The sequence below is a fragment of the Mytilus trossulus genome, chromosome 2 (assembly GCF_036588685.1).
Source record: "Mytilus trossulus isolate FHL-02 chromosome 2, PNRI_Mtr1.1.1.hap1, whole genome shotgun sequence".
Lineage (NCBI taxonomy): Eukaryota > Metazoa > Mollusca > Bivalvia > Mytilida > Mytilidae > Mytilus > Mytilus trossulus.
In genome coordinates, this window is record NC_086374.1 from 27333089 (window position 1) to 27539362 (window position 206274).

At 31.1% G+C, this 206274-nt stretch overlaps 5 protein-coding genes across 14 annotated transcripts; 3 read left to right on the forward strand and 2 right to left on the reverse strand.

The window, feature by feature from the left end:
• Window positions 1-6783: 6783 nt before the first annotated feature.
• Window positions 6784-13785, reverse strand: LOC134706885 (mitochondrial protein C2orf69 homolog). Its single transcript, XM_063566229.1, has 2 exons — window positions 13505-13785; window positions 6784-7614 (listed from the first exon to the last, which is right to left on the reverse strand). Exons 1-2 carry the CDS (start codon window positions 13676-13678, stop codon window positions 6877-6879), a joined length of 912 nt encoding a protein of 303 aa, XP_063422299.1. The 5' UTR covers window positions 13679-13785; the 3' UTR covers window positions 6784-6876.
• Window positions 13786-13820: 35 nt separating this feature from the next.
• Window positions 13821-23781, forward strand: LOC134706886 (cobalamin trafficking protein CblD-like). The gene is made up of 8 exons (XM_063566230.1): window positions 13821-13945; window positions 17901-17947; window positions 18537-18669; window positions 19542-19762; window positions 20620-20704; window positions 22107-22243; window positions 22896-22982; window positions 23457-23781. The coding sequence occupies exons 2-8, from the start codon at window positions 17936-17938 to the stop codon at window positions 23652-23654; spliced, it is 873 nt and encodes a 290-aa protein (XP_063422300.1). The 5' UTR covers window positions 13821-13945; window positions 17901-17935; the 3' UTR covers window positions 23655-23781.
• Window positions 23782-31953: 8172 nt separating this feature from the next.
• LOC134706887 (RNA-binding motif, single-stranded-interacting protein 1-like) lies at window positions 31954-176454 on the forward strand. Of its 10 annotated transcripts, none has more exons than XM_063566232.1 (15): window positions 31954-31986; window positions 38369-38479; window positions 59806-59982; window positions 107693-107713; window positions 122352-122411; window positions 147273-147433; window positions 153884-153942; window positions 154422-154513; window positions 160036-160255; window positions 161940-162046; window positions 162344-162402; window positions 162982-163132; window positions 170305-170394; window positions 170859-170926; window positions 171366-176454. In XM_063566232.1, the coding sequence occupies exons 1-15, from the start codon at window positions 31969-31971 to the stop codon at window positions 171376-171378; spliced, it is 1407 nt and encodes a 468-aa protein (XP_063422302.1). In that variant the 5' UTR covers window positions 31954-31968; the 3' UTR covers window positions 171379-176454. The 10 variants fall into 10 exon arrangements, with proteins under 10 accessions (XP_063422302.1, XP_063422301.1, XP_063422304.1 ...); XM_063566231.1 differs by lacking the exon at window positions 153884-153942 and adding an exon at window positions 153994-154052; XM_063566234.1 differs by lacking the exon at window positions 122352-122411.
• Window positions 176455-179831: 3377 nt separating this feature from the next.
• LOC134706890 (oxidoreductase NAD-binding domain-containing protein 1-like) lies at window positions 179832-187944 on the reverse strand. Its single transcript, XM_063566243.1, has 7 exons — window positions 187812-187944; window positions 186486-186555; window positions 185410-185516; window positions 184418-184559; window positions 182635-182886; window positions 180686-180773; window positions 179832-180079 (listed from the first exon to the last, which is right to left on the reverse strand). The coding sequence occupies exons 1-7, from the start codon at window positions 187892-187894 to the stop codon at window positions 179898-179900; spliced, it is 924 nt and encodes a 307-aa protein (XP_063422313.1). The 5' UTR covers window positions 187895-187944; the 3' UTR covers window positions 179832-179897.
• A 21-nt stretch (window positions 187945-187965) lies between these two features.
• LOC134706889 (corepressor interacting with RBPJ 1-like) lies at window positions 187966-204198 on the forward strand. The gene is made up of 11 exons (XM_063566242.1): window positions 187966-188127; window positions 194239-194333; window positions 195173-195254; window positions 195963-196027; window positions 196767-196918; window positions 197638-197744; window positions 198641-198726; window positions 199681-199769; window positions 200165-200272; window positions 201365-202234; window positions 203447-204198. Exons 1-11 carry the CDS (start codon window positions 188056-188058, stop codon window positions 204016-204018), a joined length of 2298 nt encoding a protein of 765 aa, XP_063422312.1. The 5' UTR covers window positions 187966-188055; the 3' UTR covers window positions 204019-204198.
• Window positions 204199-206274: the final 2076 nt, after the last annotated feature.

Below are 206274 nucleotides of genomic sequence, written 5' to 3' on the forward strand. Positions count from 1 at the left end.
ACCAAAGCATTTAGAGCAAATCTAACATGAGGTAAAATTGTTTATCAGATCAGTTGACCCCGTAAGGAGTAATTGCCAATTTTTAACAATTTTTAACAATTTTTTGTAATCTTTTACAAAAATCTTCTCCTCTGAAGCTATTAAGACTCATTTACCAAACATGTCCACAATCATCCTTAGGGTTTTAAGTTTTAAAATTGTGTCTGATGACCCCGCTCGCAAATCAAAATGGCCAACATTGCTAAAAATAGAACATAGGGGTAAAATGCAGTTTTGAGCTCAAATCGCTGAAAATTAAGCATTTACAGCAAATCTGCCAGGAAATTATTCATTAGCGAAGATCTATCGGCCCTGAAATTTTCAGACCATTCAGGCAACCCGTTGTTAGTTGCTGCCCGGCCTGAAATGTTAATTTTAAGCTTTTGGTTATTATTAATGAATGGCTATTATTTATTTTGAATTTATTGAACCATAAAACTAATTTTTGACTCTTCACATTGAATAATCCGCGAAGCGGATTATGTAAAATGTGAAGAGTCAAAAATTAGTTTTATGGTTCAATAAAATCAAAATAAATTATTGCCATTCATTATAAATAATTTTTTTTCAAAAATAAGGCTCAAAGAACTTTTTATATTATTTATCTTGATAATAACAACGTACACACATGTTGGCGCATGAATACACAACGTCAGAGTGGGCGTGTCGCCATCAAAATTGACAACATTGAAAATAAAACCAAAAATTTTAACCAATCAGAAGACAGAAAATACACAAAATTTATTTATTCTTGAATATTATTATAGATAGAGATAAACTGTCATCAGCAATGATTGCCAATCATGTACAGCAAAGTTAGATTAACAGATAAGTCTGCATGACCAAAATAGTCAATTGACTCCTTTTAAAAGGAGTTATATATTGCCCTCTACAGTCAATTTTTAACATTTTTTTTGTAATCACTACATTTGTAATTTAAAACATTTTTCTCTAACACTACTTGGCCAAGTTCATTATAGATAGATATAAACAAAAACAAGTGATTGGTTCGGATTAGGTTTTAAAACATTTAGCCTCCGGTAATTAGACTTATTTCATTTTGAATCTTAAACGTATTTATTTGCTTGCGCTTTTGTAAGTAGTTCGGTCTATTCGACTAATGAAAGATTGAACAATTCGCATGTTAAACACCTTGATATAATTTTTTCAAACATTTTGTATTTTATTTTGTAGATTTATTTTACTGTTCATCGATCTTCATTGAGGAAGTCAACCGTTTCAGACTCTATCGAAATTCAATGTCATATTATTATACTTAGTTAAACCGGTTTGTATGCCATCTCAATCCTTAAATATATATTTGTTTGTTGAGAAAATCAGAAATGTTTTATATTCTTATGGACGAAGTAAAGTAGAATATAACTTCTGACAGGTAGATTTCTATTAAATCCATTCAGTTAACAACAATATTAATGCGAAATTTGAAAGGACTAATTTTAGAAATGTTATTAAGAAAAATAAAAAAGAAAATATGCATGTACTTTTCCCTTTCAGCCGGAAATCCGGTTGAAATAGAACAAAAGAATCGAAGCGCTTTGTTAGAGAAGGCGATAAATGCTTACTGTAATGTTTGCTATAGTGACAAAAACTTTAATTTTAATAGGAACAAATAAAATGAAAATTTTCTTCTAAATTACGAAGAGTTTTATTCTGAAAACATCATCTTTTTCAAAGCGCTTAGACAATTCCAGTGTACCGTTACGATTCAAATATGATGTAGTGGTATAGAAAACCCAACCTTCTTCGTCCTTACCTGAAAGAAAATTGTAACATCATAACAAAGGGCCAAGTGAGCTTTACTTATCACTTAGCGTCCGTCGTCGTTAACTTTTACATTATCTCCTCTGAAACTACTGGGCCAAATTTAATCAAACTTGACCACAATCATCATTGGGATATCTAGTTTTAAAAAATGTGTTCGGTAACCTGGCTAACCAACCAAGATGGCCACCATGGCTAAAATAGGACATAGGAGTAACATGTAGATGTTGGCTTATATTAACTCTGAAACCAAAGCATTTATGGCATATCTGACATGGGATAAAATTGTTTATCAAGTCAAAATCTAACTGCTCTGCCCTTTAGAGTAATTTTTACCAATTTTTCGCAATTTTTTGTAACCTTTTACAAAAATCTTCTCCTCTGAATCTACTGGGCTAAATATAACCAAAATCATTATTAGGGTATCTTGTTTAAAAATGTGTGCGGTAACCCAGCCAACTAACAAAGATGGCCACCATGGCAAAAAATAGAACATAGGGGTAAAATGAGATTTTGGCTTACAACTCTGAAACCAAAGCATTTCAAGAAAATCTGAAAAGTGATTTAATTGTTTATCAAGTCAATCATTATCCTGAAATTATAAGATGAATTGGACAACTGGTTGTTGGGTTGCTGCCCCCAATTGGTAATTTTAATAAATTTTCCAGTAATTTTTGGTTATTATCTTGAATACTATTATAGATAGAGATAAACTGTAAACAGCAATAATGTTCAACAAAGTAAGATCTACAAATATGTTAATACGAACAAAATGGTCAATTGACCCCTTAAGGAGTTATTGCCCTTTATAGTAAATTGACCCCTTAAGGAGTTATTGCCCTTTATAGTCAATTTTAACAATTTTCATTCATTTGGTAATTTTTTGTAAATTTTTACAAAATATTGTCCTCTAACTAAAGGGCCAAGTTTAATCTAGATAGAAAAAATTGTAAGAAGCAAAAATGTTAAGTAAAGGAAGATCTACAAACACATCACCATCACCCCAAAACACAATTTTGTCATGAATCCATCTGTGTACTTTGTTTAATATGCACATAGAGGAAGGTAAGCGACACAGGCTCTTAAGAGCCTCTAGTTTAAATCTTCATGTTATACTTAAAATGACACATATTTTTGAACAATGAAGAAACTTCTATATATATATACTATTAAAGCTGATACTACAAAATAGTAGTCTAAGACTGAAGGGTGAGACCGATTTCATTGAGCCACATCTCCTCTAAGTGAAACCATACAAAATTGGAAACATGTGTTCTACCGATTACGCAAGACTTCTTAAGAACTTATATATATATATCGAATGCATATTTCAGACAACTGATTATTATTCAATTGAATATTGATGGAAATGAAGGAACCATTTGAAATTCGAGGGGGGGGGGGGGGGGGGTGAAAATGAATTTGTCAGTCCCTTGCCAGAGGCGGATTTAGGGGGGGCGGCTTTTTGGGAAAAAATTTGGTTGCTGATATAAGGAATCACTGAAGCGTGACTGGAGCGGGCCCCCTCTTAGGTCAGTCAGTGGGTCCCCACTTATGACAATTTCTGGATCAGCCACTGCTTGCTTTAATGAAAATGAAAAATCTTGCTTCAATAGTGCAGAAAATGAATAATCTGTCCTGTCCTGGGGGGGGGGGGGCTAGGATGAAAAATTTTGTCCTGCATTTTTTTTTAGCTGTAATCTCTGTCCTGCCTTTTTATTTTTCACTCTGTTCAGTCCTGCCTTTTTTTTTAAAGTTTATCCTGACCTTTTTTTACCTAAATTGTCGTCCTGACTTTTTTGCAAGTGTCTCATCCTGCTTTTTTTTTTTACTCAAAACTCCTGTATGAAAGGCCAATCATGTCAAAAACCCGATAAAGTAACACGTTAACATTTAACGCGATAAAATCACATTTAACGCGATAAATACCGTTTTAACGCGTTAAAACAAGATTTTAACGCGTAAAGAAATCAATATATTTAACGCGTTAAACTTTGCAATTATCAAGTTTGGGATTTAACCCGTAGGTGAAAAAAGACGTTTATCGAGATAAAATATCCGTCGCGCTGGCCACATGTGTCATAATCAATCACATTTACGCGTTAAATTCAACATAATTACGTTGCTAAGATACATTACTTTAACACGTTTAAACATCATTTAACGCGTTAAAACATCAATTAAAGCGATAAAACATTGTTGAACGCGATAACACATCGTTTAACGCGTTAAAACATTATTTAACGCGTTAAAATATTATTTAACGCGATAAAACATCATTTTACGCGATAAAACATCGTTTAACGCGATAAATAAAGGCAACAGTAGTATACCGCTGTTCAAAACTCATAAATCCATGGACAAAAAACATCCTTTAACGCGTTATACATTATTAAACGCGTTAAAACATCATTTAACGCGTTAAAATATTCTTTAACGCGTTAAAAAATCATTAAACGCGTTGAAACATTGTTAAACGCGAAAAAACATCGTTTAACGCGTAAAAACAGCGTTGGATGTAGTTTTGAAATAATATTGCTAACGAATACTATGAACTGTTCGCATCTTTTGGAATGCTATTTATTCCATGTCCTTCATTATAAGCAAAAATTCGTTTTTACAAAATTTTCAATTTAAGATTGTTCATAGGATTTTACCATGTATTTCCTTTTTATATAAATGTAAATTAAAAGAAACTGAACTATGCACATTTTGTTCAGAAGTAAGAGAAAATATTTTTCACATTTTTTGGGAATGTAATGTAACACAAAACTTCTGGTTATCCATTGTAGATTGGATAAGAAATTATGAAATCTTCTTGCCTTTTAGTGCAAAAGAAGTCATTTTAGGTGTGTCAGAGGATTCTGTCAACAGTAAAACAGTTAACAATATCTTGTTGTTACTTAAATACAAGAATATATACAAATGTAAATGTAAGAGTTTATTTCCCACAAAATATGGTGGGACAGAATATTTAAAGTATCGGATTAAAATAGAAAAATACTCTTTATGTTTCTTAACCCCTACACAAAAAAATAAAAATGGATAAGAAGTGGCAATTGTTAGAAGCAGCATTCAATTAACACAATCAATTGCAATATTTATATCTTATGATTTAATCGATCTTACAAGTATTGATTAACTTTTTATACTTTGTGTCTAATACTGTAGTATGTAATTTCACATGTTTCATCTTAAAAAATAAAATAATTACCAAAACAAAGGGTCTTAAAAAAGACCAGTATATATGACCATTGAAACAGGAAAACAAACGATCTGATCTAAAAAAAAATGATAAACACTAATGAAGCACATAAAAATGACAACCACGGTACCAGATACCTGACTTAGGACAGGTGCAAACAAATGCAACGTGTTTAAACGTTTAAATAGGCACCAACTTGAAACAATAGTGTAATATCACAACGTAGGAAGACACACTTTAAAATGTCAACTGAAATGGCTTTACTCAATCAAATGACATATTAAAAAAAAAACTAATGAAGATAACCTGAACGAATAAATTTGTTCTATTACTCAATGTAAATACTAAATAAAACAATGGGTTTAGAGTCGAACAATATCAGAAAGACACTCATGAACTTGAACAAAATTCAGGACTGATAACGGACAGAAAACGGACGGAGAGAGAGACAGTCTTTTTCAGCTTTACAGGAAGGGCATTAATAATAGCGCCCAATTTAGGGGGGGGGGGGGGGGGGGGGGGGGGGGTTAAATAATCTGTTCTCCGAAAAAAAAAGCCTCGGTTATCTGACAGCCAGTCGTGTAACAATATCCGATTGTAATGTTTAACTGAGGTATGGTTGATAAATATAGTAAAGATATGTCATGTGTTTCACCATTTGCAGAAAAAGAACTTCACTTTTAAAGACTTATGCTAGTATACGTCAAACTACCATAGTTTATGATAAACCCTAATGTCAGATACATACATCAAAAGATGCAAAAAAGACCAAGTAAAGTATCTGAAAAACCTGACATATAAAAAGAATTTATTCAAGACGAAGCGTAAAGACAGGTTGATAAATGTTAATTCTTGATGGCCTATTAATAAACACGATCAGTTCATATATATACATATGAAAAGTAAGCTTAGATTAAATTAAACGTTGCTTTTAACACGTTACACTAGCTTTTTAAAACACTGTAAAATTGCAAGTAATGAGTTAAAGATTCATTTAACGCGTTGGAGTTGTATTTAACGCGTTGGAGTTGTATTTAACGCGTTAAACCTTCATTTAACGCGTTATTTCTTATTTAAACGCGATAAGTAGTTAATGACGATGATATTAAAAATGTGCTGAAAATCATTAAACTTTATCGCGTTAATTGACAAAGTTATGACACATGTGGCCATTTCATTTAATAAGTTTCAAGTAAAATCTGACGTCTTAAATCGTTGTTATGGCGAAAGATGAAAGTATTTTCGGTAATTTTAAATATTTAAATAACGCGTTAAAAAATATTTTAACGCGTTAAAACTGTATTTATCGTGTTGAATGTGATTTTGTCGCGTTAAATTTTAACGCGTTACTTTATCGGGTTTTTGACATGAACGGCCTTTCATACTCCTGTCCCGACTATTTTTTTCCAAATTTCATTTGTATTGAATTTACTACAACATTGTGTAAAATACAAACAGTTCTTTTCTCACAATTTTTATAGAAAATGTAATTTATTTAAACTTGTTGAAATGAACATTAACAAGTACTCGTCAATGCTATCTGTGTTTTTGTTAGATGTAATCTATTTATATCCATCTGTACTGTTACACTACTGTCCCAAGTTAGGGGAGGTTTGCGCTTTCAAACAAGTTTAACCCTGCCACAATCTGCATGTGCCTGTCCAAAGTCAGGTGCCAGTAACTCAGTGGTTGTTGTTTTTGCTGTAATTCACCTCTTTATTTTGCGTTCATTAATTTTACATAAATGAGGCCATTAGTTATCTTGTTTGAATTGTTTTACCTTGTCATTTCAGACCCTTTTTGTGTCTTAATATAATGAAATATGGGTAATAGATACATGAACTACACAACTAAAATTCTGTTAAAATTGAAAAATGAAGGTCAAGTGATCCTGGTTCATCAAAGTGATGTCTTGTTTCTGTTACATTTGCCTTGAATGCCTTTAATTTCTGAATAAATTTCCTTTGTTCTTTTCCAATCCAAGGTCTATTTATATCCTTAATTTGATATGGTGTTATATGAACAAACAACTCTATCGTGGTTGATGCGATTTTCTGTAAAACAAATTCACTTGTGATCCATGTGTCTTGACGTCCATTGTGTCCAGCGTCAAGCCAGTATACAGATTTTATTTTGGATACAAAGTCTGATGTTTCTGGTGATAAAGGTTTTGTGGCAACCTCAAACAATACCTGATTCAATGGAACACAACCTTTACTAAAACCAACAAAAGACACAGGTAACTCTGCCGAACATCCAATGACTTGTCTTGTATCACACTTCTCACTACTTTTATCTAAATCACAGGCTTGTCTGTTTTGATACAGTTCTAAGGCTTTGGAGTAAAGTTTTGACAAATGAGTTAAACCATTTGAATTTGTATATGTAAATAACATTGGAATGCCGTCTTGATCAAATTCAACAAAGTTTGAGTAGATACTAAAAGTATTCAACAACATTTCCTTTGGTTTTATAACTATTATTAAACTATCTTCAAATCTCTTTGCAAGAATTCTCGCTGTTGACTCTAGATTCCAATGAAGATATAAGTTATTTGTTCTGTGTTGACTCATTATCTCTGGGTAATTCTGAAATTATAAGAAAAGCAAGTGATCTTATTTAGTTGTATGGTCTGTAAAATCTCAAAGAATCTTAAAATATGGTTCATTCACAAAATCACAAAATACTTTATCAAAGCAATTGTACCAAATGCTTATTTTTATAAATTTAAACAAAAGATATATTTCAAGTTGAGTTTTAGTCTTAATTTTAGGAATTAAGGCTAAAAAAATCAAAGTGCTTGAAAGCACTGAAGGGTAATAAAAATTGCTGGGAATAAAAATTGAACTGCATTGTATACAAAGGAAGATAACTCTGATTTCTAAATATTACTATAAATAACACCATGAAACTCTTAGAATGGTCTGCTAGTACTAGATTCATGTTGTATAATTTTCTTGACAAGTATTGTTAAACAAATACACATTTGAATAACATGAATATCTGAGTATAAAATTGAGAATGGAAATGGCAAATATGTCAATACCAAAGACCAGATAACAGCCGAAGGCCACCAATGGGTCTTCAATGGTGAGTATGTAAACATGGATTAATTTCTTAATATGTTCATTGATGAAATCTGTAGAATGTTGTGATAAATGAACTGTTTTTTTTCTCTTCACAAAAGTAGTGATAAAGTCTAGAAAATGGATAACTACCTAACTAACCAGACATTATATATAACAAATGTATAAGGGTTTTGATTGCTGTGGTACTTTATCACAAAAACCAAAACATAGAGAAGTCATTATCATGATTATACCGATAAATTTAAATTTAATTTTACAAACAGTACCAATTACACTCATTTAATATTGACTTGATATATTTCATCTGAATATTATTCTAATTATAGGCATACTTCAGTACTACACTAGTCATCAAGCATCGATACATTTCACAAATTAAATTTATCTGTATTTAATATGTCATCAAATCCTCCAAAGTTAATCTACATTACCGGTATTCATAATTTTAGCATGGGGATGGATCAGCCTGGGGCTGGAACAAACGTGGTACATATTGACTTGCTATAGATTATCTTGTAGAATTCTAGTCAAATAGGCACCTAGTCAATTTGGCACCTGGTTAAATCAGCACCAATGTTAGATATATATTCAATATATGTTTTTTTCAGTTTTTTAGGCAAAAAGATTAAAATCAAGAATGAGTTCAAATATTGACCTATTTTCCAGCATTTTTGGGGAGTTTCTGTGTGGATTTTTTAATGTTTGCAACTTAATGTGTATTCAAGGAGCTTCACAGTATTGGATATTTTTGTGCATGCTTCTCGCTCATAATTCTTTTAAGAATGGCATTAATATCTATTTATGTTTTTTATGATAATATTGTATTTGTGTATATTAATGCTGGTGGTGGTGAGAGGTTTATAAACTATCTATCTATCTTCAATCAGTTGAGCATTTTGCAGTTTAATGCTAATTATTTTACATACAAGTTTAATTTAAGACTAGAACACACCCACGAAATCGCGGGCATTCAGAGCGTAGTTTAAAGTATGTAAAGTGTTGTTGGAAGAATTTTGTAAAATTTTAATGACTGGAGAATTTCAGCAAATAAGTCATAGGTTATTGGGGACAGGAAAATGCTTTTTTTTTGTCCGTCCTCCTTTATTTCCAATATCCCATTTTTTGGTTTTCTATCAATTTCAATATGAACATACATTTAGTATGTAATGAACATTCAAGTAAGGAGCCTGTAATTCAGTGGTTGTTGTTTGTTTATGTGATACATATTTGTTTTTCGTTAATTTTTTTGTACATAAATAAGGCCGCTAGTTTTTTGGTTTCAATTGTTTTTACATTGTCAGTTCAGGGCCTTTTAAAGCTGAGTATGCGGTATGGGCTTTTCTCGTTGTTGAAGGTTGTACGGTAACCTATAATTGTTTATATCTGTGTCTTATTGGTCTCTTTTGGAGAGTTGTCTTAACATGGCAATCATACCACATCTTTTTTTTTGTAATCAATGAATATTGTAAAAGATTTAATGACTGGAGAATTTCAGAAAAGGTATCAAAAGTTCACATGCATATTTTTAGCGCTTATCATTCATTACTATATAACACAGGCACTTGTTTCTATCCATTGGAAGAACCACTGGAAGAACCACTATCAACGTTGATAGTGGTTCTTCCAATGCATAGAAACAAGTGCCTGTGCTATATAAATATGGTGTCTTTACTTTCAATTTTAAGTTTACTAATCGATCCATACTGTGGTCATTGAAATATAATTATACAGACCCTCTCTATTTAATAAACTCTGTGACTGCCGTGGATAGTAAATTTGAAAATGATAGCAGATCGAATTCTTTATGTTTTGTATATGTATGTTCAAAGTATACAGGAAAACGCAAACCGGACATCTAATCTGACTTAAAATTTCGTCCAATGACGGGACAATATCCGGATGCCTTTTTTCACGTTTTTCTCCAAAAATAATTCAATCTTAATAATCATATGAATGGATGACAAATGGCACTATGCACTGTACCTGTAGGACACAGAGGCGTGTTGCGCAATTAATTGTGGAAAGAAGAGAAGCGACACCAAAAATGAGGTCTTCTCGTTTAATAGTATAGATGTGAGTGACCCGATCATAGTTTTTCCTTTTGTTGTTCTAATTTTTTCATCGTAATTAAAGATCACTAAACAACAGATTGATTTTTATTATTTTTTTGTAGAAAAGACAGCAATAACTACCATACATGTGATGGATTGTGAAACTCAGATCAGGAGATTTGGAAATTTTGGTCAGGAGATTAGGACTCAGATCAGGAGGTTTTTTATCGACAAAAATTTTGTCGTAAATCAAATCAGGAACATACTGTTCCCAGATCAAATGAAACGGTATGATGTAGAAATGGTGTTTTTCTTCAAATTTCCACCAAATTGTAATATGTTTATAGTACCCTTATTGCCTTTCTATTTAAATGAATCTGTTTTTTGTTTGGTTTTGTTTTGTTTTGTTTTTGATAATTGAGTATTCACTGCTTGCAAATAAATCATTATATTTATTTATCTGATCTGTATAGATTTGTATTCATGTCTTCATCTCCTTATCATTGGTAACTATATAGACAAATAAAAAAGAAATATGCTATACATGTATGATGTATATTTGCAACATGATAAATTAATTAATAAGAAAAATAACAAACACTAACAGTATTGCAAGGTTTTAAAGCTTTATGAAAGTCATATTTCTACAAAACTTAAAAAAACAAACAAAAAAAAAACACTCACAAGTGTGAAATGTTTTGCTATGTTTTGTTAACTATATTAATTAAATCTTATATACTGACTAAAACGATTCCCAGCCTCAAAGTTTACTAGATGATAAACCTAACTGGGACTGAATTTTTTTTTTTATCTATATTGAAAAACTATCCGAGCTTGCCAGGATTGGAACCTGAAATTTTCTATTTTTTTTATTTTTTTTATCTTGTACTAAATGTACTTGTTATATAATTTTGGTGAGAGACCAGAAGGGATATACAATGTAGTTATGATACTGTTGTCAGGTCATTAAAGATTGCATATTTTGGCTTTAATATTGAATCACTTATAGGGTCTTTGCATCAGAACTTAAACACATTTATTTTTAAAAAAAACAGTTGTTGGCATGACACACTGTGACAGGTTATGTTCTTCTCATAAACTTAATGATAGTATGATACTAAACCCCTAACAGGAGGAATTGTGCTTGATATTCATAAGATGAAGATATAATCTTTCAATCAGTTTAATTGAGTTCTGGAGCTGGCATGTCAGTTAACTGCTAGCAGTCTGTTGTTATTGACATGTATTATTGTCATTTTATTTATTTTATTTTGTTACATCTTTTGACATCAGACTCGGACTTCTCTTGAACTGAATTTTAATATGCGTATTGTTATGCCTTTACTTTTCTACATTGGCTAGAGGTGTAAGGGGAGGGTTGATATCTTATAAACATGTTTAACCCCGCCGCAATTTTGGCTTGTCCCAAGTCAGGAGCCTCTGGCCTTTGTTAGTCTTGTTAAGTTGTATGATTTTTAATTTTAGTTTCTTGTGTAAAATTCAGATGTAAGTATGACATCCATTATCACTGTTTTGGTATACATATTTTTTAGGGGGCAGCTGAAGGACACATACGGGTGGGGGAATTCTTGCTACATTGAAGACCCCTTGGTGGCCTTCGGCTGTTGTCTGCTCTATGGTCAGGTTGTTGTCGCTTTGACATATTCACCATTTCCTTTCTCAATTTTATTAGTGGGTCTTTCTTTTCTCTTCATTGTAATCATTTTGTAATCATTTGTACCAAATTTGACTTTTGATTATTCTGTCTGTAATGGGTGTCTTTAATGACAATAAAATATATTTGATTTGATTTGTACATGTGGCTGTAGATTGTGTAATTGATTGTTTAAGAAAAGTTTCAATTTTTTTATATTATAAAAGAACACTGAACTGTGACTGTCCAATGACTTAAGCTTTGGTCACACCTTACCGGATAGCTGGAACGGACGCCTAACTGATAACTTTTTTTCAATCCGTTCATATCTGTTCTTATCCGTTAGGGAGCTACCATTTGATTTTTATGGGGGGGCTAGGATGAAATTTGAAAAAAATAGGCAGGACAGGAGTTTTGAGTAAAAAAAAAAGACAGGATCAGCATCTTGGCAAAAAAAAAAAGGCAGGATGACAATTTGGGTAAAAAAAGTCAGGATAAACTAGTAAAAAAAAAAGGCAGGACCGAATAGAGTAAAAAATAAAAAGGCAGGACAGAGATTACAACTAAAAAAAAAGCAGGACAAAATTTTTCATCCTAGCCCCCATAAAAATCAAATGGTAGCTCCCTTAGGTGTCCGTCCATTTCTGTTAGGCGCCGTCCATATCCTTTGCATGTCTGTTAAGCGTAGGTTTTATCCATCGATGTCCTTTCTGTCTGTTAGATAATTTTGAGCATGTTCAAAACTTTGAAGGGACGTCCAACAAATAAAATATCCATTTGACGTCTGTTAGGCGTCCGTTTTGTACGGTACTCATCCGTTTTGTTTCTGTTACGTGTCCGTTATATATCTGTTGGAGGTCTGGCAGATAAATGCACTAACAGAATTCTAACGGACGTCTAACGGATAAAACAGATGTTGAACGAATGTGAAACTACTTCTACCAGACGTATATAACGGATAAAATGGATGATGAACGGATCTGAAACGGATAAATGCCAATTGAAAATTTATCGTCAGACATGCCACTTAAATTTCTTATTATTCATAATCGATCTTAGAATAAGGGCACATCTTCACAATCAAGCAGCTGTTATTCAGGTTAGACACTGCCCTTCAGCTGCATTTTGAAGAACAGACCAAAACCAGTTACACAGAACATTTTTAATATTAATGCAATGTACATGTATTATTATTGTCGCCTTAATTTTTTCGTATACATATATATCTTGTTTATCCGTTTTATCTGGTACACTTTTGTTAGGTGTCGGTTTTATGCGGTACTCGTTCGTTGGTTGTACGTTCAGCATCTGTTCTCTATGGTATGTCTCCGTTTCTCGTTCGTTGCATATCCCTTGCATGTCAGTTATGCATTTGTTAAGTGTCTGTTTTAAGTTGGTCAGTACTAGACCGAATAATCTGTCTCTAGTGTGGGTACATTTGTCATTCCATATTTTCTTTTCATCATTTGGCTATTTCATATTTTATTTTTTTTGTGTCCACTAGAGACAGATTATTCGGTCTAGGTCAGTACATCAACAGACTCCCAACAGATAACAATTTTGTCGACGGACAACTTTTATTTTCATCCTTACGTCGTCCGTTCGTCTTATCCGGTAAGGTGTGACATAGGTTTAAGGAAAAAACTTCTAGACGTTGCACTATATTCAATATTCTAATAATGACCTGCACATCTCCACCAAAGAAAATCACTGTCTTACTCAGGCTTTTCGTGGGATTGATTGCGGAAGGAAAACAAAGTATCAAGTCATTCTGTTTATCCTGGTCTCCAGTTACATTTTCAAAACGTTGTACTGTATACAATGACTGTAACTCTGATGTTGTACTACTGCTTGTCATTCTAAAATAATATGGATCCGAAAAGAATAAAGTGTTTTGATGCGGTTAATGTCAAAAGTTTATTTGTTATCAAATGTAAAAAATGGTTTCTGCAAGCACAGACGAAACTAAGATTTTCATAATCAATTTTATGTTTCGGACTTTTTCGTTTTCATGACTCGAAAAGTCTAAGACTACACGAAGAAGTTCAAGGTTATAACGTTGAAAACAGAAACTTTAGTTTACAGTGGTGAAGAAGAGAAACCTAAATATTGCATGTTTATCAACGTAAGTATGATCTATTAGCCCATTGTAGGACTTTCTGATTGGATTGTTTTTACAGACCGTTCATGTAGGTCTTACATTTATAGTTAACTCTAATTATTTGGACTAAATTAACTCGTAGTTGTACTCGTGTACGTGCAACTATAATTTTCTGACAAGGATATAAGGATTATATATGTTTATTATTTAATTAAAATTATCATAAGCTGACACAGGTGCTCCAGTATGCCAATATCAGAGGAATTTACGTTGAGAAGGAGATACATCACACAGTTGTATACTATCAACAAAAAATGAGCATCTACAAACAATACAATACGACTAAAAGCTGGGTCTGTTCACACCTGGCCCAACATGTTCAGCACTTTTATACCGCACACTTTAGCCCCCTTTTTACGGTTCATACCACATCTTCTTATTTTTATATATAATATTATACTAATGATTTATGAATATTAAATACCTGATTCTGGTTCTGGAAATTATATTCTCTTCATTATTTAGATCAAGCAATACTGAAGCTACTTGGACTTGCTCCTTGTCTGCTTGTCTTTGTTCGACTCTTTGAAACCGGGTGTATCCCTGGTCACCACTTGCTTTGTGCTTTTGATACCCCATGTCAACTGATGGCACATAGTCTGGGTTGTGCTCGTCATTACTCCTCACACCTGAAATGTACATATGAACCACAATTTGGTATCAATGGGACCATTTCCGATAACGATAGAAAAGTGATAAAATATTGTATTTTGGTGAGAGAAGTTGTTGCTCCACCATCAAATGCTATTATTTCTAATAAAATAAAGGTGCTCTCTATTCTCCCTAGAGAGAATTTGAAATAAACAAATGTTTCAGATTATCCGGCCGCTTTTCTGTGGCGTTTCTTTGCGTTATTTTCTCTTCCGAAGTGCGTAACTCTGGTCAATTTAAAGATAATCCTTGCCTGCAAAATCGTAACACTAACTTTTGCTTTCAAATAATCATGATAGTAACAAACATTGACCAATAAGAATAGTCAGAAGAAAATGCTGAGAACTTTAAGTATTTCTGTAGCAGGTGTAAGAACACTAGCATTACTTTGGTTTTCGATTTTCGTAAGGCAAATTTTAGATGATGTAATCTGCTTTGTTGTAATAGAATTCTTTATAACAATATGCAAATATGAACTCTCGCGAGATGTTCAAACAGGTAAATCAGAGATGATTTACATTCTAGTTTTGTTCTTCGTAATAATTAAGTTAGAAAATGACGTTAACGTTATGCCTTACATAGGCCGGTTATATAAAATACTAGGTCTAAACATTGTTTTTGTTTCCAACGGGATGTTAGCAAACATAATCTGTAGACTTGTTTTGTCTTGTTTAAAAAAGGAAAATACAATTTTTAAAGAGATTGCGGCGGTGGTCTATTATTTTTCCTATGTGCATAATGTTACATACGAACTTGTGTGAAAATAAATGCCCAATGACTTGACAAAATCGATTTCAGATTTGACAGACTTTATAACACACTTCGTTTCCGGATAACGATGTAAAGGGTCCTTGGAAAATTCAATCGACATTACGTCTCTTATCATTGTGCCAATGCTTGTTGGATTGATTTGCTTCAGCAGTAAATATTACTGGATATTTTAGGTGAATAAAGATAATTTAATAAAAAATACATGTTAATATACCGTTACACTTGGAATGTACAAAGTTGGTATCTTTGTCACAATTTTTAATTATTTTTTTTATTCATGTTCTGCCAACACTCTTCAGAAACGCAATAAACTTGTCAAAGGAGAAGTAAACTTTTACCATGCATGAATTGAAAGGAAGTACTTTATTGATTTTAGCCCACTAAAGTAGGTTAAAATGGGGAAACCATGTAGATGGTGTACAGGGTCACAAATATCACATGGTGCCTATTTTAAAGATTTTAATTCCAAGTTAAAAGTTTTTTTCTTTACTGGATTTAAAGAATTTCACATTGCCAATTATTTGGAATAAATTGTATGTAACTGGAATTTCAAAACCAAATATAAATACATTTTTTTGGCTTAAAACATCAAGATAAAACGATTATATGGTATCCTGTATCAATAAAGAAAATATTGAAATTTCTGAAAAAATCAAAACAAGCACATATTTAGGAGTTTTATAATACTGTTACATTTAAGATGGATTTTAAGAAAAAGTATACTGTTCAGATTATTTTAAGCAGATTTTGCAATAAAATAAAACTAAAAAAATGCTTTCGGTTTCTTGTGGTTTCCTGTCGCGTTAAAAAAACCTTTAATTTAACATTGAAAATAGATTTTAAATATTAACATGAAGCAAGTAACACTAGTAATGGTATTCATTTATGTCTTTTGAAATATATTGTGCAAAATAAAGAAAATTAAAGATTGGTTTCCTGTTTGGTTTCCTGTCACGTAAACGATGAATCAAAATGTATTAATTTTTTCTCGAAAAACTCAATTGTTCCATTAATACTATTCTAACACCAAAACAACCAACAAAATAAAAGTTAAAGTTTTAGAACTTATAAATAAGGATACAAAAAGAAACCAAAGGCCGAAAACCAAATTATGGTCCATATAATATTTCAATTTACACCAAGGTTGTTTTGCTATTTAAAAAAAACAAAACATTTCAAAGTTGTACAAATAGTTGACTGAAGAACATGATTTCACTAAATGACCAACACAGTCATAAATAATTTCCTCATATTGTATCATACATATCATTTGATTGAAAAATAAACGATTATTGGAAGAAACAATATAAAAAAATCTAGAACAATATCTATAATCATGAAAATATATTTAAAAAAAATCCTTTACCTGTCTGATTATCTTACACTAAGTTACAGAAGTTTGATCCAATGACTACCCCTCTTTTTCTATTTTCTGTGTTTAAAAGCATAAATTCTGGTTGACATGTTTTGATATGTAGAAAAATACTTTCGAATAACAAGAAATATTAGGAAAAATATGACTTTGTAATTAAAATATTGACTTACCACAAATGAAATGTTGAAATCAAACACGGTCATTTTCCTTTGGTTCCCTCTGATTTCGTCTGATTGCTGAAATTCAAAGCTTTTTGTGCGACTCTGGCTTCTTTGGGATCCTGTAAAAGCTTGAAGGATTGTACTTGTCAAATCTGTATCGATAAACATAGATTGACCAGCGATTTTCAATCATCCATTTTATGTGCTCACCAGTAAGTCACATGATCAATCAGTGACATCACAGGGAACTTCCCTATTGGTTTTGTGTTTAATAATTTTGTAATTGTGTATAGCTATAAATGTTTTTTTTTCATTGTTTCAGTTTAAAGTGAGAATCTGATGTTTTTTTTATGTTTAATAAATCTCAATCATGTTTTGGTTAGTCACTGTGTATTGCTATTTTTTTTCATTGTCTCTAAATTAAGTGAGATTCTAACAAGGTTTTTTTTTGTGTTTAAGATTTTTACTCCTGTTTTGATAAGTGTATTGCTTTACATTTTATTATTGTTTCAAAATAAAGTGATGAAAAATGCTAGAAAAATAAGAAAGCAGGTCAAAATATCTGTAAGCTTGTGAATCTATACTCCTGTGGTAGAGATTAAAGGATTTTTGTCTATTGTACAGTCCTGAGACTCCTCAAAATGAGAGGGTTCACTGTTGGCAGGTATGCCATTTGTATCTGTCGATAAAGGCACACTTACATTAGTTGGTAGTAATGAATTTCCTAATCCTCCACTTATAAAACAAGTAATTTTGCATCAAGGAAAAAGAAGCTTTCACCTATAATCCATTCTTTCTGTTTTGAAATTAAATCTGACATTTAAACATATTGTGAAATAGGGGGCAAACTTTAGTATTTGTCTGTGTTTTATTGACTCATACTTTAAACTTATTGGAAGCCCTTTATCTGATTATTATATTTTATGCATTAAATTATGTGTTTTTTTTTTTAATTTTACAGTAATTGTTGGAAAGAAGATTTGTTATCAGGAAAAGATGGCTGCACGGGTAAAATAGAAATTTATTAAACTTTTGAACATGTACATGTGTGTGTATAAGATTTAGATAGAAAATAAAATACAGATAAATTGTGTATCATTTTACAACTTACAATTGCTTATGGTTGTCAAATATATAATTGTATAATGAACTGCATGTTCTTGCAAAAATATTAAAATTAAATGAAAGTTGTCACTTTTTAAAATATACCACAGCATAGCAAAACAGGATCAAGGAATCAATACTTTATTGCAGAACCATGTTAACTATGCTAAAGCAATAAAAACATATCTACAATATGAAAAATGGTAAACAGTTAACTGCAATAAATTTATGGAAAAATAAATGTTTTGTTTGCATTGTAATCTGGATATTACCAAGGTATGTCTTCTGGTATGAAGGTTTGAATACTTTTGATTATTTGAACTATCATTGAGAAGTATGGTTTTGTTAGAAAGGGACAGAATAGTAAAAATTTTGAAAAAAAAGATAAATATTTATAAATTGATAGTCAGAGAATTCATAATGGTTTTGAATTTACCATTGATATTAAATATGACTGTCCATAGAAGTTTATAAAGAAATTTTAATATTTCAGCTCATTACAAAGTCTGGTCGTGTGACAGCCTACTTACCTAACTTGAATGCTGCTGTAAATCATTTCCGTGCATTTTCTACACACTACCTGAAAGATCAGCATATAACTTTATGCTCAGATGAGAGCAGTAATGGTAATTCTTTATAAATATTTTTACTTTAATTCATGGCAGCCTAATAGAAGCTTACTTTCTGATTCTGCTTACAGTATATACTGGGCCCACTACTAAATTCTCCTGCATCTTTTAAACAAAAGATTTGTTATAGTAGTTCGAGATCTTCTTATTTTAAAAGTAGAAAGAAATAGATTTAATTAAAGGCATTAAATAGTTTTTTATTAAGGAAAATTTACATACAGGCTTTTTTTCAACAAGACAATTTAAATATACAAATAAAAATAATGGTTATTTTTATCCTTTGGACAGACATATCTTGCTTTTTGTTTCAAAAGAAAAACTAGCTGATTTTTGAAAAATAGATTTAAATATTGTCTTTACTTATTAAACTGTTTATAGATTTGAGCAATAATTGTTTAAAAATTATTATTTTTTATTACATTTTCATGATTTTAGAAAAAAAATGGCTGTTTTAACTGTATGTTTATCTATTTGAAAAATCATTTGGGATTTTTTTTATAGTAAACATTGGTACAAATATTCCTCAACTCTTCACTCTTGTACATAATCAAGCCAAAAAAAAAGAGTTCATGTAATGGTATCAAACTATCTTTTCCTTGGGTCACAGTTTGATGTTTCTAAAAATATTTTTTTCCATTAGCTACATCATTTCCTCCATTGTAACTGTATAGTATGCCCTAAAGAGTTTGGAGATCTCCTTATTAAGAAATTATGAAAGAAATAGAATTTTATTAATTTAAATCTTGCACATTGAGTTTAATGTGAGGGAATTCAAAAGGTTAACCATTATCAGGATTCTCCTATTTGTTTACATATTATATGTGTACTGCTGCAAATAATTCTAACGCTGCTATATATATATTTTGCAGGTAATATAAAATATGACATATCACCTGAACTTGGTCCATTTGGACCCTTAGATAAAAGATTCCCACTTCCAGGGCATGTTGGATTGAAAAACAATTCAGTTAAGACAACGATGGTGACACAACCTGTTTTATATAGAGAACCTGTAAATATTGATGAATTCTTAACCAAAAATAACCTAGAGAAAAGACAGCAAGAAGTTTTTCAACAAGCACAAGAAGTAGTAAGATCTTTATAATAATAGGAGTTATTGCCCTTGATTTTAAAGAAATTGATTCGAGTTTTTATTTAACTCTGATGAAAATCACCTGTAATTGAAGTGTTAAATATTTATTGCAGTAAAAAATTTCTTTCTTTTCAAATTACATGGACAGTGATATCTGTCGATTTTTTTTTTAAGACTTAAAATTTTATAACCTCATATTGTTTAATTGTACAATGAAATGAGACTTACTATAAGTCGAAATTTGATTGTAATTATTTTGAAATAAACATACGAGGGATAAATTCCATGACTTGACCTCATACGACCAAATACGCTAGTGACCTCTACGATCTGCGTGTGCATCTCATGGCACTCTCAGCATATAGGATCATACATAGGTTCAATCAAACTGTAAGAGCAAAATAGATCTGAATTAATAAATATTACATATGGTTTGACTTTTCTTGTTTCTCATTGGTTTATTTGGTCACATGTTTTCCAATATATATTTTTTATTTTTCACTATTTTTGCCATATTGAATAATTGACTCGACTTTCCTATATTTAGAAATGATATTGATGCCATGTTACTAAAAATAGAAACATAGGGTCAATATCATTTAAAAAAATAATAACATGGAGTCAATATAGTTTTCAATCTTGAGCTATGATCAACATAATTATATTATATACATGTACATTTATGTCATATAAAAAAAATTATATTGAACTTTAGACTACGTCCTTGGTCAATATACATGTTATCTAAACAGGTCCATATATAATGTATTGACCTCGTCAAAAGACCATAATTGATAAATATGTTGTGCTTACTCATATCATATTTAGATATTGTTTGTTTGGTTTTTTTTCAGATTGAAGATCAGTTTTTAGGGGAACCATCTCCTGGTGATAATCTAGAATGCATTGCACAGCAATGTCCAGACCGTCTCAAAAGAGGTAATGCTTCATTTCATTGTTAAAACAATTGGTAAAGCCATTGTGGTAAAATAGCGGATTCTCTTAAAAAAATTTGTGACTCTGTTATGCAGAAAAATGGGGTTTTTTTCTTCAGTTTTTGGTCATAGGACGGTTAAAAGAGGAGCTGCTTGTAGACAGAATTTATAAACAGTTTATATAAATGGAAAACTATTAATAAATCTTCTGAATAGAGTGAATTGATTCATGGTTTATTGAATACATAAACATGATAAACGACACATTTTTGTGATACAGAATTTACTAAAAATTTTCCAAAATCTGCTCTTCGGGTCTAGGCAGAAACGAAATTCTTTATTACTTTGTCAATATTTACACTGAAATCCCTATGAATATGCAGTAATGCGAGCAATGATAACCTGTCGTTGTTCATTGTTTATTGTACATTTGTTTTCAACAGACGTAGTACACTGATAGATCTTCACGGTAGCACTCCCGTACGTGTTCAACCTCGAGCTACCTCCCAATTGAATTCATCAAAATTACATGGTCAGTTTCGTACGTCTCCAGACAATGTTGAGATTTGTTCCTTTGTTATTTGTCCTACAACACGAGGTAGCAGATACGACACAAAGAAGCAATTTTCTGATAAAACCAGACGCGACTCCACTCTCCAGCTTATCATATGGTCTATAAATGCATAATAAAATGAGACTTTCCAATACTGTTTTGGCCTGTATGCAGGGTGATTGGCTCTGGTAGTCTGTCGAACACATTGCCTCTGGTTATTTTCAAGGATATCGAAGAATTCTAATAAATCTAATGCTGATTGCCGATTGGTACATCTCATTCCACAAAATCAACCATACTATGTAAAATGTGCTCTGAAACTACATGTCTTAAACTGAGTATAACAAATTCAAACCTTGTAAAAGATACGAGTTACTGTCCGATTTTGTCATGATCTCCAACAAAACTTCTATTTTGAAACCAAATGCCGTTATTTAATGACATTTCATCAATTAAAAAAGTGACAGCATATGTGTTCCTTTAAACATTTATAAATTTTTATTTTGCAATTTTTTTTGCATGCTGAATCAATATGCACGCAACTGGGTGTTAGCATATAGGGAGCTGTGCGCCTGTATGACAATTTGTAATATGGATAGATCATATGATGTGTGACAATTTGTAATATAGATAGATTATTTGATGTGTGACAATTTGTAATATAGATAGATCATATGATGTGTGACAATTTGTGATATAGATAGATCATATCATATGATGTGTGACAATTTGTAATATAGATAGATCATATCATATGATGTGCGACAATTTGGAATATAGATAGATCATTTGATGTGTAACAATTTAAAATATTCATAGATCAATTAATGTGTGACAATTTGTTATATTGCAGATGTTCAGGAACTTTTTCCAGAAAGAGATTTAAAAAAATCAAATTTGACTGTGATTGTTATTAGTCAGAAAACCACAAATGATATGTCAGGATGGAGTGAAGAAGTAGAGGAAGAGAGAGAAAACTTGTTGGCAGAGGTACATGTTTATAATGGGATTGGCAATTGCTTGATATAGAATAAACAAGAGTCATTAGCAACATTCAGTTTGTAGCCTTCTTATCTGTGTTAGCTACAAAGATCTGGAAATTTTCTCACACAATTTTGGTGAATAGGATCTTTTCCAGACCCTTGCTTAGCTATAACTGTAGTCTTTATCATGTTAAGGAATATAAAGGGAAGATTCTATAATTTCTATGCAACTCTCTATGTAACATTTTTTCTTTGTCTCTTTTGTAACTACTGGCTTTATAGTATATCAGTTAAAACAATATGAGGTGAGGACACATTTGTATGTTCTTTATCGTTTGATGCCCATCATGGGCCATGTCTGTCACCCCATTACACTTGTTGTGTCCTGATGATAATTAATAACTGCTTGGCAAAATGTTATGAAACTTTAACACAATGTCATAGACCATGACATAGGTGTAAAATTTGATTTTGACATTTGTCAAGAGAAATGCTCCTTTATTATGTTAGAAATTAGTAATTGGATTGTTTCTTGATAAAAAATTAAGGTCTTGCTTGTCAAAATCTATACTAAAATGTTATTTTGTTATAGAATACAGCTAAAATTAGATTTGAATCATTCTGGAAAGATTTATTTATGTGTTGTATTTTATTTCTAGTTCAATGAAGCAGCAACAGATATTTGTAATGTTTTAATGGAGGCTGGATACTGGGCAGATTTTATTGATCCTTCTTGCGGAAAACCTGTATGTAAACTATTATAACAAAATCTGTGTTAAGTTTTATATTTTTCACAAAAATTGTCTTTCATGCTTAGATTATACCAGAAAAGTTGCATTACTATAAACATATTTTGGTGAGCAATTTATTTTCTCATGACTTTCGCGAGTAGAAAAATAACACAGAAATAAATTGTCGCGAATATGTAAAATTTGGATCTGTCCTTCTTCAAGTAGATTAGAAAATCGAGAAATTAAAAAGTGGACTAGAAAAGGTAAAACACAAAATAAAGTATCCACGAAAATAAGTTGGTTTAAAGTAATAGATGTTGGAAAAGTTAGTAGAACATCTTGTTTTTGGTAAAAGTATTATTTGTACAGAGAGAATAAATCATATTACTTTGATCTGCAAATAATTTCAATATAATTCTTCTAAAATAAAAATAAAAGAGCTTTAACAAATTCCTTGATTGCTGTAAATATTTTGTTGATTATTTTCAGTACCTTGGTCCACATACCAATGCCACCATGTTTGAAACAGATGAACGTTACAGAACATTTGGATTTGAAATAGATGATCTAGGCTGTTGTAAAGTTCTCAGACATCGTTTGTGGGGAACACATTCTTATGTTGGCTGTCTGTTCACTGACGCTCCTTTAGATCACCCTTTTATAAGTGCTATTAAAGCAAAGAAGTAGTGAGAGTGATATTGAATTTAGACTAATTTGTTATCTATTTCCAATGCTATTATTTATGTATGTTGGTGAGAGATTAAATGCTGTTAAACTGATGAAAGAATGGAAATAAACGTGTTTTAAATGCTTAGACTTGATTATAATAAATGTACAGCCAGCTAGTATGAAATATTTTTGTACCGGTAATACACTTTTATGTCACAAGAACAAACACACAAAGTATTTGACAGATACTTTCTTATTAGATGCATACGTTTGTGCTAAACAAATTTTCCAAGCAAGTAAACCATCTAGATGATCAAACTTTTAACATTGCAGTTATTAAGTCACAAGGCAGTTGTCAGTAAAATCAAATGTAAACACAAATGTAGAACAAATGCCATAATCTGTAAAAAAGCAGATTCTGAGTTAATTATGTATGCAACTAGTTCTCTTAGCAATGAAATGGATTAAGTCCAAGGATTTCATTTAAGGAAATTTGATTTGTTTTTATTGTCAACATGGTCAAAAAAGTTTGATTAATTGTAAAACTTTTGCACTTTGTGATAGATGAATTTGTAAGTTCTAACTCCAAAATATTGTTTTTGTATATGAATACTTATTACAGCATGGTTTGTTATGTTTTTCTTAATGCACAATTTTTATGCTCCACCTACGATAGTAGAGGGGCATTATGTGTTCTGGTTTGTGGCACTGTTCGTCTGTTCGTTAGTCCGTTTGTCTGTGCGTCCTTTCAGGTTAAAGTTTCAGGTAGTTTTGATGAAGCTGAAGTCCAATCAACTTGAAACTTAGTACACTTGTTGTTTATGATATGATCTTTCTAATTTTAAAGACTAATTAGACCCCAATTTCACAGTCCACTAAACATAGGAAATAAAAGTGGGAGTTTCAGGTTAAAGATTTGGTCAAGGTAGTTTTTGATGAAATTAAAGTCCAATCAACTTGAAATTTAGTACATATGTTCCCTATAGTATAATCTTTGTAATTTTAATGCCAAATTAGCTTTTTACCCAATTTCACAGTCCATGGAACATGGAAAAGGATAGTGCGAGTGGGGCATCTGTGTACTTTGGACACATTCTTGTTTATCAGATTATTTTTTTATATGAACTTTTATTAAAGAGTAAACTACTTTTGACTAAAAATCGACACAATAAACTTACATGCTCTAGTGCCACATGGTATGAAATAAAGAATATACATATATATTTCCCTGAAGGACATGGTTCAATTTTGGCTTGAATTTCAAGCTAATTAATAAAATGTAAGAAAGGCCCCAATTTGATTCTTAATTGGAAATATGAAAAATATTTCAATAGTTTTATTGCTTATTGTTTTGCAAATTTTTTAATCTTAATATTAAAGGCTTGAAAGGCATTTTTTTTGGTGTGCTTTTTTCGACTACAAAGCTTTAAAAACAATTCAAAATGTTCTGTAAATGAAAGGTGCCAAGGTTTGATTTGAATCACAAAACACAATATTTCCTGAATCAGGGGTTGCAGCTTAGGTAAATTATACTTTAAACTGGATTAGATTATCAAAAGGGTATATGTATATGTCAGCAAGACAGTCCCTCAACAACACTTAACAACACTAAATGTCTTTAGGTTAACATATAGTCTTCAAAAAAGAGAAGTATTGTCTTGCCTTGGACATCAATAAATGTCAGTCAACAGTCAAAGAATTTTATGAAACTTGAACAGAAGGTCTTTCCATTTTTCTGATAGATAGCCAATTTCAATATAATTTTTGGCAGCGTAACTCTGTCTGCATGCGAAATTAAACAAGAGTGCACACGCTGAAATGTCCTGCCTGCTTTACTAATCATTGATATGTTGACAGTCCTAAATATAATGCGTTATAACAACTCTCACATAAACCTTACATTAACCAAGAAAACTAAACATTGACCAATGAACCATGAAAATGAGGTCAAGGTCAGATGAACCATGTCAGGCAGACATGTACAGCTTAAGAAAATAAGACAAAAACACAACAACTTAACACTGAGTAATGAACCCTGAAAATGAGGTCAAGGTCAAATAAAACCTGTGCCACTGACATCTAGATCATAAATATTTTCATACACCAAATATAGTTGACCTATTGCATATAGTTTTAGACAAAAAGACCAAAACTTAATAACTTTGACTACTGAACCATGAAAATGAGGTCAAGGTCATATGAAACCTGCCAGCTAGACATGTACACCTTCCAATCATTCAATACACCAAATAGTAGACCTATTGCATACAATATAACAAAAACAGACCAAAACACAAAAACTCAACTATAACCACTGAACCATGAAAATGAGGTCAAGGTCAGATGACATCTGCCAGTTGGACATTTACACCTTATAGTCCTTTCATACACCTAATATATGAATATACTATCCCTATTGCTTATAGTATCGGAGATATGGACTTGACCACCAAAACTAAACCTTGTTCACTGATCCATGAAATGAGGTCGAGGTCAAGTGAAAACTGTTTGACAGGCATGGGGACGTTGCAAGATACGCACATAACAAATATAGTTATCCTATTACTTATAATAAGAGAGAACTGTTTTGCAAGTAGTCATTGAACCATGAAAATGGGGTAAAGGACATTGGACATATGACTGTGACTTCGTTACATGAGGCATATATATACAAAGTATGAAGCATCAAGGTCTTCCACCTACTAAAATATAAAGCTTTTATGAATTCAGTTAACGCCTGATCACTATCCCTATGTCGAGCTTTTTGTGACAAACATCGCAGACTCGGAAAAAAAATTAAGTTGATTTTGGACAATCCTGTGATTTTTGTCGCAGAAAGCTTGCAATAGTGATAGTGATCTAGTGGTAGTGTTAGCTAACTTCTTAAAAGGTTTATATTTTAGGAGATGGAAGACCTGGGTGCTTCATACTTCATATATATACATATCTTTCTATTAAGTTTCAGTGATCTATGATGAAAACTCTAGAACTCCAGTTGATTATAACAAGAGTGAACACGCTAAAATGTCTCTTTACATTCCGTTGATATTATGTGGATAGTACTAAGTAGAAAGCTTTACTACAAATATTACATAAACATAACATGATCCAAGAAAATGAGGTCAAGGTCATATAAACGAACCGTTAATATGAGAAATACATTGTACACCTTACAATCATTCAATACCCTAAATATAGTTGACCTATTGCTTATAGTTCTATGAAACAGACTTAACCAAGAAAACTAAACATTGACATATGAACCATGAAAATGAGGTCAAAGTTATATAAACCATGCCAGGCAGACATGTACGATGTACACCTTACAATCCTTCCATACAACAAATAATTATATAGTTGATCAATTGCATATTTTTATGAACAAACATGGCCACCATGGCTAAAATAGAACAGTAGGAGTCAATTGCAGTTTTAGGCTCATATCTCAAAATTTAAAGCTTAAGAGGAAATCTGACAGGGGGTAAATATGTTCAAAAGGTCAAGATCTACCAGTCCTGTAATTTTCAGATGAACACCCCATTGTTGGGTTGCTTCCACTGAATTCGTAATTTTAGGGAAATTTTGCAGTTTTTTTGTTACTAATTTGAAGTTATCACCTTGATATTGTTGGGATAGATATAAACTGTAAAGAGCAAACATGTTCAGCAACGCAAGATCTACAAAAAAGGTACATGACCAAAATTGTCAATTGACCCCTTAAAGAGTTATTGCCATTTAAAGACAATTTTGAATAATTTGTCCATCATGTTCGTTAACTATTCTCTGAAACTACTGGTTCCAACTACATGCCCCCATTCAAATGCATTGATCTTCCCTTTAAAAGCCATAACAGTTAGAGCTAAAGCACGGGGGGGGGGGGTAACTTCGATATTGTTTTGGTAGGGGTGTGCCATTTTTGCCTCAAAAAAACGTACCCATTTTAATATAACATTCACTGAAATTCAGTACCTATAGTTATATAAATATTTAGGAAAGAATGACCTATACTTATATACAATATTTAGAAAATGACCCATGCTTATATAAGCACTAACTCATCATCACTCATTATTCATAATTATACCAGCTACCCATATTTTTTTATACATAAATTGACATTCTTAATAGCATATTTATATATGGTATGTAGATCATTCCCCAAATCAATATACCGTTATCAAACGTAAATGCATTTTAATATAGGATGTCGTTAAAAAGGAGGGTCATTTTTATATAAAATCTCGCAAAATTATGACCCATATTTTTGGTACATCCCCGTATACCCAATAATAGGAAGTTGACCCCACGTGAGCTAAAGTCATGAATAAGTCAAAATCTATCTGTTAATCCTTGTGAAATTTTCAGACAAATTGGACCATGTATCCATCATCCATTGTAGGGTTACTGTCTGAAGTCTCTGAAATCGTTTAGTGTTTTTTTTTATAAATTTTGCTGTTTTTGGATGTTATCTTTTATATTCTAATAAAAAGAGCAAAAGTAAGATTAATTAAAGCAAAGAATTAGGCAGCAACCATTTGATTTTCTGGAGGGGGCTATGGTTTTTTTTGGAAAAAAGGTTTGTTTCCAGTTTTTGGAGGAAAAAAAAAATGTTTTTGATTCCGAGAAAAAAAAATATTGTTTGTTTCACCCTCAGATGCCAATATATGTAATGCTAAAATTGAAAGAAAAAAATTGTTTTTGACTTGTCGCGAAAAAAAATATTTTGTCCAGAAACCCCCCCCCCCCTGAAAATCAAATGGTTGCTACCTTACAGATAAGAGACTTAGCCTCTTGTTTTAATAATAAATTCTCAATTTTTTAAGAGGAAAATTTATACAAAATTATTCAGTCCCTTATTATATTGCATATTTTGTTGTATTTTATCTAGATGTCTTTTACTTTTCAATTATGATGTATAAATTTTAAAGTTATAGTGAAAATATTTTATTTAATCATTTTAATGTGAGATTATCACAATAATTATAATCGTATGCAAGTAAAATGTTCTTAGACAATCGATGGCATAAGTATGATATAATGATCCTAAATGTTTAGCCAGATTTCAGCTAAAAAAAGAGCGGGAAATCCTTTCGGAACATAAACAAATACTCTCTATGTTTATCTTCAGTGTTACAGAAGAAATTTCAACCGAGAAAAAATGCTGTTTTATTATGTTACAAGTAAGTTTGTGGATTTGAATGGAGAGCAGCAGCAGGAGAATTTAAGTTGGAGATGTTTTTCTTGTATATGAATCGAGTGACATTATCGCAAAAAGGAGTCCCATCAATTGGTAAAAAAAGGGGGGTTGATTGGATAAAAACTTAGATTGGAAATGTCAAGCAATATGCTAGTTAACAACCTTGTACTATTTTCCATCTTGCTGCCACCACGCCAACAACATTACATGTGTCTGCTATCTTACAGAAACATACAATTAAACTTTAGATTACTTAACCAAGTGAACATGTTTTGGAAACTTTGAATTAGAAAAATGTCCCCTTAATACTGAAATTCAGCTGAAAAAGTTTGTTAGTGTTATGACCTGAGATTTCATTCTTCAATGCAGGTCATGACTTGCATTTTCATTGTCACAGGTTGACAGGTATGATACAACAGTACTTAATTTTTTTCTGAAATTTGAAAGTTAAGGTTCATATGACCCCTTCTGTACTGTAGCCATGTGAATTACGAAATACCAAAACAGCAAAGATAGTGAATAAAACAGATGGTCCATTTTGAACATTTAAGAAAAATTGAATTTGGTGAAAATAAAATCAAGAATTTTGTAGAAAATCAAAACACCTTGTGCTGAGTCACTTAAGTCAAGCACACCCATAAGGTGTACTTGAATTGGTCCATATTTTTATTTATTTTAACCAATATCTAAATTTATAAACTTGTTTTTAGAAAATCATTGCTAGACAAAAAGTCAAAGAACAGGACAAAACACTACATAGAAAACTAAAGAACCCCATATGACATTTGTCCCAGAAGGGTATAAGCATATCCTGCTACACATGTGGTACCTGTATTTAAGGTAAATTCATGGTATACCGCCATCTTGGATTGTACTATCGCAGTACATAATTAGTCTAGTTATTTGCCCAAATATACTGGACTGATAGGGAATTTTTTTTATATTTACTTATAGCAAGAAAATAAGTTCGGTGACGCCATCTTTTCTCTTTCTTTTCTTAAAACATATTATAAAACCTATCTTCTCACAATTTATTTCAAAATTCTATCTCATGGATTTTTTTTATACTCAAAATGTTTTTTTTTTTCATGATCATTCTAAGCAAATTTAGGCAATTTTCAACGACTCATAGCTTGAAAAATAGTTTGGTGACCCATCCTTTTTATTATATTTTTGAAAAGAGCATAGTAAAATCTTCATTTTGGCAAAGTATATTAAAAACATACCGATGATCTACCGTAAGGTATTTAATGTCATCATATTTATTCATAGGAAAATTAAAGAATCTACTTTGAAGAAGCATACTATGGAAGAAAAGTACCATTCATTCTAAGTGTATCATTAAGCTGAAAAATAAACTTGGGTTATCTCTCTTTGAATGAAGACTTATACATGCAGTATCATATTTTGGAGAAGGTCTTAGGCTTAGTTAAAAAAGCCAACTAATGAAATTGTTTAGTGTCAAGAGACTGACAATGGTAAGAAACTATAGATTATATAGAGAAAATACTTCTTAGTACATTTTACTTAGCTGCATCTGATGTTCAACAATCTACTGTTTTGACCCTTCATGTATATTAATGACCTGCCAGACGACTTGACTTACAGTTACCTCAGTCTGTTTGTAGATGACAGTATGATAAACAGGCCACCAGATCAAACAAGTAGATCTAGATGCATCAACTTATTGGTTTGGTTGACAGCTGTTAATCCAGATGTATGTACAGTGCTTACTGTCAAAAAAAAAGAAAAGCTATTCAGTATTTCTACATGATACATACACTATAACTATAATCTGGTACCTTTGCTAGCTGTTAATCCAGATATATGTACAGTGCTTACTGTAAAAAAAAGAGAAAAGCTATTCAGTATTTCTACATGATACATACACCTTAATCTGTTACCTTTGCTAACTATTTTGGAACAGTACAGTCATACCTTAAATGTGTGAAATCACTGAGTGTTCTTAAATGGTACCTGAAAAATAAAAACCAGAAACCTTTGGGACCTCTGAGACAGGTCCGCAATCTAAGCCTCACACCATATAAGTGTATAAATATATATAAGATAACACCAAGGTTATATTAAAAATAAAATAAGTTGTAATTATAGAGTTAAGATGATCCAAAAAAGTTCCTGAAACTGATGTGGTCTTTTTTTAGATAGCAGGAGGTTAATTTACAGTTTGGAATGAATTTGCAAGCTTATATTAGACATATAAAGATACATGTATTAAAGCCAAGCAGTTAGTATTTGTCTCCAGAAGAGAACTGGGCATAGCATAGGTGAGTATTGCGCATCAAAAGATATATTTAAGCCAAACTGTTAATACTAGACTCCAGATAAGCAAAACAGTGAGCTTAGCTGTTAATGTTTGACCCAAGAATAACATACATAAAGACTGTATAAAAAAGAATGTTTGTCTACAGAAAGTTACATGAAATAACAAATCTTAAATCTACTATGGACCATCAGAATATGAATAATTACTTTTTAAGGGAGCTGGCTTCTCAGTTTCAAAGTAATTAACTTTTCAAAACACTAGCATATATTGATAGGGGATTAATAAAGGAATCCAAAAATAAAAAAAAATTAGATAGGTCACCATGCTTGTTTTTCGAGATATTAGCCATTGAAATTTTGGCGGGAAAACGTCCTCTCTTGACTTTTCATAGCTTTATCATTGACAAGTTTAAGTCCTCAAAAACTATTCAAAAGTAATTAAAATGTTATAAGACTTTAACAGACAGCTTATCATTATACATGTAAAATAATTATAAAAAGAAAAATGGGGGTCACCGGGCAAATTTTGTTAAGGCATTCAAGTTGACAAAACCAGAGGATTCCAAAAATCGGTCCAAAATTCCAAAACATGACAAGCGAGCTTCCTTAACTCCATCAGTCAGTTTTTATGGTTTTATTATAATGACGGATAATGAACCAGGTAGTGAGTGCCATGATTGTAAACAGACTGAAGAACAGAGAGGAAGAACAAAGTGGATGAACAAAGATAAAAAACAAAAATGATGATCAAAGATGATGAACAAGGGGATGAACAAAGCTGGTTGATGCCTGTCAGATAATAATGAGCACCAGAAGATATCAAGAAAAGATGAGTGATGCAGCTACTATTGAATGGCAGAAGTTAGACAGGTATGATTTTATTTGCCAAAATATGTTCTTATGCACCAAAAAAACTTATATATTATTGGCAAAGAGACAACTGTCCACCAAAGAAAAAGTGACAAGGATATGAGCAACTAAAGGTCACCATACTGCCTTCAACCATGAGAAAACTCAATACTATATAAGTCAGCTTAAAAAAGGTTTCAGAAACAATTTTTTCAAGAGTAAAATAACAACCTGATTTATGCTAAACACAATAAACAAATAATGATGACAGGCCACAACCAACAACAATCACAGCTTCTGGCTTAGACATGCAATATTTTTTCTCTTGAGTTACAGGTAATTATATTTTATGGCCAATTTTAGCTTGCCTGGACTAAAAAGTCTTTGGGAGCTTTTGCCATCTCTTAGCATCATTTGAACATTTTACCGTTATCATTGTTTGTTTTCTCTTTTTGAAAATATTCTCTTTCAGAAACTATTGAATGAATTGAACCAAACTTTATGTGAATGTAACTGTTTATTTGTGTGTCTAGTTTATGAATATTGTATCTGATATTTAGATGTTTTGTCCAACATATTCACTGTTGTCAGATATAGAACATCGGGGTAAGCTTACAGTTTTTGACTTACAACAAGTCATGATTTATCTATCCTGAATATTTTAGAAAGGTTGGGACAACTGATTTTGGAGTTATTGTCCCTGATATGCCTATACAGAAAAAAAGATGTGATATGATTACCAATGAGACAACTTTCCACCAGATGACAAATGACTTGATATAAGCAATTATAGCATCTGTACTACAGATTCTGTAGTGTATTATGGCCTTCAACTATAAGAAAACCTTATATTGTTTAGGCAGATCTAAAAGATCTAAAATGAATAAGGCCTCATTTATAACAAAAATATTTATGAAAACAAATATGACAGACATGAATCAAACACAACCACTGAATTACAGGAGTCATTTCTCAAACAAACTAATTAATAAAATTCATTGAAAGTATACTGAATTGTTCACGACTTATGATCAATCTTAATCATAAGTTTTTTGGTGAAACTGACTTCTGGCTCCTGACTTAGGACTTCACTAGAGGTACAAGACTTGGTTTTGTAAACATCAGTTAATTATTAAAATGTTTTTTTTTTTCATTTTTAGCTCACCTGGCCCGAAGGGCCAAGTGAGCTTTTCTCATCACTTGGCGTCCGGCGTCCGTCGTCGTCCGTCGTCGTCCTGCGTTAACTTTTACAAAAATCTTCTCCTCTGAAACTACTAGGCCAAATTTAACCAAACTTGGCAACAATCATCATTGGGGTATCTAGTTAAAAAATTGTGTCCGGTGACCCCGCCAACTAACCAAGATGGCCGCCATGGCTATAAATAGAACATAGGGGTAAAATGCAGTTTTTGGCTTATAACTCAAAAACCAAAGCATTTAGGGCAAATCTGACATGGGGGTAATATTGTTAATCAGGTTAAGATCTATCTGCTCTGAAATTTTCAGATAAATCTGACATTCCGTTGTTAGGTTGCTGCCCCTGAATTGGTAATTTTAAGGAAATTTTGTTGTTTTTGGTTATTATCTTGAATATTATTTTAGATAGAGATAAACTGTAAAAAGCAATAATGTTCAGCAAAGTAAGATCTACAAATAAGTCAACATGACCAAAATGATCAGTTGACCACTTTAGGAGTTATTGCCCTTTATAGTCAATTTTTAACCATTTTTCGTAAATCTTAGTAATCTTTTAGAAAAATCTTCTCCTCTGAAACTGCTGGGCCAAATTATTTGAAACTTGGCCACAATCATCATTGGGGTATCTAGTTTAAAAATTGTGTCCGGTGACCCCGCCAACTAACCAAGATGACCGCCATGGCTATAAATAGAACATAGGGGTAAAATGCAGTTTTTGGCTTATAACTCAAAAACCAAAGCATTTAGAGCAAATCTGACATTTGATAAAATTGTTAATCAGGTGAAGATCTATCTGCCCTGAAATTTTCAGATGAATTGGACAACCTGTTTTTGGGTTGCGGCCCCTGAATTGTTAATTTTAAGGAAATTTTGCTGTTTTTGGTTATTATATTGAATATTATTATAGATATAGGTAAACTATAAACAGCAATAATGTTCAGCAAGGTCAGAGTTACAAATAAGTCAACATGACCAAAATGGTCAGTTGACCTCTTTAGGAGTTATTGCCCTTTAAAGTCAATTTTTAACCATTTTTCGTAAATTTTATATATCTTTTACTAAAATCTTCTTCTCTGAAACTGCTGTGCCAAATTGATCCAAACTTGGCCACAATCATCTTTGGGGTTTCTTGTTTAAAAAATGTGTCCGGTGACCTGGCCATCAAACCAAGATGGCCGCCACGGCTAAAAATAGAACATAGGGGTAAAATGCAGTTTTTGGCTTATAACTCAAAAACCAAATAATTTAGAGAAAATCTGACATGAAGTAAAATTGTTAATCAGGTCAAAATCTATCTGCCCTGAAATTTTCAAGATGAATAGACCACTTTCGAGTTCATCCGTCACCGGACATTTGATAAAATTGTTAATCAGGTGAAGATCTATCTGCCCTGAAATTTTCAGATGAATTGGACAACCTGTTTTTGGGTTGCGGCCCCTGAATTGTTAATTTTAAGGAAATTTTGCTGTTTTTGGTTATTATATTGAATATTATTATAGATATAGGTAAACTGTAAACAGCAATAATGTTCAGCAAGGTCAGAGTTACAAATAAGTCAACATGACCAAAATGGTCAGTTGACCTCTTTAGGAGTTATTGCCCTTTAAAGTCAATTTTTAACCATTTTTCGTAAATTTTATATATCTTTTACTAAAATCTTCTTCTCTGAAACTGCTGTGCCAAATTGATCCAAACTTGGCCACAATCATCTTTGGGGTTTCTTGTTTAAAAAATGTGTCCGGTGACCTGGCCATCAAACCAAGATGGCCGCCACGGCTAAAAATAGAACATAGGGGTAAAATGCAGTTTTTGGCTTATAACTCAAAAACCAAATAATTTAGAGAAAATCTGACATGAAGTAAAATTGTTAATCAGGTCAAAATCTATCTGCCCTGAAATTTTCAAGATGAATAGACCACTTTCGAGTTCATCCCTCACCGGAAAAAACTCGTCAATTATACGCGCCTTTATCACCGTCATTTGTGCGTTTAGGGGCGTCGTCACTTCCTTCCAATGTTGAGCGAGTGGTTGGAAAACTATAATTCTATATTGTACGAATTATTCGGCAAATTGAATTCTCAAAATTGACAATCAACACTGCTGTCATTAGGGAATTGTCAGTAAGTACCTACAGAGCAACCATTATTTCTAGTTTATCCTGCACAAAGACGATCACCAAGACGCTTGATGAACGTAAATAGTGCAGGGATACAGGCGAGCCACTCTATCTGGTAAATGACGTCATAAAGGCGTGCATAATTGACGAGTTTTTGCCGGTGACGGATGAACTCGAAAGTGGTCTATTGGACAACCTGTTTTTGGGTTGTGGCCCCTGAATTGGTAATTTTAAGGACATTTTGCTGTTTTTGGTTATTATATTGAATATTATTATAGATATAGGTAAACTATAAACAGCAATAATTTTCAGCAAAGTAAGATCTACAAATAAGTCAACATGAACGAAATGGTCAATTGACCCCTGTAGGAGTTATTGAACTTTGTAGTCAATTTTCAATCTGCTTCCTTTGTTTAATATTCACATAGACCAAGGTGAGCGACACAGGCTCTTTAGAGCCTCTAGTTAATATCATCATCATTAAGCAGTATTTATATTTTTGTACCAGACATGCCTATTTTGCTAAATTCCACAGTTTTTGCTATTACCAAAAAACAGCAATCTATAGCTCACTATTTTATATGGCAAAAATTATTAGCAAAACAAGATTTACAAATAAATCTGCATGACTGAAATCATAGAAAGACTCCTAAAAGGATGCATTTCCCTTAAATGAGAGGACTTCAATAATTTTTTTGTCTAGGCTATCGGATACTGGTCCTGTGGTTTTGTTGAACTGATATATTTTGTGTTTATGTCGTAAACTGGAATAATCAAGGGTATAATGTTGTAAATTCCTGATAATAGTAATTAAGTATTTTAGCAACTTTAATAAATGTCATGAAAAGTTTATCAAAGCCCCATTATCGTCAATATATATATTCATGAAACCAATTGCAAGGACACATACATAATTATTCTATTATAATCAACTGAATTAATGGCAGTTGTCAGCATCGGTCCAAGGACACATTTATCATCCTTTCATTTTCGTTGTCTACAAATATAGTTCTTTTGTGGAGTGTTAAAGTAAAATTTAACTTGCACATTTTTTCATACCCTCTCTTTTTTATTAAGTGCATAAAATAACAAGTATGAAATGTCATGTGACAAAAACTTTTTGTCAAAAAACATTTCGGATGATGAGTTTTTATACGCCCGTTGTCTTTTAGACAGGACTTATTATGGTATACCGTTGTCTGTCTGTCGTTTTTTTTAAATTTCAGATCTTAAGTTTTGGATTTATGGGGCTTTATTCATAAAAAAGTCCGTCCCTCTGTCCCTGCGTCGTCCACACTTCGGACAATAACTCAAAAACACTTTCACCAATTTCCATGAAACTTAAGTGAATTGTTTATATCTATTGGCGTAAGCTCCCTTTCAATTTTTATAAATTTCAGATTTTAAGTTTTGGATTTATGGGGCTTTATTCATAAAAAAGGGGGGATTTTTAACACTTCGGACAATAACTCAAAAAGGCTTTCACCAATGTCCATGAAACTTTGGTGAATTGTTTATATCTATTGATGTAAGCTCCCTTTCAATTTTTATAAATTTCAGATTTTACATTTCCGTGTTAAGAATTTTTATCCTTAGAAATGGGTGGATTTTCCAATTTTTGGACAATAACTTAAGCCTGTCTTTTAGGGCAACAAGCTTATCATGCGCTAAAGCGCAGCCCTTTATCAGGGGATATAGTGAGTTGGTAAAGTTAAAAAAGAAAAGAAAAATGTAGGTATAAACATGTCTAACTGAACTATCAGTATATAACACTGTCTCAAAAAAGAATTGTCAATATTTTAAGTTAAATAGAGCTGGTGAAAGTTGCTTTGTTCTATGATTTTGATATAATTTGTCTGAAAAGTAGTACACTACAGTGTAAAAATCTTTTTAGCTATTGCAGAATTTTTTAATTGTCTTAAAGAGATGCACTACGAAATAACTCTGCTCTTGTGCCAGTTGCCCCTATTTAAAAATGGGTTCACTAGGTGAATGTTATATGTCATTACTCTGTGTTTATTATTTTTCAGATAATTTTTCCATCAAGTAATGAACTTCAGATTTGCTGTCAAGCAAAATATTGAAGTGTTTGCACTTTTACTTTTGTTAAGTGAAGCAAGTTGTATCAAGGTAGAGAAAATAAAATGTTGGATAATTAAATGAAGCACAGCTGTACACGATAGAAGTCTTGATAATTCTGTAGTATATAAAGTGTTCTTCATTAATTTTATAATAACATTGAATTATGGGGAAAGTGCAGATTATATTAGATATAAGTGTATGTTGCACTGATATATCAAAATTTACCTAATTTCATTATAGAAAAGATATTAAAGATTATTAAAGTGTTGCTGTAATAGTTTCAGCCCCTGCTCTGATTTTATGGACGACATTCAATGTTATCATAATTTGAGTTTTGAGGCTAATCCTTTATAATTACAAACTGCAACAAATCTGTGTAATATCTTTTAACTATAATAAAATTATGGTGAACAATGATTACAAAAATGAACTTACCTTAACATTTTATAATCAAACTTCAATTAAGTACTATGGTAACATTCTTTCATTATTCTTATGTTAGTTGGTGATATAAATTTAAGCAGAGAAAATACAAGAGCTTATAAACATAATTATACTTTAGATAAAACTTTTGCTTCCCAATGAAATTGAAAAAAAATGTATAATGTGTGTGCAAATGATTTTCTCTTTCTGAAATATCTGAATCACTTCTGCTCTTAATCAAATGAAATACTTTTGCTAGTTACCATAGTTTATTTATCAAATTATCTTGACTTACATGATTTCTTTTTCATAGCTGGAGATTTGGTGCATCTTTATTTGATTCATTATGTCCTAGATGAGTTTTTTCTGCAGATGTACATGACTATTCTTTGGATATATATGTTTTATATATTATGTTTTTTTCTCTCATAAGTTTGAAAATGTATTAAATGGTAATTATTGTTGAAATTTCTTACCATTCCTTCTGCAAAACTGATCTTAAATTATTGTGTATTTGTTGATTTTTGGATTTTATATATCGATAATTGTAAAAAAGTATTTGATATTTTGGATTATTTAACAAAGCTTGCAGTACATTCCAACAGAATGAACTATAATGTGTCATACTCCTATCCAAGACAAGACCAGTCGGTGTCCTATCAAATATGTGCTGATGATATACAAGATATTTGTTGGGTAAGTAGGAATTATGTTGATCTATTTGATATTTTACGATTTACAGTAGTGTCATATGGGATTTCATGAGGGGGTTTATTTTTAGTACAGCTGGCCCAAAGGTCCAAGTGAGCTTTTTCATTACTTAATGTCCATCAACCAACAAGCTGGACAAGATTTAGAATAAAAACGGGTCAAATTCCAGTTTTCTTCAATATTTGAAACTGCAACCAATAGAAGAAATCAGACATAAGGCAAAAATGTTCAGAATGATGTGATCTCCTTCAAAACTGCCAGACAACTTATAGAAGTTATTGCCCTTGGAAAATTTGTTTTCATTTTTGTGTTTTATCGTGATCAAGAAACTTTAAAATGCAAAAACAATATCTACAAATAAGTCAAACAAAGCTGAAATTGTGATAAGACTCCTGATTGGAGATATTGTACTAAATGATTTTTTTTACCCTTTTTGTATTTTGATTAATATCTGACAAAAGTCTTTTCCTCTGAAACTATTGGCCCAAACAAAATCAAACTTGGCCACAATCCTTATTTAGGTATCAAGTTAAAACTAGTATCTAATGTTCCTGTCTGCAAAAAAATATGGTTGACATAGTTAACATTAGAACAAATGGGTAAAAAGCCAGTTTTGTCTTTCATCTTAAAAACTGCTATGATTAGAAAAATTACGAAATAGACAGAACTGTTCATATTAATGAGATCTACCTTCGTAAGTTTACATTTAAACAGTCAGACTAATACGTGAATGAGTGAATGTCCTTTAATGTAAAATTTGACCATTTTTGTCTCATCTTGACGGAGTCAAAAAGCAAGACCTAGGTATCATATGCTGTTGCAGTTGCTGCAGTGCCCTCAAAAATGTATTATTTTCTCACGATATTGTTTCTAAAACTGTTCGTAAAAACCGTTCTCACACGTTAACATTTTGGATATTGTTTCTAAAACTGTTCGTAAAAACCGTTCTCACGGTTGTAGAACAAATCGCAATCAAAGAAAATTTCGGGCCAATCATACCAATATTTCGGACTTAATTTCTATTTCAAAAAACAACGGCAGACATTATCTGTTAACAAAACTCTGTTCGTTACCGGTTAATAAGTAAAATAAAATTTTGGAGGATTGCAACACAATTTCATATAGCAGTCCTAAGTATGAAATTGTTCAAATTATTATGGCATATTGTTATTCTAAATTATTTCCCAAAATTGATCGCCCTGAAGATCATAAAAAACATTTTATTAAAATTAAGTATGTCAATAAAGGCTTTGATTTTGTAAATATTGCCGGTATATTTAACGACCATTCTGTTAAAGAACAAATTCCTGGATATTTTGACAATACTGAGCTACCTCTTATTTGTTATATTTACAAGAAATCTACCCGGAAATTTGTGTTTAATTATAGTCAATTGTGTAAAGATGTTAATATCAGTGAAAATACACCTACTTCATGTAATTGCAGTAATTCCGAATATATTTATGGACCCATTTCCCATGTTATAACAGGAGATCTTAACATCGTTCAAGACCGAGAGTTAAAATCATTTCTCAGTAAAGGACCTAAATATCGTCCCCCGTCAATTATTAATTGGAATGAGTGTCGTAATATCATCCACGACTCACTCCATACTTACTGTATGAAATGGATAAAACGGGAAAAAGCTGACAAAAAATCTTTGGACTCTTTTTTTAATTCAGTAATGAAGATAGTTGATATACGTATTCAACATTTTAAAGAACATTTTACTATTAACAATAACCACAATAAACCTATTTCTCGTATCAAACATAAACTAAAAGAACTAGCCAAGGAATTTGTTTTTGTCCCGGCCGATAAAGCTGCTAATAATATTATTATTGTTTGACGTAAATTTTACATCGAGGTTCTGAAAAAGGAAATCACCAATTCACCAACATTCCAACTGACTCCATTTTCAGAAAACGAAATCTGTAACAAACATAAACTTTTAGCCACCGCTTTACAAGCAGAGCCAAATACAATGAAAGTTCCAATTATGTATTGGCTTCCGAAGCTACACAAAACCCCTTACAAATATAGATTTATTTCGTCTTCAAGCCATTGTTCAACTACTAAATTGTCTATTATTCTTACCAGCACACTTGGTACAATTAAAAACCTTATAATAAATTGTTCAAATAAGGCCTTCGAAAATAGTGGAATAAATTACTTTTGGAGTGTCAAGAACTCGTTGGAAGTACTTGATAAATTGCATGCTTATATTGGTGATTTTGAATCTGTTCAAAGTTTTGATTTTTCTACCCTGTATACCACATTGCCTCACATTCTCATTAAGAAAAAATTCACACACCTAATTAAATGGGCATTCAAAAAATCAGAATGTGAATATATATGTTCAAACTCTTTTAGGTCATTTTTTAGTAGCAATAAACAAAAAAACTATGTTAATTGGACATGCTTTGATACTATATATGCCCTTGAATTTTTACTAGATAACATTTTTGTTCGCTTTGGGGATTCCGTATATCGTCAGATTATCGGAATTCCAATGGGGACTAACTGTGCACCACTTATTGCGGACCTCTTTTTGTATTGTTACGAGTTACAATTTATGACAAAAATAAGCAAAGACCCATCAAAACAACATCTGATAAACAAATTTAATAATACTTTTAGATATTTGGATGATATTTTGGCTCTCAATCATGACGACTTCAGTATGTATATTAATGAAATTTATCCTGGTGAACTCACTTTAAATAAAGCTAATACTAACAATGACCACTGCCCTTTCCTCGATCTTGATATCTATATCACTAACGGAAAGCTGAATACTAAAATTTATGATAAAAGGGATGATTTTTCATTTCCTATCGTTAATTATCCGTTTTTAGATGGTGACGTTCCCTTGTCACCATCTTACGGTGTTTATATATCTCAACTTGTACGATTCGCTCGTGTATGTAACAATGTTTTAGATTTTAACGAGAGAAATTTATGTATTACTGAAAAATTATTACACCAGGGTTTTCGATATCACAAACTAGTCAAAACATTTACTAAATTTTATCATCGGTATAAAGACATCATTCGTAAATATAGCTCAACATGCAGACTTTTTATACGTTCAGGTATTTCACATCCAATTTTTTATGGAAATATTCTTTATAAAGCACAAAGGTGTCAGTATTCACCTCATAAACTTACAAAACCTTTGAATAGACTTATTAAGAAGGGATATAATTACGATACTGTTGTCAAGTCATTAAAGATTGCATATTTTGGCGTTAATATTGAGTCACTGATAAGGTCTTTGCGTCGGAACTAAACACATTTATTCTAAAAACAGTTGTTGGCATGACACGGGTTATGTTCTTCTCATATATGTTATGATGGTATGATACTAAACCCCTTACGGGAAGGATTGTGCCTGATGTTCATATGATGAAATCATAATCTTTCAGTCAGTTTAATTGAAGTCTGGAGCTGGCATGTCAGTTAACTGCTAGTAGTCTGTTGTTATTTATGTATTATTGTCATTTTGTTTATTTTCTTTGGTTACATCTTCTGACATCAGACTCGGACTTCTCTTGAACTGAATTTTAATGTGCGTATTGTTATGCTTTTACTTTTCTACACTGGTTAGAGGTATAGATCTCACAAACATGTTTAACCCCGCCGCATTTTTGCGCCTGTCCCAAGTCAGGAGCCTCTGGCCTTTGTTAGTCTTGTATTATTTAAATTTTAGTTTCTTGTGTACAATTTGGAAATTAGTATGGCGTTCATTATCACTGAACTAGTATATATTTGTTTAGGGGCCAGCTGAAGGACGCCTCCGGGTGCGGGAATTTCTCGCTACATTGAAGACCTGTTGGTGACCTTCTGCTGTTGTGTTTTTTTTTATTTTGGTCGGGTTGTTGTCTCTTTGACACATTCCCCATTTCCATTCTCAATTTTATTAGTTTGTCATAAGGCAATTTTTTGATGGAATCACTGGTTTTAGTCTAGTTTTATTTGGAAAATGCAGTGGCATTAGCTGTGGCACATCTCATTTCCATATAGAGATTGTTTGGCCCTGTACTATATTAACTGAATATTTTGATTAACTTACATATTAAAGGGGACATTAACTGTCAAATTCATGATTACCAATTTGACTCAAATTATCACATTTGATTTCTAACATACTAGAATGTAATGTTTAAATAATATATCCAAAATATAAAAAAGTATTAAGAATAAACTATTCACAATGCATAGACTTGATAATATGCATCAGCATTTTGAGTGTATTTGAGTCTAGACACCATTTAATTTACCATTGAGGTGACCTTAGAAGGATGTCAACAGTCATATAACCCAATATAAACATAACTATAGACATAAATAGGTACTGTGCAATTGGATTTTTCTTGGTCTGTTTGTTATCATATAGATTAAAATAATATGTTTATCATCGTTTTTGCTTTTATAAGTATAAGTTTTTTGTAAATCAAATCAGTCAACTTTATTTTACATTTAATGTAAACTTCTTTTTCTTTACTGAATACACCGAGTTTATAAGTTATCCATCTCTAGCTAAGAGGTTAAATTGAAGGTCACATGAATACTGATTTAGTAAGGTCAAATTATTCACTTGCAAGTGATTATCTTAGCCTATTTTGACATTAATGAATCAAACTGACTGTTAAAAGTAAATTATTGTTCCAGTATTTTACCTTCATTTATAAATTAGCAAAACAAATAATATGATATTTTTAGCTCAATATGGCTGAAATTGTCAGTTAACCTTGTATAGAGCTATTTCTCTTTGTATGATGATTTTTACTGAAAAGTTGCCTTGGCTGAAGATGCAGGTGAGCTACAAAGGTTCTTTAGAGCCTCTAGTTACCTAACATTTGGAAAATTAAGATAGATACACTAAAATTCCAGACCCTTTATATAGGTCTTGTTACCTAACATCTTGAAAACTATAATAGATGCATAAAACTGAACAGCAAAATGATTAGACAACAACGATCTGCTTATACAGTCAAAAGGAATGAAATTCTCTACTTTTTGCAAGATTTGTTGGCCTTGATTCACAATTACTTTATCTGTTTGTTTTTTGACTTTTGAGCCATGGTGGTGTTGGTTTACTTGTGAGTTTGAATGTCCCTTTGGTACTCTTAGCCTCTTTTTTAACCCATTTTTCATTGCTGTTTATAATCTTCAAAACTATGATCGATATTCAGAAACCTGGTCCACCTAAAGTGTTCAGGAAGACAGATTTTAGCAAACCTGTATTTGCAATACATAATCTTGTTGCATTGTATAATTTTCAGACGAAAATGCCAGATGAGTGACACAGGCCCATGGGAGCACCTAGTTAATTTATGGTAAATTTATTATTTACAAACAGTTTCTTTGCAGACCCTTCCTAATTACTAAGTTGTATGCACTGTTACTGTTTGGTTGTATACTTACTCTCTCAATATTGTAGACACCTGTGTCTAATTACCTATATACAGGTGGCTGTAGTGATAGATAGTATCAGACTGTTAGGGTCAATGATTTCCTGCAGAGTATTACAAATCTTTTCTCTGCTAGACAGTTTTTTCTGGGGCTCTGGATGGCTTACAAACTTTTGTGTGCAATACAGAGGTCTGTGATTGTCTTTCTCTCACCCTTCCTATTTACAGTTACCGTATACGGCCGTGTATAGTCCGCACCCCCTTTACATCCCCTTAAAATTGGGGGAAAAAAATTTGTAAAAAAAAGAGAAAATTTTTTTTTTGTTAAAGTCTAGTTCACTGTGAAAATCCATTGAAAGAAACCTATTCTCCATGTATTTTATTAAAAAAATAATTATGTTTTATTTATTACTTAAAACAATGAAATGGTAAAACTTTTCATCAGGTAATTAATATTTAATAATTTTATATAAGTAGTTATTAACAAAAGATTCATTTTAAAATCAACATTTGTCTAAGTATGTCCAACCTTATATATTATATAACAGAAATAATTTGAATATTATGGAACAAAAGAAAAAGAGATCAAACATTTATCTAAATTAATTAGCAGTAATCAAAATTTTGAAACTATTTAAACTTTTATTGATCATGTTGTTTGATTGCCTGGGATTATAATATTTATAGCGAATCCTATCATAGTTTTCCACAGATTCACCTGCAAGTTACCTGTCCATTTAAACTTTTGTAAGTTCTATTGTCCCATCTAACAAATACAACAGGTATTGTTCTCTGTATAGTTTATTCAATGGGACCTTTAAATTTCTTGCAAGAGAAATCTATTACTCATTGATTAATTTACCTGAACAAAAAATTGAACTGTCAAGGATGGAAATACATGTACAAATAAGTAATTATAAAACTTCATGTGATGTTGTATTTATTCAATCAATAACACATTTTCAATTTGTTTGATATAAACACTGATTTAAAAATTAAAAGTTGATTTCTGATCAAATTTCAACATTTTACCTATTAAAATTTGCTATTTTTTAGTCTGTTCACAATTGAAAACTTGAAATGATAATGTTTAAATAATTAAAGAAAATTTCAGGAAACTGAAGAACAACGAAAAGCATGCAGATTCTTTGAAACATAAATGCATGCAGTAGTTAAAAAAAAATGTCCAAGTGAATAAACTACACAGAGAACAATACCTGTTATATTGATTCAATGTGACAGGTAAACTTGCAAAAGTTTAAATACCTTGGTCAAGAGCAGACGACTCTGTGGAAAACTTTCATTTGGTTCGCTATAACACCTGTCAAAACTTGACATCATTATTTAATTGCTACACACCCATATTAAATCCTTAATTACCTCTCTTGATTACCTATGCAGGATGTCACACCTTTACTTTGAATAATCAATTTTGAAAATAAAAGTTAAAAAAAAATAAAAGATAAGAACTAAATGAAGTAAATACAATAAACTTATGTCTCCAATATACATTGTGAATGCAGAAAAAACAAAATAAATATTTTTTTTTTTTTTTTTTTATAAATTTTGAAAAACGTCTATAGTTGTGTATAGTCCGCAACCCTTGTACAAACTACATATTAAAGGAAAAAAGTGTGGACTATACATGCCCAAATACGGTAAATATTTTAAGTTATGGACTGCCTAGCATACATGGATATGACAAACATCCTTTATATGCTGACTATATGCTGTATGGGCTTTGCTCATTGTTGAAGGCTGTACGGTGACCTATAATTGTTAATGTTGTGTCATTTTGGTCTTTTGTGGATAGTTGTCTCATTGGCAATCATACCACATCTTCTTTTTTATATTTGTTGAGATTTTCTCTCCTTTCGGACTTTGAAAACTCTAGGAAAACTTACCTCCGTGTGTTTTTAATTTCCCAGATCAGACTTGGTCAGGTTCTGTAATTATTTTCCTGAAACTGTAGACAGTGTTAATATTATCACTGAAGTATCTGTGATTGTCTGGTCTTCCACTTAAACATGTAGAATTTTTAATATTTCGTTTCCATTTAACCATTAAAGGTCTTTTACAATATTGCTTTACCTTGTAAAAACACTTAAGAGGAACTACATAAATCAATATTCACTAAAATCTGAAATACCAGTAACTGAAAATGAGAAAGTTTAATTTTCATAAAGATTTTTAAAGTACTAAATTACAAATTCATCTTTTTCTATTTTCACATTGTTCTCTAGCAGCCAAACAAGAAATAAGGAGATGTTGTTGTAAGACAATGTAGGATGAGTTATAGTATGACCTTCAACAATAAGCAAACTCCATACTGCATAATAAGCTTTAATATAGATCAGCTTGAAAAAATGTGAAATGATTCAAAAGATCTGATTTAAGCTAAAATCATGAATGATAATGAAAATACCAATGCCCAAATCTTTTGAAACCTTGCACAATGTAACAGTCCTATACATGGCAAGCTTGTTTTAATGGTTAAAACATTTAATGTTCATGAGTCAAGAGTTTTGTCCCTTAGTTACATTTTAAGTTATTTTTTTTATATTTCCAAAATTATAACCAAAATAGTTTTGACTAAATCACTTGGAACGTGAAGATAATGTTAAGATCTGTAAAATACAGATCTTGTCAACTTTGATGTTTTTGACACAAATCTTATTTATAGGAGTTATGTCCCCTAGTTACCTTTGGAATTGGTATTCATCTGATTCTGATGATAAATCCAAGTAATCAAATTCCCTATTCAAAAAATGACTTGGGCCTAAAATTACAGATAAAATTTGGATTTAGTGTTTCTAATTTTAACTGTTCAAGAGTTATGCCCCTTAGTTACCATTAGGTGATAGTTATACCATTGTTTGACAAAATCTTTATAATTTTAATACAATGTAATGAAACATTATACAGAGGTCACGTTTAATTTGATTTTTTGGTTCTGGCATTTGCTGTTTGTAGACTTTTTCTGCAATCAGGGTTATCTTTGATCATTAGATCATCTAATATTCTTGTTATAATTAGATTTTGAATACTTTGAAACAATTGATTTGATAAAGGTCATTTACCTTGTCTGATGTCTGGTTATAATGATATGGTGATCAGTTGATCTTGTTAATTCACTTTTCTCATGCAGTGAATGGCAATTATGTGATCATGTGGCAGTTAGTGCAGCTATTAATAGTAAAAGAATACATGGAAGACAGCTAACCAATAACACAAAAAATCCTCATCTATGCATATATATACGCAATTCTATATTGAAAACAACATTCAAACCTATGATTGTGTTGGATAAAAGCTGCAATTTTGATACATGTGGATGTAAAACAAGTTTCTTTGCAGAGGGGTCTAAATACACAAACAGCATTTTCCGAAAGACCAAAAAAGTTTAAAAGTATATTTTACAATTTATGATTTGTGAATAAAATATAATTTCGCTATTTTAAAGATTGAGGGGCCTCAGTGACCGAGTAGTTTAAGTAGATACTACTGTAATCACTAGCCAGTCAACACTTGAGTTTGTGAGTTGAACCCCGCTGGTGCTGGTGCTGGTGCTGGTGCACTGGACTCCAATCTTGATTGACTAGGATTGTCAGTTTTCCCATCAATGGTTGGTGGTTTTCTTCAGGCACACCAGCCTCCTCCACCAAAAAAACTGACTGCCACAAAATAGCCTCAATTTGGTGCATAAAAGTGGCATTAAAACACCAAAAATCAATCAAATTAGTTTTAAAGATTGATCTAAACAATTTAAAGTTATGTGTTTATGTGCAGAAAACCTTCATCTAAAGTATGCAATAAGAAATAAAGAAGATGTAGGATAAGAGCTATTATTTGGACCCTCACATATGTTGAAGATTTATTAAAATTATTCAAGCCTTTTTAAATTTTGTTAAATGTTTTGTCGAAACTATAAAAATGTTTTGTTGAAATTATAAATATTCTCCTAATAGTTTTAACCATATATCTCTATGATATTTGGTATGCAGTTGTATTAGCATTATCAATTCTCAGGTTAATGGAAATTATTTGCCCACACCCTTCACTCATTTTATGTCTATGATATTTGGTATGTAGCTGTATTAGCATTAGAAAATCTCAGGTTAATGATGATTATATGCCCAAACCCTTCAGTCATTGATCATTGTATGTCTATGATATTTGGTATGTAGCTGTAATAGCATTAGGGAATCTCAGGTTAATGGAGATTATATGCCCACACCCTTCAGTCATTGATCATTGAATTTGAATGTACGGGTAATTTCAAAGGCTTAAGTATTGACATTTTAATTCCAACATTTGCATTTTACAAACAACATAATTTACACACAAAACATATCTCTGTGTCAACCATTTGAAACAGATGTTTTTATTGTGGCTCAGACTGTTGGGAGTGTAAATCTCTAATATACATCTCTTATAAGCCCAGACGAAAGTAATCAACCAGAAAAATTTCTGCTGCATATAAAACTTTGCACATTAGTTTTTTGTGGTTTTAAGTCATATTAGTTTCTTTGTTTTTCCATTGCTGATCAGGAAGTTTTGAATTGGTACATATCTCCAATCCTCTAATCCTACTACAAATAGCCTGAACTTGCACTGAAACTTATACTAGAGCCTTGTGCAACTATGGAACAGTGACATTTTAGTCATACCGGTAATTAAAACAAGTGTTTCATATCAATTCTTTGTTTACACACAACATATTTCTTTTATCTCAATGAACTTTTATATAGAAATACAGTAAATTAAGATTTATCCAAAGTTATAATTTTAAATTTTTTAAAGGCCCTATCTATAATTGTTGAGATTTGGTTGGGGAATTTAAAAAAGAAATTGTCTATAATCAAGTCCTAGTATCATCAAAATGTTAGTTTGTTTACACACTGATTTTGTTGTGAACTTGATGAAATATATTTCAAACTACAGTATTCGTTTCAAGATTTCAGGGTTCACTATTAATGCTATCCAAAAATCCACCTAGTCATATTACGCCTGTCTACTAAAGTTAGCTTTGTAATGCCCAATTGGAGAAGGGATTACCCATATCGATGATGATCAGGTAAATTCAATTTTGTCAATGATCAAAGATAGACAATTTGGGCAATTATTTGATTTTCAGATCTATCTTTTCAGATAAACACGATTTGTTAATGGCCCACTTGATTAAGCAGACCCCTTTTGAATTTGGGTCAGTAGGTTAAGAGTCAAGTTCATAGTACAACTGTACCTGAAATTTTAGGACACTTTTTGTGTTGTGAATCTGATCATTACTCGTACATGGATCTTAGATAAATAATGATTATAATGGGTCTTTTGTTAAAGAGGACCACTTTTGATTTGAAGATCACTAGGTTGAAATGTCAGAGTTTTTTTTTAGAGCAGTTTTAAAGATTAGAAGTTATTGTAATGTTTTTGTTTTTTGACAAAAACATCATACATTTTGCAGCATCCATTGTACTTGACTGGAACATCTACCTTGTAATATTACCTTATGATATTCATTCATTAAAAGCATAAGAGACAAGTCATTTGTAAGTTTTTACTCAAGTTTTTATAAGCAGAAATGAATGTATTCTTTCTCGTCTTTGAGGGGAAAAAAATTAACCTGTCATAAATAGAATTAAAGCCACATCCATTCCACCCTCATGGAAAGTTATGATATACTTTAAGGCATGATATAAGTTATAATATTATAAACGTATCATACAGTAGATTATTGAATAAAGATAGCACTGTACAGATATAATTTATATGAAAAATGTAAACCTTACATAATATTATCAATACACTGATTATTAATATGATAAAACAGAAAATATTTGTGAGAGCTTGCACCAGCATCAATGTCTTTGAAAGGCTTAACAGGGAAGTTTGAACATATGAGGCTCAATGAGAGGGGGACATTTGGTACCATTGGGAGTCCAGCAAGGGTAATTCATTTTGTTGAATGATTTTTTCATAACTTGCATATTTTCTACCTGAACTTCTACTTTCTGTTTTATAATCTCTAAAGTTACAAACTTTAGTGTGTATAAGGTTATTGGTTATAGATTGTGACTGTAAACATTGCATTCAGATGCCTATCTGAAAGTCAGAGCAAGAAATTGTTTCCTAGGAACAAGAATTTTTATATGTCAAGAAAAGGATGATCATTCATATTCATGTATTATAGAATTCGATGTGGTTAAACAAAATTGAATATATGTGTGGTACTTTTAAGGGCCTTTGATTGAAAAAAATATGTGGAATAACCTATGATGAATTCTGGCCTAAACGGTGATTTGCATGAACAAATGATACCTAACTTTAACTAAACTTTTTTAGAGGTAACCTGTTTAAAAAATTGCATCTGGTGATTGGATCAATTTAAAAACATGACTGCTGATTCTAAAAAAACAACATATATGTCAAATGAGGCTTTTTTTACTTAGATCTCAAAAACTTAAGTAGATAAAGCATATTTGATTTTAACAAGTCAAGGTCCATCTACTGGGGGATTTTCTGAAAAATCTGACAATCCATTATGGATTAATTGCCCCTGAAATGTCATTTTTTTTTTTTATAAATTTCATAGTTTTAGGATTGCTCCTCAAAATATTTAGTAGTTAGAGCAAATATGACATAGCAAAGAGCAGGTCTATATCCAGTTGTTGTCTTTTTAGCTCACCTGGCCAAAGGGCCAAGTGAGCTTTTCTCATCACTTGGGGTCGGTTGTCCGTCGTCCTTCCTCTGTTGTCCGTCGTCCATCGTCGTTAACTTTTACAAAAATCTTCTCCTCTGAAACTACCAGGCCAAACTAAACCAAACTTGGCCACAATCATCATTGGGGTATCTAGTTTAAAAAATGTGTGGCGTGACCTGGCCAACCAACCAAGATGGCCGCCATGGCTAAAAATAGAACATAGGGGTAAAATGCAGTTTTTGGCTTATAACTCAAAAAACCAAAGCATTTAGGGCAAATCTGGCATGGGGGTTAAATTGTTTATCAGGTCAAGATCTATCTGCCCTGAAATTTTCAGATGAATCTGACAACCCGTTGTTGGGTTGCTGCCCCTGAATTGGTAATTTAAGGGAAATTTTGCTGTTTTTGGTTATTATCTTGAATATTATTATAGATAGAGATAAACTGTAAACCGCAATAATGTTCAGCAAAGTAAGACCTACAAATAAGTCAGCATAACCAAAATGGTCAGATGACCCCTTTAGGAGTTACTAACCTTTATAGTCAATTTTTAACCATTTTTCGTAAATCTTATAAATCTTTTACAAAAATCTTCTCCTCTGAAACTACTGGGCCAAATTCAACCAAACTCGTCCACAATCATCGTTGCAGTAACTTGATTAAAAAATTGGGGCGTTACCCGTCCATCCAACCAAGATGGCTGCCATGGCTAAAAATAGAACATTGGGGTAAAATGCAGTTTTTGGCTTATAACTCAAAAAACCAAAGCATTTAGGGCAAATCTGGCATGGGGGTTAAATTGTTTATCAGGTCAAGATCTATCTGCCCTGAAATTTTCAGATGAATCTGACAACCCGTTGTTGGGTTGCTGCCCCTGAATTGGTAATTTTAGGGAAATTTTGCTGTTTTTGGTTTTTATCTTGAATATTATTTTAGATAAATATAAACTGTAAACAGCAATAATGTTCAGCTAAGTAAGATCTACTAATAAGTCAGCATAACCAAAATGGTCAGATGACTCCTTTAGGAGTTATTACCCTTTATAGTCAATTTTTAACCATTTTTCGTAAATCTTAATCTTTTACAAAAATCTTCTCCTCCTGGCTTATAACTCAAAAACCAAAGCATTTAGGGCAAATCTGACAAGAAGTAAAAGTGTTTATCAGGTCAAGATCTATCTGCCATGAAATTATCAGATGGATCGGATAACCCGCTGTTAGGTTGCTGCCCATGAATTGGTCAATTTAAGGAAATTTTGCCATTTTTAACTGGATTGTTGTGACAAAAATGTCGGTTATTGATTTGGAGATGCTCGGCGGACAGGGGGCGGGCGACAATTAAATGTTGTCCGTGCATTAACTCATGAACCGTTCAACCAAAGTTTTTATAATTTTAATATGTTGTTACTGACAACTAAATGAAGGTCAAGTTTTATAATGGCGATTTTGACTTTTACCGTTCAGGAGTTATGGTTCTTTAAAGATTGAAAAATGATGTTTCCAGTCGTGTCCGTGCATTTTCTCATGAACTGTTCTACCAAAGCTTCCTAAATTTTAATATGTTTTTACTGATGACTAAATGGAGGTCAAGGTCAATAATGACGATTTTGACTTTTACCGTTCAGGAGTTATGGTTCTTGGAAGATTGAAAAATGGTGTTTCCAGTCTTGTCCATGCATTTTCTCATGAACCATTCAACCAAAGCTTTTCAAATTTTAATATGTTGTTACTGATGACAAAATAGAGGTCAAGTTCAATAATGACGATTTTGACTTTTACCGTTCAGGAGTTATGGTTCTTGAAAGATCGTAAAATGGTGTTTCCATTCACGTTGTTGCATTTACTCACGAACCATTCAATCTAAGCTTTTCAAATTTTAATAAGTTGATACTGATGACAAAATAGAGGTCAAATTTGATATTGACGATTTTCACTTTCACCAATCATCAGTAATGGTTCTTGTGATATTGCTAGGACACAAATAAATGCTCCGGTTTGCTGTCGTTGTGACAGCCTCTTGTTAGTTATTATCTTGAATATTATTATAGATTGAGATAAACTGTAAACAGCAACAATGTACAACAAAGTAGAACCTAAAAATAAGTCAACATGACCAAAATGGTCAATTGACCCCCTAAGGAGTTATTGTCCTTTATAGTCAATTTTCAACAATTTTCATAAAATTTGTAAATTTTAACTAACATTTTCCACTGAAACTACTAGGCCAAGTTCAATATAGATAGAAATAATTGTAAGCAGCAAGAATGTTCAGTAAAGTAAGATGTACCAATACATAACCATCACCAAAACACAATTTTGTCATGAATTCAAATGTGTCCTTTGTATAATATTCACATAGACCAAGGTGAGCGACACAGGCTCTTTAGAGCCACTAGTTTTTTCTTGTTTATTTAATATATAGAATCCATTTTGGAAGTAATTTCCCCTGAAAACTAATATTTTTTTGGCTAATTTTACAGATTTTGTTTATTTACTTGAAAATTGTAGCAGTTGGAGAGAAATTTCAAATAGTACAACTGACCAGCTCACTAAAAAGGTCTCCAAATAAGTTAACTTGGTTTAAATCATCAAATGACTCTTTATAGGAGTTATTGCCTTTAAATCATAATTTTTACCATTTATTAGCTTACCTGGCCTGACAGACCAAGTGAGTTTTCTCATCGCTTGTTGTCCCTCTTCCGTCGTTGTCCTCGTTAACTTTTTTACAGAAATCTACTGCTTTGAAATTACAGGGCCAATTATCCATCCTTGGCCACAATCATCATTGGGGTATCTAATGCTCCTTTCAAAGTAATTTTTGTATTGTTTGATTGTTCATCTTTCTGAGTTTGTAAAGTGCTTACATATCTGCAGTACAATTCCCACTTACTGTGACTGTGGCAAGTGAATTTCTGTTCTCTGAAAGTGAAAATATGTTGTGAACCTCAAAGTGAAAACTCTTTAATTGGCTAGCGAAAATCACTTGCAGTTTTTTTCTCAAACATATATTAAATATCAAATTAGTGATGAGTTTGGAAACACTGTGTCTTTCTCGGTCAAGTTCTTTTTTCTGCATTCATATAAAGATGGTAATACTTGATTTGAAGGGGTGTGTTTAAGTACATGGAGGGTTATCATCTGTCTATCTAATGCCCTAAAAGTGACAACTACAGTTTGATATGCATGCTAATCTTTATATTTTATGAAGATAACAAAGATATGAACATAAGTTACCAAATAATAGTTAATATAAGATTAATGATGCAGATTTTCGAGGACATTGCACTTGGAAAGTACTTAAAATCAGTTGAACATTGTCATTCTAAATGTGAATTACTATCAGAGAAATCAGTCAAATAGGGAAAAATGGTAGAATTCAAAATTCAATTTAGTCTTTTTTATTTAGTATTTGCCTTTGCATGTATAACAAGTTAGTTTGCTTAAGTTTTGGGTAAGAAAACTGTTGGCGTATAATCGAAGAGAAGATTAATGGAGATACATATTATTTACGATATCTACCAAGGTATTATATACACTGATAAGTATTTATGACACTGTACCTTTTAACTTTAAAGTTGATAAAAAATAAGTATTTTGTGACTTATGTTTATTTTGCACTGGTATCTCGTTCAAGCTAACTGTAAGTACAGGAATTTATAGATTTTCTTCTTTTTCAGAAAATTAAGTACACTTTTTATCTGAAGTTTTCCTTCCAGATTTTCATGCTTATTGGAGTTTTCTTTAAGTTAAAACATCAATGCAATAAAGCATAGTTTTATAGAGAAACACCTATTCAAAGTCTCATTGAATTGTACATAAGTTTGACCCGAGACAAAAAAAAACCCCAGAAAATCAGTTATTTTTCTAATGGACATGTTTTGTCAGTGAAATCTTTTCTATAGCTCACTTGGAATGTTTAATAAAGGTTGATATTTTACAAGTAGCCTAGCTATTTCCGTAACAATATGACATTGGAAGTAAAGAATCATAAATAAGTTTTCCCTCTTAAGACTTTACCTGAATTAAGCTTCTTTACATACATTATAATTAAAGGTAGTTTCTTCATGGCTAACATGATGAAAGTGGCCTCAGTGGCCATGTGGTCTTTTAAAAGTAGTCTAACTACTCAATACTGTACCAATAGCCCATCAACACTGAGGTTGTTAGTTTGAATCCTACACATGACAGGTGCACTCAACTCCAATCTTAATTGACTATGTTTATCAGTTTTCCTACCAAAGGTCCATAGTTCTCTCTGGCACTCCAACTTCCTCCACCAATAAAAAACTGACAGCCAACAAAATAACGCAATAGTGCTGAAAGTTTCGTTAAACACCATTCTATCATCAATATGAGATAAATATATCAGACTTAATTTTCCAAGCGCTCCATTGGAACATTCTATTGTGTATTGAGTGTTCCTGCTATTTCCTGTGTATTCCTACAGTAGGAATTCTTGTCAAGAGCACCAGATCATCATCTAATTTAAGGAAACAATTCTCTTTAACATTTAGTAAAATGTTAGGTTCCACTGTTTAGTCAGGGATGCACTTTTTATAGAATATAGCTTGGATTGTATTTGACAAATGCATCATACATGTACATGTTTAATATTGTATCAGTTAGACTAGAAACCATAGGAGCATAAATAAAAGAGGGACAAAAGATACCAGAGGGACATTTAAACTCGTAGATTGAAAACAAACTGACAACTGTATGGCAAAAAAGAAAAAGACAAACAGACCAATAATAGTACACTAGAGACAACATAGAAAACTAAAGAATAAGCAACAGGAACCCAAACTAGGGGTGATCTCAGGTGCCTAGGAAGGATAAGCAGATCCTGCTCCTCATGTGGCACCCGTCATGTTGCTCATGTTATTACCAACCCAGTAAATAGTCTAATTTGGTAGGTCATATTCATAGAAAGGGAATGAGATTGTAGTTTATGTAACAACATAAGGAACATATCCAATATCTTCTGTGAAATGGATTAAGTGGTTACAACCTCATTTTATGGATCAGTGATCAAGGTTAAAGTTATGTTATTAGGTTTCGTTTCTCAGATACTATAAGCAGTAGGTCAACTATATTGGTGTATAGAATGATTGTAAGGGGTACATGTCAGTCTTGCAGGTTTTATCTGACCTTGACATCATTTTCATGGTTCAAATGTCAATGTTACCTATTTGTTGTGGTCTTGTAATCAACTTCTATAAGCAATGGATCAACTATATTTGGTGTTAGGAATAAATATAAGGTGTATATGTTAGTCTGACAGGATCTATCTTACCTTGGCTTCATTTTCATGGATCTTTAAAAATGTTTTTGAGATACTTGTAGTCAAACTTTTATCTTTAAGACCAATATGCAGTTTTAATTTTTGTGATATGGAGAAAAATCCTCTTTCATTCATTTAAAAAAAAATTGAGTTTAAATTATTGTGATTATAATCCTGTCACATTATTTTGTAATAATAAAAACATTACAAAATTTCTGAATTTTCAGTTTATAAGAAAATGCAAAGATTTCTCATTCCACGAAAATTGATACACACAAATATAAATTAATCCACAGTACTATATACAATTTTATTCCTGCAACAGTTTCAATCTACATACACAGCTCATAGCATGCACCCTGGAACAGCTGCTTATTATGATTTTCTAACTATTTATATAAAGACTCGTAAAAAGGGGGAGTTTTTATTAAGCTTTAAAAATGTTTAAGTAATGCAATGATATTTGAAAGTTACAAATGCGTTCAGGTAGTTCAAAGGATGCTTGTAATTGAAAAAAAGGAATATTAAATGATGCATTGTCAGACAATTTGCACATATTGATTATATGACTTCTTATAGAATTGAAGATCAATGAGATTTATGAAAGAAAATTGTTAAGTTGATATTTAAAGGTAGTATATACTGTCCACCTGTGACAGACAGTTATCTGTTATGGGGCCTGGGATGTGATGATGAATATTCTCTTCATTCTAAATATCAGGCACATCTTGATATATTCATTAGGCCATGCACATCATATTTTATTTAATCAGTCGTTGGATCATTTAAATTCTTAAGTTGTGATAGGATTGTTTGATACTAGTAAGTAAAAGTAAATCTGTAAAAGGCTCACCCTGGGAACAGTATATCTAAGAGATATGTACACGGCTAACCCTACTTTACAGCTATGTGAATTATTGTAAAAAGACAATATCGGTGAAGAGAAAGATTTTGGATGTTTTTTCCATATTCATATTGTGCACCTACTGGTTCATCAGATTCAACAAAGTTTTTTTTATGAATGGGAATAAGAGAAATATTTTTATTACACTGTTTATGCAAAAGGTTCAATTCATTTACACTGCATCTGATGTCTAACTTTACTTGGTTCAAATAGATAATTATGGTTTCAAACTCTTCTGTTTATTTCTTGGTGATATTATTTATGTCTGCACATTTATTTCATACAGACTGGTTTATAATGTAGACTATCTATGATAGCATTTATGATAAGATTACCAGTTAAAAAATAGCCTTAAAGTACAACTTCTATCAAATAATGCTATTACGAATATAAATAAATTAATAAATAAAGAATACATTGATTGATTCTTCAAGGAATACAAATAAATAAATAAATAGGTAAAGAATACTGTGATTGATACTTGCAGGAAAGTATTTATTTTAAGCACATTACATAATTTATAAGATCTATAGGTTGTAATTAAACTCTATAGCTTTGACTTGAGGGATGAACTGAAAATGAATATTTCATTATAAAATGGATAAGCATAAGAATGGGTAAAAATTCAGGTGTTTGCTAAAACTATGTTAGCAGTGACTTGAAATGGCTTTCTCATCATCCAAGTTTTAATTTAACTTTTAATTTTTGGGTCTTCATACTTTCATACACATTGCAGACTTATTTTTATGATGGGGAAAACAGACAAAACTCTTTTTTTTTAATCCAGGGTTATACAACTAGTTAGAGGAGACTAATAACAGAGGCAGATCTAGCCATTTTAAAAAGGGGGGTTCCTAACCCAGGACAAAGGGGGGTTCCAATTACATGTCCCTATTCAAATGCATTGATCGTCCAAAAAAAGGGTGGGTTCCAACCACCGGACCCCCCCCCCCCCCTTCTGGATCCGCGCCTGAATAATGTATAACATTCTTCAAGACCACTATGCAACAAGTGATTCTTCTAACCCAAAATATTTTGACATCTATTTTCTAAAAAGTTCAGATATACATTTTAGTTTATTTGACATAAACTATTCCAGTCAAAATTAAAAAAATCAGAGAATTTTTAAAAGGTCAACAAATGTCTACACTATAAGCCAAGCTTTAAGGGGGCTTTGCAGCTACAATTTAGATAACCAAAAAAAATCTCTTTTGATTCACACATATTTTAAAGTGGAATGTTCAGATAATATTTCACAAAAAGCAGTCAGTGTGATTCAATTTTGTCAAATAGTTATCAAAGGTACCAGGCTTATGATTTAGTACGCCAGACGAGCGTTTTGTCTACATAAGACTCATCAGTGACGCTCATATCAAAATATTTATAAAGCCAAACAAGTACAAAGTTGAAGAGCATTGAGGATTGTAAATTCCCAAAAGTTGTGCCAAATACGGCTAAGATAATCTATGGATAAGAAAATCCTTAGTTTTTCGCAAAATTCAATGTTTTGTAAACAGGAAATTTATAAAAATGACCACATTATTGATATTCATGTCAACACCGAAATGTTGACTACTGGGCTGGTGATACCCTCTGGGACGAAACGTCCACCAGCAGTGGCATCGACCCAGTGGTGTAAATAGTTCAAAATCAGTTAATAAACAATGATATAACTATATCCTCATCAAGTCTATTTAGATATTTGGAAAGAATTGTTTCAAATTTCTTTGATAGTGTATAATAATATTGATAAAATGCAATATCTCATAGTCTTTATTTCGGTTTCACCCATACCTTGCTTGGATCATCTATATCAATTGAAAGGTGTGGTCTGGTCCTTTAAAATTTATATGCATTTAAACTTATTGATCCTCATAATATATTGGTTTGGCCTTACAATGCATTGATGAGTTGTATAATGAAAAGATAGTGATTTCTCACTCCTTAAAGGTAGGTGACATTTTATTGTTAGATTAAAGATACATTTAAAACACAGATACAGGTACAATAGATATTTTAAAGTTTCATTTGAAAAAACAAATACAATTTTAATAATTAGAAATAAAGTTTTTTTTGCATTGTCATTGTACCCATCTCTAGATTCAGTTGATAGTCAAATACACACATGCTTATATACCACACAAGGTTAATATTTAAGGACTAATTTTAACATCCATTTAATGAAAATTAGATGATGTGGTATAATTGCTAATGAGACAACTCTCCACAAGCGAGGTAATGAAATAGAAATTAACAACTATAGGTCACGGAATGGCATTCAACAATGAGCAAAACCAATACCACAACATTATCTTTACAAGACCACAAAGTGAGGTTTACTTATCACCCATTGTTAGTTGTCTGTCAATCTAGCACTGCATATTGTCTGTTTTCCTATCAAAAGTCTGGTTTTCTCTGGGCACTCAGGCTTCCTTCACCAATAGAAACTGGCCACCAGGAAATAGCCCATAACTGGTGCCAATAGAAACTGGCCACCAGGAAATAGACCATAACTGGTGCCATATTCAATTCAAATATAGTACTGTAAACGTTTTTAAAAATGTCATGATCATGCCACATCTATTTTTAAAAGTGTTCTATTGTTTTGCTAGATTGTTATCTCATTGCTGTTGTCCCACATTTCTTATATTTATTTTTGACATATTTTCAAAAGAGATGTAACAAACAAGAAATGATGGCCACATATCTGACATTTCAAAGTCGTATACTAAACCAGGTTTTAGTTTATAGAACCTCACTCATTTGACAGTGATTAAACGGCATTTCACATTTCACTTGCACCATTTTTTTCTTTCATTTGCACTGATTGTTTTAAAGGTAATATAACAGGTGTAAACTTTTTTTTATCATTTTGAACCTTTTCTGCTGCTTTTCACATTCTGTAATTTAATTCTATTGTCTATAATCTATTAAGTTCTCACATCTGGTGATTCATATTGGGCAGAATAATACAGATTTTTTTCTTCTTAACTGATTTATCTTATTTCAGTCTAGATCAAATTACAATCCAAAAAGGAGTGTTATGTCACCTGCAGCAACACCTTCCAATCTAGCAGGTAACCAGTCCCAGCAAGGATCATGGCAGTCATCACATAACTACTATCAAGGAGGGCTACGGTTTCCACAGCCAAATCCTGCAGCATATGGCAGCTATGCTCAAGTTCAGGTATATTTTTTGTTTGTGTACATCAGTTACAAGCGTTTAAAGATAACTGAATTTTATTTGCAGCTTTGCCGATGTCCATCGGTGGTATTACTGACACAAATTTAGCTTACCTGGCGCTGCATAGGGTAAATTAAACCCAATAATAACATTTTAATGCTTTCGCATGTACAAATTCTGCCATATTGATATGAAATTTAGTGCCAAATAACTGTTTCGATGTTTCTAAAGAAGTTATGACCCTTGCAAATATGTATTATATGTAAATGTGTATTGTAAAATTTCTTAATATAAAAATTGCCAATGAGCTTTCATTTCTTGCAGAATTTTAATGAAATTGCCTGTAGCAAGTCAGGAATATGACAGTTGCTGTCAATTAGTTTGATGCATTTTAACTTTTGATTTTGCCGCCATTTGATTTGGGACTTTCATTTTTGAAATTTCCTTGTAGTCCAGTATTTTTATAATTTTCATTTTTATATCAATTGTTTACATCAACCATGTCTTGAAAGAGTTTGTAAAACATCACTGATCAATTGTTTGATTGTAGTAGAACATTCATTTTGAAAGGTCTTTGGAAAATTGAGAATCTTAGAATATTTATAATTGAACAGAACAAAGCTAGTCATAAAAGACACACATGAGGGCTGATATGTGTTTTCATCTGGCAATTTTCTAGCTGTATATTGAGAGAGAGAATTTTATCAAAATTTTGAAACATAATTTGGTGCAAAAAAAATATAATATAAAGGTACCATTGCAGAGGCATACAAAGGTTGCTGACTAAAATTGTTTCCCTGATAAGATATTGATTTAGTTACAATAGAGATTCGATAGCCATTGTTGTAGAGATGACATGCCTTGATGATAACAACTGAAAGTAATTATTTTAATTCACATTGTGTCATTACAGTTGTTAATTGAATGTTACAGTTTGAATGATAGATGATCTTTCTATCTAGTTATTATAGTTTAGTTTATTTTGATACTTTAAATTGCTTGCTACTGTTGATTGATTGGTTTTCAAGGCTGATTTTTGAAAGTTCCTTAAAAACTAAAAAGACTGATAATATTTGTGATTAGCAAATAAATAAATGACCAAATATTAACAAATATAAGAAATCAGATTTGAGAAACTAATATTTGAGAAAAACAATTTAATGGATGCATAATTTTTAAAAACTCTATATTATGGGTTTTTTGTCAAGTTTGTTTGTCACAAATTGAAAGGTTTGTCAGTGAATGGTCTGTTTGACTTGGAGTACATGTAGGTATTGATGAAATTAAAGAGTTTGAACTGCACTTTAAAATGTGTAAAAAGTATCCAATAATATAAAAACTAAAAGGTTATTTTAAATTTGGAGAATAACAGTATTGTACAGATATGTGTCCCACTGCCTACCCAACCTTTAGATTTTACCATTGTTGAGATGTAGAAGGAGCTAGTCTTTGTACTCTTCCCTAAATGCCATAATAAGATTCATCAATAAAATTAATATTTGTCAGTGAATTATGATAACATGTGCACTGCTTCTAAAAGTTGAAAGTGCCAAGCAGGTATTTTTCTTCTGTTCTGAAAATGAGGCTTACTTGTTTAAGAGTTGGTTCAAATTTTGAAACCCCAATGAATTATCCTAGATATAAACTGCAATTATTGAAATCAATACTTTTAATAAACGTCCACTTGGGTAGTTGTCATGTTCACTTAGAAGAATACGGTAGATGATTTATTTTAACAAAATATAAGTCTTGATATTGAGAATAATTTGATTTCTGTTTTATTTTAAGCATCAATGAATGTCTAGCTTTTTGATGTGTATTTGATTTTGATTTAGAGTTAATTCCCTTCTTACAATAAAACAGTCTTCTGCACAGATCATATAAATATCATTTAAATTAACTTGAATATGTTATAAAAAAATATGAATTGTATTCCAGAACAAAATTTCTCATCGAAGAGAGGTTCTGAACGACTGCATCAGGTTGTTTTTTGTCTTAGTTAGTTTTATGAAACTCATATCTGCTAACTGTCACTATTTACAGGGGATTTCCCCAATGAAAGTTCCCAAATGGAAATTTTGAAAGACCAATTTTGTTCACAGTTTAAAACAAAACAATAAAATATTAGCCAAAACCATCAATCAAAAGGTTTTTATACGACCGCAAATTTTGAAAAAATTTTCGTCGTATATTGCTATCACGTCGTCGTCGTCGTCGTCGTCGTCGTCGTCCGAATACTTTTAGTTTTCGCACTCTAACTTTAGTAAAAGTGAATATAAATCTATAAAATTTTATCACAAGGTTTATGACCACAAAAGGAAGGTTGGTATTGATTTTGGGAGTTTTGCTCCCAACATTTTAGGAATTAGGGTCCAAAAAGGGCCCAAATAAGCATTTTCTTGGTTTTCGCACTATAACTTTAGCTTAAGTTAATAGAAATCTATGAAATTTTGACACAAGGTTTATGACCACAAAAGAAGGGTTGGGATTGATTTTGGGAGTTTTGGTTTCAATAGTGTAGGAATTAGGGGCCAAAAAAGGGCCCAAATAAGCATTATTCTTGGTTTTCGCACAATAACTTTAGTTTAAGTAAATAGAAAATAATGAAATTTAAACACAATGTTTATGACCACAAAAGGAAGGTTGGTATTGATTTTGGGAGTTTAGGTCCCAACAGTTTAGGAATTAGGGGCCAATAAGGGACCCAAATAAGCATTTTTCTTGGTTTTCGCACCATAACTTTAGTATAAGGAAATAGAAATCTATGAAATTTAAACACAAGGTTTATGACCATAAAAGGAAGGTTGGTAATGATTTTGGGAGTTTTGGTCCCAACAGTTTAGGAATAAGGGGCCCAAAGGGTCAAAAATTAAACTTTGTTTGATTCCATCAAAATTGAATAATTGGGGTTCTTTGATATGCGGAATCTAACTGTGTATGTAGATTTTTAACTTTTGGTCCCGTTTTCAAATTGGTCTACATTAAGGTCCAAAGGGTCCAAAATTAAACTTCGTTTGATTTTGACAAAAAATTAATTGGTTGGGTTCTTTGATATGCTGAATCTAAAAATGTACTTAGATTCTTGATTATCGGCCCAGTTTTCAAGTTGGTCCGAATCGGGGTCCAAAATTAAACTTTGTTTGATTTCATCAAAAATTGAATAAATGGGGTTCTTTGATATGCCAAATCTAACTGTGTATGTAGATTCCTCATTTTTGGTCTTGTTTTTAAATTGGTCACATTAAAGTCCAAAGGGTCCAAAATTAAACTTAGTTTGATTTTAACAAAAATTGAAATCTTAGGGTTCTTTGATATGCTGAATCCAAACATGTACTTAGATTTTTGATTCTGGGCCCAGTTTTCAAGTTGGTCCAAATCAGGATCTAAAATTATTATATTAAGTTTTGTGCAATAGCAAGTCTTTTCAACTGCACAGTACTGCGCAATGGCAAGAAATATCTTATTGCAAAATATTGTGAAATAGCAATTTTGTTTTTAATTAGAGTTATCTTTCTTTGTCCAGAATAGTAAGCAGGAAATATCTAATTGTAAGAATTTTTTTTATTTGGAGTTATCTTTCTTTGTCCAGAATCAACTTAAATCTTTGTTATATATATACAATATACAATGTATATTCACTTTTTACTACCAACTGATAAATTAAAATAATCTTTACCATTCAGTGATAACAAGCAGTTTTTTTACATCTTAATATTTTATGATGTATTTAAATGAGTAGTAATTGTTGCAAACTCCATTAGAAATTTTAATTGAGATTAGTTTTGGAATAAGGGAAAGGGGGATGTGATTAAAAAAATTGGGTTCAATTTTCTCATTTGAAATTTCATAAATAAAAAGAAAATTTCTTCAAACATTTTTTTTAAGAGGAATAATATTCAACAGCATAGTGAATTGCTCTAAGAGAAAACAAAAATTTTAATTTCATTAGAACACATTCATTCTGTGTCAGAAACCTATGCTGTGTCAACTATTTAATCACAATCAAATTTAGAGCTGAATCCAGCTTGAATGTTGTGTCCATACTTGCCCCAACCGTTCAGGGTTCAACCTCTGCGGTCGTATAAAGCTACGCCCTGCGGAGCATCTGGTTAAATGTATGAAGAAGCAAATTAACAACATTAAAATAAATTTGAAGTTCACTTTAAAGGTTTTGTAGTACTAGGAGAACCATCTTGCACATTAAACCCTCATGGCCATTTTAAAATGTTGACAGATATGTAAACTTCCAAAACACTTTTCCCAGGGACTAGTTTACTGCAATGTAATATGTTAGTATAATGGTCCCATCATTTTCAGAAGCTGTTAAAAGGTTAACAATCTTTACTTAAAATGATTTTGAATTTTTACAAGGGTGATAAAACAGTCTGCATAAAAAAAAATATATATTAGGGTTTATGAGGTTCTTTTTTGAAATTTTTTACAGACAAGGGTCATACGGTATGTGGTAAATGTTGATGACTGGATTAAAAAATAACAGATATGATGTACTAATTTCCCTTTTTAGCTTATCTGATTCAAAGGGGTTTTATGGTGTAAACTATAATAGACAGATAAAAATTTGAAAAGCAAAAATGATCAGCAAGACAAGATTTACATATAACCCAATTTGTCAGTAAGCAGAAACTCCCTACTTATTTTTGATGATTTTGCATTGTTGGTCAGGTTGAATAAAGTACAAAACAGGCTAAAAGGATGGTTTCTTTGGGCAGCAAGATGGGAAGAAGTTGGCAAATTTGTTGAAGTTGAGCACAGGTTTTTATGGAATTATTTTAGGATTTTTTTCTGATTTTTTCATCTTAGGAACTTGGTAATTTTTCAACAATTTCTGAAAGTTTTGTGAAGTCAACTCGACCCAGATCCCACAAACTTCACAGGAAAATTCTACATATATTAAAGTTGTTCACCTGCTATAATGGCATTGTTTGAGTATTTATTTCTGATTGGAACTTGGTCAGTTTTCAAATATTTAAATGTCCCATATAGAGCATTCTCCATTTTTAACCCCTTTGTCTGCCTGCAGTTGTGATGGCGTCCACCATTCTTTGATGGCCTGGATGACCCTTCAAACTTTTTATACGACCGCAAATTTTGAAAAAAATTTCGTCGGATATTGCTATCACGTTGGCGTAGTATATTGCTATCACGTTGGCGTCGTCGTCGTCGTCGTCCGAATACTTTTAGTTTTCGCACTCTAACTTGAGTAAAAGTGAATAGAAATCTATGAAATTTTAACACAAGGTTTATGACCATAAAAGGAAGGTTGGTATTGATTTTGGGAGTTTTGCTCCCAACATTTTAGGAATTAGGGGCCAAAAAGGGCCCAAATAAGCATTTTCTTGGTTTTCGCACTATAACTTTAGTTTAAGTTAATGGAAATCTATGAAATTTTGACACAAGGTTTATGACCACAAAAGAAAGGTTGGGATTGATTTTGGTAGTTTTGGTTTCAATAGTGTAGGAATTAGGGGCCAAAAAAGGGCCCAAATAAGCATTATTCTTGGTTTTCGCACAATAACTTTAGTTTAAGTAAATAGAAAATAATGAAATTTAAACACAATGTTTATGACCACAAAAGGAAGGTTGGTATTGATTTTGGGAGTTTAGGTCCCAACAGTTTAGGAATTAGGGGCCCAAAGGGTCAAAAATTAAACTTTGTTTGATTTCATCAAAATTGAATAATTGGGGTTCTTTGATATGCGGAATCTAACTGTGTATGTAGATTTTTAACTTTTGGTCCCGTTTTCAAATTGGTCTACATTAAGGTCCAAAGGGTCCAAAATTAAACTTAGTTTGATTTTGACAAAAAATGAATCGGTTGGGTTCTTTGATACGTTGAATCTAAAAATGTACTTAGATTCTTGATTATTGGCCCAGTTTTCAAGTTGGTCCAAATCTGAGTCCAAAATTAAACTTTATTTGATTTCATCAAAAATTGAATAAATGGGGTTCTTTGATATGCCAAATCTAACTGTGTATGTAGATTCTTCATTTTTGGTCCCGTTTTCAAATTGGCCTACATTAAGGTCCAAAGGGTCCAAAATAAAACTAAGTTTGATTTTAACAAAAATTAAATTCTTGGGCCTCTTTGATATGCTGAATCTAACCATGTACTTAGATTTTTGATTATGGGCCCAGTTTTCAAGTTGGTCCAAATCAGGATCTAAAATTATTATATTAAGTATTGTGCAATAGCAAGTCTTTTCAATTGCACAGTATTGTGCAATGGCAAGAAATATATAATTTCATAATATTGTGAAATAGCAATTTTTTTTTTAATTAGAGTTATCTTTCTTTGTCCAGAATAGTAAGCAAGAAATATCTTATTGCAAGATTTTTTTTTAATTGGAGTTATCTTTCTTTGTCCAGAATCAACTTAAATCTTTGTTATATACAATATACAATGTATATTCACTTTTTACTACCAACTGATAAATTTAAATAATCTTTACCATTCAGTGATAACAAGCAGTTTTTTTACATCTTAATATTTGATGATGTATTTAAATGAGTAGTTATTGTTGCAAACTCCATTAGAATATTTTAATTGAGATTAGTTTTGGAATAAGGGAAAGGGGGATGTGATTAAAAAATTGGGTTCAATTTTTCTCATTTGAAATTTCATAAATACAGTCTTCAATATAAGCCCAAGAATTTGCATCAAAATGATGTTGAATAAAAAGTGAACTTATCTCCTGCACACAATATTTTCAAATTAAACTGTCACATCAATTATATTATGTTAGTTAACAGATGCCACATGGCTTCTTTCTCAATATATAGGTGACAATTGCAAGAAGAGATTAAAATAAATACAAAATACCAATCAAGAAATCGGTAGGTTTTTTTTCCTTGTATATGTGATTTAGATTTTTTTACAAATTTTTTTTTTCCAATAAATTGCAAGATTAAATTATTAAAAAAAAACATATTTAAAAATAATTGGGTTTTCAAATTAATCTAAAATGTCAGGATTAACAACATCAAGAATATTTCCAAAAAAAATTAATTAAACACCAAAAATTAAGAAAAAAGGGGGAGGGTCAACCCCACATGGGCCTGTGCATTTTCCTAAAGCTTTTAAAGTTTAACAAATTTGTGTTTTAAACATCTGTTTGTTGTAATAATATCAGTCGCCTTATCAGAATGAAATGACAGATTTATAGTCCTACTTAACCATTTTATAATTGAGAGAAGATATGAAATTTTCACTTTCTTGTGCATGGATGTTGGACTGAAATAAAAATAAAATTTCTTCAAACATTTTTTTGAGAGGATTAATATTCAACAGCATAGTGAATTGCTCTAAGAGAAAACAAAAAATTTAAGTTCATTAGAACACATTCATTCTGTGTCAGAAACCTATGCTGTGTCAACTATTAAATCACAATCCAAATTTAGAGCTGAATCCAGCTTGAATGTTGTGTCCATACTTGCCCCAACCGTTCAGGGTTCAACCTCTGCGGTCATATAAAGCTACGCCCTGCGGAGCATCTGGTTCAGAACTGCCTCAGCTGAACTTTTTAGACAGCAAAGACTTCAATCATACAATTTGATATGGTCCATAAACTCAGATGTGTGTTTATGCAAATATTGCAACTTTAATAACTTTAATGGCCGTTTTAGAGTTAGAGTTCAAAATCAAAAATGTGAAAAGCAACCAAACTCAGGTGGGGGGGGGGGGACTTTTTTTGGCCCCTACTGGTATGAGCTGTATGTATTAACTACATGTATTATCATAATAACATACATATGTGGTTCAGGAACACAGGGAGGAATACTTATTATGACCAAAAGAAATCTGGTCTGTAAATCTAGGTCACTGTTTTGTCAGAAATCTATAAAAATGGACATTTAGGAAGACTTGGTTTGCCAATGATAATTACCCAGCAAAACACTCAAGTCACATAAATACAAACAAACAAAAATTGATGAGCAAAAATAAGAAGATTAAAGCCATGAATTATATAGTTGAACTTGCAAATATAAATCTAGATAAAAGACGCCTATCTAAATCTTTAGATCTCCAGTTAGTGCTCCTCACTAAGTTATGCGTGCCTACTTTTAAGTTTTTTCAGTCTTTTTTTGCTTCCAATAATTTTGGTGGCGTCACTTTTTACTGTTCTAGAGTGAGTTGTGCCCCTTTACTAATGGAAAAATGCTAATTTTTTTATCCTCAAACAAATGTTAGGCCATAGTTATTATATTTTTAGTTTTACGAAATTTTTTGACAAAACCAATGGGTAGGAGGATGAAAAAAAAAAAACAAAAAAAAAACTGCTGCTGCTGATTTTTTTTTAATACCAACCGTCAATATCAATTATTTTTTTTTATTTCACCAGGAGATTTTCTACTAGTGTAACAACTATTTTTTTGTTCTTGACAAGGTTTGAATTGAAAATCAATGTGCAACAACTTACTAAATCACCAAGAGCATAAATTTAGATTCTTTCATGCAGTTATGAACTAAATTTTTTTTTGCATGAAAAACACTGGGTCGTAGGAGAAAAAAAATTAAAAATCAACATTTTTAATTTTATTTTTTTTCCTATTAGGCAAAAATTAGGGTAGGAGGGTTCGTAAAACTAGAAATAAAAAAACTACGGCCTTATCAAGGTTATATGCAATGCTTATTACCACAAAACACAGACCAAGTTTGAATTTTGGTGGCCTCACTTTTTCTGTGCTATAGTTATGCCCTTTACAAATGTCAAAATGCCGAATTTTTGTCCAGTGCATAACGCCTTGTTGGGAACATGGAAATACTGTGTGTCTGTATCTCCATCTGTCAGTCTCTCTGTCCGTCTTGTTAGCACTCTCATAGGTACGATTATTGCCAGATTTTTATAAAACTTGTGCAATAGGTTAATGTCAGCTATATCTTGGACAGTTTTTAATAAGGTGTACCATTGAATTTTTTTTAAAGAGTTATGCCCCTTGGAAATATTAAACTTATTAAAAATTACTTCGTTAGTAAGTACAATTTCAGGGGCCATCGATCCAACCATTTAAAAAAAAAGGGGGAGGGTGGCAGGTCTCAATTGTATGTCCTCATTCAAATGCATTGTTTGTCCAACCCTCTCCCTGGATCTGTTACTGAAACTTTATACCAATGCTTATTAACACTAAACTCAGACCAAGTACAAATTTGGGTAGTGTCACTTTTACCGTTCTTGAGTTATGTCCCTTAATAACATTATATGCAAGTTGGGGTACTTATGGACAGTTTGAAAAAAGTATAAGATAGAGTAAATTTATTTGATTGAGTTCCTATTCAAAGACTTCATTTGTGTGTTGTTATTCATTCCTTTTGAAACATCACATAATGTTTAATCATTTTCTGTTGCAAGGTTATTGGCATTTAAAAAAATTTGATAAAAGTGTCATAAAAATGTAAATGGCTGTTAAAGGTAATGAATAGCTATCTCTTTTATCTAGTTTAGGTGTATATATATTTATGTAGATGCTTCTTTCCATTTACAAATGTTTTATGAGCCAGAAAATTAAGTTCTATATTTTATGGCGTTCAGGTGATATCGAAAGTTATTTAGAAAACCACAGGTGAAAACTGGTTTGGATCCATCAAGCCATTGAAACTTTAAGTTATTTGTGTAACATAAATCCCAGTATTGAATCCCTGTTGTTTTCATATTATAAAAACAGGAGTGAAAAATATCTGAAATATGATCCCGTGGGTGTTCTAAGTAATTCATTTTTTCCCTGTCATCAGTAATTATGAAAAAATAGATTTCTTCACCATTTACTTATAATTTATTTTATGTATATTATAAACATGGCTGCTTGGATTTTAAACTTAATGCATTCAAATTTAGAAACATAAAATTTATGGGTAGAAATTCAATATCACTGAATTTGATATATAGACTTAATGTCTGTGTTTTTTTGAATTTGAAATTTGAATATTTATAGGTCAGTGAAAGGAAAATACTTGAACGATTTCTTCTTCTAGTCTGATAATCATTTCTTGATTAAGTTACTGAGATTATCGTTCATCCAAAAACTTTTGAAAATCAAGTAGTTTCATTTAACTAGCACCATTTGAAAATAGAGTTGCATTTTGCATGTTCAGTTTTACAAGTAGATTAAATGAACTGGTATTACTTTAGAGATTAAAAAAAAAGAAATGTAGAGAGTATCTACACATGCCAGTGTAACATCAACTTAACACCACTACAAACTACCAGAAGCATCTATTAGTCAACATACATCTTCAACAGTAGACAAGAGTCTCAACAATATCTCAAGCTTTAACAAACTGGTACTCAATGTGTAGAAAAGTTATTTAAACTTATCAGAGACTTTCAAAGATCCACATGTATTACCCAAAGAAAAAAACAATTGTGATAAAACAGAAAGATTTCTAATTTGTGAAAGGCATATGAACTTTCAAAAGGTTAATCTAGTTTTATTACTACAAATGTACTCCCTTTTGATGTCAATCAGTTGATTAACAAAAAGTACATGAAAGGATTAATCTATTCCTAATCCAATGTCTAATGAAGGCCATTTAAAAATGCACATGCAGCTGACATTTGGTTTAACAGGAGGAGTTTAATTATTGCATTTTCAGTTTCCTCTTATTCATAAAATATCACAATAAGGATCATGACAGTTTTGTGGTAAACAAAATAATTATTATAACAGATTTTTTTCTGTTTTATTACCTATAAAATTGGGATATTTGAGACTATCATTTAAAGAATCATTATTGTAGCTCATGAATATGAATATGGACATACAATTTTGGAAAAAAAAATTAATTGCCCATAGGAACAGATATCCATATTGAGAGATAAAAAAAAATATTTAATGGCTTCAGAGAATAATGGTGTTCAGACACCTCATTCAATATACAGAACTTGATATCTTGACTCAGTGCTGGGTCTTGGTTTAGTCCTTTTGTTCCACAATTTGACAAAGTACACAGTCCTTTTCTTTCTTTCTTTCTCGTTGTTACCCTATCCATATTTGATATATACAGGACTTTGAGAGTACCAGTGAGATAAGGATGGGTGTCAATGATATTTAGTATGCTTATATATTAGCATTTTATTATGTCTTCTCCATTGAGATTATTATGAACCTCCCAATCAGTCATGATCCATTGAATGTGAAACTGTTACATAGTTTACACCTTAAAAAGTTTTTAATTACCCCAGTATTTTTATTTAAAAGAATTTTTGACAATATATCTGAAATGGTGAGGAATAGAGTTGCCATTTGAACATCAGCCTCTGTTAAATTCTATTAAAATTACACTCGGACAAGATATTACTCTCTGTCAACAGTATTTTACATAGTAAAGTGTTTTAAAAAACTTTACACATTTGTTTGTATGAAGTGCCTCTACACAAACTGAAAATTGTGCAGAGAAAAAAACATTGTCACTATTAAGCATGTTTTATGTATACATTACATAGAAGTTACCAAAGTATTATTGGTAAATATTAATGTGTCCAATATTGGATTATAAAATTCAATTCATAAAAACTGTTAACCAATCAGATTGGCAGAATCATCTAATGTAATTGTCTTGTCTTGAGCAAAATTAAGGGCGCAAGACAGATGTGCTGTTTCAGTGTTTGCTATATATGTCAACAAAGGTTAAAAAAATAAATTTTTACTTATATGAGCAACATGACTGGTGCCACATGTGGAGCAAGATCTGCTAACCTTTCCAGAGAACCTGGTTTTTGATAAGGTTCCTGTTGCTCATTCTTGTTTTCTCTGTTTTGTTTTGTAGACCTGCCGTAGGGTTGCCTTTGATTGCTTACATTCAATTCATTTGAACTTTGCAAATACTTCATTAAGACTATCATCTAAGATTTTTCAATTGGTTGTGTGAATGTTCAAAATTAACTTTGAATGCCATTTTAAGACCGAAGGTTTTAAAACACATTAAATTTTAAATGTTTGAAAGTGCTAAGCCTAGTTAGCTTAAACAATCTTATGATACAGTGCACAGTCATGTAATCTGTGATTGGATTATGTGGAATTTTGAAGTTATTACAGTAACTCTGTATTAGTTTCTTCTGTGTTTCTTTTTATGAGCATGCACAAGCAAAAATCCAATTAAACACACATGTCAGGATGTCCCAACCTAACACAACATTAAAGTTACAACTGATAAATGATCAGCCTGCACAATAAATGCACAACCTGCACCTCATCAAAGTAGCTTCTTGTGTGCACCAGTAAGGAAGACATAATTAGCTTATGAACTTACTGCTTTAATGACCGGAAATCATTTAGTTTTTATTAAAACATTTTTTTATCTAAGTAAGTCATCTCTGTCTGTCGACCTATGTAGAATCGATATTGTTTTATCAGGACACCCCTATCTCTCACATAAAGATATACCTGTTGGAATTTACATTTTGATAAATACTGGGGATATGTAAACTTTTTATTTGTTAAAATTATTTTAAAAAATGTCGACAGCTGTTTCATCTTTACCCCAAATTCTACTTGCTTCGAATAATAATAGGTACCTTGCACAAAAGACCATAACCACACCTTTGACAGCTCAGGTAAGTTCATTGAGATTGTTATTGTTAGAATTGGGTATTTTATGGCTTAAATGGAGTATGAATTGAGTTTAATTATTGTATGTGTATGTATACCCCCAGATATTTACATCGTGTCATCAGGATTCAAGTATCCAAGTTTGGATTCAGTAATTAAATCTCCGTGTCAAATGAAATGCTACCATTAAAAAGAAAAACACAATAGATCTTATTTTCATTTATAGAATTTTAATTATGACAGGTATTGTACCTAGATTTATTGATGCATGTCTTCCCATATTACCTATGAAATAGTTTATTGAGTGGATTTTTTTTAACATTAAAATAAAATGCAGATAAAAACAAATGACTTACCACCACAGGTGAAAAATCATTTAGGAATAGATATTAAATCATATTTGGAAATTGACATTGGAATAAAAACTTCTATGAATCTTTTGGATACCTACATTCTTCTGATTACTACTTTAAGTAGACAACATCTCTTTGGTTGTGTCTTTGATACATTCCCCATTTCCATTCTAAATTTTATCAGTATCATTTTTGAATGGTATATATTGTAAATTTTTTTATTAAAGTACTATTTGATTTGCATATGTTGTTTTGCTGAGTGCCAAGGGCCACTGACAGGGACACCAACCCTGTGGTAGTTAAATATCATAAGATACCAATTTCTTATCCTACAACATTGTTATACTGCTCTGTGAGTGCCACCAGCCACTGTCAGGGACACCAACCATGTGGTAGTTAAAAGATACCAATTTCTAACTCTACACCATTGTTATGCTGCTCTTCTGTGTGCCACCAGCCACTGACAGGGACATCAATCCTGTGGTAGTAAAATACCAAAAGATACCAATTTCTAACCTGACAACATTGCTATGTTGCTCCACTGAGTGTCACCAGCCATTGTCAGAGACATCAACCCTGTGGTAGTTAAGCACCATAAAATACCAATTTCTAACCCCACAACATTGTTATGCTGCTCTGCTGAGTGCCACCAGCCACTGTCAGAGACATCAACCCTGTGGTAGTTAAGCACCATAAAATACCAATTTCTAACCCCACAACATTGTTATGCTGCTCTGCTGAGTGCCACCAGCCACTGTCAGGGACATCAACCCTGTGGTAGTTAAGCACCATAAGATACCAATCTCTAACCCCACAACATTGTTATGCTGCTCTGCTGAGTGCCAATGTCCACCAGCACCAATGCTGTGGTAGTTACATACCATGCTATAACAATTTCTAACCCACAACATTTTAATGCTGCTCTGCTGAGTGCCAATGTCCACCAGCACCAATGCTGTGGTAGTTACATACATGCTATAACAATTTCTAACCCACAACATTTTAATGCTGCTCTGCTGAGTGCCAATGTCCATCAGCACCAATGCTGTGGTAGTTACATACATGCTATAACAATTTCTAACCCACAACATTGTTATGCTGCTCTGCTGAGTGCCAATGTCCGCCAGCACCAATGCTGTGGTAGTTACATACCATGCTATAACAATTTCTAACCCCACAACATTTTAATGCTGCTCTGCTGAGTGCCAATGTCCACCAGCACCAATGCTGTGGTAGTTACATACATGCTATAACAATTTCTAACCCACAACATTTTAATGTTGCTCTGCTGAGTGCCAATGTCCACCAGCACAAATGCTGTGGTAGTTACATACCATGCTATAACAATTTCTAACCCCACAACAATTTAATGCTGCTCTACTGAGTGCCAATGTCCACCAGCACCAATGATATGATAGTTACATTCATGCTATAACAATTTCTAACCCCACAACATTGTTATATTGCTCTGCTGAGTGCCAATGTCCACCAGCACCAATGCTGTGGTAGTTACATACCATGCTATAACAATTTCTAACCCCACAACATTTTAATGCTGCTCTGCTGAGTGCCAATGTCCACCAGCACCAATGATATGGTAGTTACATTCATGCTATAACAATTTTTAACCCCACAACATTGTTATGCTGCTCTGCTGAGTGCCAATGTCCGCCAGCACCAATGCTGTGGTAGTTACATACCATGCTATAACAATTTCTAACCCACAACATTTTAATGCTGCTCTGCTGAGTGCCAATGTCCACCAGCACCAATGCTGTGGTAGTTACATACATGCTATAACAATTTCTAACCCACAACATTTTAATGCTGCTCTGCTGAGTGCCAATGTCCATCAGCACCAATGCTGTGGTAGTTACATACATGCTATAACAATTTCTAACCCACAACATTGTTATGCTGCTCTGCTGAGTGCCAATGTCCGCCAGCACCAATGCTGTGGTAGTTACATACCATGCTATAACAATTTCTAACCCCACAACATTTTAATGCTGCTCTGCTGAGTGCCAATGTCCACCAGCACCAATGCTGTGGTAGTTACATACATGCTATAACAATTTCTAACCCACAACATTTTAATGTTGCTCTGCTGAGTGCCAATGTCCACCAGCACAAATGCTGTGGTAGTTACATACCATGCTATAACAATTTCTAACCCCACAACAATTTAATGCTGCTCTACTGAGTGCCAATGTCCACCAGCACCAATGATATGATAGTTACATTCATGCTATAACAATTTCTAACCCCACAACATTGTTATATTGCTCTGCTGAGTGCCAATGTCCACCAGCACCAATGCTGTGGTAGTTACATACCATGCTATAACAATTTCTAACCCCACAACATTTTAATGCTGCTCTGCTGAGTGCCAATGTCCACCAGCACCAATGATATGGTAGTTACATTCATGCTATAACAATTTTTAACCCCACAACATTGTTATGCTGCTCTGCTGAGTGCCAATGTCCGCCAGCACCAATGCTGTGGTAGTTACATACCATGCTATAACAATTTCTAACCCCACAACATTTTAATGCTGCTCTACTGAGTGCCAATGTCCACCAGCACCAATGCTGTAGTAGTTACATACCATGCTATAACAATTTCTAACCTCACAACATTGTTATGCTGGTAACGCTGTGTGCCCAGTTCCACTGGAAGGAATAACAACCCTGTGGTAGTTTAATACCATAAAATACCAATGTTCTAACCCCAAAACATTGTTATGCTGATACCACTAAAGGGTCCAGGTCCACTGTAAGAGATAACAACTATTTGTTAGTGAAAGAACATATCATACCAACAGTACATGTATTTGTTTATAGAAAATGCTGAAAATTTGAATCTTTAAAATATGAAACATTTTGGATCAAAACCCTTTATGGGTAATGAAAGTAATGAAAGCTAATGTCTATTTAATGGAGTTCAAAGCCACTTTCTTTGCAATTGAACAATTTCATGGCAGTGAGTTTTATTGGGAGAGGAAATCATAGAACGTGACGGGGTTTCCACAAATATCTCACATCAAATTAAGTAGCCTGGTACAGATACTTTGATAATTGCCTAGTAAGGGTTTTGAACACCTTCTTAAACATATTTAACAAGAATGGTCTTACAACTACTTACAAATATGAAAGACCACAAAGCATGAGGAATTGTTAGTGTACTTGATAACGTATTACATAATGGTTTTATTCACTTTTTTTCACCACTTGATTGAATGTAAAAGGCTTTGCTTATGTATAATTGTCATATACTGGTGAGGTACCTCTAATGAATTACAGCTGTATTTCCTAACGCAAACTGAGTGAAAAGTTGTATCACAGATTTATAGGTAATAGTGGCACTGTTCTAGACTATAATAATGAAATTTGTATCGTATAACTATTAACAAGGAATTAACAAGGAATTGTACTTACAATTCCTTGCTATTAACCATATGCAAGGCTGTTTTATCAAGTCTTTTTAGCTCACCTGACACAAGCATTGTCTCCTTTGAACCTAAGGAGTCAAGTCTTTTTAGCTCACCTGACACAAACATTGTCTTTTTAGCTCACCTGACACAAACATTGTCTTTTTAGCTCACCTGACACAAACATTGTCTTGTTAGCTCACCTGACACAAACATAGTCTCCTTTGAACCTAAGGAGTCATATTTTAGCAAACTAGACCACAATCATCATGTGGGTATGTGGTTTTAAAAAATATTTATTGAATTTTATTTTAGTCTAGGATGTCGAAATTTTAAAAATCACAGTCTTCAACTTCGTACTTTATTTGGCCTTTTTAACTTTTTGGGATTCGAGTGTCACTGATGAGTCTTTTGTAGACGAAACACGAGTCTGGCGTATATACAAAATTTAGTCCTGGTATCTATGATGGGTTCAAAATTACATAAATCAGTCAAAAAGCCACCTGAACATGCACCCAAAAGAAAGGCCTTTCTGTACTACTACAAGGAAGACTAGCCAGGATAGTTTAAGTGTAGTTTCTGTCTCTGACTTGGCATAAATTATTTCATTAAAGAAATAGAATTGAAATGTAATTTAAGATCAAAGATAATATTTCTGTCTTTATAAAGCTTGAAATTGTATACATTACGGATCAGTAGGTACCTTAGGGAGTTGATCTTTAATTAACCTGTTTTAAACAAATTGTAACAAGGCCTACTTATATCACTGTCCCTATCTGTGTAGTAAATAGGCTATAGATAATTAACTTGTTTTGTAAATGTGAAAAGGGTTTAATTACTAAAACTTGCTTAAACTGTTGTTTTTTGTCTGATGACTGTATTGCTAAAGATACCTGTCAATGACTTCCTAATACTCCTAATTTATTATCAAGGTCTTGGTGTAAATATAGAGCTGATCGAGTTCATGCTTTGATGACTGTTGAAATATAGCATTGATGTAATTATGTAATTATGCTAAAGTTGCATACTTAATTAAAAAGGAGTTCCCATTAAATTGGACTATAGATAGTAAAGCATTATACAATGTATGACCACAGCATGATGACAAGTAAATAAATGATGTAGTTTAAAGCATGTGTTGGCACAATATTGGTCTTTAAACTAAATGCTTACTATTGTGATGGACAAAATAAATTGCATTATATAATATAGTACTAAACAATAAACAACAATATTGTTAAAATGTTCAAACATGATTTTGATATATTCTCAGCTTTTATCTGAGTGATTTGTTAGATGCCAAACTGCTATATCAATGCTAGCCTTTGTTTTGTGGCACGGAACATTAATTGTCAACTGAAGAAACTTTGTCAGCAGGCAAACAGCAAAAACTCACAAAGACTACAATGATACCTCCTATTTATTGCAGTTGTATATAAATTAGATATGAGAATATGCAATCAAAATAATCAAAAGATCTGTTACTATAATATCTACAGGTTCTGTTATTCTTTGATGGAATGATATAGGTGTACTACTGAGGGTAAATGAACATTGATAAAATATATCAGCACAGAAGCAGCAGCTGTCAGATTTATGAATGGAAGATGATCTAAACAGATATTTTTGTCATGGGAAATGTATTTATAAACTTATCTACTGATTATCTGAGGGTTATAATGAAATATTTCAGCACAATTGAAACAAAATTATGCTGTAATTGATTGTAAACTTAAATATTTTTTGAGTGAAGATAAGGACTTGTACACTACACTTAATCTCTTTGCTATGCTTTATTCACAGAGTATTGTGATTTTAAATATTTGAATTGTATCAAGTTTTCATAGTCAGTTTCTCGAATATTGCAAATGGTTGAGACTTGAAGTTTCTCCGACAATGAAAGCTTCACTAAGAGTGATTGCTGGTCTGAACTTTTAACAATGAATAAAAGGGTGCAAGGAAAAAGAGACATAATGGAAAGACATGACCTTGACCTCATTTGAAAGTAAGAGTGAGGCTCATCCAGTGTTTGTCCTGTTTCATAGTGTTCAGGTGCAAATCAGGGATTTTAAAAGGGGCCTCTTTCAAGTCATCGTTAGGAATGACATTTTTTTAAAGGTTCATGCATTGATCATATAAGAAACGAACACAGCTTCCTATATCTATAAAGGGTGGGGACCCCTGCCCCTCCCCTAATTCAAATCTGACATTTCTTACATGTGTTTATATGTATATTGTTTTTAATCCTGCAATATAATAATGCTGCTTAAATGTTGAATTTTTTAAATTTGCAGACTTTCTTTAAATACACTGACTGGGAAGATGACACCAAATTTTACTGAGAAGTAAAATGATAATTTCAAATTAACAAGTCAAGAACAAAAGTAGGATTTCAGGAGACTATATTTATGTGTTATATGTAAATCACTTTTTGTACACCTGTATTTGTATAGTAGAATAGTCGATCGCTGGATAAAAAAAACACTTGAGTTACTTTCATGTTGAGTTTTGAAATTTTTATCTTAGAGATTTTAAGTTTGAGAATGAATTTGCTTTCAAGATTACAGTTAGATTTTTTAGGTTTTAAAACATCTAGAATAATCTAAACTTACTTTGGCATTTTGAGAGTAGAAAATCATTTAGTTGGCAATTCTCTCTTACTTAACATGATCCCTTGAAATCAGTTAGAAATGCACTGTATCTTAGAAACTTAGAAAACAGTGGATCATTTGATTCTGCATGCGTTGCTTGTCTGGTTATAAAGTTGTGGGACTTGTGTCCAATGTTACAAATAGGTCAACATGACACTTGAGTTAATTTGAATTTGAGGTTTAAAGTGTATATCTCAAGTATTATATTATAGTTTGTAGATATAAATGGAAACTCATACATTTGCACTTAAGACAGTAGACACACAATCGATTGTTTTTTTCTTTCCTCCTTTTGGTCCCAAAACAGAATTAAGGTATTAATGTACCCCAGAATTTTCCTTCTACTTGATTTTCTGTATTTTAAAGCACCATCCCATCCACCAGAAACCAGTACTTTTTATATGCAATTAAAGGTATGTTGTTTTTTTGTGTGCATAATACATGCTAAGGTTTTGAATTGACATCAGTGAGGGTAAATTTATTTAAACTTGAGACAAAAGAGCTGTGAATGATTGAAATTGATGAATTTAGCATAGAAAGCAATAGGAATTATTAGTATGCCTCGATCTGCCTCATAAAATGTGATAAAATTTGATTTGAAGTCATACTGCAAGGCTCATGGCTTACGTTGTTTCACTTGTAAGATTTTTGTGAAAAGAGTCATTGATCAAAATGAAAAAAAGATAAGCAACAAGAGGATTATTCTTGATTCTCACTGAGTCTCCATTAAAACCAAACTTTTTTGTTACTTTTTGAACATTTATCTCAAAGATAGAGTAAATGCACTTTTAATACATATGTTCTAAAAATTTTGAATGATATGCTTTTATGAGTTACCATAACCCACCCTTATTTTAACACCTTGTTTTTGTCAATGCCCTTTTTGACTTCATAACGACTTGATTATACCAAGACAGCTGTGAATTCCTCATAACATTCCATTGGAAGGTAAAAAATTGTCAATTGACCCTTTAAGGAGTTATTGCCCTTTAAAGACTTTTTTCACAATTTGTTCATCATGTTGACTTACTTTAAAAAATCTTCTCCTTTGAAACTGCTGTATCAATTTCAGCTAAACTTAGGCTAAATGAGTTTCAGAGTATCTAGTATAAATTTTATTTCCTTGTATGTAAAGAAACATAGCTCCTATTGCTAAAATAGAACATAGGAGAAAATGATTTTTTTTTGCTTTTGAAGAAAATAGGACGATCCAAAGAACATTTAAATAAATTGAAAAGCCAAAATAATCATTGATTAGAGATTTAACCAAAAGAATTAAGGTGAGCGATTCAGGCTCTTGAGAGCCTCTTGTTATTTTGGCACTCTGACAAAAAGTTTTTCCCAACCATAATTAATTGAAACTCATACACAATGCTATAAACCAAAACTTGCAGTTTGAATTTGGACTGAAAGTCACTTTCCATTCTTGATTTTTTTTTTATTTTATACATTGCTTTTACCACAACAACATGCAGATAAGAGTTCAAATTAAGGCGGTAAGTCATTTACTGTTCTGGAGTTATTCCCCTTTTAATCTTTGAAAATTGCATGCATTCTAGTTGTGGAACCGTAGAGCTACAGTTCTGCAGCATGGGGAATTCATATACTCAGACACATTTTTCTTTAATCTATATTTAAATATAATATTCCAATAACTTTTTTACTTTTTTTTGTGACCCTCAGGAAAAGTATTAATGAAAGCTTTTATGAAAGCTGATAGTTTTGATACAGACATTGCAGCACAATTGTGTTATAACGATTGTGATGTATTTCAATGAGTAAACTGAATGGAGATTTTGTTTTAAAGTTAGGGAGATAGAATGCCAACAACAATAAAACAAAACTAAAATAACTTTATAACAATAAAACTATTCCTGTTCATATGTTAAACTTATTTTATTTCTTACACACAATATAGTTGATCCATCATGAGCCCCATTTTAATTAGTAATTGAGACTATTATAATCTGCAGAGAGAGAAATAATTTGACATGGAATCTTATAAATCTGTCATTCATTTGGCTGTTGGCTAGTGGTCATCTCAGGACCATGATCAGATTAAAAGGTTAACTAAGGACAAAACTGATAGATCCAGTTTCCAAATGAATGGTAATAAAGTTCAGTGTTATATGAAATATTAATAGTCATTTGCCATTCAGTTTTAGTAATAATCATTGTTTATTAATTTCAACCTTTGAACTTTTTAGATTGTTTATGAGGTAATACATAGAAAAATGTTAATGAGAATTACTTGGTACTACCATTGCACATTGCAGTTGTGTCAGGTTCAGAGTGTTTTAATAACCTAGAGTGATAGAAAGGATACTTGATTGTCCCCCATCAGTGAATGTATAATAACTAAGGGTCTGCAAGGTCAAAGTCACATGCATACATCATCTTTACATGCATAACATAATCCATATCAGAAAGCCCTGAAGGATAAAGAGTAAAAAAAATATATGCTATCATGTCGTTGTCCGAAGACACATTTAGATTCCGGACCATCATTTTAGTTTTAGTGAATGGATCTTTATAAATTTTTACCTGAAGATGTAGATTCAATACAACTAAAGGAAGGTTGGGATTAATTTTGGGGGTTATGGTCCCAATGGTTTTGGAATTAGGGGCCAAAAAGGGGCCCAAAATAAGCATTTTTTGTAGTTTTCAAACAAATAACTTGTGTTTTAGTGTATGAATCACACAAGTTTCCAGTTTGTATTGATTTTGGGGGTTATTGTCCCAATAGTTAAGGAATTAGGGGCCAAAAAGGAGCCCAAAAATAAGCATTTTTGTAGTTTTAAAGCAATTGCTTGTATTTAAGAGTATGAATCTCTCTGAAATGATACCACAAATTTCCAAACAATGAAGGGATAACAAGTATTGACTTGGGGGGGGGGGGGGGGGTTGGGGGGGGTTATGACTCAAAATGTTTTGGAATTAGGGGAAAAAAAGGGTAAAAATCTGGTTTTTCTGGTCAATGGACAACCCATTTAGATAATTTAAAAGCAGTGTAAGGGAGGAAATTCAAGAACATTTAACACACAATGTAGGGTATGTTCAGATTTACCTCTCTTACACGTCTCTTACACGTCTTGTAAAGTATGTAAAAAAAATGTCAGGTTTTTTGACTAATTGCAAAAAAAGGGGGTGGTAGTAGTTTTCATTTTTTTCCCAAATTTCAAATTCAAATTTTGGAAAGTTTGAAGGATAAATCTTTAATTGCACTGTATTGTGCAATAGATTTGTAAGATATTGACATTTGCTTTATGTCAGAAGTCCATAGTATGTCAAAAATTTGATCACAATTGAAATTCAGAGCTGTATCAAGCTTGAATGTAACTTGTCCATACTTGCCCCAACTATTCAGGGTTCGACCTCTGCGGTTGTATTGAGCTGCGCCCTGCATAGCACCTGGTTCAGTATTTTCTTGAGATTGATAGAAATGTAGAAAAAGGACATTTTCACCCTTTTGATATAAACAAGGCTGCTTTTCAATAATTCCGAAAATCTTTTCTGATTAAAAAGCTGTGTTTTAAGTTGTAAAAAATTACATTATGATTTTTTTAAATATTGTTGAGGATGGTGACACAAAATAGAAATTGTCACAACTTTTTTTCTGCAGGTGGAACAAGAACTAGGTTATTGGTCCTTTGGTTCAGCAGAAGGTGTTTGCACTGAGTAATTTTTATTGAAGAAGTAACCTTCTCTGAACCATTTAATTTAGTAGTAATCGGTTAACAGCAGGAATACACACAAAATCATCTTTAATATAATAAACCAGATAATTTTCTCAAGAATTATTCCATTTCCTGTTTATAACATTTATGAGGAATGGAAAATTGATAAATAATTTGAGCATGTGCTGTAGCTTATCTTCCATTATCATTATGGTACCAGAGCAGTGTTGTTTTGTAGGAAGAGGAGCAAGATAAATTATGTCTGTGATCATATCAGTAACTGGATATTAATAAATCTATAATAACCAAGGTTAATTAAACAATTGATTGGTAGGTATATTGGTGAGGAGATAATGGATTATTTGGAATGGTTACAATTGAGTGTTTTTCCAGGTGAACTAATCCACTGATGCAGATCCTGAGTCTCACTGTTACTAGTCATGATAAGTTGCATGCATGTTGCATGTTAAAATGGCAGGCAGCTTCTAATAATGTAAAAAAAAAAGATGATTTTAGAGCACATCGTTGTCAAATTCAGTTTCTTGATCAATTTTGAAGCTAACTTAATTTACATTTGTGAGTATAGTGATTTATATGGAGCCCGTGAAATGTGTGAGACCTAACATGTTATCACCATAGAATACATTCAGTGTCAAATTGTTCAATTTATGAACTTTGATTGTGACACTCAGGTGTATAAAAAATTAAACATGTTACAAATTTTCCTAATTTAAAATTAAATTGGACGTTCATGTTTAACAAAAGAATTTGTTAAATAGCACATAGATGATAAGTTTTTACAATGATGCTAAATATTTTAAGGCGTACATAAATTTTAAGTCCATAAATCTGTTGGACCTGTACTTCCACTAACATGTGTACCAATATTATATTTTTTTAATGATTTGAAGGCTTTTTGACTTGTTGGTCATTGATATTATTCAGATAAGAAAACATATAATGTAAAGAATATAATCATTTAATATCTTTTCTGAAGATTATTTTTCTGCAACATTAGGCAGCTAAGTGTAAAGCATATTGTAGTTTGAAGAAATTATTCCGTTTTTATTGTGATAAAAAAGTATTGTGTTTAGTATTTGAAAACTGCTGAAGGTCACTTAAGTTCACAGTCACATTCAATGTTTACACAGAGTGCTAATAACTTGAATGTTGGGAAAGTTTGAAAAAAATCTTTGACAATTACAACAAAATAGATAGGAAGTAAGATAACTTATTCCCTCACAATAATTTCTCAAACTCTCAGTTGACATTTGATATGTTATACTTGTTACCACATTATCGTAACTATTAGTTTTTTTTTTTTTTGCCTTTCAATTCAGCATATATTTGTAAATATGAAATAAGTATTGACACAAGTTTTCAAACTTTTTGAAAGAGACACTTTATATCATAAGTAGCAATTAAATTTGAAATCATTAAAAGGTGTAGCTCACCTAAACCATAAGTTAATAAGCCAATCTCTTCTCTTGTCATCTGTTTCTGTCTTTGTTGTCAACAAAACAAACAAGACAAGCAGTGAGAGAATAAGTCAGTTGATTCTTTATAAGAGTTATTGCCCTTCAATGATGATTTATGTTTAACCTGTTTTGTGAATATAAAGTGAAACTGTTAACAGTAAAAGTGATCAGCCAGACTTAATATAAAAATAGGTCAACAAAAAGCTAAAATTGTAAGTCAAATTAAAGTTATTGGATGAGTATTTTTATTATTTTTTGTATTTTGCTTTTGTGGGCAGATCTATTTAGAAGATTGGGAGAAACTGAAAATGTTTTGAATAATCAGCTACACAATATCAACTAACTTGTCTGAGAGCGTGGTCATTGTTGAAAATGCACATGTTAGACCCTCACGTGAAGTCTTGATCATTAAACAACCCCTAGTAGTTGGGTCTTTAGTTACAATTTGTTGCCATCTTGTTTCAAAGGAAAAGGAGAAAAAGACATAAAACTCTGGAAAATACAGAATTGAGGAAGCTTTTGGCTCACCATGAACTTAAATTGCTTAAGATGTAAATAATGTTGGAACTGTCTGTTGGTAATGAGCTATAACTGGGAAGACCGACATCTAAATTTGACTACAGTTGACACAAAATGTTTCTTGCTATTGATCTAGATACAAATTAACTTGGAAGTGCAAAGATTTACTATGGTCTGAAAGTGAAAATTGACTTTTAGTAAGAAATATTAATTATCTTCATTGAGTTTTCTTATTTCATTTGTTTTTTCATGTTGCATCTAAATTTTCGTGACACTTCAGGAAGTTAAGTCAACATGTATAAAATATTATCCTATAGATTGTGCTGAGTATCCATTTCTGATTCACTATAGGAAAGTCTAGCACAGGCAAATGTCAAAGCAGTCATTTTCGAAGATTAAACAGGCATTGTAATGGAATAGGGTAAATTATAGAAGTTTTCAGAAAGTTATATAGTACTGTAAATACATAAACGTTTGAATGCATTTATTATTGCAATGTTGAACTTTGGGCACAAATGCGAAAAAAATTACTTCAATTTCAGAAAATGATGCATACAAAAAGTTATTAAAATTTGAAATGTGAATTTTTATTTCGCGAAACCTAAAGGTAAAAAAACCCAAACCATTTGAATTTTCAGAACTTACAGTTACTGTATTGTTTTAATACTAGTTTTAAACAATAAACATTCAGGAGCCTGTAATTCAGTGGTTGTCGTTTGTCTATGTGTTACATATTTGTTTTTCGTTCATTTTTTTAAAATAAATAAGGCCGTTAGTTTTCTCCTTTGAATTGTTTTACATTGTCTTATCGTACGGTTACCTATAGTTGTTAATGTTTGTGTCATTTTTGGTCTTTTGTGGATAGTTGTCTCATTGGCACTAATACCACATCTTATATTGTGTGAAGAATTGATGTCTCATTTTTTGCACATAAGGACCTCTCCCCATCCTAGTACACATGTTTGAATGAGTTTTAAATTTGTCATTTCAGGGCATTGTATAGCCTTGCATACTAAGTGGTATGTTATTTGCTCATTGTTGAAGACTGTACAGTGACCTATGATTTTTATTTTCTGTGTCATTTGGTCTCTTGTGCAGAGTTGTCTCATTGGCAATCATACCACATTTTATATAATCACTTATAGAAATTTTCCTTTGATCTAACTGACTGATTATTTCCTTTCTAAGCACAGTAAATAGTGATTTGAAAAATCATAGCAAGAAACTAAGGGAGCACCAGCCCTTTGTTTAGGAAATTAACAACATCGTCATAGGTAAAATAGCGTAAAAAAGATTAAGTAAGACTTTGGTCATCTCAAATCGATTGCTTTTCTAACTTTTGCCCTATTGGCTCAAGCGAGAAAATCAATCTCATGACATGATCAATGATAATCTTTAAATATGTCCCTTCAGTAGTTATACATGGACATGCTATGTGATATTATTACAAAAGGATGTACTCATAGAAATACATGTGTATATATTCCTCACATGATTTACATGTAAGATGAGTAGGTGTAAACAAAATCTTTAACTTCATCTTGTTGTTTTTTTAAATGATGAAGTGAAGAAAGACTTCAAATTTGAATTAAAGAAAAAAGAATAATTAAATTTCTAAAATGGAAACATTCACTAAGATAAACAGAAGCCTGTCATAAAAAAAGAAATCAGCAAGTTTAAATAAACATTTCTATGCATGCTCATGCTATTTTAGTTTACTTATTCAATTTATCTATTAAGTGATTATTTCAATTCAATAAAGTATTAAAACTAATAGATAAATGGAATCTATAAACTCAATCTAATAAGAAAATTTAGTTCTCCAGGCTTGCTTGTCATTTTGGTGTTGGTTGTAAGATCTTCCATGTGCAATACATAAACAACTGAATGAAAATGAGGAGCTGGTGTGTAGAACTTAGATTTTAATTAGATTGAAGCAAACTAAATAGATTGAGCATGCATAAAATGTTTGCAGTGGCTAACTCAATTGTTAACCAATTTTACTTTCTATTGAATGATTTTAAATTCTAATTTTTAAGTTTGTACCTCAACTGATATGAGAGATATATATAGAACTGACCTACTTTTCATGCTTTTTAAACTTTGTTGATTTTCAAAGGAAAATATCAGTTATTAATTTGGTAATGTTCGGCTGGTGTGTTGGCGGCTGTCGAGCAGTGTCTGTGCAATAACTTAAAAAAGGTTTTATTAACGAAACTCTTTTCAAATCTGATATATTTTTTTCCCCTGTGGCTGAATGAAGATCATTTGATCATTTATGATTTTTATGAATTTAAATTGTATTGTTTTTGAGTTTGTACACCTTTAAGATCCAAAAGTGATACTAAGATTGATTTAATGGCATGTCCATTCTGAACTGTACAAAAATAATTCTGGTTAGGATCAAGATTGGCAAATATCATTCAGATGAAGGTTTACTGGCTATCTAACACTGTCTATAAAAAATTGAACAGTAAAAATGACTTTTCACACAATGAAAATTAAATGTTCAAATGTTCAACAATTGTATAGAAATGTGTCTTTGAATTGTGTGTGAACCACAACGATATAACTTCACCATAGAACTAAAAGTTAGGAGGAGCATTGATCAATATTTACAATAAATTGATCTCGTGCATAACAAGGTTTTATCTTAAAAAAGATATTTGTTCAAAATCATTGACTATTGTTCATTGTATCTGATTGTCAATCTGACTCTAAGAACCTTCTAAATAAGGCTGAATTATCACAACCAATACCTCTGTAACTGATAGCTGAGACTTTACTCTATTCTGTGAAGTATTAGGGTCAGACCTAACCGTTATCAGCTTGTACCATTCAATGTTTAAATGTTCAAAAAGTTATTATATGTAATTTAATGGTTGTAGCAGTGTGCTGGTAGATTATCAAAGGTCGTATGTTGTAAATTAAGTTTACAACAAAATTATGACACTTTATATGCATAAGAAAAATAACAGAACACATTTAGCTTCACAGTTAAATTCTCCAAAGACAAAGAATTTCTGTTCTATAAGATTATCTCTGTGGAGAATGATACAATATTTCCATTATTTTATTAATGTTCATTTGATAAGACTTGTAGTGCAATTAAAATTCAATGGTAAATTTATCAGAGAAAAATGTGAGAAGAATGAATATCTTTGTATTAGCAGAGACATATAATACTGTATTATATGTTTTCTTGGATTAATGATTGCAACGTAACAAGTCTGTAAATACCTGTGGTCAGCATTCCAAAACCTTTTTATCATTGAATCAAATTAAACTTTTATATAAAGCAACTTTTTACATAAAATAAAAAAAATATGAAAAGTTTAATATTTGATTGACATTTTTTTTAATAATTGAACAATTCCATAAGAAATGAACACCATCTTCAATTGCAAAGACTGGTTTTGAATATGTATAGCTAAATTTTAAATGACCATGAACCATTAAAAGTGACCTAGCAATGTTAAGATGACAACCTTAACTGTTTCTATACAATGAAAGGCTTTACATGTCTTAAGATTACATCACTAAATAAACATGATTAAAACATATTTGAGGCTCAAAATGGGAGATTAATCTGAGATATTTAATTCAACAGTTATTAGCTGTTGAGCACATTTAATTTGACATAAAAAAGAATTAAAATTTATTTTTGGAAGATAATGAGTGAAAATGATTAGAAATACAATTTATTGCTCTATAGATCAAAAATAAATATAAAGAACCCAAGTGAACCCTCTTGTCAGTGTTATCTTTGTACACTTGTTGCATCACAACAGCCATAAAGTCATTTAAGTGACCACAGATTTTTATAGAAAATTGGATTTATTTAGAAAAATATGGTAAGAGGACATTTTTTAATAATAGAAAATATAAATTAGGAACTTGCAAAAATTATATCCACATTTTCTTATTGACATGTATGTAGGAAATGACATTAAAGTTATATATCCTTAGGTAACAGTCATTGGTCTTATGGTCAGTGTCAGAAAATATATACATGTTACTACAGAAATAGACATTTTTTAGATGTTAGACATTTTAAGGTTGGAGCAGCAAACTAGTAATTATGTGAAAATACTTGCATGTATTACTGAAACCTGAGACAGGTATTATCTCAGACAGAAATACATTTTGAGTGGTTGAAAAATAGAAATAGATATTCTAAACTATCTAGGACTCAGATTTTATCTATTGGTCTCAACACATATTGATGGTATAAACTTTTTAAGGCATAGTTTTACAAGAACAATGGATAGAATAAGCCTTTGACATGATATTAAGAAAAATGAGGTTTGTTAACCCCTTATTAATATTTACATAACTGACTTCTAGGTAGTCATAAGGGACTGATATGACATGGGAGGTTATCACACACTGATATCACACAGATAACCAACTTTTTTTCCAATGTCAGACATACCTATATTTGTTTTATCATGTACCAGTATATGCAGTTATATCTATTTCCTCCATTGAAATTTTTTTTTTGCATACTTGATTCGCATAGGATTTTTTTGATAAAATGCTGAACTTATGCTTTAAAGTATTATGGCATTGCGAAAAACAACTATTTCATCAAATAAATTTAAGTCGGATATTCCTATGATATTCCTTTTCATATTGGATACAAACTTTATTAAGTCAACTGCAGAATCTTTGTAGTCAAAGTGTTTAAACTGAGGTACTACACAGGTGTCAAAAGGCGTCATTATGGAGTAAGGGGGGTGGCGTCAAAAGGCGTCATTATGGAGGAAAGGGTTAACATTAACAATTCCAGTACTGTAAATGCAGAAATTCATGGGATGTTTTTAATATTGTGAAAAATTCAACAAGGTTACAAAAACACTAATTTAAACTTGTATTTTGATTTTTTTTTATATGAAATAAACAGGTTATTTAATTGAAAATTGAAATTACATTTTATTCTAAAATCGCGATAATAAATGTACGCAATAATTTCTGACTTTACACTATAAAAAAAAATACAGAACTGTAAAAATAAATTCAGAAGGGGGAAAAATGACAAAACTAAACGCAGAACTTTATCAACTTCATGCAGTCCTGTTCTAGAACTGGACCTGTTGTATAATTTTGTTATATATATGTCATAATTTTATATCCCTGTTTAGTCGTTTATCAAGTCATTATTAAATGGGGGATTTTCAACCCAAGAGAAAGGGGGGTTCCATGAACTTCCATCTATATATCCCCATTAAAATGAATTGATTTTTAAAATAAAAAGGGGGGGTCAACTTTTGGAACTCTCCTCCTGGACAGTTGACATTGCACTAGATTAAAAAGATGCTTACTGCTACAAAATCAGTTCAACAATGTTTCATATATTATTTATATGTAGAGATCTCTAGGATATCCTTGTACAGATATGATTGAAATTTATCATGAATGGGCATAATTTCAATCAGATCTGTATAAGGTTTTCTAAGAAGGTCTACTTATATATAATATGTAAGTCCAGAGACTGGATTATCAGTAGAGATATAAACATGATGCATAGAATATCGTCAGCTCCTTCATTCAATATTTAACTTTTAAGTGCTGATTTAAAATGCAAAATTGCTGCTTTTGTGAAACTATTGTTTGAAGATATACATGTAACCCAGGAAAATTCTTTAAGATGTTTCACAAATTTATTAAATTTACAGTTGTTGAGAAACTGACTTACTCATGAAATTGATAAATTAACCTATTCTGTTTGAAGCTTTGTGTAGTTGATCACAGATTTCTCAGAGCAAATATATATAGTCTATATAGGATGAAGATACAAATGTGAAGGTCAACAGAAAAAATATTATATTAGCTATTATGATTGTGGTTATTTTGTGTTATATTAGCTCTGTGTCAAACACATGACAACTTTCGGAAAGCATAAAAAGTCATAACACATGTTTAAGGGGAATGAACTCTACGACTGCCTCATTATTTTGAAGTTTTATAAATTATTTTTCTATCTCATTCTGACTAACTTTGAAACGGGTTACTTTTTATATCATATAATGAAATGAAATAGTTTTCAGACACACTTATAGGCAGAGTATTTGGGTGCTATTTAGGGTCAAGGTCAGGTGACAATTACATGTTGAAGCAGTTTTTTGACAACTGTTTTGTTTACAGGTCGGAAAAATGTATGGTACATGTACAATTGTATGCTTTGTGCCCAGTTTGTGGTCAGGGGCATACACTGAACAGTCTGGAGAGTTTAGTTTGGTTATTCACACACAGTCCTGTGTTTTCATTTTTTTTATCCATCTGACTGTTATTGTTAGTCTGCAACCATCATATTATGTGCTTATAAATATATTTTAAGATGTCACTTTTACAAATATTGGCACATCTCTAGTTTTGTTCATTTTGTAGAAATTTTATCATTTACAATACATTGACAGTCAGAATAAGTTCATGACACTAATCTTAAGGTAGATGTATTGTGACTGTCCCTCAGAGGACTGCCCTAATGATTAGTGATTTTGTCATGTTCTGGAGTATTATATATATATGATTGTGGTAAATTTACCCAAGAACAATGCATATTTTTTTTTACAACATCAAAAAAAAGGTATAAATAGATTATTATAAAAGTGAGGTAAAACTTATTAATATTCACAGCTATGTAAAATGGTATACGGTTTGATGGTAATTACTGACAAGATTTTAAAAAATTGAGACCGTCATCAAAAATATAGTATTACTATTAATGTACTTATGGTTTAAAGAATTGTAAAATAATATCGTATATTATAATAAAGTAATTCAATATTTTTTTCTGACATATTATCCTGCTGGATAAAAGATGTCAAATTCCTCAGCCTTTAATAATAGTACACTCCCTAAACTTAAATGACCAAATCATGGCTCAATGATTGTAGCCAACAAAAAGAAACATCGTCAAATTCATTGATGAATGAATAAAACTTTTACTTCAATTCAATTCATGCAGTATCTATCTAAATAAGTAAATAGCTAGTTAAAGGCAATACCAGTAGATAGTTGTTCACTTGAATATCGGTACAATATCTCAAAGTTTTTCAAACCATTAAATACTGCCTTTTGGACCTAGATTTGATCTAGTGGTCATTCTACGCTGGTCAGTAACTAAAATTTTGGACTTGCTCCGAGTTTCTAAAGGTTTATTGAGGTAATTAAAGATGTTTGTAGACCAACGACAACCAGGAGTTGTTTACTATGTTAGTAAGGTACGTGATTTGTGTAATAACTATTTGTTTATATATTTTTGCATGTATTAAGGTAATGTAAGTTTTAATTACATATGAAGAGTGTCATAATCTACTGTCAAATCTATATCAAACGAAACGTTTATTTTCATGAAAATAGAGTAAATGTATTCAGATTTGCTCATTCAACTCAGAACTATTAAGTAAATGCCAATGTTCTAGAATAATGATTTTCAAATCAAAATTAAAAAGATTTTTGGGGGAGTTTTGAAATTTCAGGTGGATCGGTGGGCAGGCTTGGCAGGGTAAAAATCACATTTGTAGATCCAGAACTTTTCATAAGGGAGGGGGGACTAACTGGCCTAAAAAAGGGGTGTGTGTGGGAGGGGGCTCCAGCCTTGCTTCAGTCATTCCCTATATAATCAACCAAATTTTTCCCACTATAGGGGAGGGCAGCCCCCAAGACCCTTCTGGATCCGCCTATGAATAATTACATTATTTTTGCAAGCAACTCCTAGTTTTTCTGGAACTTATTTTTTTTTCAACATTTTTGAAAGGGGGTACAAGTTTTCAACTAATCCTAGTTTCAACTAATCCTAGAGTGTTAAAACAAGAACTTGAATAAAGCCTGTTGATTGATTAACTGCAAACAGTACAATACAACCCTTTCTGATATGATCTGTTTTTGCAGTTTATGGGCTTTGATAAATCAGAAATTCTTTAGGTGCTGCAATCAGTTTTAAAACACAGTGTCATGTTGACAAATTCTTCAAAATATTTATTGATTGTTCCACTTTATTCTTGAATTTCCGAAAGATTCAAGTTCCCTGTGAATAATAATGAATCCACAATAATCTGTTATCAAATCCACACTGAATTACAATAATACCTGAGTCTCAAACTCTTATTCATGATTCTAATGCTTAAATATTAGTGTTAAGTTATAAATGATACCTTCTAGTTAAATTTTAAATTTTAATTACTAGATATTGGTAATAAATCATGATATTATCTACAAAAAAGTAACTAAATTTAAGCCTTAATGCAATTTTATTGTTAGCCTCCCTCCTTTTAACCACTTCACTGGGGTAAAGCTGATGACCGTAACTGCATTCACGGTCATCCCAAGATGTCGGATGAAAAATTAGGTCAGTTTTTTATTGTCTGTTATGGTGTTTCTACATCATTTTCTTTACAAAGCATACTTTGATACGATGTAAATTTATAAAAGATTCACAGGGAAGTCACAAATCTCTACCGAGGAACGTGTATAAAACGGGAATTTGGATTTGAAAAATTCGCTAGGATGACCGTAAATCGTAATCGAGATGACCGTAACAGGATTAGCGATTCATAACAAGGCTGACCGTAATTGGTTAAAAGATGACCGTAAATTGTTAAGGATGACCGTAACTTTTAAGAGATGACCGTCTATTCTAAGAAATATTCATATTTGTATTCATAACTGTTTGTCGAGTTTGTCTCAATAGGGGTTCGTTTAGCGGTTATAAATATGTTTGATCAATTTCTTTTCAACTATTTAGAGTTTATGACAATGATAGTAAATTGCATATTTCTCGTAAATAATTAAATATTTAAGGAATGACTGTAATATTTTTTCTGTCTATGAAGAAATAACATAAAAACATTGGTGAACACTGAATAACGCGCGTAGCGGGTTATTTAACAGTGTGCATCACATTTTTTATGTTATTTTGAAAAGACAGACAAAATATTACAGTCATTTCTTATAATTCAATTCTAAATTCCATAGAAAACCATAGAAAACCATGAAAAAATGTTGATGACGTCACGGTCACATGACTAAATTATGTCTATGGACTCATAACAAAATAACGTCAGCCAATCAGAAGACGCGTTACATCCAAAATTAAATTATTTATTGATAACAACGTTTAAATTTGAATACAAATCAAATATTTTATTTTTCCAATCAGGGTCCCAAAGCGGGCATTTATACAAATACCAATAATGAATGTATATGCAACAAACGTTGAAAATTATATAACGTGACAGATATTATAATAGACAAATGACAATAAATTTGTTCATCTGTATAGGAGACACCAAGGGACGGTGCTGTAGGATATACTGTTGATTGCGATAGGCAATAACAGCAATCCTCCTCGTGTCAGAAGCAGATGAACAAAAATAAATAGAGAAACTGAATCCTGTCAATTAAAAAATAGTTTTTTTAAATAACAACAATAACCAATTTTGCGAAACATGGAATATAAATCTGCTATTTGCATTGTTTAACCAAGAATATGCACAACTCTTTTCATACAGTTGAGTTCAGCAGCCGTAGCAATTTCTTTTGGGAATTTAAGTTAATGAAATTGGAACATGATTCAGATGTGATATAAACAGTGTCTGTCTTCGTTATATTTTGTGCAATAAAAGAGAAAATGAACTTCATTTTCAATATTACCAGAATTACATTGCTGACATACGGTCTAAGGTTTGGAGGAGTACCCTGGTATCGTTCTATTTTAATCTGCAAATGGTAAGATGACACCCTCAATTTTGTTGATGATCTCCTACGCTAAAATTTTGTTATGATATTTATATAGATATTTTTCGAAACCATAATTATCCTTAACTGTCACATAAGTGCGGAGCTCTCCTTCTGATTTCTTGGTCAGTTGATCCTTCCAAAATTTGTATGCACGTCTCTTTCAATATTTTCCTGATGGTATTATTTCAAATATTTCCCCCATCATTTAGATTTGCAAAACCAGGAAGTATTAAAATAATGTGTTGGAGAAAGCTATACCATGACGATTTATAATGAAAATATAGAGATTTGAATGCTGGTATGCATCTTGTAATAAAGGAAATTATTCTTATTTTTTAGTCTAAGCCAATAATTCAAAACAGACCTCACTATTTAAAAGTACAGTGGAAACCCACAAAGTTAAAAATAAGGCTGCACAATTTGTGTTTTTATTTGTGCCGACCAGAATGAATTTACAAAATTTACTGCGTAGCTTTTCACAAGTTAAATTTGAATACATTTTATCCATGCAAATTAGTTGGTTTCCATATCTAAATTTTGCTATCAAGGGATTGAATGAGCTCCAAATTTCACTTCCATATAGAGGATAAGCTTAATAGCATGCTCAAAAACATGCATATAGTACTAGTTTTTAAGGATTTAGAGATAATATGCCTATTAATATTTACATGGTCTAGAGATGTTTCCAAATAGTTGGAAAGGTCATTGATGAAAATATTAAACAGATAAGGACTTATGTTATCTCCTTGTATAACTCCAAACTGTGTAGGGAAGAATATAATATAAATTGACAGCGATGCGACGAAAAGTTGAAGAAAAACAAACATTGATTAAGCATTAGATTATCCAGCGGAATCAGATTAAAATCTTAACATCTGCCTTGAAATATACAAACAGTCCATTGACAACACCGGATCCGATGGAACTGCAAAATTTATTCGGCAATCAGTTGGTTTGACTGAGATTTAATCTTCCGTAACAAATGAAAAGCAATATGTTCAGTAGATATTCCATTAGATAAGGATTTCACTACGGAAATGAAGTCTTCGTATCGCCCTATCTCTTTTAGTTTTGCTTCAATATTTGGCAATAGTTCATAAATATAAAAAAGATGTGGTATAATTGCTAATTAGACAACTCTCCAAAAGACAATTCTCCACTGGAGACCAAAATGACACAAAAATCAACAACTAAAGGTCACCGGACGGTCTTCATCAATGAGCAAAGTACATACCGCATAGTCAGTATAAAAGGCCCCCTAAATAACAATGTAAGAGAAATTCAAACGAGAAAACTAACGACCTAATAAAGTTCATTTTTAATTCCGTTTGACACCCTTCTTGGACATAATCGCCACTGACTTTAAAATTGGAGGAACATCTTTTGAATGCTATAGTTAGTTCTTCTAAATTTATAATTTGGTTTTCACTTGTATAATTTAGATTTTTTACAGGTGCCCTCCAATAATATATATGCAACACTATCGTGCAAAGCAGGTGCAACATATATACACCTGTTTCCTTGGGTTATAAGTTACAGGCAGGTTAAAATGTTTACATAGTAAGCACATTGTCTACAAGATAGCTCATGTTCAAAGCTAGCAAGATTCCTCTTTCATTCGGATACGATTTTATACAGTTGGTGAACTATGTATTTGAAGCAAGTCTTATTTTCTTCTACCTATAGGATAATGCAGTCTTATAAATACGTTTCATACCAACACAATTAATTATTTGATACAAAAAAAGTAATACAAATACGGATATCTGTTAGAATCGATGGTCATCCTTTATAAGTTACGGTCATCCTTTACAAATTACGGTCATCTTTTAACCAATCACGGTCATCCTTGTTTTATGTTACGGTCATCTTGAAAATATTTTACTTACGATTTACGGTCATCTTAGCGATTTTTTCAAATCCAATTTCCTGTTTCATACACATTTCTCGGTAGTAATATGTGATTTCCGTTTGATTCTTTTATACATTTACATCGTACCAATGTATGCTTTGTAAAGAAAATGCTTTAGAAACACTTAAACAGACAATACAAATACTGACCTAATTTTTCATCCGACATCTTGGGATGACCGTGAATGCAGTTACGGTCATCAGCTTTACCCCAGTGCACTTACAATTATTCATTAAGGTTTATCTTTTTCATGGGAAGATCATGAGTACTACAGAACAACCTTTGATGTCGGTGTAATTGGGTCATTCTAGACAAAATATCCATGACAGTAGATTTTATGGGGCATTATAAAGATGATAACTTATCTTAATTGGAAAATAGGGAAATACTTGTATAGAACATTGGACTTGGTTTTGTTCTTCTTTATTCCGACAATTAAAATGTAGAAATTGCAACATTTTTTAGTGGTCAATAATGGTTTGCCATCAGACAAAAGACATCATGGTTTTCATGCAATAAAGTTTCAAAAGAAGTTTGAATTTTGAGTTACTATTGATTTTCAACCTTTTTGGACACAAACTTCACACTACTTTCATTAAAAAATGAATATGAGACAGAAGATTGGAATTGGAATATATAATATGTCTTTAGCTACCAGCAACGTCTATTAAGACAAACATTGAAACCATGGGTTCTCATGGTAGATATCTGTTATATTCAATCACTCATTATTTGTCTTATTGGTAGTTTGTCAGTTGTTAATTATGTAGTAATTATTTGTCATATTTGTTGAAAAGGAGAGAGGTGTTTCTGATAAAGAGGTTAACTAACAGGAGATAGAGACTGGTGATGAAGATTTCTATTAAACACTTGTTATTATAGTAATTGTTGAAGGATGTAAATGTTGGTGGTAGTATTGCCCCTAATTTGATATATAGCTTTTAATGTTGACCCCTAGTAAGATGGCTGGTAATTGACCCTCATTTATTTATGGATAGTTGATGAAAACCTTTTTTGACCAGTTAATACAGTTTCTGCTGATGAAGAATTTCATTGACCAGCAGTTTATAGATCCTTAAGTAGGCTTAGTAGAATTGATGTTTCACTTTAGTTTTAATAAGGGGAGCATTAGTTTTTATTGATTTGCACTTGACAGCGATTCAGAAATCAATGTCATTGGATTTATTATTCATGCTTAACCAAGTTTCTTATTCTAAAACTTTTTGATGGATCAGACTTTTATGTCTTTAAAATGGGCTATGGTCCAGCTTATTCTGAATTTTATAGTTTTGTTTTAAGAAATCAGTTAATAAATGTATTTGTTCAAGATGACTTAAAAGAAAAATTACAAAAATAAGATTTGACAAACTGTTTAATTGACGAACTTAATTAAAACTATTCTTCATTGCTGATGATATATGAATTTGCACTTACATGGCAAGGAAGCAATTAATTTGTTGTTTCTTCATGACTATCTGCAAGAAAATCTAACAAACCCTATATATTGTGTGGTCTTAAGTAAAACAAAACATTGACTGTCTTAAAATTATTACTTAGTAGATGTAACTTGGGACGTAAATCTTATATTTCAAAATGGTGCATCAGTGGCGGATCCAGGGGGGGGGCTCCGGGGTTTGGAACCCCCCCTTTTTTTTGGCCGATCAATGCATTTGAATGGGAGCATATAGTTGGAACCCCCCCTTTACTCTGGGTTGGGACCCCCCCCCCCTTTTTAAAATGGCTGGATCTGCCACTATGCATACTTGCAAAATTTCAGATGTTTTGAAGTTCAAAGAGAAAATTGATTTACTTGTATTTTACAGAGAAGTTGCCCTTTATAAACTTACTGAGAATTCAGCCACTGCATGTGTTCATTACAAGGAAGTTTTTTATAACTCCATTTTAATGCTCTTCAGACTCAAAGTGCTAGTTATTGTCCATCATCTGTTAGTCTTGTCATAATTTAAGATAATTTATGAAGATGTTCTATTTAGATGTGTTGTTTTTTGTGTGACATTAGTGTGCTGTCTCATTCAGATTACATCAAACTTCCCACTTTATTCATATTCGTAACTGCATGTATACATAGTTTTTACAAATATGAATATTAGTTATTTTTGAAGGATTACAGCAGTTCATGCCAATTGTTTATTCTGCTATGGTCGCTTTTCAGGGATTATGTTGCATTTGATAAATTTTGCAATTGGCATAGCTATAGCTTCCTCTGCCCTCCAGTTTTTGTGTAAATGAAAATCTATTTTACATACTGACAAACTATTAATTAGTTGAATGAATTAATTGTTTATTTATATGTTAGTTTCTGCCCTGTGGCCAATATGTGGCAGGTGTTCTGTACATTATTTTGCCACATTTGACAATACATATTGTGCAAATAATGTTACAATTATAAAGAGGAAACATATCATATACATAGTTTCAGAGTTTTCCTTTAAGGGTATTTTATTTATGAAGAACTGATGCTTTAACTTTTAGCATCAAAATAATCTAGCATAAAAAAGAATAAGACTCATAATTAACATAGATCAAAGTTTGATAGCTTGTTGTAGCTAGGTCAAAGTTCAAGGTAAAAGCCAAAGTTGAAAGACAGAAAATGTTGGCATTTCATTCCAGATGATCTTTTTAATACATCCAATCATTACTTAACTTGGTATGAAAGTGTCCAGTTTGAAGACCAAACGGGGATCTCTGTAGAGGTTTGGTTGGTAAGGCCAACATTGAAACACAGGGTCTTTGAGAGACACACCAGGCTACAGCATATGTTTTCAGAATAATATAAAGAAATTTAATCTTATTTAGGCAAACATAGTAAAATGATGACTACAATTTTTTGAAATCCCTGTTATAAGTAGGGTAGTAACCTTATGTTGTCTAGATAAATACTGATTTATTGTCTATGTTAATATTGGATTATTTTTGAGAGCATTGAGTATTAGTTTAAAGGACTGTTTTGTTGATGACATGTTTATATATATTTTGACTATATTGCACTGAATTGTCTATTTTACAATTGCCTGTTGCTTTTCATAAATCGTTTGGGGTCCTTGTTGTTTACATATATATTTTGACTATATTGCACTGAATTGTCTATTTTACAATTACCTGTTGCTTTTCATAAATCATGAAATGATTTTGGTGTTCATTGTTTGTAAAAACATTTGAAATTTGATGTATGTGACATAGTTTTAAATCCGTGTCAATGGGTTTACTTTACAAACTTAGACACATAACAGTGTTTAAAATTATGTAAAACATTGAAACTTTACACAAAAGTTATTTTAAAATATAAAGTGTATTTAAGAATATTGTAAGCTGAAGAATCATTGATTTATAGCATACAATCATGTACTTTTAAAATAAAACTCTAATGATTGTCTGCACTAAAGATTTGAAAGAGCCAGAACTTTATAGGCAGGTTTTAATACTGTGCATTTTGTTACTCTTCAGTGGCAGATCTAGAACTTATGATAAGGGGGGGCCCCGCTGACTGACCTAAGAGGGGGCCCTCTCCAGTCATGCTTCAGTAATTCCCTATATAAGCAACCAAATTTTTCCCACAAAAGGGGGGCCCAGGCCCCCCAGGGCCCCCCCTGGATCAGCCTATGCTTCTACTTTATGAATGTTGTCTTGCATATTTTCAGTCTGTGAATTTGACTTAGTTGGCTTAGATATTGTACCCAATGTCACTGATGAATGTAAAATTACCATGCTGTAATTGACTTCAGACCTAAATAGGTTGTATTCCGTCATTTCAGTATGAATGCAGGATTGAATGTCCTGTAGCCTCTATTGATGACAAGGCTTAAATGTGTAGCAGTCTAAGGCTTAATTTGTGACTAGGCTAATACAAGGTCATGATTTTCTCTGGCTGTTTATGACGTTTTTACACTAAATCCATTGGATGTTGGATGTGTACAGATTGATAGTTTAGTCTTAGATGCATGATTTTTTTATTAGTTGATATTGGCTTTGAACTAGCTGCCAGATAACTGCGAGTACTTTCAGATCTGTTCATTGTGTCTTTTTGTAATTACCCAGCCATGCCCACTTGTATTTTTGTCCATCTGATGAGTTAAGCCTTTTTCAACTGATTTTTATAGTTCGTTCTAATGTTGTACTGATATACCACTGTCCCAGGTTAGGGAAGTGTTGTGATCCCGCTAACATGTTTAAGCCTGCCACATTATTTATGTATGTGCCTGTCCCAAGTCAGGAGCCTGTAATTCAGTGGTTGTCGTTTGTTTATGTGTTAAATATTTGTTTTTCTTTCATTTTTTTTTATATAAATAAGGCTGTTAGTTTTCTCATTTGAATTGTTTTACATTATCTTATCGGGGCCTTTTATAGCTGACTATGCGATATGGGCTTTGATCATTGTTGAAGGCCATACAGTGGTTTATAGTTGTTAATGTCTGTGTCATTTTGATCTCTTGTGGACAGTTGTCTCATTGGCAATCTTACCACATCTTTTTTTATTTATATTATATGTAGCAGTCTGTGGCTTTTGTTCTTGACAAGGCTAAAATATGTAGCAGTCTGTTGTATCTGAAGGTGAAAAGGCTTTATTATGTTGCCGTGTGTGGCTTCTGTAGTTGACTTGGCTTAAACATGTAGCAGTCTGAGGCTTCTGAAAATGAATAGGCTTAAATATGCTGTAGTCAGCGGCTTCCATAGGTGACAAGGCTGATGTATGTTTCAGTTCTGTGGCTTCTGTTAGTGACTTGGCTTATACATGTTGCAGTTCTGTGGCTTCTGTAAGTGATTAGGCTAATATTTGTTGTCTTTTGTTCGTTGTTTGAATGTGTAGCAGTCTAAGGCTTTAGTAGGTGACTAGGCTTATACATGTTGTAGTCTATGGGTTCTGAAGGCGACTGAGGCCTTTCTATTTTGTAGTCGGTAGCTTCCTTTAGGTGACTAGGCTTGTGTATGTTGCAGTTTTGTGGCTTCTGTAGGTGACTAGGGTTCATTTCTTTAGGTCGTCTATTTTTGGTTTGCATGTATTTACGTCTTTTGGTTACTGTCTTGGTGACATCTGAGGTGTTTCTTTTTCAAATAACATGATTTGATTTACAGAACAGAGTAGGTGAACTTTATTATCAAAAAGTTTTGACATTTAATTTATGACAGTAACAGAACTGTACATGAACAGATAATTATGTCACTCTAGTTTTACACTGTTGTGTGTCTGTTTATGTTTAGATGCATGGTTGATTTTTTTTTTAATGGAAAGTAATAAAATGCCTAAAAATAAACCTGAATATTATAATATTGTGCTTTATTAAGTTTTTAATGTGTCAGATGTTCCAGAAAGTTGATGCCGATGATGATAAATATGAAATTTGTTGGAAAGTTGTCACCTGCGTTAAAATGAATGCAACAAATCTTATCGGTAGAAAAAATCTACTGTAGCAATAATGACCATTCAACATGTTGTCATCCCATTTATAACCAACTGTCAGCTGATTTTTACCTGTATACCAGGTAAACATAAGACATTCCATAGATTACTCAAGCGTGCCCGAGATAAACGAGGGTCCTTTTAATAGAAAGATAACTCTCAAACTTTATTTATATACATCTGCATCAATTGACAACAAATGTTGGATATGTTATACTTGGACTCACCATATCAACTGGTTCCTTTGTCTTCATTAAATCAATCAATGGTAAGTTAGATAAATATTATTATTTTGGGGGTAAAAGTGTATTTTTAAAGTTCTAAAAACTAATGGGGAAGCTGGAATTAGATCAGTCTCTATTTCTGTGTTCTGTTATGGTTGCTTGATCACATCATGCATGAAATTAAATATTTAACATATAATTCTGGCCTTTACTTTCACAATCTGTTTTAAAATTCAAATAATTGAGTGTTTTAATTACATCAATCAAAGAGAATGGTTAAGTGAAGTGAATAATGAATTTTGATCGAGACCTCATTTTACCTTGCGATATGATCCATTCAGCTTTGTGTAACAAAGGCCTTGATAGGCCACCTGCTACAAAGTTTTTTGATTATAAGCTAAATTTAGTTTGTTTTCTCTTGTTGGTTAAATCAAATTGAAAACAAATCAGTTAGAATTAGTATTTTAAGTTTTAAAAAAAACGCTGTCTTTTTTTATTTACTTTATTTTATGTGTATTAAAGTTAGGTTACTGATTCAGTGATGTTCCTGCTTGTTTTAACGTGTGCAGTTTATCACATTTAATGACTTTTTCTAGTAAGAGGTGATTAAAAATATTTACATAATACATGTTACCTTGATGAATATAAATAACCAGAAAGTTAATAGTACTTGTAATAGTATATAGTGATAGTCTGAGCGAAAAGTTGGTTAGATGAAGCTGTTATATAAGTATGTTTTACATCACTGGAAAGGACAGTGACCTAGATCTGGTATCTAATTCATATACCATGATTGTCGAACATCTCTATAACTGCTCTTTAACATGCAGCACTGTCTTCATAAAAAAGTGTAACAATTTAGGTCATTCAAACTTTTGTCTTCTTGTATACCACTTCTACTTCTGACCTATCTTAATACATGTAGTTACACAATTTACTGAATGGTCTTTTGATAAATGGACATAATATGGCTAACTGGACAACAGAAAGTATATGATCAGATTTTGTCCACAGGCCACAAAGCACCAGGGACACTTTATTTAAATAATAGATAAAATCTATGTTCTTATCTCAATACAATTAACAGGTCTTTAAAAACTGTGTGAAAAAGATTTGTAAAAGTGGAGAAGAATTACTCACCTGTAGAGGAAGGTGTGAAAGAATTTGGGCTGAAACTGGCCAAATTAGCAGCTAATTGTGTACACTGTATTAAAAATATGGTCCCACCCTTTGATTGGGGTGTTTACATTGTAATGTGATATCATTGTTAAAAAAAGTAATTCTTAACAGTTACACCTGTGACAATCTTTTTACTATCCTAAAACTATTAGTAAACTTTAAGCCATCAACCAGTTTTAGATAAATAGGTAACACTCTTTGTTATGTTGAAGTTTCCGTTCTCTAAATTTTAACTGCATTGTTACCTGTGCAGAGTAGGTTTATATTATAACAATGGTGCTGCACAAAAAGAAGGGAAGCTTCTTTGAAATAGATGTATTTTTTTCATTGCATATGAATTTTTAACTAATTTGTTGATATTTGAAGAAACAATAACTGAAGGAAGGATTAAAGAAGAAAATGTAAGATTATCATATATCTACACTAAGCTATCATCTAACCAGCATAAAGAGCTCTTATTTTATCAATAATCAGTTCATTTATATTACTGTGGATTCATTTATTTTCGTGGGTACCAATTTTCGTGGTTTGAGGAAAATTGACATATTCGTGGATATTTAATTTCGTGGTTTTGGCAAAGTCTACACTCATTCCTTTAGAAAAATTGTTTTTCGTTGAACATTTGAATTCGTGGTTCTCCTGTACCCACGAAATCCACGAAAATTAGTATCCAACGAATTTTAATGAATCCACAGTAGTTACTTTCCAAAAATTTTTAGTTGAGGTTGGGTTTTTTTCAAAGTCCAATTTCTGCCTGTTTGTCTTTTACTATCAGCTTCTGATTTTGATAGACTACTGATAGTCTGAGATGAACCATACTTTAAACAAAATGTTGTTAGGCCTGGTTTTATTTTTGGTTCAGTGGTTGTTTTCATGTTTATAAGCTTTAGAAATTATGTCTTTTTGACAGTGAAATCTATTGGTACCTTTAAAAGTATCTTCAGTAGCTTATGTCAATAGACATAGTTAATCCTTATCACATAAAATGAAGTAAAGAGTTAAATATTAAAAAAAAAGATGTGGTATGATTGCGGCATTTGCCAACCAGACATCTCTCCACAAGAGACAAATTGACATAGAATTGAAGCAATAGGTCACTGAACGCCTTTTTACATTATGAGCAAAGCCCATATCGCAAAATAAATGTAACACATCAACAAACCACAACCACTGAATTACAGGCGCCTGACTTGGGACAGGCACATGCATACATAATGTGGCGGGCTTAAACATGTTAGTGGGATCCAAACACTCCTCCTGACTTGGGACAGTGATGTAACAGTACAACATAAGATATATATATATATTTACATAGTAAAATTGGGTATGATGTTTAAAAATTATAAATAAGGGTCAATATCTTGATATTTTCCCTTTGTACTTCCCCTAGAGATGCTTGATATCAATAAAATCTGTTTGCTCAGTGATTAGAAATGTTTATAAACGATAATTATGGTATTTGATTAATCTGTGATAAAACAATCGTAAAATTGTGATTTTCTATAAAGTTATAAACTGGATTATTTCTTGGGAATTATATCCAAGGATTTTATAACTTTTAAGAAAGGTATGTTGATATGTCAAAATTTGATGAAATCTCCTCAAATTTTAAAAGTGTTGATTTACTGTATCCTGTTATTTGTGTGCTCATCGTTGGGGGATCATGATATTAAACTGGTCCATTTATGCCAATCTCTGTAGCAAGTCAAAAATGAATGAGACTTTTTTGGGCCATATTTCTAAATTTGAGATACAATGTTCATTTTACATATGGTTCTTCAAATTAAATGTAAATCTGATTTTGTATCATGCTTATACAGTTTGCAAGCCTCAGATAAGCAACATGCATTCATCAACAAAAAGTGTGTAATTATTTACAGTCAAATCTGTCTATAAAGGACACTCAAAGCTTATTACTGTTTTAATTTTTGGAGCAAAACTTGCATTTTTGAATTCATAAGGGCATGATGGCATAAGGAATAAGTTCAACATGATGAAGTTGTACTTTTACATATCTGCCATATATAGTGCCCACCTTCAACAAATTGAAGATTATGTCATAGTTAATTGATAATCAGTGAAAATCACTTTTATTTGCTTGAACTTTAATGCTAATATAACTCCCATATAAGTTAAAACAAAAAGCCTAAATGAAGAGCTTGTAAAGCCAGTGCAAACAAAACTTGATATAGATTGCATTAAAAAGGGAAATTATATATGTATAACTTCATTGTGTATTTATTACCAGATAAATATTTTATCCATAACATATTTCATGGAATTCTTACATAACCCTGGCATTTGTCAGGATAGAGAAAAGCTTATCAAAATGGGCAGAAAATATGTTGCAGGTTTTATGTTTGACTTCAGACTGTAACAAAAGTTTTATTATCACAGATAAAAATGAAGAAATCCAATCACCAAGTATTTCAAACAGAGGCCTCATTGACATGCATGAATAGTATTATGCAGTGGTATTTCTTGATAAAAGTTTTATATTTTCGGATCAGCAGGATATTTTTAAGAGTTTGAATCATCATCTAAACTAAAAACATGATTTATGTTTAATTTATGTAGTAAAGAATGTGTGAGTAAGGTAAAACTGGTATATACATGTAGGCGTCTCACTTTAAAAGAAAACTTTCATTACTTTTTAGAATCTCTGCTGTGATTTCTATGGTCGCATACTTGTCTTTTCTTAAACTCCATTGTAATCTTATTATTATTATAAGATGGCTGTATATTTTAGGTACATTGCTATTTTACTTCCTGTTTCTGACATACATGTAATTATCCCTTACATAACATGACTACCACATGTATGTATCTTCATTGAAAAACATAGACAATCAATTTGGTTTATACCATCATCCTCATTGAATATGTTTTCATGATTGTCATAGTAACAACACTTGCAGACTGTAAAAAGATCAGTAAAGAACAACATCAGCTGTTGGGGGAACATTTCCAAAATTATAATTAAAAGCAAGGTATTTTCTTTGGTTGAAAGTTGTACATCTTCTCATTTAAAAGATTCAATGATTGCCTTTCTCAGACTTATTAAAATGAAAAAAACTCTTTGATCTAGCTAGTCCATCAAACTTTGTATCCTTATATAATGGAGGGATGTAATGACCTTTGATTTACTTTTTTGGGAACTATTTCTAGTTCTGTCCAATAAGGGAATGATTTGTTTCGAAATAGGTTTCAGTTAAGAACAATAGTCTTGTCAATAGTCTTTCAGAATTAAAGTAGACAGCTTTAGTAAAAGAAAATGTCCATATCATAGATATGATGTCAGAAACATCTTGACCTGCAATCAGAGAGTTCATCTTCTATTAGATTAACTGTGAACAAACTCAATTCTCTCCTTAAGCTATTAAATACATTTTAAAGAGCAAATACAAATTGACTGAAGGGTTAATATCTATATAAAATGATACTGTTGATTTAAGCAGTAAAACGGCAAGTGTAAATAGGTGTTATTTTTATTTGTCCAGTCTTGTGGCCACAAGTTGTAACAGCATTTTTCTAAAAAAAAAAAAAGTTTTTGTTGACATTCTTGGATTTATGCATTCATAAAGAAAGTCCACAGAAAAACTTCAGAAGCTAAAGTCCAAATTTCCACATATATTTAATTCCCATATGTATTGTTTCTGATGGGAACAAAAGTTGTAATCAGATCGAGAACTGAGTTGTGACAGATACTAATGTTTCGTTGGTTCCAGTCGATAATTTCTTATTGAGGACAATAATGCTTCATTTTTACCCCGTAGACAGATACAGTTAACTTAATGTGAGCTGTTCTATCTTTTACAGAATCTGGAGAAATATTTGTTTAGAAATATTGATAAAAGATTTCTTTGTTATGGATGCATGTTTCTTATGGCGAGATGAAAAAATATTGAATTACTAGAATAATTTATCTTTTGTCCGATTTGTTTGATAACGTTGGCTACTGAAGGAGTTTAAAGATACAGATGAACCAAAATGTTTTATTTACAGTTTGATCATCCATAATGTAAAGTTATAACTGTAAAATTGTACATGGTTTTAGGTTGCAATATTTTTTTCAAATGTGTTACATCAAGATTATATCTAGTACTGTGGATTCATTATTGTTCTTGAGATACCAATTTTTGTGGATGCAGGTGAACCACAAATTTAAATGTTCCATGAAGTATACATTTTCTATAGGCTTGTAAAACAATGAAATACAATATCCATGATAATACAATTTTCTCTCAGTATACAAAAAAAAGTGCACACATAAAAAATAAATGACTTGACAGTATATTTAAAGAGTGATATAATTCCAGCATATTACAGGACATATTCACACAATTACATTTATAGCTAGCTTATACTGTACTTGTTTGTGAAGAACTACTACTTCATAAGTTAAATCATTATACTATGACTCATGTGCCTTTGATGTAAAATTAATATTAAACTTATATCAGGGTGTATTTAGATTTAGCCTGTTAAAAGGAGCACAATTTCTTTCGAAGAAGATAATATCAGTGAAGCCAATTATATATAAATTTCTTTATTTTATTGTAGATTGTTGGTAAAGAAGATCAGGTATGTTCAATACAGTTATATACTCATCATTATATGTCAATATTATATCAAGCAAAACCCTCATTCTACTGTTGGTTTAATTTTGTGTGGTCTGTAAGCATTGGTGTATCTACACAGGCTCTACTGTTTGGTATGTGTTGCAGGCTCTGAATATAGGTGTATTTACAGGTCCTACTGTTAGGTATGTGTTGTAGGCTCTGAACATAGGTGTATTTACAGGTCCTACTGTTAGGTATGTGTTGTAGGCTCTGAACATAGGTGTATTTACAGGTCCTATTGTTAGGTATGTGTTGTAGGCTCTGAATATAGGTGTATTTACAGGTCCTACTGTTAGGTATGTGTTGTAGGCTCTGAACATTGGTGTTTTACAGGTCCTACTGTTAAGTATGTGTTGTAGGCTCTGAACATTGGTGTTTTTACAGGTCCTTAACTGTTAGGTATGTGTTGTAGGCTCTGAACATTGGTGTTTTTATAGGTCCTACTGTTAGGTATGTGTTGTAGGCTCTGAACATAGGTGTATTTACAGGTCCTACTGTTAGGTATGTGTTGTAGGCTCTGAATATAGGTGTATTTACAGGTCCTACTGTTAGGTATGTGTTGAAGGCTCTGAACATTGGTGTATTTACAGGTCCTACTGTTATGTATGTGTTGTAGACTCTGAACATAGGTGTATTTATAGGTCCTATTGTTAGGTATGTGTTGTAGGCTCTGAACATAGGTGTATTTATAGGTCCTACTGTTAGGTATGTGTTGTAGGCTCAGAGCATTGGTGTATTTACAGGTCCTACTGTTAGGTATGTGTTGTAGGCTCTGAACATAGGTGTATTTAAAGGTTCTACTGTTAGGTATGTGTTGTAGGCTCTGAACATTGGTGTATTTAAAGGTCCTACTGTTTGGTATGTGTTGTAGGCTCTGAACATAGGTGTATTTATAGGATCTACTGTTAGGTATGTGTTGTAGGATCTGAACATAGGTGTATTTATAGGTCCTACTGTTAGGTATGTGTTGTAGGCTCTGAACATAGGTGTATTTATAGGTCCTACTGTTAGGTATGTGTTGTAGGCTCTGAACATAGGTGTATTTACAGGTCCTACTGTTAGGTATGTGTTGTAGGCTCTGAATATAGGTGTATTTACAGGTCCTACTGTTAGGTATGTGTTGTAGGCTCTGAACATTGGTGTTTTACAGGTCCTACTGTTAAGTATGTGTTGTAGGCTCTGAACATTGGTGTTTTTACAGGTCCTTAACTGTTAGGTATGTGTTGTAGGCTCTGAACATTGGTGTTTTTATAGGTCCTACTGTTAGGTATGTGTTGTAGGCTCTGAACATAGGTGTATTTACAGGTCCTACTGTTAGGTATGTGTTGTAGGCTCTGAACATAGGTGTATTTATAGGTTCTACTGTTAGGTATGTGTTGTAGGCTCTGAACATAGGTGTATTTACAGGTCCTACTGTTAGGTATGTGTTGTAGGCTCTGAACATAGGTGTATTTACAGGTCCTACTGTTAGGTATGTGTTGTAGGCTCTGAACATAGGTGTATTTACAGGTCCTACTGTTTGGTATGTGTTGTAGGCTCTGAACATAGGTGTATTTATAGGTCCTACTGTTAGGTATGTGTTGTAGGCTCTGAACATAGGTGTATTTACAGGTCCTACTGTTAGGTATGTGTTGTAGTCTCTGAACATAGGTGTATTTACAGGTCCTACTGTTAAGTATGTGTTGTAGGCTCTGAACATAGGTGTATTTACAGGTCCTACTGTTAGGTATGTGTTGTAGGCTCTGAACATAGGTGTATTTACAGGTCCTATTGTTAGGTATGTGTTGTAGGCTCTGAACATAGGTGTATTTACAGGTCCTACTGTTAGGTATGTGTTGTAGGCTCTGAACATAGGTGTCAGGCCCGTAGCCAGGAATTTCCAATGGGGGGTTCGTTTGACTCACAAACTCGACTTTAACAGTCACAATTCGAACAGAACATCGACTTTAACAGTGCTTAATAGTTTTCAAGGGGGGGTTCGTCCGAACCCCCCGAACCCCCCCTGGCTACGGGTATGGGTGTATTTACATGTCCTACTGTTAGGTATGTGTTGTAGGCTCTGAACATAGGTGTATTTACAGGTCCTACTGTTAGGTATGTGTTGTAGGCTCTGAACATATGTGTATTTACAGGTCCTACTGTTAGGTATGTGTTGTAGGATCTGTTTCATCTGTGAACATTGCCATATACATAGGTATAGTTAGTTATGTTTTGTGGGCTGCTAGCTCAGTGAGAATTTCTGTATTCACAGGTCCTTAACTGCTAGTCATGTATAGTGGTCTATTTGAGAAATGGTGTATAAACAGGTCCTCAGCTGTAATCTGTTGTGGGATTTCGAAGCATTTGTGAATAATAAAAACAGGTCCTACTGTTGGGTATGTGTAGATTCTCTGAGCATTATTGGTTGTACACACAGATTCTTCTGCTGGGTTTGTGAACATGTGAACAGGGGGGAAATGCACTAACATTTTACTGTCATTTTCCTTATCCCAAAAATTTGGATCATTGCTCTTTGTAGGTTATTGACTGATAGAGGGCATGGTGTTATCATTTCAGTTATTGTGTTACCAGTCAGTAATTTATATAGTTCATTTAGAGCTGGTATTAGTTGCACTCTATGCATATTGTTAGATGTGTGCCTCCCTTTATGTGCCTTCTTTTATCTACTGCTGGTAAAAAACAATCTTATAAAAAAGATTATCCTCAGTACTCCCGATCAGTCCTAGCTCTCATTAAAGCCCTTTGCAATTATCTTATTCTTATTGTAAAATTGAACAATTTAATTTTTATTCCTAGATCGATAATTGTAAAAAAAGATTCCATACTATTAAAACAACAAAAGTTTTCATTTTGAAATACAAAAGAGAGATTTATAGTTTTTTCAATTCCAATTTAGTGTCCTACAGGGAACATTTTAAGACTATAGAATGATTTCAGCTCTACTCTCTGTTGTTTCCGATAGAACAAATGGATTTATATGGCATTGTCACAGAAAAAGAATCGATAGAAATATGACAGCTGTTGTAAGAGTTTACCATTGCTGTTATATGACAGAGGACATGCTGTGTATCAAAACATTATTTATATTCATTAAACGAATTATGAATAATATTTACTGTCTGTTTTTAACATGACTTGTTTTATATAATCATTCCAATTTCTGTTCTGTGGAGAATTACTTTGCTTTCAAATTAAAACAGACCTGTGTTTTCTTCCCCCTTGATTAATGAGACGTATTTCAGAGATTAATCATCTATATATGTTTTTTGTGTTGTGTTTCAGGGATTTTAAGTTTTAAAAAACTTGATCTATTTTCAATTGGCATATGCATTAGTCAATTTCATTGTTTGATGTAAAAAAGAAAGAAATATTTCTACAACTTAAAAAATTAACCAGTCAAACTAATTTATATTTCAATGTTTTTATGTCAAGAAGTTATATTTTCCAAATGTTTATTTCACAAGTTCATGATACAAATTATTCAAATTTATTTTAAACAGGATCTAGATTAGTTTTAATAGAGCACATATATCAGTGAAAATTAGGATTCAGATATTGACTGGTTTCAAATTGTGATTAACTAAAGTTTGAAGCCAGTAAAACTCATTTGAGTACATGCCAGTGTATATATAAGGGCCAATTTCCCCTAAATTATTTTCACATTAGGGCATGATGCATACAGTAGGAAGAACAGATTATCTGGTTTTCTGGATAAAGATATTATTTTTTGGTCGTTTTCTGCGCTCATTCACCAAAAGGTTCTAAGGGATGATATTTTACAATATCAATGTTTGGGCAACCTGATAATATACGGTACACATATTTTAAATCTTTGTGTGTGCATGAAAATGTTGCCACTTACCCATTGCAGAAAAGAAAGAGAATTTTCTTTTACGCTGATAGACTGATATGCAGAATAACTTTATATAGAGAAATCCCGAGAGGGAACAATCTTGTTATGGTACATGTCCATTTATATTTTGTGACCAGAAGTCTATTGGATGAATGACTTTAATCGTAATGTATCAATATGGTTTGGTTTACCATCTCTCAAGAGACACCAACACAGATTTTGTACGGCTCATGTCTATAATCAGCCAGACAATAATTATACTACAAACATTAATGGTACAATTAAGGTCACAGAAACAACATTTCTAAGAATCAATTTGAATTAAATTCATGTCCCTTTTTTGTTATTATTTATTATTTATTTTTATAGGACATTATTTGGTTCACCTACTCGGTAGTTTCAGTAAAATTTACAAAATAGCTACCTCTTATAATTGCTTTCCAAAAATAAGATTTTACATTGCATAATAAGATGTTATTCAAATGTTAATAACTATCTTTTCTAAAGAAAAGAATTAGTTAAGCATATGAATGTATATGAAAAAAAATTGACAAATCTATGAAACATTTTAATGCACCTGAGTTACAAACAAATTTGACGATAATGATATGAACTCTTGGTGGTGACTTTAATGGAGCAGCATAGATTAAAAGTAAGAAAAAATTATCCTTTTTGTAACATTAGTTGAAGTATTAAATATGGTTATTATATTGTTGTTTGTTTTGTGTAAACAATTTTTAGTTGTCAACTGCTGATGGGTGTAAACTAAATATTCATTTCTAATTGTAGTAACTTTTTTAAATAGAGATATACTTTTTGTTGTATACATGATTGAATTTGAGACATCTTGGGTGTGACTGCATCTGAATTATTTTGTTGTTTGATGCATTTCGTGGTATAAATTTAGTCTTTATTTATCAGGTGACTGTTATCAGGTCCAGACGAGAAAAGGTCAGATTTGGGAAGGGTTGGGTCATTATCAAATTAAACAGTTATAAAGTTATCTTGCATATAGAATTCTTAAGATGGTTTGGTTTGCTATCACTTGTTAAGGTATTATTTACTCAGAAAGGACAAAAGTAAATGTTGATATATCCTCCATTCAACAATAGGCCACAACCATATAAGTCTGTTGAGTACATAAGTCAATATTGGTTTGCTTTCATTTAACTGATAACTTTAAACAGTGGACAGATTTAACTGGACACTATGGATTGCAAATTTCTGTTTGTATATTTGTTTCGACAGGACATATTAGAAATTCACTAAATGGTCAAACAAATTTTAACTATGTTTACCATTGGTTTGATTTTCTGTCTTGTGTAACAAGAAAAATAGGCAAATATTTGGTCAAAAAATTAATTTGTTTTCATTCAATGCATTGATAAAAGATGGATCTTGATTAAATCTTTTACAGGTACTAAAACTTGAAAAATAAAATCTGTCATACAATGATTTATGGTTGCATATAAAAGCTGATGAAATTCAGACCATATTTAAAGAGCATATTAAATTCATAAGTATATTGATCTTACCATACAATAAATTTGAATATATTAACTTGAAGATATTTTATTCGCTTCATATGATCATATTTTCTTTTAATTGTTAGATGGTATATACAAAATTTTAATGTTTATTTAAAGCTAGAATTTCTATACCCATTCATCATATTTTTTGTCATGGGTTTGTTAGTATAAAGTCAGTGAAATACTTGTGGTTCTGCATGTGCCAGTTTCTTTACATATTTGAATACACCTCTGTGAGTTCATTAATGATTATTTCTGTCTCAACCTGTTGATTTGGATCTCGGAGAGGATTTTTGAGAAAAATATGTTTAAATTTGAAGCATCAATGAACCCTGTTTTATAAATATTATGAAATGGAATTATATGTCAATAATTTTATATAACTTGTATATGGCACGTAATGTACCTAAATTGTTTAAAGGTATGATAGTACAATATAATATATATTAAATATGTCACATATGTCACATTTTAAAAGTTTTAAATAGGTTTCTTCTCAACTGTCCTCCCTAAAGATGGAACCTGTTGAAGGTTTAACACAAATCCTAAAATGACTAAAAATCAGTTTTATATTTAGTTTCTTTCTTGGATTTTTATCATGTCAACACTTAAACCCAATAAATTTTAGTAAACATTCAAATGTAGAAGAAGGATTTAGATTTTTTAAGTAGGGATCTGTTAAGGGCTAATTAGTTAAGATGGGTTAGCTTAGCTTTAGTAATCTACTTGTGGGATTAACATAGATAGTTATAATGTATCTATAATTTGTGCATTCTTCTGGCCTATCTATGGTTTTCATATCATAATAAATGCAGGCTGATATCTATCTTAATGTATAATAATTAGTTATTATAGGCAAAAAATAATTGAAAATGCATCGATGGTAGATTATTTTAATAATGGACATCTGATTTGAGGCTTAAACCAAATGGAAAAGGAAACCATATGGACATCTCATAAGATAATTAAGGTCTTAAGTATTGTGTAGGAAATGTCAAATCTTCGACCAGAAATCCTGGTATTTACTCGCATGACCAAATCTCGTATGTGGATAGCAAAGGTTTATTTATTTGGTGAACAACTTTTTACATCCTTTTAGTTTTGGAATTAGTTTTGTCAACTTCTTCAGGAGAGAAGCTTCAACATTCGAAAAACAATTTTTGTATACCATGTCATTTGTATGGACTAATATCTCTGATTTAACACAGCCTCAGGTAGGGATAATTTGAATTACTTTGGCTTTAGATTAAAACAGCGTTATTGCAGTTTTATTTATAGCTGTAATTGCATTCTGAAATAACCATAGTAATTGATATGCAAATTAACATGACTTATTTGCATAAAATGCCCATTTGGTTTGATTTAGTACAAAATGTTTTGCATCCAGTTGAATACAATAAGATTTACAAAGCTGATATAAAAAACCGACTTGGGATTTCAGCCAAGATTGAGTCAGTTTAATTGACAGGGAAAGTTGAAGTGAAATTTCAAATATGTATATTGCATAATTTAACACATAACATCAATACTATATGGGTTTACCAACCAACAAAAAACCTTAGGAAAAACTTATAAGAGTAAATCTTACCATAATAGCATAAAGCCTTTTAGAAAAGGAATCAAAAGTAAAATGTTAAAATTGACCTGTGAGTGCTGTGACGCATACATGTGATGGACTGTGAAACTCAGATCAGGAGATTTGGAAATTTTGGTCAGGAGATTAGGACTCAGATCAGGAGGTTTTTTATCGACATAAATTTTGTCGTAAATGAAACCATATGAAGTAGAAATTGTGTTTTTTCTACAAATTGTAATATGTTTAAAGTACCCTTATTGCCTTTCTATTTGAATAAAATAAAATATTAAGAAGAATCTGTTTCCTGTTTAGTTTTGTTTTGTTTTTGATAAATGATTGTTCACTGCTTGCAAATAAATCATTATATTTATCTATCTTATCTGTATCTCCTTATCATTGGTAAATGTATAGACAAATAAGAAACAAATAAGCTCTACATGTTTGTTTGCAACATCATAAATTAATTAAAAAAATAACAAACACTAACAGTAGTACTGATTGGCTTTTAAGCATTATGAAAGTCTTATTTGTAGAAAACTTAAAAAGACTTAAACATTGTAAAATGTTTTGCTATTTCTAGCTTACACAATAAAATCTTATATATTCTAACATCTACAATTCTCAAACCCAAGGTTTTATAATCCCAATCAAACTAACTAGAAATTTATTAGTCTATATGTACATATTGTATATTCCAATCACATAAATGATAAACAGATTTATAATATAAACTTCAATTTAATCCTTGATAGGAGGTCTAGATTGCTAAAATAATTTTTAAATTTATATTTTTTTATTTGTCCCAAAACATTTAAATTCATTTAATCAACATCCATTTATGATTATTTGATTAAAATATTAATCATTTATAGTCGTTTTACAATTTACATTTTTAAAAGCAAAATAACTGAAAACAGGATAAAACAAAGGGAAGTAACAAAAATGTATTTCAATATTCCCAATACACATCGTTTTTATAACACAACGGCAGTTAGCCAGAGGTAAACATTGTTGATTACCAGTGTGTTTGACACCCCAGCTGTCAAGTGAAGCCAATTAATTATACATCTTCTTTGATGTACAGGTAAAATTTAACACAGGTGTCAATTACACCCGTACAGTAGTAGGAAATGATCAAATATGGCGTCTGAAAATTTTCATTCATGAAATATTTCATACACGGGAGTTTTTTCTCCTGAACGGGAGGACGGGAGGAGACCCCTGAAAACGGGAGTTTTGTACTCCCGTCGGGAGGTTCACATGTATGCACTGTGTATAATTTACACAGACTTTATAACAATTATTGTCTGTCAAAGAAGGAGAACTTTTGCCTTAGTATATCCATAGTAATAATGTTCATAAAACATAACAATTTCACCAGGTTATACTGTTCAGATTGTTTACTTAAAAAAGAATGAAATACTTTTTTGTACAAGATTTTAAGAAAATGGCGTCAACAAAAAACTTATTTGCTGAAAATACCTTGATCTGAAGTTAGAAAGCAATAATTAAAATTTATATTTCTTGTGGCAAACATGTTTTAAAAAATAATTGAACTATCCTAAAGCAGACAATTTATTTGGTTTGGACTATTAAGACTTTATTGGCAAGGACATGCCACATCTCCTTATATTTATATTGATGGCTTAATGGACATCCATTGAAACTCCATAATACAATGGACAGTTTGTCTCTAATTAGAAATTTATGATCAGTAAATGGTCAATTTGTAGTTATTGATAAGCTATTGTCTGAGATGTTGAAATTAACACTGCAACAGTGATGTGTATGATTGAAGGAATAGATTGTAGCTACTCTCTCAACGATGACCAAAGATATGGTATATTGTTGCTGAAATGTCTATAAAGGTATATGGCAGAGGTTTCAATAATAGACTGATTTGGGAGTTGGGTTTAGGTAAGAATGGCAGCAATCAGTGGTCATTAATGATGGTCAAGTTTCAAGCTATATAATAATATATATAGCAACCTCTTAAAAGCCTTTTATACCAATTGGGTTTTTTTTGCACAATAATTCTAGACAAGAAGGGTAAAGAAAGGCTTTGTTATACCTAATGAGAAAACAGAACTAAATGAGATACATTTTGTAGTTGTAAGGGTTGCAACATACCCCGAAAAATGGAAGTGGAAGATTCTTTGATGATAACACTTCTCCAAATATGAACACTAATGTTGATTCAACAAGGGACAATATATTTTCATTTAAAAGTTTCATTGTGTCAAAATCCTGTGTTAAAAAAAAAGTTTCAACAAACTTTGAAAAAATTTGTATGCAATTTTCTTCCTGAAAAATGAAAAAGGCAGATTATCATTTCTTCTAAATATGCTGGCTGATGAATCATAATTTATATTTTTATTAAATATTTATTATCTCTCTAGCAATTTTCTCTTGTCCTCTTTAGACAGGATGTACTGTTCATTATTGACAGGTAGATAACGAATATCAATCATATTATTGATGTCTGTTTCCCATTTTGTATAAATAAAAATCTTTTGTTAATTACTAACAGTTGTGAGGAAATGAATTAGTCTGTGATAGTAATTAAAGGTTAATTAACTGGAAAATGATTGTTTTGTTTAGGAACAAGTGGGAGAAACAGACATTCTTGTCAATGATATCACAATGATATTAGATAATGGGGATTTTCATTGATTCCTAGTTAAAAGATAAAAAGATTCCCTCTTTCTTCTGCATAGTGACTACAAAATGAATGGATTTATTTTTCAAATTCAGCATTTTGATGTCTGCCATTGTTAGGAAACATTATTCTGTTTTATAGATAGATGACTAATTCAATGTTTTATTATAGAGCAGTTCTTTATATTACATAACAGAAACAATCACTAGTAGAAAAGCCTATTTGTATACAAACTAACAAAAAGCATATCATCTTGAATTTCAGTAAATTTCCATATTGAAGGAAGAAAATTTTGATTATCTTAAGATACATAAAAAAAAATGGTATGTGGTTTTATCGAGGAAAATAAGCCATATCTTTATTAAATTAACAAGTTTTATTTTTCATAACACTAATTAATGACTCATAGACCCGATAGAAAGTCTAGAATATGTTTTCACGCAACCATCTCATTAACTAAGATTGGCTTAAACAATGAAAATCTACCTTTGGCTATATTTTGACGCTGAATTAATAGATATTCTCTCAGGATCAAAGAAACTCTTCTATTAGGCTATTCACGTTCCTTTATAGTAGCATTTCACAAGTACGTTGATACATTACTTATGACTTAGCTTGGAGGGAAGGTGATAAATTTAATGCTTTTCCTTACAATAATTTGATTGGGGGAAAGATGAAACAACTTGATTCATAGCTGTCACCTTTATAAATTTTCATGTTCATATTTGAAAATAAGGATTAAGCTGTCAGAGATGCTATGGCTAGGGAAAACATATCATGCAAAGTCTTCAGATGTTGATTCTGACTTATTTTGTGATGAGTTAATTATGGTAACATGTCAGCCCTTCAATTTGTCAATCAACCAACCATTTTATGAAAAAAAATAATTGAATTTCATTTGCGAAATAAAAGGATTGTAGGTTATTTTATTGTTCATACACCAAAATCAAACTGATGATATGTCTTAAATGGTTGGATATCCATTTTTTAGATCATTAGAAAAAAAAGGAAAACTATTTTGACCTACCTGGCCATATACTTTCTTTTTTGCATGAAATACAATGTACATACTTCCCCCTTAATAAGGGGACCACTGTGATAGTGTCCCTTGTATATGACTTTCACTTGTAACTTTGTCTTATACATATCTTATAAATTTGAAAACTGCTTAACATTTAAACTAAAAAAATTTGAACGAAGTATTTATTCAGCACACTTTCCGAAAAAGGGTATGTTTAGCAGAAAGCATATTTTAATCAGCAACTCCTATTAAGTCATTCATGCATTATGGCACCTTTAAAAGTAAATATAGTCAGTTGTACCTCAGATGATATATTTTGATCACTTATCTTGGTCACTGGTTTTCGTCTGTAGTAAGGTGAAGATGGGGATGGGTCTGAGGGAGCTTAGAAATGTTGGAAAGTCTCATGTCCATAAGTTATTGTAAACCAATAAAAAAACACTATATTTAGTTAAAGAGTTATATTGCACATATTATCATCTTCATATCTTAGGTCTTTGATATTAAACAATCATAAAAGCTTTTAATAACTGGTAAAAAAAAATCAAAGGTCAGATAGTCTCTTTAATCTTGAATTTGAACATTTTTTTATAAGGAGAAGATATAGACTAGACAATTTGGTGCATTGAAACAATATATACCATTCAATGAATAACAATGACTAGCAACTTATGTTTTCAATGGAAGACTCAGCGTTTTCATTTAAAATCCATACAATTTTGCAAACAAAAGCATATATAATGGAGTACTCAGCATGAAGGAATAAACTCATCATTGACAAATGAATAGTTGATAGGTCAAAAAGGACTTACTAGAATCCTTCCTTTGAAGTCCATAAAGAAGATATAACAATAGATAATTATCGCCTAATATTATGGAGCTAATAAAAACATCTTATTTGTCGATTTTATCCATCTTTTATTTTCAATTAGCAAATAACTCTTTGGGTTTTGGCAGCAAATTAAATCAATATACAATCAATTACATTACACCATCCATTTTATTATTGGTTATGCATCTAATTTGCTTTTAGGTAATTAATAATTGTTTTAAGAATAAAAAAGATATTTAGGTTTTCCATTACAGTTTTTTGTTCACCCTTTTGAATTCGCCTATTGTAATTAGATAATTGGATATTGTCACAAGTTTGTAATGCTTTTTTGTCATGCATAATAAAAATGGACAAAACAAATTCTAAATATCTTTTTACTTGTTTATCTTGAATAATAGGATTAAAATGATTTGCTTAGTTTTCTGAAAGGTAATGGACAGACTTTGTTTTTTCAATATATTAATTTTCAATGACTATATTATAAAGTCTTAATAAAAGGACATTGATACAAGGTTTATTTACTTTGTTATCTAGAATTGATTTGAGCTTGACATTAAATTGCATTAATTCGAATTTTAAATAGATTTTGGCAAAATGGTATATTTATATACTGAGCGTGTGATCAGTTAACTAGTGAAAAATATTCGGGCTCAAAATGGCACATAACATTAAAAATGTAAATAAGGTAAAAATTCATTAAATGAAATTGTATTCATGAAAAACATTGAAAATCAATTTTGAAATAAATCATAATGTGGTTATAAAATATTATCCTTTTTAAGGCAATAGTTACTTAACTTCAAAAGCCGAGGAAAATGTGACAAATTATCGATAAAGTATATTTTATCCAGGATCGAAGTCGCATTATCCAACCAATTTAATTGGCTAACGGGTAATTAAATTAAAACAGCAAGGTCTCATTAAATAGAAGGTAATAAAAACATATGAGGGAAGAACAAAGCTTTAGTTTGATTTGAGGATTTGAAAGAATCAATAATTTGACCCTGTTATCACTTAGACACGCCTGATGGGATATTTTTCTCCTGTATGGTCAATCATTTGTGATAATAATTAGTAGTATAATTCCCTTCTGTAGACATATCCCATTGTTGACCATCTAATAGTAATACTGTGAAGAATTTTGATTGGAAAAAGAGATTGAACACAAACGACCTGTCCACTTTATTGTTAAGAAGACAGCCTGACAGAGGATTTCATTTTAGCTTGAGGGATAAAAACATTTCAGGATTAAAAGTACCTGATGCGTACAATACAGTGATTCATCATGCGAATCAAATACAGGGAATAAACCTAACTCAAAGTTGATAAAAATCTTATATGAATTAAATGACAGTGAAACGGTCCACGAATCTTTTCACCTTTTAAACGGGAACTATCCATATAGAATGTTGAAAAGGACAGCGATTAATACCTCACTGAATCAAAACTAGAGATTATAATTCTGTGTTTGTACAAACCACTGGATATCTTAAACATACACTTAAAAACATTTCTCCATTTTATTTTGGACATTTGATTTCATACATGAGGACAACAAATTCATGACATTTATGGAAGTTGGAAATGGAAGTTAGAGTTTTAAGAATTTTGAACGAAGCCAATCAAGCCAATCGATTTCACCCGTACTCACAGGTATGTTTTTTACACATCCCTGGAACACAGTTTCAGTAACGCAAACTGGGCCATGTGAGTTTGAATTTTCAAAAAGGGGGGATGACAATCATTGTAAAGAAATACATTAGTTTTGAAACACGTGGAAATGGATAAATACATTGAAAAGATATTTAAGATAGCGTCAACGGCTTTATTGATGATGTTTGCAACTTCACACCTTTAAGTTATCATTTATTTAAAGTTAAAAATGACAAACAAAAGAAAAAGAAAAATTCTGTTTAAATGTAAAGTATACCTTATAAAGGCAATGGGAAGATTAATGAGGGTTCTAAAAATTGATGTCTATCACAAAATTTATCTTTGTATTTGTTTACATTGTGGTACATTTCACTAAAGTTCACATTTAAATGCTACTGTTTAACTTTGGGTTGACAAGTTTTTTAAAGGTGAGTTTTCTAAACTGAATGTTTACCATTCACTATTTCACTCTTCTGCTGATCCGAGTCATACTTTGAACTAACGCTGGGTGAAAAGATAAAAATATGCCTATTAACTTAATTAATTTTGTTAATAATTAATCAGATCATTTTAAGAAAGATCCTCTAAGTTTAGAATTTTAAGTAAGAGACAAACCTCTTTTTTTTAATATTGTTTGTTTCTAATCAAAGAAAAGTTATAAAGGAAACATTTTAAATTGAAAGACGAGATTGAATATTTAATCACTTTCATCCAAGTATCTTGTATATATTTTGGTTTAAAATGAACATTTAATGTCTTAGAATTGAGAAAATATCTTTAAAATTATTTAGATTTACTAAAAGATTGTCAATACATGATAACACTAAAATTGCCCCACCTAGATGTATGCTTGTAACCCCAGGGACCATAAGACCTTTTCTTTCAATAACACATACAAGAAAAGTATCCTTTTGTTGTTTTAACCTAAGGGGGTTTTGTCAGACTTAGTATAAAAGGAATTATTTAATACATGATACTAATTTCACCTTAGGTGGTGTCTATGAAAAAAAAATATAATTGATTTGCACAGAAATGCATTTAGTCTGTTTAATTTGATAGTAAACAATCTAATTATATTGTAATTTCCAGCAATAATATAATGTCCCTGTGACACACAATTTGGATGGAAAGGACAAAATAAAGGATAATTATTTCAAAAGGTTTTTCTATACCTAACTTGACTAATTCAATCTGGTGTAAAAGAAAATAATTGACTTATTGAAACAGAAACTATATCAAAACACTAGCATTGCATATATTTATATATGTATATATTTAAAACTTCAATTTGCATAATAAAATCATAAACATATGCTTAAATTAACATGTTAATTTTGTACTCATGAAAAGCACATTACCTTTATTTAATTATCAACCAAAACAACCATATTTGCATAAAATTTGTATTAAAGCTCTGGCTTTTGATCAAAACAATATTGCATACATTATAGTATACAATATGACTATTTCTTGACAGATTCCAACAAAACTTGGCATGAATATACCTGCAGTACAGAAACTACCTTTAGACACCCAGGTAATTAATGTAGAATTTGTGGCAGAAAGGACAGAGGGTTGCACGGACCATACTTTATTGCCTACAGCTGATGATATACAGCACCACAATAACTTTCCTGGAAAGTCAGTCAGACTAGAACATATCAGAATCATATGAATGATTTATTCCCCTGATATTTTTTTCTAAATTTTATGAGTTTCAAATCAATAGCATCAGTTACCAGTTATTTAACAAATGTTAGAAGTTCTGATGCAAAGTCTAGTAACATTATGAAATGTAAATTCCTTAATTTGAGATTTTTAATTTAAGATATATTTGTTCTGATTTGTAGTAGAAGCATATATAGCCCCTTGAATTTGCAATGCAATCGGCTGAAAATACAATAATAGCATGCCTCTTTAATTAGCTTCTTTTAACTTTTTCTGGAAGAACAATTTACGGTTTAATGCACAGCCAGATCATATTATGATGTAAATTTCTTGAAACGTAAATTTCTGTTGAATTGTCAAGAGTGGAAAGCACTCCAATTATGTTGTAGTAATAATCCATTTGAAGATAATTTCCACTAGAAATGTTTTATCTGTTGGTGTTCCCTAGGGACTTAAAGTCAAGTAAACTGATAAGTCAACTAGAAAAGCCATATTTAGTCATTGTAACAGATAAATGATTCAACATTAGCCATTTTTTATACACAAAATAGATACCATGCTAAAGTATGAAGAAAATAACCACTTATTTGATTAAATTCATTAAGGACACACCTAAAAAAAAGGATGAAAATAGATGAAATTCATTGATGAGATTATAAAATATAAATGTGAAGACATGGGTCAGAAAAGAAATTGGGTAAAATTCTTCTCTCTTGAGGATGTTTTAAATGCTGATTAACACGAATAATACAGTTTATTTTAAGCTTGAATTAATTAGCAACGTTTCTTTGATATTTTAAAGTTTAAGAGTGTTTTCAAAACAAGCCACTTTTTATGGACAAAAACTAAATGTAAAGGCATCTAGTCTGAAATATCTTAAGGTTTTATGACCACTTTCTGCGAAACTTTGAATATTCCTGTTATCTAAATAGATCATTATAATCTTGTGCTTGATAAATGTCCTTCTTTTTGAAAGCTTTATTATTCATGATTGTAAATGATTATAAATGAAGGAATTTTCTCTTAACATGTTCAAAATTAGTTTGATTATAAGACAACAAAAACCAAAAATGTTCTTAGTAAAAGGGTTTGTAGTTTGGAGTGGTCATTGAAAAACTTTTCTTTAGTTATTCATGTTGATTTAGTACACAAACCATTTTAATTATGGCTTTGTACATATAAGGTTCGATACTTGAATGAATTGAAAATTTAGCAAATATTAACACATAGCATTTCATTTTTATGGGTTTTTTTGTTCAGAAAAAAAGTATATTTTGAGAAATGGATAGTAGCTTCTTTAAATGAAAATCTTCATGAGTAGTGAAAAGTTGTATGGAGTAGATGTTTTTTTGTGTTAAATCTTCTATCTGAGGGTAATCCAGCATAGGGCTAGTGCATTCAAATATTCAACAGTTTCTGCTGTTTATATAACGTTGATAAAATGATATGGCTTAAAACTGTATTTTGTATCACTGAAAATGCAAGCTTGTTAGCTTGATCATATTTCACAGTTGAGTACAATATAACTCAAATGATACATGCCACTTCAGAAGAACAGCCCATATGGCAGTTTAATTTTTAGTCATCACCAACAAAAATATAATGTACCTTGGCTCTTACTTCAATCATTATACTTTTTGTTAGATGGCGGCCTGTCCATAAACTTCCATATAGTGGTAAGTGCCATGAGCTACTTGTTTTAAATGGAAGTGCAAGAGAACTGTGTAAGATGAAGCATTGACTGTCATAGTGTTAATGTCACTACAATCGTATGGTATAAACCATGTCATTAAATGACAGCCATATTTGTCAGAATTCAGGTTGGAAAAGACATTGGATCCCACCCTAATTAATTAATGACATAGATTTACATGTTTTACATGACCATTTACAATAAATATATGTATATGGAATTCTTGCAACTACCACACTTTTATTATACTTCCACCTTGGAAACCGATCAGGAGTTGTTGTCCCTGGATACATAGATTGATGGACAATGTGGAATGTCACCTCAGATAATCCTCCAAACCCATGTGTAAGTTTGAATGAGAGCCTGGTATTAAATATACAATTAAAACTCACCGTTTGTGATTTTGTATTGTTACCTAGGGCAACTTTATTGTTTATTTTTGGGGGTTATATCCTGTCACATGATATGGCATACTTTAGGGATCACATTATTTCTCTTGGCTGCTGAAAAGTCAGTTATTAGGAATTTAGTAGAAAATGAGATGACTGCTAAATTGATTTAAAAGTAAAAAGAAAATCTTTTGGCTGGTTTAAAATTAACTATTTAATCAAGTTGACCATTGAATTCAGTGAACCATGAGGGCAGGTTTGACTGTAATACAGATGAAAATAAAGCTTTATGTTTAGTCATGAAACACATATCCATCACACATTTGTTATTTTGTTACATAATCTTTACTATACATTTGCACTATCATTATTCAGTGTATTTTGATACTGAAATTCAATTGCACAGCTTTCATGTTTAAAAAGTAATTATTACATGCGAACATATTATACCAGAGAACATTCTGTTAAGAAACAACAAAAGTATCTTTTGTTGTTTAATGTGAAACCAACTGTTTGATCAATTAAAGAAGAAATAGTTATATTTTTGTTGAAAACATGAAAGAAATTGGCTGTTTTTTATCCTACAGTTGATAACATAACTTTTTTTTTATCAGACAGGCATTTGTTTTATAAAGATATGGCATGTTTATGCCCTTGTCTACAATGATGAGAACGCAGAAAAAGATGGTTCTGTATGATTTTTTTCTGGTATTTATAAAATGCTCTCAATTATTTTTTTAGCACTCGGGCCTCATATCAATGACCCTATTTATACAATGACCTTTTTTTAGCCATGGTGTTGTAAGTTTATTTTTGATTTATGAGTTTGACTGTCCCTCTGGTATCTTTCAACCCTCTTTTATAATATCCCCCCCCCTGAAAGTAAAAAATATGTTCATTTCCATTTTTGGAAAGGTTAATAGGAAATGTAGTGATACCAACAGAACAACTATGTTTGAAAATATTAAGAGTTAAAAGAACAATTAACATCTTTTATTTAAACTATTTCATCAGTTATTTAAAAGAAAATTATATATCTGGTGAATTAGATGATAAATTTTTTTCATTAGATAAAAAAGTGTGTAAATTATTAATGTGTTTAAGGTTGATTTCCTGTAACATGTGATAGCTAGTAGGGCTGAGGCAACAGATAAATATTGACAAGTCCAACATGGCTGCTGTTATTTATAGATGGAAATTTCATACTTTTGTGACTTTCTATAAAATTTACATCACAATAATACAATGGACCATTAACTTGATGGGTTTGTACAGTCTTCAAATTACCATCATAAAAACCACAGAACCATGTTAAGTCACTTGGTTCTACAATGTTTAAAGTTGTTTTATAAATTAAAAAAAGAATGATTTCAGGAATGCTGATGAGATGAAAAGATAATTTTAGTGATTTTCCTTTTTGAGTTTGGCAGTTTTCAGCATCATTAATGTTGTCTTTTTTGTAAAAATTGGTGGTTTTGTCATGTTTAATGTGACAGCAATATAAATGAGAGTACACATGTTTATTTTGCCTCTAAAATATAGTAGCAAGGGTTATAACTGATGCCTCTAAAATAAAATATAGTAGCAAGGGAGATAACTTATGCCTAAAAAAATAAGATATAGTAGCCAGGGAGATACCTGATGCCTCAAAATAAAATATAGTAGCAAGGGAGATAACTGATTCCTAAAAAAATAAAATATAGTAGCAAGGGAGATAACTGATGCCTCTAAAATATAGTAGCAAGGGAGATAACTGAGTAGGAAATGATGATTGAAATATTTAAAAATGAAAAGATTTTTTTTGTCAGAGGAGTGATATGATACCTTGTGGGGTTTTATTCTTGCTTGTTAGGTAACAACACAATATTAAGCAAATATATTCTTGACATTATATTCTACAGGTTTATATGAATATTTAAATTAGAATATTGTATGAGCTTGCAAGTTCCATTAATGTTCAAATGATATTTCCCCAGTATGTGTGCAATAATACTCGTATGTATGATTAAAAAAACCAAGAATATCTTGTCTCAGTATCTTGTTTTCCCAAATAATAAAGTCACTATTTGGAGTGTTGCATAGACTTTTTTTATGAACTCAACAGGAAAATTAAACATTTAAAATAGAGGTGTTGATGATCAATGAATTTTCACAAAAAAAAAAAACTTTTACTCTTGAAAAGCTGTAAAAGAAGCCTTTAAACACTTTTCTATATCTTTTAATTATTTTCTCAATCATTATAAACTCTGTTGGACATTTTGACAAATGTAAAAATTATGGAACATCATGATTCAGGCTTGCACAAGCATGCTTACGTATGATCAAAATTCATAAGGTTTTTGATGGATTCTTCTTTACTTCTTCACCAGAGACATGTTAACAAAAGAATTCATTAAAATACAAATTTGAAGACCTCATTTTGACTCCATCTTATATATCTATCTTATTAAAAACCGGTCGAGGGTAACAATATACTGACTGTTTTAAATTCATAAGTTTCAGTCGGGAATGATAAATGTTGACAATGATTTAGGCAAGGTCTTGCAAACTTTGAAAAGAAAGCGTTTTGTATTCATATTAAATGTGTGAATGGTCGAGCATGAAAGATAAACCTTTTTTTACATGTGGGTTTGTATGATTAGATAAATTTGACTTCTATCAATAAATATTGAGAGAAAAACATGTTAAAAGGATTCGTGCAATATTATATTCAATGTTTAATACTCCCCCTGGAGTGGAATGAAATTAATTCTCCTTCAGCAAAATATCATTTATTTTTCTATATCGATGTGAATATCGCTGTCAACTGTAAATGTTTATGAACAAACTTGTAGCATATATTTGAATTCGCTATTGTTTTTTCTTTTATATGATAGATGAATTATTATTTAGAGGTACTTTTAAAAAAGATATGGTGTCAAAAAGACAATCATACATACTTTATGTGTAATGGGGTATGGTCAGTGAAGAATTGTGTATGGTGTAATCTCCGTTCTAAAAAAAAGTTGTAGGTCATTCAATTGGAAAATGGTTAGGTTTTTTGCACAAATTGCTGCAATTTGGTGTCATGGTTGGCAATGTTTTTGGTGTCCATTCATATCATTACAAGTTACAGGTGAATTGATAAAATTTTCAGAGAGTTATGCCACTTGAACTGTAAAGTTTTTCTCAGATCTTTTTTCACAGAATGTTAGCCTATCTAATCAAAAAGACACAAAAAAAAAATGCATAAGAATGAAAATATTTGTTCTCTCTCTGAATTTCAGAAGCAAGAGAAAAAGATATAATATTTGGGGCCCTTTATAGCATTTTGTTAGGTGTGCGCCAAGGCTCTGTGTTGAAGACTGTACATTGACCTATAATTTTTTACTTTTATAAATTGTTATATGGATGAAGAGTTGTGTCATTGGCACTCACACCACATCTTCCTATATCTGTATAAGAAAATACAAAACTTATTTTCACAACTAATTATTGTTTATTGAAACTTTTTGTCTTGCAAATTAAGTATCTTTTATCTTTTTATTTAACAATGCTATCTCGTAGTTCCAGAAAATTTATATTTAATTGAAATAGTTGTCAGGTATCTTATGTTTATTTCTAGACAATATCAAAGTTATTTTTAAGGCCTGTGATTTAATATCAATTTCAAACTGCTTTGAGAATTTAATTTAATGTTTGGAAAGCTTATCTTCATGTGTAGCTTAAGCCATGGTTTCCTCTTGTCAGTCTTTCACACTACTATATATAATACCCTACTCCAATAACCATGTAAATCCCTACTTTGGCTTGGATATTAGAATCTTGACTTATATCCTGTATCTTGATAATATAGAGCTTATGTCTTAATTACTTCTTACTGTTTATTGAGACAATTTACATGTATATAACGTTTTAATTTAGTTACAAGACAGATAAATAAACAGGCATTGCATAATATTTTTTGTTATGTTGCAAAAATAAACTTTTTATCTGCAAGAATACAAACATTAATATTCTGTGATAACAAAAAAGCAAACATATTGTAGTAAATTGGTTAGACTCTTATAACTAAACCTTCAGTCTGTAGCAAAATCTTTTCCAACATCTGAAGTCTGAAGACCAATCATTATTCGCACATCTTTCTTATGTTTCTTATAGACAAAAGTTTCACAAATACTAACTATTCTGAATCAAATTTAACTAGTCTAGAGCATCAGACTATGATGGCTTAACAGTGCTGACTTAACAGAACTTTGAAAGCCTATCAGACTTCAGAAATTAACTGTTATTCTCTTCACGTTGTTTTCAGACTATTAAGATATATGTTATGCCTCAATATGGTAAATTTTATTTCTCAAAATTTGTAATTTTGTGACACATTGTTTTGATTGTTAAGGTTTTATCCCATTTTTCATTTGAATTTGCTTTTTTTTGGTCCACCACTGTTTTATAGCCTTATGCACTTTTTACTTTGTTTAAATTAGATAGGATGTACCATTCCAGACTACAAATTAAATCCTGTGAAATTGAAATTAGAATTTACCAACATGCCACCATGTGGACCGTTAAATTGACAGATACTCTGGAAAACAAAAGTTTTAAATGAAAGGTGAATTAATCAATTGTATAGAAACACTATTGCTTCCAACAAAGTGTTTATAGGTAGGGTAAATAGCTGTTGGTGACTATATTAATTGGCTCTCTCTTACAGATTTAACCTCATAATATTGATTATTGTGAAATAGTGTATCAAAAATGCAACCTTAAATTGATAAATTACAGCTTCTTAATTCTCAATCAATCTGTTTTAATGGTAGAAAATTGATGTTTAAATTGGAAGGTTAAACATGGCTAAATGGATTTAATATGAAGTACTAGTATGAGAGTGACTTTTTGTTAGCTAAATTAATCATTATTTGTTGCTTCTTGTTGCCAAACAAAGCTTTGTGGTAATTTTTGGAGTATTTTATGAATTAATTAAATATACATTGTATGAGGGTTTCTAATTGATTGTTTAATTGTCTTCACTTGGGTTAATTTGAATATGCATCAAGCAAACAACAATCAATGTGCACTTTATGCAGTATGCAATGGACCTCTGGTTTATAATTAGTTTTTCAGACAACTCTGGTCCTCAGTTATCATGTTAAAGCTGGTGACGCAAGCTTGAAAAGAAATGAAATCAAGCTTCAGGGATATGCATCTTCTGAATAATTTAAATAATTTGAAACTTTTTAGATTGTTGTGGAAGATAGGGTGTGAAATTTTACCATAATTATTTGGTCATGTGACTTAAAATCCAATTATAGGAAACTTAATCTGGTATATAAAATCTGTTTATCGAAAACAAGACAGTAATTTAAAACAAATACAATTTATTATGGTTCTACTATTTCTCATATGTTGTCTGCTTACTTTCTTTAGAAATGCCCAGAATTTTGGTCCTCGTATAAGTTATACAGATGATATTAAAGAGATGAACATTACAGTTTGTAAAACTTTTATATTGAGGTGGGGTTGAATGCATGGATAACTCTTTAAAAAATTATTCAGTTTTTACAACACTCAAGAACACTTAAGAATAGCTGATAGTAAGAGGAGATGCATATCAAACTAGAATTCTGATATTTGAACTTTAATGGTATTTGTATAATGTGAAATCCACCCATCATTTTTTTTCATTTCAAGGATGTAATAAGAATTTTAAGATACTTATGTCTTTCTGATGACAAAAGATATTGTATAACTATAGATAAGGACTGTTGTTATATAATCAAAAGTATAAACAGGTTGTCATATAGAGTTCATATGGATTAATTTTAAGAATTAGATAGAATAAACTGTCCAGGATTCAGGATGTTTTTATTCCTTAGCAGATTAGTGAATGTAATTCCCTCTATAGGTACTTACTCCATTATAAGGATGTCGTCAATGTGATCTTGCATTTCCCGTCATTATATTATCCGATTTCCTGTATTTCCGTTCAGCTAACTACTTGTAGGAAATAGTCATTCAGGATGTCCACGTAAAATAAGCTATTTTACGTATAAGTGTAACATGTCATCTTATAAAAATGTCTATGAATTTGTTCAATTTTAAGTTTTAAAAATGTCTTCATGCATACAGTTTTGAATGAAAACAAAATGTAAAATGGTTGTACCCCTTCATGCAAACATTAAGTCTTAATATAGCAAACATGGTCTATAAAACATCTGGCCCATGATTCTTGTAAAAAAATGTTACCAAAATTCAAACAAGATGTCCCATCCAAAATTTTGTCATCTTTGCTGCTTCACTATTTAGATTATTTCATTGAAAAAATATTTTGAATATTATTCATTTTACTTATGTGGTCAGCAAAAACAATATGCAAGATAAGGGGTGTGTTAGAACTGTTATTAAGGTGATTGTATATGAGGAATCTAAGGAATAAAATCCAATCATCCCAAAAAAATCTCCATCAATCCAGGTGACCAATACAGAATATATTGAGCCTCTAGTTTTAAATGCAACTTTTCTGTATAGGGTTTATAAACTAAACAGTAGGATAACTGAATAACTACAAATTTAATTCATCTATCAATAAAGATTAAAAAAACTAATATTTATGATGTAAAATTATATCTACAGAAACAGCTGGGTCTCAATATTTCTTAGAAGTAGAAACTGGTTGAGATCCAAGCTGTTTGTTTAGACTAACAGTTTTAATTGTGTATATTGTATTCAGAATTGATTTTCCATCAATTTATTATAATCCCATTTAGGGATTTGGGGGACAATAACACTTTAGATCAATACTGGATACAGTGTACAAAACTTTCCTGAGTCACATGACTAAATCAATGAAATGTACAACCCTGTCATGTGACTTGTAGTACTCTAGATAGGGAAGATTGCAATTAGCTGTCAGTCATACATCAGAGAGCACATGTTTCCCTCTATTCCCATTTTATAAGAGGCAGCTGTGTTTAGGACTGGCGTAAAATTTTCAAGTAGACTTGTGACCTATAACTTGTAGTGTGTATGTGTTCACTGTTTGCACAAATTGAGTGTTTTTAAGTTATAAAAGTTGTAGTGGGAATAGTAATTCATATTTGGATTTTGTTTACAGATAATGGTAGGTACACTAAGATAAATTTAAAAGATTTGTGGTTATTGAAAAATCAATGAATCAGATTTAATCTAACAATTTCTTTTCACCTGTTATATCCAATTTTCTGTTGCATTAGAGGATAATGGAAAAGCAGAAAATTACATCACTAAAATGATAAAAACTTTTTGTATCAATTTAAAGAAGAAAATGCAGTTGTTACATTATATGCAACAGATCAGCAATTATTGCATGCAACAAAGCTACAAATTCCCACTGTGAAATGGGCTGAAATGAGAAGAAAAGCTCTCCTAAGAGCATTCCTGCCAGCTCTATTACTACAATTCTCAAAGCACTGATGTTTTTCTTGCATTATTGATGAATTAACTTGTAGTTAATTCTGTAATGAAAAACACAAGTTAAATCACTAAACACATCCATAAAACGTAGAAACTCAATCAACTCTACACACTATTATTGTCCAACATTGCAGGAATTGTTTTTCTTTGATGTTAAGGATATCTGTAAATGAAGTAAGATTTTTGATTAGTTTAGAAAAGAAACATCAGTAACATGTAATATATTTACTCTTAGCTTTCATTATATTTATATAACTGAGGGAATCAAAACTAATGCCATAACCTCAAGTGTGCACAAGAAGCACAAATATTATGTTATAATAGATCAATTGTAAAAATAAATAGGAAAAACATTTGAATCGTGTGTAAGAGATATTGCAATTTTACATTGGTTAATGTTAAGAATTCGGTCTTCAGTAATCCATTCAGGAAAACACCTAAATAAATACCACACAGTTTAATCGAACAATTTATCAGTGATTCTGGAATCCTAAATGTATATTCGTTGTAAATTTTGTTAGCCAACCACAAGTGAAATAGTGGTTAATATTTTAATCTATAAATTATAATTATTGAATAACGATAAGAACCTATCCTTAAATCACATGACCGACCATCTCCTTGTTTTTCTGATCAAGTTCTACATGTAAACAGGTTTGACAAGTTATGATGGATTTACTGTCCATACTTTATATAGGTCATACTACATAATATGTCTATCTACTAATTGGTATGCCAAAATGTCACATTGGAGAATGTGTGGTGTAAATCAAGCACCCCATAAATAGCCAGGTACACACAGGATGGGACAATGTTCGAATGGGGAGGGGGGTAGTGCTAGAAGATGCCCTTTTTTTCATATGCATGGCAAAATATTGTATGATTAAGTTGTTATGCTATATACTTCTAATAAAGCTATCAATTATTCCATGCACCTAATAAATCTTTTGAAACACAAAAATTTCAATGCAGTTGGTCTTGGAAAAACCTGTTCTTAATGGTGACAGATCTTCAAAAACAGTTTTTTGTATGAGTGTTATTTTTTCCTTTGCTTTAATAATTGTCATTTAATATTATATGCCTCATGGCAAAGAATATGCAAAGTACAACACATTTTTAAGAGCAACACCTTTTTGGTTTTGTACACAATATAGCTGCAAGTACATGTTTGTTTTTTGTCACTAGATACTTAACATTTTGTCTGTGTAATGGGACGTGAATTTGATTGATGGTCCTTCCCTAACAATCATTTATAAATAATGGCTGATTATAATTAAAAGTCTAGAAAGAGGCGACATTGATAAATTATAAATAAATTGGGAAAATATCTGGTAACAACAGCTTGTTTTAATATTATTTTCATAATTTTGTTAAGGTTCTTAATGTGTAGTAATCTTCAGATGTTTGCAGGTAATCTATGTATAAATCATCAAACGCATCTAGGGTTCTTTTGCTTAATTCTTAAACGTCTTCTTTAGAAAATTGGATTTAGAGTTCAGAAAGTTTTATGGCATGCTTAAAAAACATGGTTGAAAATGCATACATTGATGTGTGTTATGCAGTAACCTCTGTTATAAGGCAATGCTCCCAACTGTTAATTTGAGTCCCTATATGAAAAAAGGAGCTCATGTTACCAAAATTGGTACATTAAAAGAGTGGCAAAATCATACAAGTCAAAAGTTTTACCCTTACAATGCCTGTAATGTTGTCTTTATCTCCTTGAGGATGTATTTCCCTCTCATATGATGTGGCTTAAAAATAGCCTTGAAATGTACATACATATCTACATGTTATGCATACTATTTTAAAGCTCTCAGTATATCTACTTAAAACTTCATCCTTTTTTTTAATTTCAGTGTGTACGAAATCTTCCACTATTGCGAAAGTCATTAACAAGTTTATTCAGTAGAAATTGAACACTTCTGATCGAGTATTTCCTTTTCCTGTAGTTCAAAGCAGAAAGTACTTGATAAAACTTTCTATATAGTATATTAGAATAAATTTATCCTGGGGATTGTCCAATATTTTTTGGGTTATTTTCTGTTATGACTTAAGTATTTTGGTTGTTCAATAGGTATCTAAATATTTAACACAAATTGTGTTATTTTTTAAGTAAAACATTTCAGTAAAATCTTTTTTTAAAGATGGCTTAATTGTATTAGAAAAAAGTCTCAAAAAATTGAGGTCGCCTGATGCCCTAGATTTCTTATAGTCATGGTGAAATTTTTTTTACAAAGTAGCATTGTTTCATGTCTTACTGAAGAAATCCTATTTCACTTTTGTATCTTGTTCCTGAAATGAGTTTGAAAAGCTAATATTTTTGGGTGTGGTGTCCTTTTTATTCACTAAAGTATAGTATTTAGGTCATTTCAGAGTTCCTTTAGTGTCAGCTGCCTCTATCAATTGAATCATTCCTCTCTATAAATACATTTGTGATCTTTCCTTGTGGTTTTCTTATCAGTTAATTAAGATATTCTGATATTTTCAAGAAAAAATATAAAACTTGTAATTTTTAGGATGATTCATAGAATTGAAGAGAAAATATAAAAGAATTTGACCTTGACTCTGAGAGATTGAGAACATAACAGGAAGGAGTTAATAGCAGTATTCCTTTGAGGTCTGCTGTTAACAGTTCATGAAGTAATGACCCATGGGAAGGGTCGTCTGATTTCTCTAAATCTTTTTTAGGATATTCTAGGAAATTTTATATGTCTGGGAGAAAGTTACTTTACCAGCTTAAATGTCTCATATTATCATTGCACACTGTTTTTTTAAAGAGAGAATACATTTACTGTTTTAATAAGTTTTCAAATGTCACCATTGCCATTTGTCTAGTAGTCTTGTTCAGTATTTGGAATGATTGGTCACTGCAATCCTTTTTATCTTCCATCTTGTTTGTGTGTCTGTTACTGTAATTGTTTTATATTAACCACCAGTCAAGATCCTTCAAACAAAAACACACATGATTATTAAAAAAACACAACTTCTGCAGTTGTTACATAATCTTTTGATTAATCTTAGAAGTGAAATAAGAGGTTGCTACTAATGTGTACTTTAACATGTCAGACCAGTTTTATTTTATTTGAGATATTAGATGTGAAGAATTTGGGAAGGAGCTTTATAAGAGATGGGCTTGTTCCATAGTTATAAAAACTGTATTCAACATATAGTGTTTATGTCATCAAGGTTACACTGTATAATAAATAAAACACTTGTGAGATGAATCACAAGGACCCATAAGATGGAGAAATGACAAGTTACTTACAAGTATATAGATGAAGATTTTGGATGAGGTCATTATAGTTTAAAGAAAAATTGCTTCAATACAAATTCTAGGTACAAAGTTCATCTCCTTATGACTTCTTCGATCATTATAGTATTGAATAATCAATTGTATAAGAGTCTTAAACTCATCAACCGATTTCATTATGACAAAACATATCATTTATACATTAAATGCTGATGGTATGCACCTTTTCCAGACTAAAGATTTAATACCCTGAAAGTATAATAAACAGATCTTTTAAAGATCAAAAGTACGAATCAGTTAGAGGAAATACAACAGTCCTATCACTCTTCACTGCTGCTTCCTTGTGTAAAGATACCACCATGATAATTATCTCTACTTCCTGAAACATAAACCTAAGAAAATATAAAAACAACAGGTATTATCTTTATATTCCTGCTTTTATCTTGACCACTACAGGTGCTTCTACTTGTTTTTTGCTGTGATATAGGTGTCAAATGACTGTCTGTGTGTGTGTTGTCCACATGTGGGGAGTGATAGGGTGTTTGGTACACGATTTTAGCTAAATTGAGAGCATTTTGTTGCTTTTACTTGATATTTTATGGCTTCATATTTTATATGCCTCTTGGCTCATTTTCTTGTTTGAATACCTTTTGAAGTAAATATAAACCTTTTTCTTGTAATTTTGTTTACCCTTTCTGTTGCCTCTTACTGACCAAAGCAATGTAGTTGTGACAGTATGATAGACAAGTAATACTCATTGATGTTAGGGGATCTAGATGTAGAATTGACAGTACAATGAGTTCATGGGAAAATATTTCACACCAACATGAAAGAATTGAATCTTGAGTAGTTGGATTGTATTAGTTTTAGGCTTCCTTTTGGTCTATGCAGGGCTCACCTGGCATCCACAGTTTCAAACTTTATTTTTAACAATCAGCTTAGTTTTCCATGACTGAATGACTGGGAGGGACTGTCAACGAAATATCCTCGTTTTCCTTTGAATACCATAATTCATGACTGCTGTATGCTCAATCTTAGAGGTTTCCTCATTATAGAATTGATGTTGAACAACAGAAACCAACAGGTCAAATAGAGCCAACTTATGGTGAATAGTTTAGAGGCATTGACCTTCTTATTTAAGGACAGTAAGTCAGCATTCAATAAAACTGTCCATTAATCTTAACATTAGGTTATTGTATGACCACATGGACAGATGGACATTTAACAGGCTTTATGTGATTTCACAGCAGTAACTAACGACTGTCCTAACAAACTAAGGTCAAAGGTCAACATCCAGCATGTGCATGACATTCTAATACAAGTCTAGACTTACAAGGACTTCTTTCTGATTTTCATCATTAAGAGTAGGACAATTATTTTAATTGAAGGTTTTAGTATTTATATTATATTATATTTTATAACTTATAATTGTCTCAATCAATATTCACATCATCATAATCATGATAATCTTAGTTCTGATAATTTTCTGATGTAATTTTCTCTCAAATGTTCAGCTTCATCATCATAATCTGCTTGTACACTCGCTAAGGTTAATATAAATAGGGCATTTTTATAGTGTTTGGGACTTGGGACTCTGACTGAAGGTGTCATTATGTAGACTGGTATTTAATCAAAGACTTTATTGATGTTATTAGTACTGATGCGGTACAGCCGCTCAATTCTATAGAGAAAAAGCCAATTCTTTTATAACCAGCAATTGTCCCTGATACCACCGTGTCTCTTACTTCAGATATTGAATGCAAATTGGTGAGTTATAATGATTGTATAAATAGAGAATCATGGATAAATATCCATTTTCTATCAATCGTTAGACAAAGAGTCTGTAGTTTATAATCAAAATGGGTAATCATTTTTGTAACAATTGCGGTTGACATGCAGGAAAGATGCAGAGTTGAGATTTGCAACTTCAGTCATTGGTATAATTGTCCAAGACAAAGACCCTTTGTTGCCTTGTAGGAATATTTTTCTGTGTGAAGACCATGGAGTATTATATACACTTACAGAGTGATAGAAAGTATGACCTAAGTCAGTTTATAGAGGCAGAAACAAATGTTTGATGATATTGTACGGGTGTATTGTTTAGTTGCTGTCTCACTGATGTTAAGGTCGTGTTGGTATGAAAAACTTATATTCACTGGTTTACACGATCACAGTTGAAGTCTAGCTGTGTTGGTCAATTAGCTAACAGTGGATTTTTTCAACCTTGAGCAAAAAATTGTTTATGCAATGGCTATTAACATCATAAAAATCTGCTGTTTTTATTAAAGTCCTTGACTAAAGTTTTCTGTTTATGCAATCATTTCAGGTACTTTGGGGACCTTCAAAATGCTTTTTGTGTTTTCAGAAATAACCAAAAAACCTATAAAAAAAAGTTGTTATGCACGGAAAAAGATTTAGGACAGAGAAGTGCTCAGCCTTCACTTGAGCAGCTAATATTTTATACTGCCAGATCCCCCTTCTTAAGGTTTAAGTAGAGGCCATATGTATTAGTATACTTCATGAGAGGTTCTGTATACCTAGGACAGTAAGCATCCTTTAGAGAGTGTAGGCAATAAATCATCTTCTGTCTAAACAACCCTGTGTACTGTTGTATACAAAGAGCGTTACTATAGACTAGGGAACCTGCTGTTTTGTTTATCATAGTGATCAAGTGATGTATACATCATTCATGTCATTTCCATTCAGTTTGGGGAGCCTGGTTTTCATAGATAACCATTTTAATGTATCCATTTAGTTTATATTTTCAAAAGATAGCAAAGAAATTAATGACTTGAATATTGATATTGTGCAATGGGATTATAGGGATACACGGAAACACAATTTGTATTTCTGATCTTATATGCATGGTAATATAAAAGGCTTCTTTATAGACTAGCGTCTATCAGAAGTCATATTTATTGAAATCTGTGAAAATTTACATTTAAAACTCATTCTATTTGAATATTCTGTAAGATATAAATTCAGATCCAAAATCTTTCATTGGGAGCATCAGTACATAAAGTTTCTATAGAAGTCAATATTCTATTAATTCTTGGCTAATATCTAAAGACGCTGGTACATTATAATAATTATTATCAGAAGTTTGCACAGAAGTATATACTATTCATTAACTTTGTAATTTTCATTATTGAGTGGCAATTAACTGCAAGTTATTATTTTGATCTCATAAAATACGCCCCTTACTTCTTAAGCTTCCTTAATAATTAAACCAGTCTAAGGAAAGGTGAACAATTTTGAAATCATTTTAAGGATATTTTTGATAAAACATATCCCTTGCAGAATGATGAAGACCATTATAGATTGATCAATGCCAAACGATATAAGTAACAGTATTTTTTATTCTCTGTACAAAGGCATATTATTATATCATTACTGTATTATTGCTGTATCAATGGATAGAGGCATATGTCGGTAAATCGATTTACGAACAAACATTGAGGAAACAATTAGCGATGTTTACCTTGGAATGTGAGTTATAACATCACCTCTTTGGAAGGTAAAAGAGAGTTGGGAATGTAGTATCTAACACGTTCAGACAGACAATGTTTTATCATTGTTACTAACATCATGTTCATATCATCAAATAATACATTTCATCAATAGGAGGGAAGAGATGGCAACTCATTGATTAGGTTCACATTTAGAGTAAATCTGGAGGACATCATTTTTTCACCAGTGGGTAGGTGTTGCTAATTTATTTCTTGCTATCTTTATTGTTCTGATAAAAGTAAGAATTTTAATTAATGAACTACAGAATTCTTTAATGAACAGCATTCATATTATGTGAAATCATATTTAGATTAAGAATTTGTTTACTGAAGTCGATGGAAGTTGTATAGTAACTCTTTACGAAAAAATTAAGATGATTTTCTGTTATCGATCATAAGCACAACGTTTATACTTAAACCATTTTTTTGTAACATTGCAAACAAAAATTCATTAAAAATCAGTAAATGTTAATTTGTTGCTTTTGGCAAAGTTTGATAAACTCTAAAGGACACCGTTTTGGGGTTATAATGTTTATTATCTGGAGATGTTCTTAAATTGATTGATATACCATAAGTACTTAGTTTTTTTACAGAGATAATGCATTGATTTGCATTGGAGAAGGGGAAATATCTAGGGGGGGGGGGGGGAATATCTAGGCCCAAAATAATGTTTTGGGGAAGAGGGAGTAAATAAAGGAACACTTCTCTTTTATCATCTGTTTTTAAAAAAAGGACACAAATCATTTGCAAATTAAATGAGATCGATCAAGGTCTGTTGGATAAATAATTTATAATCTGTACTTTATCCAAAAAGCATTAACCTAAATCTACAAGACACACCTTTTAATAACCAGGTTTGCTACCAGCTGAAGTGATTTATCTTTCAACAAAAAATTGATTTTTATTGGCAAAATAAATAAAAATGGCAGAAAAAGTTTTTAACTTATGACATGAGTTTAAAAATTGGTTTTTAAATTTCTGCCTCCTATAATTAAAGGCTGATATTTAATGTCAATTTTGTAGATATATTTGTGTGGGCATGTCTTTGACTAGAAGGTATAATATGTCACATTTCACCTGTTAGGGGGTATATATCTCTATACTTGTGTAAACGAGCGTACCTGTATAGTAAATACCTATCATATCTACAGTCATTCAGGAGTTACATGGTTTTTGTCGGGTGAAGTGCTTTATTTCTTAGTTTAAAAGTAAGTCATTACACAATTAAAAAGTGATAAACAAAAAAAGAGTAAGACAAACTTGTTTAGAAAGATTTAATTTAATTTTTTTTAAAGTTTATAAATGCAACTGAATGTAAGGAAAATAAAACATGGAACAGATTTTTTTAAAGATGAGATTTTCTTTGCTTCTTACAAATTTAAACACATTGGATTTAAAGTTATTACAAGGTAAAGTTTTTTTACTCATTTGTACGAACGAATATTTTTCTTTCTTGTTTCATTTTTGATTGAAATTGTAAAGTTCATATGTGTTTGTATCGGTCATGTTTAAACATCCTATGTTTGGTCATTCAAAATGTCACCAACAAGTTTCAATAGTTTTGTAAATATTGACTTAATTTGAAGTGATTAATTAATCAGAACACCTTTGACAAGGTAACTTGTTTATGTTAAGAGTTTTTATGTAAGCCTCCATGATATTTCCAGTCCTCGCCAATCAGAGATCATATGATTTCAAACATCCAATTATAGATTGGTTTGAGTTTTTATCTACATAAATATTATTTTTTTCATAATTTTATACATGTTATGCATTGTAGCAAAGACTCTATCTTGAAACATTTGCATTTTATCAACTCTTCGATGATTTCCATCTTGAAACGATTGTTGATGTCTTTAAGAATTAGAAGCCTTGGTTCATGTAAGACTATATCTGTTTGATATGGTAGTACACATGAACTAGTATGTACAGAAATATCTAACTATTTCATTTAAGTTACACTGACCATGCTATTTAATGAATCTAATTTTAACTTAAGTGAAAGGTCACCTGATTGTGACTCCTTGAAAAGATTCACCAGATCCACATGTGACATATCAGAAAATGGGGTCAATGCACTGAATTTAGTTTTGATGAAATTTCTAACTTTTTGTTAATCAAAGAACGGTGATGAAAACTTGTGAAGATGTTCAGCACTTGTTTGAATTCCAAAAAAAATGAAAAAATGTATATACACTTTTAAAACGTGTTTGAAAGTATGTTGCTGAAAATTAAACCTTTAGACTGGAGACACCTTAAGTGATCTTCACAAAATAACTTGGCTACTTAGACATTTTTATGTGTCTATTAACTTTATAAACATACATTGTTAGGGAATTTAAAAGTTTTATGCCCCTAGTATAGAGGCTATTTTATTGCTATGTCTGTTTGACGATTTCAAATTTGATGTGTTAGCATTTCGTTGTTATCAAGAAATATTTTATGGTCAGGCAGGTATCTCCTATTATGTTTTCACATCTCTCAAACCCTGGTATGCAATGATTCCAAAACTGTGAAGGAATAAAGTAGACTTAAATGGGTATTTATGTTTTATTTTGTAATATTCGCATAATAAGTCATTATGATTAAATGTAATGCTTTATAAATCTATGCAAACATTTAAGAAAGGGGTCACCCTGATATCGTCATTTTGCATTGGTTTATAAAATTATTTATCACAGCTAGTATATGTAAAGCACATATTATTTAGAACTTTTAAAATTTGACAAAGTAAAGTCTTTGGATATATACATGGCATAACAATATCTATGAAAGCTATAATGGTTTATCAACAGAATAATCCATTAAAGATTGAAAATCTTTGGGTAAATATTGAGCTCTCAGTCCTCCCGCCACGAAATTTAATAACTGTTATTTGTAAATCATGGTTATATAATTCCAGTGTTTGAAATAAATTGGGTCTTTTGGACAGTCAGGATGGCTGCCATAAATTCCGCTTTATGGCCTAATTTAAGTGATATATGTACCCAAAGTACTTTCTAAGTCAATTATAAAGGCAGTCTTTTAATGTATGATATAATAGAAGCTTTTGATGACAGAAGATTCAGTTTTGTATTAGGTGATGTTTGTCTTTGTTTGTGCATGTGTTTTTTTCGGGAGTCCAGAGTAGGTGGTCCATTTATACTTTATACATGTTTTAACCAGCTCTGCAATATGTACTAACAATACTAAGGAGGCAATAAAACTCTGGTTTTATCATTTATTTGTACAAATCAGGTGCATTCTTATGACAAAACAGAGCCTGCAATGATATAAACTTGCTCTTAAGGACTCATTAATCTTTTAAGTTTAGAAGTAATTGGTTTAAAAACAAACTCAGCACAGAATATATAAAGTTTGGATTTTTGCCACAGTTTTACAGCTTTGTAGAGATAATTTTCTTACATTTATTGCCACCAATTCAATTTTAACTAGATTTAATAAAAGTATAATTAGTACAGATAGGGGTAGGTATTTTGATTAGCTCAAGGCTATAAGTAGCCATTGTTATGAAAGAATACTGTAAAATTGTCTTTCTGCATGAAGGGACTGTTACACAATCTTAAATTCTGGACTCAACTAAAAATGTCAGAAGGATAAATGTCTTGAGTAAGCACTTTTCAAATTCAATTTTATCCAAGCTCCCAATATTTCCTGTTAGTCACTGAAACTAAACAAATCATTGCAGTTGAGAACAGCATCATTGATCTGCTATTACAGTTCTATGTTTATAACTGAAATTATTCTAAAATAAGAGAGAACTTTTATTCCAAAAAGCTAAATGGCCAGTCTATATTGAGAGGCGATCAATCTTCAATTGCTTTAACTCTGGAAAATATCAGACCTTTTTTATCTTCTTTTTCTGAAGATTTCCAAAGTCTGAGCCATTAGCAATTATCTATGAGCTGTTTTCATCATTAACAAGATCAGTTTTACAGTAAAGGTTAATGGTTAAAACAGTTTGGAAACAGGAAAAATGTTTTTAGAATGTTGTAATGTAGAAAACATTTTGACGTTTGATATGATATTCATTTTGCTTTTCTTTAAGTAGCAATTGTATTTAGTCAGAGCTTTTAGATAATACAGGAGTTGATGTACTTTTGAAAGAGTGTAGGGTGTAAAAAGTCACAAACAATTTTTTAAAAGATCTGCATGGTTAATACTTAGTGATGTAATTATTTTGCATACATTAATATGACCTTCACTAAATAAAAAAAGGTACTTCTTCAACTTGGGATGATTAAACATACACCATTATCAATGACATATATGTTTCTTCTAATGTTTATTGTCACAAAAATGTCACAAATGGCAATTAATAATTGTCATAAATCGGTTAATTATGTTTAGGGAATATTTTAGGTCAATATCCCAATTTTTTTCTATAACTTATTTAAAAACAAACTGTACACCAAGTTTGGTTTTAGAAATAGTTGTATTGATGTAAAATTATCATCTAAATACTCAATTGGAGTTTAAATAAAACATTTCTACAACTTCATGTTTGATACCGCAGTCCGACTATTGACATATTTTGGGGTGATTGCACTGTAAGACATACCCATTTAAACTTCATTTTAATTATTAGTCATAATTAAAATAATAATTGCCATTCAGTAAAGTATAGTGTTATTTGAGAAGAATGTCTCTTTCTCTTGGTTAAGTAAATAATTTTGTGAAACTACAATTTACTATTGAACTAAATATAGATAATAGAAATTGTATAATGGAGTGTTCTTTGAGAAACACAAGTTCATTGTCGTCATGACGGGACTATTGATTCATAGGATTTTATTTAATTTTTGTTCTGAATCAGAGAGAACCTCTCCCAATATGAAATATATGTCCTTCGCCGCTCAATTAAACAAGATAAATTTATGTACCTGTCTTGCTCAGGTAATTGTATTTTTGATCAATTTTCCACCGATTTAAAAAGGAATTTGTTTTCACAATGTCTTATAGGATAATCTTATTTACTGACCTGCACTGCCTTTACTTTGTGTCAGCCAGATTAATCAGTTAATCACAGTCATCCACCCTATTATTCTCTGTTAGCCCATGAAAAGTCACAGTAGTTGTAAGTTTGATACTTGCTGAATGGTTGATTGTTAATTTGTTGTGTAATTTATTTTACAAATTCATTTAAAACTTTCTTTAAAGGAATGTGGTTTATATAAACAATAATAGGGAGAATTTTGTACAAATTTCTATTGACTTGGTAGTATTATGTGGGATAGGATTTAATTGTGATCAAACAGGTGTAACAGAAAACAGTAAGTTTATTTTCTATTAGTTAGGATGCTGTCAGTTTATCAGTGAAAAAAATTATTTAAGTTTCAAATTATTATTTCAACCTTTGAATTGCACATATACATTAATAAATATATAAATTATGTTCCGTGTAAAATTCCAAATTGTTTATAAATAACTGATAATTTTCAAACTTTTGTAATAGTCAAATAAAACATTGATTATATGTGTAAAATTGATGTTACAATATCCCTGATATGTCATTTTATTATGTCATATTTTTTGGTTACAAAAACATTTTTGTTAAATAGATTTGTGAAAGAGTAAATCCTGGTTATCAGCTTATGGATAGAGAATTTGAACAACCAAAATATGTAGGTCAAGCGATTATAGTTTTCAGCTTAAAGAGTCATAAAGGGACTTATATTTGTTTACTCTGTAGGTCTGTCCATATAACATTATTACTGGGATAGTGGTCAAAGAATTTATGATATCCTATATACAGATATTGTTTGCTAAGGACTTTGGGCGCCTGGTGGTTGTAGTCTGAAGCATTTGATATACAGAATTTTCTACAAAACCTTTGACGTAGGCATTATCTTTAGATATGGATAAAGATTTTCTCATCAAAAATTGATAATTTTTAAAGGTTTTATGAATACTCCAAACTGACAAAATAATAAGTTTATAAGCGGAAAGCTTGTTCATTTGGCACAGTATGGTAAGGTTATAAATTATCTCGTTTATCAAGCTTTTTCTCCCTACATTAAACTGTTCAGGGTGACACACATAACAGTTTTCAAAATGGTGATTTTAAAAGTAGGGGCTTCAAGCTGAAAAGTGTTAATTTGTTTTGAAACAGCCAAGAAGTGTATATCAAAATAAAGGCTTTTAGAACTGCGCTGACTGTGAATCAAATTTGGCTGTCATGTTGAGATAGTATTGGGCAGCTGCATTAAGGTTTTTTTCTTGTATTCAGATAGGAATCGCAAGCAATTTGCTCCTGTTTTCAATATGATACTTTGAAGAAATCAGGGATGATTATACACAATTGTTCCTATCTATATTATACAGATATTAATGAACCATTGTATTATTACTCTGTCAGTATTTGATGAGATATTAATCTGTCGGCACTCATGTCCAATGGAAAACAAATTCTCCACATTTTTAGGGATAATTGCACTATTAAATTGAAGAAGGTCACATGACATGGTAGTTCATATTGTGATGTTCAAGCTTTGAATTAATTTTTCTTCCAAAAGGTATGTTGTTTTATTCTGGTTTTTTTTTCTCTATGCACCATGTATAATTTAAAGGTTGAAATAAACCGCAGCAATACTTGCATATTCTGCAGGTATTATTCATCTGTTGAACTGTGAAAAATGTCATATATATTATCACATACAAGAATTTGAGGTTGGGCTTTTAATTTGTTTAAAAGTATGTACATGTACTTTCGTGTTAATAAAAACCAACTCTCACACAGTGGGCTATTATAGCAAGCTCTGAGTGGTTATTAATTAGATGAAATAATTAGGGAAAAAGATCTCGTTCACGGCAGTTCAATATCATGATGAAAGAAAATGTTATTAGAATATCCCATCAAAGCTTGCCTGTTTTCTGCAAATAATTATCTTAAAACCAATCTAGTTAAATGGTGTATAAGTATTTTTACCTACTTGTGCTATGTTTTTTAACTATCAAAGTCATCTCTTTTATACCAACATTATAAACATGCTTCAGGCTTATTTAAATAAAGATGGCAGTGACAAATGATTGCTTTAGAAAATATTATCCCATTTCATTTTCTCAGGTTGAAATATCTGTGGTCTTTGAATTTCACAATGAAAACTTTTATATATTGAAGAACTTTTATTCTATAAAATGCTATGTTTAATATGCAGATGACTCGATAATTGCAAATCACATGAGTTTGATGACATTATTCATACATACAATTTTCTGCTCTGTTAATGTAAGGACATTATTACTGGGAACACTTGATATAACAATTGAGATAATAGAGTGTTTAACTTACTGGAGAGGGGCGCTGAAGCCAAGAGAAAATCATTATGGGGATAATGGGAGTTACAGGCAGCATTCTGTCTCCGTATTTATTGAAATAAAAAGGAACTTATACATGTATAAAAAGTAAAAAAAAGTGCACATACTGAAAGCCCTCATTGAAGTGTTAAGTCAAAATGCCTGACATTTACAAGTATAATCTATGCTCAGGGTTTCATCAATTTAACAAGAGCCAAAGAAAATCATCTAGGATCGAAAGGTTCTTTTTGGTTCCATTTAAATTAAGTTTGATTATCATCACTTTTGACGACCTGAAGTTGAAAAAATTATACTTTGGTGACTCAGTGCAAGAAAACACATCTGAAATTCATTGAGAGAAACTGGCATGGGAATTATTCTCCTTTCGGGAGCCCCAGCAGACAAATTAGATAAATTAAGAATGTAAACTGTGTTATTCTCCATTTAAGGATCACATATTTCTTGTCTTCAAGTTGAATGGGAGTAGCTCAGTTTTAATAAATCTTGAGGGTGTACCCCAGAAATGACCAATTAACTTTTGAAAGTAATGGTGTGTTGGTTTTTTTCGCAGTCTGTGTGCTATTTTAATATTTTTTACTGTATGGATCTTCATATGAAGGATATATATTCTTGTTCTTAAAAGTAAAAATAGTGAAATAGATAAAATTTGAGCAAAAGTGCAAACACTTGACTTTAGACATGAGATTGTTCATGCTACATATCAGTGATCTCTTTATTCTCTTTGAAGTTTATTCTTGGTATTAGGACATACCTTTGACAAACATTCATCTTTACAATACATTTATTTTGATAAAAGTTGAAGTATTTTTTTTTTGTTATGAAAGTGCCTATGAGTTTGTTTACTGCCTCAAGGTAGTCTTGTTCAGGAGGGCCTGATTGTTGTAACCTATCAGTTTGATTGCATCACCTGAACATTTAAAAGTCCTTTTTCCAAAAAGAATCTTTAAGGAACTATATGGTCAACATTTTTTTCAGAGAATTTGTTTACTAAAAGGTACTGGTCAGAACAAAAACTTCATTACCTTAGTTAATTGGTAATCAGAATTATACATTACTTATGTGTTAAGCTTAAAATAATGTTGTTGCATAAAGAAAAGTAAATTCTATATAATTGTTTTCATTCCAATGTTTTATTTTTTAGACCTACACACCTCGCAGCATGCCTGCGGCAAGTCCAAACACCACCAGCAGTCAGTCTAGTTCACAGAGCGGAAGCATGAACGACCTCAGCAAAACAAATCTGTATATACGTGGACTTAACCCTAATACTACTGACAAAGATTTAATTAATTTATGCCAGCCGTAAGTATTTCTTTAAATCAGGAAAAATATTGTCAAAAATTTCTTCTCACTATTTCATCTCTTGACACAGTTCCTTTGTAAAGGTATAACAAAAATATTAGTTGTCAGCTTTATACACTGGATAAAAAAATAAGACCTTGATTCTCTCACCAAAAAAATTACACATGCAGTAAACACATTAAAAAGACATGACAGATTTGCTTACTTAGTGAAATGTCAAGAATAAATATAACAAAGTCTCTTCACACTCACTTTTAACTTTTTATATTGTTTTTATACATTCATTAGAAGTGAACATGACTTGGAGATACCACTTACAATGTACACAAATTCTGTAAACACTTGGGTATACAGTTCCCATGCAATAAACAATGAGGAGATAAGTACTACATGAATATATTATTATGCACAATCTACTAGCTATACAGTTGTAGTATTGGGCTTTTGTTGTAGATGACAATAAGAAGAACTTATCACTTTCAATGCTTTCAACAAAACCAAATCCTCAATTGTTGATTCTTGGTGTTAATTGCCATGAGTCAGTAGTCAGTCCTAATCTTCCTGAAATCATTAAGAGAAGACTGTCATATCTTAATGTGACCAATGTTTTCCATTATTACAAAACAATTCATCACTTTAGTCTCAGCTGTTATAGAAAAATCCATTTGAACACATATGCCACGGAAGGTGTCCACTCAGTAACCAAACTTAGTGTGCATCTTTTAATATCCATTTAGAATTGAGAAAGTGGAAGTGTATAATATATTGACTTTAACACTTACTGACATTACAGCAGGAGATAGCATCATTTTAAGTCTTCTTACTTGTCAGGTTATTTGGATGGCAGTATTCTGTTATATAGGAAGTTCATCAAGTATTTTCTTTTATATTTAAAAAGAGACAATGTGTTTTTTTCTGTGATTACTTGTCTTTTCATTACCAAGTTGTATAAATCCTAATGTAAACATCTTTATTTTTTAATTTAGAAGAAAAGTCAACTGAAACTGATATATCAGCATAAGTTAACATATTAGCCTATCATTTTCTAAGTTTGTGGCTGATGATTATATTTTGTGGCATAGAGATGCTCACTAGTTTTTAGGTTTAACTTATGGGTCAGTTGAATCCATGTTCAATGAAATATGTTAATTGGAATTTGGGAGGTAACTCTTCATAAGGGTGATACCAGAATTTTTTCTAAAGTAGTCTTTTTACCCTTTTATTATTTGATTTAAGCTCCTTTGGAATAAATCAATGACCTGTAAAGAAATGTTTCAAAAATCTGCTGATGGCCATCATAATATTTCTTTTAGGATTCACCTCATGAGATGAGATCTACTTTGAGATTAACAGATAGCACAGTAGCCAACATCCTTCATATTTCTCAATAAATGTGTGATTTTATCATCTATATAATTTAAAACTAATGTCTGTATAGGAAGTTGTCATTTTTCATCAGGGATCTAACATCCTGTATTTTCTTGTTAAAGTTCTCTTCATCTCCTATTCTTATGTATTAATGGTTCAGTTAACGAGGCCTAATGATAGGGGAGATTTATTATTTTCTGTAGGGGATCATTAGGGAGGTTGAGCAACTCTTTTCAAAAACATAGAAACTATTGGTAGTTCACAATGTAAGGTAGCAAAATTTGTCAAGATATTGAGGTATATTAACTTTTAATGGGTTATGGAAAGCCTAATTCCAATACTCTACCTTGCTCACTAATACCTTTGAAGTTTGAAGGATTATATATCAGATATCAAAGTTGAAAGTCTCTAGGAGATCCAAACATTATAAAGTAAACAAGAGGTTAGATTTTGTGTGGGATTGCAAGTAGGTTAATAATTGGCATCAAACCTTTTATCTCTAGGTACAATTAGGTCATTGGTTCATTAAACTGATTTTTTGGTGCATCTTGGAGGGTGGTACATTTGTCTGTCATTCATACCAGTCTAACATGTCCTCAACTATTTCAACTATTTTAGGTTATTCCAGCTGGGTTATTCAGGTTAAAATTTTTCGACATTGTTGTTATACTACTGATAGAGTATAATAGTTTGAAGAGTACAGTATTTGAAGTAAGCTACATGTTTATTGTCTGTCCCAATTGAGGAACCTGAACAGTGGTCATCTTCATGTGTTTTTTTTTGTTCTAGGAAATGTCTTGAAATGATGTTTCATTTGTTCACTACTTTTAAAGACTGAATAACTTTCAAGACCTTATAACTCAATAGGACCCTAAAGAAATGCCATTTACCATCAAACAAGGTGCAAACAATGCAAAAAGTTTCTAGTTATAAAAAAAAAACGTATTTCAACAAGATTTTCAAGTTCTCTCTGGTATTGCCTTTAAAATATTTTAAATCTACTTGTCTTTTGTGTTGTGTGTGCTTGAAGACAGAAATGTTAACGTTTAGAGGTCTATTGATTTTCTATGTTGATGTGTTGCTGTCCCATTGTCCCATTTCCAACATTTCCTTTAATATATGTAGAATTGAAATATGATTTATTAAAAAACAGTTGGTTTTCACTACTTTAGAAGGTAAACATGAGGCATGCTGTTATAATATGGAAATTGGATTTTAAAGAGTATGAAAGCTTTTATGCCTGGATATTGTTTTAATGAAGTGCAATATTTGACATTTCATTGACTGATCTTTATTTTACAGGGTTTAACATTGCAGTGTTTTGTTAGTTGACAAAAGATCAAAGACTTTCATTTTGCTGTTTTTTAAAAGCACAGCCATTGATTTTTGTTCAATTAGATGGAAATTTACATATCTGTTTACAATCAGTAATCATACAATTCTTCCACATCCAAGCAACAGATTTGTTGACATAAGAAGGGGGTATTTAATAAAGTTATACTCTGTCATGTTTATTAAAAAGCTTATAAGGAGCTGGTTTTATTAGAAAATCAAATATTTGTAGTATAATTTGAATATTTTTAGTTAGGTTCAAGTATTTGACAGGTTTTAGTTATCTTGTTAACAGCTTTCTTGTTATGACAGGCTACCAAATTCCTAAATAGAGAACTGACATTATGTTACCTCTTTCAGGAATGGTTTATAATCTCTGTTTCTATGTTGTGAGGTAACTGTCTGTATACCTACCAATACCTACCAATCTTTTTCATAAACATTTCAAGTACAAATGTCAAAGTAACTACAGCTGACAATGACTATTAAGATTATTAGAAATCATGTCTGTCTCCACGATATGACATTAAATCATTTACACTACTGTCCACTACTACAATAATTTCACCAATTCTGTCAGCAATCTTTTTATAACATTTGCGATTTGGTAAAATCAATGTTGATATTGTTAGGAATTGGTTACGAATACAAGTGCATTTGTCTGCACAGATAAATTGCATAAATGACATCAATAGTTTGTCTAGACTTCCAAATAACTATAACTTCATGGTGAGCAATATAACTTAGTATTTTAAAAGTCAATAACTCTTGCCTTAATATTTAGGAGCCAAAATTGTGTATAAATATAAGATGGGTGAATGTGCTCAGACACGACATTTTTTTTTTTTTAATTCTGTATTGGTAGAAATTCTGTCACCTCCCATACATCAATGACCAACATTCATATTACACATAACCGATTAAAAATGTGTGCAACTGTTGTAAAACACATTTAGTTTTCAAGATGACATGTGGTTACTTGACCAAATCAACATTTCTTCTGACTGTCAGCATGAAATTCAAAACCACACTGAACATCTAAATCATTGATTTTTGGCATTAATCATGAAAATCCTCAAGTGGTTAGGTTATAATGTTTATTAACTGGCAAAATATGATTTATCTAAAGACTTGTGGTATAATTTAGAAAGGAGGGAAAAGTTATTTAATACACAAACATCAAATAATATAAACTTGCACACCAACTGCCAATGATATTTATTTCATTGAAATAAATTTGCAAAAATCGGTTGGGGGGGGGGGGGGGGGGGGGGGGGGGGGGAGGATTCTTAATGATTACGCAAGGCATTATAATCTTTTCTTCTTGAGCATGCTTACTTCAGTCGCAGGTCGTGTGTTGATCTTTTGTAAAAACTAGTATTTTCTGCCTCACTTTGAGATTTTTTCTGCTTTAGGGGTGATTTATAAACCTTAAGACTAAGGTCTACTGCCCTTTAATACCTTCATAAAAAAGCATCAGTATTTGTTTGTAGAAAACATGTTTTAAATACTATCTAAATGAATTATAACATTGAAATTCCTGAGAAACTATTTGATTTTTATCACCTAATATGATATTGCTTATAGAAGAAAGGTGGCTTTGTTATAAGTCAGTGCATGGTGAAAGAAAAATTACAGTTTTGTTTCCAATTAAAACTAAGACTGACAGCAAATATTGGCTTTTTCTTAAGGCATTATTCATGATCTTGCAAAACAGATTAAAAATATTTGATTTAGAATTTAACCAGTTATGCTCAATTTCAAAAATTAACTAAGAAGATAATCTTCCCATTTACATACATGAAATTAAATGAAAACAAGATTACTTCAAATCTTGTGTAATAAAGGTGTAATAGTGTTTGTTTTTCTTTGATAGATATCATAAAGGCTATCATAACTTTAGACATTTAGGAACAATGGCTATCTTGTTCAGGTATTTAAATGAACTTGGTGCACCCAAGGGCTTCAATGAATTACAGAATGATTAAAAAATGTTGTCCTTCATGGCAGGGGTAAAAGACGTTTTGAAAATAATAACAGGGGAATAACACTTTTTGAAAAATAGTCACAAGCAATATATGAAATGAAATAGTGAAAGTTTGATAAATCACTAGAAATGTTTTGGTAGACTTTTTTGGCAAATTGATGATGACAAATTGTTGCCATTTGATCTTTCATGTTTGGATAATTTTTGAAGATTTTACACAAAGAAATTTTAAAATATTTTCATGAGATAATTACTCTGTTAATAATAATGCCATCATTAATTATTTTGATTAATTACTAATTGAAATGTACTAACATCTATAATAAAAAGTGATACAAAGAAAACTTTTATGAGTTGAAGATGACAGTTGACACCTTCCATTTGTCTTACTAGTATTCCAAGTTTTTATGGTTTTCTGTGAGGGAAAGTCTAGAAGAATGTTTTTTTAATGGTTTCAAAAAGTTTAGGGTTTTTGTTCAGTCTTTTTCGTATCTTGTCTTGCTGTCAAAATATGTTTTTCAAAGTTAGAAAAGAAAATCTTTTCTACGATTTTAGTATCTGCAGGAACCTGAAGTCCTGCAAAGATTTATAAAAAAATATATGAGAAGTACATTTTGCATATATATTAAATACTAACTTGTAGTATTTGACTAAAAATCTGTCAATAGATGAATTTGTAATGATAGTCCAACAAAAGTCATTATTCCATTCTGTGAGTCGTTATAAAATTAAAACTATAAAATGTTACCATGGCCTGTTTTTATGACCAAGAATGGAAATAGAAGTTTGAGATATTCCAGCAGTTGTAGGTTTTAATTCCTTCTAAGATTACCTGCTTCATCAATAGGTCATAAACAAATTGATTTTACATTTCATTTATGTTGTAAATTTTATGATTCTGCACAATTATTGCATGTGTAAAATGCATTTCTTATGGAATAATCTGACTGCAGCCTTTTTCTTTCAGTCATTAATTACTTTATGAAAGGGAATATAATCAACGTAAAAGCATTTTGTGACGAAAATCACGTTAATTACAATAATTATTGATGGCGTGATTAGCGATTTCATTTGGTAATTACAGGATTTGACTTTCTTAACAGATGATGTATGGATTTTTGAGTTAATTCATTTTCTGATGGTCTGAAAACTTGGTATATGCTTATTAATTTTCTTGACTATATGAGACAATCATATTTAATAGAAATTTAGTAGATTACTGATAAATTCCACAAAATTACTGTCCTTTCTGTATGTCCCAAGTCAGGAGCCTGTTGTTCAGTGGTTCTTGTTTGTCATTTTAGGTTTTTGGTAAATAACTTTGTGATAAATTAGGCTGTTCTATTTCTAGTTTGAAACAATTCACATTTTACACACCAGCTGGATTGGCCTCTTATAGCCAACTACATGGTATGATTTGTTTCCATTGTTGAAGGCCAAATAATGATGAAGAGTTGCTTTTATCAACTTCATTTGAACTCTGGTTGAAAGTTTTCAAATTGGCAATACCACAGCTCACATATTTTTATATTTCTATCCATAAATTGCATCATTTATGCAGAACTTGATCCACAATCATTTGAATATTTTGTTTATGGCTTATATCAGACCTGATAAAAACTTCTATGAGTAGATTGCATGGACTACTTCCTGTTCACCCATAATCCCCTTTTATCTAGATTTAGATAGACAGGTATGTAATAAGAAATGATCCATTCATTTTTATTTGCAACAGTTTATTAAAGAATTTTTCTCTTTTGCAGATATGGCAAAATCATTTCAACGAAGGCCATATTAGATGAAAATACAAAAAAATGCAAAGGTGAGACAATTAATATATCAATATAATATACAGTATTTATTTTCATTGCAGATATGGCCACATTGTATCCACTAAGGCAATTATAGACCTAAGTACAAGTAAATGCAAAGGTGAGATTTCTTGTCCTAGTCCCAATATTTCTGTGGTAGTGTATATTCCTTGTTTTGTGTGTCAACTTCATTGTTTGCTTCTTTCAAATGGTTCGCCAAAAAATCCCAAGACTTTGCTGTTCCATTGTTTTAATCTCAGTCATGAGGAATCCCCAAGATTTAGCTGTTTGTTTGTTTTAATCTCAGTCATGAGGATGTTGAATATATACTTAAAAAATAGAATGCAGCCCCCCGTTTGTGCTTGCAGCAAATTTTTAATATCTTGCTTACTTAATCCATGGTAGATGAACACTCACTACTCTTTCCTTTCTTGTTAAGGTCCTACTTTTTATTTTGGTTTTGTAATGATCAATTGTTTATTAATTACAGGATATGGTTTTGTTGATTTTGAATCTCACCAGGCAGCAGAGGTAGCTGTTCAGGCATTACAAGCCCAGGGTATTCAAGCACAAATGGCCAAGGTGAGTGTCAATGATCTGACCAAAGTTCATAAAAGGGCATATTTCATATTACAATATCGATTTGAAAATAAAGTTAATAAAAGTTTGACCTTTCTAGTGGTCAAGCTCATAATTTAACTGTCATTTATAATCAATGTATATGGTATATATATGAAAAAAGCAGTTCTTTTCCATATAACCAGGTCACTTTAAAATAATATCCAAAAATGGAAAACACAATTTATAATGTTGATGTGTCTGAAGCACTTTATAGGGAGTATTTGAAAGCTAAGGATGTATAAGTACTTTAATACATTAGCTATATGACCAAAGGGCAACTTAAAATAATAGCCAAAACCCATCTAAGGTCAAATTTGCCTGAGGGAGTTTCTTATTTCTAAAAATTGAACATCGATAGAAAACCAAATACAAAACATTAGCTTTCTTTATTTCCAACAAGATAACAAAAATCTCATTAAATTGTGGCTGTTTTATTGTTGTAGCTGTTTTAGTTATTGTACTTGGTCATGAAATGGATTTCCCTATCATTCAATAAAAATGCTTTGAGCAACAGATCAATTACAATATTCATCAAATTCAATTTGTTCCCTGCTTTATTTGGGACATCAGGACACGTTGTCGCTGGTACATCACAAATTTCACAGATCAATTCAAACTGCATTTTCTAGTTGTCAATACATTGAAAAAGTTTTTCCGATTGAATGAGAATTAAATAACAACATGTTGTAATACAATGCTGCCGATTACAGTTTGCAGGAGACTGTTATAGACAAGAAAATATTGAATCATCAAGTCAATTGCTTTTGCTTAGGAAAATCCATTTACTTGGAAGGGGAATTTTGTTTGTGGTTAAGGATCAGTGTATATTTGATTTGTATTAATGTTAAGATGGTTAGGTTCTGACAAAGGCTCATTATATTACTGTAAACTAAAAGCTCTTGTTACAATTGACATTTTTACTTTTGTGAATCAAATGCATTGAATTTCATTTTAAAAAGTTTCAAATACCAAAATGCTTCACAACATACTCTTCCTTTCTACAGTACATGTAGGAATGATTTGGACTATTAAATCATAAAGCACTAACTAGACTAGGAAGTATTCTGATTTTTTGTCCCCTCACTTTTTTATACAAGCATTTTTTAATTCATCTTTATACTGTTTCCAGATTTAGTGTTATTTGAAATAAACATTAGCTAAATAAGTCCGATAGCAATCTTCCATGTTTGTTAGATGTTGAAAAATTGGCTTTTTTAGAGAGACTCCCCAGACAATACTCAGCCATATTTCTACAATAACATACAATGTCCAAACAATTATATGCTTGGAAACAGATCAATATTTGAATGACAATCTCTAAGTTATTTCCAATCTACTCTGTCTAAATGGATGAAAGCAAAAATATGTTTTCTTAGAATTAAATAAGAGATTGTGTCGTGATCATTATATTTGTCATTTGTCATGACAATTGATATTCTTTTGCATGAAAAATAAAGAATAATAAGATATTAATTCAATAGAACTCCTATTTAGTCACTAGATTTGGGTAATCTGATATGAGTTCTAAATGGCTTTTAACTTGCTTGGTGATGTAAAAGGATGTCTTTTTTTTTCTATTCATGTGTAGGGGTTTCTCTGGGCTGTTATGTTAATTTTTCTATGTTGATAGGTATATCAAATACACATCATTTCTGATAACACACACACACCAAAAAAAACAACAGAAATAAGTATGTGCTAACCATTGAGGTGGTCTATGAAATGTAACAAGCTAATTTCCTGTAAAAAGAGTAAGACAGTTTTGTGTTTTAATTTGTTTAATAAGATATAGCCTTGCTGAAGAAATGAGAATACTACATACAGTGAATCATACATTGCACTTTATACAGTGCATCTATATACCTACCAATTTTTTCTCAATCAGAAAACTCCCAAGAATTAATTAAAGCACACCCCTCCCCATTTTCCCTCTTATAAAAAGAACACTAAATATGTACTAGTATAATGGAAAATCTTTTTGCTTAATATGTAGAATGGTTCAGTGAGGATATTGTTTAGAAATTTAAATGATTTTTTCACATGCTTTTCAAATTGTTTTATGTAGGACAAAACAAGTAGGTTATATTTCATATGTGCCCCTTAGGTCATTGATTAAATTGTAATTTCTGTTGGTATTTTACTTTCTTTTTATTCAGTTTGACATATTAGATCTTCTTTACAAAACAAACATTAAGTATCATATTTCTTCATATTTATATCCTACTGTTACAAGCAAAGAAGTGTTTCTTTTCATGTAAAGAAATTATTCATTTAATCCCGTTTTTAAGAAACTCTCTTAGCATATCCACATGTTAAAGGATTTGGTGAAGTGAAAAAAAAGTTTACAATTTTATGAATTTGTTAGGTTTTATGAAGAGAATTCATACAGATGTTTTACACTAAAGTACAACTGTTTAAGGTTGAATTGTTACAGATACAACAATATATAAAAACAGTCCATGGAAAGATCTGAGGGTCTTTAAATTGATAGGAGGGTTTAATGTAAAAAAAGACAAATTCAGACAAGTACTTAGCTCAAAATAGGTTAGCTTAATCACTTAGGTGGCCGCCAGGTCTTAAACTTCCTTTACATAAACTCCACCTTGCATATTTGCTATGAAATTGGTATAAAGTCAGTTCCATAAATGTACAAATTTATCACAACACTGTTCAAAAGAAAATTTAACAGCTATAGTTTTGCAGATACTGAAAACATGTTTTATTTCTCGTGGGTATTTTGAGGTCACATGATACAAGTGTACTTAAATCCAGCTGACATTGATTTAGTCGTTAAAATTTCAAATTAAGGTGGTCCAACAGTTGAAATTTTAAAATTGCAACATTCTTATTTATAAAAACACAATTCTTATCAAATCATTTCAAATGTAATGTGCATTTCCACTAAAAGTAGAAAATTTATCAACATATGGCAGTTTTCAGCATATTGAATTTTTAAATGATTATATTGTACCAGACGTGTCATTTGAGATGAGGCGGTATTCTTGGTCTATCTATACACATGAATACCCACATACCTTTAAGGGTAATGAAAGCATCTTGGTTAAATTGATGATACAGTATGGGTGTAAAGCATGAACAGTTTGATGAGATTAAGTGTCAGTGGAATTTTTTTATAACATTTTTAATGTGTGTTAAGTAATGCATGTTTTATGGTTGTCATTTTTTTCAAGGATATTATCTGTTTTAGAGCAGCTCATGTTGTATGTGAATCATATGTTTATTGACAGAACCCAGTTTTTAGTTAATTTATTTGTGTGTCAAAAAATGGCATTTGAGAAATACGAGAAGGCAACAGAAATAAATTTTGAAATACCTAGTTATGAAAAAATAGATACTAATTAACCAAAAGCTTTTATTTTGAGCATATCAGTTTAGCCCCCAGCAGACAGGAAGCTGGTTTCCTGTTCAGATAAAGATGACTGGTTAGTGTATTAATCACTGACCTTGAGATTTATATTGCCCCTAGAGTAGAATGTTGGTAAAAAATGTTAACTGAAAAAAATAAGTAGCACCTCTAGAACAAGAAACATATCAAGGAAAATATGGATACAATTTGATCAAAAATCTATATGCATGCTCAAATTTACTGGTCCCCCAGATTTCCTGCATGTCTTCATGCTTCAATTTTGGTTTTATTTACCTGTTATGTCAGTTTAATTTCAACAGTTGTGAAATCTGAGTTGACTTTAGGTTTATGGTTGTTGACCCAATGTAAATGGAATTTTGCCAGAAAAAATCAATTATACTTGTCATAAAAAGTAAAATAGTTGAATTATTATCTTCCTTTTAAATTATATATGATATTTTAATCATTATTTATATTTCATGCTGGTGCATTTGATTAATATGGGTCTTGTTTTATTTCAGTACTTTTGCAATAAAAAATCATAAGGGATCATTGATCAGCTGTTGGCATCATATCATTACTTGTCATTGTAAGGTTTCGTTTGCTTTTTTTTCTTTCATTGATACCCATTTTAACAGTAGAATTTTTGCATCTTGAAATGGAACATGCCTATTGTATTTTTTGGGAGAAACTTTTTGTTTATCAAGTTTAATATTATAATAGGCTTATGTGTTTTGAGAGGTTCGTTAAACATTTTGAGATGTAGTTCAAGTTCAATTTAAAAATTGTTTACTTTTGAGCTGTACAGGTTTTTGGATTATATTCATTAAAAGTACATGTAAAGTAATGAATGTTTGGTCTTTAAATAAGTCAATCATTTTTTGCACCAAAATCACTGTCTGGTTTGATATTATTTAATTGTATTTTGAAAGTAAATATCAAGTGCTGGTAGTTTATTGATAAAAATCACATCTTATACAATAACATGACAATTACACCCCTAGTAATTCAAACTGTCGCACAAATTTATTGACACCTTAAAAGGGTATATGGCATCAGAGAAAATTGATTTATAATTGTATGGCTTGCATGTTTAAGCTCATACTTGTTCAGTATGATCGGAATAAAATGTGACAAGAAATAAATTGTATTTGTCATTGGAAATGAGAGGTAAAATTGTTTGTATGGAGTCCACTGTGTTTGGTTATGCAAATTGTAAATGGCTGATCCTTGATTTATCATCCAAATATGCTGCCTTTACCATTTTTTCAGACATAATGGCACATAATTAAAGGTCAATTTTCAGAATATTGATTAGATGACAAAATACAATGGCATTTTATTGGTAAATTAGACAAGCCAAAATTTTGATGTGTGCAGGTTTCAATTTGCAAGAAAATCCATAACCCCAAATAGAGGTTAATAGAATTTTTAAATTGGGATCATTTGTTATATGTAATGTTAAACTGAATAAAAAGCTAGTAAATGTCTTATATCGAAATAGAAATAGCATTTAACAATCATTCAATCAAAATAGATATGATGTCAAACATACTTGAAAAAATCCAAATTCAAAATATATAGTTGAATATGACATTGAATGCCTAATATACTTCATGCAGATACATATTCTGATTGTGGTTCCTTTGGGAACCTGCACTGTTCTTTCATCCTTTGGTTGATATAATGTTCTTTCATCCTTGGGTAGCTGTTATGATCTTTTATCCTTGGGTATCTGCAATGTTCTTTCATCCTTGGGTAGCTGCAATGTTATTTCATCCTTGGGTAGCTACAATGTTCTTTCATCCTTGGGTAGCTGTTATGTTCTTTCATCCTTGGGTAGCTGCAATGTTATTTCATCCTTGGGTAGCTACAATGTTCTTTCATCCTTGGGTAGCTGTAATGGTCTTTCATCCTTGGGTAGCTGTTATGTTCTTTCACCCTGGGGTAGCTGCAATGTTCTTTTATCCTTGAATAGCTGTAATAGTCTTTCATCCTTGGGTTGCTGTAATGTTCTTTAATTGAAATGTTTTAATACTGTGCTCTGTTTTATCAGAAAAATAAACATTGATTTAAAAAAGCCACCTATCTTTACAGTACCTGTATTATTTTTCAGCAACAAGAACAAGATCCTACCAACTTATACATTGCCAATTTGCCAATACAATATACAGAAACACATTTAGAAAATATGTTTAAGGAATATGGTACTGTTATATCTACAAGAATTTTAAGAAACCCTGATGGTGTCAGTAAAGGAGTGGGTTTTGCAAGAATGGAATCGAAAGAAAAATGTGAACAAATTATAACTGTTTTTAATGGAAAACTTGTACCAGGTATGTGCCTTTTTTACAATATACATACTTATTATCTTTTTTATTAACCTTATTCACCTGCTTTGAAGAAAAATTAATAAAGTTTTTTAAAGTAATTAATCTGTAGTATTCTATAATTATGATATTAGATGTTATCGTCTGTGGTGACCCCCAAACTTTCTTTCTTGCATGATTTTATCTTTTAATTACAAAGTTCAAATATCGTAAATTTTAATTTTTTCCATAGAATATCAGGTTGGTGTCATATATCACCACCTGACTTGAGAGATTGAATATAGTGATATAGTGGGCAATAATACCAAAGTTGATATTGTCCTATATATCACCCTATTATGTTAATGATTGGCGTTAAAGACCTATAACTTGAGAGCTTTGATCACAGATATGGCCATTTAAGGGCACTAAGGGAAAGGTTTCATTTCTAATTAGATGTTAACAGCTTATGTCAGGACTTTTATACATTTACAGTCTGTGTTCTAATTATTTTAATGCAGAAATTTACGTTAAGAGAAGGAACTCTCTAACTTGTATTTGGTTGTATTTATTTTGATTTTTAATATGAACTACTTTTAAATATAAAAAGGTGCTGAAATTTGTATAAATCTGCTCTACACATTTACAGCCATTTTTTGTATTCACTCAATTACAATACAATGTACTGCGTTTCAGTAAAAGTTTTCCTTGCATAGATAAAAGGGCTAATTTTAGATTAAAAAATATTATACCTGCATAAATCTTTTTTGAAAAACACCATTAATAGCAGTGTTATGAGAAATTCGGTGAAGCTTTAACTTAGTTTGCATAACAAAGGTGTAGTAACGAGCCCACGTTGACAAACAATTCATCCTGAAACGTGGTATGTCAAACTAAATACCTTGGCATTTAAAAATTTGTATACATTACTTAAAGCTTATACGGTTCACAGCTGCCTACACTGTGTGACATAAAAAAAATCTTATTTAACAGTGCAAAGAAAAATCTGTAACAAAAACTGTCATTTTTCTTGTTTTTAAGCCATCTTTTTTAATTAGAAAATACACATATGTGACAATGCTAACAAAAACTGCACACACATAGCAATTATTTTGTTTTATGAAAATGCAACACCCAAAATTCCTTGAAATTAGGACACATAATAACTTTCAATAGGAAAATTCAGGAGTAGATATAAACCCATTTAAATGTAAATTTTGAAGAGAGAAGTATTTATGATCAAGATTATGTTAGCATGATATATCAAGTTGTAACTTGATGTGAAGTATTATTCTTACATCATTTGTCAAATAAAAAATGTGTTACCATAGCAACTAGTCATATATTTAAAATCTCAAGAATAATAACTGAATAAGACTACAATGAAGTGAACAATCTGTTGGGAGTTCATTTTTAATAGAGAGCAAATCTGACAAGTTGTTAATGCTTCTTTTATTAAGAAATAGTCAGACAATATTTTTTTTACTATCAGTCAGCAAATCTGATGCTGAAACTGTGGTATTTAAATTTTGCATTTACTAAGATGATCTTTATAGAGATTTCATATATCATTAAAAACTTGAAGAAAATAATACAAACCCTACCTAAACTACCAAATATGATAAACACACATCATCAAAATTGAATCTTTCTTCTTCAATTTGTCAATGTTTGTCCACTTCATAAATTGTTTTATCTCTTTCTTTTATAGGCAGTACAGAACCTATGATAGTCAAACTTGCTGATGGTGGAAATAAGAAAAAGACACCACAAGCTCTTACAATTCCTACAAAAATTTGGGCTGATGCAACTAGAGATGTAAGTTAACTTATTCTGTAATCCTGCCAAGGGGAGATTACTCTTGATGCAATAGATTTCATTGAAACAATTTGGGATTAGAATATCTTAATTATAATAAGGTAGACTGATCTGAATAGACAAAATAAAAATGAGAAGAAGATATAGATAAACTTAACTAAGAATAATTGATTGTTCAAAGATTTGTAGAACATTTGAAAATTTGTCATTCCTCATCAATTTGATGAGAGAACTGATGCTCTGCTCAGAAACTAGTTACTCATCCCAGCTCACTTTGTTTCTTATTATATTTTGTAGTTACTAATTCCATCATCTGCGTATGCTGACCAAGCAAGTATTATAGCTCAACAAAATGGGTAAGTTTTTACATTATAGTCTATACAGTATTTATATAGTTACTTCTGTCAGCACCGGTGGACTTTCATTCCCACATTATTCCATCCACCCAATAGATAGTGCTTCTGTCAGGATTAAAATCATGCATTCTGATGTTTATTTTTCAATAAAAATCAATTTGATACATGTATTGTAAAACTACTTGTAGGAAAATCTTTATGTCAACTGGTTTGACTATTGGTAGGCTCTTTTTTGTTTAAATGTTGGCAAATGTTTTATGGATTTGGCTTCGTAACATTTAGTCAGAAAAAAACCTGATGAATGTAATTCCAGAAACTTGTCATGTGCACCGACATAGTAATCATATGATTATTTCACTGTGTGATAATTTGATGTACATCCAAAAGTATTTGCACTTATTATTATTGATTTGATGTATCTTGTTTATTAATTTTGACTAGACCACACTAATTCTCTACAGCTTCATTGTTTTTTTACATACATGTAGTTTTTATTTGTGTTTTATAGACTGAATGATGCTTTTTTATCTGCTTTCAACTTATTTATGTTTTTAATAAGCTTATATTATTTTTTTTCAGACTTGCTGCCCAGCAGTTACTTAGCCAAGGCCTTCTCCCTAGATACTCCATGGCAACCACCCCCCAAACCACATACCAAGTTCATCAGTCAGCAGGTGCAGCAGGCTGGGTCCATCCTAGTGGCTACATAGTTCAACCACCAATGGCCCATGTAAGCCCATTTTCTTATTATAGTGGCCAGGCACAAGGTTTGATCGATCCGTCAAATTGAAAATAAATTGTGAACTTTTATATGAACTTACTTCATGAACAAATGATTGTTAATATGCTTAGTGGAATATGAGTGGATGATTTGTGGATATTGTGTATAAAGTGTGATACATTAATGTGAAATACAATTTCAAATTCTTTATGAAGAGTACTTTTATCAACAGTCAATTTCATTTTCTGCAGAGAAACTTTAAAGAAGTGAAAGTATTTCTTGCACAAAATGAGGTGTCCTAAAAAGTATATATTTTATCAATTGCTATTTGGATGCTATGTATGTTGTTGAAATATGATAATAGTTGTTGATAGATTCAAATATAAAAAAAATATGAAGAATTTTGCGGCAGTATTTCACATTAATCTTTAGCACTTTCATTTTAATTTGAATGTAGTATTTTGGGCAGAATTTATCATCATGTACATTTTAGCAGATTTTAGATAACACATTCTTAAGTCATTTTTATTTCGATTTTATTTGATTTTACTTTTGTGTAGGATAGTTATTTTGGTCAATGACCATCTTTAGAAAACCATGAATGAGTGTACATATTTTTTTATTGTTACTGACGCAATGAATTTGTAACTGAAATTATACTGGCGTATAAAATATCATACTGTGTTAGTAAAATTTTGGCAGAACAAAGCATTTGAACCTTAAAAATATTGGAGACGGAATTTTGAAAATGAAGGAAAGTAATTGTGGAATGAATAAAGAATTTAAGGTAGATCAGAGAGAAAAAAAACAAAAGACGATCTTTTTTTCAGACAAAATATGCCAAAGAATTTGAAATTATTATTGTTGAGAATATACATTGTTATAAAACGTTATCATGGTAATTCAGATCTCGTTATTGATGTTGTAAACCTAAGATTATCATATCCTTATTTCTTCATTTAGAAAAGTTTGTCATCTTTTGCAGTTTATTTTTATTTACTCACTTCTTTGTTGTAAGATCAACTTCAACAACTTATTTATTGAGTAATATTTATGATTACATAGCTATACTTATAGAAGTTTGCCCAATTATCATACGCCTACAGACCACCTTGGAATGGAACTGTCCCCTTTAAATTTATTTTTTAACTGACTAATTTTCTATAAGTCTAGATTTTATTTTAATTTCTGTTTGTTATCATAGTTTATTTAATTCATCCTCTATTCAAAATGAAAAAGGCTAAACAAGTGAACACTGTCAATGAATTATAGCTTTTTGCATCTAATTTTATTTGCAAATTTAGTTTAAAGACCTAATGCTAGCATCTTGGCTAATCTTTGGTAATTCTACTAACGAAAAATTGGATAATTTATGCTAGCATTGAGTAAGGTCTGATTCTGTTTCAGATTGTTCCGTCATCAACGATGTACACTGGTACCCCATGTATCCAGTCCACGCTTCCCTCTTTATCTGCTCAAATGGGACAGCTACACATTTCCCAAGGCTCGGTAGGCCAATGATCGTCTTGGGCAATGCATTAACATTTAGTTATTGAATCAATCACCTCAAACTTAGAATTTGTGTTGTCCGCTTTTTAAGCTGCAAGTAGAATATTAACAACATGTAAAGGATTTTTTTTTTTTTAATTTCCAATAAGATTTTTTATCAATGTTAATGAATTAAATAAATAATTCACCATTTTTCTGGCTTTTTTTCTGTAAATGATTTTGGAATTGTGAAGGAAACAGTTTCTTTAGCCCTCATTCAAAATTATAAAAAGAATTCCACTTGCAGTTTCTCTACATTTGCTTTTGAATATCTTTTTTTATTAGTGAATTTCATTGTGTAACTGTAGAGATCTGTGTTGATAGCTTGGAATGAAACATTCAAAATATTAAAATCAAAATCTGGAATGCCAAAAACACTTTATTTTGTGTCCTGCTTGTCCAATGTGAGTGGAACCAAATATTATAAGAAGCATGATATTTTGTTTAAAGCCTTTTAGGATTGCAGCATGAATGATTAGACAAATTTCTATACACATCCAGTTAGTTTCAGTTACAATTTAATGATTTTTTTGTTTGTAAACTAATTTTGCTTTTCAGATTTCAAACATCTGTATCATGAAGATCTATGCAAATGTAAATAGTTGTAAATATCATGTGTGTTATTTTTGTCATATGCAAAAAATTAGGAAATTTATAAGATGATGTAGATGGGGAAACTTTTGTGTTTTGTTAAATTCCATTCTTTTACAAGTTAATGATAACTGTCATGGTTTATCTTAGTGGGATCATAGTGTGGAGGGAGAAATTTTGATTTTTTTGTTTCCATTTAGAATTTTCTGGTCTTAAAATTGATTTTGAGTATGAAAGAAAAATGCAGTTAGGAACCAAAACAAAATGATTTAAATCTAATATTCCCTGATAATTATGATTCGGATGACAAAATTCTTAAGAGGACACTTCATAGTTATTTTGAGTAGAATAAATATTTTATAGATACATATTTCTAATAGATATTAATTTATAAATTTGTTAAGTAATTTTTACGTTTGTTGCAAAAGTATATAAAGTTTAAAAGTGGTACTTAATATATTTAATTTTAGCATCTGTAAATTTTTGTTTATATTTTTTTCATCAAAGTGAAAAAATACTCAGGTTTTTTTTTTAAAACTATATAATCTAACATGTTACAAGCATGTATAAACTATTAAATTTGTTTACATGTTGGCTTAGATTTCTATAATCTTGTTAATACTAAGTGGCTGTTGAAATGCATAGTAGAAATTAATAGGCTATACCAAATTTAATTTGTAATTTATACCAAAACTCTATTAAACCTTGCCCTCATAAGTGATATAACAAGTTAGAAAATGATTTGTGCCGATAATGGTAGGCCAGTTTTTTATAAAAATATTTTGTATCATAAAAAATCCTCACCAAAAGTGCTACCTCCAATGACGAGATCCGTTTTGTGATCGCCCGATATTATTCCTTATATTCACAATGTGTTAATATATAGCAACGTATATCCACTTTTTACCAGTAAACTCTAATCCCGTAGTTATATAAAACGGTAGCAATAATCAAATCCAAGCATTTAAAAAGTGGTGCTAAGTAAAACTTTCATCTTGTGTAAACTACTCCACCATAATGATACTCCTACTAATATGCATCATACTTACTGGAATTAGCCGTAGAAAATCAGGGTAAACTGGAAATATTTTCTGATTAACAGTTTCTTTAGTTCTGTAGTTGACATTGAATATCCCTTTGGAATTATCCTAAAAACTGTTAAAAGAATAAAAAGTGACATAGGAATAAATCCTATAATAGTTTTCAAAAATAGTAAATGTAGAGAGATTCATATTATGCTGGTCATGTGGTATTACACAAATGAAATTGGTGAATCTACTTATAGTATATATAACTTATATATATACATAAAATGTATAGCAAAAAATACTTATTTATTCGGTGCAAACTATTTTAATATAAAAAATTATTTAAAGAAAGTATATACGGTTAGCAGAGAAAAGATTTGTCTCTTTAAATCAATAGAAAATCCATTTTTATATGAACATATGATGTTTGATCAAATTTTAAGTTATTTTTGACATCATGATGTTTTTGAATATGTTTTTGTTTTTCTGAACACATTAACTTTGACATCCAGTGACCTTTCAATATAGTGGAATTGTCCTATATATGTATAATATATTTTATTTCAGTTTTTGTTTGTTTTTGTTGCAGTTTTTCATGGTCTTTCTTTCTTTTACCTAACTGATATTTTTTTCAGATTTTTGATTCTTATTTATTTACATTCTACAAATGTGTAAATAGGTATTTTTTGTCAAAATAGCAAACTCTGTAAATCCAAAGTTGTTCTTATTTATAATGTGTTCTTTTAAGATCTCTATGCAGTCGATTAGATATAACTTTCAGAAATCCTGTTTATTTGGATGAAATAGATGATATATTGAAGATATCTGTTCAACATTGAACATTTTTTTCACTTAAAAAATGGCATATTATTTACAACATAATGTTATGGACTGCATAAAATCTTAAAGAACTATCTCATGTTTCATTGGTGATGGTTTATGTAAATAGTTTTTATTGTGAAGGAAATGGTGTTTTGTTCCAAATGTGACTGATTTAGTAAAAGACCAGGCAAATATGACAAATGTAGTACATATAGAGTAAAACTATCTCAAATATTGCTGTGCAGACAAATTTAACTGCAGGAAAAAGAAAACAAAGCATTTTTATTTTGTCCTATTTTTTTTATATATTATAATTTCTATGTTACTACTGGTAAATGTACACACCCACTCCTGCTTATGAAAGGAAATTAGAAAGATAATTTGAAGAATCAGTATGTGTTAGTACAATTCCAAAACACCATTGCCTTTACTATCCTTCTGTAGTAGTAGATCAAATTTCATTAAATCATTAATTATCATATTTTTTATTTTTTATTTTGAATGCTTTATTATTTACTTGACCAAGGAATTTTTTCACTTATTTTTACAAATGAAGATTGTTTATTTTTACATCGTACTGCAATGAGATTGGCGTATTTGCAGTTTTATATGTAAGCAAACAACCCTGTTTAATTTGAATCAAACTTTTGTCAAAATATATGTGGTTTGTTTTTTACTGTATATTAGTTTTATTTGGACTAAATGCTGTATAACATAAGTGTTTTGAAGATGATAGCTTCTTTGACAAGGGTTTCAAGATAAGTCAAAATAGAATATAATGACAAAGAAACCCTACAAGAAGGAGTAGCTATTAAAAGCTACAATATGAAACATTAACAAAATATTTACCACAAAATATTATCTTCAGATTCAGATTAAACAGGAGTTGTCTGCTCTTGTTGACATTTTGTTAACAAATGACATTGTTGTCATATTGAATTCATGGAAAATAAAGTCATTTGTCAGAAATTTGTTTTTATACTACCTGCCTTCTTTCTTGAATGTAAGAAACAAAAACAGAAAAAATAAAATGTTTCAGACCTTGCAAAAGAAACTTTCCTTATGACAAGAGCTACAATATGGGTAAAAGGAAATGTGGCCATCACGTGGGTTATATGTTAATGAGACAGCAACTCATTGTCACAAATTACCAAAAAACATTAAGAAGCATGATTTTGGCTACTCTAAATATCAGCACAACAATGTTAAATCTACAAACTTTTGTCCTTTCCTTGCCGAGACTGGCAAACTCATGCTATAGGGATATAGACATATTTGGTTGTAAATGAAACTGATATGATAGGAAAGGATATGGGGGATTCAAGATCATTTTATATAAAGAATAAAAGGGAAATCCATTTCCATGGTATTTAAGACAACAACCAGTTGTCAATTGCTTAGTTTTGAAACATGTGATTGATGTAATGTGAAGAATGGACCTGATACTTGAAGAATGGTAGAAGACTTGGTGTTTGAAGAGAGAAAAAGATGTGTTCACCATAAAGATACTTTTCTGGAAGCTGAATATAAGGGAATATGGATACTGAAGAAATATGATGTCTAGAAGTCAGGTGAAAACATCTTCCAACAGTGCCTGGTAAATAATGATTGGTGTTGGTTTTATTCCATATATATATTCATATATCAGTTGAACTATGTACTCTATGCTTTGTAAAATATATTATATATCCGTTGCAGTAATTATATACTGATGTTTTTTTTATTTATGTTTGTAAGCATGGATTGAGCTTTTATTTGCACTGCTTTCGTAGATTCTCAGTTAATTATATATCAATATAAACCAGAAATTATATATCAAATTTGAAATCATCTCATAGATTATATATCATGGTCATTTCCTTATTTTTAAATCTTGACCAAGAAAACAAAAAAAAGTTAAAAAAAATTTAAATCAATTATATTGAAATTTTTTTTTTTTATGAAATCCAAAACTTGCCTACAAACAATAGCAAATGAAAGCTAACTCCTCTGTAAATATATTTAGATGTAATTTACCAATGCTATGATGTTGATTTCAAACCAAGTGTGTATCATCACTACCACTAATGCTTACCCGGCACTTGTAAACAAAAGATATTGTACACTCTTTGTATTTTTGTATACTTTACACATTTTATATATACATATTGTACCTCTGTCAGATTTGTCTCAAACTGCATAACATTTTTAGAAATAAAAATGAGTTTGAAATTAAAAAATGGATAAATTCTTCTATCTGTACAAATCAATTTGTATATGCAGTTTGACACAATGAATGAAAATTTGTGGAGTTCGCAGTAGAATCTGCAATTGTAATCAAATTAAATTACAATTAGTTTATTGTTGAATGATACATATTTTCTGCTATTATAGATGATAACATTTTCCTATTTAACATTGTATTATACTCAGTATCACAAAAATTGAAGAAGATGCTGCTAGCTATTGCAGGATTACAATTTTTTGTACTTAACATGCTTTTTTAAGAAGTAATGCTATATTGAAACATATATCATTAACAGAGAATTCATTAAAAAAAAATCTAGTTTATGATGTATGCATCTTCTTTGAAAAGTACCATATCCTTAGCAAACAGATACATTGTCAGTTTTGATTAAAAATTTTGATCAGGTAGAATATTTTTTTTAGTCCATGCCTTTCCGCCAATTCAAGAATAAAAAAAAAAGAATAATATATGCAGGTCAAATTTTTTTATCAAATTACTGACAATTCTGTTAGAATTTAGATTTTGTAACCAAACATAATCCAGTGTGTATTTGTATTATATTGGAACATATTGAAATGCGTATTATACATATTTTAAATTTTATATGTTATTCTAGCATGTAGAGACCGATTAAATATTGTAAAAGTTTGAGGTGGTTTACATATTCTATTGTCTTTTTGCTATCATTTGTAAGCATGTATGTATTTCGTAAGCAAGTTTGTATAATATCATATAACCAAACTCCAATGAATATAAACTAATTTGCAAATACAGGTATTTTGACTTTTGAAGTACATTATGCATATCTGCTGTGACTCAATTTTTTATCGGCAGGTTCATGAATTTTGTTAACTATTTCATATTGATCTATAGCAATGAACTTTTACTTTGAAAACATTTGAATTTTCCATTATTTATTTATAAAGACGTAATATTTATTGAATTAATTTCTGTTGTTTTTGCAGTACCTGACTGGAAATGCTGCTTACCAATTCCCATACGGTTCTAACTCAGCAGCTGGAGCAGGAGCTTTCCTACAACCTCTACAATTAGATGTAAGTCTACTCAAGGTCATCAGGCCATTTATCTATATGATTTGGTTTAGTGTAAAAAACTTATTATGATGTGATAATAATTTCTCTTTGTTTTTTTTCTGCACATTATAAAATTAACAATGTTAATAGCATAACCTATGGCAGTTTTTCATTGATTTTGTTGTGTGTAATGTCTTAGTCCAAAAATATAGAAGCTTTATTTAGAAACAGAAAATTTGGGGACAAGGAATAGATGAATATTTAGGGTATATCAATATAAAACAGTATATGGAATTAATTGCGTTTTTAGTTTGTTTAAATTGTTGTCTTGTTCTTTACAAGTGAAAACCATTGTTTAAACAACTATGCAAAACAAGTTGGAACAACCTGAACATATTGATTATTATTATAATTAACATTTTACAATCTAAGTATGTATACAATAGAATGAACTTATTAATGTGTTATAAACTTCTAATCTACAGGAACATGGTTTAACCACAGAGGATGCCTTACAGCAACATTATCAAATCTTTACATCTCAACCTTCAACGTAAGTAGTATTTACACTCTACCTCATAACACTTACACAACATACTTAACATCAGCATCTTCAACATAAGCAGAAGTGTATTTACCCTCTAATCTAATCATAAAAACTAAGACAAACACATCAGAAAGTCGAGATTTTGAATTACATAACACAAGTTTTATTACCAAGGTATGTTTAGCTTTAATCTTAATCACAAACAAAAAGACAAAAACATGACCAAGTCTACATTCAGTAACAATATAAACATATTTAATGCATATAAGATGAAGCAATTACAGACCCTTTCTTTTATCTGAGAAAGTAGTTTTTAGGGTCAATCAATACAGCTGTTTCTCTCAAAACAAACTCTAACAACAAACAGACCAAGTCTCTTTATTGTCAAGTATAGGTTAGAAATTCTGCTAACAGCATTGTATGTTTTTATTTTCTTTTTTTCCAGATTCACATCATGATGAACCAAAGTGCCACAAGACAACCAAAAGAACAACAGCAATGTTTACAGCAATGGCTTCCCCTTTATGTTACAACAAAAACATCTTTATTCACAAACGCTACCTCATGAAAATTGTCATCCTTTTTTAAAATCCTTCAGTTTTGCATTGCAGCTACTCAAACATTTTTCATAGATTTACAAGTAGTTTTTTATTTTGTTTTCTGTTATTGTCTTGCTTATTAAAACCAGGTGAAATCAATCTTCTAGACTTTAAGTCACAATTTAACCATAAAATTTTGTCTCTTCTTTCTTGTAACAACTAGGTGCTAGAATCACTCTTTTTGTTTGAAATGTGTAATATGCATAATCAAGCAGTTGAGAAAATGTTTTTACTGTATAAAGGGACAAAATATTATGAGCGTCTTTCTTTTAATTTGTAATGTCTGTTGTTGGTTTACAAAGTGAAATTGAGTAAATTGAAGAGTGTGATTTACAGCCTAGAATTCTTGGTATCTTTATACCCTATTTGTTATAAACATTGTAGATTGTTGATATTTTTATGCAAATAGAAGAACATTAGATATAGGTAAATTAGAGTAGCCATTTAAAAGTGAATAGAAAATGGCCAAATGTCTTTGTGAATAGAACAAATATTAAAGGATACATGTTTCTTATAGTAATATAGTTGAATTGACTTCTAAAGGACCAATGGCGCTATTCATTATGTTTGTTTGTTGAAATAAGTTCTTCCAGTTTTCTATGTGTCAGTATGATATATATGTTATCAAAATAAAAGTAAATAAAGATCAAATTATACATTGTCATTTTGTAAATTACATTAAATTTAATAATTTGTCCATGAACAATAATTAATATTGAGTTATAAAAAAAAATCTGTGTACTTATTTTTTCATTGCTCTTCAAAAAGAAACAAAAATACTTAGCATAATACCAAAGATCTGTTTTGCTATTTTAGATGTCTTGTTTCTCAGGTCATATCACTAAAAAAAATGTTTTTTTTATTACATTTCTTTGATTTGGACACCAACTTCAGTATAAATAATGTTAGTGCATATTTTCTATACACTAGATAGTGTTTATTTGGAGACCTTGCAAGACCCTATAGGTAGTCAAGGTTGTTAAAAACTACCAGATTGGTCGTTCATTTGGTGAATATGTATGTTAAACTAGCAGCTTAAGATTGAATATTAATGCAATATAGTTGAACATCCAAATAGAGACACTTCAATAAAAAGGAACAAACGCCTTCACTGGGCATCAATGTCAAAATATACCTGAGAAGTCAAACATTTTTAATAGCAATGTGGCTATCCCGGTACAGAATAACTTAATCCGAAAATTTTATTCTTTCATCTTTTTGTACTTAAATGATTCCAAGAAAAATCAAAATCAAGCCTTCTTCATGAATGTATTGTTTTATATGAATTATTAAAAGTTAATTGCAGGGCATTTACAAATTTAGAAGTAAGAATAATATAGAATTGATTTTTTTACTTAAATCTTTTTTTATAATAGACCTATAGTTGTATACATATGCTCGTGATAATTTGAAGGGCATTACCCGTGATATATTTATAAAGAAAAATGTACAATTTGAACATTTTACCTTGAAATATTGAACTTTCAGGCTACTTTAAGAGGCCTTACAATGAACAAATAAAAAGTAATTAAAGATCAAGATTTTAATTTATTTTCAAAGCCTTATACATTTTTAGTTGCAAAATGCAACAATTATTTCAGTGAAAAAAAAGGTGTGAAATATTTTTAGTGATGCACATGGTGCAGTAATGGAGGCAAATGTAAATAAAAACTGGGAGAATTGAAAAAATTGTATATAGTAACAAAGAAATAATCATTTTGTTTAAGATCAATTATTGGTTTTTTTTATTATTATTTTTTTTGCTTTTTAGTTCTTTAATTTGATATTGATGAATATGTTTAAATGTTTGTTATAAATCACATTGTGAATTTTATTGTTTTTAATATTTTTAAATATTGTTTAGTTATGTCATTGAATTTGAATTTGATATATGGTAGTGCATCATTCATTACAGGTTTTAACCTTGAAGGCATCTCCTAGTTCAAAGCACTACTTTCTCATTTACTATCTATGTCTGCAGTAACCTACAGTTTAAATATGCTGTTAGTTAGCCTGACCCAGAAGCTATATGATCAATGTCCTCATCTAATTGCCATTTATATATTTTCTGTAAAGTTACAAACCTAGTCTTCATGTTTAAATCATACATCCAAATGAAAAGCAAAGCAGAGGCAATTCTGTATTCTAATTGGATAATTTAAAAATTCTTCTAATTTAAAGAAGAACAGATGTTTTATAATTTGATGAATTCTGACTTTTGGATTTGTTATGTGCATTTATCTTTCATTGGACAGCAAACTTGGCAGCTGCATGACAGGTAAATAATATTTAGGGACAAAAACTTGAATTTATTAAAAATTTGAAATCAAAATATTTTAAAGTTTGATATTTTTTGTCAATGAAATGATAAAACTACAGCAATATGGATTTAACTACCACAAATGTTTGGTGTAATTCAGAAAAACTACCTCCTAATTCACATGAAACAAAATAACTCACTGCCTTTATGTTCCAATCAAGATTCACAATTTATTGCTTGATTTATCTCCCTTTTATAACGAATTATGTTTTTTTTTATCTTAAGTGCAACCCTTCCTGAATTGTAAGGTGGATTTCCAATCACATGGCAATTAATGATGAGGCTTTGGTCATATTTTTTATAAGAGAGAATTGAGTATAACATCTTGGACAGGAGTATCATTTTGATGTCCTGTATGAATAAACCTAAAATGGTATACAAATAGAAGCTTAGTTATGCAGAAATTAGTATGTGAAAGAAAATAAAATGGTAGCAAATGAACTTCCACAATTGTACAGTCATTGATAATTGTTTATCCTAATGTTGAATTGTATGCTGTAAAGAAATTTAGTGCTTGGTAGATATGTTAGTTTGTAGATAATTGTTTCATCCAGGTCATATTATGTTTTTCATGATTATGTATATGTTGGTTCACCATTTCAGTCTATCTTAACATATTCTTATGTGTTGGAATTTCAAAATTATTTTTGTTTTTATTTAGTGTTTCACAATTAGAGGAAAAAAACTATATTCTTTGGTTATTACACTCTTTATGAAAAGGACTGTTTTGTTTGCACTCAACACCCACTTATACCAATCCCCCAATAAAAAATAAATAAAAAAGGAATACAGAATTTCCACTTAAGTTCAAATCAAAATGCAGAAATTTTATTTAGAACTTTGAGAGTAATACTTTAAACTTTCCTCAAAAATTTATTTTGTAAAGACCAGAAGCTATGGACGTGTAGTAAACCTGAAATTAACTGTGTTACATGCCTAGCCATTAGGGAGGATTGGTTTGTGTAGTAATAGACAATACAATATTGTTGAGATTGACAACATGGTAAATGTTTTTCATTGCTCAGGGTAAGGTGGGATGTCCTCACTGTTTGTTGATACCTCAGGTGATGGAATACTCAATTAGTCTGTAGGTTTAGTTGCTTCTTATACTTTTGGTGAGGACTGAAGAAAAGAGAAAAAAAACATCACACCTCATGCTGATAGTGAAATACTTAAGTTTTTATTATAGCAGAACATCGATTCTCAAAAACACAAATGATTATCAAATCTATTCATGTTTAGTTATTGCTTCTATAGTTTTGATTTAACCCTGCTAAAAACACCAAAAAAAAACATGTTTCGAAATTTCTTGGTGTTCTAGAAATCCAAATGTCTGCTAAATGTTATATTATAGAAATGTACGACCGTTGAAATGCTTAAATTAAATTTTATTTCTGAATTTTTATCATATATCATGTTTTAAGACGAAAATGGTGGACCATTAATCTCATTGTTATTGATATTTTAAAATGTTTATTATTGATGAATACTGGGGAGAGTTTATGAGTAGGGATTCCTATTTGAATATTTTACATTTTACTATTGCGTATTTGTTTTTATTTTACAATTTATAATTCAGTTTTTATTACCTCACAATTTTTTCTTTTGAAAAACGCAATTAATGCCAGGTTATTCATTCTCAGACCTAAATAGAAAGTACAGAATTAATTCTGCTCTTTTTCAATTTCCTCCAAAACAAATTATATGTATGTTTTACTGTTGATCAATTTTTAAAGAAAATTTATTTTCTAAATATTTTATACAGCAATATTTTTAATGTAGTCGATTCTACAAAATATTTTGTCAAAACCATTTATTCCCCATTTTGTATTATATTTAATTTTACTGTGTAATACATCAAAAAGTTTAATCATTTTGTAGAATAAAGTCAGAACAAATTTTTGTATGGCAGAAATGGCAGCGCTGTCAGTCATATCAATAGCACAAAACTTATCATTCAAAATTAGAAAAAGAAAGTAACCATTTAAAGACACTTAGTTTTAGGAATCTGCCCCACTTTGTCACATACGATACCACTGTGTGGTAATAGCATGTGGAAACAGTACTTTTGTACACATATTTCGTTTTCAGTGTGTGTGTGTGTGAAATCGTTTGCATGCAAATTAATTCCACTCACTTTTATCTGCCTTTTATTGATTTTCATGTCCGAGATTGTTCATATGCAAAATATTTTTAGTGAAGATATTCATAAGTTTTTATTGGAGTTGTACAAACATCATCTTTTTTACAGTGCTTAGTTTAGGTTACATGTAAATAATGTTCTTTCATTTAAATTTTTAAGAATGGATAACATGGAGTGGTTTATTTTAGGTCTTGATATGTCACTTTGTAGTACTGATTTTTCAGTAAAAATACATTCAATACACTGCTTCATCAAGCTCAAAATTTGATTCAATATAACAATGGTCACCTTCTTGTTAAACTTAAATTTGTTATTAAACAATGAATCGACCACTCCATGTTTTTCCTTCATCATTAATGCCATGAATGAGACCAAGAATCATTCTTTTTCTGCTTGTTTGATTTATGAAAGATTTTTAAAATCATTCTGAAAAAAATATCATCACAATGGAATAAATGACTTCATCTAAAAACGTGTTATCAAATTATTTGCCAAAAAACTTACATGTATACCTTGGTAAACAAATACTTCCTTTACACACCTCATTGTCTATGTATATACCATTCTTGTCGCCATTTTTCTAAGAGATTGTAACCTCCTTTGGGAAGTGCCTTGGAGGGTGAAAGTTGAGATATTATTACTATACAGCAACATTAACAATTCTAGCAACAGCAGTGTTATCAATTTGCAGATAACTTTATACTTATATAATATAAAAATAAGATGTGGTATAATTGCCAATGAGACAACTTACTAACAGAGACCAACTGATGTAGAAGTATCTACACCTTCATATTGAATAACAAAAAATGTACAGAGGTTGTTATTGATAAACTTGTCAAGTGGATGTTGTTGCCTGGCCTCATCGAGCAATGGCCAGGTGAGGTCTGTTCCTTTAACGGCTATTAATAAAGGTCTACACTATTTGATTTTGGATTGGTTGGAAGTAGTATATACATCTTTGGCTTACTTATATATGATCTTGTTTGCACCCTCCAAAGATCTGGATAAGTTGTCAGGATGAGGTGTGTTCTTCATTTTCTATACATGATAGATCAACATTATTTGGTATTGGTTTGAAGGAGTATACCTCCATCCAACATTAGCCATATTGTTTTGGGTTCAGCATTCTAATTTGACAATCAAAGCCAATGATGATGGGGTGAAGCTGGAGTTCTATAACCCCACCCTTTTCATAAATTTTTAATATTTAAGGCTGATATTATGGGTAATGCTTACTTATTTCAAGACTTTTGGCAGTGAAAAATTACAGGGTTTTTCATATACAAGTAATTGGAACTTTATTGAGATTATCATATATTTCTAATAGTTTTCCCTACCTTTTCCCACATTTTCAAGCTAGAAAAAAATGACTTATTCCTTCAGCACATCCTATCATCTTGTAAATAGGAAGTGCTCCCCTGATATACACAATAAATCAACATATTATTTTTAAGTTGTAAACTTTTATCTGTCAAAATACCTTCTCCAGTAGTCCTGTTTTTGGATTAGGTCAAAGAAAAGAAGTGCTCAATGACGAAGCAATCCAATGACACAAAAAAGCAACATCAAGAGGTAAACAATTATCAAATTTATATAGAATATGTTTAGTTCTTGGTCACCTAGAGGTCTAGAAAAAAATCATAGACCATGTTAAAACTATGGAAATCACAATGCACAAAAAAATACAATATTTCTTCAATCCACAGGAATTTAACCCCTAATATAAAAGAATCAAAGACAAATAAAGTCATGAGACCTGATCTGGAACAGACACATAAACATATCTTTTAATAAGACCGCAAAAATTTTTTGGGATTGTATAATGGTATGAAGGCGTCATCGTCTGTGTTGTTCGAAGACACATTTGGTTTCTGGACAATAACTTTGGTTTAAAGACGTGTATCTCTATGAAATTTAATAATCTGGTTCCATACATGTACCACAAAGGGAATGTTGGGATTGATTTTGGGGATGATGGCTCTAACCCTTTAGGAATTAAGACCCAAAACAAGCATTTTTCTACTTTCAGGATAAGAACTTGTGTATTAGCTCTGAAATTATACAAGTTTCAAGAAGAATCTTCAATTGCACAGTATTGCACAATAGATTTGTAAGAAATTGACATTTATTTTGTACCAGAAACCTATACTATGTCAAAATTTTTATCACAATCCAATTTCAGACAGAATCAAGCTTGAATATTGTGTCCAAATTTGCCCCAGCTGTTCAGGGTTCAACTTCTGCAGTTGTATCAGGCTGCACTCAGTGAAGCAATTTATTTATGTCTACCATGAAATCCATCCCCTTCTGTCAGGATACATGGAAGAATGAAAGGTGAAATAAAATTACTTTCTTTTAAAACCAGTAAATAAAATAGAAAAAACATAAGAATAAGCAGAAGAAAGATACCTTATCAAGGAATGTTAACAGTTACTGAAATAAGCTCATTATACTAATCTGACTGAAAACAAATCTAATCATACCATCATCCTACACTGTCAATACATGTATTTAATTATGGCCTTTATAAAAATGTAATATTCAACATTACTAAATCAAGATCAAGTTATTTTTCTCATGGTCCATGAGTCAACCAACAATTTTAACCATTATACTTATATTTGAAAATTTAAATGGGCCACAACAGAGAAACACTGTAACAAAATAATCATACAAACTACAATTGGCAATCCAAAACATTCGATTAGGTTTGAATAAAACAGGTCAAATGTTTTTCTCTATATCATTCATACTAGCACACCAGCTAACTGTTACCACCAATTACTTAAATCCTTTTCCTAATTCTTTCATAGGTACAAAGATTTGGTCTGCAAGTTTGGCTGTACCTGCAGAAAACTTATTTCGACAACAAATAGCACATCCTAAATATCATGTTGATGTTGTAAACCAAGCCTGGTAATTTAGATTGGATCCGGGTAAACTTGTCAATCCTTAAAATTAATCTTATTCTAAAAGGTTACCTTTTCAATCTTTGAATATTGCTTTTATTGGTGTAAATATTGACTTTGTTTTCAATAAATTAATACCCTACTAAATATTACACATGCACCTTCACGGTATAACAATCTGCGTCTTTACACTTTTAATATATTGAATGTTGGATGTGCACTGATTGATAATTTAGTCTTAGATACATGATTATTTTCATTAGATATTGGTTTTGAACTAGCCGTCTGTAACTGTGAGTACTCTCGGTAGGATGAATAAGTACCCAGCCATGTCTACTTTGTGTTTTTGTTCGATGAATTTCTATTTGTATCCATTGTTGAGTTAAGCAATTTTCAATTGATTCATGTTGTACTGTAACACCCTGTCCCAGGTTAGGGGACAACTTGAGCACTCATAAACCCCACACATTCTGTATGTGCCTTCCCAAGCCAGGAGCCTTGGTTATTGTTGGTTCATGTTAGTCATACATCTTTTTTCATAAACTATTTTATTATAAATTAGGTGGTTAGTTCTCTCAATTGAATTGTTTCATATTTTCATGTCAGGGCCTTTCAAAGCCGACCATACAGAATGGGTTTTTCTCATTGTTGAAGTGCTTACAACCACTTCATTTGAACTTTGATGGATAGTTGTCTCATATGCAACAATTAAACTACATCTCCTTATTTTTATAACATTTGGTGGGACAGATGGACAACAGTATACCATAATTATTACCATTATACATGTTATACATCGTTCTTCACATGGCCTATAAATATGATTACTGAGATTATATAAAATATTGAAAATATCTTCATAAAGCCTCAGTAAAAATGTGACTAACTTTGGTAGAAGGAGACTAACTTGGATGTCTCACTGACTTCTTAAAATAAATTGAAACTTAATTATTTATTCATAAATTATGTAAAAGCAAAAATCATGTATATAAATTGACAGTTATTATGTGTCAGCAGAAGTCCACCACTGCTCATATAGTATTGTTTTTTTGTCTAATCCTTGCTCTATCAAAAGTTTTTCCATATTTGTTATCATTGGTGGTGGTCCACATATATAAGTTTTTGTCTGATGTTCATTCAACCAATTAAATGATTCTTTTATATCTTCTTTACAAATTCTTCCACCTGAAAATATTTTTAGAGTGTAAATTCTAAAGCATTACAATGTATAACCTAAAACAATAATTTTTTCAATGTGGTGCATATACTATTCATACAGATATTATTGCAGTTATTATTATTGAAAAAAAAATGCAACAGTGTTAGAATCGCAACAATTTAAACTGCATTTTGAAATTTTTAATATGAATGTAGCAGAATTTTTCTCATTATTGCAAATATTAAAATTGCATTTCAGTCAAAAATGTCAAATTGTAATAATAAATGCACACAATAATTTCTGAATTTATGCTAGTTAGATGTAAATACATATATTCAATCTCATTTTACAGTAAGGAAATAGGAAGTGATAGAACACATGCTCTTTAATTTGTATATTATATTGCAGTCATAATTTTCGAATTTTGACATACATACAGCAAAAGAGGAAATAATTGATAAAAATAATTAAACTACTGGTTGAATTTGTAAATATGTTTTGAGTAAAATAATGTACATGTATTGACTGACTTTTATAATAGTGAAGAGTAAAATAACTGACATCAAGTTTACTGAACTTAATAGTAAATGGTAAACCGTCCGTATACTCATAAGTCTGCCAGTAAAACTTACCCTTAAAACCATAACTAGGTTCTGCCTGAGTTACAAAAAAATTACATTTGATCTTATCGTTTACAGATACAATCTGTTCTATCTCATTCTACAATAAATAGGAAAAGAAAATTTTCAAATGTTCTAAAAAGGAAACAGTTGAAGACTTAAATTAAAATTTGACCCCCAAAAAATACTGTGCAATTATACTATATAGTTAAATCAATTACAAACGAAAGTGAACCAACGCCTGGTGAGTCTGAAGTACGGTAGAGTCCTTAAAGTGGATACCCGAGGGTATGCAGGGTCGTTATGATGAAAAACATATAATGTAGAGAGTCTTATAACAACAACACTTTAGGGACTGCTGCAGTAATTTATTGATCGACATGTTTCTGTGCCTAGGGCACCATCATCAGGATAAAAACAATACATAAAATCATGTTGAAGTACAAAATCGGGTTGTTAAAATTTAAACGTCACAATGTAACAATGGTAAGTAACGTTATTAATAGCAACGTACTGAAAGTGAAAGTGAAAGTTCATTGTTAGTATGTAAATAAACTATAAAAGAAATAAAATAAAATAAAATGTTTTAGTTGTGAAATGTTGTTAAAATTATTCTGCCAACATGTGTTTGTCCTCTTGCATCGTGAAAAGAATAATACAATTAGTTGTTAGGTTGTGAATAGACTGTATAGGTTGTATGGTCTGAATGTTCTGTTAACTTTCTTCCCCAAAATAGACGACATATTATCAGCAATTCCGTACCATTTCGACTGGCTTCCCTTGGCCAGAGGTACTGCTTCCAATCACGTCAGGAATGCTGTAAAATGTTTCGGTCGCCGAGAGTAAAGGACAAGGTATAAATATCACTGGTCTATGTTGAATTTTAACTATGTGTTCGATCATCATACTCTCGGCGACCAAAACATTTTACAGCAATCCTGACGCAATTGGAAGCAGTACCTCTGGCCAAGGGAAGCCAGTCGAAATGGTACGGAATTGCTGATAATATGTCGTCTATTTTGGGGAAGAAAGTTAACAGAACATTCAGACCATACAACCTATACAGTCTATTCACAACCTAACAACTAATTGTATTATTCTTTTCACGATGCAAGAGGACAAACACATGTTGGCAGAATAATTTTAACAACATTTCACAACTAAAACATTTTATTTTATTTTATTTCTTTTATAGTTTATTTACATACTAACAATGAACTTTCACTTTCAGTACGTTGCTATTAATAACGTTACTTACCATTGTAACATTGTGACGTTTAAATTTTAACAACCCGATTTTGTACTTCAACATGATTTTATGTATTGTTTTTATCCTGATGATGGTGCCCTAGGCACAGAAACATGTCGATCAATAAATTACTGCAGCAGTCCCTAAAGTGTTGTTGTTATAAGACTCTCTACATTATATAGTTAAATGTAACAGTAAGTAAAATATAGTTTTTGTAATTTTCACTACAGTTGGCAAATTTTTGTTCTTCCCTCGCATAGATTCAAACTCATGCTATTTGGATATCGAGACATGAGGATGAAACTGCTTGCAGATATGCAAAATATTAATCGTAAAGTATCGTATGATACAGTCACAGAAATATATGTATTTAATTCTTAGTCTATATTTACTTTCCTACACCAGTTACTTAGTTTTTTATCATCAAGGTTTTATTTTATTGTCCTCTGAGTTCTCCAATTGTCAAAAATGTCCTTGCCTTTCTGTGACCTAACAAAAAAAGTGCCCATGTCTGATGACACCTTACAAAAAGAGTACATTTTCTAAAAGGTTTTTAAAGTTTGAATACAAATCTTGTAAATCATAATAGAAATAGGCTAGACCAAAGCATCTTCTACTATGCAATATTTCTATACTACTGGTATAAACAAATTTTGTATATTTTAATGAAAGGTGAATTAATAAACAAAATTTAATCATTTGTGTACAATACCTTACAAATAAGTTCCTCTTGTTTAGCTGCACTGTACAATAATAAAACTTTCTGTGGTATTAATTTGTCACCTTCAAGGTTTCCTTTTTCCTTTAAGGATATCAAATCTCTGACATGGTACAATATACTTAAAAGGGGATTGATACCAATGCCACCAGCTATCAGCAAGAGATCATGGGGTGACTCTGACACACTAGGGTCATAATAAATATCCCCACCAACTCTTAGATATACTTTGGTACCTTCATAACACTGAAATAAATACAAAGTAGAATATAAACTAATGCACAAAAAGTGATATGCCTGTTACAATCAATCATTATAAAATAATGGTTAGTACTTGAAGAAAAATGATATTTATACAAAGTAAAGTCCAATGTTACTACATAATAACTGTAAAATTTAGGCAGTATCAACCCATAAGTGAAAATCTACTGGCCCATTCTTAATTATCTTGTAGAAATTATAGTTTATAAGTTCAAGACAATCAGGAATATTTGTACAATATGTATTTCCCTATTTTGACACGTTGACATGTCTTGCCTGCTTTTCTGACTATAACTGAGTTACTGTTCAAAGTCTTAAAAAGTATCAAAGAAACAAACCCAACTGTGAAAACTTTACATTGACTGATGAACAATGAATTAAGTTCAAGATCAGATGATACAAGACTGAGCCAAACATGTATGCCTTTCAATCATTCATTGCACCAAATATATTTTACAAATTGTTTATACATTGTAGTATCTAAGAAACAGACTTGACAAGGAAAACTTAACATTGACCAATGAAGCATGAAAATGAGGTTGTAAAGGTTAGATGAACCCTACCAGACACACATATGAAACGTATAGTCATTCCATGTACCAAATAAAGTTGACCTAGTACTATGAGTATCTCAGAAGAGGACTTAACTAAACAATGACAAATGAAACCATGAAAATTGGTTCAAGGTCAAATGATACCAGCCAAACAAAGATGAACTTGGAATTATTTTTTATTATGGAATTTGCTTGATTTTTTGTTATTGAAATTTTAAATAAATTCCATGTTTATTCTGTAGTGAAATGTTCTGTGCTGCGCACAGCACTTTCTATTACAAAGAAAATAGTATATTTTAAATAGAATGTACCGTGCCGTGCACAACACTATCTAACCAAAATACATTGATTAATTTAAATGGAAAGTGTTATTAACCGCTCAAAAGATTATTATACCAAATAAACATGGAATTTATTTTAAATTTTAAACACAAGAAATTACGCAAATTCCATAATTAAAAATAATTCCAAGTTCAAATGATAGCCTGTTAAGTGCAGTTTATTCAAAATTCTTGCAATTTGTGTTATCAAATAGTTTGGTTTGATTAAACATATTGCAATTTCGTCAGAATTTTGAATAATCTGCAATACGTGGTGAGCAACACTAACAGTCAAGTCACAGTAAGGATTGTAATTTTTTTTAGATTCAAGATCATTACTCAGGATTGAAAAAAATAAAAACGGGTTGAAACAACTATAAAACTTTCTTTGTTGATGGTGTTTAAAAATGAACTTACAATTAATTGTATGAATTCATCAAAACAGCAAACAATAAATAGAAATAAGAAGATAATAACGACTGCACTCATATCAGGTTTAAATGTGGAATCACGCTATTCCTACTACACTCCAAAATCTAGTGAATATTTCTAATATAAATAAATACATTTATAAATGCAAAATATTGTGCCAAGGTTTGTTTCTCTACAAGATACAATGTTGAGATTGAAGTTTGTGATTACCTTTGAATGTACCCATAATGCTGGTGGATGTTTACTGTATTTTACAGCTAAATCAATAGTACCCTCTCTCTGTAACTGTTCTGGTGATGAATACATGGAAAAACCACCAACAATGTCAACCTCAGGCATGAACATATCAACCCTGTAATTCAAATAATAATTGTGCATCTGATTTTTGCTCCTATATAAATGTGCAAAAGTTAAACATATTTATAAGTTTATTATAATGCATATATAGCATATTTATACTTCATTAGATATTAAAATTCAGGGTTAATTGATAACTACAAAATCAATGAAAATTGGTACCAAATGAATAATAATAAATCCACAGAACTAATAGAGGTAACCGTAACACAAACATAAAGTTTTCATCAATTCTCAGCTTAATGAACATAGTTTTGATTTTTGCTTTTATAGTGCTAATAGTTTTACAGTCAAGATTCTTGAAAACTCTTAAGGTGATTATATATCTGTAACCCTAAAATATGTAAGGAATATATTGTAAATTCAGAAATTATTGTGTGCATTTATAATGTGATTTTGTCATTTTAGACAAAATTGCTATATCAATTTTGCGATATTGAGAATAATCCCGTTTAAAATTCATATAAAAAATGATTGCTTTCTCACTAAAGAGATTTTATATATCATGCAATTGTCATAGGCCAAAAGAGTTTAAATAATATATCATTTCCATATAAACCAAATTCCAATAATTTAGAGTTCATGATGTGTCTTTACACCTTATCGCTATTTGGCTGCCATTACTGGATATCACTGAATATCACAAAGGTTCCCGTAAAATTTTGACGTCATAAAACAAAATATCTAACGCCACAATGGAAAAGTGATTGTTGTTGATGTCAAAAGATTAGCGATAAGGTGTATTCTTGCCTGTTTCCTTCTTTGTGTCACTGGCTTTATTGTTTAATGGTTGCTGTCTTATAAACATAAACCAATGGTCTTTTTTACTCCATTTTTAACCTTACCACTGTCCTGCCTTGAAAGTTAGCCTTTCATCATGAATTTTTAACCTTAGACTTTTTACTGTTGTTGACTCTTGTCTCAATCCTATGACTGTTGCCAAGGAGGTTATCTGCAAAGAACAATCAAATTTTCAGACTAATGTTCAATCAGTGGTTTACAAATTATATGCAGTTTGTAATCTATCACAGTTTTTTAATTGTATTCTTTAAGTGACACTTCTTGTTAAAATTACTTTATTATAAAAAAAACAAAAAAAAACAGGGAAAATAACACAATTCCTACATTTGTTGTCTCTTAGAATTCTAGTTATTTTAATATTGTAATGGGACTGTGCTTTTTGTTGAATGCCATGCAGTTATTTGTAGATTGATACATCATGGTATTTTTAGTTGGTGTATGTTTAAACGTAATGTCTTATAATTCAATGCATAGAGAAAGACAAGAATAAAATAAATCTTTCCTTCTTTTTGTGCCATTAAAGGAACATTGTTGTTGTCCCTATGACACATTCACCATTTTCTTTCTCAATTTTAATTAATTTGAAATTTATTGCAGATATTTAGTTAAAACAAATGATGTGAAAATATAACTACATGCATTATAATACAAACATTATTTATGTATGTGCCTATCCCAAGTCAGGAGCCTGTAATTCAGTGGTTGTTGTTTGTTTATGCATTACATATTTGTTTTTGTTCCTTTTTTACATAAATAAGGACGTTAGTTTTCTCATTTGAATTGTTTTACATTGTCTTATTGGGGCCTTTTATAGCTGACTATGCGGTTTGGGCTTTGCTCATTGTTGAAGGCCGTACGGTGACCTATAGTTGTTAATGTTTGTGTCATTTTGGTCTTTTGTGGATAGTTGTCTCATTGGCAATCATACCACATCTTCTTTTTTATATTAAGTACAAATGTATAAAAAAAAAAAAAAAAAAGGAGAAATGGAATAGAAGTAAATTAATTGGTTGCATCATTACTTTAAGTGCTATAATATATTTATATTATAATTTTACAGTCATCATATAAAAGAACTAATGAGCAAAAACTGTCAAATTCCAAATGGAACAGAATTTACATTATTTCTTCCACTTTCTGCAGTTCTCTCCAAATGATTGCTCCCATCTGTCATTTTTCTTCCAAAATTTCTGAGAAAAAAAAATAATGAAAATAATAATTATCTTTTATTTTGATTATTTCATTGGGCCTTTTAAATAATCTATTGAATATTAATAAACAGTTTATATACTTCCCACAGGCACTTAATAATAGATTTACAATAATCTTTCTGTTTCACCAAGGACAGATTGATCAATGATGGCACAATTTACCTCAGGTCAAAATTAAGGTGAGTTAAAATCACATGACTTTTACGTAATAAGTAAATAGCAGCGAAAAATATCTTTATAAGTCATGTAATTATATAAAGAATGAGGGGGGATAAGAGGGGTCCTGATCCTGAAATCCTGGACTTAAAAAAAACAAATCCTGACGTCTCGAATTTAAATAAAGTAATCCCGACCTCCAGAAATCTGAGAAAAAGGATTCCTGATCCCGATAGAGTCAATCCCGAAATCCCGAGCTTCAAAACACCTGATCCCGGAGTCCCGATAATGGTCCTATCCCCCTTCAAGAATTGTTGCATAAAAATTAAATACACGGGAAATGGCAAAGTTCACAATGTCTGGTCTGATTTATCATTTTACAAAAAAAAAAAAAAAAAAAATCCAACCAGAGGGGAGACTTACGCCCACTCAACCTCCTCTGTCGAGTAGCCCCCTCCAAGAAGGACAGTCAAGGGTAACCGTTACCTATGGCAGGTATATATAACAGAACTCCGCATTGGTTTAAAATGGTAATAAATAAATAACTTTCATTAATTTGAGGGAGGGTAGGAGGGGTCCTGATCCCGAAATCCTGAGCTTATAAACATGAAATCCTGAAATCCTGAAATCCTGGGCTTGAAAACACGAAATCATGAAGTCCCGAAATTCGAAAAAAAGAATTCCCGGATCCCGAAAGGATCAATCCTGATATCCCGAGCTTAAAAACACCCGATCCCGGAGTCCCGATAAAGAACCTATCCCCCCTCAAATTTGGTTGGGACAAAGCAGAAACCAAAAAATTAACATCTTTTCCATTTACAAAGGGAAATAATTTGTCACAACAGAAATTCAACTGTGTTTTGTGCCTTTTTAAATAGTTTAATAATAAAGATAATGCCTTCAACTTGTTGGATTAAGATGTAATATAAAGTCGATATTATAAAGCATAATAACCATATTTTTTTAGTAGTATACTTTTCATAACATTTGGTTGAAGTAAAACTATATCAACGTAAACTAAGTAAACAAATTTCAGGATAAGGTCAGGATACGACGGACGGACGGACAAACTGACCAACCTGTTTAAATGCAATACTTTCTTTCTTTTCAGGACAAAGGACAGACAGGACGGGAGGATTTTCATAAGTTTGCAACCGGTCATGACCACATTTGAAAAGCAGACGATTTTGGGTCAAATTTAATCTCTTCCTTCACGATTTCGTAACACCGGAAGTTTCATATATTTACCTCGGACTTATAGTGTATATTCACTTCCTGTTATCCCCTAAACGTTGAGAAAAGGTTTTCTAACAAAAAGCAGTCATGGGGAAGGGTTTCAATAATTATATGACCAAGAAATTTTTCCATCCATCAAGCAAAGAAAATATCAAAAGGGTAAGATGCCTATAAATCACACATACGGTATAATCTTCTTAAATAAAGTGTTTGACATCAGACATGCAAATAGAAGCCCAAAACATTAAAATTTTTATCTGTAGTGTTGTAGGAGGGTGGTAACACACTTTATCGCTGTTAGGAAATCTGTCCCAGTTGAGCAGAGAATCTTCCCTGCTTGACCCAACTATTTGCCCTGCTTGACCGAAGAATTTACCCCGCTTGAACTATTCTCGTTTTGTAAAAGCCAGAATTGGTGTCTTCAACGTATACATACAGATTGACATCATACAACAATCACTTTTCAATTGTGGCTTCAGATAAATAGCAAGAAGGTGTATGAAAATTAATGTATAAAGTCTTATGAAATGACATTAAGGTTCATCATAAGGAATTGAAAAATATGGCCGTGTTTACACCTCCAAAATTACTATGAGTACAGACAAACTGGTACATCCAGGAAAGTTTTAAGGCATGGCAGGAACTAGATATTTAAAAGTTATATGAAGTCTACGTTTCAGAAAATTATAAACTTACCTGGATTTTGATGTTCATTTTTTTCCAATCTTCTGCTGGATTTTGATGTTCATTTTTTTCCAGTCTGCAGAAGATAGCAAAATAAACAAAAACCCGAGTTTCATTTGATACGGTCCACTCAGTTACACAGTTTAAACCTGTTAAATCACCTATTGTTTACAGGTGTCTATTGTCCATCTATTGTCCATCTATTGTCCATTTAAATCAATACTACTCACAACATTGATTATATGAGGGGAGCTTCTCAATCGTTTTCACTACTTAGTTAATTTTTGCACCTTCTGCAGGAACGAAAAAAAATGGATAGCAAAATCTAGAAAAGTTTATAATTTTCTGAAACATAAAATGCATTTAAAACTTATATATCTAGTTCCTGCCATCCCTTAAAATTGTTGCAGGTGTATAGGTTAGTCTGTACTCAGAGTAAAATTTGGGGTGTAAATACGGCCATTTTAGCCAAAAGGTTATGATGAACCTTAATGGTGCATGACGATACAACACTTTCTTTTGTACAAGATAATAAAGATAGACTATAAATATTGACGTATCACACTAAATATTGTCTGAAAAAAAATTAACTATAATTATTAAATGATATGAGCAAATAAGCCTTAATATGGATAAATCAGCATGTGCAATACCGAAAACGTACCACTGTCGATATAAATCAAGATTTAATATGAGGCAGGCATAACCTGTGAATGGGGACGAAGTCCGTATGTATTATTTTTTTTAATTCAAACATGTTAATAAAAGAAACCGAAATACCGTACATAACGTTCCCGATTTTAGTTCTGTAGTTAGGGATTTAGCTGTGACGTTCTTAAAGTTATGAAGTCATATTCTATGTAAACAAAAGAAACGCTTTCATCAGTTAACGTTTTTTTTTCATATCAAACAATTATTAAAATTGAATTTGTATTGAGTTCCAATCTTATATTTTACTAGACTGATAAATATAAAAAAAAAATCAAAGTCTCATGCAAACAAGACAGATATCTGCGCAATTACGGGGAAAACCGGAACAGGAAGTAGATTTAAAAAAAAAAGTTAACGATTTTGAGTTCATTAGTAGAATGAAAAATTCTGGAAATTTTCCTGATTTTTTTTTTTTTATTGATTTTTCTACCGTAATTGGGGACTTCGTCCCCATAATATTGCTCTTCGAACAGGGCCAATACAGAAAAAAGCGGGGGAAAAGCTGTATTGGCCCTAGGGCTAATACAGTTCTCATTTCCGGTTTTCAATTTTCTTTTGCCACTACTTAACTTTGGAAGTATCGTTATGCATAAAAACATTTGTGTTTATAAAATAAACAGGTTAAATGATGTGCAATCTTTTGGAATGTTCTAAGGTTATGAAACGGAAAAAAACAGGGCCAATACAGAAAAAAGTGGGGGAAAAGCCATATTGGTTCACTGCCAGTTTTTAATTTTCTTATAATCACGGGTCTCGAGGCCAATACAGCAAACCTCGAATCTATACCAGTGCCAATACAGCCAGTTAATAACACTATATTATTTAACACTGTTTGAGACCTCCAACAAATTATTATATTAAGGATATTTCAATGAATAACTGTAAAATTTTAACCAATTTGACACTTTAAAACGGTAGGTGAACATGATGGTTTGACGCCTGACAAAAAAGGCATTCCTACCTTCTTGTAAACCTGTAGAAATAAAGGTACTTTTACTTTATAAGTTTAATAGGTAATATCTTCTAAAATTGCTAAATTGGTTAAAGTGCTTCCTTTAGATCCTGAAATTGAAGGTTCAAATTTATGTTCACCCTAGTACGATAAGTACCTGTTCACCCTGAGATCTTTCACCCTGATTTTTATTTTATTATGTTGTATTGTGTGTGTCTTATATCTATGTGTATATATTTGTTTAAATATGTCTTCAATCAGTGCTATCAACAACATCATAATTCGCTGTTTCAGAATGTAATGCATTCCGGGTAATATTTTCAAAAGAGTGAAACCAAAATGTTATGAGTGTTTTTAAACGTGTAACAGTTAGTCCAACAAGAATCTTCAACATAGATGCTAGCCATTAAGATTTTTTAATCTCTTAATTAATTAGGATTGTACATGTTAGTTTTCCTACTGAAGGTCGTTGTTTTTTCTGAGAAACTCAACTTCCTTTATTAATAAAAATTGACTGCCCCAAAAAAAAATGTAGCACAATTTTACCAAACAATTAATTCAGATTTTTCTGTGCAACATGTTATCCCTTTGAATTCTTAGTCAGACTCTGAAGGGATTTTCTGAGTTGGCTGCCTCATAATCCCTCTGACCTTAAGCCCTCAAACAGGTACCTTTAACGCCTGCATTCTTTCCTTCCCCCAAAAGACGCCCTTAAAGTGTAGCCTTTCACTCAAGAAAAAAAATGCTAGCCTACAGGAAAGACCATAAAATTGTCTGTCAATAATACTAAGTATTTAAAGAATTGCATTATATACATTTTCACATACAATGTACATATGTACAAAATTTCCAGATTTTTGTCAAAATTGTATTTACATGATTAAAGGTCTTGGACAAATCAAATATGTGCATCACGACAAGAACACTGTTTGACAAAGTGAAACACATCTATAAATATTGCAACCGTGTCAATTGAGGCTTTAAAGGGAAACTTCGCAAAAAAATCAAAAATTCATATTAAGTCCATTCTGTATAAAAATGCTCAAATTTATAAATATTAAAGTTTTATTCCGCTAGATAAAAGATCACCATCGATTTTAAATTTTGAGTATCAGTTCTTTGCATTCCGCCATTTTGTTATCTTGTCCAAATAAAAATCACGATATGTCTATAAACCATAAAGAAACAAAACTACAGTAACCGATGTTGTCGTAATTACGTGTCGATATCTTGTCAATCGTACGGTTGTTTTATCTGACTAACTAACTTGATTCGGAAAATGTTCTTATATTTTTAATAACCATATAGTCTGTTATTTTTAAACTGTTAATATTGGAATTAGTTAAAAAGTCAAAGTTCAAATCATAAATAAGAGTTCCGTGAAAATTGTTTTCGAAAATCTAATTCGTTCATAATTCTTTAAAGTAATATACTTTATTCAAATAAATAAGAATCTTCGCTCCACTGATCACCCGCATGGCTTAAGGTATTACTCCCAAAGGTATTGTGAGGGGTGTAAGGTGACACGACCAGGTATTCAAGCGATTTCCTGTCGGGCCTGCAAGTTCATGCCTCGTTTCACTTCTGTAGGTATTGATCAGTGTACACGGCCGATAACTTATAACTTTCCATTTTGAACTATCAGGTGCATGTATAATATACATCTCTGTCTTGCGTGTCCGAAAGTGATATAATATACTAGTCATTACTTAACTCATACGCTTGTTTATAAATAAAATTTCTGGTGTAAAGAATATTATTTATAAAAAAAAAAAAAAATGATACCAAAAAAAAAAAAAAAAAAAATTGAAGATATACAAATATACGTATTTTTTCCAAGGGTTAATTTGGGGGAAATCAGAGACATATAATTGTATTATATGTCTCTGGGACAATGTAATATTTACTCGTTGTCAATAGTAAAAGACATAGTTGGATCATTCCAGAAATGTTGATTAAAAAAATGTGCGCACTTGTCGGCGATTCGTTTATACGCCCGGATAGAAAGTTACGGAACTACAGCGCAATTTAAAATATATACATCTATACATTGAACATAAGAAAGAAAAATACATTTTGTGCAAATTGGGGTAAAAGTTTTGTAAATAGACTAGTCCACGTATACCAACAGTATGTAATCATCCAATTCGATAGACTATTGTATACCAAAAGAAGAAGAAGAAGAGGACCAATTTGATTTAAATACTGGTCGATCTATAACTTGCTTTGGTTCATCGAAGTTATTAACATAGTAAAATCACAGATTTATATATCAATTAGATTGTTCTCGAATAAAGAAAGAAATTCGTCATCACCACAACTGTTCCGACATATGCAACTGGACGTACACTAATAATCCCCGAGGGATGTGAATATTTTCTAGGAAAGCTATTGAGTATTAAAGTTTCAAATCATTTTCGGGATTTATTTTCTTTCTTGATATTCAATGACAGCAAATTTAAAGAATAAACTGCTTGTCAGATATTTGTCCGCTTTAGGGGTATTCTTGCCAGTTGAACAGACTTATAATTACATTCAAAAATAGGGAAAGATGACATTAAATTCGTTGTCTTCTGTTTTTAAACATCTTTGGTCAAATAGTTATTAAGTATTATACGTTGTGAGACGAAGACTACTTTAATAAGGACGTCCCCGATTATGATTAAATTTGGTTGACGTTTTTCACACTTCATAAAGAATATTTATTCGTAATTTTTCGATTCCATTCCAAGAAGACCTTAAATTTGCTGTCAATGTTTTAAGACTTCTCAAGTACAAAAGTATTTTTTCTTTATTCGTTCATATTATATTCCGCTTCGGTAGAGTTATCTTCAGTGAGTTCCAGTTATTAATTTGTACGTGGCTTTTAAAAAGTCTAAATCTAAGTGTTCTCATTCATTTATTTGCCTAATAAAGACAAATAAAAATACTTTGGTAAAGCTATTTATAATTTCTAAGTTCTCCTTTTTATTAGACATCAATCAAGGACAAAAGGTGTAAATCATTTCAATCGGACATATGAATTAAGTTTCCCGTCTTTAACCAAAAATTGTGTATTTCTTAGTAAATTAACTTATTTGAATTCAAATAAATAATAGCACCAAACATAATTAAATAATTCCACGGCGATCAATTTTTATTTGTCACCAACTTGAATATATATTTTAAATATGTGTATTGGATGCTCTTGTCTTATAATTCACTGATCCGATTAGACAGTCACACCTGGCAAGGTGTGCCCGAGAGGCGTGGTTAAATACCGAGGTGCAAATAACAATTTACCTTTCAACAAGCCATCTACGAGTATTGCTACAGAACCGTGAATACACATATTGTATCAAGTCATAGCAGAGATAGTAAAAGGTCAATAAGAGTACACCAACATATTGTCTTTACAGATTATTGTACTTTACTTTGTTCACCTTATCAGTCCGAAAATACATTAATTAAAAATCAATTTATAACTTTTTGTGTTGTCTACAAAAATAATTCGAATATATACGTTTAACATAGAAAATTTATCTCATGAATATGCACAATTGAACGTATGTGCGTTTTATCTTCTTATTATCGGATGGTTATTAGATAAAGCATAAGTCATCGGCGCGCTTACGATTACGTTAAAATATGATTAAAAACCAAGACTTTTAATGATTGTTTTTTAAATCCCGGCATGCAAAAACCAGGAGAAAACGTCACGACCTACAGGAAGTAGTTAATATTTTTTCATTAAATATTGAATTTCTCCTTTATTACTGCTCATATAGCGATAAAACTTTGTGAATATATATATTATGTCATAATGAACATATTTAAACCATAAGTAAAAAATCGTGAATTTTCCCTTTAACCCTCTAAATACATGAAATTGAAGTTTGAGAAATTTTTTAGAATTATAATTTAATTTTTTTTTAATATACTAGGTATGGATGGCTCAACAGAAAACAGAATTTGAAAAGAAAAAACAGGAAGAATTACTCAATCAGTATCAAAAAGAACAAGAAACATATTCAAACAGGTAAAAAAATACTGCCAATTTAAAATATGCATTCATGGGTCTGTTATTCAGATAATATTTTCTTATTGAAACATGAAATTCTAAGAAACAAAAGAACTTTTATCTAAAATAATGAAAACAAAAATTTTCATGCTATTCAAACTGTTTAAAACATGATGGTCTTTTTTTTTCTGTTAAAAAAGTGTTCATGATGTTATATACCCTTAATCTATTTTATAATCTACATGGTACACCTTATTTATTGTTTCATATTTTAGTTAATCAGAACCTTTTGTCTCAGGACCTTCAAAATTTCCCTGAAAGACTTTAATTACCAATGATTATGTATTTCAAGGTTTTTGTCAAGCCATCTACTTAAGTTGAAAAAGCGACAATTAGGGATCCTTCATTCCGTCTACAGCAGCGTCCACAAATATTCACTCTGTGGTTAAGTTTTTGAAATTTTAATAACTTCCTTAAACAATCCTGGATATCTACCAAACTTGGACAGAAACTTGTTTATGATCATTAGATAGTATCCAGAAGTAAATTTTGTAAAAATAAAATTCCATCTTTTCCATATTTTACTTATAAATGGACTTAGTTTTTTTTTCCATTGAACATTACAGTTTGCAAATAAAGTTTTTAAACATTATAAGATTCATAAACAATCCTGGATTTTTACCAAACTTGGACAGAAACTTCTTACAATCAAAAAAGAGTATGGAGAGGGATATTTTTATTGTTTTTTTCCTCATTTTTGTTGAGTGCGATTTACACCAAAAGAAGGCGAGACACTTATCAATTTTTCTTGGTGATGAACATTTTTCCCTAACATAGTTTCAATTTATTTGTTTTAGGGCTTTACTTGGTGATGAAAAGGCAAAGCTTGGTTTAAGTTTTATGTACGATGCACCACCAGGGCTGAAGAAAAAAGAAGATGTAAGAGTTTTTAATACAGTTTTTTTCTTCAGATCTATGTCCTATTTTATATCATTTTACACTACAAATTAACAGGGTTTATTAAAGCTTATCATAATTTTTAAATGTGAAATTGAGAATGGAAATGGGGAATATGTCAAAGAGACAATGACTCAACCAAAGAGAAGACAACATCCGAAGGCCACCAATGGGTCATGGGTATTCAACACAGCTAGAAAAATATGTACTTGGAGGTGGTCCTCAGCTGGCACCTTTATAAAATTGTGTACTACATGTAGTTAAGTGAAGTTTTGACTGAAAGTATATATAAATATACCGGGCTAAGACATGAACATATATGTACATGCAAAAATAGGTTATTCACCAATGTAGTCAAAATAAGATCCATTTGCATATTGGTTATACCCAACATCCATTAAACTATTGCATTGTCAACTTCAGAAAAATGATTCAGTTCAAAAATTTTAAATACTTCATTATATAACAATTTATATATGAAATATGTTCATGATTCCCTGTATTATAAGAATGGTCAATGTTTACAACCAGCATCTCAGTCTTGGTATTCATGAAATATCTGCTATTTAACATTTAAAATTCAGAAATCGGAAACAAAGTCACAAAACCATGAAGGCCCATTTTCCTACAACATTTCAAAGGGATCTATCTACCATGAACAACTTTTTAATGATAAATTTAAATTTTCAGGAAAAAGACGTTGAAACAGAGGTTAAGTTTGAATGGCAGAGAAAATACAATGCTCCAAGAGAACAGTAAGTTGTTATTTATTGTGTACTGTAAACAATGAAAATAAAATGCTCCAAGAGAACAGTAAGTTGTTATTTATTGTGTACTGTAAACAATGAAAATACAATGCTCCAAGAGAACAGTAAGTTGTTATTTATTGTGTACTGTAAACAATAATCTGCTGATTTATTGTCTTGTAGCTATAGGAATTCAGTAGGCAAGATAAATGCATGTTCAAAATGGCATTACCATTAACAATTAGTTTGTGAATTGGTTACTGTTTTAAGTGTTTAGGGCAAACCAATAGTGGTTATTAAATGATATTTGTTATTTATTTGCTTACTTATAAGAACATCTCGTCAAAAGGGAGATTATTTCACCCTACTGCCCCTGTCATAGTGTATTGATTTTGTGCTTGGTTTACATGCTGAATTATGTGATTAGGTCAGTTAAAGAGATCCACTTTATGATGATTCAATGGTATTAAGTATGCAATCTTGTTAGTGTATATATGTACCTAAAGCAGGGATATCATCAGTGTTCCTATTTAGTCTTCTCTTATTTCAACCTCCAGAAACTTGTAATCAGGCTTCATTTGAAACTAATTTTTTTCATGTTTTATATGATTGTGCATTTTTTTGATGAAATTTTGCTAATATAACCAGAATTAATCAATATTAGTTCTTTTAAAATCCATAAGCTGTCATTGCAGCAACTTTTTTACTTTGTATCCTTTTCTGTACCAGATATGATTTATTATTGCAGATATGCCAAAAATGATGATGAAATACGTGACCAACCTTTTGGTATTGAGGTTCGTAATGTGCGCTGTATCAAATGTAGAAAATGGGGCCATGTTAATACAGACAAAATATGTCCACTGTTTAACAGAGATTTGACAGCAGAACCACCTCAACGTAAGTTTATTTTGAATATATTTGGTCCTGAGATGATCAGATGATCTACTGCCATCACTTGATATAACCTATAGAATAAGAATTTGAAGGAGGATAGATTTTTCTCATTTCAGATTTCAGAAATTAAAAAGAAAATTTCTTTAAATGTTTTTTTGGGAGGGGATTAATATTCAACAGCATAGTGTATTGTTCAAAGCAAAAACATTTTTTTTTTAAGTTCATTAGACCAGATTCATTCTGTGTCAGAAACCTATACTGTGTCAACTATTTAATCACAATCCAAATTCAGAGCTGTATCAAGCTTGAATGTTGTGTCCATACTTGCCCCAACTGTTCAGTTTTTCGACCTCTGCGTTCGTATAAAGCTGTGCCCTGTGGAGCACCTAGTTGAAGTTATGGGATTTAAGTTTTTGCATAACTTTTGGACCATTCCATTATCATGTGTCAATCTACTAAGTATTGCTTTAGTGTTCTAATCTTTTACTTATTTTGGAACACTGATTGCAGGGGCGGATGCAGGAATTTTCGAAAGGGGGGGGGGGTGCAAAACATATGTCCCGATACTAATGCATTGATCGGCAAAAATAAAGGGGGGTTGCGGGGGGTGCCCACCCCCGGAACCCCCCCTCTGGATCCGCCACTGGATTGTTGATTTACTCTTCATAGGTCTAGTAACGGTTGAAGATAATTGGTTAAGTAATTTGAATATGTTTTTACAGCATCAACAAGTGCAGCAGCTTTAGTAGAAGGAATGAAAGAGGATGGATTTAAATTAAAGCAAAGCATTCTGGGTAGAATGGCTGAAGATCCATCAGCAGAACATGAGGTAATGTTAGTCATATTGATTAGTTTATATTTTGGAATGTGTCCATCATGGCCATGTAAAAATATTTATATACATACCTGGGCCGATAATAAAATATTGTGTTGTAGAAAGTACAAATGTAATAGCTAAAAACTTGGAACATAATCTCCAACAAAAAGAACAGAATCCCATTTACTGTACCCACCTCAAGTTAAAACATAATCTCCAACAAAAGAACAGTATTCCATTTACTGTACCTTCACCTCAAATTAAAACATAATCTCCAACAAAAGAACAGTATTCCATTTACTGTACCTTCACCTCAAATTAAAACATAATCTCCAACAAAAGAACAGTATTCCATTTACTGTACCTTCACCTCAAATTTAAACATAATGTCCAACAAAAGTATACAGTATTGGTTAAATTGCATCTTGTGATGTCTTTGACAAGTGTATTTTCCATGATGAAATAGGGCTGATGTGATGTATGCAAGTCTCATGTTTTTTCCCTTAAATACTTAAATTTGAATAAGTTCTTCTGTTGTTTTCATTGTAAGTAATATGTTTCTGTTGTGTTATCATTTTCAATTTGAGTAATTTCCTAAAAGGTACACCTAGTATATTTTTACCTCTTGTCATACAAATTTCAAAGATATGTCATTTTCAAACTGAAAATGAATATTTGAGTAGCTACTTCTACTAACCCAACAATTTCATATTCACAATTTGAAATATGCATTATTTCTTACAGAAAAGTGTTTTTTTAATCATTTATGATAGAAGCATTATCTATTGTTTATATATTTTGAAGATAAAATATATATATATATTGGTAATTTATATTTTGTAGGTAAAACACTATTTGTTATATATTTTGTAGTTTAAATCATTATATATTGGTTTTATATTTTGTAGAAATTGTTAGAAAGTGGAGATGAAGATGACCCAGAGGTCAAGTTTCTGAAGTCACTCAGTGCTAAACAGAAGAAAAAGTTACTAAAGTAGGCATTCATATTGATAAAGGTTTCATAAGGTTTTCAATATATATTGATACCCTCTAGTAGAGTTTAGTTCTGCTTAATTGGTTTTTGTCTTGCCTGCAACACAAGTCTTGGAAAGGGAGACATAGGTGTTGCTTTTCTGGCATATGTGAACATATGTGACATTTGCTGCTTTTCTATCAGTACAATTCAGTTTAATGACTATTTTGAAGCCTGATCTTTTTCTGAATTTGAAAAGAAGAAATTTGTACTAAAGCTCACAATTTAAATAATTGTAGGCAAATATTCTATTTAATATGAAAATATCATGTATAATAGATTAGGCAAAAGAATTGAAAAAAGGGCACCCTCTACTTTGTATGCCTGGCAATTTGAATTTTGGTACAAAATTGGATTATACATGCCAGAATTTGGTTATCAGTGCATTTTGGTCTTGCATTTATTATATAGTCTTTAACCTCAATTTTAACAGCATGACCACTTTCCCATGGATATAATTTCAAATTTTATTCAATTTTCAGACATCTGTTTAATTCCATGAAAATTGGGCACCTGTAATCAACATTGAGAAAAACAATATATGAAACTATGATACAATAATTTGACTTTGTTACTGATTTATCATATATATATGAATACTAGATTTTCATATTTTGTACACCAAGGCAACAGGGACTTGGTTCTTTCAAAGATGCATTATTATCTGAATGTGAATAAACACATGTGGGATATAAATCAATAAGACAACATCAATATCCACACATATTCCCAAATGACATTTAGATTGACTATTTTATCTGTATCATCAAATATTATATAACATATGTAGAAAATATATTTTTGGCACCGTAGATTGACAAATAGGACTGAGTAACTTTATAAATTGTGTGTGATCAATTTAATGTTTCTGGGTTTCGTTTTCTTTCAACATACTATATGTTTTTTTTTTTATAGGAAACTGAACAAAATACAGGAAGGAAAAGTTAAGAGGTCAAAAAAAGAAAAAAAGCAAAAGAAGAAAAAGAAGCATAGGTCTTCATCAGGTAATAGTCCAATAATAAAACAGTATTTGTTAATGTCTTAATTGAACACTATGAGACAAATGCTACAAATACTTATTCCTTTAATATCCTATAAGCTGTGCTTTTGGAATAAAGTATTATTATTAAATCATCAGGTTAAAACATTTACACATTGTCAAAATTTTACATAATTTTATATTTATATATTAATTTTAATTAGTAAAACAAGCTATCTTAGACCCCCATGTTTTTCTGTATAAAATAGATTTCAAAAGGCCATAACAGTTAATTGGTTAAAGAACACTCTTCTATTATATATAACATATGTAAATCTATTGCTTACAGTTGGATGAATATTGATTTGTTAGTAAAGATTTAAGAGAATAAATCAAAAAAAAATCTTATATCTTATTTAGATTCTGAAGATGAAAGCTCAAGAAGAAAAAAGAAAAAAAGAAACGAAGAATCTGACAGTGATAGTAGTGACGAAGATTCAAAGAAAAGAAGAGACCGTTCTAGTTCAAGTAAATATTGAATATATAAATTGCAGAGAATTCAATGGTCTGGGATCACATTACTCATCTCTTTAAAGGACTGCTGATATGCAACTATGTATGCATAAATGCTCTATCAAGTTATTTTATCTACCCTCTCAATGGGATACTAAAATTACTGAAAATATGCACACATTCTCATCAAACTATCAAACTTTGATTTTGGTCACTGTTTTTTTTAATTTTTTTTTAAATTGATGAAATAAAATGTGTTTTGCTAGTTATTTTAGATATTTTAAACTTTTGTTTTCTTATGAGTAAGGGATTTGATATTTGATATTTGTTTTCTTATAAGTAAATGAAAAACAGTTTAAAACATTGTTAGAAATATCAAATGTATTGTCAGTTGTTAAGGTAAGAATAATACTCAATTCTAATTAACAACAGATTTTTGTCATTGATTGAATCAACTCATTAAGTTAATTTAGAGACAAATATTCATGTGTAACATTTTCTTAGAGAATTTTACAATCCTTGAGTGAATTTACTTTTGCATTTAGTAAAACTGCAAGCTTCCTTTCAAATAATTTTTGTTTGAAACACTACAAACTTTTAGGCCATTTCAGGCCATTTGTCCCATCTCTAGAGTAACTTAAAGATTGGCTTTTTTTTATGGTGTCCCTATTTTTTTTTAAATTGACACTGGATTGAAAACAGGTTGGTTTTTAAAAGAATAGTTCTACATAGTCTTTCTGCTTAGAAGAAAGAAGGCAGAAGGAATATCATTATTCATTTTCTATTCAAATTTATGTTCCCAATTCCACATATTTTTAGTTGAGTTTAACTTTCATAAAAAAAGAATGTATAGTACAAATTTACTCTTCAATTTTTGCTTTACTTTACAATGTTAATTTACCCATTTTTCCTCCTATGTGCAACAATATAATCTGCATTAAACATTTTACATTTATTGATTTTAGACAATTTCATTCTTTTTAATATCAGGTTAAAGTTTATTTTATACTAAGCAAGAACAAACTGAATATATTATTTTTTTCATTCAGAAGATGGAATAAATTATGATTTTTATTTGCATCTCAGCAGATTTTGATTTTTTTCCAGACATAGATTTGAAGTCTAAAAGAAGAGATAAAGGCAAAGGAAAGATGAGAAGATACAGCTCCAGTCCTGACAAAAGGTCATCAAGAGAGAGACAAAGAAATTCCAAGGACTACAAACAGAAGCATTATGAAAGTTCTAGTGACTCAGACTCCAGTAGTAACACAGGAAGTGATTTTTATGAGCAAAAGTATAATAAACAGTCACATGATTCCAGACAGAAAGAAAGAAGAAATAGATCACCTGATAATAGAACAGATAAAAAAGATAGAGTGAGAGATTTTAAATCAAGTAGAATATCTAAAGAGCAATCATATCAGAGAAATTCAAGGTCGGGTAGTAGGTCACCATCCAAAAGTAAGTCTAGGAGAAATAGATCTATGTCGAATGAAAGAAGAGAACAATCACATCATAGACATACAAGGACAAAAAGTAGGTCCCCAGAAGAAAAAAAGTCGAGAAGAAATAGATCAAGTTCAAATGAAAAAAGAAAGCAATCACGTCGTAGATATACAAGATCAAGGAGCAGGTCACCAAACGAAAATAAATCTAGGAGAAAAAGGTCAAGTTCAAATGAAAAAAGAGAGCAATCACATCGTAGATATACAAGGTCAAGAAGCAGGTCACCAGATGCAAATAAATCTAGGAGGGATAGATCTAGTTCAGAAGAGAGAAGGTCTTTTTCTAGAGAAAGATATGAGTCAAGATCAAAGAACAGCAATGTAGGTCAAAGAAGTAGGTCAAGATCTCCAGATCGTCAACATTCAAGATACAGCACGCATGGTGGAAGGGCATCAGTCAACACTCCACCAGTAAAAGGCTGGTTCTCAACTGCCGAATTAACTCCAGGAGTCAAGGATAAAAGATCAAGAAGTAAGACAATTAATAAATAGATTAATGTATCGTTTTCAATATAGCATAACATTTCAACAAAAATAGATTTGTTGAAATAATAAAGGATGGTTCTTTTTAATGATCTAATTTGTATGAATACTTTAATGGTCACTTTACCACATGTAAAGAGCAAAAATGACAATTATAACTTGAAATTAGGAAAACTGAAAACCCATTGTAAAAATATTTATTTCATATGAGTGAATCAGTTCAATTTTTCAATAAACAAATGTATAAAGTTCAATAAAATGTGAAAATTACTATTGAGTTCACACATACTTTGTAAGCTATAAATGACCCTAGAAAAATGTAGGTCTGACTGTAGTCGATAGCAAACCATTAAGGTAAATAAAATGATGACAGTTACAACTTCAAGGCAGTCATGAGACAAGCATTTACATATATGTAAGCTTGTTTTGGATTCTGGTATATAGAATTTACTCATCAAGGTTCACCGCCATAAAAATACACTCAATACTATGAGTACAAAACTTGCTCTTAAACACCAAATCAATAAAAATGAAATTGAGAATGGAAATGGGGAATGTGTCAAAGAGACAACAACCCGGCCACAGAACAGACAACAGCAGAAGGTCACCAATAGGTCTTCAATGCAGCAAGAAACTCCCTCACCTGAGGCGTCCTTCAGCTGGCCCAATAACAAATATCTACACTAGTTTCGTGATAATGGACATCATACTAAAGTCTGAATTATACACAAAAAACTCAAATTAAAAATCATACAAGACCAAAGGCCAGAGTCTCCAGACTTGGGACAGGTGCAAAACATGTTTTTTGAGATCTCAACTCTCCCCCTATACCCCTAGCCTATGAAGGAAAGTAAACGCATAACAATATGCACAGTAAATTCAGTTCAAGAGAAATCAGATGTCAGAAGAGGTCACAAGAGAAAATAAACAAAATGACAATAATACATAAATGACAACAAACTACTAGCAGTTACTGACATGCCAGTTCCAGACCTAAATTAAACTGCAAGTATTTTGATTGGTTGATTTCTGAGTCGTGAGTACAACAATCGTTATTGACAATTTTATAACTGCAAGGCCTGATCCTAAATTAGAAAAAATTTCCAAAGAAATAACATACACAAGTAAAGAAAATATGTAAGAACACACTGAAATCATGTTCAAAATCCATTGTATTTTCATGTTTTTATTGTCTTTTCAGCTTCAGTATGGATAGTTGGGTCGTCTATTGTTTACTGGGCTCACAAGAGGGCATCTCAGCTGAGAGATATCAACCTGGGTGTAAAAACCTCAGAAGCCTGTGTAGAATGGTATGGCACACGAGGAATGAGATGGAATGCACTGATGCCAAAGTTGATGGAACTTGTACAGTCAAAACCTCCCCCAGATGTATTAATATTATATGTTGGTTCAAATGATGTTGGCTATGTCAAACCAATGGACTTGGTCAAAATGATTAAGAATGATTTATGTACCATTAAAGAAATGTGCCCTGATACTCAGCTGATTTACAATGAAATCCTGTCCAGAATCAACTGGAGGGGTGCTCCAACTAATGAGGATGGTGAGCAACAGAGATTGTCTATAAATAAATATGTCAAACCGGCAGTGGAATCAATGGGTGGATTTATGATTCACCATCCTGATATAAGAAATGTAAATCTCTCGCTGTACCGTGATGATGGGGTCCATCTTAATGATCGTGGTTATGACATATTTAATGGTAATATTGCAGACACAGTAAGAGCAGCTCTGTTGAAAAATAAACTTTAAATCATATTATTTATTTAAATGTTTTATCTTGAATTTGTGTATTATTATTTTTACAAATGTATTTGATGCAATAAAAGGAATAGATGTAAAATTATAATTTATTGTCTTGCCTTTCGCTAAATGTGAATTTATAAAGGATCTGTTTCTATTGTAGGCAGCATCAATAAATGATTAAAGTTGTGATTATTTGATTTTAATCTTGAAATCAAGGTTAGTTAAAGGGAAACCACTGAAAGTTAGTCACTGATTGTAAAGCAATGGTACATCTCATTTCCATTGAGATTATTTAGACACACTTCATCATAATCTGTGGCTTTGAAACTCTTTTATATAAAAATATTGAGATGTGGTATGATTTTTAATGTGACAATTATCCACCAGTGATCAAATGATGTGGGTGTTAAAACAACTACATTTCACTGTGTGACCTTCAACAATGAAAAAAACATATAGTAAGCTATTATAAGCTCTACGACATGACATAAGTGAAGAAATTCAAACTAGAAAAATGACAGCCTAATTTATAATAAAACATTTTACATGTTAAAGTGTGTAACAAGGTCAGTTTTGGTGAACTACTAATTATAATTCCATTAAATATGGTATGCAGTTGTTGAAACATCGGAAAATCTTATTTCTGTTGTAATTAGTTTGCCCCAATCATTGATGGTTTGTTGACTTTAAAACTGTTTGCTCAGTATACATGTTAAAGTTTGTGGTGGTACCATTTAAAGGGAACCCTTCTGAATTTGTGTGAAAATTTTAAAGTTTTCAGTAGTAATAACTTTGTTGTATCTCATTTCCACCGCAGTAATATGGCTATGTTTTCCTCATTCTTGGTCTATTGACTCTGAACGCTTTGCATACTATTCACTTGCATTATACTATAAAAATGATATTTAGGTCATCCATGACTCAAGTTTATGTTAACAGTTGGTCATATTTTTGTATACCATGGTTAGTCTGTCCATCTGTCTGGACATTTACTTGATCTTTACCTAAATTTTCACACTAGATTTTTTTGTATACAAATGTAATACATTTAGTCAATATTAGGTCCCCCAAAAAAATAGGAAGTTAGAAGAGCAGAATAATTGGTATCTTGTATACATAAGGATTCTGTCTGGTTTATCTGTTGTCTTTGAAGTAATTTTCATGGATTAATCCACCAGAAATAAAATACCTTTTGAGTTCAGCCTTCAACAATGATCTAAACCCATACTGATAATTTGCTAATGTTAATTCAGAAATTATTGCCACATTTTTATACGACCGCAAAATTTGAAAAATTTTCGTCGTATATTGCTATCACGTTGCCGTCATCGTCCGAATACTTTTAGTTTTCGCACTCTAACTTAAGTAAAAATGAATAGAAATCTATGACATTTTAACACAAGGTTTATGACCACAAAAGGAAGGTTGGGATTGATTTTGGGAGTTTTGATCCCAATATTTTAGGAATTAGGGGCCAAAAAGGGCCCAAATTAGCATTTTCTTGTTTTTCGCACAGTAACTTTAGTAAAAGTAAATAGAAATCTATGAAATTTTGACTCAAGGTTTATAACCACAAAAGGAAGATTGGGATTGATTTTGGGAGTTTTATTTCTAACAGTTTAGGAATAAGTGGCCAATAAAGGGTCCAAATAAGCACTTTTCTTGGTTTTTTCACCATAACTTTAGTATTAGTAAATAGAAATCTATGAAATTTAAACACAAGGTTTATGACTATAAAAGGAAGGTTGGTATTGATTTTGGGGGTTTTGGTCCTAACTGTTTAGGAATAAGGGGCTCAAAGGGTCCAAAATTTAACTTTGTTTGATTTTATCAAAAATTGAATAATTGGGGTTCTTTGATATGCCGAATCTAACCGTGTATGAAGATTCTTAATTTTTTGTCCCGTTTTCAAATTGGTCTACATTAAAGTCCAATGGGTCCAAAATTAAACTTCGTTTGATTTTAACAAAAATTAAATTCATGGGGTTCTTTGATATGCTGAATCCAAACATGTACTTAGATTTTTTATTATGGGCCCAGTTTTCAAGTTGAACTTGAAAACTGGGCCCATAATAAAAAATCTAAGTACTTAGTTGGTCCAAATCAGGATCTAAAATTATTATATTAAGTATTGTGCAATAGCAAGAAATTTTCCATTACACAGAATTGGGCAAAAGCAAGAAATCTTCAATTGTTCAATAGGAAGTCTTTTCAATTGCACAGTATTGGTCAATAGCAAGAAATATCTAATTGCTCAATATA

Excerpts from the sequence above, each read along its gene's own strand:
- LOC134706885 (XM_063566229.1), bottom strand. The coding sequence starts at position 13,678 with ATGACAAGCAGTAGTACAACATCAGAGTTACAGTCATTGTATACAGTA. Across the intron at positions 7,615-13,504 it reads TCTTTGGTGGAGATGTGCAG|AATTACCCAGAGATAATGAG; the intron begins GTCATTATTAGA and ends TTATAATTTCAG.
- LOC134706886 (XM_063566230.1), top strand. Across the intron at positions 20,705-22,106 it reads TCCAGACCGTCTCAAAAGAG|ATGTTCAGGAACTTTTTCCA; the intron begins GTAATGCTTCAT and ends GTTATATTGCAG. Across the intron at positions 22,983-23,456 it reads ATCCTTCTTGCGGAAAACCT|TACCTTGGTCCACATACCAA; the intron begins GTATGTAAACTA and ends GATTATTTTCAG.
- LOC134706887 (XM_063566232.1), top strand. Across the intron at positions 162,047-162,343 it reads GGGCTGATGCAACTAGAGAT|TTACTAATTCCATCATCTGC; the intron begins GTAAGTTAACTT and ends TATATTTTGTAG. Across the intron at positions 170,395-170,858 it reads TACAACCTCTACAATTAGAT|GAACATGGTTTAACCACAGA; the intron begins GTAAGTCTACTC and ends TCTAATCTACAG.
- LOC134706890 (XM_063566243.1), bottom strand. The coding sequence starts at position 187,894 with ATGACCGGTTGCAAACTTATGAAAATCCTCCCGTCCTGTCTGTCCTTT. Across the intron at positions 182,887-184,417 it reads CATTATGGGTACATTCAAAG|TGTTATGAAGGTACCAAAGT; the intron begins GTAATCACAAAC and ends TATTTATTTCAG. Across the intron at positions 180,080-180,685 it reads ACCTAGTTATGGTTTTAAGG|GTGGAAGAATTTGTAAAGAA; the intron begins GTAAGTTTTACT and ends AAATATTTTCAG.
- LOC134706889 (XM_063566242.1), top strand. The coding sequence starts at position 188,056 with ATGGGGAAGGGTTTCAATAATTATATGACCAAGAAATTTTTCCATCCA. Across the intron at positions 196,919-197,637 it reads GACAGCAGAACCACCTCAAC|CATCAACAAGTGCAGCAGCT; the intron begins GTAAGTTTATTT and ends ATGTTTTTACAG. Across the intron at positions 198,727-199,680 it reads CAGAAGAAAAAGTTACTAAA|GAAACTGAACAAAATACAGG; the intron begins GTAGGCATTCAT and ends TTTTTTTTATAG.